Here is a 253,966-nt window from a genome sequence, read left to right on the forward strand (position 1 = left end):
CATTTCAGAGCGAGAACTGTAAAGGCAAAGCTTGTGAGGGGGGTGGGCTGGGTGGCACTTCTAAGGCAGGGCCCGGAACTGCTGAGCTATGCAGGATCTGGGAGGGATGTGACCAAAAAAAGCTTTGCTTTGTTCCTGTAGCCTTAAGATTCTTTGAGACTATTGCTAGTCAAATAGAGCAGACCACTCAGGGAAAGGAACCCTAAAAGGCAGACTTCTCTTTAATGCAGAGTATGGTTCTACACAAAGCTGCCCTTGAGCTGCTTTGGATCGCTCCTGTCCTGACATCTGTCGGGGCAGATATAGTCCTTCGTGGGCCTTTTAAGGCCTGAAATACTTGTAAGTACTGGAAAACAGAGGGTGAGCTTCTTGCATCCAGAGAGGTGGCCTTGGTAAGAGAGGAAAAGCCCCACCACCTGTATTTGGTGCAACAGGGCAGTGGTTACCACTATCCAAGGCTGGCTGGCTTCAAGGGCAAGCACATTGTGCTTGATTTAATGCTCTGCTGTCACTGCCTTGAAATTCTTAATAATGCTTGAAGTGAGTCTCACATTTTATTTTGCATCGGGCCCTACAAGTCCTGTAGCTAGCCCAGCTGCTTGCCCCTCACCTCATGAATTTTCACGTATAATTTCTTCTCTAAGCTGGACTAAAGGGACTACGTTCTATTCATTCTTGTTTCCTATCTGTGCCCAGCGAATTGTGCATTATCATTAGACCACAACTTTTTTTCTGCCTTATAAACGCCCAATTTTATTGGTGCTCAGAATGTCATTACAGACATACATCTACATGAGGCCTTTAACTTTACTTCTAAACTTTTCCAAGCTCTAAGATTTGATAATTCTAGTTTCTTCTTGCTTGGATGCTAATTAATTTTGTAACAAGGTTATTTACAGCAACTTCTCAAAATTACTTTCAGAAAGCTTGCGAGACTGCTTTCTTTCACTATAAATGAAGATAAGAATGTCTTTTAAGTTGCTTCAGAATGCAAGATTGTTCAAAACCTTTTTCTATAAGATGAATAAAAAGACAGAAAGTCATTTAAATTTCACTTGGCCAATGATAAAAATTTTCTTCTAAGAATTAGCTTTTGGGCAACCTTCATGGATAAAAGAAAGCTATTGGGAATACGAAAGCTGTTGGGAAGAAGAATAAATAGATCATTCTATTATTAACCATGTCTGGTTAATATCTTAATCATTTAATATTTACTAAGGTTTTATTAATTAGGCTTAATTTTAACAGTCTTTAGTAACAAGGTACTGGGTAACTAGTAACTAATGTCTTGCGTGGAAGAGACCCAAAACAAATAAAAAGTAAAACAACATCACTAATTATTAGAGAAATGCAAATCAAAACTGCAGTGAGGTATCACCTCACACCAGTTAGAATGAGCTTCATCAGAAAGTCTACAAACAAATCGTGGAGAGGGTGTGGAGAAAAGGGAACCTTCCTATACTGTTGGTGGGAATGTAAATTGGTACAACGATTATGGAGAACAGTATGGAGGTGACTTAAAAACTAAAAATAGAACTACCATATGATCCAGCAATCCCACTCCTCGGCATATATCTGGAGAAAACCATAATTCGAAAAGATACATGCACCCCAATGTTCACTGCGGCACTATTTACAATAGCCAAGACATGGAAGCAACCTAAGTGTCCATCGGCAGATGAATGGATAAAGAAGATGTGGTACATATATACAATGGAATATCACTCAGCCATTAAAAAGAATGAAATAGTGCCGTTTGCAGCAACATGGATGGACCTAGAGATTATCATACTAAGTCAGACAAAGACAAATATCATATGATATCAGGTATATGTGGAATCTAAAAAAAATGACATAAATGAACTTATTTACAAGACAGAAACAGACTCACAGACATAGAAAACAAATTTATGGTTACCCAAGGGGAAAGGTGGGGGGAGGGATAAATTAGGAGTTTGGGATTAACATACACACACTACTATATATAAAATAGATAACCAACAAGGACCTACTGTATAGCACAGGGAACTCTACTCAATATTCTGTAATAACCTATGTGGGAAAAGAATCTGAAAAAGAATTGATATATGTATATATGTATAACTGAATCACTTTGCTCTACAGCAGAAACTAACACAACATTGTAAATCAACTATACTCTAATATAAAATAAAAATTAAATTAAAAAAAGTAAAAATCAAACATGCCAACATGAAAGATAAGACGCTTTTATGCAATTCTCCATAAATCTCAAATTCAGGCACTTCTAATGCAGGAAAGACATTGAGTCCCCTCTCTTTCACATAACGCTGGGTTCCTTCCTCATTTTGGGAAAGCACAGTGGCTCCCATCATTCACTATAGGTCAAATGTGCCCATCCTCTTTGTAAGTGTTTACCGTGGACTTCTAAGCACAGATCACTGAGGGAGGTGCCACGTGGGCAGAGAAGGGATCAACTTTAGTTTTGCCTTTAAGGAGCTCATTCTCTGGGTGGGAAGACTGACACGGACACCAACACGTCCTGCCATCAGACTGAGTTCTGACCAAGATGTGAGTCTGTCTTAAATCGTTTTCCTCTAGTGCATGCCTAGCATAGTGCCTGGAATATCTAAATGTGGGATAAACATTTCATAACTGACTGGCTGGCTGAATGAACGAACAAATACTCATAAGTGAAGTAGTAACCAGCTTCCCTTTTTCTCATAGATACTAGCTCTCTTTAGGTGGCACCAGCAAAACAACTGAACAAACACCTTTCAGAGGAGAGTGTACTGGTGGTCAGTATGTCAGGCTACATCAATCTGCCCTTCTATAGTCTTTTCCATGTTGCCTTCAAATAGGAAAGGATTCATGACAAATGATTTAGATGTTACTGATGTTTTCAGTTAATAACATGAAAAATCAAAGGCAACCTTAATTCAACAATCCAAAATTGGCTAGACAAGATACAGTACAAATATACAGTGGAATTCTATGCAGCTATTACAAACTCTATTACAGAAATGCATTTGTGGGCATGGAAAACATCCACGAGATAGCACTAAGTGACAAAAAAAAAACAAACAGGAGAACACATAGGCCCCCAAACAGCCTTCACGTCACTTTTGAGTGTCACCATAACTGCGGATCTCTAACGAAGGGCCTGCGGGTGGGTTTGCTGGGCCTGACCCCAGCAGCTGCTGGCTCTGACTTGTATTTTTTCTATGCTTATTGTTGTTCCTGCCCTAAAATGTACCTGTGCTCCTTCTATCCTGAATTGCAGTATGGGATTGAGGATAAAATAGACGAGGCCTTAAATCCAGAGTCTTACGTTAAGAGAAGATGTTGGGCAACTGTGTCTGGATTGACCATGGTGCTTACAGATTGAGCCGGGAAGCACTGTCGGAGCAAACAGACTTTTCCCCAATTTATTTTTTTTTTTTCAAAATTCAAATAGTTTAATTAAAAACTGCTTATTTTCATCTTGAAATTTTAGAATGATCATATTGCAGCATGATTCTCATGCATTTTAAAGTACTTTATTTAAAAAAAATCAACTTGAGGCAGCGAAACCCCAATCATTTCATAGTGCTGATTTCACACTTAAGAGCTTATCACTCGGGACTTCCTTGGTGGCGCAGTGGTTAAGAATCCGCCTGCCAGTGCAGGGGACACGGGTTCGATCCCTGGTCCAGGAAGATCCCACATGCTGTGGAGCAACTAAGCCCGTGCGCCACAAGTACTGAGCCTGCACTCTAGAGCCCGCGAGCCACAACTACTGAGCCTGCAGGCCACAACTACTGAGCCCACGGGCTGTTACTACTGAAGTCCGCGCACCTAGAGTCCGCAACGAGAGAAGCCGCCGCAATGAGAAGCCCGCACACCGCAACAAAGAGCAGCCCCCGCTCTCCACAACTAGAGAAAGCCCACGTGCAGCAACAGAGACCCAACGCAGCCAAAAATAAATAAATAAATAAATAAATTTAAGAAAAGAAAAAAGAACTTATCACTCAAACCAGATAATTTCTGTTAACATATATAAATTTGTGTGTGCAGAATGAACCCTAAAATACAAGCAGGAGAGGACACAAGAAGACAGTGTGCAAAGCATTTGGTCTAAGACTCCAGGTCTCCAGCCCAGCCTCCACCACTCAATAGCAGGTGATCCCAGGGAGAATACTGTTATTCTAGCCTTGTTGTTTGTATAAATAATAATAGCCACTTGATCTAATTCCTGGGCTGAGTCCCATATGAGAAAGTGTTTTGTAAAGTGCAGAACTTGATAAACGTCTAAGGCATGGCTGTAATCAGACGATGGTGAGGAATGTCTGGGGGACGGCAAACTTGGGTATCATCCTTGCTCTCGTTGTATAATAACGGGAGACAATCACTTAAGTTCCTCAGGTTGGTTGACGCACGGTCAAATGCAGAGTTTGCCTAGGTGCTTTCTAAAGATACTGGCAACATGAAAATTCTATTATGTTAAGAAAATCACCCTGTGTTTCATTATCACTTTTAGTTCTTCTCATATAATGGAAGTTTTAAATTTGACTTTGTGAGGCTATTATGTGTAAGAGTGTGTCTGTGGGGGAGGGGAGTTGGGGAGCATGAGGGGAGGGGAGAGGAGAGGATGGTGAGAAGAAAGGGGGAGAGGAAATTGGAAAGGCGCAGAGTGATAAGATATTGCAACAGGCAGCATAGGTTGGAAAAACAGACCGCCCAGGACTGGAGACCTCTGATTATGCGTCCTGAGGAAACAGAAAACCCAGCATGGGGCGGGTGTTGATGCCTCAACAAGCCCTGGTCTGGCTGTGAGTGAATCCACCAGACTTCGCTCCCTCCACCCTCAGCTCTACCAGGAGCTGCCTCCACCACTCCCAGTGTTCCTCAGACCTGATTTTGGTGTGGTCTTTTGCTTTTTCAATTTCCTTCTCTGAGAAAACACGACTTTTATGTATTTTAGATACAGTGGCTTTGATGAGTGAAGAACCCCTTGGGAATAATTACAGACAAATCCACACTGAACTAGAACAATTTTCTACTGAAATAGATTTCTTTCTACTGTTCCCAATTAAGATTCTGTCTTTTCCTTAAAAAACTAAAAATAGAATTACCATATGACCCAGCAATCCTGCTCCTGGGCATATACCCAGAGAAAAACATAATTCAAAAGGCACATGAACCCCAATGTTCACTGCAGCACTGTTTACAATAGCCAGGTCATGGAAGCAACCTAAATGCCCATCAACAGACGAATGGATAAAGAAGATGTGGTACATATATACAATGGAATATTACTCAGCCATAAAAACGAATGAAATTGGGTCATTTGTAGAGACGTGGATGGACCTAGAGACTGTCATACAGAGTGAGGTAAGTCAGAAAGAGAAAAACAAATATCGTATATTAACGCATATATGTGGAATCTAGAAAAATGGTACAGATGAACCGGTTTGCAAGGCAGAAATAGAGACACAGACATACAGAACAAACATATGGACACCAAGCGGGGGAAGCAGTGGTCGGGGGTGGTGGTGGGATGAATTGGGAGATTGGGATTGACATATATACATTAATATGTATAAAATAGATAACTAATAAGAACCTGCTATATAAAAAATAAATAAAATTAAATTAAAAAAAAAAAAAAGATTCTGTCTTCTGGGATCCAGTTTCAAAGTGTGCATTTTCTCCTTGTGGAGGCCAGAAGTATCCTGTTATGATTAGTATCTGGACAGCAAAAGACCTGACTGTGTCTAGCTGGGTCCTCCCAGGCTAAGAGCAGCAGGAATCAGAGACTGTGCTGTCTGGTGAGGGAGGTCAGACAAACCAGTGCATCCAGGCAAAGTCAAGCAGTGGTCTTACAGCAATTGTTTTCGGCCTGAATTATTCTGGATGGTTAACTCAATACTTTGTTTCATCCTGCCTTTGCAGGCACACATTCTGAGAAAGAAAATAAAGTGCCCATATTACATTCACAAAACATGTCCCTGTAAAAGGGCCCTTTCAAGATTGAAGATGGAGAGAGCTGGATACCCTAGAAGAACAGCTTCCAGGATGGCAGAATGTAAGTGCTGGAGAGACTCTTACTTCACAGACAAGGATTCGGAGGTCAGAGGAGTTGGGTGACTTGCCTAAGTCCCTCAAGACTGGGCCAGTGAGAGATGGGACTCCTAGTCCATTTTTTTGTTCTACCACATCACAAGGCCTGTTAAGTTAAAAAGAATTTTGAGCCTGAAACAAAACATGTCAGAGGTAATGTTATAGAAAGACATCATCAGGTCAACTTGACTGGCACCTAAACAAGCCTTTGCTGTGAAGTCTGAAAAAATAAGTACAAAAGCAATCATTTAAAAGATACCTGTTGGGGGCTTCCCTGGTGGCACAGTGGTTAAGAATCCGCCTGCCAATGCAGGGGACACAAGTTAGAGCTCTGGTCTGGGATGATCCCACATGCCGTGGAGCAACTAAGCCCATGCGCCACAACTACTGAGCCTCTGCTCTAGAGCCCACGAGCCACAACTACTGAGCCCACGTGCCACAACTACTGAAGCCCACGCACCTAGAGCCCGTGCTCCACAACAAGAGAAGCCACCACAATGAGAAGCCCGCACACTGCAATGAAGAGCAAACCCCTCTCGCCACAACTAGAGAGAGCCCGCATGCAGCAACGAAAACTCAACGCAGCCATAAATAAATAAAATTTAAAAAATAAAAGTAAAATAAAAGATACCCATTGGACTTCCCTGGTGGCACAGAGGTTAAGAATCTGCTTGACAGTGCAGGGGACACGGGTTCAATCCCTGGTCCGGGAAGATCCCACATGCCACGGAGCAACTAAGCTCGTGTGTCACAACTACTGAGCCTGCGCTCTAGAGCCCCGCGTGCCACAACTACTGAACCCGCGTGCCACAACTACTGAAGCTTGCGTGCCTAGAGCCTGTGCTCCGCAACAAGAGAAGCCACCACAATGAGAAGCCCGCACACCACAACCAAGGGTAGCCCCCGCTCACCGCAACTAGAGAAAGCCTGTTCGCAGCAAATAAGACCCAATGCAGCCATAAATGAATGAATGAATGAATGATACCTGTTTCAAGAGAATGAAACCTCTAAGAACTTCCCTCTAAAAGTATATCTGTTGAAAGTACATCTGTTGAAGAGATGAAAAATTGAGTGACTAAGAGCACAAACTCTGGAGTCAGACCAGCCTTGGAGTCAGTTCTGATCCTTTGTCGTTCTACCTTTGGATAAATTACCTAATTCCTCAAGTCCCAGTGTCCACATTTGTAAAACGAGGAGGATCATAGTATCATAGTGTCTACCTCATAGGGCTGATGTGAAGATGAAAGGAAATTAAATACATATAAACTGCTTACTACCATGCCTGATACATTACACATGCCTGAGAGATATTCACTGCCATTGTAATTCTAGTTATTGATTTGTATGGTGACTGAATTCTTTCATTCATTTCACAAATTTTTTTGAGCTTCTCTGTGCTAGACACAGAGGATAAAAGAGTATACATGATGCAGTGGTTGCCTTTACAAATAAGAGCAGATCATTACAAGGCAGTGAAAGGGCTAAGTCAGAGCCCCCAGGAGGGGTACCTGCCTTCTCCTGGGAGGGTTTAAGGATCTCTTTCCTGGAGAAGGTGATGTCTGAATAAGTAGCAGTTAACTAGCTAAAGCTGGTGGGAAGGGAGTGGGGTGGGGGAGTAGAGTGGAAGTGGTGGGAAGGGTCAGGGCTGGAGGGTGACAAACAAATGTGAAGGACACTAGGCTGGGGATAAGTACTGAGTCCACCTGCTTTTTTATGGTGCTTTCAATATGCATTTTGAAAAATTACAGTTTCAGTGAATTATCTTTAGTAGTTTTGGTAAATGTGTAGATTAAAGGCAGTTGCCAGGTTAAAATGTGTCCTATAAGTGATGTGTTCTTGATTTTGGATTGAACTTGTGGTTCAAGAGAGAGCCACAGAGAACTGCAATGCGGTTCATTTCAAGTATCAAAGCTACACCAAGAAAAAGAAGAGAGAGAAAGAGAGAGAGAGAGAGAGAGAGGAGTTGGATGGGGGAAGGGGGGAAAGAAGGAAAGGAAGGAAGGAAGGAAGGAAGAGAGAAGGAAAAGAAAGGCTGTTCTTTGGAAGTGAGAGTTTGTCATGGAAACTGTTTTCCTTTTCTGCATTATTTGTTTTGCACATTTTTCAGTGTTTAAGGTTGAGTTCATTTTAGTTTTGTAATGAACTTTGCATGGTTGGTACTCAGATTCCTTCTAATGCTGTCAATAGTGGAAATGTGATTATGTTGTAGTTACTGATTCTCACAGGCTATCTTTCAAAGCCCTGCAAAGTCTGATGAAGAACACGTAGGATTAACAAAATCTTGCTCCCGGGGGACTGACTTTCACAGGCCTATTTCGCTTTTCAGAGCCAGTAAGGCAAAGTTCTGAAGCTTGACTATCTTTCAGGTATGTTCAAATGCCTCAGTCTTGTATTCAGTAAGTGTATCTCACTAGAGATAACTAGGCTTTTTTTGTTTTACTAAAGGCTTTTTTTCAGACTGTCAAGACACTGTGCTGAATGTCCCTAACATTTAGAATTTGGAGATGTTAAAATTATTTTGAGTCTAAATGATTTTCCAAACTTGGGAACTTCCAGATGACAAAAGGGGAAGGTTTCTGCATATGGACAGAGCACAAAATGAACTTACATCTCCTAGAATGTGATCACCTCTGCAGAGACTTCTGGACTCCCCAGGGAGACCGTTTCACTCCCTCCCTGTTCCACTCCTCAGAACGGCTTACACATCTCTTACACAGCACAGACTATGCTGAGACAATTTGGTACCTGTCTCTCTCTGCACTGGACAGTCAAATCCCCTAGGCGCTTTGTCGCTACCCTCAGCATCTAGAACACTGTCACAAAAGATACCGTCAAGAAAAGTGTGTTAGTATGTTAAATAAATGAGTCCTGACAATGAGTGATTATTATCTGAGTAAACTTACTCCATTATGAGATCTGTCCAGCATCTCTGTCTTATCTCTAGCTTGATCTAAGACCAATGAATGAAATAGTGACATCATTTGAAGTTACGCTCAGACACACCTTTTATCTGATAACCAAGATATCATCCTGTTGAACCATAGCCAAATATTTAATAAACATTATCACTCATCATCTCTCTCCTTTATCCAACTAAAATTGAGGCATTGAAATTTTTTCAATCCAAAAAGTCAGCATCAAGTGTGTGGGGGGTTGGGAGAAGAGATGGATTGGGAATTTGGGGTTAGTAGATGCAAACTATTATATATAGAATGGATAAGCAACAAGGTCCTACTGTATAGCACAGGAAACTATATTCAATGTCCTGGGATATACCATAATGGAAAAGAATATGAAAAAGAATATATATAACATGTATAACTGAGTCACTTTGCTGTGCAGCGGAAATTAACACTGCATTGTAAATCAACCATACTTCAATAAAATAATAAATTAAAAAACAAAACAAAACAAAAAACAAAAACAAAGTCAGCATCAGTATTCCTGGTCTTGCATTTAGGTACTTTTCATAATATGATTCATGGTTTTTTCCCCTTTGGTATATGGTGGCTCCAACTGTGAATGTTACATTGCCAAGGCCACTCTGAATTTGACATCCGAGCAAGAAGGCAGGCTGTTTATCAAGACCAGGTTCATGAAGGTGGCAGAGGGATCTGACATCAGGTAAAGGAACTCACCTGAGAGGGCCAGGAGTATTGTGAAGTTTGCATCTCTAAGCAGATTGGTGCAGAAGCAAATGAGAGCTCACTGCCAGGGAGAAGCAAAGGGTCATAAACCGGGCAGATCTGGGCTCTAGTGCTGAAAGGTGTCACAGAGCCCATCCCGGCATGGATGTCCTCTGCAGCGTCCCGCTAGTGCCTGTGACGAGCAGCCTGACGGTCAGCGAGAGGATCCCAGAGACTCAGGACTATAGCTGGCTCTTTAAAGGGTCAACAGCTGATCAGAAATCAGAGCCTCCAGACACAGACCTTGATTTTCACCTAGAGTATAAACTAAGCTGAAGGATTAGTCTGCCCTGGACCTTCAGGAATCAGAGAAGTGGTAGCCCTTGAGTAAGATAGAAGTGCAGGTGGCAAAGAACAGACCTGGTAATTCTGGATAATCACGGGGCTCACACCCCCTGAGCTGGAGGAGTGAGAAATCTGTGGCAGAGAGCAATACCGTCAATAATCACCAGCAATCAGGGACTACAAATCATCATGGCGTGCACTCTGTTAGACAAGATGGAAGCATTCAGCACAGAGAAGATCATGAATCAATCAGCCAACATTCTGAACACAGGCAGTTCAACTGATCACAAAGATGAGGGGCTTTCAAAAGCATCAGAAAGATTGGTCATCAGCAAGAGTTGGCACTTATGGAGAGCTCACTATGTTTTCAGCACTTTACATATATCATCTCATGTAATCCTCACAACAGTTCATATTATTGCCCAGATATTACACTTGAGGAATGTGAAATTCAGAGACATCAAGCAGCTTGCCCGATGTCACTCAGCTGACCAATGGCATAACCGGGATTCAAATCCAGGCTTGCATGACTCCACAGCTCAGGCTCTGACCCTGCGCAGCTGTGCTGTGTCACAGCTATGCCACAATCCCTTTTGATCCACGTTTACTATTTCACTATTTCCTACAGCTGAGGGTCCACAGTGTGATAGAAGTAGCCTGTCTTGTAGGTACCGCTTGCTGTAGAGTAATACGTATATTCTACTGTCAATCCAACACTAAAGAAAGATATGCTTATAGATGGGGGATTTGCTTTCTGACCATATTGGAAGGCAAGATCTGGTCAAGAAATAGTTGTATTTAAAATAGGAATTTGTTGAAAGATAGTCAACAGAATATCAAGATAGTAGTTGCACTCATACCTGTACTTTAATCATTTTGAATGTAACACCTAAAAAATCTATTCATAAGTGCTCAGCAAACACAAGATTGAGACCTGCCTCTGTGTGCTCACAGCAAAAAACAACCAAAAAATCAAGTCACTATAATGGAAGATCCAGAAAGTGAATAAATGGTTGCCAGAGGGGATTTCAACTAAATGAATCTCTATTCTTTAAAAGAGGTGAGGAAATAAGATTAAGAATATTTACACATTCTTGAGATAGTCCTTGCTTGGCATGTTTTCTTAAGAACTAGTGCAATTTCACTTAATCAAGAAGATAAATACTGTTGAAGTGGTTGAAAAATGTTTCAAGTGATTTTTTAGCAACAATACATTTTACTAATTTATAACAATATGAATAAGGAAACAAAGGGTGAGAAAAGACTGTTTTTGTGCTCAAAAAATGCAGAAAAATTTTCAGACAAAAACGTTTCAATGAAAAAGTCTCTCTCCGTCTCTCCCCCGCACCGCACACCCCTGCCCCATACAAAAACACAGATTCTTTTAACTGTTCTCACTACTTTTTTGGATATGAGTTAATACTGGAAATAATGTACATTCAATTAGTGAAATTTATACAACCACCCTCTAGTAAGCTTGTAGTTTTGTAGCTAACATAGAACAAAAATTGCCTTCATGGCTAAAGATAAAAGCAACAAGAATTAAAATTATATATTTAGAAAAAACTCAGTGCATACATAAAGAGCAATAAAGCGTTTTCAATGAACACCACACTTTTCAATATCATTTTTTTGGGAAGGGAAAATCAGAGTACTCACTGTGAAGAATCAAACGAGGATCTCCACTACCTCTGAGAACAACGGAGGGAAAACGGTCCAAACAATCTGTCACCAGCCGACTGAAGTTCTCCAGTTCTCATCACTCCCCTGCCCGACAAAGAAACCAGAGCACTGCTGCCTGTGGACACTGTACCTACTTCCCACAAACCCCGAAATGAGTCCTGAGGCTCAGACAACACGGACAGGGTTAAAAGTGAACCCTCCGAGCTCGGACAGCCATGAATTAGTCCTGATGCTGACCCTCACCAGCTGTGGGACCCTAAGCACCTGTTACTCATCTGTTAAGTGGGAAAGCTAATGCGTAACAACCACACTCTCAAAGCAGTCAGCAGAGTGTTGGCTCAGGGTGTGTGAATAAATCACATTTTCAGAGGGTAAGAGCCTAGAAGGGTGTGTGTTTGTTACATCTTTAAAATCTCCATACAAAGCAGAGCACCTTGCCCGGGGAAGCACTGAGTGAAGGTTTACTGAATGAACTCTGGCCGCCCTCATAGCTTGCTGGTGGTAACTATGGACACGGTTTTGGGTGGAGCTGAGTATGGCAAGGAATGGGGTTGGTGAAGGCCAGTTTGTCCTCACTGGCCTACGTTACCAGTGGGTTAGGGTTTGCTTTTTCCCTGGAAGGTGCCTCATTTTCCTACCACGGATTCCCTTTGTAGCTGCTCAGCACTTCCCTGACCCACGATTACTAAATTATAGATTCCCCAAGCTGGGTCTGGTGTGTGTGTTTGCTCCAAATTCTCACTAGCTTCAATGGCCTGTAAAGAATTAACTGTGAGCTCCACCACCCCACTCTGTCTTTTCTAACCTCCCTTTACTATAAATCTACGAAACATACCTTGATGGATACCCTCAAAATCTAAAGAGCTTTTTCATTTACATATACTTTTAAAAAAATAAGCCAAATCCCAAAATAATTTGCACAAACTAATTTTTATTTCCAAATGTCCTTTCATTGCGCTCCATTTTCAAATTTCTCCCTTCCTCTAAAACTAGTTCTCTCTGGTCATTCTAGAAATTATATTTCTGGTAAAATCATTACACATTGCACTTAGAAAATGAGACAAAAGAAACACTTCCTTCTGAAGCAGTACTATATCCATTCAGGGCCAAAAATGAGGGGCCAGTCTATTTTCTCTTAAAAACCAGTCCTCCGGGCTTCCCTGGTGGCACAGTGGTTAAGAATCCACCTGCCAATGCAGGGGACATGGGTTTGAGCCCTGGTCCGGGAAGATCCCACATGCCGCGGAGCAACTAAGCCCGTGCCCCACAACTACTGAGCCTGCGCTCTAGAGCCCTCGAGCCACAACTACTGAAGCCCGCATGCCTAGAGCCTGTGCTCTGCAACAAGAGAAGCCACCGCTATGAGAAGCCTGCGCACCGCAACGAAGAGTAGCCCCCGCTCGCCGCAACTAGAGAAAGCCCGTGCACAGCAACGAAGACCCAATGCAGCCAAAAATAAAATAAATAAAAACAAAAACAAAAAAACAGTCCTCCTTTTTCCTGAGATGACTCTTCCTTGTCCTTTAGGAGTTAGTGTGAATGCCGCTTCCTCCTGGAGGCCTTCCCTGACTCCTCTAGGCCAGCTTAGGGTCTTTAAGACAAAAATAGGACCTGCTAAGCGTGCCATACACTGTCTTAGGCTCTTTACATGCATTATCACACTTAATCCTCAAACGAACTTGAGAGTGTAAGTCACTATTATAATCTGTATTTTGTACTTGACAAAGCTTAGTACAGGGCGGGAAAGTAAGTTAGCAGAACTGGCACTGGAACCCAGGCAATGTGAGTTCAGAGTCCTTGCTCCCAAGTACGATACCATCCTGCCTCCCAAAGCACGATTTGCTCACAAAACACTCTATATTTTCTTATGGCAGCACTTGTAGTAAACCTCAGTGGATTGCCTGCCCAGTACCCATCCTTTCTTCCCTTCACAACAACTTTTTATTTCAATCTGGCTACACATACTAATGAAAATCCTACTTGTCAATGGCCAGACGATGGATCCTTTGAATTGGAAAAACTGTATTTGAAAAAAACTTTAGAGAACTTTCACCCTCAAACAGCTGCTTTATTGGTTCAATACCTATGGGAAGATCAAATTAAAAAGTGGATACAAAGAAGTATAACAGCTAGCCTTAGGGACTCCTTTAACAAAATGAAAAAACGGAAATTAGACTAACAACAACAAAATCTCTACATACAGCATAAATTCCCCCTTCTTAAAATCCAAAGAGTTAAGTGTGCCACCTTTTAGCACACCTCCTTATTTTATGTCTAAGGACTGCAGGTTCCAGAAGCTATAAATCTCTACAAAAAATGGCAAAATGTTAACTAAGCTTGTTTTGTGTCCTGAGAACTTGGCTTGGTTACTTTCAGGTTGGGGGCTCCAAAACATGGCTGGACAGAAATGTGGGTTGAACTCCATTTGTGGCCAGGCCCCTACTGAGCTGCAGCCAGCCCTCAGGGGAATCACAATGGCCACAGAAGGAACGTTCCAGTTCGATAAGATCATTTTAAAAGTGTACTTAAAAGCCAGGGCTTCCAAATCAAACGAACAGAATGGGATACGTATTTTAATTGGTATGCAAGAGACTCCTAAAGTCTGCAAAATTCCAAAATACCTTCATTGAAAGACCTGTTGTAAAAGGCTAATGAAAAGTTGAAGACGTGGGTGATACCTTAACGGGAGGACGCTGAGACTGATGTGATTCCTACCGCTCCCCTCTGTCCGGCTTTTCCAGAGTACTCACGTTTTACCAATTCTCTGTCTGAATTGCCTTTCCACTTGGAGGAGACAGTTAAATGGTTACCTTTTAGAAGAAGACCACCTGAGGCCACGGGAGATCACTCTTTGATCAAAGGCTGAAACTAAGGGTCGTAGTTAAGGATTTCTTAAAACCAGGGAGGATCCTCAAAGTTTTGTAAATGGATTACCTCCTGAGATTAGTGAATAAATAAAGGTAGCTGACATTCAGAGCCTGATCGAAAAAAATTTTTAGGCCTTCTCCCCTAAATTAAAATAAAAGTGTATAGCCAAAAGGAAAGAACAAATTGAGTGGATGAGTGAGTCAACTTATGATGTCATGTAAGTTACAACCCAAATTCTTTGCAGAATTGAGAACAACTGTCTTTATTTGTCAAATCTTTGCAAAACTGGAAATTCAGCTCTAGAAGTGGTTCAAATTCCACCCATTCCTTTTCACCAATCCCTATTTATCTCAAAAGGCTTGTAACTCTCCAGGAACTCTTATCTTGACCTTCCACAATTCCTAAGACTGAAAAAAAAAAAAAAAGAAGAAGAAAAGAAAAAGAGGCCTTTTGAAAATACAGACTGCTACAGAAACACCCTTTCCCAAAATCTATTCAAGGACAAATACACATCTTAAGTGTCTTCTCCACAAATGTTAGTAAAAAAAGCTTAGCAATCTGAGCAGATAAACTTATTCCAAATAGTTATTTGTAGCTAGCTAGTGAGTTTTATATGGTTGTAGTTGATTCATGACCAAACATTTTTAAATGAAAGCCACACGATCTCTGTTCGTGTCTAAATGCTTAATGTATGTCTACATAGGTACATTATAGATAACGATATTTTTCTACCTCTGTATAGTATTGCCAAAATTAATTTGTACAGAGCTCTATTTAATTGGCTTAAAGAAACACTTACCTATAAATTAAATTCTCAGAAAATATAATAGGAACTAACACAAATGTTTTTCAAGTTCATGTGATCTAGGATAATTTTCAGTACATAAAAGCTAGTTTGAGGTTGTTGGTTTAATTAATACAGACATGTCTTTAGAGCTAGCAATAATAAGCATACTTTTATTCTACGTAGGTTTACCAAGTCAAATATACTCATGTTATCTTTATTACAAAATTTTTCAGGAAGAAAAATAACAGGATATGACTGATGTTGTCTAATGTCAAGTGAAGCTTTTGTAGGTAATCTAAACATGATTGTTAAGAACAAATAAATTAATGTAAATAAGAGTTTTTATTTTAGCAATGAACTTTTTAGCAATGATTGTTTTATGGTAGGTCTACTTATATAGTTTCCCAAGAGGAATTCACTAAAATCTATAGGTATTGTAGGCAAAGTCTGATCACAAAGACTTGACTTGGCTAGTTGGCCTCAAAAGGCATTAAAAAGTCCAATCTGAAATTTCTTATTAAAAGTCCCAGAAAAGTTGATTATAAGATTTTATATGATCAATCATTATTCTTGCTGTACTTATGTAAATAATGAGGCCAAGTTTATTACACTAGACTTATTTTGCAAACGAATTAGTCTTAATTTAGCAATCTTTGGTAAAAATGGGGTTGATTTTAGGGAGAAAATTTATGTTTCAATAATACACCTTTGTGGATATTAGATTCTAGTGCTGTCCATTGTCTTTTAAGGTTTTTTTTCTATCTGTAAACTGGATTGGATTCTGAATGCTTCTAGTTTCCTCCAATATTTGGCTACAACTCTCCAAACTAACATTTCCAATTCTTCTCCCACTCCTTTGACTTGGAATCATTGAGAAGTAAAACTGCCCTTTTCCCAAAGCGATGCAAGCTAAAAGTTGGACACCTCGATATAAACTTCAGAGGTATCACAACAACAGCTTATGTCTGGATAGTCTTAGTGCCTGTTCCTGTGTGGACACTCAGGAAGATCACCAGAGACATTCAAACTGCAAACCAGGAAAATCTATCAGATTGTCACTGCCTGCCCTTGCTCCATCTGAAGATGCTTTGAGCCAGACATCTAGAAATTTTCTCAACTGGCTACCTTCAAAATTTAGAAACTGGGATTATAATCTGCTCCAATCATTAATTATTATTCCTAGCTTTGGGAGCCTTGCATCTCCGCCTCCTAAAATGAACACAACTGTTTAACTGAACTGACCTTTTCTCAGGGCTAAGAGACTGATTCAGTGAGATGGAGCCATCTACCAGTTCAACTTCTGGTCTGTGAAACTTCTTGGGGAAACTTCAAAGGTGGGACTGAAAGGGTTCAGTACGAGCTTCCCCCATATGTGGCACTTTCACATGTGGGTTATTTTGAGCTAAAGGCAATTGAGACTGTGTGGGCTCAGGAGAAACTTCTGCCCCTCCCTAAACTACCCAGAACTATTTAAATTGGGGTTTTTTCCCAGAATGAGAATTATTACCAGAGAGAAATTTTGTCTGAGGGACCCATCTGTATGGCAGGTCAAGCACCTTATTATTCAACACCTACTCTTCTTCTTATCATTTTATGAGTTACCTTTCTCTCCTTGGAAGCCCTACTCCTTAGCTCAGGGTGGCATATATACTTCATTTCACCTTTCTGTCTTTGAACCTCTCATGTATGGGGGGGTTCCAGTAGGTACAAAATTAAATTCGTTTTTCTCCTGTTAATCTGTCTCATGTTGATTTGATTATTCAACCATCGGAAAGACTCTTCGAAGGGTAGAGGAACCCCTACCAACGGGTTCATACTATATATCAGATTTGGTGTTAGATATTGAAAAATAAAATGATATCTGTTCTCAAGGAGGTTACAGCCTAGTTGGGAAAATAAATGTAATCAAACACATGCCAGTTAGTGTGGTAGGTTCTATAACAGAGGTATAATACCAGATTCCTTGAGGTCATGAAGGAGGGATCAGTCACTCTGGGGTCGGACATGTCCTTGAGTCTTGAAGATTTTGCCAGATGAGCCTGGGGAGGGGAGGGATGAGGAGTAGAGGATGTGATGGATTGGGCTGATGGTCTAGGAAACTGAATTTCAGTTAGAGCAAAGGGTATGAAAAGAGTCCTGGAGCCAGAAACAGGTTGACAGAGTCAGGGAACTGTTAGTAGATTAGTAGCTGGAGCTGAGGCTGAGAGGGAATCATGCCTCTGCTTCCCTCTGTGCTGTGGAGTTTGGACTTTATCCTTGAGCTAACAGAACATTTAGGCTATGGAGTAATAGATTAAGATGTGCATTTTAGGGAGTTGACTTTACAGATGGGATCCAGCAGTGGCCTGGGAAGGAGTTGGTAATCAGACTAGAAGCAGACACACATGGAAGGTGAGAAAAAAGAAAGAATGAGGATTCTGACTTGAGCAAATGGATGGATGATGGTAATGTTAACCAGAGTTGGGAATACAGAAAGTAGTGGTTTTACGGGAAAGGGATGGTGGAATTTCAGTTTCATTTTGAGTGTATGAAGTGTCAGTGCTTGATGAACACGCAAGTAGAAATGTCCAGGAGAATTCTGGTTAAGACAGCAGTGAGTTCTTGTCCTGAAGCACCCCTTCCCCACTCCAAACACACAGCAGTGATGGGAAAAGTATACTAGAAACACTTCAAAAGAGACTGTTATCTCAAAAGCAAGGTAAATATGACATTGAACCGAATTTGGAAGACAAGTATAAAATGAGAAGCAGAACTGAACTCCTGGGCCTGCTGGGCTAAAGGTGTAGAAGCAGGTGGAGGTGGAATTTGTGACCTATAGGATAACAAGAATGAAAAGAACACTGGGCGAGGTAGAAAAAGTGAGCCAGGCTCACTCCCAGAAGCCAGAGGCTGGGACCTCTGCCTTATGTGGGCTTCATATCCAGAGAAACAGAAGATGCAAACACAGCTTACAGCCAGTCCCTGGGCCAAGCCACCCTCTGGGTCAAGGACCAGAGAGGACTATTTCCAATACTACCCTAGAACAGGACCTGAAGAATCAATATCAGACTTGGCTCTGGACATAGGGCCCAGAGGGGCTGCATGGAGGCTTCTGAAGTTTACTAAACAGGTAATGATAAGTACAGAGAAGGAGAAAGAGGAAAATAAACAGAAACCCTCCCATTCAAAACAAGCCTGCAAACCAAAACTCTCAAAACAGGTAAAGAAAACGAATGCAATAAAGCATAAGGTGTTAGTAAGCTATTACCACAACAATGCTGTGTAACAAAACTCAGTAGTTTAAAACATAGCCATTTATTCTCAAGTACATGGGGCTACTGGCAGCTGCTGCTGGGCTGGGCTTGGCTGGACTCCAGGTTCCAGGAACCAGCCTCCAGGCTCCAGGTTGGTTTCAGGTCTGATCCATATGTCTCCTCCTTCTGGGACCAAATGCTAACTAGGGCATGTGGTTGGCTTCACAGTTCCTATTCAGGGACCCGGGTTGGAGAGACAGCAGTTGCCTGGTTCATGTTCCTCTCACAACAGATCATCAGAGAGCAGGAGGGGAGGCCCAAGAGCATAGGAATATTTCAAGTCACTTCAGATAAGGCCAAAGCAAGTCATATGGACAAGCCCAAAATCAAGAAGTGGGGAGGTAGACTCTACCCATCACCAGGACAGAGTAAAGGTGTGAACATATAGTTCTGTCCCAGGGAAGAGAAGAATCTACACAGACAACAAACAAGATCACCTTCCAGAACAAGCATTCATTCCAGATGAAATTAAATGTACAGGATAATCTTTTAAAAAATCTTTAAGTGACTTAGCATGCTCATAAAGGTAAATGAAGGAATCACAGCCATAAAAATAGAATGAGATATTATAAATCAAAACAAGAGAAATGAAACAAAATAGGTAAGTATGAAAAAGAAAATTAGAAATCATGACACTGAACAATGTATTCATTAAAATTTGTAAAATTCAGTGGAAAAGGTGAACTCTAGATGGACAAAGGAAACCAAAGATAGTCATGAGGAATTCACCCAGAGTCCAGTGCAGGGAGACCAAAACATGAACAATATGAGAAAGCTCTGAGAGGTATGCAGATAGAGAGTAAGCCTTCAATATGCAGTGAGTAGGCATTGCAAAAGAAGAGAATTGATGGAATTTGTGAGGAAGCAATATTCAAAGAGGAAAATGGCTGAGAATTTTCCAGAGAGAAGCAAGACATGAGTACTTACATTGAAAGTGCACTGCTAGTATCAAGCAAGATAAATAAAAATAAGTCAATACCTAAATACTTTGTAGTTGGAACCACAGAACCTCAAGGAGAAAGAGAAAATCCTAAAAAGCTGTCAGAAAATATAAGTCAAATGTGAAGAAATAGCAGTTAGACTGATATCAAACTTCTCTTCAGCAGCAATATATGTCAGAAGCTAAATTGCTGAGAGATAGTAAGTGGTCATTTATAATTCTATACCTTGATAAGTGGAGACAGCAAATATTTGGCTTTTTTGCATCTATGTTGGGAAGAACCATTGCCTCCCTTCAATACTCATGTGGTGGGGAATTAACTGGACATAGTAGGGGGACTCAGGTGCTAAACACCCCAAAAGAATAACAAGTATATACCACAATCCTTAACTCCATCAATTAAAAAAAGTTAGAAAATTGCAGATGAGTTAGCATTCAACTAAAAAGAAAACAAAAACAAAAACTAGAAAAACAACAGAGTAAAACCAGAGAGGAAATAATAAAAAATAATCAAGGTAAGAGCAGAAATAAAATAGAGAAATAAAATAAAACAAAGATATATATAGATGAGCAACATCAAAGCTGTTTCTTTGAATATGAAAAAAAAAATATATGTATACAACTGAATCACTTTCCTGTACAGCAGAAATTAACACAACATTGTAAATCAACTGTACTTCAATAAAAATTTTTTTTAAAAACCTGTTTCTTTAAAATAGGCACATCTGTAGCAGAGAGAAGGTTTAAATAATGTCAGGAACAAGAAGAGATATAAATACAGAGATGAGTTTTTTTTTAAAGCAAAAGCAACTACTTTGAACTTTATGCTGGTAAATTTAAAACTCTACATGAAAGGGAAACGTTTTGAGATACAGTAAGTATGTATACATTTGAATGGTAAGCATTTCTGGATATTTGGAGCTCAGAGAAGTCCAGTCAGGAAACAGAGGTCATCAGAAATGGAAAATTATTGAGTTACTGGAGGCAGAACTGATGGCAGGATCCTTAGGAGGGTCATTATTTTGAAGCAAGGCAGAAAAAGAGGAGCTGCAGTGAAGACCAAGAGTAAAGAGTGATGGAGTTAGTAGGAGAATCAGAGACGTGATGACACTTATCAGAGGGAGGAGGGAGGTTCAAGAAGTTGAGTGTCAGGACTTCCCTGGTGGCATGGTGGTTAAGAATCCGCCTGCCAATGCAGGGGACATGGGTTCGAGCCCTGGTCCGGGAGGATCCCACATGCTGCAGAGCAACTAAGCCCATGCACCACAACTACTGAGCCTGTGCTCTAGAGCCCACGAGCCACAGGTACTGAGCCTGCGTGCCACAACTACTGAGGCCCACGTACCTAGAGCCCATGCTCTGCAACAAGAGAAGCCACTGCAATGAGAAGCCCGCGCACCGTGACGAAGAGTAGCTCCTGCACCCCGCAACTAGAGCAAGCCAGAGCACAGCAACAGACTCAATGCAGCCACAAATAAATAAATAAAAATAAATAAATTTATTTAAAAAAAAAAAGAAGTTGATTGTCAACAGGAGAGAAGTTAAAGGAACCAAGGATGGAGCTAAGTGCCCACTGGATTTGGCGGTCTGAATGGCTCCAATGACCTTGGTTATAGCAGGGCCGGCGCCACCGTGTGGCAGCACAGGTGTGGCCATGTCTGTAGAGGGAACAGGTTCTAGAAGTGGACACTTCAAGTGTAGACGACTTCAAGAGTTTGTCTCTAGGGCTTCCCTGGTGGCGCAGTGGTTGAGAGTCTGCCTGCTAATGCAGGGGACACGGGTTCGAGCCCTGGTCTGGGAAGATCCCACATGCCACGGAGCAGCTGGGCCCCTGAGCCACGGCTGCTGAGCCTGCGCGTCTGGAGCCTATGCCCCGCAACGGGAGGGGCCGCGATAGTGAAAGGCCCGCGCACCGCGATGAAGAGTGGCCCCCGCTTGCCGCAACTAGAGAAAGCCCTCGCACGAACCGAAGACCCAACACAGCCAAAAATAAATAATAAATAAATAAATAAAGTAGCAAAATTGGCAATTAAGATTTAAAAAAAAAAAAAAAGAGTTTGTCTCTAATGGGAAGAAGAGTGTAGGAAGTAAAAGAAGAAACTACAAGAAGAGAGAGAAGCAATAATAATAGATGGGGATGGGAGAGGCGAGCTTTCAGTGGAAGGAGCCCTGGAGGACGGATAAGATGTCTCTTCCAGTGATGATGAGGGGAAGTGGTGAGTCCAGGTGCCGAGAGAGATAAGTCATAGCAGGCCGGGCGGAGGAAAGAGTGCAGGAACTCCAGGGGATTCCTGTCAGATAACCTCTGATCTTTTGCAGAGGAGGCGATGAGGTCATCTGCTCAGAGTAAGAGGGTAGGCGTCAAGCAGAGTCCTTGAGAAGAAGGTCAGGAGTAATTGCTAGGAAAATGGGGATTGAGCTGCCCAGAGCACATACAAGGACACGGAGAGACTTGTCAGACCCCAACAGAGCCACCCATGACCAGGACCCTGGATTCTGACCTGTGGGCATTTTCCTTAGAGCACATTAGAATCTAGGATTCTAATTTTTATTTTCTAATACAAAATTATATTTTTACTAATGTAATACATTAGCACTTAATAAATGATCAGAAATAGCATTATTCACAGTTCAAAATTTTTCTCATTGAGTAATAATTAGTGAAAAACCGGTATATTTTAGATATGAAAAATAGGACAGAAAACTGTGGAAAAGAAAGTTATCTATTACACTGATGAGTCCCTTGACAAGGTCAGTGTTTTCTTTAATTGGATTTTCTTACTTTAATGTCCTTAAGTTGCAAATGGAGAAAGGATAGGATTCTAGTATTTTACAAAGATTTCATTAGCCATATTTTCTTCATAGGAGATATTAAATAAGTTGTAAGAATGACCTTTCAGCTATCTGCATTCCTATATTTCTGCAGCATTATAGGTTTAGTGATAAAATTCCAATTCTTTCTTTTCAGTCTCAAGTTTTTCATTCAGCTAAACTGCAATTATTGGAAAATCATATTCAGTTTGAGATGTGCTTGTTTTGAACACATTCAATAAGAATCTTAGTGGAACCTTATTCTTGACTGTCTTGGGCTTAGAAAAGTTGTGGAACCCTTCTGGGCTTTAGCTTCCATTACAAGGAATACTAAACATTTTAATTGTGTGGAATAGAAATCCACAACTTTTAAAATCTATAAAGCAGATCAACTTAATGGACGATGTGAGAACTCACTGCACCATGGGAGCAATCCACAAAGAACGTCTTTCAAATTCTGCAAAAACAAACAAACAAACAGAAAAAAAATATGAAAAGATTTTATTTAATAAATTATTTGCACATCTGATGCTCTTTATTTTTAAGTAAATCTTTTAGAATATTGATATGCACTATTCTTAAGTTCTAAGAAAGCACATTCAAGGTAGAGAAATATTTAAGTTCAAATATAATGTATTGTCTCAACGAAAAATATAAATAAAGTGGAAATAATTACTGGATCTTGACCTTGAATAAAAAATGTAGTGTAAGTTATTTATAGGAGTCAAAAACTCCAGTGAAAATAGCTAGTTATTTATAAGAAGTAAAGAGTAAAATAAAATTCTGCCAATCTTGAAAGAATATAGTATCAACAGACAATATCACATAGGAATAACACCATACTGTGAAGCCTCACCAATCTTGATATACTTATTTGGAATTTGTAACAATTTTGACAAAAGCTTAGCAGAAGTTTACCTTTTCACCATTATTAATCAAATTATAGTATAAACAAAATTCATAAAGTTAATGTTTAAATTACTTTAGAGAACAAATTATGTTCAAATATCTTGTGCACACCACACTTAGTAACAATGTACATGTGAATTATAAACATTTTAATCTATCTCTTAGGGTAGTTCTCTTTGGGAACTCTACTATTTTTGTACTTGTTTGCTCTTAAAAATAAAACTGTCTCTTTAAAGCTATTCATCATGAAGATTTTAAATAAATTTTACTAGGCTCTTCCCTAACCAGCCAAATTGTTATTTTGTATAAAATAATTTAATGAAATTATTTTGCCTTTGTTCAATTTGGTCTTCTGTTTTACCTTAAAAAGCAAAAAGGAAGATAGAAAATTAATTAATTATGAGAAAAATTACCACAATTTACTGAGCTTCTCCTAAGTGGCAGGTAGTATATGAGGGATTTTAAAACATTACCTCTAATCCCTCCCCCAAATATTGCAAGATGGATAGTACTGTCCTCATTTCTTAGATGAGGAAATTGATAATCAAAGTTAAGTGGTTTCCCTAAAGTCCCACATATTTCTGAATCTGATAGATAAGATACTGTGTATCAAGGGCTAAGCATAGGGTCTAGAACATAGAAAGCACTCAGTAAACGTCAGCAATAGTTACTGTTATTACCATAAAGAAGAGGCTCATTTTAAAGGTAGGTGAGAATTGATGGACAGATGAAACAGCTTCTCTGTTTCACTTGTATCTGCATATTCATTCATTTAGTCATTTACTGGATACTTACTAGGTAATGGGAACACCAGCATGAATATATGGACAAAGGTGTACCTCTGAGCTAGTCCAATATTTTAAAAAGTGATCAGCTACAAATATATGTATATATGCACAAATGTATATATATACACATATATACAAATCAGTGATCAGCTACAGGTATATCATACAAATATACATAAGTAAAAATATATACATATATAAATAATATATAATATATATACAAATCAGTGATCAGCTACCAATATATGTATACAAATGTATATATGTTTGTAGCTGATCACTGTGAAAGTTGGAAATTCAGACATATTTTGGACATATAATATATATACATATATATACACACACATCCAAAATATGTCTGAATTTCCAACTTCCACATTTTTTTTTAATATTTACTTACTTGGCTGCCCCGGGTTTTAGTTGTGGCATGCGGGATCTTCGTTGCCACGTGAGGGATCTTTAGTTGCGGCATACGTGCAGGATCTAGTTCCCTGACCAGGGATAGAACCCTGGTTCCGCTGGATCACCAGGGAAGTCCCCTCAAATAGTGTTTACATGCATTTCATGTTAAGGTTTTTGAGCCAAAAAAGACCTTGGAAATTAGTCTAAAACCTTTCATTTTTACTGTAAGAATACTCAGGCCTCAAGATGTCAGAGGCCAGCCCTAGTGAGAGAGGCCCCTAATAACAGAACAGGGCCTGGAGTCAAACTCTACTGATCACCAGATGGTGGCGTGGTTCAACACACTTCATCTCCACCAGAACGAATGAATGACAAGACCAAATGGAAGACAAAAGCAAAATAAGTCCCTCTCATCTATGCCACTGCAAAAGGCACACATTAAGGGCAAAAACAAACTCTAAAAACTTTTTTCATATAAGTCACTTGTCTGCAATGTCCAGATGTAATACATCTGAAACCTAATAGGAAAGGATCATCAGCATTTTGCAGTTGGCCATCTACCTTGTACTTCCCAGGTCAGGATGAGGGAATTCTGGCTTTCCCTGTGACGTACGTGGGTCTCCAGGCTGAGGCTCAGGGGTCACATTTCTTTTTTCTCAGCCCTTACCTTTTCACTGAAATTAAAAAGAGGCTCCTGAACCAGTCTCGAGAACCATCAGTGGCCTTGCAGTGGATTAGAGGAAAAATTTCAGACTGATCCTCTGAACTGTGAAACATGACATGGAATAAATATTGACTTTTTGGTCAAACAGGGAAAGCAGCTCTCAATCAGAGCCTCCTTTCAAAAAACCTTAAGTTTATTTAAAAATGAAAGAAATAGAAACACTCACTGACAAAAACCATAAACTTTTAAAGACCAAAAAGCTATTTCTTTATCCAAAAAAAAAAAAACCCCCCAAAAATAACAAAAAAACTGAAAACCGTCATGCAAATCTCAAGCATAATCACATCTCAAAGGATGGAGACAAAACACCTGGTGTCCATTACAACCTCATTAGTCTCTTCATGGGGTCGTAACATTTTAGTGGACTTGCTTAATAACAACAATGGCTCCTCTGGCAAACAAGGTCTATTCTTTGTCAAGTGTGGAAGAGAAGATGACGTGACTCAGATGACCAAGCTGTGGAAGCCAACATCCTTCTCAAGAATCCAGCTCATCCTCCTGCCACACTCAAAGGCTTGACTCAGAGCATGCCGTATCACCCGTTGATGGCAAGCCTCAGGGGTGTGCCATGTGTTTTGCTTTCCCTGCTCTGCAGTTCCCTCCATTGTTTATCCCTTCTCCATTTATTCAGTCTTTCACTGAATGTTAATTGCTAGAAACTGTTATTCTAAAGGTGAAGAAGACATGCCCCTTCTCTTAAGAAGCTCATAGTCTACTATGATGATTCTCCAAGTTTAGTGAACACGAAAATCAGCCAGGGAGCAACAGAAAACAGAAGCAACTGAGCTTCTCCCTGAAAGATTCTGATTCCAAGGCCTGAAGTGAAGCCCAACCTTCTGCACTTTATAAAAATGAGGTCGCAGTTGGATCACGGTGGAGTTGAGAGGATGTGAATAGTGGGATTGAAGGAAAGGGAGAAGCTTTAAGATGATGCTCGTATTCAAGCTTAGACAACTGGGTTGTGGGTTGTAGGAAATATAGAAAGGCACGTGCCTTGAAGAGGTGATTTGGTTTTAGAGAAACTGAGTTGGGATGCTTGTAGGATATCCGGGAAGAACTTGTCAGTAGGTAGGCAGATGGAAAGAAGGGCTTAGAGTCCAGGAGAAATGTCTAACAGGAGAGAGATTTGGGTGTCTTCAGCATATAGGTGAATGATACATATCAGTTTCTCCCCAACACACCTGAGTTAATAAAACTAACTCCTGCAAGCAGAAGTGACTCAGTTACTCTTAAATGTGGATGACAGGGATTAAATTGGAATATGAAGGAGGCCCAAGTGTGGTTTGAAAGGTTTTCCCTGAGGCTTTGTTACCTTTTTCACTCCCCAACTCCCAGTGGGAGGCAGTATGGCTGACACCTTGGAGGGTTTAGATGGCCACCCAAGGAGAGCTTGTGGAGGCTGAAGACAAGGTGGCAATGGATGAAATCCAAGTGCTTAGGGCAAGTGGAGAAAACAGGAACAGGAAAATGAAGGGAGAGAGAGATCATGGAAGTGAAGAGAGGCCTTTGCAGAAATAAATAAGTAAATGAATAAAAAAATGATGATCAGCAAGACAAACATGGCAGTGGGATAAAGTTGGTGGGAAAAAATCTGGAAGGAAAATCATGGATTTGGTAAGTTGGAGGTCCATGACAGCCACAAGAGCAATTTTTGTGGCGTCATGAGGCACCAGTCCGATTGCCTTGAGTTGGGTAGTAAATCAGAGGTCAAATGAAAGTGGCTTATTTCCAGGAAAATAGGATCCAAGGAACTTTATAAGATGGGGAGACCTGAGCTTATGTGGAAGTTTAGGGAGTGAGGACAAGGTTTGAAGATTTAAGAAAGGGCACAAATTACAACATGTGATCTAGGAAGATTTACTTCATTTACTTATTCATACATGTTTGTCTGTGGTTCTGCATTGAACAGGATCCACATGGTCCCCGCCTTCATAGAGCTGTAGCCAGTGGAAATTCACACAGTTGACGAGTAACTATTCCACAAGAGAGTGTGGAATGCAGTTTGCTATGGAGGCACCGGTTGGGTGGGTGGGGGACTCTAAACTAGTTTAGGTGTCAGGAAGAGGGAGGTTAAGCTGAGGCCAGAAGCTTGAGCTAGGTAATGAAGATAGGCCTGGGAAAAAGTGCTTCAGGCAGGAATGGAATATTTGAAGGCTAAGAGGTGATAGAGAAATGGAAAGTTAAAAAAAAAAAAAAAAAAAAAGGTAGGGGCTAAAGTATAGAGCCCAGAGGGGAGTATGGGCTGAAGCCAGAGGGATAAACACGGGTCCAGTCATAGAGATCCTTGTAAGCTGGGTCTGAGAACTTGAATTTAGCCTGAGGACAATGTCAAACCATTGAACTTAAATTTTAAGTAGGAGAGTGGCATGATCAGGTTTGCATTTTAGAAATATTTAGGCTCTACTGGTGTGGGTAGATTCAAGGCAGTGAGATTGAAGTCAGGGAGACCAGGTAGAGGGAGTGAGATCAAGTATATGAGTAGATTAATTGTGGAGGTGGGAGAGGAGGAGATAAAGGTGTTTATGATAGCAAAAATTGGATGCATATGGAAAAGGAGGTTGAGGGCTTTCATACCTGATAAGGTGGGTGGTGAGGGGGCAACACCTGGAGGGTGATTGCAGAATTCCAGATGGGCTATCGCGGTCTCCACATGGGGAATGCGGGGGAGACGGAGAGAAGTGGACTATGAGATATATTTTGCAGGTAGAAGCAGAGCTTGTTGAGGATGTAGGGTAGAGGGGAAGGGAGGAGGCAAGGGTGACTGGGCTTTTTCATCAGTAAAAAGACACTACTAGCACAGGGCTGGTGTGAGGATGAAGTGAGAGGATGCCTTCTCTACGGTTATAAAGGTAACATGAACGCAGGGCACAGCTGCTGCTCCTGGAGCGGGGAGACTTGAGTACGAGCTCCCGCCCTGCAGCCCATCTCCCCTGAGGAGTGCAAGGCATCTTCACTGGTGTCCTTTCCAACCACACCATCCTCCTCTTCTGGGCCTTTCTCTCCTCTCCCTGAGCCCCAACTCAACTCCTCCCAGAGCTCTTGACCAGAGAAATCTTGGTCAGCTGATGATCTTCACGTGACCACAACCTTCAGCCCCTGTATCCTCCAGAGTGGGGCTCAGAGGAGGCGCCAGGCCGGGGACTTTTGTGACCCACCTGCAGGGGCTCAATCAGCTCTTGGTGCTGAAGGTGGTGGGGCTGGAGGGAGGACGCATGTTCCAGAAGCCCTGTCCTCTAAAGAGTTGCTGAGCTTGTTTTCTCATCACCTGGTCTGTGAGTCTAGCCCATTGTAGCTAACAGGTTTTTGTGGGACTTTTTTCCAACCTTATAATTCTTCTGTTAGGTTTTGCATGTGTGTGTGTGTGTGTGTGTGTGTGTGTGTGTGTGTTAAAATACACGTAACATAAACCTTATCATCCTAACGCTAAGTGTGCAGTTCAGTGGCATTAAGTACATTCAGATCATTGCACAACCATCACCACCATCCATCTCCAGAACTGTTATCATCTTGCAACACAAACTCTGTCCCCACTAAACAGCTACTCTCCATTCCCTCCCTGCTCCACCTGGAAACCACCATTCTACTGTCTGTCTCTGTGATTTGACTACTCTAGGTACCTCATATGGGTGGAATTATACAGTATTTGTCCTTTTGTGACTGGCTTATTTCACTTAGCATAATGCCTTCAAGGTTCAACCATGCTGTAGCATGTGTCAGAATTTCCTTCCTTTTTAAGGCTGAAAAATATTCCATTGTCAGCATGGGCTGCCTTTATTTTGTCCATTCATCTGTTAATGGACACTTTGGTTGTTTCCACCTTTTGGCAATTGTGAATAATGCTGCAATGAACATGGGTGTACAAATATATCTATTTGAGTCTCTGCTTTTGATCCTTTTGGGTATCTATCCAGAAGAAGTATTGCTGGATCATATGGTAATTCTATGTCTAATTTTTTGAGAAACCACTATGCTGTTTTCCATAGTGGCTGCATCAGTTTACATTCCAACTACCAATGCACAAGTGTTCTAATTTCTCCACATCTTTGTCAAAACTTGTTATTTTCTGTTTTTTGAAAAGTTTTTATATTTATAATAGTCATCCTAGTGAGTATGAAGTGGTATCTCATTGTAGTTTTTTTTGTTTTGTTTTGGCCATGCTGTGTGACATGCGGGATCTTAGTTCCCCAACCAGGGATCGAACCTACTCCCCCTGCAGTGGAAGCGTGGAGTCTTAACCACTGGGCCTCCAGAGAAGTCCCTCTCATTGTAGTTTTGATCTGCATTTCCCTAATGATTAGTGATGTTGAACATCTTTCCATATGCTTATTGGCCATTTGTATATCATCTTTGAAGAAATATCTATTTGAGTTCTTTGCCCAATTTTTAAATTGGGTTATTTGTTTTCTTGTTGTTGAGTTGTAGGAGTTCTTTACAGATTCTGGATGTCAACCCTTATCAGATATATGGCTTACAAACATTTTCTCCTGCTCTGTGGGTTGCCTTTTCACTCTGTTGATAGTGTCTTTGATGCACAAAAGTTTTGAATTTTGATGAAATCCAATTTATTATTTTTTTCTTTTGTTGACTGTTTTTGGTGTCACAGCTATAATTTAGGTATTTTAGATGATTTTCTTCAATTCAAATATTGGGGCCAAAATTCTCTCCATTTTTCAGTTGGAGAAACTATTATGCAAAGAAACTGATGGGCTTATTCCATCCCAACATTAGTTAGTAAGCTCTGGGCTGAGAATCCATATTCTGGGCTCTTCAGGACTCTCGTTTGACGTGCAAAACAAGGCAGGTACCTTGGTGAGAGTTGGAGCAAATCTCTAGAGTAATCTTCAGGGACCCTATAGTTTCATCAAGCCCTAAAGTGAAAAAAAAAAAAAAATTGCCAGTTTTTGTCTTTTTCTTTGCCAGTCATGTATAAGTTTCCCCCTAACGTTCTAAATAGAAAGCTTCTGGAATGGAGAGTCTGTGAAATATTTTAGAATGTATTCATTTCTGGGCACCGACTTTTACTAGAGCAAAGAGTTCCCTGTTTAGAATGAATCAATGGGCTGGTTACACTGTGTTACCAAGTCCTCAGGAGAGGAAATCTGAAAAGCTGAAACCACTGCCCGTGCCAGAATTGTATGGCTTTTGGTATGCTAACAAGAGCGCAAGTAATCTGTCATTTCACCATTGTGGAAGAAAGTTCCTCCGCAGCGCCCCCCCGCCCCGCCCCCCACCAGCTCCACTCACCACTTAGGTTCTGCAGTAAAGCTATAAAGCAATGGGTCTGCTTAGGAGGGTTTCTGAAAAGAAAGATAAACACTGTGGGGCAACAGGATGGGCCACAATGAAAGGAACTCATTATGAATCTGCTCAACAGTCCAGCCTCCTTTCCTAGTAAAACTGGAGTCAACCTGATCGTTTCAGGGGCGGTGGGTAGAAAGGGGACTTTTCCAACCCAGGGGAGTGTGGTGGGTTTTTTAGTCTCTGTCTCTCTCTTCTTGAAGGTCCAAGAGTTGTAATCCTGCTCCGAGTTCTGCAGGGAGATCATCTAATGGTGACTTCGAACTTAGCGACAGCTCTCCCCGGGTGGCAGTGAGCACTGTCCCTTGTGTCCCTTCGGGGCATCAACAAGCGCACTTGGAAACTTTGAGCCTCGGGGAAGTGCTCGCCCCGTTTGATCCTCTAACCCTCCGTGCCCAGAGCCCTTTGGAGAAGGGACGAGCTAACTCCGCCGTCCCCGTGACGCTGCTGCTCCCAGCCCTCTCACCCCACACTCTAGGTAGTCAGGGGTCTAGAAACAAGCCCAGCGGCCGCACGTTCCGTGCACCCCGAGGGTGAGCACTTGACCACCCTCGGGAGCCGCTTTCCTCCGACTTCTTCCCGCTTCTGGTCAAACGGGAAAAAGAGAGAACTGGGGGAGCGCGGGCGAGCGACGGCGCGGCGAGGAAGCGGCGGGGCCCAGGCGAGCGCCGGCCTGCGGGCGGGCGGGGCGGGCGCGGGAGGGCGCGAGGGGGGCGTGGGCGCGGCGGCCCGCGCGCCCCGGCGGCCGGGCCAGGGGGAGGGGCGCTGGCGGGAGCGGCGCCTCCCGCCCGGGGTGAGCGGCGCGCGCGGCGGCCCCGCGGCACAGAGGGCCAAGCGGGGAGGGAGGGCTGGAGCGCAGACGGCCGACGCGCGGCGCAGCTGCCATGGGCGCTCACTGACCCGCTGCTCAGCGCGAACTTCCTCGGCGGCGCGGAGCTCCCCGGCTGGCTGTGCGTCTCCTCGGCCACCATGAAAGGTAGGGCGGGCTTCGGGGAGCGCGTGAGGGGGCGAGGTGCATCCGGCGCGGACTTTCTCTGCTTGGAGCCCCGGGGGACACCCGGTGCTTGGTTCGTGCGCGCACCCTGGGGGCGCCCCCGGCTCCGGAGTCGGGTACCGCCGGAGACCTAGAGTTTGGGGTTTTGAAGCGTGTGCGTATTCCGCTCCCCATCCTGTCTCTACAAAGTAGTTTGAAGCCCCAAATTATTGTTTACGGGTTCCAGTTCCCAACTTTTTAATTGAAAAAATATGCCCAGGAGAGTGGAGGCATCACCATTCCCCCCCCAACCCCCAGTCGGTTCTCCGCTCTGGAGCACTCCCCCCTCTCCCCAGCGTCCTCTCCCTCCCCGATGTTGCTGTTTCCCCGTCCAAGAAGTCGATGGGCTGCTGGCCGGGGGTTTTCTCTGGGACTCGGGGATGTTCTCGGTGCGCCCTCCCCACATCTGGCAATGATTAGGTGCCCGCGGAGTTCAGCTGTCTTGGGAAGTGCGTTTGGCATCTTTCTCCATCAGACCCACTGACTGGAAAATAACTGTCCTGGGTTCCGCGTCCCTTCCATGTGCCCGCCTGCAGAGTTGTGCCCACGTGTGTTCAGGGGTGACACAGTCCCCCGGGCGGTATCCTCTGCAGGCCGGTTTAGGGAAGTGTCAGATGTTATCGTACCTTTAAACGGAATCGCGAGGAGAAGGGCTTCTCAGGGCAGCCTTGTGTTTAGTAGAAACCCGAAGATTTGTCAGCAGAATCCAGATTTATATGTGAGATAAATAATTACAGCGGAGGCATCCAAGGGAGCCATTTGGAGATGGGCCGGCGTGGTGTTTACACAAGACTGGAGACCTGGTTTTGCGTTAGGATAACACATTTCTGTCCCCGCGCGGGCCGGACTCGAGTGAGGGGGCTGGGTGCGAAATGCCATCTGACCGCGGGGACCGAGTTTCCAGTCGCCCAAGACGACGCGATGCGACCGCTTTGACTTGCAAGCGTTGCTGACCGAGGCGGGCGCCCCGGGAGCCCCACAGACTTGGAAAGTAACTTTTGGCTCTAGGTTTCTCTGAAACGGAGTTCACGCTGAACACTCCGGAGCGGTAATGCCAGTTAGCTCTCCTTCCAAGGGAGTTCTGTGTCCTCCTTTGGAGACCCAGGGTAGGGACAGAACACCAGGTGGAATGGGGCCCGCCCCAGGGCCAGAGAAACAAAAGACAGGATACTACTCTCTGGCTAGAGAATTTCAAAAGGCAGTGGTGTGTGTTCCTTCTCTCTCCATCTCGGTTTCTCTTCTCTCAGTTACATTCTAGGAAAGGAGCACTTTCCTTAGCACTGATTGAAGGATCCTCCCAGAAAGGAAAGAGTTCACGCGGCTTAACTTTACTCTGGGGCTCAGTTACCATCATTTTAGCCAGTTAATCTTCTCATTGCTGGTCACTGAGGCCAGAAGGTTTTGAACTCTCAGAAAGATAAGCCAGCTACTCATTTCATCAGCTCCCATGTGTGTTCCGAAACTCTGAAAATCTTGTTATGCTTTTGACTGGGTCAATGACTGTTACTACAGTTTGGGTATTTTTCCAGTGTTAATTCAAATCTGCAGAGGAAGACACACCTACAAGTTCTAAACATATTTTTTGCGTGTGTGTGAGATTTACACTGCATTCTAGACCAGCTTGCAGACCCCCTGGAGAAGGCTCATTGCTTACTCTCTGTGGTCTGGGCACTGCTTCAAAGGCCCCTCTTACCTTCTGCCCCAGTGGGAATGGGGAGCTGAGGGACTGAATCCCTGGGTAGACTAGTCACTTTGAAGGCCTCTTTTAAAACAAAATATTCTGTGAGAGGTTTGCTTACCAACTATTGCCATGTAATTTGCATTTATTTGTCTGGTTTGTGAGATGCGGAAGGGGGGGAGCAGTAATACTTCTTTAGTACCTACTAAGTGCCAGCCCCTGTGCTCCACTCTCTATAAGCCCTCCATCAGTGAACCCTCTCAACAACCCTGTGAGGTAGGTATTTTGACCCCTACATTATAGGTGTGGAAAAGGAGTCTAGAAGAAATAGAAACCAGCCAAGGAGGATGGTAGGCATCTAAAGACAAGCTTTGCCAGTTTCCCTGTGAGGCTTGGAGAGACCTTGAGACCAGATCCGATAATCTCTGGACTAGAAGAAAAGTGAATCTCAGGCAATTAAGCAGCCAAGTTACTCAAAGTTGGTGCAGCAGCCAGGAAGGGGTGGAACCAAGAAATTGGACACAAGACTTTTGAAGCCAAGCAGAGTATGCTTTTAGCCAAAAAAGGAAAGCTGCCTTTACCAAGTAGAATTATTTTGATGATTTGCCATAGGTAACCAACACAGAGTCTTCCTTGGGTTCGTGATTATGTCGTATAGCTATTAACTCATTATGTTTAAGCCAACATTTCATTAGAATTTGATTTCCCTAAATAATAGAAGTCAGTGACAAGCCTTGCAAATGCTTAAAATTAAGGTATTAACCTAAAACATTCTTTAGCCAAATAGAAAATTAGTGGACATCTTAGAAGTTACAGAAGTTTATCTGCCAAAGCAGAAATTCAGCTACTATGCAAGACAAATACGTTTTCAGGGTGCCTATTTGCCTTTCTAATTCTGATGTTTAAACCTGGGATATAGCCTTTGTAAAAACCCAGGCCTTTGTAGTCTAATTCCAGGTCTGCCATGAGCCACAGCGCCACCTATCTGTTGCGTTCAGCAAATCTCTGTCTCTGTTCTATTTCCTCCATCTCTGGAGTCACAAGTACCAAAATAATGACATCATTATATATTTTCCAGAAGAAAATTACTTGCCTTGTTGCTGCAATACTTGAAGTGTTCCAAACTGATTAAAACATGAAGCTGGTTTTAATTTATTTCTAATTACATTTTCAATTAGCTGTACTGCACCATAAATTTCATGGTTTTTAATAAATATTCACATCCTTTATGAAGGAATCTGACTCCTCTAGAGTTAGGTGTGTCATTAAGAAGTCACACTTCTAGTCCTGGAAGTTGGGAATATTGGTGAGTTTTAATACAGCAGCACTTGTTACCTAAGAGACGGCCGGAAACAACCACGGGACCACAGTGGTTCAAACCACTGTTCTAATTTAACACAGGGAGGAGGTTGGTGCCATCAAAACATAGTGTCCAGCTGCTTATTTTTGTGCTTTTGTGTGTAAACATTTCTGAAATGCTGTCTGGCAATAATACCTTTAAAATGCACTAGTAAGCAGTATACTTCTCCTACTGCCTGTTGTTTTCCCAGACCCATGGTCTCTTTGCTTTCCCAGTGTCTAAGATTTCTTGTCCTTAACTGGGATAAGCAGGCACGCATGTAAGGGCTGACTGCATTTAGCATTGAAAGAATCATGTTTTCTGCAGGGAAATGGAAACAAAGTGAGACCTTTTTCCTTTCACTGATTGGGAATTGGGGCTGCCCTTCCTCTGGAAGACAAATTTGCAATCCAATTACACTTTTGACTGTTAGTTTGAAGATGCTTGACATTCTTAATCTGAGGTTTAATTATTGCTAAGTATAGATCTTCCCTGTGGTCTCCTATGCAATTTTCCAAGATTGTTCCCATCCCCTTAGCACTCCTCCCCCCCCCCCCCCCCCACCGTGTGGCTTATCCAGCAATAATGGTGTGGATGGGAAAAGTTGGAGTATGATAGCTTTAAAGCTATAGCATAACTAGGTGTCTAATTTTCTGAATTAATGCTTATTCTCATTAAAACATTATTTCAAAACTGTTGATGTAGCTGCTGCCAAAGTAAGTTAAATGGCCTTTGAAGAATTAGTTTTCAAATGGTAAAATAGACATTTAAATTTTGTGATAGAAAAAGTCTGTTTTGCCTCGGGTAAACCCAGTACGTGAGTGATCTCTCAGGGGGACAGTTTGGTCCACATGTCTCCGTGTGATGGGAAAAAGAGGTCAGGTGCTAGGAGAGGAGCCCAGAGTGGGCAGAGGACAGCCTTCCTGCTTTTGGGGGCAAATCAGAGTGAAAAGAATCAGGCAGTTGTGGGCCAGGGGACAGTGTTCTAGGTAATCAAAGTGATCATCTGTGAAAAAAGTCTACCCGCACTGTGGGGTTGGCTCTACCAGGCTGGTCCTGCCTTTTCATCTTCTGCTCCTATGCCATTCCGAAGGCACAGGCTCTCTCAGCTTCTGGAATTCCTGACTGTGGCCTGGAGGCAGGGAACAGTGTTGTGAGTTGGAAGATAAAAGCCAGGGACAAGTTAATCTGTACTGTGGTTAGTGCTGCAAACAACTTCTTAGGCATGACTGATGGGCCATTTAATATCCCCACTTACTATTTTTCCCTTTAGTAATAGCTAACATTTATTGAGCACCTGCCATGCCAGACATTATTTTTTTCTTCATTTTACAGTTAAGAAATCTTAGACTCAGAGAGGCTGAGTTACTTGTCTCAGGGCACTAAGCTAGTCAGTGGGGAAATTAGTATGCAAATTCGGACAGTCTGACTCCAGAATCCACATGTAACACCTCTAATTTAGGCTCCCTCCTAGCCACACCCTAATGTTTCATTCAATCAACCCAGCTTTGTTAAGTACCTACTGTGTGCCACGATCCATAGATACTGAGTGAGCAAGGTAGAAAAGGTCCTACTGTCTGGGCTTAGACTTTAATAACCTGGCATCAAAGGTCTGAAGAAATTGCTGTGCTCTTCAGCCAGTCACTGGAGGAGTCTCTCTAGGCTGGAGCTCCTGCAGAGATAAGGCGGATTCCAGGGTTGCTGCCTTTTGTAGAATTTATCTGCCGGGAGGTTTTCTTGTGATTGATTGAATGAGTGTGAATGGCTCCCTAAAGCCATGGACTCTGGAAACAGCCCCTGCATTGTTTTGCTGACAGGTTTGCTGTGAGACAATGAAACATTGTCAGAATTGCTTTTCAAGAACAGACTGTAACCACCAGTAGGTGATCAGTAATAATAATAATTTTAAAATAGTAGTGGTAGGAGTAGTAGTAAATAAACATCTTAAACAAGGGATAGGGAGATACTGACATTCTTCATAGAAAGTATTTTATTGTTCACTGTTGATAACACAGTTTCTAACCACACCAACAATCCAAAACTTGCAGCGGGTAACTTTTCAATCAAGCAGTGATTTGATTTCTTTTTAAGTGAATGATGTTTGAAGGGCCCAAACCAAAATAGTACCTTGAACAGGTCCTGCTGATTGCTTAAGGGACCTTCATAATTATATAGCAGTGAAAGGAGAAATTAGTAATCCAATTTAAAATTCCAAAGAGATCCTAGGAGCTTTCTTAACCCCTGAATTTATCACAAATAGTCAATCAATACTGTTAAAAAATATGAAGGAAATATGTTTTTCAGCATGGGAGGAGATTTAAACATTTATTTATTTATTGGACTTGGATATATTAAATATGACTCCTTTATACTTCCTGAGTCATTTGAGATTATAACCTTGTATCACGTGAAGTCATATGCACTTGCCTAAGAGGTTGGACATTTGACATTTCTGTGTGAAAAAACTAACTTGTCATTGGTTTGTGGAAATAGATGCACTTCTTTGGGCGTAAGTCACTTCCTTGTGACATAGAAATGTTTGGAAACTAGCTGATGTATATATATATATATATATATATATATATATATATATATATATATATAAAACATTTTATTATTCAAAGCCAAAATAATCCAAATTTATAGTTAATAATATATACTTTAAAATGTAACCATTTCATAAAATGTAATTATATGTAGTGTTCCCAGGAGTTGAACCTGACAATTTTAGTGTGGTGAAAAGTGTGGGCTCTGAAATCAGAGGGCCTGGTGACCACATGCAAACTACTTAACCTCCTGGGGCCCCCAGTGTCCTCATCTGTCAAATGGGGGAACTACCGGATGCCTTTTTTTTGGTTTTATTTTTGTTTTGTTGGTTTGTTTTGAGGATTAAGTAGGTTAGTATAGATCAGTTGTTTAGAATGGTGTCTAGCACCTAAGGAGAACTCAAGACATTTTAGGTGTTAGAATACTGTTTAGTTATAACCTGCTGCTTCCTCCAGGCAGAACGTAATTGGCAATTATGAACCATCTTATGTTAAGTTAATCAAGTGATACAGTTTCTACCACGAAGAAAAAAGTTCAAAAAAGTTCGGTTTTGAAATGAAAGTAATTTTCAAATTACAAATGTGTGGTACAAAGACCTGGGGGATGGGAGAAAACTGTGCTCTTTATGGGAAACAGTTTTACTATTGGTCCATCTCCAGCTGCCATCACTCGTGTTATTGTCATGTAGTCAGAAATCAGCCCTACTGAAAATGCATGGACCATATTTACAGTGAAGTTTGTAACTATAGTGAAAATGGTACCATTTTCTCATTTGTTATGATCATGCTAGGAAATTAGAAAATATATGTAAATACCTTTAATTTACCTAGGAGCACTAATTTTCCTGGAGCACTATTGTTCAGGTACCTACTGATGGTGACATAATGTTTTTAAAGATTTGTATCTCAAATCCAGCGTCCAGTTTTGTCCAGTAAGGATATGACATCAAAGAGTCAAAACATAAAACAAATTTATCTGTAAATAAGTCTTAGGACAGATGTATGTGTATGTATGTGTTTTTAACCGTATGACATCATGTCTATTTCACTGGTGATGTTAATTTTCTATTAAGCTGTCATGTTTCTATTTTATTTATTATTTAAAATTAGGCCATCAAGTCCTAACTAGCTTTCACTTATTCTTTATGTAGTATATTATTTAAATATATTCAAATATTCTTTATATTAAATATAGTTAAATATTCTTCATTTAGAATGTTATTGAAATATAGTCAGATATTTAGTATGTACATAGCCCCTGTCCTCGAGGAGCTTGTAGTCTGATGGGCAGGGTAAGACTTATGCATAAACAATTGGCATTAAAGATAGAAGGTGAAAAGTGCCTTATTTGAGGTTCAGATAAATGCTGCTGTAGGACACAGGAGGAGATGGCTGAGGACAGGGATATTTTCCTTTGGAGGGGAGATTCAAGCTGATTCGTTATCTCAAATTATATTTCATGTTTCAGGTTACATTGCTCTAATAGTAATTAGAGGCAAATGGTGCATCAGGGCCACCCTGAAACCTTCAAGTAGGACATTTCGATGTGGGAGATGAGAGAGAATCAAATACAAAGTTTTCTAGAACTTTGTCTCCTAAGCTCAGTTTTGGTCCATCATTCATAATTAATTATAGTATGTTACTTTGGTATAATTGTTTGGATAACCTAAACATAAAGTTAAATGATTTCAGAACAAAACAGATATATCAGTTTTTGTTTTGTTTGGTTTGGTTTTTAAACAGAGACTACTTATTTTGTGTGTGTGTCTCCAGAGAAATGGACGGCATTAGTTTTTCTTGCCAAATGACCCATGCAGTTGACACCTTTCCACGGTCCTTATAAAATGTGGGGCAGGGATTCAAGTCCTCATCCTGACTCTACTTGACCAAGGTGATTAGATGAGAAGGTCCCTCATAAGAGAAGGGGAGACATGTCACCTCCCCTGTAGTTACTGTGAATGATAGATGTGGGGGTCAACATTTTGAGTCTCATATTTATTTACTTTTTAAGTTGTTGAAATGGGCCTGCTGGAGGAAATCTGGTTTAGCCTCCACTACCAATTTAGTGGTAAAAGTTACCAAAAAAAATCCCTTCAATTTTGTTGAACGATAAAGGAAGGAAAAGAGTATCGTATCTCCTTATCAGAAAAGCAAGTTTTTGAAAAGCATCAGAGTTACAAGTTGTGCCAGAAATTGGAGTCACTTTATGTCTTTACAATTTTGACTTAAAAAAAAACACCCCTATACCATTGAACCGAAAAAGGGATCCTATTGCTGTAAAACATAAAATTCAGAAAGCAGCTGAGTAATCAAAATAAATGTCTTGTACTATTTGGAATAACCTACAAGTATTTTTAGCAGCCTGTGGGACCGCACTGTTTTGTTCTAGCGGTGATGACGCTACAGGAGCCGGGGCTGCATCAGGGTGGAGACAGTACAGAGTGGACAGCAGTGCTGAGCCCGGCTGGAAAGAGAAGTTTAAATTCAGCCTCGCCTCTGTCCACGGTCCTTCAGCCTGGCTCCTAAAAGCGCCGGAACTTGTTCTGATCGGTGTGACATTTGTTAGAACCTACTCTGTGCCAGCTAGTGAAGGCTGCGAGTCCACACCTTCTGGGCTGTCGCTCTAGGGTGAACTCCGCTCGCCGGCTCTTTGGAGCAGGGGACCTTTTCTGGTGGTCAGCATCCACTGGACCCGAGCACTTTTCTTTTTGTCTACCTGACTTTTATCTCCCCTACACATTCCCTTGTTTTGTTTGCTTGACTTTAGTTCTTATTTTTATCAACGTTAGAGATGCGCATAGTTTAAAGAGTCAAAGAATATCACATTTATTATGAAAAACAGCAATTTCCTGCCCAACCCACTTCATTTCATCGCTTTCCAGTCCCCAGAGGCAACCTCCTGAGAACATTTTTTGCATTTTCTTTTGGCATTGACTGTTCTTTCAGTTCTCTACCTAGAACACACCATCCCCAAACCCTGTAGCTTCAAACAACAGATGTTTATTTGTTCATGACCCTGCGATTCAGGCTGAGCTTGGCGGGGATGGCTGGTTTCTGCTTCCCGAGGTGTTGGCCAGGCTGGTCAGCCTCGCTCCATGGCTGGAACATCAACGGGGTGGCTGGAAGGGCCCAGGGCTGGCCGCGCTCTCCCCTTTCCTTTAGAGTCTCTCATCCCCCAGGGATCCTCTCTCCTCAGGTGGCCTCTGGTCCAGCAGGGTACCTGGACATTTCCCATGGCAGCCAGCTGCCGAGGGGGTGAAAACAGAAGCTGAAAGGCAGAGGTCTTGGAGAAGACCTAGGCCCTGAGGTCACCCACTGCTACTTCTGGCAAATACCGTTGGCCACAGCAAGTCACAGGGTCCTCCCAGATTCAAAAGAGTGGAAATGGACTTGCACGTGGAGGGATGGAAAAATTGTTGGTGGCTCTTAACGCGGATGAGCTACTATGGCCCCATGTCCTTAAGTGACATGCTTTGGGCACTTTTTGTTTTTATTATTATTATTATTTTGGTTTTAGGCATTATATATTGACTTCCCTTTATAGCAGATGAGGATTTAGTTCTTTTACCCTTCACCTCCACCTGACAACCATCACGGACACCTCCTGTTACCCCCTATCATCCCAGTATAGTTATATCACAGTCTGGCCTAGATCAATATTCAGTGTTAATATTATTAAGACGATGTCAGTGCTGTTCACAGCTGACTTATATTTCTCTCTTGCATAACTGTGTTTCCTCTGGAATTGGTAATCCTCTTGTTATTTTGTTTGTTTAGCTTCCCATGTATGTTTACATCGACATTCACCCCCAAAGTCTCTTCCACTGTCCTCCATCTCTGTGCAGTGTGTTCAAACATAGTAGGTATTACCGCATTTTCATCTTCTTGAAGAAATCTTTCCTGGACTCTTCCGACCTACTCAGGGTTAGGGTTAAGGTTAGGTTAGGGTGCACACATGCAGGTGCACACACACACATATACGCACATACGTCTTTCTGGGTTTGTTCCTTATTTCAGTGGAATGCTTTCGCCAATGACTTCTCCAGAAGAGTGTGCATGAGAGGTACATTTCTGAGGAATCTGTAGGTCTGAAGAGGTCTTTATATTACCTACTCATTTAGTGGAGAGATTTCTCTGTTGGAAATAATATAGCTTTAGAATTTTGAAGGCACTGGTTTCTTCTCTTTTAGCTCCAGTTTTGCTGGTGAGACATGTGAAGCCATTCCTTTTTTAAAAAATTCTTGTAAGTAATCTTTTTTTTTTCTGTCCAGAAGCTTTTGAGTTTTCTCTTTGTCCACAGGGCTCTGAAGCTTTATGATGATGTGCCTCGGAGTGGATCTTCTTCCTTTCTTTGTGCTGGGAAGTGATGTGCCTTTTCATTCTGGAAACTCATATCCTTCAATCCTAGAAATACTATTACTTATTCCTCTGATGATTCTTTCCCTCTATTCTTTTCTCCTGGAACACCTGTTATTTGAATATTGGACCCACTTAATTGGTTGTCTAATATTTTTCTCATCTTTACTCTTTTCTATTTATTTGCCCTTTTTCTGCTTTCTGGAATATTTCAACTCTGTCTTCCAACTCTTCTATTAAGTTTTCATTTCTGTGATCATAGTTTTAATTTCCAAGAGTTCTTTCTTTTTCTCTGAGGGTTTCTTTTTTATTATAGCATTCTGTTCTTCTTTTATGGATACATTATCTTCTCTTATCTCTACAAGAATATTAATGGTAGGATATTTTATTTTATTTTTATCATTCTGCATAATGTGTATTTCCTCCAAATTGCTTTATCTGGTTTCTTTATTTTCATCTTTGTCTTTTCATGTTAGAGGATGTGTCACGTGTCTGGTGTCTCCTCATGTATAAGAGCAGAGTATTATAAACATTAATTAGAAGCTCCTTGTTTTGGTGGATTTTGTGACCTGTGACTATCACTCTAGGCTGATCTGGCTGGGCTGTTCCATTGGGGACCTCCTGGAATGAGAATCATTAGTTTATTTTTCTCTTAACCAGCCAGATTCCCCAGGAAGAACCTTCAGTCATTAGCCTGGAGGATACAGTCTGGTTGGCTGAGTGGGAGAAGAGGACTGAGTGTCTGAACATTTAGTATGAAAATTTCCCCCTTTTCCCCTGATTCCATTACAGTTCCCCTCATCTCAGCTGTTGCTGGTGTCCTCTGGAGGAGGACACCATTTGTGTTCTTTTGTTTTAATTTCTCTGAGTAATAAATCTTCCATCTTCTGCTGTGGTCAGGGAGGGACAGTCACCCAGCTCTGTGAAGGGCCTGGGAGGTCAAACTGCTTTATTTTTCATATCCCACACAGATCACCCATTTAAAGTGTGCAACTAAGAGGGTTTTATATATATATATATATATATATATATATATATATATATATTCACAAGTTTTGCAACCATCATTACAATCAAGTTTAGAACATTTTCATCACCCTCCCCCACCCCAAAAACCCATACCCATTAGCAGTCACTCCCCATTTCCCCCCAAAACTCGCAGCCCTAGGCTTTAACCTGCTTTCTGACTATGAACTGGCCTAATGTAGACATTTCATGTGAATGAAATCATACAAGATGTGATCTTTTGTGACTGGCTTCTTTCACTAGCATAATATTTTCAAGGTTCCTTCCTGTTGTAGCATGTATCAGTACTTCATTCCTTTTTATTGCTGAATAATATTATATTCACATTTTGTTTATCCCTTCCTCAATTCGTGGACATTTGGATTGTTCTACTTTTTTACTATTATGAATAATGCTGCTGTAAGCATTCATGTACAAGTTTTTGCATGGACATATGTTTTCATTTCTTTTGGGTATATACCTAGGATTAGAATTGTTGGCTCATATGGTATTCCTATGTTTAACCTTTTGAGGAACTGCCAGACTGTTTTCCAAAGTGGCTGCACCATTTTGCATTCCCACCAACAGCATATGAGGGTTCTGATTTCTCCATCTTCTTGCCAACACTAATTGTCTGTCTTTTTGATTATAGCAGTTGCTTCTTTTGTTAAAAATTTATTTATTTTATTTATTGATTTTTGGCTGTGTTGGGTCTTTGTTGCTGTGCGCGAGTTGTGGCGGGGGCTACTCTTTGTGGTGGTGTGCGGGCTTCTCACTGTGGTGGCTCCTCGTTGTGGAGCATGGGCTCTAGGCTTGCGGGCTTCAGTAGTTGTGGCTCATGGGCTCTAGAGTGCAGGCTCAGTAGTTGTGGCACATGGGCTTAATTGCTCCGTGGCATGTGGGATCTTCCTGGACCAGGGCTTGAACCCGTGTCCCCTGCATTGGCAGGCGGATTCTTAACCACTGTGCCACCAGGGAAGCCCTATAGCAGTTGCTTCTTAAACATATGTTCAACAAGTCCTCCTATTTTAGCCTCACCTTTATTCTCCTTTCAGAGTGGCCTGTGTCCCAAATTCCTTAGCCTTTTCAGGATTCTGGGGTAAAAATCATCACTTCTCAGCCTTCTCTTCTGCTAGCACAGAGTTCAGTTTCCTGGGTCTGTGAGGTCAGCAACCACCATGGTGTGAAACTTGAGGGTCCGCCAGACCTGGGTCTTAGTGTTGGTCTGGCTGCTCACAAGTCGTGGGACCTTGGATCAAATTACGTGACTTCTCTGAGCCTCAGATTTCTCACCTATAAAACAGAGAAACAACAAATGGGAAGTAACTGACATTCAGTAGATCTGAGTAAGTATCGGTTCTCTTCTCTTCCTCAAACATGGTGGATATGCAAAAAGAGAAAGAATTCCTTCAGGAATTCATCCGCTCATGGGAGAGAGAGACACATGTATAACTCTATAATCTACTTACTTTTTAACAACAATTACTGAATTTCTGTAGCATGGCATAAATGTGCTAGTTGCTGAGGGTACAATGTGATGTTTCCTGTCTTCCAAAGACTTTCCATCTGGTGAAGTCAAAACCAGAACTGGGTAAGCTGGGATGAAGTAAGAGAGTGGCATGGACATATATACACTACCAAATGTAAAATAGATAGCTAGTGGGAAGCAGCCGCATAGCACAGGGAGATCAGCTCGGTGCTTTGTGACCACCTATAGGGGTGGGATAGGGAGGGTGGGAGGGAGATGCAAGAGGGAGGGGATATGGGGATATATGTATACATATAGCTGATTCACTTTGTTATACAGTAGAAACTAACACACCATTGTAAAGCAATTATACTCCAATAAAGATGTTAAAAAAAACAACAACAAAAACAGAACTAGAATATAAGGCAGACGGAAGTAATTGCTGTCACACTGATACAAAGGGAGTGCAGGGGAAGGAGAGGTGAATTCTACCCACAGGGATATTGCACAACTTGGTCCACAGATTGATTGGAACATATTAATATGTATGACTCTCAACTCTCCAAGCCAACTAAACTAAACTTCACTTGAACTCGTGGTACTCTGAAATAGCTAAGCTCAAAGAATAAATCAGCAGCAGAATTCTGTTTTGCGTTCTCCATCACGAAACCTCTGGCCAGCGTGGCCCTGTGCCAGTTACCAAGGAAAGTAAAAAAATAAATAAAAATCGCATTTTGAAATAGGCAAGCAAAAGACAGTATAGTCCATAGGTATTACAACAAAAATGCTATAGTACAGCTGTGGCAGCCAGGAAAGTACGTGCCTGTAGACATAAATCTCCAATTAAACACGTTTTGTTATTTAGGATGTTAAGGTTACTTCTTCCCTGCAGACTAACTGATGTCAGAAGCAGGGATCAAGTTATGGCCACTGCAGAACTTAGAGGTCTTAAATCTTAACAAAATCCTTGCTCATGTTGGAGTGTAGCAGTTATGTGACGTAGATTGTGTCAGAGACAGATTTTGAAAAGTGGCAGGTTGCAAAGGTGACTGGATATCCTTGAGGGATAATATCCTTATTTGAGCCCATCACCTCTGCAGGCCCCTGGTACTATAAAGAAAATCCAGGATGCATTTAGCATGGGTCCACTCAGTGTGAGGAAAAGGTTTTGAGAACAAAGTATAACCTTGCACATAATATCAGGCTGTTTTTCTTCCTTAAACCCATCTGCCAGCCATGTGGGCCCTGTTGGAGTCTTTCACCCTCTCAAACTTTCAGGCATTGGGAACCGCTGACCTCTCCTCCTCTCTCCTGTGACTCTTGTAGTCTGATGTGGCTGTCCACACAGCCGCAAGCCCCATCAGCTCCTGCCCCTTTCTCTTTCTCCGTTCCTGAAATGTCTCACTGCATCACCAGCCTGAATCAGCTGTTTGCTAATCTGCACAGCTGGGGAATCTGGCCGGGGCTCTGGGGACACCTCCACTAATGGAATGTCTACTTGGCGTTACGTGCCCAACTCGACGCAACTTTTAAGGATGTGATAAGTCAACTCTTGAAAACATTGAGTGAAACAAAGTTGAACAATTTTTTTCTCTCTCTTTCAGCACATCCCTGAGTCTCTAATGGCTCCAAAGTTGCTATGAATTTCCAAGAAAGGGATATGGTAGGCAGTAACTCTCTTTTTCCCTCCAAAGAATAAACACTAGGAAAGATTAAGACGCTTCTCCATGATACCTTCCCTGATAATCCCAGTAAGACGTTCTCTGGGGTCCTTTGTACCCCTCATGTCTCATATGATTTAGTATCTAATTATAGAGTTGGATGAGACAGAGATTTGTATTCTTTTAGGAGCTGCTATAAGAATTTCTCATCCTCTTGGGGTGAGGGTTAAGAAGCAGGACATCCTCTTTGAGTCCTGTATTAGGGGTCGCCTGTAAAGCCTTTGTTTCAAAAAAAAAAACCTTTGTTTCTTCGAACCCCTAATGGGTTTGAGTAGGTTAATTTGGAGGCAGCACTGAATTGCTTTAATAACAAAAATATGAGACATTTGAAGTTCCCAGGGAAATTTCAGGAAGGAGAGAGGAGTCAGTCAGACTAAATGCTGCATGGGAAAAAGACCAGAGAGGAAAAAGAAAACAAACAAACAAACTAATGGTAGGTCTGCTGAAAAGAAGCTTTAGGGAGAACACTAATGTTTTAAGCTGTTTGCTACCGGGAGCACAGTGTAATCTGTTTTTTTGTCTCCACTGTGAGTTCTTCAGTGATGATGGTTCCTTGGCCCACAGCGTGTGCATGTGAGCAGATTCTTTTGCGGATGTGTCTCTGCAGCGGAGGGCCTGGAGCTGGCAGGGGAAGCTGACGTCTGGGTGGCATCGTTACCTATGTTCATGTCCCATCAACTCCACTGGTCTATAAACACCTGTTTATTGACTGAGTGAATAAATGAATGCATGGATTTCTAAGCAGAAGAAGCAGATAAGGGTTTCTCTTTAACTGAGACTAGACCGGACTTTGCAGGCATTAGTGGGAGAATTACTTAGGAAAGCCAGCACAGACTAGGGGCTTAATATGTATTTGTCGAACTAACTAATCACTGAGTCAGAGAGAAAAAGGTGCTGTTCTTTTGCTTGTAAGCACGTTCTTCCATCTAGAAAGAACTAAAGCTTTAATCCTTGCCAGAAGAAGACGACTTGAATCATGAAAACCTGGATTTCTAGATTCCAAGCAAGATCTCTTCGCTGTTCTCTGAATAAGGAAACATGGTAAAATACAAAGATTTCCGACTTCTCCATTGTCTTAGGAGTAGTTGTTCTCTCACACATGTCTTCATAACACTTCATAACAAACTAGTGTGCTGAGGTTCAGCACACTGTGTGGTAGATATCACACATCGTGGGTTTTTCCACATTTCAAGGTTCGGTTATAGCCAGGCCCTGTGTCCCATCTGTGGGCTGAAAAAGATGATCACAGAGGCTCTATTTCCTCCCTACATGTCTCTTTTCTTTGAAAGCCTGTCAGCTTCTTGAGGGAAGGAACCATGTCTCACTCATTTGTGTACCCCACTGCCTGGCAATCTCTGGTCCATAGTGAGCGCAGAGTCAGCACTTTTGAACTGAACTGCATGTGGGGGGAAAGCTGGGTGCAGGTGCAGTGATGGTGACCAACTCAAGAATAATTGGTTGGACAATAGCCAAGACACGGAAGCAACCTACGTGTCCACCGACAGATGAATGGATAAAGAAGATGTGGTACATGTATACAATGGAATATTACTCAGCCATAAAAAAGAGTGAAAGAATGCCATTTGCAGCAACATGGATGGACCTAGAGATTATCATACTAAGTGAAGTCAGTCAGACAGAGAAAGACAAACACCATATGATATCACTTAGACGTGGAATCTCAAATGTGACACAAATGAGCTTATTTATGAAACAGAAACAGGCTCACAGACATAGGAAACAGACTTATGGTTACCAAATGGGAAAGGGGGTGGGGAAGGGATAAATTAGGAGTTTGGGAGTAGCAGATACAAACTACTATATATAAAATAGATAAACAATAAGTTCCTACTGTGTAACACAGGGATATAGTCAATATCCTATAATAAACCATAATAGAAAAGAAAAAAAAAAGAAGAATTGGTTAGGTCTCCCTGGAAAGGCCTGGTCTTAACACTTTGACTTGTCATCAAAAGTATCCTTTAATTGCACACCCACACCTGGCAGATGTGTGAAATGACAAGTTCGTTATCAGTGTCATAGGAATTGCACCGTGTCCATGTGAGGGGGGGGATTTGGGCTTTTGGTAGAAAGCGTGGCTGACATAACATTGCCCTTGTTTCCAGTTCCCTACCTTTAGGAATTCCCAAGCAAGTCTGTCTTTTGAAATGCATTTACTGGGAAACCATCCGTCAGTCCCAGTTATCCAGTGGAAGGAGAGTGGGGAAGGATTTGGCCTGTCCTTGCAGGAGGCATGCTGGGCTCCTGAGATGCCACAGTTGGTGGAAGAGGTGACCCCAGAGCCTGGCATCTGCAAAGGAGGGCTTTAGGCTCAGTTACGTGAAGATAACTTGACCCTTTGGACAGTTGATTATTCAGTCATTCATTCACCCAAGTTTATTAAGCCTCCGCTCTTTGACAGGCACCATTCTAGGTACATGGGATTCATTCATGAAGTCAGACAGAAAAAAATTTCTGCTCACAGCATGCACGATGACACACACACACACATAAATGAGGATGATACCAGAGAGTAATATTTAAATAGGATGGTTTGACACAGAGTGGCTGGGTGGTGGTCCGGAAAGGCATCTCGAAGATACCATACCTCAGCTGAGACCTGAATTAGAAGGAGTCGCCTGAGGAACAGGAGGAAGAGCACTCCAGGCAGGGGGAACAGCCAGTGCAGGGACACTGTGGTCTTTCTCAGAAAGCGTGGTATGTTCCAGGAGCAGAAGAACAGCCACGTGAGGAGCGTGGTGGGCGAGGGGAGGGTGGAGCAGGTGGAGACTGCTGAACTTGAGTCCAGCACTGACCCTGCACTTCTGGCCTCACTGTGGTTAATGCTCTGTCTTTTCTTCTCCCGCAGACGACTTCGCAGAGGAGGAGGAGGTGCATTCCTTCGGTTACAAGCGGTTTGGTGAGTTCTAACAAAGCTCTGTTCCTTCTCTGTGCTTCATCTGGGATATGGTTACATGACCATGGCTGGACCTCTGACACACATGAACATGTGTGCCTCTGAGGCCCAATTTTGGTTGGAAATTGAGTTTCTGTATAACAGGTGGATGATTTCTCAGAGAATCTGAGGCTAGTGGGACAGGAGTTACGCCCAGGCATGGGGAAGTGATGGGATGCTTAGGGGGGTTGGCTGAATACAAACCTGATGGCTTAACAGGCAAAATATGGTGGGAAAGGTAAATCTGTGACAAGATAGGCATTTCTCTATTTTGAGATTTAGAAAACATCTTTTCCCTTTTTCCTCAGTCCCCATATTCATAACTTAGTGTCAGTGGAGAAATGAGAGGAAGACTTTTTTCAGGAACCCAGCTAGACACAGGTGCTCCAAGGTAGTCTGAACAGTGGCCCCTGAAGATATCCTCATCCTAATCCCTGGAACCTGAATGTTACCTTATATGGCATAAAGTGCTCTGCAGATGTGATCAAGTTAAGAGTTTGAGCAGGGGAGGTTATTCTGGGTTATCCGGGTGGGCTCTAAATGCAAGCACAATTGTCCTTATAAGAGGGAGGGAGAGGAAGATTTGACTGCTGAGAAAAGAGGGCAATGGGATGATGGGAACAGATATTGGAGTGATATGCTGTGCAGGTGGAGGAAGGGGCCACAAGCCAAGGGATACAGGTGGGCATTGGAAGCTGAAAAAGGCAAGGAAACATTTTCTGTTCAGAGAACTCTGGTGGGATTGCGGCCCCACCAACATCTTGATTTCAGCTGACTAAAGCTGATCTCAGACTTCTGGCCTCTCACACCGTAAGAGAAGAAATCTGTGTTCTTTTAAGCCACCCCGTTTGTGGTGATCTGTCCCAGCAGCCACAGGGAACTAATCCACGCTTCTCTGCCTACTCACGGATGCTCTTCTGTCCTTGACCACACTTCCCAGGATCTGCAGTTGGGCCTCAAACTGCCAGTGAAAACATTACAAAGTTCCAGAGACAGTTCAAGGGAACTGAGGTTTTTCTGTCCAGCCCGTTTCTGTGCCTTGGTCAGAGGAAATGAGGAATAGAGGATAGAGGAGAAAAGAATGAGAGTGTGTGTGTGTCTGAGAGAGAGAGAGAGAGAGAGAGAGAGAGAATATGAAAGGGAATAAATCTATTTCCTGTTGCTTAAAAAAAATCCTGGCTGGACCTTGATTAAATTTAACATCCCCCAGCTGCTCTGGCTCCCTCATTGCTTTAGCATTTTTCCTTCTGGATACACACTTCTGCATTTCTTTCTGGGACAAAAAATAGGGCTTTAAAGTGAGAATGCAGTGGCACGAAGCCCACGGCCCCTCCGTTCATGTGCTGGCAGAGAGGCTTCTGCCCACCATGCTCTCCCCTCCCCCATGCTACTGTTCTTTATCTGCACAATGACTTGTTTCTGCATTGGTACCATGTGTTATTCTGCTTTCCCATCGTGGGTTCACTGAAGGTTGTCATAAGAGTGAAGAGGAAACCAGACATTATAAAGGAAAGAAAAAATAAAGCAGAAATTAAAAGGCAGAAATAAAGAGGAAAATCAAACTTGTAAAGATAAGACAGAATAAATGTTGACGTGCCTGTGTATTTTGGAGATCAGCAGATTTCAAATCTCTACACAGAAATCGGTAGAAATATGAAGAACCAAGAGAAAAGAGTGACCTTGAGAGAAATTTTATTTAAAACTTCATGATCCTGTAACTAGCTAGATGGGCAGGGATTTGGTGGAAAACACAAAAACATAGTAAGTTGCTGAAAGGATTTAATTTATGGTGGTTAAATTGTGTGTGGAAACCATAAACTGATGACTCAGAGGGGAGACATGATAACAACGTACAAATATTGGAGAACCAGGGAGACGTGGAGAGAGTGATACCAAGTGGCACAAGTAGAAGAAGAGAGGAATGAAATTAAAAGAGAAACTTTGGAATGAGCTATGAGAGAGACATCCCGAGGCTGAGAATTCTTGGGTTCAGCTTTTAGGCACAGTGATGGATAGGGGTGGAGTAGAATTTTGGAAATGGAAGAGGCTTTGCGATGATTTATATCAGCCTTTACTTTTTTTAAAAAAATTAATTAATTAATTAATTAATTTTTGGCTGCGTCAGGTCTTCATTGCTGTGCGCGGGCTTTCTGTAGCTGTGGCGAGCGGGGTCTACTCTTCGTTGCGGTGTGCGGGCTCCTCATTGTGGTGGCTTCTCTTGTTGCGGAGCACGGGCTCTAGGCGCGCGGGCTTTAGTAGTTGTGGTACGCGGCCTCAGTAGTTGTGGCTTGCGGGCTCTAGAGCGCAGGCTCAATAGTTCTGGCACATGGGCTTAGTTGCTCTGCAGCATGTGGGATCTTTCCGGACCAGGGCTCGAACCCATGTCCCCTGCATTGGCAGGCGGATTCTTAACCGCTGTGCCACCAGGCAAGTCCCTCGGCCTTCACTTTTACAGATAAGGAAGGTGAGGCCCAGATAGATCAAGTCCTTGCTCAAGCAGGTTAGCCGGAGCTGGGTTGGATGCTGGGTCTTCTAACTCTCAGGCTAGCGTAATTTTGAGGAAGGGTCCAACAGTGAGATTGAGGTGACCTCTCAATTCCTGTGTCCTAGAAGTGTCCCTGCAGTTCTGGAATCTTAAAGTGGGCTTGACACCAGTCTGGCTCCACCAGGGAGACCTCATCACTTTCACAGGGCCTAGGACTCTGCACCTGGTTTTATAGAAGATAAATGGGTTTCTAGTTCCTAAGGTGTGGCCAAGGCTGGTCATTGAAAGCAGCAGGACCAAAGAACCCATTCCTTCAGGTATGATTCAACTTTAACCATTAAAGGAAGACAAAGTTGGTGAAAGGCGGTGAGTGGGAGGCATCCGGAGACCAGGCAGTCCTGTCGGCCCCGCCCCTACTTACTCCTGTGACTTGAGTCACTTCCACACTGTGGGCCTCAGTGCTGCATCTGCCCTGTGGGCAGAGTGACACCTGCCACGGTAGTAAGTCTACCTCACAAGCCTTTGGTGAGACTGAGAAGGATAGCAGATGGACCAGTGCTTCGAAGTTGCAGCACTGTGAAAACAAGGGTGGTGTAGCCACTTTCCTGAGATTTGAGGCTGTTACACTCTTCAGACGTCTTGGTCCAGCCTCTGCCAAATATCAAAATGCGACAGGTCTGAAATCTCATTCCTGAAGAGAGATATAAAGATAAACATGGTAATATCATTGGCTTTTATTTTTGCAAAATAGACTGGATAACATATAGGGGTTAGTTATTGTCTAATTTTAGGTATGTCTTGTTTGTGCAAATACAGTGGTCACAGCTTGAATTTAGGCTGCAGATGAACCAGGGATTAATTATTTGCAGGGCAAAGGGGCCACTATTTTAGCAAATTGTCTGGTAGCTTGTTTCCAAAGTTATTCATATATAGTTATTCAGAAACATATGATACATAAAGTCAAGGCTTGTTTACATAATAATACTGTCCTTTTTCAAATTCAGTATAATATTTAATAAAGAGCAAAATGGGTGATCATCTCCAGTAATCTAGTATGTGATGGTATTATTTTAAGATGGTCATCCCTTGTCTAGTCAAGAATTCATTGTTACATTTTGGTCTCAACCAAGGCTTCTATTTTTCTTCCATCTCTCTATATGTCCTGCTTGTTAGCCCCTTTCCCAAGGTTCTGGGCAGGTGTCTGGAGAAGAGATGAAGTTAAATCTGGTGGGTATGCACTTATCTGCTCCTCTGATGAAAGTTTTGATGAGGGTAAACTTTGAAAGGTTAAGGAAGTGAGCATTTTCAAATTTTCATCAGGCTCTGCAGGTCAGCGTTTCTTGGTCTCAGTGTGCAGAGCTGATTAATTTGGGATGTAACTATAGTTACAGTTTGGCAGAATTCATTCTCTGGAACATGGAGTACCAGTATATAAAGTTTTATTTTCTATGGATAAAATATGATGTATACTACAATGATATCTTTCTACTTATTTCCCAGTTACTGTTTTCTTCAAAAATATCACACATGGCTCTAGTATCCTTAATTATTATAGTTAGCAGAAAGGGAAAGAGAATTCATTCATATTCTACGGGACAAATATGAATTCATAAAATTTGGAATTTGCAATAAGTTGCTCCAAAAATGTCTTCTGAAATCTTCTGATTAGTCATGTGATTAACATGAGTGCATTCAAGTTAAAAAATTTTTTTTTCCATTAAAATGATAGAGTAGGAGGAAGGCAGAATGTCATTTCAGCTCCAAGGGATAAGTGCATCACAGTTCCAGAGAACGGGAGAAGTGTGGGAAGAAGGGTGACTTCCAGATCCTGCTTTTTAACCCACGGACAAATGATGGCAACAAATCCAGCTCACATTTGCTTATCACTTTTATCTTCCCAAAGGACATACTAATGTAGTTTTCATTCCCCACGACTCCATGAGGCCAACAGGCCAGGCGTCATCTTTCATATTTGATGGCTGCTTGTCATCTTTTCGGGAGGCAGTGGGGTGCAGTGGTTGGGTGTGTGGGTGCTGGAACCAGGTGGGTGGCTTTGGATGCAAGTTCCAGCGCTCACCAACTATGTGACCTTGGGCACGTGATTATCCAAAGCTGTGAAGTCCGTTTCCTCACTTGTAAAGTTTGGGTCATCACAGGCCAACTCCATAGGGCTGTTGTGGAATTAAACATGCTGCTGGGTTGGCACAGTGCCTGGCACACTGTGAGGATCCCATAAATGTTGACCAATATCCTATTATCAGATTCCTTCTTGAACCTTTTGATCCTGATGCTTGAACATGGTACTAGGGTTTAGTAAGCCCCTGGAACCTTCTGATGTCCTGCAGCCTCGTGGATTCTGGCTGCATCACACCCCCTGCTTTCCTGCTAAAAGCTGGGAGAGGCGAGAAGGCTTGGGGACATGGCTCTCTGCCCCAGCACCCTGGTGGGCAGTGTGGGAGCCTAATGGCGAGTACCACCCTGGGTGTCCTGGGCCCTCCCTCTGGAGCCTGCTTTGCCCCTTTTCTGTGCTGGGGGGAAGCGGGGTGGGGGGACAAGACTGACTTTGTTTCATTGGTTGTATTGGGTTCTCTTGTATTATCTTTGGAGTAGGACCTGGTGTAATAATAGGGTGTCAGAAGTTGGACTGATGCAGGAATCAGAGGCACGTGGTTCCTTCCGTCTGTGAACGTCGTGGGTAGATTTAAGGGTTGACAGTGAGCAACTGGGGGCAGCTGGAAACATTTGTTGTTTGTGTTTGACGAACAAAGCTTTGACAAAAGTGCTTCCTTGGGGCTCAGCAATAGGGAGTGTTAATAGCTATGAGAGAATAAGATCTCAAAAATTGCAAACTCTGAAATAGTAGCAAAAAGTACAAGGAAGCGTATTCTATGGAGTAGAACTCAAATCTTTTGTAAAAACTAAGTAGAAAAATTCTAAGAGAACTGCTGAAAAATTACATAAGGGTAACAGTCCAAAAAGGTGTACCGGATGCCTTTTCCTAAGTGTGTTCACCAGAGTCAGTTCTTGACTTTTTTTTTAGAAAAAGTGAGTTTTGTTTACCTGCAACTTCACAGGCCTCCCTCTACTTATAGTTTCACACAGGCTTTCTTCCCTTGGACAATAATTTTGGCTTAGCAAGAATATTTTTAACAGTTTAACCTGCACAGTGCAGGGCGTGTGGGAGCAGCCCGAGAGATCTGTGTGGAATAGAACCCAGCCCTGCCCCAGAACGCCCCCGACCCTGCTCCTTTTTTTCATCATCTCCCCCACCCCCTTCCTAACCCGCCTTCCAAAGAGATAACGTATGAAACTTCAAATCAGGGACTCTAGTTAAATCATGGAGCTGTGTCTTCGCAAGAGGGCTTGAAGCAGTGAATGTCTAGAAAGTGCAGAGGACCACTTGGGCTTCTGAAAACTAGCAACACAGGTATGCTTAGCCAGAAAGAAAGGTTCCTTCTGACACACATGGTGAGTTTCTGCTTTCAGTGTAGAGAGGGTTGCAAGAGTTGACCAAGAGGATGATGAACTCTCTCTGGGAAGCTGCCCAGCATAAACACTTGGCCACCCCCTCTTCTGGATGTTTGGGCTTGGGGACCAGGCTGCCTGTCTCTGCTCTCCCTGGACTCTTCCCAGAAGCCTGGTTCACCTTTGGATTTGGAGAAGGTGCCGCTTTGAAGTCATCCACCTCCAACCATAAAGGAGGGCTCCCTGCATTCGTCTCCACACAGCCCTTCCAGACCGGCACCAGCAGAGTTCACCCCTTTCCCTGATAAGAATGCCAGGAATTTCCATCATTTCCTGTGGGGAATGACTAAAGAAGCCCAGTGTGAGGCTGTCCTTTCAACAGCACCTTTTCCAAACATCTCTAAATGGAAAGGGTACCACGCCAGGCAAAGGACTGACCCTGGGCAGAGAGATAAGTGAGGAGGAGAGGCTGAATTGGTGCCCCTGTGGGGTTTCTCTTCAAAGCCATTTGCTTCCTTAGTGGCAGAGTCTTCTTTATTTGGCTTTGCAAATCCTAATGGAGTAGATATTTCTGGTTTTATGAGAATTGGGGGTCAAACGGCATGTGGAGAAGTAGATGCCAAAGAGATTCAGAACAGCTCACGGGGCCCCTCTCCCCATGCTTCCAGTCAAGCAGTGGGGCTCCTGAGACCTGAGAGAAAGGGTTTGCTGGCTGTTACTTCTTTTAAATAACCTGAGATTTCCTACTTTCTATCATTAGAGATAATATTCACAATCTCCCCTGCCAACAGTGTTCAGCTGGGTTTCCCTTCTTTTCCATCAAGAGCTTCTCAATGGGCAGCTCACATCCTCCCTGCCTCGTCTTTCTGCTCATCAGTAAAAATTTGTTCAACACCACATGGCCACGTGATTATGATTTTTTTTCTATTTTCATGTGAAAGAAAGCATTAAGCATCTTTTCTTCAGTATCCTTTCTTGAATATGTGCTAGGTGAAGCTTATGGTTACCAGGGGGTAAGGCGGGGGGAGGGCTAAATTGGGAGATTGGGATTGACATATACACACTACTATATATAAAACAGATAACTAATAAGAACCTACTGTATAGCACAGGGAATGCTACTCAATACTCTGAAATGACCTACATGGGAATAGAATCTAAAGAAAAGAGTCGATATATGTATATGTATAACTGGTTCACTTTGCTGTACAGCAGAAACTAACATAACATTGTAAGTCGACTCTACTCCAATAAAAATTAATTTAAAAAATTAAAGTAAAATACAGAGCCTGTCTGAGGGAAAAAAAACAAAAAGAAAAGAAAAAGAAATCTTGCTGCCCTCACTCCTGCATTCTCTGCTCTGCATAAGGGCCATACTTTGTTCAGAGAATATCAAAAGAGTCTGTTTCCTTGCATGGCTTTTTTTTTTTTTAATTGAAAGTCTTGGTGGCCACCAGCAAAGAATATATTGTAAGGAAGGTCGTGAGCACGGGGGGCTAAGAGCACGTTGCAGGTAACGTAGCAGGAGGTGACGTAGCAGCCTCCTGGCTGAGGGAATGTACCCCAGAGTCAGCTGCCTCTGCTCAGCTTCCAGCTTTGCCGCTTACTGGTGAGATAGCCTCAGACCAGTTAACCTCCCAGGGCCTCTGTGTGCTTGTCTAAAAGACGGGGGTAATTATAGTATCTGCCTGTAGGACTCTCGTGAGAACTCACAAAGTTAGTACTTAGAGCAGCGCCTTGCACACAGAAAGACACACAGATGGTGCATCATGAGAAGTCACATAAATGGTTACAAGGTGGCTGTGGCAGTTCCAGGTGGGTGACAGACAGTCTTGGGTTCCCATGTCTTTTTGGAAGCAGGGAAGCTTTCCCAGAAGGCCTTCAGAGACTTTTCCTTGCATGTCATTGGCCAACATTGAGTCAGTCTTTTCCTAAATCAGTTGCGGACAAAGGGAATGGGCTGGCTCTGGGTGGCTTGGGCTCATCGTTTGGGGCAAAATGTATGGTGAGGAATTAAGCACTCTGACCGCTGTTATTATGTATAAGTTAATATCCATAATATAGACTATTATAAATACATAATATGTATATTATAACATGTAATATTGTTACATTTATAATTTAATGTTAAATTAGATGATGAATGATTATTAAATAACAATTTAATTGTAATCTGACCAATTATTATTTATAATTTGTTCCACATATAAATTATCATGTTTTATATAACATGTTGAAAAATTCAGTTCATTCACAAAATAGCTGCAAGTTTCTTTTTATGATTTGGAATTTTGTCATAAATGGAGCTGCTGTGTGCTGAACTCTCAAGCACCAAGAGTTCTTAGTTTTTGACAGTTTATAAAAAGAGAAACCTTCAAAAGACAAGAGATCAGTATGATAGAGAAGGGAATGAATAAATGAATGAACAAAAGTTGTTTTGCTTTCTTGGAGCTTAGTTTTCTCAGTAGTGTTCAGCAGATTTGGAAGAAACAATTTTTTTTAGAACAGGAACTTGAAAAAAAAAAAAAAAAAAAGGAGACAGTCCCAAATCTCAGTGAATACAACTCCTGCCACAGGAAACATTGTGAAATTGGTCTTCTGTTCTGAGTCATAACTATAAACACTTTCTGCTTCTTCTGATATTTCATTTTTATCCTTTTTATACGTTTTTGAAAACTGACATTTGGCCCTGATTGAAACAGTCTTCTCTTTTATACACTAGGGTGTTGTTTTATTTTTTTTCTTCATTGGTGTAAATATTTCCATATACAGATCAATTTCTTTCACATGCTGAAAGATGAAGATGAAGGATTTTAGGCTTGTTGGCAAACAGGAGAATGGAACTAGAAGTCTGCAAAAGTTCTGGCAAAAAATCCAGACTACATTCTTATCCAAATGCCTAAAGATGCCCTCTATTCTCTAATATTTGAAATAACCTTTCTAACATGTCCATCTTGTTCTGTGAAGGAGGAAATTGTATAGGTAAAAATCATTGCTGACGTTTTCGATTTTGAATCTTCAGTCTAAGCTCAAGCATTCAAAGCAGTATGAGTGAGAGAGAACCATATTCTTTCCCTTTGGGTTTTATTTTGTACTTGTAAGAGGACATCCTCATGATATCTCATATTTAATATTTGACCGGGGCCATTTGATAAGGAATATCAAAATGTATTGATTGCTCTGCCTCACGTTTTACATAGAAGTCTACTGTTGAATCACTTTTGGAAACAACTGAGGGGAAATAGGAATGCTTCTCATTCTGAGAAGAATTCACTGACTGCCATGAACTGGGGTACAAAGATGAATAAACAAGGTCTCTGCTCTTGACTCTTTTATTCCTTATCATCAACATTTATAATGCATTTTTAAAAATTTCTCAGAAAACAACAGGTATAAAAGTCCTTATGAAAACAAAATTTTTCTCCTAAAAATGTTTATACTAGGAATAGCCCAGCTGATAAGCCTCATCAAAGGCTCCCCACAAAGAGTGAAAAGGTAGACATAGAACAGAGGGCTGCTACTTTGTGATGGAAGTGATATAAAATAGGGTGTCAGAGAATTACATATAAATTCTGCAGGTGGGCATAGAAAGAGTAAAACAGCTGGAGAACAGGGGGGAAATCCATTGGCCCAGGGATAAGGTGAGTGAAGCGTTGATGGGAATCTGGGGAAGATATTCAAGCAAGGAACACTGGCCTTAAACAGTGCCCTTTTTCTGGGAAATGTATGCATTTTGTGAGATTTGCTGAGAAACTGAAGCAAGCAAAACTCCTGGGAAAATGTCACTCTCAGTCAATGCAGAATGAAAGCGATGTGACATTTATTAACCACCCATAATGTGTTGGGTATTATGCACAATAAAGAAGGGAGACATGGCCTTTTGCCTTTGGGAATTTCAAGTGTAATGGAAAGCAGAGTTTTCCAACAGGGGTGTATTTGCATAAAAGAAAAATATCAGCCAACCCTACGAATTGCTTCCCCTCCCACCCGCAGAATTTCCAAAGGCACAATAGAGGGCACCACATGCCAGACGGAGTGCAAGCCGCCTCTTCTTTCTGCTGTTCTAAGTTCAGTATTGGCAAGACTTGAGTGGTTTTCGGATGAGGTTGGGGGTTCTCCTTTGCACCCGCCTCTCCCATTTGTGCATAGGAAGAGGGCGTATATGGAGTCCCTGTCCTTTGTCCCCCAGAAAAGGTTCAGGACGAGGTGTGAGAACCTGTTTGATATAAGCCGGTGAGAGAAGGTTGGAAGGTAATTTCCGTCTCCAGATGGTGTACATGCCGTGGACTCAGCTGTTACCAAACTGTTGCCACGTAAACCTGCTCTGCTTATTAACAGCAGCTTTGTGCATTGAAAACACAATTCAGTAAGTGTGTAGTAAGATAATTTTGTTTAGAATCCTTCACTATTCAACTTTTTTTTTTTTGGCCGCACTGCGGGGCATGTGGGATCTTAGTTCCCCAACCAGGGATCGAACCCACGACCCCTCAGTGAAAGCGCCGAGTCCTAACCACTGGACCACCAGGGAGTTCCCATATTTGGTCCACTTTTGATGGACCAAAACGTACCTCCTGTAAACAGTGAATAAGGATCACAGAGGGCCCGAGTGACCTTAAACACATAAATTTCCACTAAGCCTTCGTTTGTTTGTTATGGAAAGAGGGATAACAACACTACCCATGAGAGAGGGCACGTCGAAGATTATTTAAGGGAAGTGAAATGCTTAGCACATTGCCTGACACTTAGAAACTGTTCCATAAATGCTCATCGGGGAAAGAGAACCAGATTTTTTTAAAAAATTGAGTTCAGTACTTCATTTGAACTCCTTTTTCTCTCTGTCTACCCAGGCACACACGTCTGTATATACTGTGTGTGTGTGCATGTGTGTGCATCACTGGGTATTTGAAGAGTTCTGAATTGGAAGCATGGAGATCAGAATTGTAGTCTTTCTTTTCCTACAGTTCACTAGCTGTGTGAATTTTGCAAAATGATGTAAACTCTCTGGGTCTCAAATAAGCTGGTCTGCAAAGGAAGGGGGTTGGTGTAGATGATTTCAAAGACTTCTTTAGGCCATACTGGGTTATGGGTGTGCAACTATAATGTGATCCAAGGCTCTATTCTGCCGCTACATGCGATTTTTTAAAATATATGTTATTTTTCACCCTTTCTTTTACTTACTCCAACAATTCAGAATAAGTATTTTGGTACCCTTATTTCAGACATATTTTCCCAGGTATCTGATACAAAATTTAGCAAAAATGGCAGATAGAAAACTATCTTCTCTTCACATTAGTTTTGTTCAACATGTCAGTGATCTCATGATTGTTGGGTTTCCATTTGGTTGTATGTTCCTTTCATATAACTTTAGAAGTATTGAAGCATTTTCTAGGCTTAAGTGTTTTGAACTCACTTTATTCTAGATTTCTACACTCAAAAAGGGAAGATTCTATTCCCTCCAAGCTTCATAAAATCAGTGGGTAATTATTCAGATACACATGTCTGCAAATTTAATAAAAAGCATAATGCTTCCATTAATAATCCCCAAGAAAATTTGGCAGTTTCTCTCAATTCAGTGATCTGTTTATATTTATCATATTATGAATTTTTTCTTTGTGCTTCTCATGTTAATGAAAGACATATTGAATGAGAACCTAAATCTACTGGTTATCCACAAAGGAAAAAACTCTCTTTAGCCATGCCGCTTATTGAGAAGAAGGCCCACTGGGAGCTCTGTCTTTCTCACCTTCCTGGGTTAGTGACCAAGTATTAGAATACACCCCCCGCCCCCCGCAAAAAAAAAAAAGAGAGAGAACCAGGGGTTATGGTTATGTAAAGTGGGAACACGTATATTTAAAAAGCTTGTGAGCTAGATTGTTTTTCCCAGCTGGGAAATTATTAGGTCAATTCCTTCCCTCTCTGCCATTTTGTAAATAGTTAACCTCACTTTGAAAATCATGAATGAGTCAGCATTTGAATGAAGGGAAGAAAAAAAGAAGGAAGGAAAGAAGGAAGAGTATTAAATTTTTTTTTCCTATTTATAATTGCAAACACTTAGAAATGATATTCTGATAAATTGAGAGTCTTTTTTTCCCTCCTGGGCACTTGTGTGGATTTAGGTATATATGCATGTAGCTGGAGACCTGAAGGATTTGGGGTTCCTGGGGCTGAAAGAAGGAAGAAGGAAAAGCCACAGGGGAAGGGAAGAGAGAGCAGAGTGGGGGTAGCATAGAGTTCCGCAGGCTGTGGGATGGGGGAGTCAGACAATCGGATTTAGTTCGCAAGGGCCAGGGATTACAGGAAGAAGGGAGGGAGCAAACCCTTGCATTCTTATAATTTCTTACTTTTAAAAAATGTATTTTTCTCAGCCCTGGTGTAAGTACATTGGGGACAGAGATAGTGTCCGTTTTGTTCGTCATTGAACTTAGGACAGGTCCTCGGCTCAACAAGCATTTGAGAACGGAAGAGTAATATGCTTTGGTGCTTATAACACGCGTTGTACTCAGGGTGTTTTCTTAAATCTTACCAATGCCCATGACCTGGTGGGCATCTCCCCGACGGCGTCTGTGTGTGGACCAAGAACATTTTCCAAAGTTGAATTCTGGAGAGGGAGAGGCGCGGACCCCAAATCCAGCATCCAGCCATGGCACAGACTCAAAGCCAGGACAGATGCCCCACGGCTGGGACTAGGGCTGAGAAGGAAGCAGAGCAACTAGAGCCGACCCTGAGGACGGGGGTTGCAGAGAGTTCCCGGTCTATTAGGGGGAGAGACTGAGCACCTGAAATTCTCTAGCTGAGGTGGGCCCACGTCCCTGTTTGCTTCTTCAGAAAGACCCAGGGAAGGTCCTCTGGCTTCATCTGAATTTCTTTTGTGCTTAAACTTAGTTAAGATTATAGAGCTCTTGTGAAGTGCAAATACGCTAGGAAGTTATAGAGAGGAAGGTGGTTACTCAGTCATCTGCGCTTCAGGGTGACTATTTAATCAGATTGCTTTCTTCCTCAAATCTAGCTGAAATCAGTACAGTGGTTGTTTTTAAGAGATTCATCTTTCAGAGATATGAAAGGCTCAAGGAGCTTTGGATCTAAGGCACCTGGGATTGGGGAAGAAATTCAAAAATATCTGTCATGTACCTATTTTTTTTTTTAATAAAGTGACATAGGCTTTTTTTTTAAGCAATTCCTTTATTTTTATTATTTATTTATTTATTTTTGGCTGTGTTGGGTCTTCGTTTCTGTGCAAGGGCTTTCTCTAGTTGCGGCGAGCGGGGGCCACTCTTCATCGCGGTGCGCGGGCCTCTCACTATCGCGGCCTCTCGTTGCGGAGCACAGGCTCCAGACGCGCAGGCTCAGTAGTTGTGGCTCACGGGCCTAGTTGCTCCGCGGCATGTGGATCTTCCCAGACCAGGGCTCGAACCCGTGTCCCCTGCATTGGCAGGTGGATTCTCAACCACTGCGCCACCAGGGAAGCCCATGTCATGTACCTATTATATCCTATCCCTGTGCTAGACCCTGGGATTGGATTGCTAAGACACAGCACCAGTGTGTGTAGTCCTCATGGTCTAACAAAGGGGAAAGAACATCTACATCATCATACTATAATTTGAAAGATCCTTAAAAGGAAATAGAGGACCCAGATTCTGAAGTTACTAATTCTGCAGGGAAGGGAGGAACCCGTGATCAGAGAAGCCACAGAGAAGGATGATTGTTTAAGGGTGGGGCATTAAAATGAGGAAGTCCCCTGGCAGTCAGTGGGCGAGATCCTCAAGGCAGAAGAAACAGAATGAAATTAGAGCAATAGCATCAGTGGCATCAAGGGGCCGTAAGTCCTGTCTTCAGGGGACACAGACAGGCACACTCGGAGATATTGCAGGTTTGGTTCCAGATCACTGCAGTGAGGTGAATATCCCAATAAGACGAGTCACACGATGTTTTTTTGGTTTCCCAGTGCATGTAAAAGTTACATTTACACTATACTGTAGTCTGTTCAACGTGCAACAGCATTATGTCTAAAAAAAAAGCAATGTACATACCTTAATTTAAAAATACTTTATTGCTAAAAAATGCTAACCATCATCTGACAACACAGGTTGCCACAAATACCTTCAATTTCGAAGCACAATAAAACAAGGTACGCCTGTGTACACCTGCAGGCAGAGGTGCGCCCCGCCGCTGGGATCCAGTATCCAGCGATGGTCATTAAATGCTGTGTCTATTAGGCACCTGATATGTTTCAGGGGTTGGGAGGGATTCAGAATAGTAAGTCATGGTCCCTGCTGTCAGGATATCACCACCAAGTTAACAGGACAGAAGTTACTCACATGAAACAAGAGCAAACAATGCAAGCCACTATATCCTAGAGGTCTGTGCTGAAGATGAGTCCAGACAAGAGGAAATCAGGAAAGGAAAAGGAAAACCATCGCAGCAGTCTGAGGCTCTGAGTGAGGAGGGGCAGGAATTAGCTCAGGGTGCCTGTGGGGATGGGGAGAAAAGGCCGCCAGGGAGGGAAACAGTAAACCTTCCTGCCTGGAGCTGGGGTTGCGTGTTGGGGGTTGGGCTGGGCTGGGGAGCTGAAAACTAGGCAGAATTTCAGTTTGATCCAATTAAGGTAGCCAGACTCAAAAGTGTTTTAACAGATCCGTCTGTGTAGCAAAAGGAGTATCGGGAGTGACTGATGTGCTATTACTACATAGTTTTATACAGAAAGAAGAGAAAGTGGAATTTAGGGGAGAGGGGAAGTGAGCTGTCGCCGTCACTGGTGAGTAAGCTGATAATGTGCTTGTGACGATGGGAATGAAGTGAGAGAGCCGTGTAATCTGTGACTCCAGGATGTCTCTGACTCTCACCGTGCTCACTGATAGTTATCTGCCGCTGAGATTCAGAGGCCAGCCACGGAGGCAGCGGCCACAGCACAGCCCCGCCGGGCACACTTGATGTTTACGACACAGGCCGCCACCTTTCAGTGCGTTGAGACTATTAGGCAACTAATTATTTTTCTTTGTATGTGTGTGGTTTATTCCTTTCCTGATTTTAATAGATCTTTTGGTTTGGCTGGTCTTTGCCAGATGTCTTAAATGCAACCATGTACCATCAGGTACAGTTAATAAGCACGTTTTACTAAGTGGCTGCTGCTTCGCAATGTGCCAGTGTGATGCTGGAGATCTTTGATTTGGGGGAAAACAAAACAACAAACCAGGCCTAAAACAAAACACTGTAAAAGAAGTCTGAAACGAAAATCAGCGAGCCTCATCCTCTGCCAAGGGTAAGTAAATCCCTTTCTGGAAGAGTGGATGCCGAAAGCCGGCTCTGAGGTTGGAAGCTCATTTTGGGAAGCAAGTCAAGGAGGAGGAAGTAGTGAGTGAGGGGAGCTGAGCCACACACACTGGGAAGGCAGTGGGCTTGGGGGACTAAGCGGGGCCTCTCAGCTGGAGCCAGAGCTTCTGCAGAACCTGCCACCCCTTCCCCAAACTCCCCTCCCCACCCCATCCTCCCGAAAGCACAGAGATAGAAAGAGCTGGCTCCTCCACTGTTGCTGGGAGGGCTTAAATCTGAGATATTGCGCTTGGCTCCTCTCAATAAACTCTGGCTAAGGAGAAATTAACCTGCGGCTGCTCTGCTTTGCCTTTTTCCAATAAAAGAAACATACTGGCTTCAACATTTCAACCATTGTTTGTGCTGGTAGAATGCATCTCTATCTGTATCCCTGTGGTCAAGTGCTCCATCTCATACAGCCACCTGATAAATTGTGTGCGGTTTGGAGGGGCCTCATGCATCAGGCAGCAATGCTTCTTCACTGTTTTCTTTTAATAACAGCTGTATTGAGATAGAGTTTGCATATCATTACAATCCAGTGGTTTAAAGTGTACAGTTCGATAGGTTTTAATGTGTTCAGAGTTGTACAGCCATCGTCACAATTTTGGAACATTTTCATCCCCCCACAAAGAAACCTTGTATCCATTAGTCATCACTCCATTCCTTCCAAATCCTCCTCTGTGAAACCCCTCAGCAACCACTAAGCCACTTTCTGACTATAGATTTTCCTCTTTTGGACAGTTCATATAAATGGAATCATACAATATGGGGGTCTTCTGTATCTGGCTTATTTCACTCAATATAATGTCTTCAGGGTTCATCCATGTCATAGCATGGATCAGTACTCCATTCCTTTTCATTGCTGAATAATAGTCCACCTACATTTTGTTTACCCATTCATCAACTGACAGGCATTGGGTTGGTTCTACTTTCTGGCTATTATGAATCATGCTGCTGTGAACTTTATTGTACCAGTTTTTGTGTGGACATAATGTTTTCACTTCTCTTGGGTGTGTACCTAGGAGTAGAATTGCTGAGTCTCATGTCACCCTGTGTTTACCTTTTGGACTCCGTTCCAAAGTGGCTGCGCCATTCCATTACTGAGTATCCCCATTTTTTTTATCCCAAAAGACAAAAAAATCAGCTGGAGTTATTTTGCTATCATACAGGGATGATATGTATTAACTAAAAAGGAATAGAATTGGAATGACGTGAGAGTGGTTTTAGATACGGTGGCATTACATCTCAATATCTATACATTTCGATACAATTCAGTTTGCTGCCATGTGGAAAAGGCGGTCTGGTTAACATTCCTCTTCTCCCTCTTTTCTAAGCGCCTGTTTAAGTCAGTGAGGGTGCAGGCAGTGCTGTGCCTGGATTCCCAGTGTGGCAGCCCTGAGCTGTATGTGGCTACAGAGCTCTTGAAAATGAGGCTGGTGCAAACTGAGATATGCTGTCAGTCTACACTCTGCCTAGACTTGGAAGACATACTATGAAAGAAAGAAGGTAGAATATCTCATAATAGTTTTTTATATGACTGCATGCCAAGATGATAGTATTTGGGGTCTATTGGGTTAAATAAAATACACTGTGAAAAATAACTTCACCCTTTTCTTTTTACTTTTTTTTAATGTGGCTACTAGAAATTTTAAAATTACATGTGATTTGTATTTCTATTGGACAGTGTTTTTACATACTATTAATATTTTCAAGGCTTGTTTTTGAGCTCCTGGAAAAGAAAAATATGTCATCTAAATACCCTTCGGGTAAAACTCAGATGATTATTAGCAAATCTTCTTATCACTTTTTATCACCAGGAATCCATTTGCTCCCTGAGTGAGAACAGCACATCAGATGAGCTCTGGTCAGCTTTCAGCAGTAGGGCCTTAACTGACCAACCAGCCAACCGTCCTTCAAAGTTAACCCATTGCCTACCCAACAAAATAAGACAAAGCCTTGACGAACAGAAACATGGCCATGAAGACGTTAAAGCAAAATCCTGTGATAATTGGATACAGCTCCTTCCCTGACCCTCCCAGTCACGGGCTGGCCTGAGACGATGCCCCTCTCTGTTGTGTAACCTGGTGGACATTGCAGACTAAAGAAGAGAAGATGGGACACACATGGCAAACGATGGGGAAGATGCTGGGGGCGTTGATCGCTGAGTCGTCCTTCACCTAACGTGTGAATACCACTTAGCTGTAAATAGAGTGGGTTGGTCCGGGGCTTCTCACCTGCCTTTTTTGTTGGAAGAACAGTATTCAGGTTACCAGGAAAGCTATGTGGAAGGCATAACGTCCTTGACAACCCTCTTTTGTAAAACAGACATTAGGTACTGGTGTTTTTAATTTCAAATATCTGGACATAAGGTTACCACTAGTTGTTTCATGATTCAAAACAGAGAACAGACCTGTATTTTGGCAACATCCCCAGGTAACATAATTTAGCTTGACTCCAGACCTCAAGACAGATACATTCCTGAATTCCACTCCAATAGGAAGAAAACTTCCCATTTGGCTGAAACTTTCACTGATGCGTAAAATGAAACTTGGGATGGGAGTGGATTCAGAAGGTGAGGCAAAGTCCATAAAACCTTAGTGCATAGAGTGAATGAAGAATCCTGATCTCTCTTGTGGCCCATCCCAAGTGACTGTGGAAGAAGGAGAATAAAAAGAGGTAAGAGCCAGCCAGGAGTTTATTCTTGGATGACAGCAGAGGGACTCCACGTGTGTTTAAATGATGTCTCTTGTCAAAAATATTCGTACTATTTTATGGATGTTGCTTACTTGAGCTCACCGCCAAATCAAAATAGCAGAGTTCATTTTCTTCCTCTTTCTCTTGATGAGTTCTTAAGTGAAGGATTCGGCAGGCTAATCAGTCATCACTCATCACTTGCCCGTTTTAAAGGAAGAACCTCAGGGCAGTCCCCCTGGGAAGTACTGAGAGGTCGTTATGGTTTACTGAAAAATGGGATAATTAAGAGAGAGAGACAACAGTCCTATAAATGAACACACATGTGTTTTGCAGGATTTCCAGGTTGATTTCGGGGCCAACCTTATGAGCAATGATCCTCCTTTGAGAAGGTCCTCAGCATCCTTTTTTCCTCTTGTACTCCCTTACCTTATAGCTGAGAGGCATGGGCGAGTCAGGAAATTGTATCCTGCCTCTGGCTTCACTTCCACCATGAAGCATCTGGAAGGTGGAGAAAGGAGTATACAAAAGCATTCTGGTACATGCATGGTACTTGCTGCCCTGGGTGTGCAGAGAAAGCTGATCTGGGGTCTCCTGACATGCACCTGCCTTTAGCAAGCAGAGTTTTATGTGGACAGAACTATCTTAAACGCCCTTCATATCTTCACTCAGGTTTTACATACATACCCCTTCACTCCTGCGAGCTCTCCCAGTGAGAAAAGCTGTCTGATTTACGATTTCGCTTATAAGCTCATTCAGCACATACGTACCAGGCACTGTGCCTGCTTGCTCTTCCAAGTGATCATTCATTCAAAAGTAGACCTTTGTGATAGGGCACTGCTTGACCCCAAAAAAGAACACAACACATGACTTAACGAGACTTAGGTCCTGTTGACGGGACAGAGGCCGTTTTGTTGGCACCCTTCACACCTTAGAGGGATTTTTCTGCCCACAGCTAAGGGCCATCCTGTCCTGAATCCATCCAAGCTCCTCACGGAATCTGGGTGATCCAGCTCTGTCCACCAGCTAAGTAGATGGCAAGTAAGAATGCTCCGAGGACCCAGTGTGTGAAGTGAGAATTCCATCAGGTGTAGTGGTGGAGCAGAGAGGAAGCTGGGAGAAAAGGCTTCACCCAGGAGAGAGAGATCTTGGGAAGTGGTTGTATGGGGCAAGAGTCTGGGATCATAAGACGGAAGAGGTCCAAAATTAAGGAGGGGCTTTTTAACAGGTGGAACTGGCCAGCAGTGGTCCAGGCCGCCCCATAGGTCACCGTCAGCGCCTAGGTCCTGAACTGTCACCTGTTCACAGAAGCCGAGACTGGCCTTTGGAAAGTGGGGCTGTGCAGTCAGGACCGGCCGTTCCCCGATGCCTGTGGTGAGAGCGGAGGGCCGGCCTGGGTAATTCAGGCAGCCTCTCCCCCTCCCCGCCCACCTTCGTGTCTTCCCAGTTGTTTGGATAAGCCTGCAAACTCAGGTGGAGAAAGGAGAATTGCCCTAAATTACCAGAGATCTGTGTCTCCTCAAACACAGGGCTTAATTCAGTAGCAATTGAAATGATCATTGCTTTCTTAACATGAGAAACAAAAATACATCCTCAGTGGGATGCTTCAAGGGTAAGTTAGGAAATTAGTGATAGAGTTTTTGGTCCTAACAGAGTTCTCTGAGAACATTCTTAAAACTTACTCATGTAACAGATAAGAAAACTTAGAACAAACAGTAAAACAGTTGCAAATGACACAGCCCCCCCCCACCCCCCCGCCAAAATCACAAGTGAGCTGAATGTTGTTCTCTTTTTCCAGCTCTTGGGCTTGAAGTTCATCTCACATTCATAGTCTCCTCTGGCCTGAACTCTTTTCTGGCAGGTCCAGTTTGTTTCTTTTGCCCCAAAGAAGATGTGGTGTCTCTGGCCAACCACATCTTTATGCAGCCTTCGACATATTTATGTAGCCTAGATGAATTTTAAAAGATAAATTTACTGTAACTTTTGAAAAATGACCCGTATCCTGCCAGTAAGACATGCCATCCCTTTAATCATACACTCGGAACGGTCAAGGATCCCGTTTTTGTTGGCAGTGATGTTTCCAAACGCTGAATGAAGAAGGCTTGTTTTCCTTCTACTCCCCTTGGTTTGGAGTGCAGAGAAGAGCAAAATGAGGAAACAGCTGAGAAACCCCACAACTGTAGGGACTGAGATCTTCATGGAAGGCTCTAGTTGGCTTCATTTACACCTTACGTTAAGTAAATAAACGATGGACTTTTCCGGCGTCCATTTCCCGACAGCTCAGCAAACTCCACCAAAGGATTCTGCGGGTTGGAACGGTTGCCCTGCCTCTGTTTCAGAGATGAGGACCTCTGATCGACATAACTCAGTCCACTTGCTGAATGTGTGTGCTTTGCTTAAATACTTTACTTGCCTGCATCAGCTCGAGCCTGTGACGTGGACATTCTTCAAGGCAGGGTTAAAAACATCTGCAGCCTAGAAATCAGCAGAGTTCCCCAGGGAGGGTGTGAAATCCAGAGTGTGCTGATCTGTTTCCTGTCTTTGTTATGATTTCTTCACTGTAACTGAATATCCTTGGGCGCTCCGGTGACTGGGTACCCGGGCGCAGCTGTGTCAGCAGGCCAAGGACTGTTGGCTTACGGGGCTCCTCGCGCGTTTACCCAACCAGCTTCCCTAATCCCAGGCAGGCCTATTAATTTACAGGGTAAGCTGCTCCTCGTCTGCAGATCAGCGGGTCTCGCTGTGCAGTCCCTGCTGTTAATCATAATCTAATTAAGGCTCATTAGGAGGAAGAGCCGTCACCTAGCTGGACTGATCCTTGCCAAGACAAAACTCGCAGGGACACCAGCAAGCCACCATCCTAACAAAATGCCCATGAATACGCCACCAGAAAGCAGTGAAATATTTCAGAACCTGAAGACCTTTCCAGGCTCATCCCTGGAGAAGCAGCAGGGCTGAACACTCTCAGCGTTGTGCATTATGTGGGCACGGCTCTTGCCTACCACCTGTATTTTATTTTTACCTTCTGGCTGGGAAGCTGATCTTGCCGTCCCAAAAGCCTTTGATCCTCATGTGCGATCCCTCCAGAATCAAAAGAGTGAATCGCCGAGGGGTGACCACTGCCCACAGCCCACAGCCCAGTCAGAAGCTGCTCTTTGTTGGAAGAGAAAATGTGCCTTTTGGAAATCTTGAAGATGACATAGTTTATTCTTGAAACCTGGCATCCGCTGCCAGTGGCTTTCCAGTAAGCTGTGAGAGCATTTAACCCAAAGTGGGTTTGTGACCGTCTTGAGCCGAGGTGTGAGATGGCCCCAGTGAAGTGTGGAGAACAGATCACTGGTAACTCAGAAGTCACGCTGCTGTTTCCGGCACTGAGGGGAGATCCTGACCGACACTGAGTATTTCTTCAGAGAAAGTTTCTAGACAGCTTTTCTCTCCTTGTGCAAAATGTTTCAGCTGTGTGGGCCTGGCTCTGAGCACAAATTGCTCGTGGGACACGATTGGTCCAAACCCCCAGTGCTTCCTGACCAGCGAGGGGTTTGTGTTTTGTAGGAAGGTTGGAGAACTCGGCCATGTGCAGGATGGAAATCAACGCAGCATAACGCCAAGCTCATAGTTCTGCACTGGGAATTTGGACCAAGCGTAGCTACAGACTGGATGTTCGTGCTGTCGTGCCCACCTCTAGGAGATGGGGTAAATGTGGGTGTCAGATGGTTTTTCTCAGTCCTGTGGCTACGTTCAACTCAGAAAAGCAGTAAAATGCTCCATGCAATGGATTGCAAGGCCCTCTTAAACCAGCCAGGCTTCAGCCACGTGCTCTGTAATCCCACCTGAGGGCTGACACATGGTCTGATTTCACACCCTGCTTGAGTGTGCCTGATAGACTTAAGTATTGTGTCATTTAAAATACGTCACACTATTTTTATAACATTATCCCATCACCATGCCTGTCATTTCTATTTATCTTCCAGTGGGGCTTTCCGCTTAGCTACCACACCGTCGTGGAATGGGAAACAATGATTTTTCACATGGTTTCCGTCTGGCTCACAGGCATGGTCTGAACGATGATGTGTGGTCTGTGATCGTCAAAGGGGTCCTTGCTGGTGGGGGAGGGGGGCTGCTTGGACATCAGTAAGATCAGGAACCTCAGGGATCTTCAAGGATAATTCCACCCAGCATGTATCCTTCATCGCTTCGAAAATAAAACTCAAAATTCTGATTCTAGGAAGCCCTTTCTGGCCAATCTGCATGGCTCAACATTTATTTAGTCAGGCATTTATTGAGCATCTGTCGTACACCAGACTCTGTTGCAGACTCTGGGACTACAGTGGAGAGCAAGACAGAGATTACCTGTCCTCAGGCCGGTGGGAGAGATAGCTAATCAGCTAATAAAAACAATTCAAATAGGTGCCATGGAGAAAAACCAGGATGGGGGACTAGGGCGTGGTGGCACTGAATGGTGTTCTGGATAGGATGGTTAGAAAAGGCCTCTCGGAGGAGGTGACATTGGAACAATAAACTGATGGGTGCTGTGATTTGGGGGAAACATTATAGCCCGAGGTGGAAACAGCCTGGAGTGTACAAGGAACAGAACTAAGCCAGATGTTGCTAGAATAGAGTGAAGGGGAGATGGAGGATATGAAGTTAAGAAATGGGGTAGGGAGACTAGAATATGTTAAGACTTGGGGTCCATGGGGAGGACTTTGGAGTCTATGGAAAGCCTTCATGGGCTCAAGTAGAGAAGTAAGATGGCCTGGCTTACATCTCATAGTGTAAGCCACTCTGACTCCTTCATGGCAAAGTGTGTATGGGGCACAGAGGGTGGGGAGGCAGGTGTGAGAGCAGGAGGCTTGTAGGGGGTCGTGTCCGTAGACTAGATGAGGGTGGGGGTATCTTTGACTGGAATGGAGAGATGGTGGAGATGATGGGAAGTGATGGTATTGGGGGTATATTTTAGAGGCACAGCTAATCCGGCTTGCTGATGTGGGTGTAACGGAGTGAGGTTGAGGATGCTTAGGTGTTTGGTTTAAGCATCTGGGTGAACAGTGGTGCATTTATTGACATTGGAACCTAAGGGATGAGCGGATTTGGAATTTTGTCTTAAACATGTCAATTTTGAGATTATACATCCAGTGAGATATAGTTGCATGAGTCTGGAGCTCGGTGGAGAAGTTGTGGCTGCAGATAGAAATTGGGATCTTCAGCATCAAGTCAAGAGACTAGGGGCAATTACATATGGAGAGAGTGTCGATAGGAAAGCTGGGAGCTAAGGACTGCCCCTTGGTATTATTTAAAGGTTGAGAAGGGAGGAAGAACTAAGCATTCTGTTCTGCAAAGTTCAGCGCTGACACCTAAATCGTACACACCAATTCCTCACTCCCACGGGACAGCTCCATGCTCTTCCCGTGTGTCGGGGGGCAGGGGAGACAGGTCCTCATCATTTCCCCTCTCCTCTTTCTTCCTCATCTTTCTACTTTTCCTCTTTCTCCTCCCTGTTTTTTCCCCTTCCTTCTCCCTCCTATTTCCTCTCTTGATTGATTCCCAACTTCTAGAGCTCCCCAACCTGGCTGGGAGTGGACTTCTTTCTGGCTTATGCTGCACATTCCTATCCGTACTGATCCCCAGAACAAGTCCAGCAACACTGATCATGTGTCAGTAATTCAGAATTCTTGCTTGCTAAATCCACTGCTGCTTTTAAGTAGGGGAAGTTGGACTTCTGGTGGGGGAAGGAGAAAAACAAACCAGCAACCTCCAGAGACCTTCTTTGTTGTCCAGAAATTCTTCTGTGTATCAGAGGATGGATTTGACAGTGTGTAATAAAGAATAACTCCAGTTTCCTGCTGGGTTTTAGGATGATGTCTTTTGGTTACATTCTTTCAACTTGTAGAATGTTAGCTTCAAATTCCCATGGGTTAGGGCTTCTGACGTTGTGTCCCCAAGTGACACTGTTTCGTGGGGCAAAGGCAGCGTCCTTCACTCCCTCCCCAGCCACCTCGCACTTCCATTGGAAGTGCACGTTGCCAAAGCACTAAGGTGTTTGTGGGGCAAGAGGAACAGATGTGAAGTTCCACAGAAAAGACACACAAGACAAAAAAACGATATTGGCAGAACACAGTAATTAAAAAAATAAACCTGCAAGTCAGTCCTGGAGACCCAATCTTTGGGTCCTGCCTTGGGTTGGGGAAAGTTTTGGTTTTGTCAGGGGTGATATGGGCTGATCTTCCACACTCCCACGGAACCCTGCCAGAGCCAACACCTGGAAGCATAAGATTTCTTCCAGGATTCTTAAGAAATGTTCTTTGATGGTGGTAGTGAGGAGGAGGAGGAGGAGGATGCTGCTGAAGAGGCAGTTCCTGGAAGCAGCAACCAAAGCCTTAAGGGATAAAAAATGATAATGATGATGGTAACCACCATTCAGTGAGCGCTTACATGTGCCAAGCACTGTGCTGTATATTATGTCTTACCTCATCCTTACTGCAGTCTCACAAAGCAGGAACTAAAGGTGGAGGCAGATCCCGTTTTATTGATGAGGAAGCTGAGGTTTCAGGGGGTTGCATGAGTTGCCCAACATTACGGGCTAGTAGGTGGGAGAAATCTGAAACCAAGTCTCTGATTTCAGAACCCAAGCTCTCACTCTAAACCATATATATTGGAAACAATGGTGCACAGTTCAAGTTGGTTTTCCTTTTCTAACAGAGTCTGTGTGAGTGATAATGGATGCCAGTGAAATTTATTCACTCAGTAATATCTATTCTCTTTAACACTAGATCATGCATAGTGGGGGCTTTCAAATATATGTGACATTATTCTTTTTCTCATGCAACTTACAGTCTTTGAGAGAAGACGTAGTCTAAAAAAAATAGATAAGAGTATAAGGCAGCATGGAACCAAGTGCCTAATCAGGGGTATAGACAAATATTGCAGATGCTCAAGAGAGAGCAAGACAATGTGAGTTACAAAGGTCAGAGTGATATCTCTCCTCTATGATATAACTATCTTTTCTTTTTAATTAATTAATTTTATTTTTATTATTTATTTTCGGCTGCATTGTGTCTTCGTTGCTGCGTGGGCTTTCTCTAGTTGCGGTGAGTGGGGGCTACTCTTTGTTGTGGTGCGCGGGCTTCGCACTGCAGTGGCTTCTCTTGTTGCGGAGCACGGGCTCTAGGCTCATGGGCTCTAGAGCGCAGGCTCAGTAGTTGTGGTCCACAGGCTTAGTTGCTCCGCGGCATGTGGGATCTTCCCGGACCAGGGCTTAAACCCGTGTCCCCTGCATTGGCAGGCGGATTCTTAACCACTGAGCCACCAGGGAAGTCCTATAACTATTTTTTTAACTAATGTAAAAAGTAATACTTAATAGCCTACGAAAATGAAATATTTGTTGGTAAAATCCCCTTTTAAGAAATACTATTATAACAATTGTTTCAATAGGGGAATTTATCTATAAATCCCACAGAAGACCTTAAATGGTATGGTTTTGATGTTGTGTATCTAAACACAGTTTCTTGAATGAGTTTGATGATCATCATTTACTGAGAGTCTTCTACGTGGCAGGCTCTGTGCAAGGTCAGTGGGATTCCAAGATGACTGAGACACGGTCCTTGTAGTCAAAGAGCTCAGAAAATAGGAGGGCAAATGTGAGAAGGGCAAACTTGAGGGTGGGAGACCAGTTAAGGGTCCCTTTCAGTAGCGAGGGGTGGAGAGATGAGCAGAAATAGAGACAGACGTAGAGAACAAACGTATGGACACCAAGGGGGGATGGGGGGTGGGGGATGAATTGGGAGACTGGGACTGACATATATACACTATTGGTACTGCATATAAAATAGATAACTAATGAGAACCTACTGTATAGCACAGGGAACTCTACTCAATGCTCTGTGGTGACCTAAATGGGAAGAAAATCCAAAAAAAGGGGATATATGCATATGTATAGCTGATTTACTTGGTTGTACAGCAGAAACTAACACAACATTGTAAAGCAACTATACTCCAAGAAAAATTTTTAAAAAACTAAAAAATACATACATACATACATGCTTAAAAGAAAAAGCAGGACTGAGTGTGGAGGTCAGAAAAGCCAGGTATCCAGGATAAACGCCAAGACTTCTGACTGGCTCAGGGGTGGTGATACACCATCTCACACATAGAGTCTAGGAACATTTTAGAAGGAAGATGAATTAAGTTTTGTACACATTCAGTTTGAAGTAATTGTTATGGGCTGAATTGTATCCCCTCCAAAAGATGTTGAAGTCCTAATCCCTAGTACCTGTGGATATGATCTTATTTGGAAATAGGGTCTTTGCAGGAGATCAAATTAAGATGATGTCTTTAAAATGGGCCCTAATCCAGTATGACTGGTGTCCTTATAAAGAGGGGAAATTTGGACACAGAGGGCACACAAAGGGAGAACACCACGTAAAGATGAAGGCAGAGATCGGGGTGATGCAGCAGAAGCCAAGGAATGTCAAAGATTGCCAGAAAACCATCAGAAGCTAGGAGAGAGGCATGGAAGAGATTTTTCCATCACAATCCTCTGAAGGAGTCAACCTTGCTGACACCTTGATCTTGGACTTCTGGCCTCCAGAGCTGTGAGAGAATACATTTCTGTTGTTGAGGTAACTGTGTTTGTGGTATTTTGTTAGCACGGTGCTCTGTAGGTTTCCTGTGGCTGCTGTGACAAATTACCATAAATTTGGTTGCCTAAAACAATAGAAATTTATTCTTTCATAATTTGGAAGGCTAGAAGTCCAAAATCAGTTTCACTGGGCCGAAATCAAGGTGTCAGCAGGGCTGGCTCCTTCTGGAGACTCCAGGACAGAGTCTGTTGCCTGCTGCTTCTAGCTTCTGGTGGCTGCTGGCATTCCTTGGCTTTTGGCCACATCACTTGGGTCTCTGCCTCTGTGGTCATGTTGCCTTCTCCTCTGTGTGTTCTGTAATTTCTGGGGATACAATTTTTTAAAAAGACGATTGATTTCAATGAAAGAGATGAATTCAAGTAAACAGTATTTATTCCCCCCTCCTTCCCTCAGGTGTCGTTTCTTTGGGATCAGAAAAATGACCTCATATTCTTTTTCTTATTTGTGAATATACTGAATGTACAATATTCCTTCAATGAAAATAACTTTTCAAAAGAAACTACTGAATTTATTCCTCTGTACATTATAGCAAAAGGCATCGCTTTACTTCGGTTAGGTTTAGGTACAGTATAGTCATTTAAAAAACCTTTTAAACGCATTAAAAAATGGTGTTTTTACTTGTATAATGGAAACAGAATCTGTGAGAAACGTATCTCCCCACAAATTTCTTTTGACCATTTTCGTTCACTTAATTCTTCTAACCTACGCTTATTTTTGGCCACTGACAACCTAATTGGCCTCACAGACATCTCATTGTATTCGGTGTCTCCACTAGTTGAATACTATCTCCTCTCTGGACTCCACAGGATTTGGGGCAATAATTGTGAAGTTCTTGGTGGGAGGGTGGGGTTGGGATGCCCATACATTATGAAAAACAGAGAGGGAAGAGAAAAATTATATTTCAAGTTAACTTGGTTTTACATAGCAGAGTCTGTGCCTAAGCATTCATTCACCACATACCCATTGAGGGAAGTCAGTCTGTTTACACTGTGTCTTAAGTCAAGGGTCCTATTTTTACACAAAGTTTGCCAAACCGAGTTATACGACAGCAATGCTCTGCCAACACAAAGATTATTGGATCAAGCTCTCTGTGAGCACTTGTTTGCCAAACAGAGTCAGTCGTGTTTTATCTAGAGAACCCCAGCCTGCCCAGTTCATCTTGGAAGCTCCATTGTGTTTATCCCACGGTGATGACAAAGTGGTTAAAAGGAAGATTACTCCACGAAGTAATATTTTCAAGAGAGACAAAAGGCACTGATACAGACAGGCTTTAGAGAAAAGGTAAACTTTGTGGCTACCACTTGGGTCTTTGAAAGCAGTGTAATTATTGTTCTCCAGTCAAGGCGGTGCTGCATTCCACCCTGACCTTTTTAGATACATATTTTCAATGCACAGTATTCCCCCAAGTCAGATTCCCCACCCACACCCCCATTACAACGTACTTTGACTGCTGGCTATTTTTGAAAAGAGTTCTAAAAATATTTGATAATTATAAAAAATAGAGGTTGGAGTTTTTCCTCTCCATGTGATTACATTATTGATATATTTTGCCAGAAAGGGGGGGAAATGTGGTCTGTAGCTTTATACTTAGTGAAGTCAGAGAGGAAGGGACCTGCGTTTACAGTTTTACTTGTATGTTTCCCACATATTAGTAAAAGATACAAGCACTAGAAACTGCTTCTAATGTTTGTTCAGTATATGTGTTGGGGTGAATTTTGCAATGCGAGAAACTGGAATTATCCCCTCCCACTTTTGACAGTGGCCCATAAAGAGCGGTGCAGCAGATTCTCAGCACGCCGAGGTTACGGTCTGCTGTTTTTCCTGGAGTGCCTCTACGGTGGATCTGTTTCACTTGGTCTGGTGAAGTCATCGCATTCTATTCAATAAGCCAGACTGGGTGGCCTCCATTCAGCACGCCAGGCAAGAACTGTGGGTGAATTTCCAGAAGTTGTAGGCTGCTCTGCCTTGCCTCTACCCCCCGTGAGAAATTGTACAAGGTTTCCGCTGCCCAGGGGGAGTTGAAGGGACCTGGAATTGCCTCCTGAGGAAGTCAGAACCTGCTCTGAGCAAGGTCTCTCCCCATGTAGGAAGTAAGATCTCTGATACAAGTATCTCTTAGATGGTACAACCGTGGCTGACCCCAAATTATGGGTAGAAAAATAGGATGCACTAAAAGATACCATTTTTGTTGGTTGGCAAAGGCTACGATGAGCCCAGGAGAAAGCCTGAATGTGTGTGTCATCTGCACAGCACAAACTGCCTTTCACAGGTAGGGACTCCACATGTGATTATCTGACTTAAAGGCATGTTAATTCCTAGGAGGAAGTCATTCCCTCCAATCACATGTGCCAGAGGAGCCCATAGATAGTAGGCATCTTGAACATGGGAAGATAAACCAGTACAAATAATCAAGAATAGCTATGAAGGTGGTACAGCCCACTCAAGGTCAAAGATGAATGCATTATTTTCTCAGAAGTCTATTGATGTGCTTATGTGTCCCCAGACCCTTGTATTCTGAGGAGAAATGGGTAAAATAATTCAGCATGATTAGGAAGAAGTCAAATGGAAAATGTGAATGAAATGAATGCCTTTTTGGTTGGTTTTCGAGGTGTTCAGTAATACAAATGAACGGCGGACAAAATGTTGCAGTGTGCGTTAAGATCAACTGGCCTTGCTCTAATAAGACAGAATAGTTTGCAATTAACACAGTAAATATTTTATGCAAATAGTGCTAACATTTTGAAAGGTATGGAGATTGTTTTAGAAAAGAAGCAGACCCAGGACTTTTTTTTTTTTTGCATTTTGCATTTGAATTTCTTCACAAAACTTGTTTACATAGATTAAAAAGATAAATGTCAGAACAACCTGAAGGTTGAACATAGACTTTTCATATGACCCAGCAATTCCACTCCTAAGTGTGAAATGAAATCGTGTCCACATAATACTTGCACACGAATGTCCAAAGCAGCATTATTCATAATAGCCAAAAAGTGGAAACAACTTAAATGTTATCAACTGATGAATGGATCAATAAAATATAGTATAATCATAAAATGGAATATTATTCAGCTATAAAAAGGAAGTACTGGTACCTGCTTCAATATGGATGAACCTTGAAAGTATTTTGCTAAATCAAAGAAACCAGACACAAAAGGGTTATTTTCATACGAAACATCCAAACAGGAAAATCTGTAGAGATGGAAGTAGATTAGTGGTTGCCAGGCAGGTATAGGAGCTGGAGAACTGTTAGTGGGTATTTGGTCTCTTTCTGGGATGATGAAAATGTTCTTAGGTTGATTATAGTGATGGTTGCACACCTCTATGAATATACTAAAAACCATTGAATTGAACACTTTAAATGGTTGAATATACTAAAAACCATTGAATTGAACACTTTAAATGGTTGAATCATGTGATATGTGAATATATCTCAATAAAGCTGTTCTGTTAAAAAAAAAAGATATATGTCCATCCATCCCTATCAGAATTTTTATAAATAAGAATAATTGGCGTTTAGATGAATAAGATCTCACATTATAATGTAAACAACATCTGCAAGTTAAGAGGAGCAAGGTGGAGAAACAGTAGCTACGACCTACGTGAGACTGATAATGCTTTTTCCAGGGTGCTCTGAAATCCCCACTGAATGGAATCTGCTGACACATACTTGGTCACAGTGAAAAGTACTGCCCCGGTCAAGTTTGATTATTATATGTTCACCTCAGACTGCAAATATCATGTGGGAAAACCATTTTCAACTGCAAGAAACAAACTGTAAATGTCATATGAGGAGGGTAATGAGTCAGATTTGACCTCTGTTGTAAAATAATCCGTAAGGAAAAATATCTTAATAAATAAAAATAGCTTAAACTGATAAAGTAGAAACAAAACATAACAAATCAAGGAGGAAGTATTTTTCTAGATCTGGAAAAGCCTTGTCAAATCTTGCATACCACTGTGAGAACTGTGGTCACCGTTGGTTTTGGGGCTCGGTGAGATGATTTCAGGATATGATTTCTGACAACTCTAAATTTCTTGCTTTAAGGCAATATGGAAATATCATGTGTCTATCTCATTTACATAGAGAGATGTATGTTTTTCAAATGAGTGGTTTTCACACTGGGGAAAGAGTTTTCTTGTTTTTCATACCTGTACTTATATTTTAACTTTAACTTTGCCCTCTCTATTCCATCCCCCGCCCCCCCCCCCCAAAAAAAACCCCAAAGAAACGAAGGAATATCCCTCTAAAAAATATTGAGTGACAGGACTGGAAGCCGCTTCTGGAAATATCATGTCTCAAAAATAAATTAATTTCGTATCAAAACTGCTTCTTACATTTTACACTGAAATGTAAATATGGGCTTATTATAGTTTCTATCTACATGGCTTTATTAACTGTACAGATGGTGTGTTATTTTTAGGTGTGGCTTCAATTACGTCAGCACTTTCACCTGCCGCAGCCTTTTCACGGAACCAGCCCTTAGCTAGGGATTCTAGATTCTACCCCAGTGATCTCCAAAGTGATAACCATGTTTGCTTGTTTTTTATTTGAAAAAAGAGAAAGACATGTAAGGTGTAATGCTCTTTAATGATGGTTAAAGATCACAGGTATATGTCATTTATAAATAAATACATATACTCAAGGATGCTTGCTCATTGCTTTCTTTTTTTTTTTTTAAATTTCTATTTATTTATTTATTTATTTATTTTTGGCTGTGTTGGGTCTTCGTTTCTGTGCGAGGGCTTCCTCTAGTTGCGGCGAGTGGGGGCCGTTCTTCATCGCGGTGCGCGGGCCTCTCACTATCGCGGCCTCTCTTGTTGCGGAGCACAGGCTCCAGACGCGCAGGCTCAGTAGTTGTGGCGCACGGGCTTAGTTGCTCCACGGCATGTGGGATCTTCCCAGACCAGGGCTCGAACCCGTGTCCCCTGCATTAGCAGGCAGATTCTCAACCACTGCACCACCAGGGAAGCCCCATTGCTTTGTTTCTGATAAGGGTGTCTGATCAAAAACTTTGGAGAGCATGCTCCTTTTTTCTTTCCCTTTTCTTTTCCATCATAACATAACCCTTATGCTCCAGCCTCACGATCCATTTCCACTGTTTCCCTACCCCTCTGCCTGCACCATTAGGCAAAGGGAACACAGCCACAGAGCTGGATCCAAGAGCACCTTAGGGGTCACGAACACACACACACATTCCCATGAAAACCTGATAGGACAGCCTCGCTTCCGGAGCCAACTGTTCTCAACCACCATTTCAATAGAAGGCCAGAAGGAGATTTAAACAAAAAGTTAGAGTGGTTTCACTTTACCAACCAGAAGACATGAAAGTGAGACACAGGGTAATTGAGTTTCTTTCAGGTTTGACCTTTGGTTTCTTTCAACCATGAGAAAATTGATGTATCTAGTTTTTCCAGATTTGGAGATTTTGAGCCATCATTTAACTCTAATCTGAAATACTTAGTCAGTTAAATACTCATTAAGTACATACTATATTTAGGTGCCATGGGAAAAATTAGGAAAGAATTTGTTCTTCAGGAGCTTCCAACATAGTTGGAAAGAATATGCACGTACAGAATACATTCTTTTCATATATATGTATATATATTCCATGTTAACACACGTATAGAAAATTAGGGAACAATCAGGATTTTATATGAGACATGATTCATCAGGAAAAAGAGATGCCTCTCTTGCCAGCAGGTGACTGGACCAGATGAGCTCTTACAGGGGCTTCTAGCCTTCAGAGAAATGGCTCTAGATTGTGTAAAGGAGCTGGTAGTAAAGGTCCTAGGAGTTTAGAGAAAGCAGAGGTCGCTCTGGGCTGTAGTGCTGAGGGCAAGTTTCACAAGCAGGATGAACGCATGTGAACGCACATAACAGAAGCAATATATTCAAAGAGCTAAAGGCAGGAACAAGCAGAACTTAATAAGTAAGCCTTCCTTACTAAGGGGAATTAAGTGCTGGATCTGTGCTAAGCACTGGCCTGAGTTTTCTTATTCAGTCCTCCCGGGCTTAGTTATTTGCCCAAGGTCATGGCAGTCCAGACCCAGAGGCAGGAAGCCTGCCTCTGCTCCTGTCTTTTATGCCAGGACCCTGTTCTGAGTGGGACAGGGGAGTCATTGGAGATCCCTGTAGAACATCTAGATGCTGTTGTATGGTGGAAGGCACACAAAACCTCTTTTAGGAGCATTAGCTCAGCTGCAGTGTATGAAGTGGATTGAAAGAAAGGAAAGATTGAAATCAGGAACACTTGCGAGGTGATCTATTGCTCTTACCTAGTGTGAGGTCAACAGGTGAGGTGAGGAGAAGATTTCCAAGTAGAAGTATCTACAGAGAGTTGGACCCATCCACGAAGAGCTCAGGAGAGAAGTCAGGACTGAAGATAAAGATTCAAATGCCCTCTGTGTACGCATCATAATCAAAGGCTTGAATTTATAACCCATCTCCGAAGGAAATACTGTGGAGATGGAAGATCAGCGAGCCCCGGGATGCATGAGGAGGAAAGAAAATGCCAGCCTACGTTGCATGCTTCGTGACCTCTTCTTCCGTCTCTGCACCATTGTCTGACTTACTCCTTGGACATCCCCAGCACCGAGGAGCACAAGGTTGGCATACAGTCTCAGAATCCCTGCCTTGACGATGGTCATCAGAAGCATCAGTTCAAGACTCCATTTAAACATTATATTCCTCTGCCACTTTATCCCCTCTTCCCCACCTCCAGCTGATTTTCATGTGCCGTTTTTGGTGCTCCAGTATCATGCATTCCATTCTTTTATTATGGCATTCATTGCATAGGATGATAATGTTTGTTAGACTTTTCTGTTCTGCAGGCTCTGTGCAGCTTGAGGGGAGAGATTTTGTCTCCTTCATCCGCACAGAGTAGATGGTCAATAAATGTTTGTTGACTTAGTGTCCTTCTAACCCCCAAATATTTTCTTTTTCTTACAAATCTGGGTAAGGAACATCCCTAGTTGTTAAACCTATTGACTGAAAGAAATTGATCTTCTGGATCTGATATGATTTTTTAAAACATTTGACCAATTACATTAGACCAAGAGACATTATTAGTTTCCTGTTGAGTACTATATAAAGAAAATTAACTTTGTTTGTCCCAAAGTTTTTTACTGGGGTTTTTATAGGGGCACATTCACGGGTAAAAGGAAAATATGAGCATGAGGTAGAATAGACACCGCTGTGGTTGGTACAGGCATGTGGACAGTCTGCCTATGTCCATCCCCATGGATGCCTGAACTGCAGTCTAATGTGGCAGAGGACTCTGTCTGCTTTGTTCACCATTATATACCCATTGTCATATAGTATGACAAACACTTCCAACTGAATGCTGAATGACTAAGCAGTGTTTCCCAAAATGTGTTCTTTCAGAATAGTCTCCAAAGGTGATCCTTAGAAAAATGCCTGTTGATCGTATCAGTGCAGGAAAAGCTGCCTAGTGTAACCTTCTTTGGAGATGTACTATGTGCATAACACTTTAAAGTGAAGCACCACTGTAGGAACCCTGATTAACTAAGCCAGCATTTCCCAGAATCATCTGTAATTGTGAATCAGGTACCTGATATGTACAATGGGGATGATAAAATCTATGGTATGTAACTCAAAGAACTTTTGAAAGAATCCAATGCATTAACCTATGTGAATATGCTTTTATGTAAAACTTTAATCACATGTAAGGTATAATATTAGTCCTATTTCCCTATTATTACTGCACATGCTGTTCTCCAGATAGATGGTATATGAATTATATCTCAATAAGATTGTTAGATAGATAGATAGATAGATGATAGATAGATAAAATTAGAAAAATGGAAAAAAAATTCGTGCTTCTGGAGACCGTGAGGTTCAGAAAATTTGAATTGCTGTGGCTATTAGTTTGATTCTCTCCTCTCTTCTCTAGGTTTTCTCTCCCTTGATAGCCTAGCTACCTCCTCCCATTCATTTGTTCATTCAGTCATTCATTTATCTAACAAGTACATATTAAGCACTCAAGAGAATGTACCATTTTGGTTGGTCTAGGCGTATGGACAGTGGATAAGAGAAAACAAACACACAAAAAACTCTTCCGTTGTTCATGGTTTTGAGGAAAAGGCAGGCATGGAAACAAAGAATTATAAACGAAGTATGTACAAAGAATGCTGGGGTGCAGTTGATTTCTTAGAGCAAGGACACTGTCAGAGGCAGGAAGAGAGGTTTGAGTTGGGTCTTGACAGAGTTTCCCAGAGAGACAAGTCATGTTAAGGGCAGCCAGTTCCTATGCAAAATTATTATTCCTGCTTCCTTTATTTATTATTCCTTCCTGCCAGTTGCACCTGACTTCACATAATCATGGCCTTGTCCCCTAACTTCAGGTCTGTTCTTCTTTCTTCTGTGGCTTCTCCGAGGCATTCAATGAAAGTTTGTAGCTGTGGGGTGATTGGGACTTTATGGAATGAGAACTTTCGATCTTCTACTGTATGCCTTTTTTTTTTTGATAAAGTGAAGCTAAACTTGGCATATAAACCTTCCAAGTATTAGAAGTAAAATGACAAATGTTCACTTAAGATTTTAATATGGTTAAAAATAATAAATAGTTGGCAGAAATATAGAGTATATTAAAATTTGGGATTATTTTAGCTCCATGATATAGTACCACTTTATATTGGAGGCTAAGCTATCAGATTAGAAGAAAAGAATTAGGAAAAGTAAATGATTAATTCATCTCTCAGCCTGGGTTGTAATAGCAGGAGGTCTGAGCTGGCACTCTGACTTTACAACATCTGAAATTACTCATGTCTACCTTTTTATATCCAATAGTATCTCTATGGCCAAATTAATTCCTTTGTTACATTTATTTAAGAACATGGCTTTTACCTTATAATCTAGCACATATGTCACCTTACCCCTTTCATAATTTTTTAAAAAGTTAAACTGAAAATATACCCAGGAGTTCAAAGCTGAATTATAATTTGACTATATACATGTAACATATGTATATAAACTGTAAATATCTAAAAAGTGTATTTCTTTAGAAATATGTGTGCTTTCAGATGACAGTTCAGAGCTTTAGCTTCTACTTTCCTTAGTCTATTTTATTCGTTGCCAGAGAAATATTAAGGATTCTTTGGTACCCAATTTGTAGCTCAAACAGTCCATTAAATACATTAATCGATGCAAAAGAGCTTACAAAAGTGTCTGGCACCTGGTGAGGGCTAAGTCGATGCAAACTCTTGTCATTGTTATTATTTCTCCAAAGACTTTTCTTTTAACTCAAATGCTGTCGTATGAAGTATCACCATCTGGGTTGACTCAAGCCACTTATCCAAATCAGAATAAAACTTTTAGCCCTGGAGTCATTTCCTGTCCTTTCTAATTGTACTTAGGAATATATGAAAGAGAGAGAACTCGACCAGTTCAGCAAACGACTGCAAGTTCCTCATTCCGTGTGTGCACATGCACCAGCAACGCAGTGAAAACCAGCTTGAGTGTAGGGGAGAAAAGAGGCTACGGAAATAGACTTGAAAAAAAAAAATCCAGTTTAAGTGGAGAGTCATGGGACAGGTCAACATGGGCAGGGGAAAGAATTTTAGAGAAACGAAAATGTTGTGCAGGTGGCCACCCCGAAGCTAATTTAACTCGGGTCATCTCTGATCTCTTCCAGCTGTGAACATGTGCATTGTGGCCCAGTGGCCCAGCTGTTCTCCCTCGCTCTTTATGTTGCATGGCCCATAAAATTAAAACAGGATTGGAATTTAATTCTAGGCCTTTCATAGTCCTATCATCAATATTTAATGGAGCTGTTCTCTGAAAATATACAGTCCTGGTAAGAGAGGTCCTGGTTTGGGGCCCGACAGCCCACTACACCCTGTAATTTCCCCTCAGTGACTGTTGCCTCCTCTGCCCTCTGCACCCCCATATCCAGTTTTATTCTCCTCACCGAATTGCTTCTTGCCTTAGAAGCTCCTGGGTCATGTAAATGTGTGGTTATTTCAAGTTATGAGCTAGAAATATCTGAAGACCACAAGGATTGTGTTACGTATCTTTTTAGGGCAAAATCAATTAATTGAAGATATTTACGGAGCATGTGCTAAATATTTCAACATTGGTGACTCTATCAGCCATGCGAGGGATACAAATAAAATATGAAACGTGGACCTTGGCCTCAAGAAACTTGCAGTCTGGGTGTAGAGGAGGGGTGAACACACAGATCATCACAGAACAATACAGAAAAACTCTTCCATAGCTGTTTAGAGGAAAACAATACACCTGCTGTGATACCTGCCTCTGGTCGTGACTTTTGGTTCAGGTGACTCCCAGGTAGGCTGGTATTAAGGCCTAAGAATCCCAGTCGAACACAGAAGAGATCTATGTAATGTCTAGACCAAAACTGCATGTACAGTGTGGGACCCCAGATCTAAATTCCTGAAAGCCTGCTTTCTTTTTTCCTTTATTACCTGCAGAATAAACCCGTGTCTAGATGAGAAAGACCTCATTTCTCTGGCTAGTCCCCCTGGCAGTGCAGGGCCTCTTTGAGCATAATTTTAATCACTAAGTAGGGGTTTTTTTCATGCAGTCGAGGAACTTGACCAAGAAGCAATGTTACGACAGAGAGTTGATGGCTAAGTGGAAGGATAGTCTGGCTGACATACTCTGCACATTAGTCACAGATTCTGACTTAAATTCTCTCCAGAGACAACACAGACACATGCAAGACCAAAGGGGAAAGGTGAACGGTTATTAAGAATATCTGACTGCCAGAAACACAATCACAGACTTTTGTGGACCTTTGCTGTGAGCAGGAGATGAAGAGTCTTGATTTCAGTCCAAATTTCTATTGTGTGTTATCAGATACAAGAGTGCAAAGTTCCAGGAAATTCTTCAGGCTGACCCATCAAGATAATAGTTATTTCAACACTTTTTGCATTTTGAAAACAAATGAGTTTCTTCAACTTAGGTGTAGAAGGTTACTCAATATAATACGACATCCAGATTTTGGATATCCAGAAGGATTTTTTTTTTTTAAGTTGGCAAAATTCTGCATGCTTTGTCTAACTCTGGATATTCAGAAAAAGCCAGTGTATAAAAAGAAACTTCAAATATGTATCAGCCAGATATATATACACCAAAGATTTTAACTTCTCATCTTTTCCCTAATTTGAAGTGCAGCTCAATTACATTTTAGTGAACATTAATAGAGTGTTTATTATGTTTGAGAGAGTGTGCTGGCTGCTAAAATCTTTAGGAAACTCAGAATCCAGCTAGGGAAGTATAAGTGAAGAGAATTATAATATCAGGAGTAAGTCAGACACCAAAAAGCTGCTAGTGGAGATCAGGGACGTCAATGAGAAAATAGGCAAGGATGAGGGATTGACACTCCAAGCTAAGCAAGTGGTGTGAGTGTTCGCCTGGAGGAGGGGCCAGGTGGGGCACTTCCGGGAATGGCAAGTGGTTTGGCTCACTTGGGGGGATGTGTGGATGGCTCTGATGAGAGATGAAGCAGGAAAAAATAGTCTAGGCCAAATCAGTGGGGTGCAGTGAGGATGTTGTTTGCATTAAAAGCCATGGGAAGGAGTCTGAGGAAAAGGCAGCCACTGCGTGATTGCAGGGGCGAGTGAGCTTCAGATAGGAGGTTTGGGAAGATAATTTTGATGGCAGTCTGAGGAGGGAAGTGATTGGAGAGAGGAGTGATCTGAGATAAGGATTTGAATTGAACAGTCTATTGTGTCACACTTGGCAAGAGGTGGTGGCAGCCTGAGCTGATCAAGACAGTGACAAAGACCTGTCCTGAGAAAGAGTGGCCAAGAGAAGTCTTGCGGGGAAAGAATGGGCCAGACGTGCCTGCTCAGACAATACGGAAACATGGGTGATAGAAATGTAGACACCAAGCCAGACCTAGCACACAGTTGATTATGGAAGCAAAACATTAGCCCCAATTATGGAGATTTGTCATGAAATATCGTGTACTGCATTTATCTTTCTGGATCATTACCAGCCATTATTGGTTTATATATTTTTTAATATCTGCAATTTTAAATATTTTGTATCTTCTTTTATTTCTTGCATTTTCACATGATGCTTTTACCTCCTTACAGTTGGTGGCATGTTCTTTCACAGTATTTTGTTAGCAATAGAAAGCATATATTCTAATACCTCCTATACCTTTTTCCCAACCAATGAGAATGGCTTAATGATTTATGGATAATATTTCAGTAGTGTTATATTATTAGTAATAATAACAATGGCCTCATATATTTGTGTAATGACTCACTCTTGGGGTGTGAGTTTGATGTTTGTGGTGGGCTTTGCAGGGTACTTAGCCCTCCTCCTTTCTTCTCTTTCTCTCTCACAATAATTATATTTAGGAGATTACCACCTGCCACAAGCAAACCTCTTTTCCAGCGTTTTCATAAGCAGGACAGTCCTGGATTCAGGATGTGATGGTCAGACCAGGCCTGTAAAGCCTTTTGTTGTCTTCTGTAAGTGATGACTCTTAGAGCTGATTGGCCTCTGGGCTGAGCAACAACTTGATGCCAGGGCCTCCGGGAGATGCCAGAATCTTCTAAGAAACCAATTGTTCAGTAACCACAGGAGTCTCAGAGAAGAAACTGGCAGCAGCCCTCCAATAGCCTTCAGACTATATGAAGTTTCTTGGGCCCATACGAGTCCTGCCTTAAGTGAAGCCCCAAGCATCTTTGGTTGGGGTAGGAGACCCAGGGACAGGCTTCTTAAAGTGCTGAACCTCCATGTGCAAGGAAGTAGGTGCTCTCCCTGAGGGAGGAGCCAAATGCAGAGGGAGTGGGTGGTCATTTAATGCTATGACTTGATCCTTTGATCCTTAAGCTCAGACTTAAATAAGTCCTTCTTATTTTCAGCCTCCTATTGATGTGATTCGTTGTTAAGTTTTGTTTAAAGGAGCACCAAAGGCAAACCTTCAGTCCAGGGACGGCATAGTGAAGCAGGCAGAACTGAACGTTAAATCTGAAAACCGTCTGAGAACAGTCACTGCTGCTTCCATGCAATGCATGGCCTTCCTGAAAACCACACTATGTAAAATCAAGCGATGAAAACCCAGGCTTAGGGTAAAAGTAGGGTAAGCGACACAACTCTCAACAGCTTGGCCAGTGACATATATTAAAAAAGAGATAAGATCCTAATAAAAATGTTAGTGCAGTTTCACACATGTTAAATGGTTAAGAACTAGATCAATACTACAATAAACATGACACTTGACTTTGAAAAGTTTGCTTGAGGAAGTAGGGGCTTGGAAGGGTTGCAGCTTGTGAGCTTTTGTGAAGGGGCGGAAGGAGGGTTATCTGATATCAGATGGAAAGTTCTAGCACCAGATGTGGATGGCTGTGGCTCACAACATTCGGTGAAGGAGGTAGCTGGTAGATATTTAGAGTTGAAAGTGCATGTGCGTCTTGTGTATTCCAGCATGGCTCAGTTCAGCTGGATGAAGTTTTCTGCCTTCTCTTGGTGTCTGTCACAGGAGAAATTGTGCAAAAGCAAAAAAGCAAAATCCATGTCATGCTCAGATTGTTCCCTAATCTGTCAAATGGGTTGGAAGGAATGTGTATTTTTCAAAACAAGCGATATAGCAGAACTGACGGTAATCTTACCCCTTAATTTTTATATAAGGACATTGCAACCCAGGTTTCAATGAGGTTTGTAGCCAGATTAGTAGCTGAGCTGAGCGTGGATTCCTGGACCCCAGGCTCCTTTTGCAGTAGGAGCGTCCACATACTCTGTTGCCTCTTTCACTGTGTTTTATAAACTCCTGCTCTCATTATTTTCATGTTACTGCTGGTGATAGCATTATTTTAGTACTTAGTTGTTTTCATGTAGATTTCAGAACTAGCTCTTCAGTGCTGATGTTGGCACTTAACGTAATATCTGGCACTGAATATATATTTGTAAGTAAATGAATGACTAAATTAATGAATGGACATAATCAAATCTAGGTTCACGATGGATGCAGTTCCAGACCTGAGTGTAGATGGACTTACAGAGAAGATATATGTTTAGAGTTAAGGACGGCAGTGCTCTTTCCTTATACTCCTCAAGTCCTTTTGGGTTGGTTTGGATTTTAGTAAAATGATTAAGGGTATGGCCTTGTAACAGACCACAGACAAGTTATTTACTCTCCCTAAGTCACACTGGGAGAGTACCCATTGGGTACTCATTGGGTTTCTGTAATAAATGAGATCATGTATATAAACCGTTAGCACAGTGCCTGGCACATGGCAGTGGATCAATAAGTGTTATCAATTATTATTATCAGCAACGGCAGCAGCAGCATCCTTATCATCACTTACAACTACTACTGTTGCTGCTGCTTTTCCAACATACCCCTCTGTATGTTGGAAGGAGCCAAGAACAGGTGAATTTGAGAAGGAACCCTGGTACTTCTGAGCTGTAGCCCAGTTTTCCCAACTACTCATTGGACATCTCCACCCAGATATGTAATAGGACCTCAAACTCAAATGTCCAAAGTCAAACTCATTTGTTTCCTCCCAGTGTGCTCCTCCTCCTGAATCCCACTGTCATCAGCACCATCACTGGAAACCTCAGTTGTCCTTTCCTTTACTCTCTCCTTCCTCTTCCGCATTCCATGGGTCATCCATTCTTTCAACTGTGATTTTTATTGAGCACCAACTGTGTGCCAGACACTCTCCAAGGTGCTTCAAGAAATAAACATGAATAAGACATGATCCTTGTCCTGAAGAATTTTCAGGATATCATAAGACAGAGATGCAAAGTATGAAGTGTCTGATCCAAATCCCATGACAGTAGGGCAGTCACCATAAAATGTGTTAACCAGCTATATAAGAGGCCACGTGATGTGACCATAGTTCCAATATGTTGCCACCCACTTAAATACACTTGAAGTGGACAACCACTTACATGCAAAATTGATGAAGGATATAATCCTGGGGTAATCCTGTATTTTAAAAATTTTGGCCCCTTGGGCTAACAAAACATATTTGTCAGGAATACTAATTTTCATTACTCATCATATTTTTTCATTTTGGGTCCTGAAAATGTTCTTTTACGCAACAATGGCTTTACAGTAAAAGTTTTCCCTCTGTTTTAGAATATTCAGTCCTTTGGTTAGGATTTGTGTCTGTATAATGATTGTTTTTTTGTGGTATAAAGATAGGTTGAAAAGAATTTAAAATGGGCTTTTCAGTTTAAAAAAATTCCTACTTTTTATATACTAGCTTGGATTTATAAATTTAGCTTAGTCCATTTATACTCATATTCTTAGCAGTTTTGTCTGTACAAATAAAGCCTTAGAGATTTTTAATTCCCCGTAAGTTTCAAATTTACTGTATCAGTGGAAGAGAACATTTTTCAAAATGTGCTGTTAATAGCTGATCATTTATTAATAAATAATTAATTAAACTAGGAATGAGCTCTGAGAAAATATAATTTTTCAAAACAGGGGTAATTAATATGCAGAGTTATCCAGGTACAGAGTCTGCAGTTCTCCAAAGGATTTATTCATTTTTCACCAAATATTTATTGAGAACTTTCTTGTGTCAGGTCCTGTTCTAGGAGCTGGAGATGCTACAATAAACAAACCAGAGCCCTGACCTGAGTCAGGAAATAAATGAATACACAGTATACCTGTAGTGCCAGGCAGTGATAAAAGCTGTGAATTAAAATAAGGGCAGTAAGGACTAGAGAGTACAAGGAGCTGGATTAGATAGATGGGGTGGTGGGGAATCTCCCATAGACTGTAGGGCTTCTGCCTACTTGGTTCTTCACTGAGATTTTATTCATTCACACCGGCCTGGAATTAGACATTCAGATCCACATCTTCTATCATGTGGTCCTATTTCCCTTTCACTCTTGCATGCTCTCTGCTAGCTTGTGTTGGTAATAAATTGCATGAGAAAAGAGCTTGCCTTGTTTACTATCAAATCAGCCAAGTATAGAGATTATCTGGTGTGGTACACATTGTTCCAACAATAGTTTAAATATTTTGCAATCTACATCATTACCACTGGGGAGACAAAATGCTTTCATTAGGAAAGCACACACAAACACATGCAGAACAGATGGTTAACTAACAACGTCTCGACGTGAGCAAATTTTTAGTCTCAAATTCTGTGACTTCACAATCTCAGAGGGATTTTCCTTTTTACTGTTTAGGAAAAATTACTCCCCACTGCATTTTAAAGAACTAAAAGTCTCACTTGTATATTAATAATATTCACTTTGGCTTGTTAAAAAAATTATGATTACCCCAGAAAGGGGGGCTTTTATGACCTTTTAAATTTTGTAAGTAAAGCCTTCCATCTGGTTAAAAAACATCTTAAAAAGAATTTTTTTTTTTCTTAAACTGTGTTTGTGTCCCCTAGTAAATGTTGTTTTCATTCCTTGGAAAATTTGCTCTGTGGCAAGTTCATTTTGGCCTGATGTAATTTAATCCAAAGGGAGGAAAACATTAAATTAATGAAATCTTAATGGAAAGCCACTATATTTATATTTAGTTTGGTGTCTTAATTATTATTCTCCCAAATTATATTGGCTTATATATATATTTTAATATCTTTATTGGAGTATAATTGCTTTACAGTGTTGTGTTAGTTTCTGCTGTATAACAAAGTGAATCAGCTATATGTATACATATATCCCCATCTCCCCTCCCGCTTGCGTCTCCCTTCCACCCTCCCTATCCAACCCCTCTAGGTGGAAACAAAGCACAAAGCTGATCTCCCTGTGCTATGCAGCTGCTTCCCACTAGCTATCTACTTTACATTTGGTAGTGTATATATGTCAATGCTACTCTCTAACTTCATCCCAGCTTACCCTTCCCCCTCCCCGTGTCCTCAAGTCCATTCTCTATGTCTGAGTCTTTATTCCTGTCCTGTCCCTAGGTTCATCAGAACCATTTTTTTTTTTTTTTAGATTCCATATATATGTGTTAGCGTGCAGTATTTGTTTTTCTCTTTCTGACTTACTTCACTCTGTATGACAGACTCTAGGTCCATCCACCTCACTACAAATAACTCAATTTCGTTTATTTTTATGGCTGAGTAATATTCCATTGTATATATGTGCCACATCTCCTTTATCCATTCATCTGTTGATGGACACTTAGGTTGCTTCCATGTCCTGGCTATTGTAAATAGTGCTGCAATGAACATTGTGGTACATGGCTCTTTTTGAATTATGATTTTGTCAGGGTATATGCCCAGTAGTGGGATTGCTGGGTCGTATGGTAGTTCTATTTTTAGTTTTTTAAGGACCCTCCATACTGTTCTCCATGGTGGCTGTATCAATTTACATCCCACCAACAGTGCAAGAGGGTTCCCTTTTCTCCACACCCTCTCCAGCATTTATTGTTTGTAGATATTTTGATGATGGCCATTCTGACTGGTGTGAGGTGATGCCTCATTGTAGGTTTGATTTGCATTTCTCTAATGATTAGTGTGATGTTGAGCATCTTTTCATGTGTTTGTTAGCAATCTGTATATCTTCTTTGGAGAAATGTCTGTTTAGGTCTTCTGCCCGTTTTTGGATTGGGTTGTTTGTTTTTTTGATATTGAGCTGCATGAGCTGCTTGTAAATTTTGGAGACTAATGCTTTGTCAGTTGCTTCATTTGCAAATAATTTCTCCCATTCTGAGGGTTGTCTTTTCGTCTTATTTATGGTTTCCTTTGCTGTGCAAAAACTTTTAAGTTTCATTAGGTCCCACTTGTTTATTTTTGTTTTTATTTCCATTTCTCTAAGAGGTGGGTCAAAAAGGATCTTGTTGTGATTTATGTCATAGTGTTCTGCCTATGTTTTCCTCTAAGAGTTTTATAGTGTCCGGCCTTACATTTAGGTCTTTAATCCATTTGGAGTTTATTTTTGTGTATGGTGTTAGGGAGTGTTCTAAATTCATTCTTTTACATGTAGCTGTCCAGTTTTCCCAGCACCACTTATTGAAGAGGCTGTATTTTCTCCATTGTATATTCTTGCCTCCTTTATCAAAGATAAGGTGACCATGTGTGCATGGGTTTATCTCTGGGCTTTCTATCCTGTTCCATTGATCTGTATTTCTGTTTTTGTGCCAGTACCATACTGTCTTCATTGCTGTAGCTTTGTGATATAGTCTGAAGTCCGGGAGCCTGATTCCTCGAGCTCCGTTTTTCTTTCTCAATATTGTTTTGGCTATTGGGGGTCTTTTGTGTTTCCATACAAATTGTGCAATTTTTTGTTTTAGTTCTGTAAAAAATGCCATTGGTAGTTTGATAGGGATCACACTGAAACTGTAGATTGCTTTGGGTAGTATAGTCCTTTACACAATGTTGATTCTTCCAATCCAAGAACATGGTATATCTCTCCATCTGTTTGTATCATCTTTAATTTCTTTCATCAGTGCCTTACAGTTTTCTGCATACAGGTCTTTTGTCTCCTTAGGTAGGTTTATTCCTAGGTATTTTATTCTTTTTGTTGCAGTGGTAAATGGGAGTGTTTCCTTAATTTCTCTTTCAGATTTTTCATCATTAGTGTATAGGAATGCAAGAGATTTCTGTGCATTAATTTTGTATCCTGCTACTCTACCAAATTCATTGATTAGCTCTAGTAGTTTTTTGGTAACATCTTTAGGATTCTCTATGTATAATATCATGTCATCTGCAAACAGTGACAGTTTTACTTTTTCTTTTCCGATTTGGATTCCTTTTATTTCTTTTTCTTCTCTGATTGCTGTGGCTAAAATTTCCAAAACTATGTTGAATAATAGTGGTGAGAGTGGACATCCTTGTCTTGTTCCTGACCTTAGAGGAAATGGTTTCAGTTTTTCACCATTGAGAATGATGTTGGCTGTGGGTTTGTCATATATGGCCTCTATTATGTTGAGATAGGTTTCCTCTATGCCTACTTTCTGGAGAGTTTTTATCATAAATGGGTGTTGAATTTTGTCAAAAGCTTTTTCTGCATCTATTGAGATGATCATATGGTTTTTTTCCTTCAGTTTGTTAATATGGTGTATCACATTGATTGATTTGCGTATATTGAAGAATCCTTGCATTCCTGGGATAAACCCCACTTGATCATGGTGTATGATCCTTTTAATGTGTTGTTGGATTCTGTTTGCTAGTATTTTGTTGAGGATTTTTGCATCTATGTTCATCAGTGATATTGGCCTGTAGTTTTCTTTTTTTGTGACATCTTTGTCTGATTTTGGTATCACGGTGATGGTGACCTCTTAGAATGAGTTTGGGAGTGTTCCTCCCTCTGCTGTATTTTGGAAGAGTTTGAGAAGGATAGGTGTTAGCTCTTCTCTAAATGTTTGATAGAATTCGCCTGTGAAGCCGTCTAGTCCTGGGCTTTTGTTTGTTGGAAGGTTTTTAATCACAGTCTCAATTTCAGTACCTGTGATTGGTCTGTTTATATTTTCTGTTTCTTTCTGGTTCAGTCTTGGAAGGTTGTGCTTTTCTAAGAATTTGTCCATTTCTTCCAGGTTGTCCATTTTATTGGCATATAGTTGCTTGTAGTAATCTCTCATGATCCTTTGTATTTCTGCAGTGTCAGTTGTTACTTCTTTTTCATTTCTAATTCTATTGATTTGAGTCTTCTCCCTTTTTTTCTTGGTGAGTCTGGCAAACGGTTTATCAATTTTGTTTATCTTCTCAAAGAACGAGCTTTTAGTTTTATTGATCTTTGCCACTGTTTCCTTCATATCTTTTTCATTTATTTCTGGTCTGATCTTTATGATTTCTTTCCGTCTGCTCACTTTGGGGTTTTTTGTTCTTTTTTCTCTAATTTCTTTAGGTGTAAGGTTAGGTTGTTTATTTGAGATGTTTCTTGTTTCTTGAGGTAGGATTGTATTGCTATAAACTTCCCTCTGAGAACTGCTTTTGCTGCATCCCATAGGTTTTGGGTCGTCGTGTTTTCATTGTCATTTGTTTCTAGGTATTTTTTGATTTCCTCTTTGATTTCTTCAGTGATCTCTTGGTTATTAAGTAGTGTATTGTTTAGCCTCCATGTGTTTGTATTTTTTACAGACTTTTTCCTATAATTGATATCTAGTCTCATAGCGTTGTGGTCGGGAAAGATACTTGATATGACTTCAATTTTCTTAAATTTCCCAAGGCTTGATTTGTGACCCAAGATATGATCTATCCTGGAGAATGTTCCATGAGCACTTGAGAAGAAAGTGTATTCTGTTGTTTTTGGGTGGAATGTCCTATAAATTTCAATTAAGTGCATCTTGTTTAATGTGTCATTTAAAGCTTGTGTTTCCTTATTTACTTTTATTTTGGATGATCTGTCCATTGGTGAAAGTGGGGTGTTAAAGTCCCCTACGATGATTGTGTTACTGTCGATTTCCCCATTTATGGCTCTTAGCATTTGCCTTATGTACTGAGGTGCTCCCATGTTGGGTGCATAAATATTTACAATTGTTATATCTTCTTCTTGGGTTCATCCCTTGATCATTCTGTAGTGTCCTTCTTTGTCTCTTGTAATAGTCTTTATTTTAAAGTCTGTTTTGTCTGATATGAGAATTGCTACTCCAGCTTTCTTTTGATTTCCATTTGCATGGTATATCTTTTTGCATCCCCTCACTTTCAGTCTGTATATGTCCCTAGGTCTGAAGTGGGTCTTTTGTAGATAGCATATGTACAGGTCTTGTTTTTGTATCCGTTCAGCCAGTCTATGTCTTTTGGTTGGAGCATTTAATCCATTTACATTTAAGGTAATTATCGATATGTATGTTCCTATTACCATTTTCTTAATTGTTTGAGTTTGTTTTTGTAGGTCTTTTCCTTCTCTTATGTTCCCTGCCTAGAGAAGTTCCTTTAGCATTTGTTGTAAAGCTGGTTTGGTGGTGCTGAATTCTCTTAGCTTTTGCTTATCTGTAAAGGTTTTAATTTCTCCATCGAATCTGAATGAGATCTTGCTGGGTAGAGTAATCTTGGTTGTAGGTCCTTCCCTTTCATCACTTTAAATATGTCCTGCCACTCCCTTCTGGCTTGCAGAGTTTCTGTTGAAGAATCAGCTGTTAAACTTATGGGGATTCCCTCATATGTTATTTGTTGCTTTTCCCTTGCTGCTTTTAATATTTTTTCTTTGTATTTAATATTTGATAGTTTGATTAATATGTGTCTCAGTGTGTTTCTCTTTGGGTTTATCCTCTATGGTACTATCTTTGCTTCCTGGACTTGATTGACTATTTCCTTTCCCATATTAGGGAAGTTTTTAACTATAATCTCTTCAAATATATTCTCAGACCCTTTCTTTTTCTCTTCTTCTGGGACCCCTATTATTTGAATGTTGGTGTGTTTAATGTTGTCCCAGAGGTCTCTGAGACTGTCCTCAATTCTTTTCATTCTTTTTTCTTTATTTGCTCCCTGGCAGTTATTTCCACCATTTTATCTTCCAGCTCACTTATACGTTCTTCTGCCTCAGTTATTCTGTTATTGATTCCTTCTAGAGTATTTTCAATTTCAGCAATTGTGTTGTTCATCACTGTTTGTTTGCTCTTTAGTTCTTGTAGACCTTGTTAAATGTTTCTTGTATTTTCTCCATTCTGTTTCCGAGATTTTGGATCATCTTTACTATCATTACTCTGAATTCTTTTTCAGATAGGTTGCCTATTTCATCTTCATTTATTTGGTCTTGTAGGTTTTTACCTTGCTCCTTTGTCTGTAACATATTTTTTTTGTTTTTTTTTTGTTTTTTGTTTTTGTTTTTTTGATGGGTGGTGCTGTTTTCTGTCTTACTGGTTGTGTGGCCTGAGACGTCCAGCACTGGAGTCTGCAGGCAGTTAGATAGAGCTGGGTCTTGGTGCTGAGATGAGGACCTCTGGGAGGCCTCACTACGATTGATATTCCCTGAGGGCTGAGGTTCTCTGTTAGTCCAGGGGTTTGGACTTGGAGCTCCCACCACAGGAGCTCGGGCCCGACCTCCGGCCCCGGAACCAATATCCTGCAAGCTTCATGGCATGGTAAAAAAATAAGGAGCAGTACAATATCAATGAATAAAAAACAAAATAAAATAGAAAGATAAAAAATATATTATGAAAAATAAAATTATATTGAAAGAACTGCAACAAGGCAAAATAAAACCACAGCAGAAAAAAGAAAAAAAAAAGGGAGAGGGGCAACATGGCTTATAATTTTTAATTTAAGTCTCAAAACAGTTTTTAGTTACCTAATTAAATGCAATACTGCTTCATTTGGGGAATAATACTTTATTTAAAACAATTCTTTTTTAATGAGCTCCCACTGAATGTGTCTATACATATCAATTGGGTATAATTTCTAGCCAATTACGTTTTTAGTCATAATAACAGATTGCTGAGCAACCCATGATGTGTGTTTGATCCATTTGATCCAGTTATCCAGTGAGTAACTTCAAGTAACCAATTACTAAGCACTAGTTCTAACAAAAAAGATCTGCTTTCTCTATTGTCTGAAAATGGGAGATACTAGAGAATCTTGTGGAAATCAACCTTCTTTGCCATCATTTAACTTGTCGTGGAGAAATATGAAAGTTATGAAATTTTATTGCTGGCATTATTTTTTATTTTTGAAATTCAAGGCAAGATTTCTAATAATTAAATTTTTTTTCATAGTATAAAGTTTTTAAAGTTTTTTTTTAGTGTTAGTGAGGTATAACTGACAAAATTGTAAGATATTTTTAGTGTACATAACGGTTTGCTATATGTGTACCTTGAGAAAGCATTCCCCCATTGAGTTAACACATCTATCACCTCACATATTTACCATTTTTTTTTTTCTTGGTGAGAATATTTACGTTCCACTCTCTTAGCAAATTTCAGTTAAACAATACAGTGTTATCAACTATAGTTACCATGTTTTACATTAGATCCTCAGACCTTATTCATTTTATAACTGAAAATTTGTACCGTTTTACCTACCTTTCCCTATTTCCAGCCCCTGGCAATTACCTTTCTGTTTGTTTCTGAGTTCAATGTTTATTTTTTAGATTCCACATGTAAGTGATACCATGCAGTATTTGTTTTTTTCTGTCTGGCTTAATTCGCATAGCATAATGCCCTCCAGATTCATTCGTGTTGTTGCAAGTGGCAGGATGTTCTTCTTTTTTTAAGGCTGAATAATATTCCATTGTGTGTATGTATGTATATGTACATTAATATATATATGTATGTGATATATGTATATATGTATATGTATCACATTTTCTTTACCCATTCATCCACCAACAGACACTTAGGTTATTTCTAAACCTTGGCTAATGTGAATATGCTTCAAAGAATTGGTGTACAGATATTTCTTAGAAATAATGATTTCATTTTTTCTGGCTATATACCCAGAGGTGGGATTGCTGGATCATATGGTAATTCTATTTTTAATTTCTTGAGGAATCTCCATCCTGTTTTCCATAGTGGCAGTACCAGTTTACATTTCTACCAAGTATACAAGGGTTTCCTTTTCTCCACATCCTCATCAGCATTTACTTATCTCTTGTCTTTTTGATAATGGCCATCCTAACAGGTTTGAGGTGAATCTCACTGTGGTTTTGATCTGCATTTCCCTGATGATTTGTGATCTTGAGCACCTTTTCATGTAGCTGTTGGCAATTTGAGTGTTTTCTTTGGAAAAATGTCTATTCAGGTTCTTTGCCTATTTTTTAATTGGCTTATTTGGTTTTTTGCTATTGACTTGTATGTGTTCCTTATGTAATTTGGATATTAATCCCTTAGTGAATATGTGGTTTGCAAATATTTTCTCTCATTCCATAGGTTGCTTTTCATTTTGTTGATGCTTTCCTTTGCTGAGCAGAAGCTTTTTATTTTAAATTTTTATTTATTTATTATTTTAAAGGGAATAAAATTACTTTATTGAATAATTCATCCTTTCCCCGCTAAACTGTATCGCCAACTTGGTCATATTTTATTTTATTTTATTTTTTTCAAGGTAACAGTAGTGTTTTTTTTTTTTCAAATTGCACACATGTCTATAAACCTAATAAATAGGTTTTTTCTATTTTTTTTTTTATACAGCAGGTTCTTATTAGTCATCAATTTTATACACATCAGTGTATACATGTCAATCCCAATCGCCCAATTCATCACACCACCACCTCCACCCCACTGCAGCTTTCCCCCCTTGGTGTCCATACGTTAGTTCTTTACCTCTGTGTCTCAATTTCTGCCCTGCAAACCAGTTCATCTATACCATTTTTCTAGGTTCCACATATATGCGTTAATATATGATATTTGTTTTTCTCTTTCTGACTTACTTCACTCTGTATGACAGTCTCTAGATCCATCCACGTCTCAACAAATGACTCAATTTCATTCCTTTTTATGGCTGAGTAATATTCCATTGTATATATGTACCACATCTTTATCCATTCGTCTGTCGATGGGCATTTAGGTTGCTTCCATGACCTGGCTATTGTAAATAGTGCTGCAATGAACATTGGGGTGCATGTGATATTTTGAATTATGGTTTTCTCTGGGTATATTCCCAGTAGTTGGATTGTTGGATCATATGGTAATTCTATTTTTAGTTTTTTTAAGGAACCTCCATACTGTTCTCTATAGTGGCTGTATCAGTTTACATTCCCACCAACAGTGCAAGAGGGTTCCCTTTTCTCCACACCCTCTCCAGCATTTGTTGTTTGTAGATTTTCTTATGAAGCCCATTCTAACTGGTGTGAGGTGATACCTCATTGTAGTTTTGATTTGCATTTCTCTAATAATTAGTGATGTTGAGCAGCTTTTCATGTGCTTCTTGGCCATCTGTATGTCTTCTTTGGAGAAATGTCTATTTAGGTCTTCTGCCCATTTTTGGATTGGGTTGTTTGTTTTTTTAATATTGAGCTGCTTGAGCTGTTTATATATTTTGGAGATTAATCCTTTGTCCGTTGATTCATTTGCAAATGTTTTCTCCCATTCTGAGGGTTGTCTTTTCATCTTGTTTATGGTTTCCTTTGCTGTGCAAAAGCTTTGAAGTTTCATTAGGTCCCATTTGTTTATTTTTGTTTTTATTTCCATTACTCTAGGAGGTGGATCAAAAAAGATCTTACTGTGATTTATGTCATAGAGTGTTCTTCCTGTGTTTTCCTCTAAGAGTTTTATAGTGTCCAGTCTTACATTTCGGTTTCTAATCCATTTTGAGTTTATTTTTGTGTGTGGTGTTAGGGAGTGTTCTAATTTCATTCTTTTACATGTAGCTGCCCAGTTTTCCCAGCACCACTTATTGAAGAGACTGTCTTTTCTCCATTGTATATCCTTGCCTCCTTTGTCATAGATTAGTTGACCATAGGTGCGTGGGTTTACCTCTGGTCTTTCTATCTTGTTCCATTGATCTATGTTTCTGTTTTTGTTCCAGTACCATATTGTCTTGATTACTGTAGCTTTGTAGTATAGTCTGAAGTCAGGGAGTCTGATTCCTCCAGCTCCGTTTTTTTCCCTCAAGACTGCTTTGGCTATTCAGGGTCTTTTGTGTCTCCATACAAATTTTAAGATTTTTTGTTCTAGTTCCGTAAAAAATGCCATTGGTAATTTGATAGAGATTGCATTGAATGTGTAGATTGCTTTGGGTAATATAGTCATTTTCACAGTATTGATTCTTCCAATCCAAGAACATGGTATATCTCTCCATCTGTTGGTATCATCTTTAATTTCTTTCATCAGTGTCTTATAGTTTTCTGCATACTGGTCTTTTGTCTCCCTAGGTAGGTTTATTCCTAGGTATTTTATTCTTTTTGTTGCATTGGTAAATGGGAGTGTTTCCTTAATTTCTCTTTCAGATTTTTCATCATTAGTGTATAGGAATGCAAGAGATTTCTGTGCATTAATTTTGTATCCTGCAACTTTACCAAATTCACTGATTAACTCTAGTACTTTTCTGGTGGCATCTTTAGGATTCTCTATGTATAGTATCATGACATCTGTAAACAGTGACAGTTTTACTTCTTCTTTTCCAATTTGTATTCCTTTTATTTCTTTTTCTTCTCTGATTGCTGAGGCTAGGACTTCCAAAATTATGTTGAATAATAGTGGTGAGAGTGGACATCCTTGTCTTGTTCCTTATCTTAGAGGAAATGCTTTCAGTTTTTCACCATTGAGAATGATGTTTACTGTGGGTTTGTCATATGGCCTTTGTTATGTTGAGGTAGGTTCCCTCTATGCCCACTTTCTGGAGAGTTTTTATCATACATGGGTGTTGAATTTTGTCAAAAGCTTTTTCTGCATCTATTGAGATGATCATATGGTTTTTATTCTTCAATTTGTTAATATGGTGTATCACATTGATTGATTTGTGTATATTGAAGAATCCTTGCATCTCTGGGATAAATCCCACTTGGTCATGGTCTATGATCCTTTTCATGTGTTGTTGGATTCTGTTTGCTAATATTTTGCTGAGAATTTTTGCTTCTATATTCATCAGTGATATTGGTCTGTAGTTTTCTTTTTTTGTAGTATCTTTGTCTGGTTTTGGTGTCAGGGTGATGGTGGCCTCATAGAATGAGTTTGGGAGTGTTCCTTCCTCTGCAATTTTTTGGAAGAGTTTGAGAAGGATGGGTGTTAGCTCTTCTCTAAATGTTTGATAGAATTCACCTGTGAAGCCATCTGGTCCTGGACTTTTGTTTGTTGGAAGATTTTTCATCACAGTTTCAATTTCTTTACTTGTGATTGGTCTGTTTATATTTTCTATTTCTTCCTGGTTCAGTCTTGGAAGGTCATAGCTTTCTAAGAATTTGTCCATTTCTTCCAGGTTGTCCGTTTTATTGGCATAGAGTTGCTTGTAGTAGTCTCTTAGGATGCTTTGTATTTCTGCGGTGTCTGTTGTAACTTCTCCTTTTTCATTTCTAATTTTATTGATTTGAGTCCTCTCCCTCTTTTTCTTGATGAGTCTGGCTAATGGTTTATCAATTTTGTTTATCTTCTCAAAGAACCAGCTTTCAGTTTTATTGATCTTTGCTATTGTTTCCTTCATTTCTTTTTCATTTATTTCTGATCTGATCTTTGTGATTTCTTTCCTTCTGCTAACTTTGGGCTTTGTTTCTTCTTCTTTCTCTAGTTTCTTTAGCTGTAAGGTTAGATTATTTATTTGAGATTTTTCTTGTTTCTTGAGGTAGGCTTGTATAGCTATAAACTTCCCTCTTAGAACTGCTTTTGCTGCATCCCGTAGGTTTTGGATCGTCGTGTTTTCATTGTCAGTTGTCTCTAGGTATTTTTTAATTTCCTCTTTGATTTCTTCAGTGATCTCTTGGTTATTTAGTAACGTAGTGTTTAGCCTCCATGTGTTTTTGTTTTTTACGTTTTTTCCCCTGTAATTCATTTCTAATCTCATAGTGTTGTGGTCAGAAAAGATGCTTGATATGTTTTCAATTTTCTTAAATTTACTGAGGCTTGATTTGTGACCCAAGATGTGATCTATCCTGGAGAATGTTCCGTGCGCACTTGAGAAGAAAGTGTAATCTGCTGTTTTTGGATGGAATGTCCTATAAATATCAATTAAATCTATCTGGTCTGTTGTGTCATTTAAAGCTTCTGTTTCCTTATTTATTTTCATTTTGGATGATCTGTCCATTGGTGTAAGTGAGGTGTTAAAGTCCGCCACTATTTCTGTGTTACTGTCAATTTCCTCTTTTACAGCTGTTAGCAGTTGCCTTATATATTGAGGTGCTCCTATGTTGGGTGCATATATATTTATAATTGTTATATCTTCCTCTTTATTGAGCCCTTGATCATTATGTAGTGTCCTTCCTTGTCTCTTGTGACATTCTTTATTTTAAAGTTTGTTTTATCGGATATGAGTATTGCTACTCCAGCCTTCTTTTGATTTCCATTTGCATGGATTATCTCTTTCCATCCCCTCACTTTCAGTATGTATGTGTCCCTAGGTCTGAAGTGGGTCTCTTGTAGACAGCATATATATGGGTCTTGTTTTTGTATCCATTCAGCAAGCCTGTGTCTTTTGGTTCGAGCATTTAATCCATTCACGTTTAAGGTGATTATCGATATGTGTGTTCCTATTACCATTTTCTTAATTGTGTTGGGTTTGTTTTTGTAGGTCCTTTTCTTCTCTTGTGTTTCTCACTTAGAGAAGTTCCTTTAGCATTTGTTGTAGAGCTGGTTTGGTGGTGCTGAATTCTCTTAGGTTTTGCTTGTCTGTAAAGCTTTTGATTTCTCCATGGAATCTGAATGAGATCCTTGCTGGGCAGAGTAATCTTGGTTGTAGGTTTTTCCCTTTCATCACTTTAAGTATATCATGCCACTCCCTTCTGGCTTGTAGAGTTTCTGCTGAGAAATCAGCTGTTAACCTTATGGGAGATCCCTTGTATGTTATTTGTCATTTTTCCCTTGCTGCTTTCAATAATTTTTCTTTGTCTTTAATTTTTGCCAATTTGATTACTATGTGTCTCAGCATGTTTCTCCTTGGGTTTATCCTGTATGGGACTCGCTGCGCTTCCTGGACTTGGGTGGCTATTTCCTTTCCCATGTTAGGGAAGTTTTCGACTATAATCTCTTCAGATATTTTCTCGGGTCCTTTCTCTCTCTTTTCTCCTTCTGGGACCCCTATAATGCGAATGTTGTTGTGTTTAATGTTGTCCCAGAGGTCTCTTAGTCTGTCTTCATTTCTTTTCATTCTTTTTTCTTTATTCTGTTCCGCAGCAGTGAATTCCACCATTCTGTCTTCCAGGTCACTTATCCATTCTTTTGCCTTAGTTATTCTGCTATTGATACCTTCTAGTGTAGTTTTCATTTCAGTTATTGTATTGTTCATTTCTGTTTGTTTGTTCTTTAATTCTTGTAGGTCTTTGTTAAACATTTCTTGCATCTTCTCGATCTTTGCCTCCATTGTTTTTCCGAGGTCCTGGATCATCTTCACTATCATTATTCTGAATTCTTTTTCTGGAAGGTTGCCTATCTCCACTTCATTTAGTTGTTTTTCTGGGGTTTTATCTTGTTCCTTCATCTGGTACAAAGCCCTCTGCCTTTTCATCTTGTCTGTCTTTCTGTGAATGTGGTTTTTGTTCCACAGGCTGCAGGATTGTAGTTCTTCTTGTTTCTGCTGTCTGCCCTCTGGTGGATGAGGCTATCTAAGAGGTTTGTGCAGGTTTCCTAATGGGAGGGACTGGTGGTGGGTAGAGCTGGGTGTTGCTCTGGTAGGCAGAGCTCAGTAAAACTTTAATCCACTTGACTGCTGATGGGTGGGGCTGGTTTCCCTCCCTGCTGGTTGTTTGGCCTGAGGCAACCCAACACTGGAGCCTACCTGGGCTCTTTGGTAGGGCTAATGGCAGACTCTGGGAGGACTCACCCCAAGGAGTACTTCCCAGAACTTCTGCTGCCAGTGTTCTTGTCCCTACGGTGAGCCACAGCCACCCCCCACCTCTGCAGGAGACCTTCCAACACTAGCAGGTAGGTCTGGTTCAGTCTCCCCTGGGTTCACTGCTTCTTCCCCTGGGTCCCAGTGAGCACACTACTTTGTGTGTGCCCTCCAAGAGTGGAGTCTCTGTTTCCCCCAGTCCTGTTGAAGTCCTGCAATCAAATCCCACTAGGCTTCAATGTCTGATTCTCTAGGAATTCCTCCTCCTGTTGCCGGACCCCCAGGTTGGGAAGCCTGACGTGGGGCTCAGACCCTTCACTCCAGTGGGTGGACTTCTGTGGTATAAGTGTTCTCCAGTCTGTGAGTCACCCACCCAGCAGTTATGGGGTTTGATTTTGCTGTGATTGTGCCCCTCCTACCATCTCACTGTGGCTTCTTCTTTGTCTTTGGATGTGGGGTATCTTTTCTGGTGAGTTCCAGTGTCTTCCTGTCGATGATTGTTCAGCAGTTAGTTGTGTTTCTGGTGTTCTCAGAAGAGGGAGTGAGAGCACGCCCTTCTACTCTGCCATCTTGGTTCAGGCTCCCAGAAGCATTTTAGTTTGGTGTAGTCCTACTTGTTTATTTTTCAGGCTCCCAGAAGCATTTTAGTTTGGTGTAGTCCTACTTGTTTATTTTTGCTTCTGATGCCTTTACTTTTGGTTTCACATCCAAAATATCATTGCTAAGACCAATGTGAAGCAGCTTACCCCTGTATTTTCTTCTAGGAGTTTTATGGTTTCAGGTCTTACGTTCAAGTCATTAGTCCAATTTGAATTAATTTTTGTTTATGGTATAATATAGGGGTTCAGTTTCATTTTTTTTGCATGTGACTATCCAGTATTCCTAACACCATTTATTGAAGAGACTCTTCTTTCCCTGTTATACATTCTTGGCTCCTTTGTCAATATTTAATTGACCATTTATATGTGGGTTTATTTCTGGCCTATTACTTCCACTGATGTATGTGTCTGTATTTATGCCAATACTGTACTGTTTTGATTACTGTGGCTTTGTGGTAGAGTTTGAAATAAGGAAGTGTGATACCTCCAGCTTTGTTCTTCTTTCTCAGGATTAGTTTGGCTATTTGGGATCTTCTGTGGTTCCATACATATTTTAGGATTGTTTGTTCTATTTCTGTGAAAAATGCCATTGGAATTTTTATAAGCATTTCATTGAATCTATAGATTGCTTTGGGTACTGTGGACATTTTAACAATATTAATTCTTCCAATCCATGAGCACAAATATCTTTCCATTTATTTATTTATTTATTTATTTATTTATTTATTTATTTTATTTTTAACATCTTTATTGGAATATAATTGCTTTACAATGTTGTGTTAGTTTCTTCTGTATAGCAAAGTGAATCAGCTATACGTATACATATATCCCCATATCCCCTCCCTCTTGTGTCTCTCTCTCACCCTCCCTATCCCACCCCTCTAGGTGGTCACAAAGCACCGAGCTGATCTCCCTGTGCTGTGAGGCTGCTTCCCACTAGCTATCTGTTTTACATTTGGTAGTGTATATATGTCAGTACCACTCTTTCACTTCCTCCCAGCTTACCCTTCCACCTTCCTGTGTCCTCAAGTCCATTCTCTACATCTGTGTCTTTATTCCTGTCCTGCCCCTAGGCTCTTCAGAACCGTTTTTTTGTTTTTTTTAGATTCCATATATATGTGTTAGCATATGGTATTTGTTTTGCTCTTTCTGACTTCACTCTGTATGACAGACTCTAGGTCCATCCACCTCACTACAAATAACTCAATTTTGTTTCTTTTTATGGCTGAGTAATATTGCATTGTATGTATGTGCCACATCTTCTTTATGCATTCATCTGTCGATGGATACTTAGGTTACTTCCATGTCCTGGCTATTGTAAATAGTGCTGCAATGAACATTATGGTACATGACTCTTTTTTTTTTTTTTTTTTAAACATCTTTATTGAAGTATAATTGCTTCACAATGGTGTGTTAGTTTCTGCTTTATAACAAAGTGAATCAGCTACACATATACACACGTTCCCATATCTCCTCCCTCCTGCATCTCCCTCCCTCCCACCCTCCCCATCCCACCCCCCCCAGGCGGTCACAAAGCACTGAGCTGATCTCCCTGTGCTATGCGGCTGCTTCCCACTAGCTATCTATTTTACATTTGGTAGTGTATATATGTCCATGACACTCTCTCACCCTGTCACATCTCACCCCTCCCCCTCCCCATATCCTCAAGTCCATTCTCTAGTAGGTCTGTGTCTTTATTCCCATCTTGCCACTAGGTTCTTCATGACCTTTTTTTTTTTTTTTTTCCCTTAGATTCCATATATATGTGTTAGCATACTGTATTTGTTTTTCTCTTTCTGACTTACTTCACTCTGTGTGACAGACTCTAACTCCATCCACCTCATTACAAATACCTCCATTTCATTTCTTTTTATGGCTGAGTAATATTCCATTGTATATATGTGCCACATCTTCTTTATCCATTCATCCAATGATGAACACTTAGGTTGCTTCCATGTCCTGACTATTGTAAATAGAGCTGCAATGAACATTTTGGTACATGACTTTTTTTGAATTATGGTTTTCTCAGGGTATATGCCCAGTAGTGGGATTGCTGGGTTGTATGGTAGTTCTATTTTTAGTTTTTTTAGGGAACCTCCATACTATTCTCCATAATGGTTGTATCAATTTACATTCCCACCAATAGTGCAAGAGGGTTCTCTTTTCTCCACACCCTCTCCAGCATTTATTGTTTGTAGATTTTAAAATATCTTTCCATTTATTTTTGTCTTTTTCATTTTCTTTCATCAATGTCTTATAGTTTTCAGTGTATAGGTCTTTCACCTCCTTAGTTAAATTCATTCCTAAGTAATTTATTCTTTTTGGTGCTATTGTAAAAGGGATTGTTTTCTTCATTTCTCTTTCTGATAGTTCATTGTGAGTGTATAGAGAGTCAACGGATTTTATATATATTGATTTTGTATCGTGCAACTTTACTGAATTCATTTATTGGTTCTAACAGGTTTGTTTGTTTGTTTGTTTGGTCTTTATTGTTTTCCATATATATCATGTCATCTTCAAATAGAGACAGTTTTACTTCTTCCTTTTCAATTTATATGCCTTTTTTTAAAGTTCTTTTAATTTCATCTATCTCCTCTCACCACCCTGTCTCACCCTAAAATGTACATAAACTCTGTGGGAGCAGAGACTTTCTCTGTTTAGTCCATTGCATAGAACAAGGCATAACCCATGGTAAATATTCAATCAATATTTGTTGGAAAAATCTCTTTAAGTAGGGCCTCCATGGGAGCAAATAACAGTATGTTTAGAATTGCATGTTTTGAAAAGATGATCGTTAAGCACTAAAGATGACTTTGAAAGGGGAAGAGAGTGTCTCCCCACAGGTAGCCAGAGAGGAGAGTGGAATCTGAGGAGCACGTCTCATTGGACTGTGAGCACCGTGGGGTGGGCTTGGGGTCTCTTTCATCTGGGATAATGCCGGGCATGTGGTAGATGCCCATAAAATGCTTGTTGCATCAGTTATTTAACTAGTTAATGGGCTTGTATTCCACTCAATTCAGTACACATTTGAGAACTAGTTATGAACTGTGCAAGTCACTGGGGAGACAGAAAGATGAATAAGACAAGGTCTTTCACCTCTAGGGATTAACAATTACATAAGTAAGCCTCAGGTCTTTTTAGTTCCAGCTGTAGAGTTTCACTTTTCTTCCAAGAGGGCTGCATCCCTGAGCCACTGCCCAGGGACCCTGTGAAGAAGCTTCTAAAGGGTTGGGCCTGAGAGATCACCCAGGACAGCCCTGCCCAGCAGGGGCAAGATGTAGAACACATCTGCCTGTGTGTACCAGATGACCTGTAATACTTGCTCCTTTACCAGTTTTAAAATGAGGATCCCCCCCTGCCCCCTGCCATCCCTGAATCCCAGGATTAACGACTGAAGAGGCAGGGACCTCCATACAATGCGCACCTGGCTCAGTGCCCGTTGTCTTTGTTCAACGTGGGCACAGCGAAATTTGTCATCCTACTTACCCTGCTGTCCACCCAGGCTTCCTCACTTTACAGACGAGAACTGGGAAGGTTTAGTGCCTTGCCTAGGGTCACACTACTTGTCAGCAGCTGAGCCAAAGCAGGAATGCATGTCTTCTAACAACGAGGCCACTGCTATTTCCAGGACACCATCTTCCCTCAACTCACACTGTGTGGGAGACAAATCATATCAAATGCTCCCCAAATTGTCAAGCAGTGGGGTGTTGATCAACATCCAAAATGAGAATGATTTTAACCTTTCCGTGTTAAACTTACCATGAACTGTAGTCCGCCAGCCATAACTGCTCAAGGTAGACTCACACGTCTACCTCCATCAGGGACCTTGCTTCCTCAGTTATTTAGTTCTAGATATCACAGACCCCTAGGAAAAATCAGTAGGGGTGGCCTCAGGAAGAAGCAGGAGAGAAGTGATTCCCTCCCTTGCTGACTTTGGGACCTTGAGCAAGTGACTTAATCTTCCTGAAGCTCTGTCTCCTCATCTAGAAAATGGAGATAATAAGAGTGCCTGCCTTATGGTTGTTGTGAGAATTAAATGTATGTCAAGCCCTTAGTAAGGGCTTATAGTAAGTGCTCAGTAAGTGTTAGCCGTTGTTAAACCATAGTTATTTTAAAAGATAAAATCATCATCTCATACAAATATCGAATGAGCATGTGTCAAGGATTTATTTAACTCATTAATTGATGAATAAGTAAGATGTTACAACTAGTTCAAAGGAGAATTCAAAGGGTAAGTGCATAGATAGGCAACCAAAGATGCTGAAGTGAATTGGCTTAGGAGATGCAAAACTGGCTCCTTCCACAGGGAGAGGGAAAGCAATTGCACTTTCAGGGGGCAAAATGCAATTGTGTGTCTGTGAGCAAGAATTGTTTGCACTCAGTTATCTACAATTTATGAGTTGTAAAATAGCTCAAAGACCACAAAACATGCAAAGTCCTCATAGTACAAGATAACTGGAAAGTGTGCACTAGGGAAGGGTGAACTAGGCAATGTCCATTCACCCTTGTGGTGCATTTCAAAAATTTTCCCAATTATTTCCTACACAGTTTTTATTTTTGCTAGTTCCTTATTTACATCCTAGGAATGTTTTGAAGACCAATAAAATCATGTATATGAAAAGTTGTCATAACTAAGATGTATTTTGCAAACACTAGTAGTTATAGTGTATAAGAGAGAGGTGAGGTAGACTTGCCTTTGAGTCCTACTCCTGACACTTTCTTTTTTTTTTAAACATCTTTATTGAAGTATAATTGCTTTACAATGGTGTGTTAGTTTCTGCTTTATAACGAAGTGAATCAGTTATACATATACATATGTTCCCATATCTCTTCCCTCTTGCATCTCCCTCCCTCCCACCCTCCCCATCCCACCCCTCTAGGTGGTCACAAAGCACCGAGCTGATCTCCCTGTGCTATGCGGCTGCTTCCCACTAGCTATCTATTTTACATTTGGTAGTGTATATATGTCCATGACACTCTCTCACCCTGTCACATCTCACCCCTCCCCCTCCCCATATCCTCAAGTCCATTCTCTAGTAGGTCTGTGTCTTTATTCCTGTCTTGCCACTAGGTTCTTCATGGCCTTATTTTTCCTTAGATTCCATATATATGTGTTAGCATACTGTATTTGTTTTTCTCTTTCTGACTTACTTCACTCTGTATGACAGACTCTAACTCCATCCACCTCATTACAAATACCTCCATTTCATTTCTTTTTATGGCTGAGTAATATTCTGACACTTTCTTTTAATGTTTTTAAAATTGTTATAATTAACATATAATATTGTTTTAGTTCTGATACTTTCATGTGACCTTGAGCAAGTCACTTTGTAGCTTTGTGCCTCTGTTTTCTTAGCTATAAGTCAATATGTAAGATTCACTGCATAAGGTTATTGTGAGGATTAGACGAGGTGGTACGTGGGGAAATACGAAATGCTGTACCAAGACAAGATGTGATTACATTACTGCTCTCAGCTTAGATTTTGGTTCATTTTTCTTTAAGGAGACACTATAGGATAAGAGATGGAGTGATGAGTTCTCAAACTCACCAGGTCATTATTACTGCAGGTTGTAAATCATATGGAGAAGTCTTTAACTCAGTAACAGTGATTAATGGCACTACTGTTAACCCAAAAGCACTTCTCCAGTATTCACCCACATGTCCTCATGGCTCTGGAGAGAAGCTAGTGGTGCCAGGAATGGTAATGTTGATGACTGTGGGGCTGTGTGTCTCTAATGAGGCCTGTTAGGACTGTATTTTACTCTCCTCAACTCCTCCCCACAAAGCTGTCATCCCAGAGTCTCCCCTGGTCATCATGTTAAAAGAGACTCATTCAACCAGCCTGTGGAGACTCTCAGGAATTTGCAGGAATTGGGAAGGAAAACCTTTGGCCCAGCACACTCCTCTCCTGGCCCAGTTCTGTGTTTTAGAATTGAGAAGTGATGAGGAGGGTTTGGAGTGAGTCCAGGACCTGACACTGAATGCACTGAAGGAGATGAATGAGTCCTGAGTGGAAGGCGTTGGGACCACTTGGCCTGGAGAGGAGAGGGCGGGGACATGACTCAGTGTGGACAGAGGCTTCCAGGGGCCAGCTTTCTTCAAGGCTGGGACGGGACAAAGAAACTCAAAGATTATGAGCAGTTTATAATCTTTGAGCTGCTTTGCTACTCAAAGCAGCTCAAGGATTATGGTCATGGAGACCAAGGACCTCTCTGCCCACGGTGATGATTACTGCAAACACGTTTATGAAGGCTGTACTAAGTTCCTCTCTAGAGATTTTGTAGAACAAGAATGGGTCTTTCTTAATCTAGAATATTACAGATCATGCTCCCCTAGAGGCCGAGGCCTGGTTCAGATTTGAAGAAGGAAAAAAAACAGATGAGAAAATCATACCTTGCTTGTCAGCCCTTGTTTAGTAGGAGTTAGGGGGCAAGGGAAGGAGAACTTGAGCATCCGAGCTGGCCTCCTTGTTCACCTCTCCGCCTCCCTGTGCCCTGGGAGGTGACCAGTGCGCCCTGCTTGTCTGTCACAGCATTTGTCACACCGTCTTCTAGTTGTTGGTTGACTGACTTCCTCTCCTCAAAGGCAGAGCCTTGGTTTTCATCTCCGTGTCCCCAGCCCCTGGCACAAGGCCTGACACATAGTAGGGCAAATATTCAACAAATACTTGCTGAATGAGAGCACTGATGAACGACTCCTTGACAGGCTGAGGTCAGGTCAACAGAAACCTCAGCGCTAGAGACACTGACAGAAAACCCCGTTTAAAAGCTGGTTGAGCCTTGGGCTTGAGCTCTGATGAACTGTTCACCATAAAATACTAGGGAAGCCTGGGTCCAGATTTCAGCATTCATAGTGAGACTATTTTCAGCTTTCTCAGAGACAGCATCTGTAAATAATCAGGCAGAGTCTTTTATAAAACAACATAGAAAAACCTCAAAGACTATTCTAAGGCTGCAACATTTAAACAGGATTTTTAACCCATGGGGACGCCAAGATCAACATGGAGCTTCCTGCACATAAAAGCCTGGAATTTCATAGCAGTGTGAGGTCAAAAGCTATGATCGCCTCTCCCCCTGTCTAAATTATACACTGCTTAGCATTCATGTGAGCAGAGGGCCGGGGTGGGGACAGGCCTGTGGTTACGTAAGTCCCATACGGTCTTCTCTTCTCTTGTGATACAGTGTCCATGGTGACAGTGATGTGGGAGTCCAGGCTGGCTGGATCGATGAAGGCAGAAGGTCACTTGTAGGTCATGCCATGATTGAAGTATTCAGTGTAATTTATAACTGGGCTTTCACTCTCCGTAGAAAAATGATCAGGGACATTTGTTGTATAATGTTTTCTCTCACTAGAAGATGCTGTCCTTAAAACGGAGTTTGGGGGCAGCTATAAAAGCCTATCTATAGAACATTCCAAAGTCACTTTCTTTTCCTTCCCAGTTGGAGGAAGGAGCAAGAGACCGTCTTCTTCTAAGATGAGAGGGAAAAGATGGCGTTAAAGCTTGAAATCGAATGAACTCCTCAGCCTCTCAACCTGCATAACTGTCTCCTGGGCACTTCTTCCACTGCCCCTGAACCGGGGGCCACATCGCCCAGTCTGACTAAGGTGACCACAATTACAAACAAGGGAAAATCAAAACGACCCCAAACCGTCCTACCATTAGGCCAGCCCGTGAGTGTGTGTATGATGTGACAGCTGCCCAGTTTCTCAAGTTTCCTGAAAAGTCACTCACACGCACTGATCCTGAGTCAGCCTGTCTTGTTACCTGGGAAGGCCAACGTTTGAACAACTATCATTATAACACTTGATCGTTATGCAATGTAAAAAAAATATTTATAATCAAAAGGGTTTTTGAGGTTATTTTCTTTAAAAGTAAGAATTTTATTTGGAAAAATAGTAGATATATTCATTTTAATCCTGTGTACTCTGGACTTGAGGGTAATTCATTTTTGTACTCCTGGTTAGCACAGTGTCTGGAAGATGGTCTAAGCCCAGTAAATATTTTTTGAATGAACGGAGTGAGAAGAATATTTACAGAGCAAAAGCCTCTGAGCTGGCTGGCTGTGAGTCCAGTGGTATCTTCTTTCTGCAAACTCTGAAAAATGTGTGTAAACAAAAAGATCAGAGTGGGAATTTTAAAAGAACATTTAGTATAATTTTCAATAATTTATACTTTTAACCTCATGAGTACCGTATCTAAAATTGTGTGTGAACACGCATACACCCCAACACTCCCACGTGTATATGCTTAGAATATAATACATAGATTGTGTGTGTGTGCACATATAAATGCATTTTTAAAGCTATGGAAAATATAGATAAACCCATCTACAGCACATTCCAGGAGTACAATTGGAAGGAGTAAAATTGGAAAAGATACAGGGAACATTCACATTTTTACCTGATATATTTCTCATTTGTTGAAACCTTCTTATCATGACTATTCGTTTATCTCCAGTTCTTAACACACGGTGTGGCCCTTAGCAAATATTCAGTCAGTGTTAAGCAAACACATAGGTGAATCAGTCAGTAGGGTGGCATAAAAATTATACTCAAGCACCTGACTTTGAGCGAGGTAGGAGTGGGATGAGGATAAGGAAATTGAGCTGAAGATCTAGGGAAAGAGAACATCATCTGGCTCTGTCGCTGGGAGAGGCCAGCAGAAATAAGGGAATAGTTGTGAGGCTGCCATTGCTAACCTGCGTATTTCCCACTTTTAGAAACAAAACTGCCCAAATTAGCCACCTAACTGCTGTTGGCAAATAACACAGCATTATGTATAGTAACATAGTGTCACACCGAGTCGTAGGTGTTCCTGTGGGTTTGTCTACTGCCTGCACAAAGGCCAGTAGCCTGGCAAGAAAGGCCACCAGCCCTGGCAACTTGCTCACCTGACAGGGCTGGACATGCATGGCGGTCTGAAAGGCCTTTGTACTCACAGCTGTGTTCAGGCCACAGCTGGTTTCCAGATCACCTGGAGGACTAGTGAGACTGGGAGGGAGGCAGTAGTCCAGTGGCTCAACCACCAGTCATTTGTCTAAATTGACCAGAAAGGCCTGTCCTACATCTTGATGTCCAGAATCTGACATGATGAATGAGAGCTTTTAACCCCAGTCTAGCTGACATGACCCAAATGCATGAAACCCTTTCTTGACCCCTCATTTAGGACATGAGTTGGCGATATTGAAAATGCTTGAATGGCAGCTTGGAGTCTACTTGAAGAAGCTGATAGGAAGATCCTCATGGCAGGAATGTCTAGATAAAAGTACCATCAGTAGGCAACGGTGGGAATCACTTCAATATTTTAAGTGAAGAAAGTGCTGCTTTATCGTCAGTCTGGGTGGCAGAGTCCTTTTAAATGTGGCGACAGCCCAGACTTTCTGTGCCTTACTCATGCTGTGAAGTAGGTGATTTAAGCCGTTGACTTCCTAAATTAAAGGCACAAAAAGGCGGACATATAATTCTTTTAATTACACCTCCAGATTCCTCCTACGTTCCTTTGAGTCCTTCATGTTAGCCTCCTGCTTCATCGACCTACCGGAAGAAGATGAGCAATGGTGAAGGTAGAGGATCTGGAAAAGGAGAAAAGACCTTAATTCTTTGGCTTTCACTGTAGCCTTTCTCAGAAAAATAAAGGCACCATATCTGGAAGTTTTGAAAATATGAAATCTGATTTCTGCTGATAGCAGAGAATAGTAAAGCCTTTCAACGTAGAAGTGAGTCGTACCTTTCTACATTTTTCACCATCTGCTCTCTACTATATTAATAAAACATATTTGGTTTATATCACCAGGCAAGAAGGTTCAATTTCATCTTGTATTTCTATTAAAGTATATGCTCATTACCTTAATATGTGGCTTTCGTAACTCAGCATTAGAGACAGGCTTCATTTTCAGAAGCTACGTAGCCCTGTGCTATTTAAAGCTCTGTATGCAGCCATTTAGCTATTGTACTTAAAAGAATTAATTTAAGTAGGTGCTTATAAAGCTACATAACTTTTTCCCTGCTAGATTACATGAGAAACTGAATTTTGGAATGAAGCAGTTGAGTTTCTCCTCTTGTGCTCTCTCTCACCTCCTCTCTCCTTTGTAAGCTGAGAAAAGCCCCTCCATAATTCCATGGTCATTAAACTAGCCTAACCTCACCCACCCCAACTCCCAGCAGTTACTCTTGATTTCAGCTAAGTCTTTGACCACGTAACCCTTTGAATGATATTCTAAGAATGTCCATGTTATGGTAAAATAGGGCCACAGTCTTTACTGGGGTTTCCCAGGGAAAGGCAAGGCAGGACAGGGTAAATGGTTTAGGATTAGCTAGTTTAATAATTTTGGAGGGCTTTGGACCATACGGTGTTCTCAGTTGTGTAGTACCTGGCCTGGGGTGACTAAGGCAGAGGAATATTGCCTCCTGGGGTGTACGGACCAGACAGAGGAGGTGTGGCTCTGGGTTAGTTTGCTTGTCAAAGACCTGCTCCAGCCTGGGTCCTTTGCCATTTCCAAGGATTGTCTGGCTTCTGGAGGGAGCAGTCCCTCTCCAGCCAGAAAGATTTTTTTAAGATGTCAAAACATCATGATATACAGAAAATTAAAAATACATACAATACAAATGAGTTTAACATATTTGTCTGAATCTTTCTTAGTTACCTCTTGTGGAGTTGCACGATCATTTGCCAAGTATGTTCTAGAAGTAATTTGTCTTCAATGGTACATGATTTTGAATGCATGGTACAGTATTTCTTTTTTTTTTTTAAATAAATTTATTTATTTAATTTATTTATTTTTGGCTGTGTTGGGTCTTCATTGCTGTGCACGGGCTTTCTCTAGTTGCGGCGAGCGGGGGCTACTCTTCGTTGCGGTGTGCGGGCTTCTCATTGTGGTGGCTTCTCTAGTTGTGGAGCACGGGCTCTAGGCATGTGGGCTTCAGTAGTTGTGGCACGCGGGCTCAGTAGTTGTGGTTCACGGGCTCTAGAGCACAGGCTCAGTAGTTGTGGCGCACGGACCTAGTTGCTCCGTGGCATGTGGGATCTTCCCAGACCAGGGATCGAACCCGTGTCCCCTGCATTGTCAGGCGGATTCTCAACCACTGCACCACCAGGGAAGCCCCCTGGTACAGTATTTCTACAGTCCTCAAGTTATCATCCAATAAGGAGTTTAACCTCTACTGGACAGCTGGAGGGGGGAATCTAGAGCCCCCCTCTCCTCACCCAAAAACTTTTTGAGGGCTGTTTATAGATTTTTAGACTTTTTTTCTCTTTCTGTTGTATTTCTGCAAAAGAGATTAAGCCTATGTAGATTTTGTTACTTGACGAAACTTAATGAGGCTTTTTCCCTTGTCAGTGTACTTGGAAATACTGAGGAATCGTTCCAATTTGCCATAATTTCTCAGACACCCACTGGCAGCTAGCCATAGGAAAATGTTCCCCTGTTCTAAGACTGAAGCAACTCTGGGGCTGAAATTTCATTTTGGTGAGACACACTTTCATAAATGGTCATCAAACATTTTATTATTTCATGTTTGGATGATTTACTAGCTACCTATTACTGTAAAACAAACCACTCTAAAACTCTGTGGCTTAAAGTTATTCTTCTTCTATCTCTGATCCTGTGAGCCAGGACTTTAGACAGGGCAGCAGGTATAGCTCACCTCTGCAACACCATCGTAGGGTCTCAGCTGGGGTGATGGGAATGGCTGAGAGCTAGGCGGCCTGGGGGCAGCTGGGCAACTCTCTCTCCTCATATGACCTCCCCTGGTGAGCAGCTTGGGCTTCCTCACAGAATGGCAGCCTCAGGGTAGTCAGACTTCTTATGTGGTGTCTCAAGGCTCCAAAAGCAAGTCTTCCAAGAGTCAGAGAGTAGAAGCTCATAGTCTCCTAAGGCTTGGAAATTGACATGGCAGACAGCTTCCTTTCTGCCATATTCTGATGGTTAAGTTTCCACAGAGACACCCCCAATCCCACTCTGCAGACTCAAGGAGAAGGAACATAAATTACACCTGTCAGTGGGAGGAATAGCAAAGAATCTGTGGTCATCTTTAATCTACCACAGGTGGCAAATCAAAAATCCCCCCTGCCCCGCCATTTACCGTATCTACAAAAAGGAGATTATTTCTTTCTTTTTTTTTAAATACATTTATTTATTTATTTATTTATTTTGGGCTGTGTTGGGTCTTTGTTGCTGCGCATGGGCTTTCTCTAGTTGTGGTGAGCGGGGGCTACTCTTCGTCGCAGTGCACAGGCTTCTTATTGCGGTGGCTTCTCTTGTTGCAGAGCACGGGCTCTAGGCGTGTGGGCTTCAGTGGTTGTGGCACGTGGGCTCAGTAGTTGTGGCTCGCGGGCTCTAGAGCACAGGCTCAGTAGTTGTGGTGCACGGGTTTTGTTGCTCTGCGGCATGTGGGATCTTCCCTGACCAGGGATCGAACCCGTGTCCCCTGCATTGGCAGGTGGATTCTTAATCACTGCGCCACCAGGGAAGCCCAAAAGGAGATTACTTCTATCTCACTCTGTGCCTGCCTTAAAAAGATAGATATTCAATGCACTTCATTTCAGAGTTCTTTCTATATAAAGATTACTGACCGCAAATGTTTTGATGGAAAAATTTTTATCTCACATTCAAATTATGACTTCATAATTATCTAAAACATATGCATGCATGTATGCAGATATTCAAATGTATATCCTTAAATGTATTAGATATTTTCCAAAGAATATTGAGATGTATTATCTGTTCCCTGCATCAGCTCTTAGGTATTATTATCTTCACTTTGTGGTTGAGGAAGCTGAGGCTCTGAGTGGTTAAGTGTCCCAGATCCCAAAGCTACTAATGGTGGAAGAGGCAGGACCAGAATTCGGTTAGCTGCATACTTTCACTGATGGCTTCCTTGAATTCCGTAATAGAGGTAGAAGGAAGCTACAGACTATGGTAAGGACTTCTTTTTTTTTTTTAATCTTTATTGGAGTATAATTGCTTCACAGTGTTGTGTTAGTTTCTGCTGTACAACAAAGTGAATCAGCTATATGTATACATATATCCCCATCCCCTCTCCCTCTTGAGCCTCCCTCCCACCCTCCCTATACCATCCCTCTAGGTCATCACAAAGCATCGAGCTGATCTCCCTGTGCTATGCGGCTGCTTCCCACTAGCCATCCATTTTACGTTTGGTAGTGTATATATGTCAATGCTACTCTCTCACTTCGTCCCAGCTTCCCCTTCGCCCCCTGTGTCGTCAAGTCCATTCTCTACGTCTGCATCTTTATTCCTGTCCTGCCACTAGGTTCATCAGTATATGGTAAGGACTTTTAATACATGTATATCATAATTTTGGATGTTTATCTCCTAAAATGAAGAAAAGATCCTTTGCTTCAGGCAGATACTTGGTACTTACATGGCTCTTCTACTTACAAAGTATTTTCACACCCATTTTTTTACTTTGTTCTACATGCTGATCTCATGAGAGAGGTAATACTAATAGCACCATTTTTCTGATGAGGAAACAGAAGTACAGAGAGGTTAAGTAAACTGCTTCTGTGGGTCAGACAGCTAACTGGTAGAGCTGGTGCCCAAGCCCAGAACTTTAAACTCTGAATACTGTGATTTCTCGCTCTCTGATCCCCACTCCCCAACCCCAGGTTCCTTGGCTTTGGAAGGCTCGGAACAGCACATAAACGGCCTAGTTGTCTAGGGTGGCACCATCCTCTTCAGGGAGAAAAATGGGAGGCCTCAGAAAACTGAGTAACCCAAAGTGGTTAGAGAAAGGCAAAAAGATAAGGGCAGTGCCAGCACCGTTAGAGGAAATGGGGAACACTAATTGTAGGCAGTTTCAACTTGTCTCCAGGAGGAACTAATACTGTTACGATTTCTGCTGATGCATGTGAAATCAGTTGCTATAGCAACGACCAGTGTTTCTTGGAACTTGCTGACAGCAAAAGGCCTTAGGAGTGAAATCTCTCCTCTGTTAATCATGCTTCTGAGGCTGATAGTAATGAACTTGGCTCTACCATTTCAGCACCTCCACCATGTCCACTTCTTACCATCATCTCCTCCCTGCCAGAGGGTAGGGCAAGACTCTGCTCACGTCACTTGATAGACATGTTGACAGTGGCCCTGGGAACGTGGCTCATCTGTGGTTATGCTCTGGGGACGGGGAGCCAGGCTGATGGCGACAAGGACAAGGCAGGGGTTTGGAATCTGGGTTTGAACCTGTGTCGGTGAATATTTGGGTAGAGCTAATATCTCACATACATCTATAGATGTCACAGAGAGACTAGGGAATAAGTGAAACAGCACTAAGAAACACCTCCCCTTTTCCATTTAGATGTGAGCAGCGTGTCTGAATGTTGACTGGAGCTAAGGACGTGTTTCCTAGCTCCCCATTCCTTCGCCACTGCCACCCTGACCCTCTTTCTCTTTTCAAGCTCCTTCTTGTGTTGGGACCTTTGCATTAGCTATTCCTTCTCCCCAGTGTTCTTGGTATGACTGGTTTCTTGTCATTCAATCTCCACTTAATAATCACCTTGATAATAATCACTTAATAATCTCCTCTTAATAATCACTTCCTTGAGGACCCAAGCTCAAAGCAGCCGCTTGTATTCCCTGCATAGTGCTGATCACTGTCTGATATTTTCATGTTCCTTTTTTAAAAAATTTTTATTGAAGTATAGTTGATTTACAATATCATGTAAGTTTCAGGTGTATAGCACAACCATTCAGTCATACATATATATATCTGTATATATTGATATATTCTTTTTCAGATTCTTTTCCTTATAGGTTATTACATAATATTGAGTATAATTCCCTGTGCTATACAGTAGGTCCTTGTTGGTTATCTATTTTATACACAGTAGTGTGTATATGTTAATCCCAACCTCCTAATTTATCCTTCCCCCACCTCCTTTCCCCTTTGGTAATCATAAGTTTGTTTTCTGTGTCTGTGAGTCTCCTTCTGTTTTGGAAATAAGTTCATTTGTGTCTTTTTTTCCTTTTAGATTCCACATATAAGTGATATCATGTGATACTTGTCTTTCTCTGTTTGGCTTACTTCACTTAGTATGATAATCTCTAGGTCCATCCATGTTCCTGCAAAATGACATTATTTAATTCTTTTTTATGGCTGAGTAGTATTCCATTGTATATATTTCATGTTCCTTTACTCATTTATTTTACGTCTCTTCCCCACCCCTTTATGCCCAGCTCAGAGGCAGGTTCATGGGAGCAGGGGCTTTGTCTGGGTTGGTCACTGTAACCCTTAGAATAATGCCTGGCTCGGGTGCTCAACAGTACATGTGAAATGAATGAACCTAGCTCCTGCCGTTCTTTAAACCTGGCACACTCTCCCTCACATCCATGCCCTTGCACCTGCTGGACCCCCTACCTGGAATGCCTTTTCCCTCCCTTCTTCTTTTTCTACCTCCCCCTGATTAGCCAAACGTCATCTCATGCTGTCGAGAATGCAGGGTGAGACAGGTCTTCTAACTATAATGTTATTCTTAGTTTAAAAAACTTTGAGTACAGAGACGTATCAGAACTTGATCTTCCCTAGAGCTGGAGCTTCCCATGACCCTCTCTGAAAGAGAAGCCTGTGAACAGTGCTCCTGCTGTGTGAGGGGACACAGCTGGGCGGGGAAGAGTCCCAAAGCTTCGTTACCTCCCTGCTCATAAGGAAAGCCATTCCCTACTGGAAAGGAGGCACAGAAGACACTTAAAGTCAGTGGTGGAATTTCTCTAGGATATCGTAATAAGACATTTAATCAAAATATTGAGGGAGTAGTTAGAGAGACCCACAACTCATAGATATCATGGCGGTCACTCTTCCTTTACTCTCTTTTCAACCTCTGAGTGGATTCATTTTTCTTTTTTTCCTTTCTTCCAAATCTCCTAAAACCCAGTCCTGTTTCATGTTTCAGTCACCTACCATAGCCAGCATGTGATAAGTACTTCACTCCATGTTCCTGGCTGGCCTTTACTATTTTCAGTTGGCTTTTGCTTTTTGATGAAACAATTCCCGAATTGACTTTTTTGTGGGTCAACACCATAACAGGTCAGGTTTGAATTTTGATCTGTTAGATCTTTATGTTTCTTTAAGAAGAAAATAAGAACTGGATAATCCAGAAAAAGGTTTAAATGTCATCTCTCTACCCCATAAATATCTCACCCACATCTACTAGTGTAATGATAACTCATTTGAGGGCAGTGAAATTCAGTAGCCTGACCAGGAACTAGTGCTATTGACTATCGTTTTTTATTTATTTTTCTTCATTCTAGCTTACTATAAGCCTAACATATTCAACACCAGAGTATTGAGTAGTTGAAGAAAGACAGACGTGAATTACAATGTAATTAGGTTCATATGTCACTGTGACAGGCAACTGAATAAATCTCCATGTTATTGCACATGTAGCCAGAAAAGCTCTGCTATTTATTCTATTTCTCTTAGTTCCTGAAGAGCCAATTCCTTTTCTGTGGTGACACACAACCTGCTTGCCAGTGCCTTGTAGAAACTTCTAGAGTCTAAATCCAAAAGCCTTTAAATTTCAAAGAGGTCATCAGATAAGACAGACCAGTGTACAAACAAGACAAGAAAGGCAACTTTTACAAATGAGTCACGTCAATGGGTATCTATTGTAGAAGATACAAAGATTAGTATAAGAGAGTTGAACAAATAATTATAATTCAATTAGCCACAAAAATAAGAGCATGTTGTTGTGTAGAATGACTGGATGGTGCAGAGAAGATCTGGAGCCAGGACGGTAAGGAATTAAGCCTAACTTCGGGTCTGGAGAGTGGAATTTCCATCCAGGATGGGGTTAGATTTGTAAGGATTAAGATATATCTTGTCCCTAGATCTGGGAGAACACAACAGATTTGAGGAACAGGCAGCAGTAACTGAAGATAGAAAATCTAGGTCGGCGCCCTCATTCTGCATTTGCTAGTTTTTAACTTTGGGTTGGTTATATAGCTTTATGGCGCCTTAGTTGCCTCATCTAAAAATTGGAGATGGCAATAATTCCTAGGCCACATAGAGTTGTTGCTATGATCAAGTGAAATAGTGAATATATAGGTGTTAATGAACTGTAAAACTTCATGCAGATGTTTATTGTTCTCACTTTGAATTGAACAATGTATGTAATTCTAGAGGAATGATCATAAGTAATGGCTTCATTCCAAGGTTGCACAAATGCATTTTGAATTCAACCTTTAAAATCAAGGCTACTCCCTTGTCTTTGTGACAGTAGCTTTATTAGGGGCAGAAAAGCAGTGAAATAATTCAAGTGAAGTAGTCTGTGCTCAGATAAGGAAACAGCTCCTGCATCCCCTCTTAACTACACAGACATTACACGTGTTCACTATGGCCCACAGGCTCGGTGTCTGGGACCAAGACTGTTTGGTGGTCAGAGTCCTAGGTCTGTCCTTGAGCAAATCAGTCCACCTCTGGGCCTCCATTTGCCAGCTTCAGATTAAGAAATCAGACGAGTTGATAAGTAAGGACTCTTTTATCTTTAAAGACCATGTTTGCATAGGAGTTTGGTTTTTGTTTGCTTGTTTTGTTTTGCTTTTGCTTACTTTCTTTACCAGTTTGCAAGTCGTCTCTGGAGCATTAAATTTTATAGTATTGTAAATTCACATGCCGTTGTAAGAAGTAATAGAAAGTGATTCTCTGTACACTTTCCCCAGTTTCCCCCAATGGTAACATCTTGCAGAACTGTAGTACAATAGCACAAGTGGAGTGTTGGCATCGGTAGAGTCAAGATACAGAAAATGTCCATTATCACAGGTTCCCACATTTCTCTTATATAGATAGATACACCAACTTCCCTCCCCTCCACCTTCTCCTTAATCCCCACCAACCACTAATCTGCTGTCCATTTCTATGATTTTTCATTTCACGGATGCTATATAAACAGAATTATACAATGTATACCCTTTTTTTCCCCCCGTGAGCATAATTCTCTGGAGCTTCATCAAGATTGTTGCATGTAATGCAAATCAAAACTACAGTGAGGTACCACCTCACACCAGTCAGAATGGCCATCATCAAAAAGTCTACAAATAATAAATGCTGGAGAGGGTGTGGAGAAAAGGGAACCTTCCTATACTGTTGGGGGGAATGTAAATTGGTACAGCTACTGTGGAGAACAGTATGGAGGTTCCTTAAAAAACTAAAAATAGAATTAACATATGACCCAACAATCCCGCTCCTGGGCACATATATGGAAAAGACAAAAACTCTAGTTTGAAAAGATACATGTACCCCAATGTTCATAGCAGCAATATTTATAATAGCCAAGACATGGAAGCAACCTAAATGTCCATTGGCAGATGAATGGGTAAAGAAGATGTGGCATATGTATACAGTGGAATACTACTCAGCCATAGAAATGAATGAAATAATGCCATTTGCAGCAACATGGATGGACCTAGAGATTATCAAACTAAGTGAAGTAAGACAGACAAAGAAAGAAATATTATATGATATCACTTATATGTGGAATCTTAAAAAAAATAATACAAATGAAATAGACTCATAGACATAGAAAATAAACTTATGGTTACCAAAGGGGAAAGGTGGGGGGGGGATAAACTGGGAATTTGGATTAAAAAAATACACACTACTACGTATAAAATAGATAACCAACAAGGACCTACTGTATAGTACAGGAAACTGTATTCAATATCTTATAATAACCTATAATGAAGAAGAATCTAAAAAAAGAATATATATATATATATATATATATATATATATATATATATATATATATATATATAATAACTGAATCACTTTGCTGTATACCTGAAACATTGTAAATCAACTATAATTGATTTAAAAAATAAAAAATAAAAATAATAATTTTTTTTTCAATTAAAATAAAAGATTGTTGCATATATCAGTACTTCATTCCTTTTTATTGGTGAGTAGTATTCCATGAGATGGATACATCACAATTTGTTTCACCATTCATCCACTGAAGGACGTCTGGGTTGTCTTCAGTTTGGGGCTCTTGTGAATAAAGCTGCTATAAACATTCATATACAGATTTTTGTATGAACCCAAGTCTTCCTTTCTCTGGGATAAATGCCCAGGAGTGCCATTGCATAGAGTAGTCGGATGTTTCATTGTTTAAGAAACTGCCAAACTGTTTTCCAGTGCCTGTACCATTTTACATTCCCACCATAGTGTATGAGTGATCTACTTTCTCCACATCGTCACCAGCATTTGGAGATGTCACTATTTTTTATTTTAGCTATTCTGATAGGTGTGTTGTGGTATATAATTGTGGTTTTAATTTATATTACTCTAATGACTAATGATGTTGGATATCTTTTCATGTGATTATTTGCCATCTCTCTGTCTTCTTTGGTGAAATGTCTCTTCATGTCTTTCACCCATGTTCTAATTGGATCATTCACTTTTCTGCTGTTGAGTTTTTGCAAGTTCTTTATATTCCCTATTAGTTCCTTGTTGGAGATATGGTATGCAAATATTTTCTTCCACCATGTAACTTGTCTTTTCAACCCTTTAACAAGACATTTTTCCAGAGGCAAAGCTTTTAATTTAGATGAAGTTCAACTTATCAATTTTTCCTTTCATGTATTGTGGTTTTGGTGTCAAATCTAAGAACTTTTTGCCTATCTGGTGATCCTAAAGATGTTCTTCTAATTTTTTCCTAAAAGTTTTATGTTTTATATTTAAGTCTGTGATCCATTTTGAGTTAAATTTCATACAAGGTGTGAGAATTGTCTGTGGATACTCCAGCACCATTTGTTGAAAATGCTGTCTTTTCTCCACTGCATGGCTTTTGCACCATTGTCAAAAATTTTTGCTTCACCATCAAACATAATTTAGACAACTCAAGAGGAAGAGAAAAATCGATTGCACCAACATATATTTTTGTTTACTATATTCTTTTTTCCTTTTTTGACATTCCAGGTCTCTTTTGTTTATTTTTCTGTTTGGAAAATTATTTAGTTATTCTTTCTGAGTAGGTCTGCTAGCTACAACTCCTCTTAGTTTTCCATCCTCTAAGAATGTCTTCATTTCCCCCTTTATTCCTGAAGGATATTTTTGCTAGATATAGGATTCTGGGTTAGTTGTTTTATTTGTTTGTGTGTTTTTTTCCACATTTGAAAAATATTGTTTCTACTTCCAATTTTTCTGATGAGAAAGCCACTGTTGTTTGAATTGTTTTTCCCCCACAAGTAAAATGTTGTTTCTCTCTTGCTGCCTTCAAATTTTTTTCTCTGTCTTTAGCTTTTGGAAGTTTAATTGTGATGTGTCTTGGCATGAATTTCTTTGGCTTTACCCTGTTTGGGGCTCATTCATCTTCTGAATCTGTAGGTTTATGTCTCTTGCCAAATTTGAGAAGTTTTCACAGCTATTATTTCTTCAAGTACTCTTCCACCTCCTCTCTCTTCTCTCCTTTCAAAACTCTGATGACATGAGTGTTAGATTTGTTTTGTTTTGTTTTGTTTTGGTCCCACAGGTCCCTGAGGCTCATCTTGTTTTCAATCTATTTTCTTTTTGTTGTCCAGATAAAATACTATTCTACTTTCCAGTTCACTGGTTCTTTCCTCTGTTCCCTCCATTCTGCTGTTGAGCCCTTCCAATCAGCTTTTTATTTTGGTTACTGTATTCTTTTTATTCTAAATTTCCATTTGATTCTTTTTTTTTTTTAGGTCATCTGTTTCTTCGCTGAGACTTTCCATTTCCTTTCTGAGGTTTTCTATCTTTTTCATTTGTTTGAAAAATTCATAATTGCCCATTGAAGCAAGTTTTCATGACTGCTTTAAAATTCTTGGCAGGGAATCCTAAACTGTGTCTTCTGGGTATTGGTATCTATCGATTGTCCTTTTATTATTGAGTTTGAGATTTTTCAGCTTCTTGGTATGCCAGTGATTTCAAATGAAACTGGGATATTTTCATATTATTTTATGAGACTCTGGGTGTTACTGAAATCCATTTTAAGCTGGCTCTCTCTGACAGGACTTTGGCAGGGAAGGGGTGGGCACCACCTCATTACTTAGGTGGGGACAGAAATCCAGGTCCCCCACTCAGCCTCCATTGACACTTGAGGGGTGACATTTTGTTCATTATCCTCATAGCTCATTACTAAGCATCAATCCTGGGCAGGGGTGGAAGTTCCAGCTCTCTCCGTGGTCTCCTGTGACCCCACAGTGGGGTGGCCTTGTTATCACTAGGCAATGGTGAGAGTCCTGATTCTCCAGTGGGCATTCTCTGACACCACTCCAGAAGGGTGTTGGGGCACCTCACGGTGGGGAAGTCTAGGCTCCCCACCTGGGCTTGGCTGGCATGGGTAGAGGTAGGGCCACCATTTTTGTGTGTGCGGTATTTGGCTGGAGCACAGCTTTTATTATTTAAATGTCTGCGGTCTTGCTAGGCTGCCCCTTTCCTTGAGAGAGCAGGCTCTTGTTGGGACCTTTTTCATCTGTGCCCTTTGGTGTTTCTAACTTTGGTTAGAGTTTCTGGCTTCAATTCTAACTATGGGGCATGTGAAACAAAAAGAAAGAAGAACAACTCACCACCATGTTTTTCCATGGGTCCTGAGATCCTTAGCTAGTCTGCCTTCTTTTCTCCACCTATCAGAGTCTTCTTAAATTTGTTTTAAATCTAATGTCCAGGGTTTTAGTTATACTTAACAGGAGACATGGGAGAAAGTGTGTCCACTTCATCCTCCTGGAAGCAGGAGTCCTAAGCTTTAATTTTTAGTCAGCTTAGTATTCCAAGCTCAGTATTTTATGCACATGCGGCATCACTTAACAAACCAGAAGGGCACCAAACCACCTGCAGGAAACATTTGTTTCTAGGATTTATGTAAGAAGAAAAGTGTCTACCACGTGCTTGGCACTTTACGCATAATTTCACTTAATCCTCAGAATAACGCTACAGGGAGGGTATTATTAACCCTGACTTACCGAGGTGAGATCTGAAGTTCAGAGAAATTAAGTAACTTGTTCCAGATCACACAGCTAATAATTGGAAGAGCCAGGATTTGAGGCCAGTTTTGCCCACATTTTTCTCCCACCACACGCCTCAGTCAGCTTGTGAGCTCACTGACACAGAGATGATCTTTCCTGCTTCTTTTGTGTGCCCGTGCCTAGTAAATCCCATGCAACTCCAAATCAGTTAGGTGAAGCCTATTCAGATATGTGTGGTTATGTGTATAAATGTAGATATAACTGCATCAACAGGGAGGAGTCCTCTACTTATAGGAGGTAATTAATAAATACCTATAGGATCAAATTAATGAGATTCCACAATGCTAACATGTTCCAGTATTGCTATGTTAAGTGTGCCCATGGTATAATAGACAGATTCCAGTAGTAAATAAATACCTACAGAATCATAAGTAAAGCAACTCATCAACACTCTTTATAGGAATGCTTGCATTTTGGAGAGAAGGAGACATTTCTTTTAGAGCCTAAAACATTTGTCTACATGCAGAATATCCAGATAATATTCTTTCAGTTGTGAAAAATCATTGACTTTGTTTAAGGTTAATAAGCTGGTCATAATTATGGAACACAGTCCTTTCTGAGTCAGGCATTTCAACCCCTGTTTTAGTGTGAAGTAAGTTGTAGCAAAATTATTTCCTAAGGAGCCCCATACACATTAATGAGTTTAGACCTATTTCGTGTCTCTGAAATTCGACTTACATAAGCTTAAATCTCTTTCCTTCTTTTTTGCTTTCCCCATTTTTTTCTTTTTCTCGATATCCGGCAATACTTGAATTCCTTGGAGAGTTTCAACTTTGAGACAGCTATGAATAATTCAAGTTTAATCCTGCATTCATTCCTTTCCACGTTCAAAATCTGACATCTTTTGTTTTTTCTGTTTGTGAACTATAGGAGTTTTTAGTACAAGATAGTGATTGAAAAGAAAGACTGCTAAAGGAAGTGCAGTATGTGATGTATTATTTATTTATTGAAAACACAGGTGGATTACATGTATGATATGAATGTTTCTGTTTCTCAAATTTTAATAAGACTTGATTCTTACAGAGTTAGAGGAAGAGACTGACATTTGCTGGAATCCTATCAGGGGCCAGGCACTGTGCTGACCTTTTATTAGTGTCTCAATGATCATTATCCTGGTTCTCAGGCCTTAAGACTCAGACTGAAGCTAAACCATCAGCATTCCTGGGTCTCCAGCTTGCCAACCGCAGCTCTTGGGGCTTCTCAGCCTCCACAATTGCATGAACCAATTCCTATGCATCCTATTGGTTCTGTTTCTCTGGGGAACCCTGCCTAACACACTCCATTTCTGACTAAGACTTCTAGACACCTTTCCGTCTCTGAGCTTTTTCATACTTTAGGTCCCTGGAGACATCACAAGGAAAGCCTTTGAAATGGGGTTTGGATGGACACCCCTCTCAGGTAATTGTGGTCCTGTCACAGGAAGGGCAGCCTGGGGAGTACAGGCACCTTAATATAAGGTGCCCACTGTTAACTCACATTGTCCAGTCATCTCAGGGGGGTCTGGGGTCAGTCTGCTCAGGGTACTGGACAGATGGCTAAAGCTGAACATGGGGTCTAGAGCCCAGCCCTGAGTGGGGAAATGATTACCCAAAGAGACAAGAGAAAAATTAACCAAAGAGGGTTGCAAGCCAGTCCTAGAGAGCACTGAGCGCCAGGCCAGTGTCCCATGCCAGTCCAAGGGGCAAGCAGGGAGCGAGAGAGGAGGGCAAAGTCAAAGGTTCAGAAGCCCAGCAGAGGTAGCCAGGAGAACAGGATGGGATGGGGTGAAAGAGAGATGCAGATGTGAAGGTAGACCAGAAGTCTCCACTGTTGCAATCCGTGACTCGTTTCTATGGCTGCCTGCCATGTGGCCATGAATGAATGGATACGCCTGGTTGAAAGGCCTGTGCAGTGGTAGCTAATTTTCATTCAGTTTATACAGCCCCATCCTTAGTCCCACTTTAAATCAATATGTGGCTCCATCCTGTCTTTTGAATATTTTGTTTCATTCAGGAACACAAGTTCATGACTTGGTCAAAAGAAGCCTTGGTTTACAACACCATAATCCAGTTCCCCATAAATTTCTATCACACTGATAATATCTTTAAACATATGAAATGGCACTTTGAGATTCTTGGAGATTGTTAGAGTAAATTTTAATTCATTTTAGTGTCTTGTAAATAGCAGGCAGAGGAATGATATTCTTGTTTTATCACTTGCTTTTCTTTCTTTCTTTTTTTTTTTTGCTACATTTTTCCAAACTTTGAAAAACAATTGCTAATAAACAAACAAAGCCACAGGAATTATTCCAGTTCAAGGGAATAAACAGATTTCAAGGGATCAAAAGAAGTCACCGAAGTTCAGCTAGCAGTGCTTTCGTTACTGTATTACACAAGCACATTGGTGCTGCCATGTGTGAAGCTGAAGACATCAGAGTTTCCATTTCATGCTTAATCTTCACGTGGTTTTGCTATTCTCATTTTACCTAAAATAAAGTTAAAAAATAAACCAACTAGAAATACATCTGGGGAAAAGGAAAACGACCTGGGCTGGATCTTGGGGTTCTTCCAATTCCAGAGCAGCAAAAGAAAACCTCTTCCCACCCCCTTTTTTTAATACTATAGGAATGTGAGAACGACAGGTGAGCCAACCCTGCGCCATGTTTACCTGGCTTCAGGTGAATCAGAAGGCTGCCCAATGACCTGGTGAAATTGGCAGTGTGGACATTTTAGATTTGAAAGGGTAACTATCCTCTTACCTTTGCCCAAACTGGATAATTTCCTCAGCTCTTCATTTTGGTTAGCTAATGGAAATACAACTGTAATCATCAACTCCATTTATCTTTTTGATAGAGATTTCCAAAAGAAATTAGATGGATGTGTTTTCGGTTAACACTGTCTTTTCAGAAGGTTGGACAGTAAATCATCACTGAAAATAAAACAAATACCACCAACAAAACACTCTTTGCTTAATATACTGTTCTTTAGTGCCTCTATGCAAGTGTGTATAGTGTTAGCACACCCAGTGCTGTCTGTGTTCTGTGTATTCAAGGGTGGGGCAGGTGGGTGCTGCTAGCCTGAATTTTCCCACTCTGGGCATCAGAATCTTGTCTTTTATGGTCACCTGTGTTCAAATCTATTTATAACAACCCCTGAAAGTTGTTTGGTTTGTTTGTGTGTTTTTGTCTTTTTGTTTTTTGTTGTTTTTTAACGCAGGGTCTGTATGAAGACAACAAAAGGATTTCTTAGGAGTGGTTGAAATCACACTCTGTGATAAGTGAAGACCTTACACAATTTGCCACTCATGTGTACATACAACAAACCACACAGAAGATAAAGTGGGGTTTGCTATTAGTTACCAGTTACACTCATTAAGGACCTGGTTGCCCTTAGGCAGTGGCTCTGGTCCAGGCTGAGTCCTTCTTTTTTTTTTTAATATAAATTCATTCATTCATTCATTCATTCATTCATTCATTTATGGCTGTGTTGGGTCTTCGTTGCTGTGCACGGGCTTTCTCTAGCTGCGGCAAGTGGGGGCTACTCTTCGTTGCGGTGCACGGGCTTCTCATTGTGGTAGCTTCTCTTGTTGTGGAGCACGGGCTCTAGGTGTGCGGGCTTTAGTAGTTGTGGCTCGCAGGCTCTAGAGCACAGGCTCAGTAGTTGTGGTGCACGGGCTTAGTTGCTCCGGGGCATAGGGGATCTTCCTGGACCAGGTCTCGAACCTGTGTCCCCTGCATTGGCAGGTGGATTCTTAACCACTGCGCCACCAGGGAAGTCCCAGGCTGAGTCCTTCTATCATGATTGTGCCATCCCCGATCTAGTTTGTACTTCTTACTTTCAAAAGGTCTCTCCTAAGCTGGTCATACATAGCTCTCAGTCTTTGTTTCCTAAAGCCTAGGAACCAAGTATCTCAAAGTCCTCTCAGTAGGATTAGCATTCTTCTGAGTCCTAAGACTATAGATGAGAAGTTGAATAAACCCCGTTTGAAGGGCAAAGTAAATTAACCCTTGAAGGAGAAGTGAATCCAGATGGCTCACTGTCAGGAACAGGGGCACCGTCAGACACTTCCTGTGAAACAATTAGACGCCCTCCCTAAAGTGGTCACTTAGGCCATGGCTGCTTAGTCACTTTGTGCCTGATTTATGTGCTTCTAGCTTTTGTGCACATGCCTCACCCTCCAAGAGGCTCCCAAACATACACCTGAAGGCAAGGAACAAACTATTACTGCTGCCCAGGGCGGAGGAGTGGGATCGTTATACCAGTCATGGAGATAGCCCTAATTCACCTACCGCTAAGACCCTTATTATGTGAAAGTTGAACATCTCACAAGGCAAGACTTCTCCTGGATCTTTTAGATCCCTGCCAGATTTCTCCTGGATCTTTTAGATCTCTGCAGTAAAAGAGTCATGAGAAGTCACCTTCTTGCCTCACTTCTGGTAGCCTTTGTGTTGTTTGGCCATGGATAACTGTCATAAATACCCTCTTTCGTACTGTTATGTTACAGTTTTGCTCTACCATGGTCTGCTAGGGTATAATTATATGTAGAATAGAATTACAGAGTCACACAAATGTGAACCGGAAGGGGTTTGGAAGGTTGTTGAATATACCCAAACCCTCGTTTTACAGGTGAGGAAACCATTAACCACGGTGATGCCATGGTTGAACTCAGACCATTCGTTGTGCCTTCCAGAGTAGAACTCTTCCTGCTGTCTTAGGAGGGAGGCCTTTGTTGGAGCCAAGTGTTAACTGCTCCAGAAGACAAATGTCCCTTTCAGGCCCTCTTGGGTCCTCTGATTTCCAGGTCATCACGTAGCACAGACGGTTTTCAGCCTTCCTGTCCCTGGACCCTGAAGAAAGAGGGCTTGAAGCCTGCTATGAAGCTCATATGCCACGGTGTGGCCACTGCCATGCCCCCAAGAATTATACTGAAGCAAATTTTTGAGCATATTCTCTTGAGGTACTTCTTAGAGGATCTCTAAGGAGGAAGAGAGCCCAACTTCATAATCAAGAACATTGGGTGCCAAGAGGATGCATTGTGAGTCTAAGCCCAGCCCTGGCCCTGGCCCTCCCCATGACACCTGGAGACTTTCAGTTGCAAATATCACAGAACACTGAGGACAAGTCCTTAGTGACAATTAGAAAGTATCTTTTCTGTTGGTAATAATTGTGCTTTCATGAGCAACTAAGGAGTCGAAAACATTTTTGCTTTTTGAAAACCTGGTCTGTTTCCCCTGGAAGAAGGGTTGAATCCCTTAAGGAAGCCAAAGGTAACTGCATGGCTTTGACTGACAGAGTTGCTGGGGATTTTATAGAGGAATTGTTTAAAAGACCAGCCAGGGGGACTTCCCTGGTGGTCCAGTGGTTAAGAGTCCGTCCTTCCACTGCAGGGGGCAGGGGTTCGATCCCTGGTTGGGCAACTAAGATCCCACATGCCGTGTAGCACATGAGCAGTGACAGATCTAAAGCACTATAATGCAAATAAAAATATTTGATTTCACTGATGAATAACTAATTTAAAATACCTAAATACTGGGCTTCCCTGGTAGCGCAGTGGTTGAGAATCTGCCTGCCAATGCAGGGGACACGGGTTCGAGCCCTGGTCTGGGAAGATCCCACATGCCGCAGAGCAACTGGGCCCGTGAGCCACAACTACTGAGCCTGCGCATCTGGAGCCTGTGCTCCGCAACAAGAGAAGCCACGATAGTGAGAGGCCTGCGCACCGCGAAGAAGAGTGGCCCCCACTTGCCGCAACTAGAGAAAGCCCTCACGCAGAAATGAAGACCCAACACAGCCATAAATAATTAAATAAATAAAAATTAAAAAAAAAAATTCCAAAAAAAAACCCCCTAAATACTAAGGAGGTTGAAACCAGCCTGGATGCAGATAGTATCACAATGGAGCATATGCAGTTCCTAGGTGAGAACTGTTGAGTGGGGATCACATCCATGTGCAAGGCGGTCTGCATCCTGTTAGCCCTTGCCTTCAGAGGCTCTAATGAGATTCATGTCCCCATGTAGATAAGTCCCAAGGAAATAAAATTCCATGAACTAATCTCATCTTGGTTTCACTAGGGATAAAGAATGCATTTGAACAAAATAAGGAAGGACAGTTTATTTTTCAGGAAGCTGTAACCATATGTTCCCAGATGCTGCCTTGCTCCAAAACTCAGGGAAAGGAGGCTTAGGCTACTTACTTTGAAAAAAATCCATAGTCAAATTGTTACTTCTTAGAACAGAGCAACAAGCACTCCGAAATAGTAAATGTTACCAGAACAATAATAAATAATGGTGCAAATGCCCATCCTAAGGAACACGGTCAGTCACGTCTCACGTTTCACAACCAACAGCCACGTGCTCAGGCATTTCTGCAATGATTGAAGACATATTCCGAGAGTTATAAACATCCATCACAGATCCGAGTGTGCATCTCAGGATTCCAGAACCACAGTCTGCTGGTTGTTGACTGTTAGTGACATACCAAGTATTCCTGAGATCTCTGCAAGACCTCTGGGTTTGTGCAACACAACTGAAATACTACTCAGTGTAAGAAAGTACCTGGGGGTAAAATAACCCTTCAGGAAGCCTAATAAAGAAGAAAGAAATGTGCCATTTAAAGCCAAAATTGCTTTCCTGAAGCATGGTCAAATCATATATGAAATACAATGGCCTTTCCCTGCCAGAGGAGTAATAGCTCATTTCTCCTCACGCCCTGGACCCTCGTTTCCTTTAAGTTTATGGCATGTTTAAGTCTACATTATTGGTCCTTCCAAGTGCATGAACTTATGACAGACTAAAAGGATCTATTTAGCCTGTAAGCTGTTGAACACAGAATTGGCATGATTTAGACTAAAATTTGCTCCACTCTGAGGGCACATCATCATCCAGTATGCAGAGATTATCCAGATTAGAACTTATCTGGGCCTTTTGCATCTTCTAGATACCCACTTGCCCCAGCCTTTTTTTGCAGTTTCATTTCTCCCAGCACTACCAGCAGACCTGTGCTGGGGACACAGATGGAGGTGAAGAGGGTTCTCTATTCATACTAAGAGAGAACGGCAAGTCCTTGCTGAAACTGTCATGGGATTATCTATAGACCCTGAATAAATAGAGCCTCTCCAGTCCCCCACCCCAAGACGCCCTCTAACAAGGGCTGTCTGAGGATTGAGCCAAGATGGGAGCTCTGTCCTAGGTTGGGTTAGTCCCAAGCAAACTGTGAAGCAGATGAAAATTAATTTCCCACCATGCTTCTCCCCACACATCCAACCCAGGCCGGGGCAGGGGCCTGCTCCTTCCAAGCACCGGGCAGCAGCCTGGATTGAAAAACTCCACTTACTGAACACAAAGCACAGTTCTACCCCACAGCGTCTGCCTTTTAACCAGGGTGAAAACTGAAGCCAACAACCTGCCAGAGAGACTTAGAGAAAGCTTCAGATGAAGGTAGAGGCCATGTGTGTCCCATTCATGTGTGTATCCCCAGGGCCTGACCCTTCAGAGGAGTTCAATAAATATTTGCTAAATGGATGAATAAATTAGTGAATGACATGACGTGGGGTGGCAGAGCTCGGGCTGCTCTCGGGGCTCGTTTGACAAGAAAGGACTCCAGCAGCAGGAGCTGGGGACAGAGGAGAAGGATCCTTTTGAGTGAGCTGCTCTCTCAGCCCCCACTTCCTGGCCACACACCCCCACCGGGTCTCTAGTGCAGGGGTCACTCCCCCCAACCCCCCCCCAGCTGTCTGAAATTCACTCTGTCAGTAGCATCTTACACTTGGCCTGAGACCAGCAGGGTAGAAAATGTCCTCGACCTCAGACTCCGTTGTGCATTTTCCAGGATGGCATTTCTGGTTTGGGTTGTTTTGGGTTGTTTTGTTTGGTTGGTTTTGCTTTTTATAAATAGTGCCTTGAGCTGCTGATAAAGTAGCCTGGTTTCCATGGGTGGCCCTGAGATGCTTGGCATTATTTGGACCTACTCTTGTCTTAAATTAGTAACAAGATCAGAGGAATCTGGATATGTTTAGGTTAGGTTTCAGGTCTGGATACTGCATATAGGCTGGCATTTGATTCTTTCCTTCTTGTCTTATTTAAGTCCACGGGTATATGAACACCTCCAAGTAGCGAGAAAAGAGGCGGCATGTGGATGAGAGCAAAGCTGTCAGCTCCCATATCTCCCACCGGCCCAGACAACAGGGAGGTTTTGCCTGTCTCTGTTCCTGTCTTTTGTTGGCTTCAATGTCAGTTTTTTTCTCATTCTTTATAGAATTATTGACTTCTATGAATTTCATTGTGGATGCCACTGAGTTGGATAGTTCAGTGTATAAGCTAACTTAGAGTTAGCTTATGGTTAACTACCTCCTCTAACTCCTCCCTAGCTTGAACCCTCCTTTCCCATCCTGAGGTTTTCTGTACCTTGCTGCAGGCAGCTACCCGCCCTTCCCCCAGGGCCCTTCCCTGCATCAGGACCCACTGAGCGAGCAGAGCTGCTCCCACCTTCCCAAGGAGCCTGGGTGGGACGGGCCAGTTGTTTTCAAGCATTAGAGAAAAGTCTTCACTGGCAACAGCAGAGAAATCTGCTGATTTGGGGTTTTTACCATAGAAGTGGGCGGAAAGGAAATGTGCTACCTGTTCCTTTCACCTTGACAGTGGTTGCTTTTCTTGGATAAAGTAGCAACCTCCCTCTAAAACTAGCAGTTGTGACCCTTGAGATTGAATGTGCCTATAGCAGCTCTCATTTTTTCAAACCCAGAATGGGGTGACAAAAATCAGTTTACTGGAGGTGTTAAGACTGTAGATATTACTGTTGCCGGATGAGAGGCAGCATGGGCCAGTGGGAAGAGGAACTTCATGGTTCTCTCCACTGTCTCGTGGTTCCCATGCTTCCCTGACCTTCTGTGGAGGAAAGACGTGTGAAGACAGGCCCCGATTTGGGTTTCTTTAAACCTATGAAGTTAGCTCGTATACCTTACCTGCTTCCCTTTAGAGGCATTTGAGACATTGGGACACGTTTGGTATCTGTCGCTTCCCTTCCTTTGTTGGGAAGTGCTCTAAACCAGAAATGATGTAGATGTGGAATCAACTGTGAAAGTAGCATTTTTTTGGCAGCCCCCAAAAAAGCCCCCTCTGCTTTTTTTTCCTGACCTGGTATTAACCCTGAGTGAATGAATGGGCCAGTCTTTAGTCTTTTGTCTCCAAGTTTTCCAATTCAAAGGCATGGAGTGTCCTGTGCCTGGTTCCTTGTGCCTGGTTAAATGGATTTACCAGTTGTATTATCTAGTTTTAACCTTGACAAAAGGGACACATGGCTTGAAAAGACTCCTATAAAGGAACCACGGATTAAAGATAACACTCTAACCATACAGTTTCCAAGAAAACCGAACAAAAATGGCAGAAGTAGCCCTCCTGCTACTCCCACTGCAGAATGTTTGCCAACCACACTACAAGGTCACAGTGTTACAAGGTAGAAACAGTGGCAATCTAATTTGATTTACTAAGCGGTTGGCCAAAAAACCTCCAAAAGTTTTAAAATGTCACTGGGAATCTGGATGAAAATTTACAAGTATAATTGTTATAATAAATCTCAAAATCTATTTTGTGCCTTGAACTGTTAAATAATGGTAATAGCCTGTGTAGATAATGTATATGTTAATAAATAAAGAATAAAAAAAAAATAAGGATTTGGAGGATATATGTTCAAAATGCTTAGAACCCACTGCTCTAGGAAATGGCATATTCTGAGGTTGATGGTCAAAGGTTGGTGGCATGTTCAAAGGTAGAGGTGGCCTCAGAGGACAGGCCTGCCTGCAAAGTCTGAGGGAAGATGCAGGCCACTGATGAGAAGTAAAGAGCTGGGAGGACATTCTGCACAAACCAGGAGGACAGGAAATCTCCCATCTTTCCAGAGATACGCAGAACTAAGGAAGGACCCAAGGAAAGTGGACGCCACCTCACCAAAGGAACCAGTTCCATCTAGGAGGTGGTTCTAGAGCAAAATGAATACTACAGGGTCACCTGGCCAGATGGAAGCCCATCGGGTCTAGATAACTCATGCCAGCCTCTCCATGCAGAGGTCCAGCATTCCTAGAACACAGACGGGTACATAGTAGATTTTTATTCGAGCCTTTGGCCCCTTGCATTTTATCAGCCTGGTGTGTGGCCTTTTCCAGTTAAGGTGAACAAACTTTAGAGTATCCATCACTTTTCAAGATTTCTGGAAAGGAAAGGCTGATAAGCTCCTGCCACTGCTGCAACATTCATTGGTGCAGGTTTTGCTTTGCAGAAAGGCTCCCGGAAGGGCTGAGCTGCCTGGAGGGGTCACCTTTTTATAACTTACACAAAGGCACCTCTGTGGACCCGCTATGGCCATGACCTTGCTGTGACTTGTGGCCGACTAGAGCCAAAATCAGAAGGAAAAAAAAAAAAGATCCAGCAGAAAATGCTAAGTCTGATGAATTTTCACTTTTCAACCCGGAGTGTGGCTTGGTATAGACCACGGTTAAGTAGGTTCACGCTGCACTCCCTTTCAGTGTTGTTAGAGAGGCCGCTTGAAATCAGATTAGGTGGCGGAGAGAAACCCAGGTGAAAAGTGTGCTGCAATCACCAAGCTCCACCCCAGAGACTGCAGGCACTCGAAAAAAAGAAAGAGTACTTTGATTTTGCTTTCTGACCAAGGCTTTTTTTGGAGGGGTTGCACGCAGGCCGTTTGCTTCCAGAAACTAACAAGCCACATGTTCCCCATTAGTTACATGTGGCCACTCTTTCCCAAACACTTTCCCTTTGGGGTCCTCACCAAAGAAGGAGAAGCATTCATTGTGACTGGGGCTGGGAGGTGACAAGAGAGCTCTGTGGAGGCTGACACGGGTGTCACCTCCATTTGTGAAGCTGGTAGCAAAGTCATCGAACCCAGCAGCTCCAGAGCCGGGACCGGCTCTGTGGCCGTGTGCTCAGGGTTGCATAGGGCCTGTAAATTGCATGGTAATGGCCGGCGCCTCAGCAGGAATAGACATGTGCTTTGAGTTTTCCCAATGAGTCAGACGCACGCCGCGAGATAAATGCTGATTGCAAGCAGATGTGACGTGTGCTTTTCAAGAGGGACGGGCAGAGGGGGATCGTGTACTGGCATCTTCCACACTCTTTGGGATGACGGACTGACACTTAATGGAGTCTGGTCCCTTAACAAGAAACATTGCGTGGTGGGTGATTTCCCCCCCGCCCCGACACCCTTCTTTCTTCCGTAAGAGGAATCTACATTTTAAGCCTTAAATGTAAACGTGTTCTGGCTCCAATTTGTCGGCTGACTCTAATCGCCTCGGAACTTACATAAACTCTAGGTGAGTAATTTCCCCAAGTACGGTGCCCCCTTGGAATGTGTGTGCTGTGAACTCAGATTAAACTTTTAACCTCACATTTTTCTGGGAAGGATTATTATCCGTGTTTTTACTGTTTGAAAAAAAAGACAATCAGAAACTCAAAAATGTCTAGTGCTCTTTCTGTGGTTGAGTTGGTACACCTCTCACGAGCCTGCCTTTTGTGTTGTGTGTGCCCAGAGATCGTGGACACCCTTGGCCCCTAAACTTGGGGATGAGACGGCCTGTTGTGGCAGAATTGAGACTGTAGGGCACCGACACTCTCGCCTTCCTTGTGACCCTCCCAACTGAATTGTGAACTGTTTGTAGGGCCCTGTGCCCTCCCACCTCAACTGCAGAAATCCCAAGTGTCTTTCTGCTGATGCACGCCATGTCCTGTTGCCAAGTGACATGCATAACACGTTCGTCAGCAGAGCAGGAGGTCTGAGTCTTAGGTTTCTGCTGCATTCTTCCACACTTGGCTTTCAATCACCTCATCTCCTTCCAGCAACTGGGTCAGTGCTAGGCTCTCCCAGAGTGTTTGTCGAACCAGTCCCAGACGCCAAGCTTGAAGATACAGCATCTCTTTACAACCTTAGTCCCTGTACTCATTAATCACTTGCTGGGTCCGTCAACTAAGTCTGTTAGCCCTTTAATACAAGAGTTTTTTGGACTGAGTTGGCATCAACGTGGAAACAAATGGACTGGCTTATTCTCCCAGGAGCTTCTGGTTATTTGTACTTGCTTTTTGTTGTATGCCTACAAAGAGGCAGCTGGTATGGTGTCCTGGGAGGAACAGTGGGCTGGGGGTCCAGTATTGGTTCTGCCGCCTTGGTCTGTGTGGCCTTGGTCAAGTCACTGTATCTGACAGGGCTTCAGCTTGCTCATTTGTAAAATGGAGGCGTTGGATTCAGTGGTCTTCCTGTTGAAACAGTAATAATCCCATTAGTTTTATGGTCAGATTTCAAAGGAAAGCAAACACCAAAGCAAGAGGCAAAAATGGGAAACCTTCAAGGTAGAAAGTAACTGCTTATCGTATTGAACATTGCTGTGCAAGGCCCTTTTAATATGTCGCGATGCAGCATTCTGCTGAGAACACTGTGATGCTCTTTTCATGTTCTATTTCATCATCCTAAGAATATTCTGGATTCTTGAGCAAACGAGAAACACACTATTCTGGCACTGGAAGAACAAAGGGAGGCTGGAGAAGCATCATTTCCGCCCCAGTGTTTGGAAAATTGATTGAGTAATTGGTTTCTGGTGTTAACTTTCCTTTGCGCTCATATGCATAGATATTTGCCCCCAGGATACCAGGCTGCCTCCCATCCCCCTTCCTGGGCCCCTCTCCTCTGGCCTATAGAATCACAAACCAGAATCAGCTGCACTTTTTTCTGTTTCTGGCTTCCCATGATTGCTGTTCTGGTGTTAGCCTCACCAATGGCAAACAGCTGAAACTGACCAAGTAGCAAATGCCATAGGTGGTAGTGGGGCGGGACGGCGGGAGCATCCAAGTGTTGCTGTCTCTAGAAGAGAGTTGGAGGACTGGGGTCTGCTCTGAGGACCGGTATCCCACACTCTGGAAGACAGCATCACCTGCACTTGTGCTTCTAGCAACCACCACCAGGTTGCGAATGTTGAAATGCATTTTGTTATCAACCTTGGTAACAAGCATCAGAAGGGTCCTGCGTGCTGGTGCTGGAACAGGAGCGCTCATTTACTCGTTAATTTTACAAATGTTTGTGGAGCACCTGTTGTACATCTGGAACTTTGTATCTGGAGATACAAAGACAAGTGCAAATGGCATTGCCTTCCAGGGGTTTATGATCTAGCAAAGGACAGAGGGGTGTACCTGGCCTACTGTATAATGTATGTGATAAGCTGATGGTGTGGATGAAAAGCTGTACAGGAACAGAGACGGGAACTCTTGCGTTCTGCCAGGCTTTTGCTTAATTGAGAGACAGGCAGAGGGTATTCCAGGCAGGGGAACCTACATAGGCAGGTGTAGAACAACACGAAAGAGCACAGCACCGTGAAGGCGTGACGTGGCTCAGTGTGACTGGAGCACAGATTCAAGGTAAAAAGTGGCCAAAGACAAGGCTGGAAAGGCAGATTGGGATCTAGAAGAGGCTTATGCAGGGCCAGTGAGTTCCATACACATTTGTTCTCAAAAAGATTCAGGGGGGTTTACCCCAACACACACTACATAGACAAGAATTTAAAGTGTAGGGAATATAAGGGATGAAAAATAAGACCATGAACAGTTAGTTCATATAGAGTTTATGTACCGTTAGTTGTTAGGGGTGGGACAAAAATTGACTCTGAGCTTCCTAGATGCCAAAGCAAAAAGGGAACTGTGAACTTTGCTATACCCATATGAAAAAAAGCCAATTGCTCAAAAGAAACAGGCTTTTGCTGGAACTAAGAGCCAAGGGAAATTTCTCCATTGATTCTCATCGAAGGCTCAATGTGGGGACACAGTGGAAATATCTTCCCTGCACTAGCAATTTTTATAGGACTGTTTCTTGTAATGTCCCTCAATGCAAGCCAATGGCATACTGCCAAAGTGTAATTCAGTAAAACCAGCTGAACACAGGGCCAGAACGATTCAGCCTAAGCCTGCAGCTTTTCCATGGTTTGGCTTGGTGTGCGGATACAATTTAGGGTATCTAGAGAAATAGAAGTTCTTCATATCTTTTAGGCAATCATCCATGAATATTATTTCTTACAATGGGGCTCTTAAAAAGTATTGGACAGCAGGCAGTGAACTTGAGCTTCCATTCATTGGCAGAGACCTCAAGAACAAAAGAATTTGAACTTTGGGTTATGTAACAAAGAAAAACAATATTTTTCCAAAGATGTTTAATCATGGAAGGAAAGTAATTGGTTATCCCGGACTAATAGTGCAATCTCATGGCTCAGCTCCAACTGACCTGGAATTAAGGCTGGGTTGCTAAGTAGAGTTCCCTGACCTGCCGGCACGTGTACTGCTGTGAATCTAGGTTGAAGGTGGTAGCATAAAAAGTCCTCACATTACAGAAGTAAAGCTGTGGGTTGAGCATCTTTTGAGATTTGGTTCTTTTCCTTAGTGGCTAAAGTAATTGTGTGAAGTACAAACCTAGGTCCAAGAGGCTGATGTGTGTGTGTGTGTGTGTGTGTTGCTTAGGTCTCAGAAGGCCTGTGGCATTCACCAAATAGCATCTAAGGTAAAAGTGTAAATTTTGCCAAACATAAATCAATCCCAAATATTTATACAACATAGTACAACTCGTAAAATGTATTTGCATTGTTCCCATCCAGTATCTAAGTTGAATTGCATAAAAACCTTGAGCAGACCTGGTATGATTATCCCATCAGACAGATGGGAAAACAGAGGCTTGATCAAGTTGGCATGGATGTGAGGTGGGAGAACCAGGATCGTAACCCAGGTCTTTTGATTTTAGTATAGGTATTGTTCTACCTTCCCAGGCCCAACTGACTTACCCAAAGGACCAGTGAACTGTAGGTCGTGATGACCATGCTCAGCAGCCACCAGGCTAGAGTAGCGCCTGTTGGGAAAAATTCCAAACACTGTAGGGTTGGAAGGCTCCCTGCAGTTAACTCAGAAAAAATATCAACTCCTTAGGCAGGAATGCTAAAGGGAAGCATCTGTTCATGGGAGGAAGAGCACTCTCTAGTTGCTGGACCCCACGCATGGCCCCAGGTATACACTGGCCAGAGACAATCCAAGGATTTGTTCTTTCACCCTTCTTTTTACCAAACATACATACATGTTGCCATTCATGAGTGTGTGGACGTGTATATTCTTGGTATAATGCAAGAGTAGCTTCAAACATTGGAGAAACTTTAAATAATCTTACCTATTGGTATTCAGTGACCAAATCTTCTCAAAGCTAACTTACTTATTGTAAATATGAGGATGAACTTGAACTCTGTATGTTGTAATAATTGCTTTTCGGAATACTCTACTTAAGTGGAAGCATTGCCACCTCTATTCTACTTATTCATTGAACATCTAAAGAGCTAACTCATATCTAGTTACTTTGGTGTGCATGTACTTTGGTGTTACTTTTGTGGATATAGACTGTTTTCACTTGATTCTCCCTGAAAGTACAAAGAGGGGGTGAAATTCAGACATCAATGCCACTGCTGATACAGTGCACTAAATTGTAAGCTAGGGTCCCAAAAGACAGCACTCTCCTCCCGATCAGCAAAATTACTTATAACTAGAGAGCCATAAGCACTCAAAAGGATGATTTCAATATAGCACCAAATATCCCCAGTTTATAGCCAGGGAGGAGATTCCAGATCTCAGAATGGTGGGCAGACCTGGTAACTCAACACATTGTTACATATTCACTGAAAAACCGAGACACTTTTGATGCAGTTACTTGCCAAAGGTTTCCAAAAGCAACCCATCCCCAAATTGATCAGGATAAAATGTTCCAGAATGTTCTTCCCTGTTCTCTGTTAGGGCACACACGTTACCACTTACCTCTTTCCAGTTGGCACCTGCACACACTCCCAAAATGAGAGGATATATCATCTCCTGAGTCTCTTTCAGTTCAAAACTTGGGAGTTTACTGGTTCTACAAGACGAAAGCAGCTACACACCAAAGAGCTTGCTTCTCTCCAGCCTCCCAAATTGTTAGAGTTTATGTTAATTCAGTGGAAACAAAACCCTTTGACAGCCAAACTTGAGACTGGTTTGGGAAACCCATTGTTTAGAAATGGCTTTGCAATACAACTGGAAATTCAGGTTAAAAAAGAAAGAAGAACAAAAGAAAAAAAGAGTGGAACCAGTTCCCTGTCAACACAGCTCCCTGCACGGTTGGTTACTTCCTGACAAACACCAGTTTGCTGCTGTGGGGACAATGTCTGTCCCACAAGTGTAGCAGCAAGGGGTGTCCAGGTGCCTTCTGTGACCTGCTGCTAAACAGTGACAAAAGCATTAGGAAAGCAGAGCCTTCTTCACTCTCAGGGATTATAACACATGCGCCAAAGGAGTCCTTGCCTCTGTTATTGTTTTCATCTTTGAGCACAGAAAAGAGTCATTCGCTGAATGATCCTTAGTGCCAGGAAATAGATAATGGAACATCTCCAAAAACCTCTGGGTCCCAGAGAGTAGTTTCTGCTTCAAAAAATTCCAATTCAAGTTTCTCACCTTGCTTCTTGTTCAAAAATAGCTCATAGGGGGAAAGGTGTAGGCCATCTCTGCTTCCATAACAAACCACGGTTTGGGTAACAGGACTCACTTCCCTTCCCAGATTTTGGGAGCATCTGAGGCCTGCTCTTGGAGAATGCAGATGTGATTGGGAGCAGTGTCGCCCCCTGCTGGGCAAAGCACTTCTAGGTCCTGGAAACTGCCACAGGTTGAGGTGGCACCTGTGAAACAAGAGTCTGGCAATGTGTTCGCGCAGTGTTTTGTTTTCTTTTGTTTTTATTTGTGCTTTTAGTGTTAAAGAAAAAAATTCTATTGGGAGCTTATCTTTGACCTTTCACTTAGAACAAAAGCCACTCATCAGAGAGCTATAGATGAGGTTTATGGATACCATGGCGGAAAATGAATTCCCATTTGTGGCCTGATCTGTGAGTGTGATTCTGACCACGAATGAGATTTCCACATCCACTGGCCAGGCTCGGGGATTAGCAATTTTTCAGAAGTACCACGCCAAGTTTCCAGCTCCCTTCTTCAGGCTTGAGGCTGTGGGTGGCACTGAGTGAGCTTGATTCTCTCTGGGAGTAGGGTGAGGGAAGGGGAGGATTATTCTGAATTAGTGGAGGAAGACCAGGGATGACTTTATTTGTGACTTTGGTTGGTTTTAAGAAACTCAAAGGGTGCTTTAGGATCTACAGCACTATCTCATTTTAAAAATTGGCTGTATAGTTTTCTGTAGCATGGTTCTGTCTGTGTATGGGTGTGGGTGTGTGAAATGGATATATGTATCTTGCTTTTCAAACATTCTTTCCCAATTCTCCCTAAAATAAGTTCCTTTCCAAAGTTATATTGGCTGAAAGTGTATCAGTATAAATTCAATGATAACAATAAGCTCATCTTTTCAATTGTTAATACTCTTTGGAGAGTTGTGGTGAGTTGGTCTATCTTCACACTAAATTGTGAATAATGTGATCATGTTGCTTTCCTTCTAATGCCTGGCTTACACGCTGTCCAGGAGAGGGAGTGTATGTTGTCGGATGAAGAGGTACTTGGAGCGAGGAATTTCCAGTAGCTGGCAGGCACATGAGCCTATGAGGATGCAGAAAGTATGCTCAGAAGAAAGAAGGGCAATGCAGAGATACAGGCAGGAGACCTCCAAAGATAAACTTCTACTCGTGTTGAAAATGTGAACAAAGCTGACCCTGGTTTGGGGAGGGGAAGGTGTGTGCTCTCCCAAGGGTTCTTTGACCAAAAAGAAAGGGAGATAAAGGTAGGTGAGAATCTTATCAGCACAGTCAATTATGGCAACTGCTGATGTGTCAGCTCCTGTTCAGATTTCCCTGAGAAACAGATTTTGTGGCAAAAGCTAGTTTTCATGTCACGTTAATTAGTTGCCAGGAATACCTTCAGTTGTTTCCCCAGCGCATCCCTGTTTAGTCCATATCTCTGACATACCGGCTCTCTCGGACACGAGCGGCCACAGGTAGTTAATGAAATGACTTCAGCGTATTTAAACGGACGTTTACAAACTTCACTGGATGTGTGGTTGACATCTGGGGAGACCCACACACATACAGAAACTTTGAGTGACTCTCTTTATAAAGAGGCGGGTGGGTGATTGCGCGCTCCCGCTTGGAAGCCACGTGTGCATGCGCAGTAATGGTGGCGCCATGCTAATTAAGACTAATGGCCGAAAGAGCCATTGCGGATGATCCAATTAGGCGGATGGAGTTAGAGATTACACAGATAACGCTAAGACATCAATCTAGTTCAGTTTTACAAGGCCTCTATTTAAAATGAGGTGGTATTTGACTATAATAAAATAGTATAATAAGTCGTTTACTAGGTCTTTCCATTGTGGAAGCTGAGGGCTACTAACAGCCTTAAAAGTTACCATTTAAGCTGGATTTTTTTGTTTCAAGGACTAATTATGTTGATGGCTTATTACCAAGTTCTTTTTGTTCCGTATGCCTCCTGCTGTCCAGTTGAGACTGTTTTACAGTTCATTAGCCCCTTGACTAGAAGGTAGAATGGAAGAAGGTAAAATTCAAATCCTTCTGCCTAGCAGCAGATCTGGTAAACTATTTTGTGGAGAAGATACTGAAACTGTTGACTAAAACAGACCTTTGTGTTCCCGTGGATTAAATTTTCCTTTGATTTCCCTGGATTCCTGACGTTGGAGAAAGCTAATAATTAGCTGAACTGATTATTTCTTGGGAGGGTAAAAAGTAAAGTCAGCAGGCTTCTGCTTTATATGACATTAATTTTGTCACATGTAAGGAAAAACACTGATAAACCCAACAAGATAGTGAAGCTTTTAAAAATTACACATGGTTTGTACTGTGGTTATACATCAAAATGAGCTTTGCTTAACTCTGCAAATGTTGTCAACAAAGAGTCTGAAATTTCCTAGAGCACATTATTTTTAAGAGCTATGAAAATACATATACGGTTGTATCTGAATCAATGGTGCCATGAGAGATTGATCAGTTCTCCAGTGTGACATAGGAAAACATCACCAAGAGATTGCTCTATGGCGTAGAAGCCTTCAAACATTTAAGTAGGGAGAGACAAATCACAATGTTTTACTGGTGCAAATTTCCTCATGAGGCTTAGATTATGAGCAGAAGTTTCTCTGCCTCTTGCCATTAAGCTTGGATTTAGGGGAGAAAGAGGGTGTGAGAGGATGAAAAAGAGCCAGGAAGGGTGCTGGAGCCTCAGGTCACTTTTTGCTTTTGCGAAGGCACCCCTTCTAGTCACTGCTACATGATCAATTCCTCAGTGTGCTCTTTAGTTTCGTGTCCTGATACAAGAGAACACCAGCTTAAAGCAGGATATACTTTATTCCTCTTGGAAAAAGAAATAACAAATCATTAAGGCCACAGCTCACTGGGGCCCAAGTTTATTGGCAATAAAAGGCAGCTGTGTTGACAACACTACCAATTAATCTGCCAGAAGCAAGCATGTCACTGTTAGAAAACAGGGCTGGAGGCATCCAGGGATCTATATAAAGCGTAGACACCAGTCTTAAACAACAGGGGTAGCAATGTGGCACCCACCCTGCAGCAGATGAAGTAAGTTCTGCATTCTTTGTCCAAGAAAACTCCTTACTATGTAGAAAAACCCCCAGCCTGAGTCAGGTATACACCTGGCCTCTTCCCGAGGCACTGGGTCCCTCAAAGGTGCTGGTAGGAACAGAAAAAAAAAATTGGGGAGTTAAATTTTTTGAGCACCTTGGGCATTTTCAGTTATGCTATTTCACTCAATCTTCACAATTACACTGCTGAGGAAGTATAAGCATCTTAGTGTCCACAGGTGAGGAAACTGAGGCACAGAGTTTCCCAATTCAGGTCTCCCTGGTTCCCGTATCCATTCTTCTCCCATGACAACATGTATTTACAGATGAAGCATCAAGAAATGCTTGTTCTAGACCTGGCTGCCATGAGTTCATGGTGTGACTTTGGGTTAGTCTCATAACTTCCCTGAACCTCAGGTTTGTATCTGAAAAATAAGAGGTTATTCTTCCAAAACTATACATGCTCTTACCATACGATCCAGCAATCACACTCCTTGGTATTTACCCAGAGGAATTGAAAACCTGCATCTGTGTCCACACAAAAGCCTGCACACAGATGTTTATATCAGCTTTATTCATAATTGCCAAAGCTTGGAAGCAACCAAGTTGCCCTTCAGTAGGTGAATGGATAAATAAACTGTGGTACCAGCAGATGATGGAATATTATTCACCACTAAAAAGAAATGAGCTATTAAGTCATGAAAAGACATGGAAGAAGCTTAAATGCACATTAAGTGAAAGGAGCCAATGAGAAAAGACTACATACTTTATGATTCCAACCATATGACATTCTGGAAAAGGCAAAACTATGGAGACAGTAAAAAGATCAGAGGTTGCCAAGGGATATGGGGGAGGGAGGGACGAATAGGCAGAGCAGAGGATTTTTAGGGCAGTGAAACTACTGTGTGTGATACCATTATGATGGCTACGGGTCATTATACATTTGTCCAAACCCACAGAATATACAACCCCAAGAATGAACTCTAATGTGAACTGTGGGCTTTGGGTGATGACGTGTCCATGCAGGTTTGTCAGCTGTAAGAAATGTACCATCTGGTGGGGGCCGTTGATAATGGGGGAGGCTGTGCATGTGGAGGGGTGGGCAGGAAGTACGTGGAAAATCTCTGTTATCTTCCCTTCAATTTTACTGTGAACTTAAAACTACTCTAAAGCATAAAGTCTTAATTGCAAACAAATTTAAATGAAAGGATAGAAACTCAAAGGTTTCTTACTGAAGTGTTTCTCCGACTTTAATGAGCACGGGAATCACCTGAGGATCTTGTTAAGATGCAGATTCTGACTCAGTAGGTCTGGGAGAGGCCTGAGGTTCTGCATCTAACAAGCTTCAGGTGATGCTGATGCTGGTGCAGGAACGGAGGTCATAGAGCATCATCACCCCGGGATTCCAAGATGGCAGCCACCAGGTCTTCCACTCACCGCTGCAGGCTTGCGTTTGGTAGGTGCCTTGCATACTTGCTTTTCAATAGTGTTAGAGACGTTGGATCTGCTTAGTAGAGTAAGTGGCTCAAAGTAAGGGAGGTTTTTTTTTTTTTTTTTTTTTTTTCCTCCACTGTAACAGCTCCTTTACTTTGCAGTGAAAATTGATTTGTATATTCTTTGCCTCTGAGTCCGTGTGGAATTTTTTTTTTTTTTTTTAAATTCAGACAGAAAGTCACAAAAATTATACTCATCCTCATCAGTTCACTCAGTCCCATGTAATTAATTTTTTTTTTCGTCTTGATCTTTTGTTAGCACTTTTATGAGTTCATCAGTTTTTCATTAGAGTTCTGAAAATGCTTATTCATTCAGTTCAGCAGTACAGTAAGGGAGGTTTTTAACTTTAGCTGCTTAGTGATTCTGCAGTTCCCTGAAGGCTCCATCCTTCAAGGGCCAAACCAGAGCCTGGCCTTCTCCTCCACCCCCACCCTCACCCCCACCCCACCGCCACCCCATGGCAGAGTCCCTGGTAATCCTCTCTCCACAGTGGGCTTATTCACCCTACCTCTGTCTATCCACAGCTCACTCTGATTGACATGTTCCAGAATGAGACCAACCTTAAAGGACACCTGGTAAATACCATTAAGAAGCACCTTACTCTTCCAAAGATTTTATTTATTTTTGCAGTTTAAATCACATCCTCCCCATGTACACTGTGACATGTAAAGTTTCTTCTTCTCCACTCCGACACCCCTCTTTGTTCTGGTAACCAATACAGCATTTTATTAGCCGTCTATGATGGCTCCATGCATTTTTTTCCTTGTGCAGTGGTAGTTACTGCTCTTAGGAATGGTTGCAGAGGCCAGAGGCCAGATTCTCATAATCTCTATGGGGAAACATATTCATAAACTCAAGACAAAAATATGGCATGAATTCAGAATTTCTTTTCTTTCTGTCGTTTTTTAAATCCCATTTTAAACCACTTGTTTAGAGTTGGATCTAATTAGAGTACTTCAGAAATAAGGGCTTACTGTGTTGAACCTATAAAGAAGCGGCTACTATTTTTTTAACCTGATCTTTTCTTGTAATGCCCAAAAGGACAACACTATGTATTTTGTACCACTGTCAAGGGACAAAGACAGCTCCAAATATTTGACCTAGATAAACAGATTACCATTCATTTCATCTGAAAATATAGGAATAATTAGCTTGGACAACCATATAAACAGCAGGGGTCTCCCCCTGAGTGTCTGCCTTCTTAAATCAGCAGATAGCCTCCCAGAGAGCTGCCACAGCGGGGCCTTTCAGCTGCCTCTTTTATTGCTCTATTTCCCATTGTTCTAATGAACTGTATGGTATTGTGGAAAGAACTTCTGGGCATTTCAGTCTTCTGGGCTTTATTCCTAAGTCCCAGTCCACTCATGTTTATCCATTTGGTAAGGTTTGCAATGGATTTGTTCTCCTGAGTTAAACAAATTTTTTTTTCTTCATTGTGCAAAGTTGTGATTTAGTCCGTTATTAGTCATTGAGCCCTTGGAATCAAAGACATCTGGAATCACAGAGTTACAGCCGACCCGAAGGGTCACGTGGTCTAATCCCCTGTCCGATGCCTGATTTCCCTGTAGATTCCCTGCCCGATGGGCTTCACCATAATCTGTGTTCGAACCTGTTCAGCCACAGGTTATAAGTTAGTCTTTGCAGAGTTATCATACGAAAGCTCTTCCGAGTTGGAGCTGAAATCCATTTCTCTCTAGTTCCCACCCTTTGATAGCAATGCAGAGAAAACAACAGAACAATTTCCTCTTACACCTGACAGGGCCTCAGGGATTTTAAGTACCAGTTATACTCCCCTGAGTCGCCTCTCTTTCCTTTGCCAGTTGTCCTTATGTCAGAGATTAGACTCTTCACCATCCTGGTCACTCTTTGAACAGGCTCCTACCTCACCAACCTTCCTCAGGTTCGTGGCCCAGAACTGGTACCGTGCTCCAGGTTGGAATGGGACTGGCCTTCTGGAGCAGTAGTTCTCAACCTTAGCTGCGTGTTGGAATCACCTGGACGGTGCCTGCGCCCCACATTCGGAGATGCTGATTTCATTGACCTGGGGTGTGGTCTGAGCACCAAGATTTGTATAAACTTCTGGGGAAATACCAAATGTAGCTGAGGTTGAGAACGAGTATTCTAAAGTCTTTACCAATCAGAGGCATTGCTGGCCTCCCAGGCTGAGTGTGGAGAAGGGATGAGAATGGGAGAGGGTGTTAGGGTCGAGGAGGGGCTACAGCCTATTGTTGAATTGGTAGGTCTCTCCATAAGCTGGAACTCATACTTGTTTCTTGCGTTTTAGATTCTCATCTTGAAGTTTTTTTACATTGATACAAAACCAATATAATCATAACTTAAGTTTCACAGCTGAGCTAGCTGAGCTCATGTTTTTGTGTTTCATGTCTTATTTATCATGTTTCTGGCACATATTTTATTTCGCTCTCTGGGATGCTGTGATGAGACATTTGGGGGGTTGGGATGTGGGGAGATATACATCTCCCTCCTGAGAGATCACTCCCCTCCATCACACTACCTTATGACACTTGAGCTGCACCAGATCACTAACTCAAGGTGAATTTGCTATGCACTTTAACTCCTAGGTCTTTTTACTTCTAAACCATTACACCCCATCTTTTTTTGGCAAATGCTTTTTGTTTTTAAATTAAAAAATTCACCTTTAATATTGATAAAGGCTAGGTGGGAGGATATGGCTTAGGTGTGCCACAGCAGTGAGCTTCCCAATCCTGGACTCCAGAATTAGCTAGACTTTCCTGTGAAGTTACAGGAAGTGCTGGAAAACCACAGACTTCCCATGTGGGGACTATGGTGTAAAACCTGCAGCATGGAGGCACAGACCAGAAAGTGTGTTCTCTGCAGATACCTCCAAAGAGGAATTGCATTTTAAAAGGAGAGAAAAAGAGGAAACTACAATACATTGACTTAATATGTGCCACATTCACTGTATTCATTGGCAATGCATGGTCTCCTTTAACCTATACAATAATCCTGTGATGTGCATGTAATTATGCCCATTTTACAGATGAGGAAAATGGGGGCTCAGAGGGACTTAAGCACTAATCAATGGGGTGTCAGGATGAAAGTGAGAGTCATGCCCTTTCCACCACACCATCTTGCTAGGATAAGGAAGGTCCTCCATCCTACTGCATTTCATTGTGTTGGGTTTGCTCCAGAGTTCCAGTCTTTCAGTCATTCTGAATCCTCTTTCTTTGTGCCGTGCACTTGCTAGGTTCAGGAAACCTACTCCATTGTGATGAGATGCAGAACTCTTAGAAGACACTCATCCTGTCTTTGAGCAGTTTTCTCTGTAAAGTAGTAAGTCAGACAATGTGCTTGTGAAACTAATTGATCCTATATTCTTGACCCTGTGCATGAAAAGTAGAAGGAAAAAGGGATTTTTTTTCCCACTGAGTGTGTCTGAATGATTTACATAGGTAGTCCCCAACTTGGAACAGGAAAGGTGATTTGCAAGGCAGGTGTTTGATCATTTAAAGATATATTTTGCCCTAGAAATAATATTTTCTCTTCTGGCCATCTGCATTGCCTTTTTAAACCATGGTATACCATACGTGGTGATGAAAATACTATTCCACCTCCATCATGAGTATACTGCCGATTATTATATTCCTGTCTCCCGCATGGTGGCAAGTAGCTTTTTTCAGATCCCTAGACGATCACAGACCTGGTATGCTTGTTAAATATGCCCAGTAATGAGTTCTTGACATTCATAAATCCAGCAATTATTTTCTGATGAGAGGTGAAGTGTTTTAATAGAATGCAGAACCAAATTTCAGAACTGCAGAACATTTGAGATTTAGATACCCCTTTTTCCTCCTGTCAGTTTCATGCCAGACTTATTGACATTTAGGTTTTTGGAGCAGAATTATGTCTCAGTACGATGGACTATTTAAAAAATTCCTTCGTACGTAAATACCCACTTCTGCGCTTTTTCACGTATGCTTTGGAATGCAAGAGGTCCCTTCCTGCACTTACCTGCCTTTCTCTGAGGCTGGTTCCACTGGCTTTGACATTTATTAAAGTCTCAACTGCTTATCCCAGCAACTTTGACATTGGGTGGCTCTTTGGGAAAGGGCTAATTAAAAATGGAATTAAAATTGATGGAAATAGGGGACTTCCCTGGCGGTCCAGTGGTTAAGACTCCGAGCTTCCAATGCAGGGGCCATGGGTTCCACCTCTGGTTGGGGAACTAAGATCCCACATGCTGCGCAGTGTGGCCAAAAATAAAATTGATATAATAAATGGCTCTTTACATAGGATGACCTGATAAGGGCCATTTTCCCAGGAAGCTGGAAGGGGACCAGGTGTGAGACTCTGCACAAGACCCTGCACCTCCCTCTCTCTGCTCTCACTCACTCTGATCTGCTCTCCTCTCTCAGGCAATGTAGCCTCTGCCTGAGTTGAAGCTCAGGCCTGTGCATATGAGGTCTCCAAGCACTTGAAGCCATTCATTTCCAAGTTTTAGACTTGATTTCTGATAGACCACTTATGCCATTCCATCAATCCATCCCAACTCTGGGGCCCTGGTCAGAAACTTCATGGCAGGGTCCTAACTAAAACCCACAACCCTGGAGATGCAGGGGATGATGGCTGTGTGGGTGTATGTGTATGTGTAACTAAATGTGTATACATGTAGAATCCAAATGAATGCTACACGAACAGTTGGCATACATTTGGGGCACTTCCTGTGGGCTAGACACTGGTGACAGAAGAATGAAAAGATACAGTTCTTGTCTGTATTACAATGAAAGATCGTTCTCGTAATGGGGTGGCTCTCAAGTGCAGTGGAGTCCAGGAGAGGGAACCCAGGAAGTCAGGCTTCACGGAGGAGCTAGAGTTTTGAGATGGGTTACAGAGGGAGAGTAAAATCTGGGTAGGCAAACAAGCAGGGAAAGGTGTTCCAGGCAGAGGGAAACGCGTGTACCAGGGAAGTGTGAGACAGTATAACGTGCTCTGGAAAACGCAAATACTCTGAAGTCTGAGCCGAGAATGCAGGAAGAAGACAAGGGGAAGAGGTGGGTGGGGTCCCACCTTGGAAGCCTTGGGTGCCATGCCATGGCGTTTGTTTCATACACTAGGCAGTGGGAAGCTCCTGAAAATTTTCAGGCTGGGGAAAAGATATGGCCAGACGTGTGGGCCTCTGAGGCTGAGGCACATACGCTAAAAATAATCCCAAATCAGAGGGAAGTAGGATTTTTTCTTCATCGTTGGAAAAATAAATCAATAAAGCTCTTACCTCAGCTTTGGGGAGAAATCTTTGCTTTTCCTCCGGAAATACAGCTTCATCTTCTCCTTTGTGGTTTCTGTGCTGGTGCTTTCTTAATCTGGCCTTGCAAGCGAAGCTGCCAGATGGCTCCCGTCCCGTGCGCTGTCCCGGGCACGCTCGCACGTCCGGGTTGATGGATGACCTTCTCCCTTGTCTGTCTGACCTTTGCATCACCGCCTTCCCCACTGTGCGGCTCTGTGCTCGCTCGATCGGACCATCCTGCGTGGAGATTCGTGAGCCCCCAGGAGAGCAGACCACTCCTCTTAAATCACTTGTCAGAGGCCCTGAGAGGCTGCTGCGTAGCGGGACATTAGGAACAGTTTGAGTATTTTGAACTTTGACCTGAATGAGCTGTGATCGCTCTGAAGTGGGGTCTTTCTCTTCTGCTCTTTGTTCTTTTCTTCTTTCTTTTTCCCCTCCGGTTTTCCCCTCCTGTTTCCTTCGCTTTTCCAAAATGTGTAGGTTGCATGGACCTGGTCGGGAGTCAGTGAGCCCTTCTGCTTGTTACAACTTTTTCTGACGAAAATCTAGTGTTGCGATAAAAGGGTTGAGCGATCCATCCAGCCCTTGTCTCCCAAACAGAGGGAGTTGTTGGAAACCATCCTACACGTTTCCAATGTCCCATTCAACCCTCAGCCAAGGGCAGGCAGGGTGCTTTCTGACAGTTTGGATGTAAGGTTCTCAAGGGCACGGGTGGGAAGAAAGAACCGGGAGGAAGTAGCACAACTGCTGTAAAAATGGAAGGGACAGCAGGGGAGAGCGTGTACGGGGTGGGGGGAGAAAGATGCGAATGGAAAGGGTAACAATCTGGGAGTGGAAAGGAAAAGGGGAAATCAATTGGGAAGAAGTGCGCGGTGTCAGGAGGGTGGAGAAAAGGCAAGACAAACGTGGTTCTCTTGGCACACCCTCTGGCCCTGAGAATGGCCCCGTGGAGAGCAGTACAGACTGTGACGTGGAGGGAGCGGGGTCATGTCCGACTTTAATACTAGTTGCCAGGACCTCAGCGTAAGCTCGGGGAGGGTGGGCACCAGGTGCCCTCATTCTCTCTCCCTCACCGGCCACACCCTGCAGGACCCGATGTTGGTCAACCCGCTGAAGGGCCTGCAGCAATCGCCGCTGAGTGTTTGGTTCACAAAACATTGCACTTGGGGTTTTTACCCAGTTTCACAGGAATGGAAGGATATCCTCCGAGCCCTGGCACCTGTCCTTACGGCTACTTTCCTTAAACAGAGGAGCAACTTAAAATGGCCATCCGCCTGTCTGCTTTCATAACAGCTTTTATTTTTAATTCACAACTGGGGCAGATAGTCCATCTTCTGATGTCCCATCAGCTCTGTGTGGCCAGGCTACCACAGAGCAGGGCACCCTCCAGGAAAAGCGCCAGGCAGTGAAAGCTCTGAGTCAACAGTGGAAAGTGTGTTGGCTGTGCTGGGATATTCCACCCACGGGTAATTGCTGTGGTATTTTGTAAACATCTCTGTCTGGATGCAGGCAGGGCAGATACTCGGCCGGGAGCGCCATGGGGTATCCCTGCTCGTTGATTAGTGCTCGTGCCAGGGCATTTATCAAATATTTGGAATATCACCTGGATGTGGAGTTCAGGCTGAAGATGTGCACAGTCAGATGTGCACTTCTCCTATTGGTTGAGCTGGTATTTGGGCTGTGGGATGTTTTACACTGAATTAGACTACAGCCCTCTCAGTGGGGAAGGAGTACAGGCCCCACCCATTCACCCACCTTCCCCACCCTGACTCCTCGCCTGGCTGGAGCCCAGGAATAAGGGCTTAGATGTGCCAGCTGGTGGTGCCCCTTTGAATCCACGCCCCTTGTGCTGCTCACCGGCTTCCCTCTCTTTCTTTGGAAGGCAAGTGCTCCAAGTTCAGGCTCTGAATAGACAGAGGATTAAAGGCTTTTGAAATCAAAACTAGGTCTTCAAAGCTGCCAGCAATGGCCAAGGATTCTCTCCCCTCGAGCATGGGTCCCAAACCCAGCCCAGCCCACAGTTCCCAAATGCTGTGGGAAGCTCATTTCCTCTGTGCCGCAAGGCCTGTGCTGTCCGTGGGTCTCGGGCTCAAATGCGGCAGGCCACGCATTGCTGGAGGGAGGTGTCTTCCGTGCAGCTGGAGACCCTGCAGGATACGGGGTGTGTGCCCGTTAGCTGGGATCCCCAGCACGCGCTGTTGGTCCAGCCAGGGGATCCGAACATGCGGGACGTCTAGTTCTAATTCACATGGGTTCTCTATGAGTTTGGGTCACTGGCCCGAAGGATGGGCATCAGACCCCTTGGACTGACCTGTGCCGTGTGCTGGTTGCTCTCCTGCCATCTGGAAGCCATCAGTGTTGAGACGGTTTCAGCCGCTTGCCATGCACTTGTGTTGCAGGAGGCGCAGCCCAGCATGGCCCTGGTCCTAGGAGTCAGGAGCCCTTTGCTTCCTTTCGGATTTCCAGTGTCAACCCCAGCGAAGCCCTGCCCTGCAGGCCGCCATCAGGTCCCCTTCTCTCCCTTCCCTTTCCTCTTATTTTGGACCTCGAGAGCAGTGACACTTGCAGGGGGACCCTGGCATCTCTCCCCATTCCTTTTCTTGCCCACTTCGCAGTTTTGAAAGGAAGGGGGTGCAGATAAGTCACTTTTTTAAAAGCCCCCAGGAAAGGAGTTGTACTTCACATTGTGTGCATTTTGTAAAAGGAATGTCTCAGAGGAATCGGGACTCAATCCTGTCACCATTTAAAGTCATAATAATAACTGCATCCTAATAATAGCTGCCAGTGGTACTTGATAATGTGCTAGGAGCTGCAGTTGCCTTACTTTCATCCTCGTAATAGCCCTGTGCGGACGGGGACACTGAGTCTCAGAGTTAAGCAGCTAATAATGGAAAGATTGGATTCTACCCAAGGTCTTTGCAGTTCCAAAGCCCACACCCTCTTGTGCTACAAGCTCGTGCCCCATTTAGGCCCAGGTAGGGTGGAAGCCCCGGGGTGACAGAGGAGCAGAGGAGGAACAGACATCTGCAGGTCACACTAGATAGTCCAGTCATGGGTTTTTCTAAGGAAGCAAAATGATCTTTTGAAAGGAAACTCATGCAGTCTGTCAGCTTCTTGCCAACTCTACTACAGTACAACCTGCCAAAAACAGCCAAGCCTTGTTTTGGGTATGAAAGCAGCTGTTATAATAAACTCCTCTGCTCTACCTCTTTTTCCTGTTATGGTGGAATGACTGTTTAAAGTAAATGTCTCTGATACACGGATTTTCTGGGGTCATGAAAACATTTTTTAATTGGCAGGTTCTGCTACATTTTTTGGTGAGGTTAGGAAGTAAACAGAATGCCACACGCCATTTCAGATCCATGCAGTAGAAATGTCTCTGGATTCTGGAAACTTGATTCCCTACCGCCCACCCCCTTGGGCTAGAGCCTTCTCAGGCTTGGACCTTGTTCCACAATGAATGGACTTCTGCCTCTCTTCTATCCCAGGACTCCCAAAGCAGATCGAGGGAAATGAGTGCACAGAACATGGAGTCAGATCTGGGTTTGAATCCTGGTTCTGCCAACCACTGGCATGCAAAGTTACTCTGAGCCTCAGCCTCTTATATCTGTAAAATGGCTATTACAATACCAACTACTCATTAGGTGTGTCATGGAGTTTAAAACGAAAATCAAAATAATAGCAAACAGTTACATAATTCTTAGTATATGCCCTGTGCTTTTCAGGTGTTTTATGTGTCTCAACTCATTTAATCTTCTCAATAACCCTGTGCAGTAGGCACTGTGCTAGCCATATTCTAGCCATAGAGTAGTGAGTGCAACTCACAAAATCTCCCTTTGCATGAAACTTACATTCTTGTTGGGGGAGGCCAAAAGATAAGTAAATTAGATAGTGTGTTAAACGGTGATGAGTGCTATAGAGAAAAATAAAACAGGAAAGGGGGATGGGGGAGCTGTAATTTTCAAAAGGTTGATCAGGGAAAGCCTCTCTAACAAGGTGACATTTGAGTAAAGACCTGTAAAAAGTAAGAGAGAGAGAGAGCTGTGAGGGTATATAAGGGATAGAGTCCTAAGCAGAGGAAACAGCAAGTGCAAAGGCCCTGGGGCCATGTGTCTGGTGCGTTCAAGGTGCAGCAAGGAGGCCAATGTGGCTGGAGCAGAAGGAGTGATCCGCAGAGTAGATGAGGTCAGAGAGAGAAGGTTTGGGGAGAAGATAGGCTTTGTGGGTCTCAGCTCTTTATCTCAGTGAGACGAGAAGCTACCAGAAGAACTTGAGCAGAGGGGAGACATGATCAAGAGGAAGCCAGATGTGTAGAAAGGACATTTCTGTTTCATTCACTACAGCTGCTGCTCCTGCTGTTGGTTCCCATGAGGACAGTTGCCAACTTTTTGAGACTTTAAGTAGGACACTGCTTAATGGGACATCTGGGCCTCCACTGTCAACATTGTACGTGTTGATTTTTAACAACAGATGAACTCTCCCCAACTTCCCCTGTATCTGTGTCCAGCCTCCTCCCCTCTTCTGGATGACTCTGTCCTTTGCTCTCTCTCTGCATTGGGTTGTCTTGATGATGCTACTTAAGTGGCTGCATAGACAACTGTGGTCCACACTCGTGATTCATAATATGTTGCTGTGTTGAATTAGTTATTGGGACCAGGGACTTGCAGATAAATATTGCTTGGGCCTGGCAATCAAGAGAATCAGCGGGGAGGAAGGGTGAGGGAGGAGATGTTTGTCAATGGAATTTCCCCTCCATCCTGTTCCATGGGGGAACAGACGTGTGTCTGAGTGACAGACAACTTGTACCCGTACATTCCTGTGGGAAAGGATTATGACATCCTCATACATCCTATGAGAGGTCAGGCATCACAAGTTCTGAGCCCCAGGTCTGTGAGTGGCATCTGGAGCTCATGGATCTCCTGAAATCATGTCCAAATGGATGTCTGTGTACATTTTTCTGGGGACAGGTCATAGCGCTCAGTTGCATGTTCATTGAATGGCTTCGTCACAATTGTAGGCCACATTTGCAACCTTGGATAACCTATGTGCAACCGTGTGAAAATGTACATGTTTTATAAAGGGGTTTAAAGGGAACTTTTAGTTCCGTAATATTAAGAATCTGTAATATCTATATTTGACAAATATTGCTTATAGTGTTCCCAAGATAGATAAATTATGGTCCCCGAGAAGGTGTGGAATGTATTTTTGAGGACCTCAAGGTGTAGTATAACTCAAGGTCTGTTCTGCCTCCTTACTCAGTGACTAAGTCACCAGGAATTCACCCTCTGTATTAGATCATTTGTTCTCATATGCTCCTCATTGCCTTTGAAACACCTCCAATTCCAGCAATGCTTTACAGACATGCGCATGAGCCAAGCGGTTTGAAACAACAACCTAGGCCTGAGGTATTTAGAAGCCCCCTGCCACGTCCCCTCGGGTCCTTGGTGGAACAGGGCCCACACACTAGACGAAGTCCAGGCTCAGAAGGGGAACAAAGAGAGGGACTTAACAGGGAGACCTCGCGACTTCGCCGCAGTACCATGGTAGAAATACACGTTCCCAGTCCCGCGGGTACGTACTGGCCTCTTCTGCAGCTGGAGGCAGGGCACGCACCCGGTGTGTCTGTTGTCTGATGCTCACCTGCAGGTGTGCGGTGAAGCACACCTGGCGGAGATGGTGGGGGCGGGGGAGGGGCGTCCTGGGCGCTAGAGTTCTGCCCCGCTAATCAGTTCCTCCCAGTTCAGGGAAGCCCTCAAGGGCTTCTTAGCTGGGACTTAGGGGAGTCAACAAAAGGATTGTCGAGAATGACTGATCCCAGGCCCTGGAATGCAAACCCCACACAGTTGGTGGTACTTCATTATATACAATAAACTAGAAAGGACATACAGTGGGTTTTGATATCAGGTTCCAGTTCTCCTCACTAAGGACCCGGTAGAAACCCCTCATCCGTGCGGCTAAGGAGATAGTCCCAGTCCTGTCTGAATCCGGCCTGTATGTCCACACTGCCTCCCCCACTGCTCCTCTCACTGGTTGTCTGCTCCTCCCATCAGGGTCAGAAGCATCGACATGCCCCCTGACTGATCGCTCTGCAGGGGGAAACGGGGGCCGTCGGAAACACACACAGAGATTTCACATTTTTCATCAAGATGGGAATTGAGAAAAACTATGAAAAGTGCCCTGGATTCAGTCTGTGTGCCTTTCCACCACTGTCACCAACGTTTCAGTTTTGTCCTGGTCACGGGGAAGCCGTGGTCTGGACTCCTCTCTAACTCGAGTGGACTGTTAAGAGGTAAACTGAGGCATATTAAGAATTTTAAGAGCTTATTTGAACAAAAATCGATTCTACCTGGATGGCACTAAGCCGGAAGTGGTTGGAGCATTCTGCCCGACAGGAGCTGGGGCCAGACTTACAAGGAAAAGGTGCAGAAGCAGAGACAGCAAATTATTGATTGGCTGTAGCTTAAAGCCTAGTTGGCTGTTTGTGGTTGGTTGTCCTTGGGTTTAGATTTCGTAACCTTGAGGCATTTCAGGTTCAGGTTTTGGTTTGCTTCCATAGGCCTTGCCGGGATTAGAGCCACCTCAGTCTGATGGCCTCCTTGTTTCATTAATTTAACAATATCAGTCTCTCAGAGGGATTCATTAGGTTTTGCAACAGAGCTGTAATCTGTTTCCTTTAAAGATGGGAGGAGGTTTAACCTGTTAGGCCAGACCCTTTTTCTGCTAGAAGATCAGACATCCATTTTGGATCTCCTATTCATGAGACATCGATACACTTCCTGTGTCACAGCATCAAATGTCCCCCTTGGCAGGAAGTAGTTGGAGGTGTTCCTTTGAATCACACACTGCTCGACCTTGCGTGAATTCTATTACCTGGTGTCAGTAACACCAGGTAACACTTTTGGTCGTACCCTACAAATTGATGTAGGTAGGAAACTATTTTGCACCAACTTCTGCACCAACTTAAGGGTTTGAATAGCCTGCTCACAGCTGTGGCTCAGTGACCTCAACACTGTGGTGCTTGACTTAAAGGAGATAGTGCTGTTCTCTTCAGTTTATTACCTGTTTTGTGTTTCAAGAGAGTTCATGGAGGGAGGGGAATTGAGGTTGTAGAAGGACTCTGAAATACATCTACTAGAGGGGGATGCTTTCATTGTCTGGATATAGTGCGCCCAAGTGGGGTACATCTGACGAGGAGGGAGCCCCATTGTTTGGTTCCCAGTTTTCGTGCCACATGATGTACTTGGCTGTGGGGAAGGGTGGGAGGGGAAGGGGAGTGAAGTCCTGCCCTGCTCTGAGGACCAGGTGCAGCTATAAAACCTTAGTATTGGAAGCAGATTGGCCCTTTGGTAAATAAGAATCACCACATTTTAATAGTGGATACTAGATTGGCACTCCTTTCTCTGCCTGACATACTGGTTTGATTTTGCCCTAGATGTCCAAGTAATTAACAAGACTGTTGGGCAGATATTCGTTTCATGTTCTAGTTTGTTTTTCCTTCACTCTCTAGAGCCGCCTCTTCATTACTAACAGCAATAATCTGTATCATCTCTGTGTCCCAGCAAGTGAAGCACCAACACTCCACCTCAGGGTTTCCCAGCTCGTTGGGACACAAATGACTCGATGGTAGGAACCTTCCTTACAGTCTATTTCGTGAAGCCTGTTGTTGCTTACTTTCATTTCCCTGTTGTCACAGCTGTCCCCTTTCTCCTGTTCTGACTAGATAATCACAAGCTTTGCTCTTTTCCTCAAAAAAGAAATCTTGTTTCCGTGCCCTACTGTGTGATCCTTTCCATCCCACCCTGGGCCTGTACAGCAGAAGTCACTGAAAGAAGGGCCCTTCCCAGAGCCCCAGGGCCTGCCTGGAGCCCCTGACTTTTCCAGTTCCATTTGGATAAACATTTCTCTTAGATGATTTGTGCCCAGTTTGGGATGTGTGTCTGGCAAGTAAGCAGGGATGGAAACAAACTCAAAGCCAGGAAGATTTACTCCTATGCAACCGTCCTATAGATAAAATTTAGTAAATACACAATCACACAGTCATTTAGGGCGCTGTATACCCTAATGAATTAGTGCTTCTAATTTTATAAGCACTGTCATAACCATGGTTGTAAGTGGGATGTTTCCTTTTACCGTAGTATATGTTTCTTTGCTTTTCTAGGTGTTGTTTATTAGGTGTTGTTTCCTCTAAGTGCTGTATAAAGGGATGCATTGTTTCAGGGCAACCAGTAGGTTGTATTTACAGGTGGCTGGTTGTCTTTACTAGCTTAGCTGCTATAACACAACTGCTTTCCAGCAGGAAGGAACATTGCAAAGTAGCTGGAGCTATTAAGTCCAGACTTCATCTGATTCCTCATTTAGGAACAGACGTTTTGTGAATCACTGAATCTTTCTTTTTCAGTTCCTCTCCAGGGCCATGCATAATGTGAAGTTAATGAAATAGTGCTCTCTTTGTGTTCACCAGATGACACTGCTGGCCCGTCATCCCTAGGACCTGAGCTTCAAGTGGCTTTTCCAACAGTAGGGTTGGGAAGCTTTGCTTCCCCAAGAAGGAAGAGCCCTGCTCAGGCCCCGTTCTAGATGGGGTGTGTGTCCTTGGTCTGCCAAGCTGAGCCCATCCCTGGCATCCCATTGTGTAGTGGCCACCCAAGACAGCTACATCTTCTTAACCAAGAGGGACTCTTTTGCCACAAGAGATTTTAAAGAATAATAAGCAGTGAACTCACACTGAGTTCTAAACTATATACAGATTTCTAGGAGTTCATGTAAACCAATAGAGTTGCATATTAGAAATATAATATATGAATGACTCCCTGGTGGGTGATCCTGATATTAATTCCAAATTCCAGATTCACGGGGGTGGTGGAGAAAACCCTGAGCTAGGTGTGGATTGGACAGTATTGTGAAGCATTTGTCCAAAGCCTCTTCTTTCAGCCTGTTTAACCAGTTTACAGCCCTAGTTAGAAGCTGTTTAGCCATTTGGGCAATAAAATTCATTTCTTTGAGCATGAAATGCAATTAAGTGATTTTACCCTAAGAATTTCATATCGTATGAAATTGTGTATATATTTTCTGCATCTCTGATATCCGTTGAATAATGGACCAAAGCTGATGTGGCCCTGACCAAACTTTGCAGTTCTCTGCTCTAAGAGGTCAAGTTCAAAAGGCACCCGGCCTCCACTCTGAGCGGCTCAGCTTGTGTATTTCTAATGTTCTCCTCTTTCTGTTTCTGGGTCCATCTGTTGCTGTCACAGACATTTGTGCATCTTAAAAATGTACAGAAGTTTCATGCTCCTTTGGACTCTTGGATTTTTTTCTGCCTAGCAGGTGGGGTTTTAATTCCTGCATGATGTTAGGAGGCCAAGAGAATATCTTCCAGACTCTGAGGGTTGTCATTCGAAATCCCTTCCTCCACATGAGAAAGAAATTAGTTTTCAGGGTGGCTGGTCAGAGTTTAGTCAAAGTTGTGTCCCTGGTATGAAGTTAACAGACATGTGGGAATTGAACCCTAAAATAAACATTGTCAGTTTCACTGAGAATATAAGACTATCTCACTGATATTATGTCCCACTGATATGATGAATTTGTAATTTATGAACTTTCCATGCAAGTTTTAAATGCAAAACTTTTAATGTGCACAAATCACCAATAGGAGCATGTGCGCTATCTCTACTACCTTGAGGGGAGAGAAGGAACAACGGTCCAGTAGAGACTCCACCATGTCCAGCTTGACAGGGCCAGTGATCCTGAACTTCTCATGTGATTCTATGGACAGAACAATTGTTTCACTTGTTTAAATGTGATGGGTCAGCTGCACCAGGTTGAACAGCATGCTGGCCAACTTTAACAACCAATTCTCCAGGAGGCCAAAGCCCTGATTTGTAGCGTTTGCTGATTTCTGTGGTGTAAATACTCCCAGCATGACCAGCTTCAAGCTGTCAACTAAAGTCTCTGAACACAGGGTGTGAAGAGATAAGAACATTTGGCTGGGGCTTCCCTGGTGGCGCAGTGGTTAAGAATCCGCCTGCCAATGCAGGGGACATGGGTTCGAGTCCCCTGGTCCGGGAAGATCCCATATGCCGTGGAGCAACTAGGCCCACGCGCCACAATTACTGAGCCTGTGCTCTAGAGCCCACGAGCCACAACTACTGAAGCCCGCGGGCCTAGAGCCCGTGCTCCGCAACAAGAGAAGCCACTGCAGTGAGAAGCCTGCGCACTGCAAGGAAGAGTAGCCCCCGCTCACCGCAGCTAGAGAAAGCCCGAGCGCAGCAACGAAGACCCAACAGAGTCAAAAATAAATAAATAAAATAAATAAATTTATTTAAAAAACAAGAACAGTTGGCTGTCACCAGTCAGTGTAAGCTGGCTCCAACACACCCCTGAGAAACGATGGGAAATCGTGAATTTGAATTTTGCCTTGGAAATCCTTTCTTTAAAAACATCTCTACCATCTGAAGAAAGTCACTCTGTGTGTGTGTGTGTACATACAAATGTAGGTACTTACCTATCTTTTCATCTAGTTATATCAGTTTTACACAATTTTCTAAATTTAACACTCATTTATGAACTCTTTACGTAGGCATGGAAATGATAATAAGCATATACTTTCCCCACTTACTTTACTATATTTTTTAACATCTTTATTGGAGTATAATTGCTCTACAATGGTGTGTTAGTTTCTGCTGTATAACAAAGTGAATCAGCTATACATATACTTACATCCCCATATCCCCTCCCTCTTGCATCTCCCTCCCACCCTCCCTATCCCACCCCTCTACGTGGAAACAAAGCACCAAGCTGATCTCCCTGTGCTCTGCAGCTCCTTCCCAGTAGCTATCTATTTTACATTTGGTAGTGTATATATGTCCGTGCCACTCTCTCACTTCGTCCCAGCTTATCCTTCCCCCTACCCATGTCCTCAAGTCCATTCTCTACGTCTGTGCCTTTATTCCTGTCCTGCCCCTAGGTTCTTCAGAACCTTTTTTTTTTTTTTTTTTAGATTCCATATATATGTGTTAGCATACGGTATTTGTTTTCCACTTTCTGACTTACTTCACTCTGTATGACAGGACTCTAGGTCCATCCACCTCACTACAAATAACTAAATTTCGTTTCTTTTTATGGCTGAGTAATATTCCATTGTATATATGTGCCACATCTCCTTTATCCATTCATCTGTTGATGGACACTTAGGTTGCTTCCATGTCCTGGCTATTGTAAATAGTGCTGCAATGAACATTGTGGTACATGACTCTTTTTGAATTATGGTTTTCTCAGGGTATATGCCCAGTAGTGGGATTGCTGGGTCATATGGTAGTTCTATTTTTAGTTTTTTAAGGAACATCCATACTGTTCTCCATAGTTGCTGTATCAATTTACATTCCCACCAACAGTGCAGAGGGTTCCCTTTTCTCCACACCCTCTCCAGAATTTATTGTTTGTAGATTTTTTGATGATGGCCATTCTGACGGGTGTGAGGTGATACCTCATTGTAGTTTTTGACTTGCATTTCTCTAATGATTAGTGATGTTGAGCATTCTTTCATGTGTTTGTTGGCAATCTGTATATCTTCTTTGGAGAAATGTCTGTTTAGGTCTTCTGCCCATTTCTGGATTGGGTTGTTTGTTTTTTTGATATTGAGCTGCATGAGCTGGTTGTAAATTTTGGAGATGAATCCTTTGTCAGTTGCTTCATTTGCAAATAATTTCTCCCATTCTGAGGGTTGTCTTTTCGTCTTGTTTATGGTTTCCTTTGCTGTGCAAAAGCTTTTAAGTTTCATTAGGTCCCATTTGTTTATTTTGTTTTTATTTCCATTTATCTAGGAGGTGGATCAAAAAGGATCTTGCTTTGATTTATGTCATAGAGTGTTCTGCCTATGTTCTCCTCCAAGAGGTTTATAGTGTCTGGCCTTATATTTAGGTCTTTAATCCATTTTGAGTTTATTTTTGTGTATGGTGTTAGGGAGTGTTCTAATTTCATTCTTTTACATGTAGCTGTCCAGTTTTCCCAGCACCACTTATTGAAGAGGCTGTCTTTTCTCCATTGTATATTCCTGCCTCCTTTATCAAAAATAAGGTGACCATATGTGCGTGGGTTTATCTCTTGGCTTTCTTTCCTGTTCCATTGATCTATATTTCTGTTTTTGTGCCAGTACCATACTGTCTTGATTACTGTAGCTTTGTAGTATAGTCTGAAGTCTGGGAACCAGATTCCTCCAGCTCCGTTTTTCTTTCTCAAGATTGCTTTGGCTATTTGGGGTCTTCTGTGTTTCCATACACATTGTGAAATTTTTTGTTCTAGTTCTGTGAAAAATGCCGGTGTAGTTTGATAGGGATTGCACTGAATCTGTAGATTGCTTTGGGTAGTATAGTCATTTTCACAATGTTGATTCTTCCAATCCAAGAACATGGTATATCTCTCCATCTGTTTGTATCATCTTTAATTTCTTTCATCAGTGTCTTATAGTTTTCTGGGTACAGGTCTTTTGTCTCCTTAGGTAGGTTTATTCCTAGGTATTTTATTCTTTTTGTTGCAGTGGTAAATGGGAGTGTTTCCATATTTTCTCTTTCAGATTTTTCATCATTAGTGTATAGGAATGCAAGAGATTTCTGTGCATTAATTTTGTATCCTGCTACTTTATAAAATTCCTTGATTAGCTCTGGTAGTTTTCTGGTTGCATCTTTAGGATTCTCTATGTATAGTATCATGTCATCTGCAAACAGTGACAGTTTTACTTCTTCTTTTCCGATTTGGATTTCTTTTATTTCTTTTTCTTCTCTGATTGCTGTGGCTAAGACTTCCAAAACTATGTTGAATAATAATGGTGAGAGTGGGCAACCTTGTCATGTTCCTGATCTTAGAGGAAATAGTTTCAGTTTTTCACCATTGAGAACGATGTTGGCTGTGGGTTTGTCATATATGGCCTTTATTATGTTGAGGTAAGTTCCCTTTGTGCCTACTTTCTGGAGGGTTTTTATCATAAATGGGTGTTGAATTTTGTCAAAAGCTTTTTCTGCATCTATTGAGATAATCATATGGTTTTTCTCCTTCAGTTTGTTAATATGGTTTATTACATTGATTGATTTGAGTATATTGAAGAATCCTTGCATTCCTGGCGTAAACCCTACTTGATCATGGTGTATGATCCTTTTAATGTGCTGTTGGATTCTGTTTGCTAGTATTTTGTTGAGGATTTTTGCATCAGTGTTCATCAGTGATATTGGCCTTTGGCCTGTAGCTTATTTTGTGGCATCTTTGTCTGGTTTTGGTATCAGGGTGATAGTCACCTGGTAGAAGGAGTTTGGGAGTGTTCCTCCCTCTGCTATATTTTAGAAGAGTTTGAGAAGGATAGGTGTTAGCTCTTCTCTAAATGTTTGATAGAATTCGCCTGTGAAGCCATCTGGTCATGGGCTTTGTTTGTTGGAAGATTTTTAATCACAGTTTTAATTTCAGTGCTTGTGATTGGTCTGTTTATATTTTCTATTTCTTCCTGGTTCAGTCTCAGAAGGTTGTGCTTTTCTAAGAATTTGTCCATTTCTTCCAGGTTGCCCATTTTATTGGCATATAGTTGCTTGTAGTAATCTCTCATGATCCCTTGTATTTCTGCAGTGTCAGTTGTTACTACTCCTTTTTCATTTCTAATTCTGTTGATTTGAGTTTTCTCCCTTTTTTTCTTGATGAGTCTGGCTAATGGTTTATCAATTTTTTTTATCTTCTCAAAGAACCAGCTTTTAGTTTTATTGATCTTTGCTATCATTTCCTTCATTTCTTTTTCATTTATTTCTGATTTGATCTTTCTGATTTCTTTCCTTCTGCTAACTTTGGGGTTTTCTTGTGCTTCTTTCTCTAATTGCTTCAGGTGTAAGGTTAGGTTGTTTATTTGAGATGTTTCTTGTTTCTTGAGGTAGGATTGTATTGCTATAAACTTCCCTCTTAGAACTGCTTTTGCTGCATCCCATAGGTTTTGGGTCATCGTGTTTTCATTGTCATTTGTTTCTAGGTATTTTTTGATTTCCTCTTTGATTTCTTCAGTGATCTCTTGGTTATTTACTAGTGTATTGTTTAGCCTCCATGTGTTTGTATTTTTTACAGATATTTTCCTGTAATTGATATCTAGTCTCACAGTGTTGTGGTCGGGAAAGATACTTGATACGATTTAAATTTTCTTAAATTTACCAAGGCTTGATTTGTGACCTAAGATATGATCTATCCTGGAGAATGTTCCATGAGCACTTGAGAAGAAAATGTATTCTGTTATTTTTGGATCTAATGTCCTATAAATATCAATTAAGTCCATCTTGTTTAATGTATCATTTAAAGCTTGTGTTTCCTTAATTATTTTCATTTTGGATGATCTGTCCATTGGTGAAAGTGGGGTGTTAAAGTTCCCTACTATTATTGTGTTACTATCAATTTCCCCTTTTATGGTTGGTAGCATTTCCCTTATGTATTGAGGTGCTCCCATGTTGGGTGCATAAATATTTACAATTGTTATATCTTCTTCTTGGATTGATCCCTTGATCATTCTGTAGTGTCCTTCTTTGTCTCTTGTAATAGTCTTTATTTTAAAGTCTATTTTGTCTGATATGAGAATTGCTACTCCAGCTTTCTTTTGATTTCCTTTTGCATGGAATATCTTTTTCCATCCCCTCACTTTCAGTCTGTATGTGTCTCTAGGTCTGAAGTGGGTCTCTTGTAGATAGCATATTTATGGGTCCTGTTTTTGTATCCATTCAGCCAGTCTATGTCTTTTGGTTGGAGCATTTAATCCATTTGCATTTAAGGTAGTTATTGATATGTATGTTCCTATTACCATTTTCTTAATTGTTTGGGGTGTGTTATTGAAAGTCTTTTCCTCCTCCTGTGTTTCCTGCCTAGAGAAGTTCTTTAGCATTTGCTGTAGAGCAGGTTTGGTGGTGCTGAATTCTCTTAGCTTTTGCTTGTCTGTAAAGGTCTTAATTTCTCCATCAAATCTGAATGAGATCCTTGCTGGGTAGAGTAATCTTGGTTGTAGGTTTTTCCCTTTCATCACTTTAAATATGTCCTGCCACTCCCTTCTGGTTTGCAAAGTTTCTGCTGAAAGATCAGCTGTCAACCTTATGGGGATTCTCTTGTATGTTAATTGTTGCTTTTCCCTTGCTGCTTTTAATATTTTTTCTTTGTATTTAATTTTTGATAGTTTAATATGTGTCTTGGCATGTTTCTCCTTGGATTTATCCTGTATGGGACTCTCCGTGCTTCCTGGACTTGATTGACTCTTTCCTTACCCATATTAGGGACGCTTTCAACTGTAATCTGTTCAAATATTTTCTCAGTCCCTTTCTTTTTCTCTTCCTCTTCTGGGACCCCTATAATTCAAATGTTGGTGCGTTTAATGTTGTCCCAAAGGTCTCTGAGATTGTCCTCAGTTCTTGTCATTCTTTTTTCTTTAGTTTGCTCTTGGTAGTTATTTCCACTATTTTATCTTCCAGGTCACTTATCCATTCTTCTGCCTCAGTTATTCTGCTATTGATCCCTTCTAGAGAATTTTTAATTTCATTTATTGTGTTGTTCATCATTGTTTGTTTGCTCTTTAATTCTTCTGGGTCCTTGTTAAACGTTTCTTATATTTTCTCTATTTCCAAGATTTTGGATCATCTTTACTATCATTACTCTGAATTCTTTTTCAGGTAGACTGCCTATTTCCTCTTCATTTGTTTGGTCTGGTGGGTTTTTACGTGCTCCTTCATCTGCTGTGTATTTCTCTGTCTTCTCATTTTGCTTAACTTACTGTGTTTGGGGTCTCCATTTTGCAGGCTGCAGGTTCATAGTTCCCATTGTTTTTGGTGTCTGCTCCCAGTGGCTAAGGTTGGTTCAGTGAGTTGTGTAGGCTTCCTGGTGGAGGGGACTGGTGCCTGTGTTCTGGTGGTTGAGGCTGGATCTTGTCTTTCTGGTGGGCAGGACCACGTCCTGTGGTGTGTTTTGGTGTGTCTGTGAACTTATTATGATTTTAGGCAGCCTCTCTGCTTACAGGTGGGTTTGTGTTCCTGTCTTGCTAGTTGTTTGGCATAGGATGTCCAGCACTGTAGGTTGCTGGTCGTTGAGTGGAGCTGGGTCTTAGCATTGAGATGGAGATCTCTGTGTGAGCTTTCGCCATTTGATATTACATGTAGCCGGGAGGTCTCTGGTGGTCCAGTGTCCTTAACTCAGCTCTCCCACCTCAGAGGCTCAGGCCTGACACCTGGCCAGAGCACCAAGACCCTGTCAGCCACACAGGTCAGAAAAAAAGGGAGAAAAAAAAGGAATGAAAGAAAAAAAATAAAGTTATTAAAATAGAAAAAAATTATTAAAAATAAAAAAACAGAAAAAAGAGTGAAAGAAAGAAGAGAGCAAGCAAACCAAAAAACAAATCCATCAATGATAACAAGTGCTAAAAACTATACAAAAAAAAAAAAGACAGTCAGAACCCTAGGACAAATGACAAAAGCAAAGCTATACAGACAAAATCACACAAAGAAACATACACATGCACACTCACAAAAAGAGAAAAAGGGAAAAAAATTTATATATATAAAAATAATTTTTAAAGGAAGAGAGCAACCCAATCAACAAACAAATCTTCCAATGATAATAAGCTCTAAATACTAAACTAAGATAAACATAAAACCAGAAACAAATTAGATGCAGGAAGCAAACCCCAAGTATATACTTGCTCCCAAAGTCCACTGCCTCAATTTTGGGATGATTCATTGTCTATTCAGGTATTCCACAGATGCAGGTACATCAAGTTGATTGTGGAGATTTAATCCGCTGCTCCTGAGGCTGCTGGGAGAAATTTCCCTTTCTCTTCTTTGTTCACACAGCTCCCAGGGTTCAGCTTTGGATTTGGCCCCGCCTCTGCCTGTAGGTCGCCTGAGGGCATCTGTTCTTCCCTCAGACTGGACGGGGTTAAAGGAGCAGCTGATTAGGGGGCTCTGGCTCACTCAGGCTGGGGGGATGGAGGGGTACGGATGCGGGGCGAGCCTGCTGCGGCACAGGCCAGCATGACGTTGCAACAGCCTGAGGCACGCCGTGTGTTCTCCCACTGAAGTTGTCCCTGGATCACGGGACCCTGGCAGTGGTGGGCTGCACAGGCTCCCGGGAGGGGAGGTGTGGATAGTGACCTGTGCTCGCACACAGGCTTCTTGGTGGCTGCAGCAGCAGCCTTAGCGTCTCATGCCCGTCTCTGGGGTCCGCGCTGATAGCCACGGCTCGTGCCCATCTCTGGAGCTCATTTAGGCGGTGTTCTGAATCCCCTCTCCTCGCACACCCCGATACAATGGTCTCTTGCCTCTTCAGCAGCTCCAGACTTTTTCCCGGACTCCCTCCCGGCTAGCTGTGGTGCACTAGCCCCCTTCAGGCTGTGTTCACACAGCCAACCCCAGTCCTCTCCCTGGGATCTGACTTCCGAAGCCCGAGCCTCAGCTCCCAGCCCCCGCCCACCCCGGCGGGTGAGCAGACAAGCCTCTCGGGCTGGTGAGTGCTGGTCGGCAGCGATCCTCTGTGCGGGAATCTCTCCGCTTTGCCCTCCGCACCCCTGTTGCTGCGCTCTCCTCCATGGCTCTGAGGCTTCCCCCCCGCCCACCCCCCATCCCCACCAGTGAAGGGGCTTCCTAGTGTGTGGAAACCTTTCCTCCTTCACAGCTCCCTCCCAGAGGTGCAGGTCCCGTCCCTATTCTTTTATCCCTGTTTTTTCTTTTTTCTTTTGCCCTACCCAGGTACGTGGGGAGTTTCTTGCCTTTTGGGAGGTCTGAGGTCTTCTGCCAGCGTTCAGTAGGTGTTCTGTAGGGGTTGTTCCACATGTAGATGTAGTTTTGATGTATTTGTGGGGAGGAAGGTGATCTCCACGTCTTACTCCTCCACCATCTTGAAGCTGCTCTCCTACTTTACTTTTAATTATAATTGCATGCCTTCTGACTTGTTGGTGTAGTGATTTTCCACTTATATTTTTCAGTTTCATTCCTTTGACCTCTACAGCCAGGGCTGTCTGCTCCATGAAAAATTTCTTCCTCTTTCTGTCCTTTGTCCAGTTTTAATACCAAGTGTGAATACCAAGCTGGTGAACAGATGCTCTTCACTGAATCTGGGGGCCACACCCCCTTCATCACTGGTCCCATGGTCTGTAAAATAGAGCCTTCTCATTTTCCTCATTATTTTTACCAGCTTTTTTTTCCCCCCTCATCTGGGTCATTTCAAGTCGACTGACTTCTCATCAAGGTTCAGAACGGAGGCTACCTTCACCACAGAATAGTTAATTACTTTAAAGCGCCGACAGGAAAATCTTTCGCCTTGTCTGGCTCGCTTTTCCCTTAATTTAAGTGTCCTCAACTATCGTCTTCACTTGAAGAAAGTAAAAAACACATATTCATACAGGACTGAGGAGTGTCTGTCAGGCTGATTGATATTTTCACTTACATTGAGGTCCTTTTTTTTTTCATCAAAACACTCGTTTTTTGGTTTAAAAAAAGTCAAGTAGATATGTGAGAGATAGTGGGCTTTTTTTTTTTTCCGCCAGCACCTGCTCCAAAGCATAATTTCCACATGCCCCAACACTGCCTCAGTAATCAACAACAAATACGCTATCATTAACTGAGACTTGCCCGCTCAGTTCAGCTGCCCTAAAATGACACTTTTTAAAGCAAGCACCTCAAGGCAAATGTTGGACTGTGGGTTTGCTTTCTCACCTCTGCCCTGTCAGATTTAGTTCTGTGAGAGCTGTAGCCCTGCGGCGGGGAAGGGTCTCTGGGAACAGCTTGCATTTCTTTGGTTAGTAAATCCCACCGCACACCCCTTCCCCAGTGGTGAAAAGGAAATGCTTCCTTTCTAGCCATGGGTTCATGAGTGTTTGGTTGGAAGGTGTCCTGTATGTCTGCGTTTTGACTGTCAGGCCCTGAGCTGAATGCCTCTCTCAGGACGTCACACCCTGGCCTGCAGGACACTGAGCTCAGCGTGTCACCCCTCACCGAGGAGGCTGGACACAGAGTGGAAGAGAAGGTTGTGAAATCTCCACACCTGGCGCTGCTGCCAGTTTGTTTGACTAGGATTGGCTGAGGGGGTGACAGAGCCCGTCTGCCCGTGGCGGGCTCTACACTCCAGGCCCATATTTGTGAATCTGCAGGGCGTACAGGGTATGAGAGGGGTCTGGTTTGTTCAGAGAAATGCAAAAGCAGCACAGCAGAACAATTGCATTCCCATACCATGGTCATAGCCAGGGAGATGGCATTTAAATTACTTGAAAACCGTACAGATGAGCCTAATAGATTTATGCAATGTGAACCGCAGAGGAGCCGAAGGGGTCCAGGCCCAGCTGGGCTTGGGGCAAGGCTTATTAGAAGAGGGTTCATCCAGGAGGAAATTTGTGAGGAAATTAAACGACTTCTAATAGAAGTCGTTTGGTAGAGAGAAGAGTGCTGCAGGGAGAAGGGGGGCGAATCTCAAGACGTAGAGAGGAGACAGGCAGACGCTGAGGCCGCGCCATGAGGTCCCCGCCCAGCACCCCAAGCTCCTTCAAGCTTTGGCCCCGATGTTACTCCCCGAAGCCTTCTCTGACCACCTGCTTACACTGCCATCCACCTCCTCTCCCACGTGCCCTTTGTCCAGTCCTTGCTTTATTTTTCTCCATAGCCGTTAGCACCTTCCAACATATTAAAATATCCTCCCACCGGAGTGTACATTCCTTAAGGACACAGATTGTTGTCTGTTTTGTTCACCGTTCTACTCAGCGCCTGGTACAGACTAGGTGCTCCATCCTTGTTTCTTGAATAAATGGGATGTAGCGAGAAAGAAGTATGGTGGGCTGTGTTTTGGGCTCTAAAGAACTTTGGCAGAGAATCCGGAGACCTGAGTCCTCAAGCCCGGGACAGCCTGGAGGGCAGAGAAGTTCATTGGACTGCAGTTTCCTCACTGGTAAGATGGATACTGGCTGAGGTGACCGCTGAAGTCCTCAGGCTGTGAGGTTCCGAGGACCTGGGTGGTCAGAGGATGCTAGGTAGTGAGCTTCTTGGTATCTACTTTGAGCCACCTGGAGCTGTTACTGTGGCAATGGATTTCTGAACCATGGGGTCAAGCTGGTATTTGTAAAAAGAATTGTTTTTTTCCAAAGTACTCCAGGCAGGTTTTTTTTGGGGGGGGGGGGTTGGGGGCTGCGTTGGATCTTCATTGCTGCGCGCAGGCTTTCTCTAGTTGCAGCGAGCAGGGGCTACTCTTCGTTGAGGTGCGTGGGTTTCTCATTGCGGTGGCTTCTCTTGTTGCAGAGCACGGGTTCCAGGCATGCAGACTTCAGTAGCTGTAGCACGCGGGCTCAGTAGTTGTGGCTTTCGGGCTCTAGAGTGCAGGCTCAGTAGTTGTGGTGCACGGGCTTAGTTGCTCCGTGGCATGTGGGATCTTCCCGGACCAGGGATCAAACCCGTGTCCCCTGCATTGGCAGGTGGATTCTTAACCACTGTGCCACCAGGGAAGTCCCCAGGCAGGTTTTTTTAAAAAGGGGGTTAAGAGGCTACATAAATTTTTATTACCATTCAATAAATCCTTCTTTCACCTCCTTCCTTTCCACTAACTTTTCTCTCCCAACTCCTGCAGGCTTGAACCACCAGCAATTATTTGGGTCCATAGATGAGTGCACCATTGACTTTTGAGGCTCCTATTTCAGTGAACTAGAACTTCGGAAGAAAACTCAGTAGGGGCAACCAACTTGTTTTGGTTTCAAGCTCAAAGCCCTTACATGTCTCATAGTTTGCCTTGAAATTATAAAGCTACCTTCTCTTCCCAGGCCACCCCATTCCAGAAATTTCACCACCATTGGGGGATGATTCCCCTGAGGGGCTAACAGACCTTACCAGCCAAACCTCCAAGCCAGTCGTGACGTCTCACAGAGATAATGAGGATTTATTTAGGGTGGAATTAACTTGCTGCTCAAGTATGTCACCACAGAATAGGAAGAGAAATTACAGCCTGTAGAAACCTCAGGCCTGTAATAGTTAACTTCCTGGAGACTAAATTTTCCTGCTCATTTCTGAGAAAGGCGTATCTGTCAACATTTGAAAGGACGTTTCTGCATTCCTGTATTTTGACAGAACACTTCTAAAGTCTAACCTGTCCACCTTCTACAGTTTATCTCATTAGGCATCCTTCTCCTTGCTTTGTTTTGCTTTCCACCTCTGAAGGTCAGCAAGCTTAGGGAAGCAACGTGTGATCATCTGGGTTCAGTTCCCAGCTCAGCCACTCACTAGCTTGGGTGCTCAACCTCTCTGACCCCCACTTTCCTAAAAATCTATAAAATCAGGGTCAGAAGTCCTACTTGGCAGGGTTATTAAAGGGACTGAAAGTAGCTGGGCAGGGGGACGTGGTACACATCAAGTACTCAAGACTGGCCGCCATCCTTACCAATTCCTCTTCGAGTTTGCAGCAATAGCAAACTCTCATCCACTAAACAAATATCTGGTGGCTTTCCTCCAAATACCTGTGCAGTCTAAGTGTCCAGCTCAATTATATGACAGACTCTTGATGGTCCAAGCTGGAGCCAAATTTTCATGTGTCCTTTTAATTAAAAGATTCAGCGCCTAATCACAGAAGGACATTGTTTGGTGGTGCCGATAATGAAGTTAGTCAGGGCTGCTGAAGTGTATCATTAGGATGGTTGACAGTTCACTCTGTGCCCATGGAATAAAATGAATAGGAAGAGAGCCAGGAGGAAGGGGCCAGCCAGGAGAGACATATGTAAGAGATGTGATGGATGAACTCCCCCTGGACCTAGGATTCTGCTCCTCAGAACTGAAGGCATTTGTGTACAGTTCATATAATAAAGGATTTCCTATTATAAAAACTACAAAGAGAAAGTAATTGCGTTCTTTTGAGACACTGTACGTTCTGGCAGATGTTATATTTTCTGAGTGGCATCATTATCTGGCTTTTGCCTCTAACAATTCTTTTTTAGCAGGCAGGGTATACATTATAAATTTTAAACAAATAATAAATATTTTTTTTTACATTGAAACCAAACCAGAACTGGCTGCCTCTTTTAATATATACATGAAAAATTTTTAACGAAAGAAACTATACCTTTGGTAAATGTGCAGAATATTAATATAAGCTCAGGATGAATGCTGAAGAGTTCAAATTCATAAAACTCTGTTCTAAATCATTTTTCTGGTTTGAATACATCTTTCTGAATATAGCGATGCTGTGAGGCTTCATTTATTTTGCACAGAAAGTGATTTTATTTTTAATTCTTGTCCTCATTCTGTTACCATGATTCTCTACATTATTTAAGAAACTTGGCATAATAAGTTGTCCAGGGCTGGGATTTGTATTTGGGGAACTAAATACTCATTAATACTTTTAAAAAAATACTAAATAAATCCATATCCCATCATTTAGTAAATAGCCTTTATAATAAGGAAAAACTAATTATTCGTGGGATAAAGTGTTTTATGTATTTAACTTCTGTTCTAGTGATGTTGCACAACATCCAAATAACTAACTAGGATGTTAACTCTTACTGTTTTGTTGCTTTTGAGGGCATTTTAATGATAGGAATGTATTTGAATCATCAGTTTTACCGTTAGGGCCAAATCATTCTCATGGGCTTATGGGAATATATGCCACCAGGCAGTAGATTAATAACTATAAAAAAACCACATGAAAAGGTCACTGCAAAACTCAGATCAAAACCTGTGCTTTTCTGGATTTTGCAGGCTACCAGCTTTTTGAAGCTTCTCTATGGTAACATGATCTTTATGGCAACACCACTGAGCTCTGGACATTTATGATAATTAAAACAGCCCGGAAGTGCCGTGCACTCGCCCACAGCGCCGGCCTTCACTTAAGGAGGAAGGGCGCTGATCAGCACACATCCATGTTAACAGAGAGCCCTCTTTTGGTGATGGTAGAAAAATATGATAGTGAAGGAGACTCTTTTGTTTTCCAAAATGATTGGCAAAACAGACTGTACTGGGGCCAGGACCACAGAACTTGGGAGGGCTCTTTATGGAGAACCACAGCAGAAAGGAATTCTCTTTGCTGGTGAATTTTTCTGGCTTTCTGCACTGTCATTCCTGCAGTGTTTCACTTATTCTCTCCAACCAGCTCACCATACCCTGATCGGCGGCCGCACTGACCCCCATCTTCTTACCTAAAACGTGTTATTGGAAGCAGGGCAACACAGGGAACTTTGAGTTTGCACACTGGGGATGGGATCAAATTGTCAGCCTATTCTGAACTTCGTAGAATACTCAAGGAGTTAACCAGAGTGATTCTGGCTTCCTTTGGCCTCCCCAATATTTTTTGTATAATAAAGACTTGGACACTGGAAAATGCATTCAGAACACAAGCCAAGCCTTGAGTTCAGTGGGGATAGAGCAGGAGGGGTAACCCATGGGAGGGCATGGGTCCTGCAGGCACGTTCTGCCTGTGGCCTGCTGAATTGTAGATGTGCCGTTTGGGCCAGGTTTTGTGATAAGCTGGCTCTCTCGGTGGTGAGGGGCAAACTGCTTCACTTCCTGACCTAGAATCTCTTATCTGCAGCCTTGCAGATCCATTCCCTGCCCTTCCTACCGGCCCCTCGCAATGGGAACAGAGTCCCCCGTCTCTGGAAAGTAATGCTAAGAAAACAAACACTACAAAGGCTGGTAACAGGGGGATGTCTCTCTTGAATGTTTTTTGTGACCATCTAGGTTCAAGGAGGAGGGGGTCCCCCAGCTACGTGAGCCAGCAGGGTCTCTTTGTAGTAGGCATCCGTATGTTTGGCCAGATGTCCTCCCAGTGGAGGGCAGAGAGGGAAAGATAAAACAGAATTCTTATGAAAAATAAGTCTTGGGAGGGAGAAAAAACAAGACGGAGAAATTGTGTCAAGTAGGACGGGAGACCAGGCGGTGCCATCTGATATTGATTAAATGCTGATAGAGTCAGCAACGAGAAATGTGTGTCACTATGAAGTGACCCTTGTTCTTCAGCATGTGAAGCAGTGACAACTGTCTGGGAGCAGATCTGCATGAAGACCACGTGCACAAGATGTCCAGTGGCAAACACAGCGCCAGCACGCATGGTGAGAAGGGGAGGAAAGGACCCCTGCACTGGACATCAGGGCACGTTCCTTCTGATTCTGCTTTACCTTGCCGGCCTCACTCTCCACATCAGTAGCACAATGATGCTTGACCGGATGACTTCTAAGCAATGCTCTAGCCCCAAATTCTGTTATCTATCATCATCTGCCCTCTGACCAAATCTTCTGAGGCTCTTCTAATGGAATGAAAGAAATAGCCCTGGAGAGGAGTTCACCCACCACAGTCCTAAAATCCAAAAGGAATGAAACCCTCCATCAACCATAAAAGTGTCATCCAATCTTTCCAGAGCATCCCTGGGTCTATCCTCCATCTGTGTTTTACAGTTGCCACCAAAGCAAGTTAATTGTTTTCTGAACATGAGATGTGGCATACCTCTGGGTCTACCTGTGCTTCCCCCACTCCCAATTCCAAAAATATGCTCACTCTAACTGGGTATAAGGGGTCTTTGTTTCATTTTAAACTGCCAGATTATAGACAGCTTATGAGCAGGGGTGTGTGTGTGTTCACCCTTCAGTTAAGGGTGAACGATTGAAAGTTTTCTTTGTTTTTGTTTTTTTCTTTTTGGCATCATCATGAGGTCAGCAGTATTTTGTTACAGGGTGAGTCTGGATTCCAGTGGGAATGGAAGAGGAATCTTCCACTAAGATCAGAAGATCTCACACTAGGATGGTGGCAGTAGAAATGGATAGGAAAGCTTGACCAGAGAGGCACCATGGCGTAGGGGAGAGGTCATGGCGTTTGGAGTCAGACAGGCCCAGGTTCGAATCCTGGCTATGATGTCTATGGGATGTCATTTCAGCTCTCACTACCATGCCATCTTGAAGGGTTATTATATGAATTAAAGGTGATGTACAGTACCTATATTAGAGTCTGGCACAGTGTAGGCAGTAAGCGAACATCAATAAACTGTGGATGAGATGATCATGACAAAAATATCTGCAGGAAGATTAGCAGGGTCTGATGACTGATTGAGTTAGAGAATAAGTATAAGAGAAGACTTCAAGGTGTCTGAGTTTGACCACCTGGGGGATTGGGATGGTAGGAGTATTTAGATTGGATGGAAATAAAAAAGTTGGGTGAAAGCTGGAGATCTGGTTTGGCAGGGCTAGTACCAAGGTCAGTTTTGGACACAAGAGATGGCACTGAAACATCCAGGTGGCAATGGAAGGAGGAGGATGGAAAGGAAAAGGAGTCAAAGAAATGAGAAAACTGCGATGCTGAGAAGCTGATTAACTCTGGGTCTGTTTGATCAGTAAGTCTGACTTTACAGCTTTACCTTCAAGGAATTGGCTCACCAAGGTTGATCCAGCATGACCATCTTCTAAAACAAACCGTAGCTCCTCAAAATGTGTTCCTCCAACGAAGCATCTCCTGGACCTTGTTAGACATACAGAATTTTAGCTCCTGCTTCAGACCTGCTGAATCAGAATCTGCATTTCAACAATGTGATTTGTAAGCACTTGACGGTTTGAGAAGCACTGTTCTAAAGCATGGCGGCCAGACCAGCAGCATCGCAGCCCCTGGGAACTTGTTAGAAATCCAGATTCTCAGGCGCCTTCTCAGACTTCCTGAATTAGAAAGGCTGTGTTTCAACAAGCCTTTCGAGTGAATCCAGTGCACCGCAGAGTTTGAGAATCATTGCTCTAAGTCATGGAACAGACAGATTGAGCCCCCTCCCCTTGGGTGTATAGCCCAGAACACTGGAGGGATTGGTTAAACCCTGAAACTTAATTTGAGTCATTGTTCTATGCTGCTTCTCTCATCATTTTGCATTAAACACAGCTGAAGAACTCTTTTCACCAAAGAAGGGCACAATGCGTAAAATTACAAACCAAAGGAGAGAAACTTCAGCTGTGGCTTAATCTTCACAATTTACCCATCAAAAGTTATTGAGCACAATCATAGAAGATCAGTCCTTTATGTGCTGTTGCTCCTGGGAGACGCTATTAGTAGGACACACATAGGGAAAGGAAGACTCTCGCGATACTCCTTACAATGTGATTTTCACATTAAAATGTCAAGAGTCTTTGTCTTCTGTGTTTCTCATCAGTCCGATGGCAAGTTCCCTTTTTATGGGTTAGTTTCTGGAGTCACTTGCAGAAGTGTTGGTGGTTTACCACTTAGACTAGAATGTTTTTCAAAAAGTTCAGCTGTGAGCACTAAAAATTTACCTCCTCGCATCAAAAATGTCTGGTTTTTCTGGTTGTTCCCTAGTTGATATTTAAATCACTGTGATAACTTAAATAAGGGTCAGTGTCTGTTTTCTGTACATATGTAGTGTACAGAGATGGTTATATATGGAGCATTTTAATCATAAAATTACCTATATTTTCTGCTATAGGTTATAGTACAGTATAGCCAGTGGCATGCTGGTAAAGCAATTGAGGGTGTGGGAGGGCATCATTTGTAGTGTTTGCCAATTTCCATGGTGTAAATACTCCCTCCAGGGTTGATTTCAAGCTGCCAACCGTTTAACAACCAGTTCCCAAAATTCCTACAAATTTGACAATTGACTCTTGCAAGCCAGTAGGAACTAGCTCGAGCACACCACTGAAACAAACATCAAGGGACAAGTCACAATTTTGTTGTTGTTGTTGTTGGTTGTGTCTGAATTACTGTAGGTCCAATAATGGCTGACACAAGTAGATTTGGGTGTTTTAAATCTCTTGTCATGTAGAGATCTTTATTGAAATTATAATTATCATAATGGAATGTGATCTTGAAACTGTTCTATGAGACAAAGTTCTCTGTTTTCAAGTCATTAAATACGTTTATAATAATGGCGAGATTTAAAGTGGTTGTGTTTAATTTTAAAATACCACTCATCCTATAGTAGGGCATATGTAAAAACTATATTCTTAGTTACAGTATTTGAACCAAAATGCAAAAAGATACTTTTGAAATGTTTTTTTGGTTACTATTATTAAGAATTGACTTTTCTTACAGGTATTCAGGAAGGAACACAATGTACCAAATGTAAAAATAACTGGGCACTGAAGTTTTCTATCATATTATTATACATTTTGTGTGCCTTGTTAACAATCACAGTAGCCATTTTGGGATACAAAGGTAAGTACTCTTTCCTTTTTCCTTCCAAATAGCAAGTTTTCTTTCATTAATTTAAGCCTGAAAAAACAAGTACATTTGCAAGTGTGAAGTATTTCATTAATATAACTCTTGCCAACAAAACTTAAACATCTTAAGCTCCATCTTTGTGTCTTGAGCTTCTTGTAGCTGTGGGATCTGAAAGGAGAGAAGTAGCAATTCCTTTTGAGTCATTTCAACCATAATCATGGCCCTCTATGAGTTATAAAATTTTTTCCTCTTTGTTGCTTTTTCCTACTTATTTCCAAATACTCCCTCTTCCTCTATCTTTTTTCATCTTATCTCTAAGAGGCCCCACGAAAACCCTGGAGTCAGCAAACGGGAAAACTGTATTGACAGAGGATAAGACTTCCAAGAGATACAATTTACTTCACCTAGGGACTGGCCAATTAATTCCCTTTTGTTTCTCTTCAGCACATTTACTGTGGTCACTGTTTATATACCCCCACAAAAATACCACCCTGTAGAAATTAAACACAGAGGTGGCACCACCACCTCAACTGTACTTTATGGCACATCAGGCATTCTTTCAACATGTCTGGTTTAAGGTCAGTGGAGGATTTTTGCCTGAATCCTCCAGATCTGCAAAGTGGGTTGGTTCCCCCCACCCCCTGTTCCAGACACTGCAGGTAGAAGGCGCCCTGATTCAGAATCACAAGCTACGTAAACCCTTTTATAGAAAACAGCCATGGGGGACTTCCCTGGTGGTGCAGCGGTTAAGAGTCCGCCTGCCAATGCAGGGGACACAGGTTTGAGACCTGGTCCGGGTCCGGGAAGATCCCACATGCCGCGGAGCAACTAAGCCCGTGCGCCACAACTACTGAGCCTGTGCTCTAGAGCCTGTGAGAAGCCTGTGCACCGCAAGCTCTCTGCAACTAGAGAAAGCCCGCGTGCAGCAACGAAGACCCAACACAGCCCTAAATAAATAAATTTATTTATCTATTTAAAAAAAGAAAAGAAAACAGCCATGGAAGCCTCACAGAGACATGCGAGATAGATGTGATGTCTGGTTTCAGCAAGAGGCAGACATGGGGTCTGTTGATCTTCGCTCTGCCTTCCCTCAGCACTGACAGATTAACAGTGGAGAATTCCCACATGTTCCCTTCTCTGTTCCCTGCCCCATAGATTTGACCTGGGGACAGAAGGATGCAAAGTGAATTCCCTCCAGCTTGTAACTCCTCCCACTGCTCTCCCAGTGTTTAGCAGTTTCCTGAGAAAACAATGTACTGGAATAAGAATGGGCTTTGGAGCCAGATGGTCCCAGTCCAGTTCTTGAGTCCACCATTTGTAATGCAATTGTGAATGTTTATTAAGTGCTCGCTGGTGTGCCAGGCACCACGCTAAATCCTCTGCATGGCTGTGTAACCTGGGTATGAAGCATAACCCCTTAGTGTTTCTGATTTCTTATCTGTAAAATGGCAATAGTGATGCCACTCTTCAAGGTGATTGCGATGAGCAAAGATGATGTAACTGAGCCACCTGTCCTAAGGTTGGTCCCAGTAGCGAGTGGCTGAATCTCTCTGTTCTTTGCTTCTTCATAACTGCATTTTTACAGCCCTAGCTATGAGAATGGCAAAACATGTTAAAAATACTCAGTATAGTCAAGGCTTGTTAAGTCCACTTTTAAGGCTATTTCCATGGAAAATTGTATGCATCCTGTAGTGGGCTGACTGATGAACTTGGGCAATGGAAGTTTGGGAAATTACCAGGTCATTTTATCCATTTGCGATGAGTTAATCTAACCTAGGATTAACAGAGCAAGTGTTAAGAAAGGCTATTAAATCATGGCGGGGCTGGACAGAGGAGGCGGGGCAGGAAACCTAGTGGGGAAAAGGAAGGTGTTTTATGTCCCAGGTAATTCAGCCTGGTTGTCTTCCTTTACTGGGTTATTTAGGTCATTACTCACTTCACAACTTTTCCTAGTGAACTCAGATAAAGGAGATGCTTGAAATCAAACAGTCATTTAATAGGTATCTTTAGGGCTCAGCACTGTGTGATATGAAAGTAAACAGAGATGAGAAAGGTTTGAAGAAATACCTCTGTATGGTATTTTGTCATTTTTACCTCTGCAAAAAAATAAGGTCTAGGATCTTTATGCCTTAAGAATTATACAGAAAGATACAAAATAGGGGGCTTTGTTTGTTTATTTTTAAAGTACAGATATTTCCTCCATTTTTATGACAGTGGAAAGCCCTTCTCAGCTCTGGCATATTTGTGTGGGCTGGTCCATTCACCTGAAACACCTTTTCCCTGTTCTCCACCTTTCTCTTTATGACTTTCTCTTCCTTCTTTCCCTTCATGTCTCCCTCAGACACATGTCCTGCAAGAAGCCCCTGAAAGCTGAGTTGGGTGCCCTCCTGCTGGTCCCCATGGCATCCTTTTTTACTCTTAGCCCCTGTCACACTATATCATTATGGCCAGTGGGTCTGTCTCACCACCCAAACTGTAAGCTCCACGAAGACAAGAGACTATCTTTTATTTATCATATCTCCCACTAGCACCTGACTCACAGTACATAATAGTTACCCAATAAAGTTTACTGAATGAATTAATGAGAAGATGGATGGATGGATGGATGGTTGAATTGTAGATTAGGGCTGACTTCTATAAAGGCAGTCAATCAATGCCCAGGGACCTCTAAGCCAACTGCTGAGACTCAAGGCCCTATCTAGAAGCTTAAAATCCTGAAGATCACTTGGCCTGCTCTAGGGTGTATCTCGCCAGGATGAAGGGTGAAGAGATTGAGGGAGCGAGACAAGTTGGAGGCCCCTTTCCCTCTTTCAGGGTCCCCATCCCTCAGGCTTCTACTGACAAAAATAAGGTAACACAACATGCAATTTTTGTCTTTAAACATAGCCTTAAGGTGCTAAAATGCTGATATTTTCCAGATGTGTTTTCCCTTTACTTGAACAGTGATTCCTCTTTCTTGCTGATAAGATTCTGGTGACCCAACATGGTAAGAGGCAGAAAGATAAGTTCTTCCTTCACACATCTCCCTTTGAAGTCTGGAGAAACTCGCTCCACTTTAAAAAAAAAAAAAAAAAAAAGGGAAGAAAGAAACAAAAAAGAATATTCAGTGAAAAAAGATCTTTCTCTGGAGGAGACGTTGGAAGGAAGTAAAATAGAAACTCCCTTATTTATCAGAGTTTGCAAAGGCAATTCCATGGTGTTTTCCTCAAAACTGTTCTTTACTTCTCCTTTTATGTCACTTATGCAGCTACAAGTTAGGATGTAACTTAAGTTCCTTCCAGAGAATTTGCTGAACAAGTCAGAGGATTGCTGAGTCACCCAGACAGGTCAGTACACTTGTGACAATGAGGCATGTCAGCCACTTTACAGAAAGCACATTCTCAGACAGTTACAGCTTGGTGCACCCTCTGTCCTGGACTCTTTATCATCGGTGAGTGAAGCTTCTATGACAGAGGCCACCTCCTAAATTCAGTGGGTCATTCTTCCTCCAGAACATTCCCTGAACAGGAAAATCCTAGTCTGTGGTCCTGCCCAGCAGGCATCCACCTTAAGGTAATTAGGATAAAGATGAAAGACAGACATCTGAATCTTTTTCAGTAAGAACCTCCTCTGATGCAACATTCCTAAGTCATAAATGTCTGCCTTGCTGTTCAGCTCTGCCAAGGTAGCAGTTACAGCTGGATAAGTAGGCTTTCAGATGTGCATCAGATCACACTGTGTAGCTGTTGTCAGAATCCAGGATAACACCCTATAACCAGATCTTCTGTATTTTTGTAATGAAATATGAAATAGTGTTCAAGGTAGAAATGTCTTTATTACAGCACGAAGGAGCATAACTGGTATTACTGGGAAGTCCCAGGTACCAGTAGGGGGCGTGTTTCTCCCTCAGGACCACAGTCAGGCTGGTACAGACCCTCGTGAGCACCAGGCAGGAGCTCTGTGCTCTGCTCCTGTTCCCCGTCCCCAAGGCCTGGGCCATGAGCTAAGTCTCTTGGATCCTCCATGTCCAGCTCTGGGCCACAAACCTGGCAGAGACTTGGTAAATATCTGAGGATGATGAGTGTAAAGGGAAGATAAAGAAGACAGAGTCCTTCCCCTGAAGGGACTTTTCTTGGAAGAAACCATATTTAGGAAAAAGAAATACTGGATGAAGGGCAATGTGGAATTATAGAGCAAGCATGGATTTTAGAGTTAGATCTCCTGGCCTGGTATCCCATTTAGTCACTTACAAGCTGTGTGAGGGACTTCCCTGGTGGTCCAGTGTTTAAGACCCCGCACTTACACTGCACGGGGCGTGGGTTCGATCCCTGGTCAGGGAACTAAGATCCTGCATGCCATGTGGCCAAAAAAATAATAAAAATTTTAAAATTAAAAAAGTAAAGTGCAGATTTTTACCCCCAAAAAAATTAAAAAAAATAAGCTGTGTGACTCTGGACAAGTTACTGAACATCTCTGAGCCTCAATTTTTTTCATCTGTAAAATAGCAGTCATAAGGATTAACTGCAGTGATGATGCAGTGCACCTTACAGAGAGCAGGCAATCCATAGAGGCTGTTTTTATTGCCATTCAGATAAAGGGTCCATTGGTGTGGAATCAGATCATCAGGCAAGGCTTAGCACGACGGGCTGGTGAGATTTGGAGTAGACCTTAAAGGACGGGTGGAATCCAGACGGGGGAGAAGGAGGTTAGTGGCCCAGGCCAAGGAATGATACCAACATGCTTTTATAGAAAAGGTATTATTGTCAGATGATCCTAGAGAATTGAGTTTTGGGTACTTAAAGAAGGGTAACACCTCAGATATGACACCTAAAGCAACAATATTTTGAAGAAAAAAATCTGTCAAGAAACACTTTCCAATAAAGGGGAGCCTGTGAAAAAACAGACTGTTCATGACCCTTCTGTGTTTCATGTTTGTTTTCCTCATATGAGAATAATCTACAAACTGAGGTCTCCCTCCAAAGATGGGGAATTTCCAGGGTCAGAGAGGATGGTCTGCCACTATTTTCCTGACAGAGAATTTGTGCTAATGAGTTAAGAGTAAAAAACAGCGAAAATGCTGTGTGCTATTACAGCAAGTGTTACCTCTGGATCTCCATCAGTCTAGTATTTTAAAGCAGTTAGCAAGCTGCCAGTTTTGCACCCCTCAAGTTTGCAGCTTTATACCCAGATCCTGTGTTTTTAAACACAGACACACAGGCACTGGTGCATGTAACCGGTTCATAATCCTTGTGGGCGGGGCAGAGAGTTTCCTAGCACCAAAGAGAAACCCAACAGGTTTTTGGGTTTTTTTAATGAATGTATTTATTCCTTTTACTCTATACAAACCTGAATTATCTGTCTACGACAGTTCTGTGTTTTTAAAAAGTAAAATGGAAGAAAAATTAGAGAGGGTAGAAAATGACTGCCTGTCAGCATATTCAGAGGTTTCTTTGGCTTCCAGGAAAAAAGGTCAGGACTTAAGATCCTGTATGTGGTTTGAGGACAGACTGAGGAATGTGTTTTGATTTGAGGATCAAAACTGAACCTAAACTTGTAAACATTCGTATTTTATTTTTTTTAAAGGGTAGCTTTGCTAAAATGCAGATGAAACATTTTGTTCTTCCCATTTTCCAGGGATTTAGGAATGTGCATGCCTATCAGACAACCCTCAGATTATTATAACTATACCTCTGTGTTTATATAGTCACCTTAAAAAAAAACGATAATTATTCAACTAAATGCCATACTCATTGCCAGTGCCGAGGCCTCCCTGCATTGGTTGGTTTATACGTTTGTTTGCATAACCTCTAGCTCAGTCGATTTTTTCCACGATTTTTTCCACAGGCCTCGGCAGCCAGCAGGCAGATTCTCATTTATTTAAAAAAACGGTGTAATGAATAAGTATGTGATGAATACCTACTATGCGCCACACACTAAGCTAAGAGCTGGAGATAAAACCAACACAAATTTTCCGGCCCTAAGGGGTCTTAGAGTAGAGAAACCATGACAACACAGTGACGAGAGTCCTATAATCGGGAGAGAGACCCCTGCAACATAAACTTCAGCAAAGATTTCCCACAGGACGTGACCAGCTGAGTCTTGAAGAGCAAGGAGGGCTTAGCTTGGGGAAGAGGCCAGGGAAGAACATTCTAGGTGGGGAGAAGCATGCGTGGAAAGGCTTGGGGGAGAAAGAGCGTTTGGTGCAAAGCACACATTTCATTATGACCAGACTATAGAAGCTTGAGGAAGAGCACGACGAGCTTCTCTAGGGAAGGTGCTGGGAGCCGTGGAGCCTGGTTCACTTTAGGTCACGCATACGCGTGGGAACGTACTTCTGCTTCCTGATGGGAGCCTGGAGAATCTTCTCACGCAGTCCCACGTGGGTGGAACGCTTGCTGAATAAAATAGACTGGGTCCATTGGCTGATAAGTAATATATAAAACATGCTCATGCTTAAAAAATTAGTCATTATTTTTTAAAAAGCTATCGATACCAAGAAGGACAGTCAGACTTGATCCCAAGCTGCTAGAGGTTGGATCTCATAGGAGTTACTTCTGGAGGGATATACTCTTATTTGACATTTATTTTTTATTTTTATTTTTTCACTTAGTACACTTTATTTTTTTCTATCTTTATTTTTTTATTGAAGTATAGTTGATTTTCAGGTGTACAACATAGTGACTCAATTTTTTTATAGGTTATACTCCTTTTAAAGTTATTACAAAATAATGGCTATATTTCCCTGTGCTGTACAATATATCCTTGTTACTTATTTACTTTATACATAGTTTGTATCTCTTAATCCCTATCTTGCCCCTCTCCCCTCCCTTCTCCCCACTGGTAAACATTAGTTCTCTATACCTGTGAGTCTGTTTCTGTTTTGTTATATATATATATTCGTTTGTTTTATTTTTTTAGAGTCCACATATAGGTGATATCATACAGTATTTGTCTTTCTCTAACTTATTTCACTAAACACAGTACCCCCCAGGTCCCTCCATGTTGTTGCAAATAGCAGAATTTCATTCTTTTTTTATGGATGAGTCATACATATTCCATTGTGTATATATATATATATATATATATATATATATATATATATATATATATATATATATATATATACATACCACACCTTCTTTAGCCATTCTTTTGTTGATGGTCACTTAGGTTGATTCCATATCTTGGCTATTGTAAAATAATGCTGTTGTGAACATTAGGATGCATGTATCTTTTTGAATTAGTGTTTTCATTTTCTTCATATATATACCCAGCAGTGGAATCGCTGGACACATGGTAGTTCTGTTTTTAGTTTTTTGAGGAACCTCCTTACTGTTTTTCATAGTGGTTGCACCAATTTGCACTTTCACCAAGAGTGTAGTAGGGTTCCCTTTTCTCCACATCCTTGCCAACAGTTGTTATTCGTAGACTTTGAGGATAGCCATTCTGACAGGTGTAAGGGGATATGTCATTGTGGTTTTGATTTGCATTTCTCTGATGATTAACAGTGTTGAGCATTTTTTTCACATACCTGTTGGCCATCTGCATATCTTCTTCGGAAAAACATCTGTTCAGATCTTCTGCCTGTTTTATTTTGTTTGTTTGTTTGGTTGGATTTGTTTTTGGTGGGGGGGGGAATCTCCTGGAAGATGAGTTACAGTGACATGGCTTGAGTTGTAAGGAGCAAGAGACAGTTGTTGAAATGCGTCCATTACAGATGTATAGGGAAACACTGAAGTCTCAAGAAATGTTGCATTGAAAGGATGAGAAGAAAAAGATGCTGAAATCAGAGAGAAGGTACACCATGTCTTGAAGTTCTGTGGTTTATAGCCTCAAAGATAGAAAAGTAGAGTAAAATTGGGTGATGCTGATTTCCAAAGGAGGAAAGGGTTAAAAGATATTTCAAAGATAAGAATCAAGATGTGCCAGAGGTAAACAATTATGTCAATACTTACAGTCCCCACTAGGGAGGACCTCCAGGGAAGTGGTGTTATTGGGAAGGAATCAGGTTTTCATTTATATGAAGAGGTACAATACTAGAGAAGGTAGAAGATGAAAGAGATTATGACATAGGATGGATCACTGTTAGGGAGAGTAAGAGTTTTCTTCTTTATAGACTAGAGCTTAGTGACCTGGATATTTTTATTCCAATAATACAAAAGATGAAGGCTGGTATAAAGAGAAGGAAATAGATGAAAGTGAGTCTGACACTGCAACTTTGGAATTCAGGGAAGCATCGAGGATGCCATAAATCAATTTAAAAAAAGATATATATATGTGTATGTGTATACATATATGTTACATATTCATTCTCTATTTTAAATTACAATAAAGTATAATTCAGTAAGTTTGGTGTTTGTATAATAAATCTGCCCATTTTTTAATTGGCATGTTTGTTTTATTGATATTGAGTTGCATGAGCTGTTTATATATTTTGGATATTAACCCCTATGGGTCATATCATTTGCAAATATTTTCTCTCATTCAGTATGTTGTCTTTTCATTTTGTCACTGGTTTCCTTTGCTGTGCTAAAGCTTTTAAGTTTAATTAGGTCCCATTTGTTTATTTTGTTTCTTTGTGTTGTTTCTTTTGCCTTAGGAGACAATCCCCAGACATTTTAGAATGGTAAACTTAAATTCATAACCATGGAGAATTACTGCCTTCTGAGAACGAATAAGGACAGTGGCTTTAATTTAACACTGCATCACTAACTTTCCCTATCATGTACAATCAGGAAAATGCTGGGAAAAAAGTCTTCTTAGTAAATTATTATTTGGAAACCCACTTAGGCATCTTCTTGGGAACTGATAAAGATTCACTTGTCACTACGGAGAAGCAGATTTTCAAGCCTCAGTGATGAACTCATGACAGAGTAGCAAACACCCTTGACTTTGCATCCCTTTTACAACGACTTTATGTATAGACTTGAGCTAGATGTTCTTTGCCATGGAATCTCCTTCCATATAATCGAGTTACACCTACCAAGAATGGTAGGGAGTCTGATGAGTGACAAAATTTTGTGTTATGCCTCCACCTATGGAAGTTAATATAAAAAATAACACAGATTGAGGATTTCTGTAATACAAAAAATATTTAATGAGTTCCATACAATTTCTGAAATCTCCAAGCCAATACAGAATCCTGAGAATAGCTTTTAAGAACATACAGTTCTCAACCGAGTAAACTACCACCTGGGTTTGCGACAAGTACGTTACTTATTTTTCTAAAAGAATGGCTTTTTCCCTATATTTAATTTCTTTTATACTCTTTTTCTTTCACTCTGTTTCCTTTATTCTGTAATGAAATGCTCTCTTGTTGAAACTGAAAGGTAAAATATGGGCAGGTGTGTGTATTAATCCATTGATTTCCAAATCTTAGTTGTAGAGAAAATGGACAGTGTAACAGGTGGCATGGAGACATCTCGCCAAACCTATGATGACAAGCTCACAGCAGTGGAAAGCGACCTGAAAAAATTAGGTAATCTGCAATGAGAGTGAACCATTAAGTTGAATCCCCTAACTCAACTCTATGTAAATGACCACAGCTTTTTAGAATGACATGGCTCTAAACTCACATTCACCCAGAAAGACTTTAAACTTTCATGTTGTGTGTTGAATCTTTCCTCATGATTTAATTCAAAGACTTTAAAATTTTAAAGTTAAGGACCAATTTTGGAGTTGAATTCTGCTCCCCAGAAAACACTATTATGTGCCACATAAAACCTGAAGACCAATCCTGATCAAAAAGAACCACAAATACCCTTTATTAAAAGCTCTTTTATGAAATACTCAGTAAATTCCTATTCGAAATATTTTAAACTTCATAAAAAAATTGTAGAAATTAATTTAAAAAAATAAAAGATCCCAGCCTATTCTTATCCTGTGATTTTTTTCAATTTTTTAAAAAGGAATTTTGGTGAATTAAACAGGTTATTGCCTTCTTGACGTCCTTCCCAGTGCTCTAGAATCAGGCAAATTCCCCCTCCTTTGAGATAAGTGTTCACCCAAGTTAGTCTGTCCTAGTACTCAGTAGCCTTTCCAATTTCTGAGGACCCAGTTTTAACAGAGATATGGATTTTACTACTGCATATCCCACAAGTTTTATGTATGAAATAGAGCACATCCCAGTTAGGTCTCTGGGATCTGTGACCTCATCTGAACACTTCTCCATCCCACCAATCTGAGTAACACACGTGTCTTATTCCAGGGGACCAAACTGGGAAGAAAGCTCTCAGCACCAACTCAGAACTCTCCACCTTCAGGTCAGACATTCTGGATCTTCGTCAGCAACTTCGTGAGATTACAGAAAAGACTAGCAAGAACAAAGATACGCTGGAGAAGTTACAGGTGAGCGGGGATGCGCTGGTGGACCAGCAGAGTCAACTGAAAGAAACTTTGGAGAATAACTCCTTCCTCATCACCACTGTAAACAAAACCCTCCAGGCATATAACGGCTATGTCACAAATCTGCAGCAAGACACGAGTGTGCTGCAGGGCAACCTGCAGAGCCAGATGTATTCTCACAACGTGGTCATCATGAACCTCAACAACCTGAACCTGACCCAGGTGCAGCAAAGGAACCTCATCACAAATCTGCAGCGCTCTTTGGATGACACAAGCCAGGCAATCCAGCGAATCAAGAATGACTTCCAAAACCTGCAGCAGGTTTTCTTTCAAGCCAGGAAGGACACAGATTGGCTGAAGGAGAAAGTGCAGAGCTTGCAGACGCTGGCTGCCAATAACTCTGCCTTGGCCAAAGCCAACAATGACACCCTGGAGGACATGAACAGCCAGCTCAGCTCCTTTGCAGGGCAGATGGACAACATCACTACGGCCTCCCAAGCCAATGAGCAGAACCTGAAAGATCTGCAGGATGTACACAGGGATGCGGAGAACAGAACGGCTGTCAAGTTCAGCCAGCTGGAGGAGCGCTTCCAGCTCTTTGAGACCGACATTGTGAACATCATTAGCAACATTAGCTACACGGCCCACTACCTACGGACACTGACCAGCAACCTGAATGAAGTCAGGACCACGTGCACGGATACGCTGACCAAACACACGGATGATCTGACCTCCTTGAATAACACACTGGCCAACATCCGTTTGGATTCTGTTTCTCTCAGGATGCAACAAGATTTGATGAGGTCGAGGTTGGACACTGAAGTGGCCAACTTATCAGTGATTATGGAAGAAATGAAGCTGGTGGACTCCAAGCATGGTCAGCTCATCAAGAATTTTACAATACTACAAGGTAAGCGAAAATTCTGAATTTGTGTTTGTATTAGTTATCTATGGCTGTGTAACAGATGACCCTAAAACTCGGCAATTTAACACAATAAGCATGTATTATCTCATAGTTTCTATGGATCAGGGATTCAGGAGCAGCTTAGCTTAGCTAGATGGTTAGTAACTCTCATGAGGTTGTGGTTAAGATACTGGCCAGGGCTGCAGTCTTCTGAAGCCTTAACTGAGGCTGAGGATCTGCTTCCAAGATGCTCATTCACACGGCTCTTGGCTTGTCAGCTGTTGGCAGGTGGCCTCGCTTCCTCACCATGTGAAATTGCTTGAGTGTTCTCACAACATGGCAGCTGGCTGCCTCCAGAGCAAGTGATCCAAGAGAAACAGAATGAAGGAAGCCACGATGCCTTTTATGACCTAGCCTCAAAAGTCACATACCATCACTTCCACCACATTCTCTAATTTAGAAACAAGTCACTAAGTCCTTCCCACACCCAAGGGGGAAGGGAATTAAGCTCCATTTCTTGAAAGGAAGCATAACTAAGAATTTGTGGACACTGCTCAAATGTGTTCCATTAAATATTTGTGGGATGAAAGATTGGTTAACTTGGATTTTCTTAGTGCCTAGCTATTTCAGTGCCAATATAAATCAGGCTCCTTTGGAAGGAAGATTAATTCTTTTAGATCATGGAGTTACCATTAAGAGATTCCTACTTCTAAGTGTCATGAGCAGATGGATGGTTGGCCATTACAGTAACTATTAACACCACAGAGGAGGGGAATAATGCACTTACATAAAAATCTGAGTTTTGCTCTCAACCAGATCATCCCTATAAATTGAAAGTCTTTGGATTAGATTAAGCCCACTTCTGCAGATTTGCAGCAACCATATATTAATAGTATTTTCAGTCATAACTATTTTCACAGGGTTTAAGTTGAAAGTACTGGGTGGAAGATGCTGTGCTCGGCGCTCTGGGGTACACAAGGAAGACCAGATGGTCTTTGCCCTCACATAGCTTAAAATCAAGAGAATTTTAGGGCAAAAAGAGACTGGCTATAAGCAAATGTAATCCTGATTTTCAAAAAAAGGGGATAAAGGTAGAGTCTACACACTGTGTAGAATGGGGAATTTGTCTTCAAGCCCAAGAAAAATTTGAGAAGAGATTATAAAAAGGATAATTTTTGAGTTTTCAGGAATGCAGTAATCATCAGAATGAATTCACTAAGAAGAAGGCTGGTGAACCTAATCTTATTTCCTCACATTAACAGAGTTAGTATATTGTTTAAACTAGGAGAATGAAAAATAGCATATCTGGATTTCACCAAGGCACTTGGCAGTGATACCCTTGAACAAGATGGAGCAATCAGGGCTGGTTTATAGCCCAGTTAGATGGGTTTATTGGTTGTATTCATTTTCTGTGCTGCATAGCAAATTACTAAAAACTCAGCAGCTTAAAACACCCACTTCTCATCCCACAGTTTCTGTGGTCAGGAATCTGGGCACAGCTCAGGTGCGTCCTTTGCTCAGGGTTTCACCCAGCTGCAGTCTCAGCGAGGAACTGTGGTTTCATCAGAGTCTTGACTGGGGAAAGACTCATTTCCACACTCCTTCACGTTCTTGGCAGAATTCATCCGTCTGGACTGTAAGATCGGCTGTCAGGTCCTAAAGGCCACCCCCAGTCCTTTGCCATGTGACCATCTCAAAACACTACAGCTTCTTCAAAGCCAGCAAGGGAGTCTCTCTCTCTCTAGTTGGCAAACACAGAGTCTTATATAATGTAACTTAGTCAAGGGAGTGACATTCCATTGCCTTTGCCATATTCTGTTGGTTAGAAGCAAGTTAGAGGTTCCATACTTAAGGGGAGGGGATTATACAAGGGCATGAGTCATTGGGAGTCACCCTGGGGTGTGACTGCCATACTATTGAATGACTGAGTATAAAGAGTGATAGTTCATGAGCCCCTCTGAGCCTGGAGGCAGATCTGGGTGGCAGATGGCAGGGACCTGCTCAACAGCTTTGCAGGGACTCGCTTGAGGATGTGGATGACCTGTTCATCCAATACTTGTGTGACATGAAACTGTATATACTATGTAATGGGTGATAGAATCATAATCCAAAATGATCTGCAGAGGCTGGCGTAGTAAAGAGATGCCAACAAAATGAAATAAATAGGGAAGACATGTAAAACCTGCTCGTACATAGAAAAGACCAAATACCAATGTTGATGGGAGGGCATGGCTTGGAGGAAGTGTGCAGGAAAAGCGTGGGGATTTTAGTTGACTGTAAGCAACTAAATGTGTCTTCCAGGGAAGTTAATGTGATCTTTGACCGTATTAATAAAAATATGATTTCCAAAATGAGGGAGGTGATATCTTACTCCCTTCAGCATGGCAAAACCACTCCTGGAGGATACTGCGTATGTCGGGGAGCCCCTTTCAACAGGGGCACTCACAGGCCATCATGCTCAGAAAAATATGACCAGGATGATGGGGTCTAGAAACGATGTGCTGTGAGGAAGGACTGAAGGACCTGGGAACTTTAACCTGTAGGAGAGACAGCTTAGTGGGGAATAAGGCCGTTGTTTACAACTATTCAAAAGGCCAGCATGTGGCAGAGATTTTAAATGACATCTGAGGTGCTCCAGAGGGTGAAACAAAGACTAGTGGGTACTCATTAAAGGAAAATAAATTTTGGTTTTATATAATGTTCCTTATAAAAATTGGTGTTGCCTGAGACTATAATGGGTTTCCTGAACCATAGGCATGCCCCAACTCGAGAGAGGTTGGACAGTGCCCGTCAGAGTATTGTAGGTATGAGTCATACTCTGAATAAAGAGGTGGGCTTTCAGATGACCAGAAAGTTCTTCAGTGCTTGATTCATTTTTTTTCCTATTCTTTCTCAACCTAAATTCAGAATGAGGGCAGATCTCAGCAGACGTTCAACCTCAGAAAATAAGAGCTTTCTAATGGTCTCTTAAAGTTGTTATACCTTAGGCAATCCTATCATGGTATTCTGGATATTTTCTAGCTATAAATTTCATAGTTTTATTATTCCATGGGTTTAATTGTTAACTTCTCTTGTACAAGGAAACTTCTGACATATTTAGTTTACAGACAGTGCGGCTTAACAGCTAAGGAAGGGTATGAAAAGCTCATGGTTGAAGATTCAGAGCCCGGCTTTAAATTAGTTAATGTTTCCATTGTTCTGATTATTTTTATCAGCTGATATTGAGTGTGAGAGGAATGAGGGCTTTTCATGAACCATCCTGGTGAGTCCTAACACCCACTCTGTATGGCAGGTACTCAGAAAATCATCACCTGTTTATAGATGAGGAAACTAAGGCATTGAGAGGTTTAAGGCACTTGCTTAAATTTACAGAAATGATAAGTAGCTAAACAGGATCTGAGCCCAGTGTGTCTGGTGCAAAGCCCATGGTGCGAACCCCATTGATAATCACAGAAAGTGCACGCCTCCCCTCCCAGCCGTCCCGAGGGAGCCTGTGAGGGCAGGGAGATGGGATTTCATTCTAAGTGTGAAGGGGAGTTTTAAGGAAGGTGGTGACATGACTTGATTTATATTTTTTAATATAAAAATATTTATTTTTTAAATATAAAAAATTTATGTTTTTAAATATTAAAATATTTACATTTTTAAATACAAAAATAAATGTTCTCTGGGGGGAGAACAGATTCTGGGGGAGTGAGCCTGGAGGCAGGGGTCCAGTGAGGGGCGATGGACCAGTCATGGGTGACGTGGGATGGATGGTAGCGGTGGAGATGACAGAAGTGGGTCTCCTCAGTCAGGAGGAATTGCGGAGGTAGAATCAAGGACAGCCCTGCCCTTCCCTGGACAGCAGGCCGTGCCCACCGGGGTGAGGAATCCCCGGGCTGGAGGGGCTGTGCAGTTTGGAGTCTGTGCCAATCCCTTCTTGACTACGTTTGGTGCACAGGACACTGGATTTCCCTCCCCGAAGTGTCCCAAGCCCAAAGGGGCAGCCAAGAGGCACCAGTACATCATCGGAGTCTGGGTGCTGTGGACAGAAACTGAACACGGGGTTAGGGGCTGCTGCCTGCAGGTGGACGAGGCTCACGGATGCATCAGCCATGGAGGGCAGGGGAAAGGGAGGAATGGATGTCTCCTAAGTGTTTGGCTTGAGCACCTAGGCGGATGGCAGTACCGACCAGGAGATACAGAAAGGGAGGTCTGTTTAGACGTATTAAGTGGGAGATGTCTCTTAGGGTGAGGTTCCTGGCTCAGTGTCTCTGAAAGCCCTCAGAGTTTGGTTTCTGAATGGTATTTTCTTTTTTTCATATGCTTTCCCATTTACATTTATCCTTGGTCTTCTCATTACCTGTGCTTTCTGTGAGCTGACCTGAGAAACTTCTCAAGCCAAGCCACCCCCTTTCTATTCAATGTGTTCAACTTCCTCCAGGACGGGAATGCCCACCGGCAATTCCAAGAGAACCAGAGACTGGGGGAAGACCTCTACTTCCAAATGCAAGCGTTTCCTCCCACCCTGCATCTCTAGCACCTTTCCTCTCTCTCTGTACGCACATCCCACCCCTGAGGATGAGGGACAGATGGGATAAAAGAGGAAGGAGCAGGATGGGATTAATATTGGCTTATGCTGGGTTTGCCTCTGCAAGATTTAGAATACCCTGATGCTTTCCAGGAAATTCTTGGTGACTTGCACTTCAAGAACCCTAATGCTTCTGGGACATTTCAGCCACAGGAGACACTTGCCTCATTAGGAAGTGAAAGCTGAAGCTGACTGATTAGATGGCACTGAAGCCAGATGATAATGTGGAACTAGATATTAAGTCATATGTTGAATCTTGATAACAATTATCTCTATATCCATAAACCCCCAAACCTTAAGAAAGCCTTATTTTTTTTTTGTAACCAATAATGTAATGCTTTTATCCTAATTAGGCACATGGAGGACTTCATACTCATAACACCCACTCTTGGGTGGCAAGTTCACCTCACCTCCTGAGCTATTCTCTGCAAGCCATGCAGGTGTAAGTCACATCCTCCTAGTGCAATCAGAGAGTTCCCTGCACCTGCTGTTCTGAGAGAAGCACGAGGTTTAGTGGGTGAGAACAAAAGCTCTAGAGCCTGATAGCCCTGGATACGAGTACCAACTTCCTTAGCCTCTCTGTGCCTCGGTTTTCCCATCTGCATCTACCTTTTAGAGTTATAAGGACTTAATGAGATAATGTAAATAAAACAGTGCAGTGCCTGGCAGGGGGTTAGCTAATATTCATACCCAAGAGTGAGTTTGTTCAGTTCCTATCCAAGACTTCCCTCCACTGGAGCCCCAGCCAGTACATCGCCGTGGAAAACAACAGCTTCATGTGCACAAGGACTATAGTTGTACCATGTGGGTCCAAAAGTACTTAACTGCTGGCTTCCTGGTGCCCAGCCCAGGAGAGGAATCACACTCGGTGCTGCCGACCCCTGGCTTTCACTCACTTTTTTAAAAAAAAAAAAATTTATTTATTTTATTTTATTTATTTTTGGCTGCGTTGGGCCTTTGTCGCAGTGCACGGGCTTTCTCTAGTTGCGGCGAGTGGGGGCTACTCTTTGTTGAGGTGCGCGGGCTTCTCATCGCGGTGGCTTCTCTTGTTGCAGAGCACAGGCTCTAGGCGCGCAGGCTTCAGTAGTTGTGGCATGTGGGCTCAGTAGTTGTGGTGCACAGGCTTAGCTGCTCCACGGCATGTGGAATCTTCCGGGACCAGGGCTCGAACCTGTGTCCCCTGCAGGCGGATTCCCAACCACTGTGCCACCAGGGAAGTCCCTAATCGACTTTTATTGAGTGTCTGCAACATGCCAGTCATGCCAGTGAGCACCTGGATAAGTTGTCTCTGTTCATTGTTACAGCTCCTTAAGGTAGGAGTCGTCAGCATCCCCATTTGCAGGGAGGGGGGCTGAGGCACAGAGAGCCTGAGTAACTAATCCAAGATCAAGCAGCTAGTCAGTGGTAGGTAGTGCTAAACTCGGGTCGGTCTGGTCCCTAAACCCATGCTTCCACACGGTACCCTGCTACCCTCGGATGATTCAGGAGAAAGATGGCTCTCGTTGAATACACGAGAGTTTATCTTCAGGAGAGCTATCAGTTAAGGCTTCAGTGAGAGACTGACATTTGATCTGGACCTAGAAAGATGCACAGGAAGCCTGGACAGCACACACAGCAGAACAGGGCATGGAGCAAAGTGGATCAGGCATGAGGCCTCGATTCCTCTCACTGCCGACCCCACCCCCTCTTGATACTCTTCCCCATACAAGACCACTTGTCTGGGGAGCCTTGAGAGTAGGCAATTCAAAGGCATCGATGTAGACCGTGGCCAGTTGGTGAGAAACAGTGGTTTAAGTATATCCTCCTCTGTGGAGAGAGAGCTTCCATGGCTTTCCAGAAGCCTGACTGTCTTGAACATGAGGTCAAGAATCAAATTCTTCTTCAAAATGATTGCCAAAAAATATCTCTTAAATTTCCTTTTAATTTGTATATTCCTTTTCACCTAAGTGAAGCAGGACCACTTTTTCATATGTGGGTATTAAATAAATGTTTGATTAATTTCATTGCATGCAAAGTAGATTTTTTAAGAAGAAGAAAAATATGTCAGATTATATTACTGTTTTGTTCTGTCTTCCAACCCAACCACTCGTGGTTCTAAAACAGAGTCTCCAAGATGTTGAATGGCAGTAAGAATTAAAGTGGTTTCTCTACTTTCTGTTAAGCACCAGCAGTTTTGTTGGAAAACGAATTGGAAAGTTATCTCTGGCACAGGACACAGGGCTGGGCCCTTCTCAAGGCCTGCAGTTTGGTTGTTAAAGCAGAAATGGTACAGTGATTTAGTCTTCTGTCCTCTTTAGAGCTGCTTGTTTAGGGGATTCGGGTGTTCAAGGCTCTGGGCTCTGGAGCCTGGGAACCTGGAGAGAAGGTTTTGCTGGCAGTGCAAACACGGTTGCTCCAAGTTCTGGTGTCGGTTATATACAGGCATTTCTGGAGCCTTTGGTGGCTTTATCAGCAACATGGGTATCCTGGCATTTCAGAATCCCAAGCCAGGCAGCCACCCACTTGGCCTTGAAAGCAAATCTCCAGTTTTCTCTTCTGTATGAGACATCATGTCTGCCTCACATGTAGTGTTACACTTTCTTGACTCTGAATTCAAGTTGTTATCACATGAGCTCATAAATACTCCCTCATCATTTATCTCAGTGTTCTCAGTTTTAAGGCACTATGGATGGCTTATATTTTATTTCATTTTATATTCACTTCAGTAGCTGCCTAATAAAAGATTCAAGTAATACCTAAAAGCCTGGGATCATCTAGATGCCAAAAGCAATACCAGCATCCCAGGTCCTAGAGGAAGATATACCCATGGCATTAATGATCGGCTTTGTAGGGGGATCCAGTGCTGACTTTTGAAATGGTTTTAGCTCTTTCTCTTAGTGATTTTTAAAAAGAAATGATTAGCAAATATCTAGGTCTTAAGGAGCAAAGTATTGTCTTAATGAGCCAAGTATATGAATGAATGAATCCCCTAGGTATGGGACACACAGAATACGTTTTCACATAGCCCAGCATCTGTAGGCAGAGCACCAGCCTCCTGCTCTAGCTCTGAGGATGGGGCAGCTGTGGATGAAGACATGCGTTGATAATAGTGTGCTTGCTAGGAGTTTATCCACAGCCATGAATATAAAACTTCATCTTAAAGAGAGAGACAGATAACCTATTTATGATGGATGTAGTGCTTCATATGAAAAATTCAGTTTTTATGCTAATCCAGCTAGGAAATCCATCACAAGTAGGATTTTAGACTTTATCAAAGGCAAAATCTTGCATCTTCTCCCAGAGTCTTATTCCCTTCCTTCTCAAGATCTGGAAATTAGCATCTGTTGGTATTTTGTGTTGACTGTGGGATCCTTGTTTTTATGCTGTTCTTAAAATAAGCCATGATTCTATGTGGAGGATGTGGGGCCATTCAAGCACACCTTCGGTTCAGAGGGAAACAGCTGAATACGATAAACTACCCGACCCCAGAAAGAAATAAGATTCACGAAAAGCTGTCACCCCAGGTAAGGGAGGTCTTGGATTCATGTGAGGAGGCAAAGAGAGAGTTGTATGTCTTTGGAATTCTGTCAGAAACCAGAGGAGGGCGTTCTGGAACAAATACAAGTCCCTGTCACATGGGTCTGTCAGAACATTCAGAACAGGGAGACAGGCCCCGGAACAGGTACTATTTCATGGCTGCAAGTGAACTCATTTCCCGTAACTTGCAAGTATAGCACCAACCCCAGACGTGAGTGATCAAGAAACACTGATTATTGGCAAATCCACGAACAGGATAAGGATAAAGAATTTCTAAAGCACTTGAATTTCCCAACAGACCTTCCTCATTATTTGGATTTCTTAAGGCTAAACATAGAACATAAACAAAACAGAAGTAGCTGAGGGAAAAAAAAAAGTTACTTTTATTTTTGCCCTTTTTCTAAATAAATCAGATTTTTGTTTGTTCGTTTTGGCCTATTGTCAGTATTGTTCCACTAGCATCTTCCATAATGCTACATCCGTTGTGGAGGAACACACATGCCACCTTACCCACTAATAATCTGTAAGACACTATTTCTCAACTACACAAAGGAACTAAGTTATTTTTTTTTAGAAGAGTGAGAGCCCTCTTTATTTTTTTAAATTTTTATTATTTTTTAAAATTTATTTTTGGCTGCACTGGGTCCTCGTTGCTGTGCGTGGGCTTTCTCTAGTTGCGGTGAGCAGGGGCTACTCTTTGTTGTGGTGCTCGGGCTTCTCATTGTGGTGGCTTCTCCTGTTGTGGAGCACGGGGTCTAGGCATGCAGGCTTCAGTAGTTGCAGCACATGGGCTCAGTAGTTGCGACGCATGGGCTCTAGGGTGCACGGGCTTCAGTAGTTGTGGCATGCAGGCTTCAGTAGTTGTGGTGCACAGGCTCTAGAGCTCAGGCTCAGTAGTTGTGGCGCACAGGCTTAGTTGCTCCGTGGCATGTGGGATCTTCCCAGACCAGGGATCGAACCCGTGTCCCCTGCATTGGCAGGCAGATTCTTAACCACTGTGCCACCAGGGAAGCCTCTAAGTTATTTTTTAAAGGAGACTGATCTGGCAATGAAAACCCACCCTCCAGGTCTTTACTAAATGGTTTGGCTGTTTAATAAGCCTCATCAAGTTAAACAGAAAAAAAAAAATCAGATTGTGGATAAAAGACCACTAGATCAATTCTGAAGTGTGAGTAGAGTCAGGAAAGACATCTCCCCATGGTGATTCCATACTGGCAGCCAGGGTCAACCTGATATGTAGATTGAGTGGAGCTGTACTTCTTGGAATGAGGTGAGGGGACACCAGGCAGGACACCATTCCCCCAAAATCTCTCCCTTCTGGTCTCTGCTGGGGCCCATAATGCTGGCATTAGTGCACTGGGCTTTTTGACCTGTGATGCACATTGAATTGATAAACACTTGCTGGATAATGACTATGGCCTATAATCTAGCTGCTAGATGGGGAAGGATCCTTGAAGAACAAACAAGGACTAAAAAATCATAGAAAGAGGAAAAATTTCCATCTGGAGTGACCTGGGAGGATTACATGGTGGGTGAACAGGAATTCTCCAGATGGATATGGGCAGAGAAAATTCTAAGAGAAGAAATTTGCATAAGTGCAGGGGAAGATGGAATAAACACATGTGAGACCAGGTCATGAAAGCCTTGACACCAGGTGATCAAGAAGGGGCTGAAGATTCTGGAGCAGGTGGAGACCAGAGTTATGTGTAAAGAAGACAAAAGTGTGAAAGATGCAGAGTGGGATGAATGGAGAGGAATCAGAGGTAGGAAGAGCAGTTAAGAGGTAACTGTGAACATCTAGCAGAAAGACAGAGAGGGGCAGGAGGGAGAGAGGAAGAGAGAGAACACTCACACTAGGATGGTGATGGGATGGTCGTGATGATGCAGTGGGATGAGGGATGGCGGGAGGAGGACGTGAACAGCAGAGATGACAAGGTCAGTGTAGACACACCAGGTTGGGGGTGCTGGCGGGACATCCCAGAAAAGATGGGCCATCCGACTATGAGATGGAGATAAGGACCCAGAGCCCAGGGGAGCTGATGGCAGAGAGGAGTCAACAGGAGCGGATGGACAGAAGTCAATGAAATGGGTTCAGGGAGAGGGTGCTTCATCCCAAAGTCTCCCACTTATGAGGTAGATAACCCTAGAAAGAACGCATTGAAGCCAGTGCTAGCCATTGGCATAAACTCGCTTACAGCTCTGTAGAGGGTCCTGCCAGTAAGTCCAGGGGCAACGTCATGGGTAGCCTCAAGTAAGGAAAGCTGAGTCCAGGACCTAGGCTCCTGCTAAGGGACAGCAGAGATGGCAGGCTGGACTTGGCCATGGATGGTATGTGGGTGCAGTGATGTCCATTAGGGCCTGGGATGGGAGGGTGCAGAGAGTCCCCCTACTGAGGCGGGAAAGGCTGCTTCACTGTTCCATCCCGACCAGCCGGTGGGGTGTGCTGGTGCAGGGGAATAGGAAAAACTGAGTGTGGGAGTCCCACCAACCCTGCCTTTCCCCCGCACCTCCGCCCTTCCAGCCTCAAAGGCTCTCTGCTTCTGTCCAAAGAATGGGTATGAAGCTCTTATACTTATTCACGAAGAATAGTGAGATCTCAAACTCTAAGATTCCAGGCAGCAGGATATTTGAGCACAGTGCCCTCCACGATGCATCCATTTCAACACAAGAAGCCCTGAATTCCTGTCCCAGCTCCTCTCCCAGATGGTGACTGTCCGTGTCTTACTCCCCTGGGTAGATCTGTCCTGAGTCACTAAGTAACCTTGAACAAAGAGCTTGGTGTCTGTGGCCCTGCATGTCCTCAGGTGTGCTGTGGGAATTCTATGTCATAGATGAAGGTCAGGTGACATAATGTATGTGAAAGTACCTCACACTGTCATTTTCTATACAAATCCTTGTTGTGATGTATTTGTGTGACATCCCCGTTACCTACCCCTGAGAACTCAGAGAAAACAAAACAATCCCATGTTATGTGAACTTCCTTTTGGAACAAGAGGGATGAACAGGTATTTGCCTTCTTCTCCCAACCTTTTTTAGGGGGAACTGCTTTTTCCTCCTTTGGTGGAAAATGGTGTCTTTTTTTCCTCCCTTGCCAATTAGATGGTCCACCTATTTTTTTCTCTAGTTCACCTTCCCTATTTGTGTCATATTAGACTCTCTGGAAAAAATGAAACTGATCCTCCTCAGCTCTGGCCCCGAGAGCGCTTCTCATGGAGACCGCCCGTCCCTGCGAGCTGGTCCATGGTGAGCCTCAGCCCTAAGGATAGCAGTGTGCCCGCAGCACCGCTGAAGGGGACAGGAGCCCCAGTGGGAGGAGCAGAGAGGAGAGGCGGGGCCGGTGTGGTGCAGGAATTACAGCACAGGGCCTCTCAACACTCGATGGCATCTCTTTGGTCTAATTCAACCCCTTCTCCCCCCACCTTACATGGGGCTTGTCATATAACAGGTAGCTCATAAATATTCATCACATCAGTGGAAAGAGGAGGAAATAAGAGGGAGGGCATCCCGATCTCAACCCGCACAGCCTTCCTGCTGGTGACAAAATGGTCCCAGATGACCAGAGGCGTTGTGGATTTCACATTTGTGCCTTTTGTCTTTTTTTTTGTTTTAGGTCCTCCTGGCCCCAGGGGTCCGAAAGGTGACAGAGGACAGCAGGGACCCCCGGGTCCCACTGGCAACAAGGGACAGAAGGGAGAGAAGGGGGAGCCTGGCCCTCCCGGCCCGGCCGGTGAGAGGGGCCCGATCGGGCCAGTCGGCCCCCCTGGAGAGCGTGGCAGCAAAGGCTCCAAAGGCCTGCAGGGCCCCAAAGGCTCCCGCGGGTCCCCCGGGAAGCCCGGCCCTCAGGGCCCCAGTGGGGACCCAGGCCCCCCCGGCCCACCAGGCAAGGACGGACTCCCGGGCCCCCAGGGCCCCCCCGGCTTCCAGGGACTTCAGGGCACCGTGGGGGAGCCTGGGGTGCCCGGGCCGAGGGGTCTGCCTGGCTTGCCTGGGGTGCCGGGCATGCCGGGTCCCAAGGGCCCCCCCGGTCCCCCGGGCCCATCAGGGGCGGCGGTGCCCCTGGCCCTGCAGAGCGAGCCAACCACAGCACCCGAGGCCAACGGTGAGTCTGAGCCCCTCGTACCCGGGGATGGGTGCCCCCCCCATGTGCGCCCCCCACACCCCGTTTTATTGGCAGTGAAGGCATCGCACAGGGTGGCCTCCGCCCCCACTGCTCCCACGGCCCCGTGCCAGGCGGTGGCGCTCAGGCACTTGTGTTTCTCTCCAAACAGCACCAGGCCCTCCAGCACTTGTTTATAATTAGCTGAGTCAGGTCCTCGGGGACAAACTGGTCCCAAACATTTCCTTCAGGAAAGTCCAAGGCTGGCCACCCCAGACCCATCCCTGTCCTCATTTTATACCCTTCACCTGGGGATGGATGACCTGTGGTTAACGTGCAGATGGAACTTTCTGTTCCTGAAGCCAGATTGTATTTCTTTTTGAGAAGATGTTATGGCGCCTTCTCGTCCTTTGATAGTGAAACCTTTGGTCAAACCCTGAGTGTTGGGTCTGCAACCAAGCCTGTGTTTCTCTCCTTTGACCCACACCCGATTCCACTTGGTTTCCTTCAGTCCAGCTCAGTCACGTTTGTTCCGTGAGCCTAGTTCTAGTTCTGGGCTCTCCCAGCCACTTGTTTACAGGTGCCACGTGATTCCAGACTGACGTTGAACATCTGTGCCTGTGCTGCTTTTTGTTGCTGTGTCTGTTATTTCTGTCATTGTAAAGACTAATCCAGACACAGAGGAACAAAGGCTCAGGGTAGATATCTTCCAGATTATGTAGTTTTAACTACTGTGTATTCTGCAGGCCACTTTCTTGGACTAGTCTTTGCTCCTAGCATGTCCCCAAACGTCAGTCACTGGCTTGGCACACGGACGTGGGGAAGCAGGGCCATAGCTGTGCCTCTTAAACACAGCTGAGGAAAGGCATAGTGCTTTCTGTGTATGTGTGTGTGTGTGTGTGTGTTTTAATCAATACTTTTAAACTTTGCATTCCTAGGCTGCCCACCTCACTGGAAGAACTTCACAGAGAAATGCTACTATTTTTCGGTTGAAAAAGAAATTTTTGAGGATGCAAAACTTTCCTGTGAAGACAGGTCTTCACATCTCGTTTTCATAAACACAAGAGAGGAACAGGTATGTTTGCAGCATACTTATAGTTGGGGAAAACTGTAATTTAAGGATCGTGACATCTGGAAAGTACGTGCTTACTGAGGATTCAAAGATATCAAGAATTCATAGTCACATAAACACAGAAGGCTGCATTATGGAGATTTGGGCTATTTATCCAGTGACAAGAAGCATTCATGGCATGGGAATTAGGTCTTTATGCTTCCACCTGGAAGGTCTTGCTTTATCAAGCCTGGAGGTGTGTGGCTTTTCCCAGTGGCCATTGAAAGAGCCGTAAGCCTGGCAGGCCGGCACCAGGCCCCTGTGGAGAGAGAGGCAGAGAGGCCTAAGCACCGTAGGGGTGGGGAGGGATGCAAGGGACCAGACATGTGGCCTCGGCACAGTCAGGAAGAGTAAAGGAGGCCCTGGGGCAGAGCCCACACATGATAACAATGGTGACCATTCACTAGGCCCCTACTGTGTGCCAGGCACTGTATGAGGCATTTTCTCTTATAAACGTCACCACATCCCTAGAGCCTATGTGTAATGTTACCCCCATCTAACAGATAAGAAAACTGAGGCCCCGCAAAGTTTAAATGATTAATACATGATGAGACAAGTAAATGCAGAGCTGAGATTGAAACTGAGGTCCAACTAGCAACAATACCAATGCTCTTTCTTTAATGCCACACTGTCCCAGTGGCCTCCTTCCTTTTCCTTAAGTGTCTCTGGCAGACATGACCCTGAAAACAGATGCTTCTGCAGTAATTGACTGGGAATGAACATCCATTAGACAGTAGTCAGGTACCTGGGCTTCAGCACATACAGACCTGGGCCTGATCCCAGCTCAGCCACCTGTCATCTGTCTTAGGTTGGTGGTTGTAATGGCTCAAAGACACGTTGTATGTGACACACTGGACGTGGGACCTGGCCCAGAGGAAGCGCTCAATATTGCCGTGGCTGTTACTGTTATTAGAACGTGGGAGGGAGGGGTGGTGGAAGGGGGTGGAGCCTGGCGGGATTCATCGAGTGGTCTGGATACTTTACGGGAGAAAGAGCATCACTTAAATATTGCTTATAAACTTATAAGAGGAAAAAACGTCAAAGCCCCCAAAACAGTGCAAAACAAGTGCAATAAGAAGAGGACAGCAAAAGCAGTGCACAAGTTCTGACAAACATCCTCTTTTTTTTTTTTTTTGAGACAGCTTTATCTTATTCAAATCTCATTATGCTTCTCTGTTAAAGTCTGATAAACATCCTCTTATAAAGTGTCCTTCTTTTCTAAACATTGAGGGGAAAGTCCCCCAAACATCTGTTCAAGAAATAGTAATGTACTGTTTCTGATTTCTTTTTCAGCAATGGATCAAAAAGCAGATGGTAGGGAGAGAGAACTACTGGATCGGCCTCACAGACTCAGAGCAGGAAAACGAATGGAAGTGGCTGGATGGGACCTCTCTAGAGTATAAGTGAGTCTCAGAAACTTCCAGATTGCTGGTCAGGCTCTCACTGGTCTATGTTTTCACCTCTTGCCAGACTGACTTCCTACAGTTTCTTCCTGAACGACCTTGTGTCCTACACGTTCCTCAAACTGAGGCTCCAGGTACCAGCTGCGTGTTTATTTCCATGTAGGGAAATTATGGTTTGAGAATCAATATGCTGTAAAAATAGGGGTTTTCCTTTTTCTTTTCATGGAGTGAATTTTTTTTCATTTCTACAAAAACAAACAAAAATCAAACAAAATAAACCACCAGAGACTCATAAGACCACCCAGGATGGCACTTGTGGCCAAGCGTGCTCTTTAAGTGCTGCCGTGAAGGCCAGAGAAGCCCCAGGCTCCCCAGCATGGTCCGAGCTCACCAGCCATGCTTCTGACGAGAGCCGGGCGCTCCCTTCAGGATGACGCCATCGACGCCCTGACCCCCTCTGTGCTTCTGGCCAGAGTGTGGGGATGAACTACAGGTTGATGACTCTCCTACACACAGAAAGTTCAAGTACGCCACAAATGAAGGCGTTTGTGGGATGACCGTGTCCTACAGGCTTGAAGGGTCTCTGTAAGTCCGATGTGACCTGAGTTCTATAAAGGCAGCAACAGAGAAGGGAAGCACTTCACAGAACCTTCTCGGAGCTCCTAGGGGCACAGACATCTCTGTGAGCCTCATCCGACCCCGGTGTCCACTCCTGCCCTAATCCTACCCCAGGGTCTGAAGAGGACTAAATTGTGCCCATTTAAATTCCACCTCTTTATCCTACTCCTGCTTTGCCGCTAATGGATGTGAAACTATGAAAATATGCAACACACACTGTACCAAATGGAGCAGAATTCATAAAAACCGACCTGTGAATACCTTTCCTTTGCTGGAGACAGAGAAGGCAGGCCCCGCAGAGGTTCAAGCAGGCGTGTGGGCATCTCGGCTTCAGGACCACGTCCCGAGCACGGAGGAGCCGCAGCAACCTTGGCACCAGGAGAGGAGAAAGCGAGCGTGTTTCAGGTCCAAGACAGCATCACGGGCATCGAGGCTGGAGCAGTAGAGGTCAAGGACAGGGAACAGGGGTTAGAGGGGATGGAGGGGCCAGATAGAGTTCCTGTGCATGTCTGTGCATGGGGGTAGACAGACAGGCTTCTTTATACTTTTAAATCCTCCACGTGAAAAGCATGATTAGAGGATATAGGTGGAAACCAGAATAAGGCCATTTATTTTATCTTTTTTAAAAAACTTTTACTTAAAAATTGTGGTAAAATATATATAACATAACAATTACCATTTAAACCATTTTTAAGTGTAGATTCCAGCGTCAACTACATTTACATTGCTGTGTAAACTTCACCACCATCCATCTGCAGAATTTTTTCATCTTCCCAAACTGAAACCCTGTCCACGTTCAACAATAACTCTCTATTCCCCCCAGCCTGTAGTACCTACCCTTCTACTTTCTGTCTCTATGAATTTGACTCCTTTAAGTCACTCCTGTAAGTGGAATCATTCAGTATTTGTCCTTTTGTAACTGGCTTATTTGACTGAGCATAATGTCTTCATGGTTCATCCATGCTGCAGCACATGTCAGAATTTCTTTCCTTTTTAAGGCTCAATAATATTCCATTGTATGGATGGACCACAGTTTGTTTATCCATTCATCCATGGATGGACATGTGGGTTGCTTCCAACTTTTGGCTATTGTGAATAATGCTGCTATGAACACAGATGTGTAAACGTGGGAATTCAGTTTTCAGCACAGTCCTAGACCTCATTCCATGTGACCCTCATCACCCCCATAGGAGAGGGGGAAATGATCAGCCTAGAATGGACCTGACCCCCGAGGTGGGGTCACATAGCCAGGCACTGGGTCTATGATCTTACCACTGTGGGGGGTTTGGGGGGAGTGTTTAGAAACAGTACTTAGAGAAAGATAATATATGTTTATTTTTTATTTATTTTTTATTTTGGCTGCAGGTTGTAGTTGCGGTATGCAGGTTCTCGGGATCTTTCATTGCAGCACGCAGGCTCTTTGTTGTGTCGCGCAGGCTTCTCTAGTTGTGGCGTGCGGGTTTCTTTTCTCTCTCTAGTTGTGGTGCGTGGGCTCCAGAACACATGGGCTCCATAGTTGCGGCATTCAGGCTCTCTAGCTGAGGTGTGCGAGCTCGGTAGTTGTGGCGCACGGGCTTAGTTGCCCCGTGGCATGTGGGATCTTAGTTCCCTGACCAGGGATCGAACCCGCGGTCCCCTGCATTGGCAGGCAGATTGTTTACCACTGGACCACCAGGGAAGTCCCGACAATATATGTTTTTGCTCCTGCAGCCCATCACAAGTGCTGTGCTGGAGGGCATGCAAGAAATTTCGGGTCCATAGCTAGGTTCATCCTACCACAAGGGAGTTCTGGGTGGGGGCTGGCGAAGGCCATTTCTTTTAAAAGAGCGACCGAACCTCAAGGTGGAACATTTAAAGATTTTAGGTCTGCTCCGAAGGTGAGCCCCAGACTGCCCCCAGGGCAAATGGATATCTGCCTCCTGGCTCAGCAGACATCCTGTCTGCTCCCTGCGCACCTGTCCTTGGGGAGATGAAGCCACACCACTCCCTGGCACTCGGGAATTTGGCCGCCAGCCCGAGGAGGGCATCCAGCACAGCAGAGATATGCTTCAGGAGAGTCAAAACAGTTGTGAGAGTTGTCACCTAAAATCGGACCAGTGCGGGGGTGGGGACGGGAGGCAGAGACTACTAAGGGAAAGAGAAATTTGTGACTGACAGTCTAGAGTGCCGGGATCATTTTTTTTTAAGGGAGTCAGTGGGGAGCTGGAAAAAAAAAAAAAAACCCTCAGTCTCCTCCACTTTTCTCACAACCATAAATACGAAAAAGGTCTGGGTTAGACTCACTAAGAAATTCAATCTGAAGCCCTCCTCTAAGCAAAGACTGGATTGGCCCACATGGAATGGATTGAGAGAGAACAGAACAGTACTGCCTATGCCAGCTCTCCCAAGGTGGAAGTTTCCTTGTCTCTCCCAGGCTCCAGCAGGAATTATGTGATTTGGGAGGAGAGCCCCAGAATTGGTACCTGGGACCTGAGAAGGCTCACATCCCCTGACACCTTCCTGGGAGCTCTGTTCCCAGCCACAGCCCAGACTGCTTCTAGTTTTCCACCCAAAGGAATACATAGACATGTAAAAAACCCCGGGATCACATTTTTTTTTTTTTAACATCTTTACTGGAGTATAATTGCTTTCAATGGTGTGTTAGTTTCTGCTCTATAACAAAGTGAATCAGCTATACATATACATACATCCCCATATCCCCTCCCTCTTGCGTCTCCCTCCCACCCTCCCTATCCCACCCCTCTAGGTGGTCACAAAGCACTGAGCTGATCTCCCTGTGCTATGCGGCTGCTTCCCAGTAGCTACTTTACATTTGGTAGTGTATATATGTCCATGCCACTCTCTCACTTTGTCCCCGGGATCACATTTTAAAAGCCAGAATAAATTAGGCAGACATATTATGAGGCCTCAATAGCCGAAGGCTAATTTAACTTGACATATAATAATAAACACGGTACAAACTAGAAAAAGAGCTAGTGTAGCGAGGGGAGAGAGTACCTGCCCTAGAGTCAATAAGGTCTGGGTTCCAGGTCCAGACCCAGCACTCAACAGCTTGTGACCTTGTGCAAGTTACTCAACCGTGTGGAATCTCCATGCCCTCATCTAGAAATGAAGATTCCAGAAGGACCGATGTCAGTATTGTGAAAATTAAATGAGATAATATGTATCAAGCATTGAGGACACTGAGCCCATGGGAAGTGCTCAGGAATTGTTACTCCTATTGTCATCACTGTCATCATTTTCATACTAGTCACTAATTGCAGGATAACACTTCCTAGCAGTTATGGATTACACCATGTCCTGAAGGAGATGCCACACACACTCACGACAGGTTTGTGAAGACAAGAAGAATGTTCCCTGCCGTGGCCTAGGGATGGGGCTCTAGGCTCTCAGGGGTCTCCCAACACGATACAGCTCCCCAAGTACCTCTCCATCTACTCAGACTCACCTGTACCCTCCTCTTTGCTTCTGTGGCCTCCAAGCCTGGTCCATCCACTTCCCTTTCCCCTGCCACCCACAGTGGTTTCTGGACCTGCCACCTCCCCGTACTTTGTCCAGGCTACATAAGAAGTCAGTCTCCCTACTTTACTCTTATCCTTTCTCTCCAACACGCAAACACACACCCCTTGTGAAATTATTTCAGGCTGCTGAGGGGACTGTTAAAGAGGAAACAGACAAGGGATAAAAGGTTCTCTCCTCTGCCTCTTGCCCCCACTCCATTTTTATACTGAGAGCTGGTTGAGAAAGACGGTGCTGGAATAAACAGACAAAAAGCAACGGTGATGTGGATTGGATGCCAGAAGCTTAGGGCACACGTGGACTTGAACGAAGGTTTATTTCCCATGAAACATATGACCTGACTCACTAAATCTTATGACGGTTAGGGAAAAGGATGGCATGAGAAGCAATCTGTGATGTCTCAGGATGGTCCCCAGGACAGGTTTCCAAATGCTTTGGATCCACGCGCCAATACAATTCCAAGAGAAAGACTGGAGGGCTGACTCGTGTTGCCAAGATTTTAGTTGCCCAACTAAGGACATGGGTTTTAAAAATCACCTATCAACGGGGACTTCCCTGGCAGTCCAGTGGTTAAGACTCCACACTTCCAATGCAGGGGGGCATGGCTTCGATCCCTGGTCAGGGAACTAGGATCCCACATGCTACACAGCACAGGCAAAAAAAAAAAAAAAAAAATCACCTATCAACAAATCTCAGCACGAAAACAACAAAAATAAAACCAAGAAAAGACAGTTGGCCATCACACATACACACAGAGTTGTCCTCATTTTTCTCTTTTCACCACAGACCTGTGAGAACTTCATTCTTGCCCAGCACCAGTCCTCTGACTGGACATTGGGATCCACTGGCCCACAGTCCCATGATAACATTCAGTGAATTATCCTGGAGTGTCCACCATGACCCAGCCTCTGTGCTGGTTTGGAGGATCTTTTCTGGAGTTTGGGGCACAATACAACTGAGAGGTACTGTTCTTCTACTCATGTAAAACCAGTCTGATTTCCAGGACCCTGTCACAATCAAGAAGACAGACACTCTGACCCTAAATGTGGATACAGTGAAGAACGGGGCTTCAAAGGAGGTTTCAATGCTCTCCTCTCAGTAATTAATAGAACAAGTATTGAAGAGAGAGAAAAACCAAGAGGGATATAGCAGACACTATCAACTAACTTGACTTCATTGATATTTATGGGACTTTTCACCCAACAACTACAAATACACATTCTTTTCAAGTGCATATGGTATGTTCACCAAGATCAACTATGGGCTGGGTCATCAAACAAGTCTCCATAAATTTAAAAGCTCTGGAATTATGTAGTGTATGTTCTCTCACCAAAACAAAATTGAATTAGAAATCAATAACAAAAAGATATCTGTAAAATCGCCAAATATTTGGAAATTAAAGACACACTTCTAAACAACCCATGGGGCAAAGGAGAAATCACAAAGGAAATTTGCAAATGTTTCAAAGACAATGAAAACATAACATATCAAAATCTGTGAGATGCAGCTAAAACAGTATATAGAGGGGCATTTATAGATTTAAAATGCTTATATTAGAAAAATACTTTAAAGTTGGAAATTAATGACCTAAGCTTCTACTTTATGAGGGTAGAAGAAGAAATGCAAATTAATCCCAAAGCAAGCAAAAGGAAGGAAATAATAATGACTGGAAAGCAATGAAATAGAAAACAGACAAACCAGGGAGAAGACCAGTGAAATCAGGAGCATGTCAAAGCTGGCCTTTCTACTCTTGATGGAATAAATGCCAGTGTGTCATTTGGCAAAGGTCATCACTGTCAATGGAGACTGCCTGGTAGGCACGGGGCAGTCAAACACACATGGGATGGAGACTCTGCCCGCTTGCTCAGAGCAGAACTGTAAGGGAGCCTTTGAAGGCCTTTCCTGCCCACCCTGCTTGCAGTTGCCCACCTTAGATCACCAGAGATGTGCTGTGCTTCCTGAGAGTCTCCCAAAACACACTTGAAGCTCCTCTCTTCCTCTTGTCCATTTCTTGGTCCCCTGCACAGGACATCATTTAACGGGAGCATGCTGTCAAGTTACGAGTAACAGCTTTCATCTCTGCACTGCAAAGGCAAAACATGGGTTGCCCTTCTGTCCACACAGATGGCTACATGTAATATTACATACTACATTCTTAGAATATAGAACCGTAGAATGGTAATGCCCTTTTATCTACTCAAAAGGGCAAGGAAATGCAAGGGGAAAATATTAAACAGATCTTCTATCAGAATTCCTATTTATGCAATTTCCCAACTAACCGGGAGATAAAGAATATTAAATGTCCCGTCATGCATCGAGAATCACAATCTCAAATTTGATAAACAAAATTGGAATGGAACCCCCTCGTATAACTGCAGAAATGAACAAAGTGTACACCAACAACATCAAACTGCCCAGGCATTGTTGACATTTCCGGGAGGGTCCTGCAAGGTGGAGAGAAACACACACAAAAAAGCTTGCCTGAAAGTTTCCTTCCAACTTCATCTCTTTCTGGCATCACTGTGACAGTCTGAGAGTTTTGCCTCATTTGTTTCTTGCCTGTGATGTAAGTTCTGAGAGGGCTGGGACTCTGTTCTCCATAGTGCCGTGTTGCCATCAGCTAGCATTACTTACCCCTGGCACATAGTTGGTGCTCTGTGAATATCTGTCGAATGAATGAGTTAACGAATGACTATTTCTGACTTCCACCTGAGTATCGTCCCACATTTACTCTCATCAGTTGATGGTTTCATCTAAATTATCTCTTCATCACTAGATTTATTTAAGTGAGGTCACTTCATTTTTTAAAATATCCCAAAATATACAGTTGGTTTGGGGGAGTCCACGCTACCTTGTTACACCCTTTAACTGTAAATTTCAACTCTCCTTTCCCATCGCCCTGATTTTTGCTGGTCTTGTCGTCAAAAGAAGTATGGCAACATGGGCTCTGTCCCCAGGTGACCCTGGTAAGAGCCTGGCCTCAGAAAAGGAAAATCTTAGTAGTGAGAAGTGTTTCTTTGCTGTAGAACTTTCTCCTGCTATCAGGGTCTGTACAGTGGAAGATTTCTCTCTAGCGGCCAAAGCCGCAGCCACTCTGATACGAACATGAAGCATGGACCAGAGTGAGTTATTATTAGATGATGCTGGTTGGGTAATGAGTCATCGTTTATGGGAAGCACTTCCTGCTGCAGATGTTTTTTCGGACCCTCCGCATGAGGCAAGCTTGTCCTCTTAGGAGGTAACCACAAGCTTCTGTGCAAAGACCTGGTTCTCAGAGAAAACGTAGTCTTTCAAGTTTTGAGTCTTGGAAGCACATCTAATTTATTGCTTGGAAATAGAGTCAGGAACAGCAAACGCTGGCAAAGGGGTGCTTTGAGCAGCAGCATGCAAGTTAAGCCCCAAATGAGCTCATCCTAAAGAAAACTTGTTTTAAAGAATCTCTCTCCCAAAAAAGGCAGTGAGATGTGTAAGTCATTTTCAGTAAGAATAAATTACTATTTCTTTCTATAGCAATTAACTATCTACAACTTAGCCAGAAAACCATAACCGAGTGTTTATAATTGTAGGTTCTTGTAAGTGTATATCAAGGGTCTTTCGCTCTCTCTGCCTGACTCTGACTTGTTAGACACAAGATATCAGAACGTACGAGGATCCTTCTGGGTTCTCAAAAGAATATGTGTGTGTGTGTGTTTGTGTGTGTGTGTGTGTGTGTGTGTGCGTGTGTACGTGTGTGGTCCTCAGAATGCATATACATTCACACACAGATATACACCCACATGCCCAGCAGTCAGCATTCCAGTGCACGTTAGAAAGCTGTCATTCATCTGACTGTGTTGGAGACAGGTTTACTCTCTCAGCAATGTGATGAAGCAGCTCAGTGAGCTGATTGCACTGTGGCAATGATAACAAGCCTGCAGGGAGATGCTGCATAACACACTGCTCTGCAAAACAGCTGCTTATTCTGAATCAGAGTGTGCACAGCTTTTTAAACAGTGCATTTTCATTCCCGGACAAATGACAGGCCTTGGTTTTGTTTTTTACATTTCTCTGCTGCTCTTGGGTAGAGAAAACTTCTCTGTGACTTTGCAAATAATACTTGATTTCTGTTTTCTTAAAAGAAATTGGAAAGCTGGACAGCCAGATAACTGGGGTCATGGCCATGGGCCTGGAGAAGACTGTGCCGGGCTGATTTATGCTGGGCAGTGGAACGACTTCCAATGTGAGGACATCAATAACTTCATTTGCGAAAAAGACAGGGAGACAGGTAAGCAGCGGAGGGGATTTAAGAGAGAGCCGCTGAGCTTATATCTTATTAAAGGGCAAGAGGTGATGAGTATAAGGGATCTGAATGTAGGCTCGGTAATCGGGTTCCAGTCCTGGTTCCGCCATTTACTAGCTGGGCAAGCTATTAACCTCAGGGGAATAATAGTATCTTCTTAATGGGGTTGTTGTGAGGACTTAAATAAGTTAATAAATGTGCCTAATGTAGAGGAAGTACTCAATAAATATTAGACTAAAAGGCCTAGGTCATTACCTTATAATATTGTCAGTCAATTGTTATTTAACATATGGCACCAGTGTTAAGTCTTTTTCATAGAGTTCCGTGCATGGATAATTCAGGTGACCAAGCATTCAATTCCATGTGTATTTATTGAGCATTTACTATGGGCCAGATGCTGTGCTAGATAATGTAGGGATATAGTTTCTCCGCCTCCTTATAAGCTCATAAGCCTAAGAGGCATTTGGAGATTCTTTTTTTCATTTCAAAACGTACTTTTGTAAAGCTTCATTAAATACATGACCCTCTTCAGGACATAGCATCTTAGTTTTCTTCATCAGAACTAGATTTGAAAGTTTGTGGTGGGGGAAGGAGGAAATGGGGGTGAATGGTAATAGGTAAGGGTTTTTTTTAGGGGTGATGAACATGTTCTAAAATATTAGATAGTTCTAAACTATACAACCTTGTGAATATGATGTAATTCTATCTCATAAAGTCTTTATTTTGAAAGTTGGTGGGAGACCTTGAAGGGCAGGCACTATCTTTGTGCCCTCCCTCTGCTGTGCTCCACAGCACAAGTATCACCCCAAGGGGAGCTTTTACACACGTCTGATGCCCAGTTTTTTGCAGCTGCCACCCAGGGAACACCCCTTGATCTCCTGGCTCTAGTGGCCAGTGAGCTTGCATTCCTGGGTCCCATGAGACTATAACAAACAAATCATTCTTGGCCAGCTGCTATCCCCAGGGCACTGTGCAGACAGCAAACTGAATCATACCCCCAGTATTTCTGTGAAAGAGGCCTATTTGCTTGTCCTGGAGCTTCAGCAAGAGGGGTAAGCTTCTGGTTTGGCTCATCTAGGGACCTACGGAGGTGCCCTCCAGGGACAAAGGCTGGTGGATGCCATCTCTGTGACCTCCCTCTGCCTCATGACAGGGTGCAGGGAGCTCCCAGGATGGAGCTTGTACACTTGTCTGGCACCCTGATTTTTGCAACAATTGTGCAGGAGACACCTCTAGGTCACCCAGTGCTGGTGGCCAGTGGGACACACCTTTCAGTCCCACAAGACTATAAATATTTGCATACTTTAAAAGCTGCTGCCTGAAGGTCTAGTTTCTAATCAGCAAGACTCTAGTTGCTGACTGAGATCCTCCCCTTTGGGGCACTGACAGGTCTTGGCACACTCAAATGCTAGGAGCCACTAAAAATAAAAAAGGCTTCTTGAACAATCACAGTGGTTTGAAGGACAAGCAAGAGCTAGGGCAGGGTTGAAAGATAAGGTTCATTCCTACAAGATGCCACTCCCTCAAGATTGGGAAAGAGGGTTGTTTTATCTAGTTTGACAACACAGAGAGTCAAGCAAAATGAAGAAAGATACATATGTTCTGAATGAAAGAACAAGATAAAACCTTATAAAAAGTCCTTAATGGAGATAAGTGATATACCTATTAAAAAGTTCAAAATAATAGTTATAAAGATGCTCACACTGAACTCGGGAGAAGAATAGATGAACACAGTTAGAACTTCAATAAAGAGATAGATAGCAAATATAAGAAAGTACCAAATAGAAGTTACAGAGCTGAAGAATACAATAACTGAACTGGAAAATATATACTAGTAGGGTTCAGTAGCAGACTAGATGAAGCAGAAGAAAGGATCAGTGAGCTCAAAAGCAGGGCAGTGGAACACACCCAGTGGAGAAGCAAAAAGAAAAAAGAACAAAAAAACATGAAGATAGTTTAAGGTACTTATGAGACAACATGTGGTGGTCCAAATTCACATTATAGGGGCCCAGAAGGAGAAGAGAGGGGTAAAGGGGCAGAAACTTCTTGAAGAAATAATGGCTGAAAACTTCCCTAAACTTGGGAAGGAAACAGACATCCAAATCCAGGAAACCCAGAGTTCCAAATAGGAGGAACCCAAAGAGACCCACACCAAGACACATTATAATTAAAATGTCAGAAGTTAAAGACAAGGAGAGAATCTTAAAAGCAGCAAGAGAAAAATAACTTGTTACATACAAGGGAACCCCTATGGACTGTCAGCTGATTTTTCAGCAGAAACTTGGCAAGCCAAAAGGGAGTGGAATGGTTTTATTAAAAGTGTTTAAAGAAAAAAACTTCCAATTAAGAATACTCTACCCAGCAAAGTTATCCTTCAGAATTGAAAGAGAGAGAGTTTTCCAGACAAGCAAAACCTAAAGGAGTTCACCACCACTAGACCAGCCTTACAAGAAATGTTAAAGAGGCTTCTTTACACTGAAAAGAAAGGGTGCTAATTAAAAACAGGAAAACATATGAAAGTATAAATCTCACTGGTAAAGGTCAAAATATATTTACCTTTACATATATATAGTAAAATTCAGAATACTCTAATGTTGTAAAGGTAGTGGATTAACACTTATAAAGCTAGTATGAAGGTTAAGAGACAAAAGTAATAAAAATAACTATAACTACAATGATTTGTTAAGAGATACACAAGATTAAAAGACATAAATTGTGACATCAAAAATATAAAATGGTGTGGGGGCAGGGAGTAAAAACACAGAGTTTTAGAATGCATTCAAACTTAAGTTGTTAATTAAAATAGACTATTATAAATATAAATTGTTATATGTAAGCCTCATGATAACCACAATGCAAAAACCTATAGTAGATACATAAAAGATAAATAGAAAGGAATCTAAGCATACCACTATAGAAAATCATCAAGTCACGAAGGAAGAGAGCAAGAGAAGAAGAAACAGAGGAACTACAAAACAGCCAGAAAACAATTAACAAAATGGCAAGTAATACATATCTTTTAATAATTATTTTAAACATAAATGGACTACATTCTCCAGTCAAAAGACATAGAATGGCTGAATGGATAAAAATACAAGACCCATTTATATGCTGCCTACAAGAGACTCACTTCAGATGAAGGATACACACAGACTGAAAGTGAAGATGTAAAAAGATATTCCATGCAAATGGAAACCCAAAGAAAGATGGGGTAGCTATATTTATATCAGACATAATAGACTTTAAAACAAAGACTGGAATAAGAGACAAAGAAGGTCATTACATAGTGATAAAGGAATCAATCCAACAAGAGTATATAACATTTGTAAATATTTATGCACCCAACATAGGAGCACCTAAGTAAAAAAAACAAATATCGACAGACCTAAAGGGAGAAATAGATAGCAGTACAGTAATAGTACCCCACTTTCATCAGTGAATAGATCATCCAGGCCAAAAAATCAATAAGGAAACATTGGCCTTAAATGGCACATTAGATCAGGTGGACCTAACTGATAGAAAAAAATCCCATCCAAAAGCAACAGAATACACATTCTTCTCAAGTGCACATGGAACATTCTCCAGAATATATCATGTTAGGCCACAAAAAAAGTCACAATAAATTTAAGAAGATTGATTTCTAGTCTCATACCATTGTGGCTGGAAAAGATGCTTGATATGGCTTCAATCACAAGAAGAAAACTGGAAAAATCACAAATATGAGGAGATTAAACAACATGCTACTGAACAACCAGTGGGTCAAGGAAGAAATCAAAAAGGAAGTAAAAAATATGGTGAGACAAATGAAAATGCAACATACCAAGACTTATGGGATGTAGCAAAGCAGTTCTAGGAGGGAGGTTCATAGCAATACATCCTATATCAAGAAAAAAAGATCTCAGATAAACAACCTAAACCTATCCCTCCAGGAACTAGAAAAAGAAGAACAAATGAAGCCCAAAGTTAGCTGAAGGAAGGAAATAAAGATCAGAGTGGAAATAAATGAAATAGAGACTAAAAACATAATAGAAAAGATTAATGATAGAGCTGGTATTTGAAAGATAGACAAAATCGACAAACTTTTAGCTAGATTTACCAAGAAAAAAATATGGGCTCAAATATATACAATCAGAAATGAGAGAGGAGACACTGTAACCGGTATCACAGAAATACAAAGATCACTATGAACAATTATACACCAACAAATTGGACAACCTATGAGAAATAAATTCCTAGAAACATACCATCTATGAAGAACTGAATCATGAAGAAATAAAAAAATCTGAACAGACCAATTACTAGTAAAGAGATTGAATAAGTAATCAAAAACCTCCCAATAAACAAAAGTCCAGGGCCAGATGGCTTCATTAGTGAATTCTACCAAACGTTTAAAGAAAAATTAATACCAATTCTTCTCAAACTCTTCCAAAAAATAGAAGAGGAGGAAACACTTCCAAACTCATTTTATGAGGCCAGCATTACCCTGATACCAAAGCCAGACAAGGACACTACAAGAAAAGAAAATTACAGGCCAATATCCTTGATGAACTATAGATGTAAAAATCCTCAACAAAATATTAGCAAACCGAATTCAACAATACAGTAAAAGAATTATACGCCATGATCAAGTGAGATTTATTCCAGGGATATAAGGATGGTTTAACATCCACAAATCAATCAATGAGATACACTACATAAACAGAATGAAAGAAAAAAATCATATATCATCTCAATAGATGCAGAAAAAGCATTTGACAAAATTCAGTGTTCATTTATGATAAAAAAAAAAAAAACAACTCTCAAATGGATTCCCTGTAGAGGGAAACTCTCTATAGAGGGACTGTGACAGGCCCACAACTAACATCATACTCAATGGTGAAAAGCTGAATACTTTTGCTCTAAGATCAGGAACAAGACAAGGATGCCCACTCTCACCACTTTTATTCAGCATAGTATTGGAAATCCTAGCCAGAGCAATTAGGCAAAAAAAAGAAATAAAAGGCATCCAAATCAGAAAGGAAGAAGTAAAACTGTCGCTATTTGCAGGTAACATGATATTTTATATATAGAAAACCCTAATGGCTCCACCAAAAAAAAATGTTAGAACTAATAAATGAATTCTGTAAAGCCGCAGGACACAAAAATCAATATACAAAAATATGTTGTGTTTCCATACACATAACAAACTATCAGAAAGAGAAATTAGGGAAACAATACCATTTGCAATTGCATCAAAAAGGATAAAATACCTAGGAATAAATTTACCCAAGGAGGTGAAAGACCTATACACTGAAAACTATAAGACATTGATGAAAGAAACTGAAGAAGACCCAAATAAATAGAAAGATATTCTGTGCTCATGGATTGGAAGAATATTGTTAAAATGTCCATACTATCCAAAGCAATCTACAGATCCAATGCAATCCCTAGAAAAATTCCTATGGCATTTTTCACAGAAATAGAACAAACAATCCTAAAATTTGTATGGAACCACAAAAGACCCCAAATAGCCAAAGTAATCTTGAGAAAGAACAGCAAAGCTAGACACAGTCCCTGATTTCAAACTATATTACAAAGCTACAGGGATCAATACAGTGTGGTAGTGGCATAAAAACAGATACATAGATCAGTGAAACAGAATATATAACCCAGAAATAAATCCATGCATATGGATTATTGGTCAACTAACTTATGATAAAGGAGCCAATAATATACAGTGGGGCGAGGACAATCTCTTCAATAAATGCTGTTGAGAAAACTGGACAGCCACATGCAAAAGAATGAAACTGGACCACTCTCTTATACCATACACAAAAAAAAGCACAAAATGGATGAAAGACTCAAATGTAAGACCTGAAACCATAAAATTCCTGGAAGAAAACATAGGTGATAATCTCCTTGACATTGATCTTGGCAATGATTTTTTGGATCTGACAACAAAAGCAAAAATAAGCAAGTGTGACTACTGACAACAAAAGCAAAAATAAGCAAGTGTGACTACATCAAACTCTAAAGCTTCTGCAAAGCAAAGAAAACCATCAACAAGTGAAAAGTCGGCTTACTGAATGGGAAAAAATATCTGCAAATCATAGAACTGATAAGGTGCTGATATCCCAAATATATGAAAAACTCATACAACTCAATAGCAAAACACCAAACAATCCCATTGAAAAATGGGCATAAGATCTGAACAGACATTTTTCCAAAGAAGACAGACAGACGGCCAACAGGTACATGAAAAGCTGCTCAACATCCCTAATCATCAAGGAAATGCAAATGAAAACCACAATGAGATATTACCTCACACCTGTCAAAATGGTCATTATAGAAAAGACAAGAAATAACAAGTGTTGGCGAGGATGTGGAGAAAAGGGAACCCTTATGCACTGTTGGTGGGAATGTAAATTGGTGCAGCCACTATGGAAAAACAGTATGGAGGTTCCTCAAGAAATTAAAAATATAATAGAACTACCATATGATCCAGCAATTCCACTTCTAGGTATTCATCTGAAGAAACAAAAACATTAACTTGAAAAGATATATGTACCCTTATGTTCATTGGAGCATTATTTACGATAGCATTATTTACAATATGGAAGCAATCTAAGAGTCCAACAATAGATGAATGGGTAAAGAAAATGCAGTATATAAATACAATGGAATATTATTATTCAGCCATAAAAAAGAATGAAATATTGCCATTTATGACAACATGGATTAACCTTGAGGGCATTATGCTAAGTGAGATAAGTCAGACAGAGACAGACACCATATAATCACACTTATATGGAACCTTAAAAAAAAAAAATGGAACTCATAGATACAGAAAACAGGTGGTTGCCAGAGGCAGAGAGTGGTGGGGTGTACAAAATGGGTGAAGGGGCTCAAAAGGTATAAACATCTAGTTATAAAATAAATAAGGCATGGTAATGTAATGTCATATACAGCATGGTGACTATAGTTAATAATCCTGTTATATATTTGAAAGTTGCTAAAAGAGTAAATCTTAAAAATTCTCATCACAACAACCACAAAAAAATTATAACTACATGTGGTAGTGGACGTTAACTAGACTTACTGTGGTGATCATTTTGCAATATATACAAATTTGGAATCATGTACACTTGAAACTAATATGTTATATTTCAATTTTATCTCAATTTTTAAAAACAAAGTTGATGACAAAAATATATTTTGCTCAAATTATTTTTGACAGTAACTGGGGCACAAATTATGCATTTATCCATTCAACAGTCATGTATTGAAAACCTCTAGTGTGTCAAGCACTGGTCCAAGTGCTAGAGGTCTCCAGACACGTAAGGAACTCCCATCCTGGTCAGTTTCAGGAAAAGAACACAAATATCTCAACAAGAGATTACAGTAGAGGGTGACAAGTGACCCAGATTTGTCATTTGTTAGCCTTCTTTGGCCATTTGGGATTTGAGTTGGGACTAGGATTCCCCAGAATAGGCTCTTTCAAAGTGAATTTTACCTTTTATTTAATCTGAGTAAGAATTTCTAGGCATTTATTTGAAAAAATAATTATTGAACGATGTATTTGGAATGTTTCCTATAAAAACACGTTCCTTTTTTGAATTATACATTAACATTGTTCTTTAAGAAAAACTAACACCCATCCTTTTTCCTTTCTTTTAGTACTATCACCTGCATTATAATGGACTGTGATATAATAATAAGAGCAAATTTTCGGACAGTTCTCAAAGGCAAAAGATACTTCTTCCTCATTGCATCACCTTCTCACCAGATTGAAAAAAAGCACTGAAAACCAATTACTGAAAAAATTGACAGCCAACGTTCTTTACCATCGCCATTACTTAAGGACTTTGGAACAAAAGTGTTCCCCCAGTATGATACATTGATTTTCAGTATGCAAATGGACTGAATCACATAGATTTTTCTCAGCCAGTAACCGTACAGTTATGCAAATCATGTCTTCCAGAGTGTGGAATGCTCCAATCAGAAAAAAGATTATCATTGGTTGTTGAGCTTTAGGAAGAACTGAAAACGTATACTGTGTAAACAGTACCTTACATTTCTAAAATCCCACATGTAGGAAAAATATGCAGACATACAGATATATAGGTCAACTCTTAGTAACAATATGAAATATACTTAAAGAGCTTTTAAAACTTTGTATTTTTGTACAAAATATTTGCCTTTTTACAATTTATTTTCTTTTTTTTTTTTTGTTATTTTACCAATATAGTACATGAAGCCAAAGAAAACAATAATGGTACTAATAAAAACTCATAGGGTTTCTTGTCAGATTTAATTCTACACAGTGGCAAAGAATTTTTTTCAGTTATGGTTTAAAAAAATAATTAAATATGTGTGTATATGTGTATTTTTTAATGTATCATTTCCTCAGAGGAGTCAATCACTTGAAATGTCTAGAAGTGTCCTTGCAGATTTTGCCAGTGTAGGTCAAGCCTGAGCATATATGTGGCTCAGTCAAGTGGGCCATGCATCAAGCCCATCACCAGCCAAGACTCTTGCTGTGTGTCTGCCAGGCTCAGAGGAAGTGGTCAACTCAGGATGTGCTTTTACTTCATTTTGGCGGAGTCAGGGGTGGTGGAGAGGCATCTGTTGGGAAGGGCAGAGCACCTGAATCTGGCTATCTAGAAGGTCCTGTTTTATGGCTGAGGTATGAATATACTTGGTATCAGACCCATACCAGAGCTGATATTAAATGTCAGGAAAGTATGGCATCACATCGGCCAAAGGCAGAGAGGCTAGAAAGATGGGGACAGCTATACACTACCTGGAAAGTTTATGTTTTCTTAAGTCAGATTCCAAAAAAACCATAATTCCAAGGCACATGCATGATGAAATGCAAGAATAAAATTTTGGCCACTATGTTGAACTCTTGCAAAGAACCTTTTGTCTGAGCCCATCTTCCTTCTACCCCTTGACTTGCCATTGAAAAGTCTAACATGAAATGTGCTGAAAACAGGCTTAGATGTAACTGATGCTCAAAGGTAAGATTTCCATCCAACAGATTCCCTCTCCTCTCCTCCCAAGGAGCTCCCCAGCAGTGCTGCTACCTATCCCACATACAATGGTAAAAGAATAAAGACAGAGTTTGATTTTCACACCTGCAGCTGTGTGGACTGTGTTGTCTTGCCCTGGTCACCGATCATGCCATCTCTGCAGCCCAGGAATGGTCACCTCCTCAGCACCTTTATGCCCCGCTGTCCTGTCCATGTGGTCTGGTCGGGCTGGTAGGACCCGCTGTCGTCTGGGCCCTGTGACACAAGACAGGCACTGGACTCTGGTACCTCTTCAGGCTCAAGACCTTCTATAGACTAAACTCTATCCTCTTTTTCATCCTCTTCTGGTTTCTTAGGTGTCAATTAAGATTCATGTTCAGAAGCAACTTGAACGTCTGATGCCATGCTCAGAAGAGAATGGTGCTGGCTCCCACAGCTGAGGGTGTTCCTAACAACAACTTACCCAGTGCTTATCATTTGTCAGGCTTCAATCAGATGATCTCATGTCATCCTCCCAACAGCCCTAAAAAGTAGGCCTTACTACTCTCCCCATTTTATAGAGGGGGGCACTCAGGGATGTGATGTCATTTCCTGGATCACATCATCACCAAGGAATGAGGCAGGATTCAGACTCGAGCTTTGAAAATGTTCTAATTTTCTTTAGGAAGCAGGGTTCGTCTTAATAACACAGTAAAATCAGATGAAAATCACACATTACCAGATGCCTCATGTACTCCTCTGTATATTTAGCTATTTATACACCATGTTTCTATTCACCTCCTCACCACTGATGCCCTTCTGGGAGGAGAGTTTTGGTAAAATGTCATGAGGTCTTCAAGCACTTGAGTTGCTATGAGAAGATGGAAACTTTTTCTTTTTAAATGACTCTTGAAAGAATGAGTGCACAACCAGAAAGAAAAAAACCCTTTCTTTTCCTCTTCCGTGAGCAGCGTTCACCAGGTCTTCCCATATCCTTCTAATTTTAGCAGTTAGAGTTTAAAGCAGACAACAAATAGTAAGACCGCCTCCCATTTTAAAAACCAGATGTTTAAGGAAATAGAAAGCTACATAAATCATATATCCCTGGGACTTCCCTGGTGGTGCAGTGGTTAAGAATCTGCCTGCCAAGGCAGGGGACACGGGTTCGAGCCCTGGTCTGGGAAGATCCCACATGCCACGGAGCAACTAAGCCCGTGCGCCACAACTACTGAGCCTGCGTTCTAGAGCCCGTGAGCCACAACTACTGAAGCCCTCGCGCCTAGAGCCTGTGCCCCGAAACAAGAGAAGCCACCGCAATGAGAAGCCCGTGCACCACAACGAAGAGTAGCCCCCGCTCACTGCAACTAGAGAAAGCCCGCACGCAGCAACGAAGACCCAACGCAGCCAATCAATCAAACAATCAATCATATATCCCTATATAAATCAGGTAACAACATTAAGCATGTGTATTTTGCCTCAGATGACAAAACTGATCTCTTGAAAAACTATGTTAACTCATTCATGGCTCAAAGAAGTCCAATAATAATAAAAGTTTAAATATATTTAGCACTTTCACATACATTACCTCTTCTAATCTTGGTGCAAAACCTTTCTCTCTACTTTAGGAATGAGGACACTGAGGCTAATTTGAAGACTTGCCCATTGCCCACATCACTGTCCTGCAAATCATCAGGTTCCTCGTTCTTAAGTCCCTAAATCTAAGTCCATTCTAACCCTTACCCCCAGTTTAAAATCTTCTGAGTTGCCTGCAGGACAAACATGCCGGGGAGATAAGGCCCTCGTGACCAGGTCCTCAGCTGCACCTCCAACCTCCCCTCCAGCTGCAACCCTGCCCTCCCTTGCTATGTGCCAGAACAGCCTTGCAAGCCACCTGCAATTTCCTCCATGCTCTTTCTTACCCCCATACTTTACCTGAACTTCCCTTCCCTACCTTTGTTACCTGGAAAGTACCTCCTTTAAGATTCAGCTCAAGCATCACTTCTAGCCTGAATCCTTTCACAACAAATGCACCCTGAAGGAAGAGCTGATTCTTCCTTCCATGTCAAACGCTACACACAAATGCTCCGGATAACATGGAGGAAAACCCACACACTGTGTTAGATGATCTACAGATTAGCTGAGAGGCCTAAATATTACTGAATTAAGAAGAGAAAGGTGGGCTTCCCTGATGGCGCAGTGGTTGGGAATCCACCTGCCAATGTAGGGGACACGGGTTTGAGCCCTGGTCCAGGAAGACCCCACATGCTGTGGAGCAACTAAGCCCGTGCTCCACAACTACTGAGACTGTGCTCTAGAGCCCACGAGCCACAACTACTGAAGCCCACGCACCTAGAGCCCGTGCTCTGCAACAAGAGACGCCACCACGATGAGGAGCCCGTGCACCTCAGTGAAGAGTAGCCCCCGCTCACCGCAACCAGAGAAAAAGCCCGCACGCAGCAACGAAGACCCAATGCAGCCAAAATAAATAAATAAATAAAATAAAATAATAAATAAATTTATAAAAAAAAAAAAAGAAAGAAAGAAGAGAAAGGTGAATATTGCCTGTCAGCAATGAAATCTTAAGAGAACTGAAGAATGGGAGAAGCCAAGCAGTAGAAATGAAGCAATTCATGTTGATAACAACTGGTTACTATATATCCACTATATTGGATATATATGTAATATACATATTATGAATGGAATATTGAGTGAAAAGAATCAACTGGCAAAGCAGATTCATTCTATTTATCAAAATATGGCCCTGAGTCAGGGAAAAGCTTTAGAAACCTTTTCTAAATGGCTGTGTAATGAAATATCTCTTTTCTGTTATACTCAACAGTTTTAGAAGTATAGGTGAACTTTTGCCAGTTTTTAGAAGGTATTTCTCTGTACCATAGCTCCATTTTCCTGGAAAGCATCCCTTAGTGGCATGGCATCACACTTATAAATCACAGAGCAGATGTTAAAGAGATTCCACTCCACCCGTTCATGCGTTTTCCTCTCCTCCTAGATATACTTGTTCAAATAAGTACATAGCATGCCCAGGTTACACCAGGTGGGCAGAAGTCCAAAGAAAAGCAGGCTTAAGAAAACCAACTTTAATTCTCCAGAAGCAGAGCCCCTGGTTTTCAAACTTTTCAATGAATGAGTCTATGAATGAACTATCTCAGTCCAGCCCTGCCTGCCATAGGCAGGGTTGTATCCCAGCCTCCAGCTTTCCCCCAAGGACTTATTAGGCCCAAATTTGTAAAACAGGGATCACCCGTACAACTTGGTTGGGAGTCAGCTGCCAGCAAGGATACTCCCGCCAACAACTCAACCAGGCAGGTCATTAAGTGGGCTTTAACGAAAGGGTTAGTCCTCTTGGCCAGAGATGGAGAATTGTCCTTTGGCCAGTCTTCCAACCGTTGGTGCCAGAGTTTGCTGTATTCTTTAATCATCACTCATTGCCGTGACCCACTAAATAATGCCTGCAAGCTGCAGGGAATTATACGATTCTTAAAAGCAGTTCCTGTGCCTGAGAGCAGAGGAGCTAGGCCAGGCCTGACATAAACCAGCACAAAGTGCTGGCTCTAGAGGAGCTATAATAACACCTACTATCTCCAACTACCATACAAGGAAACTGAAGATCAGACAGGTTAAATAATTTTCCAAGAACTGGGATTTGAACCCATGGCCACCTAGCTTCCACCCCGCCACACTGTCTCCTATGATCCAACAGTAACCTTCCTGAGAGTCTGGGCTTTCTGGGTTGTATTTTGTTCTTTGCCACAAGAAATCAGTCAAGCCACCAGGTCTCTCTAACAGAAGCAGGGAGATAATGGAGGAATTGTGATTCATGCTCTTTACATAAAAGTACTAGACCAATCTCTTTGTTATCAATGAGCAAAGAGGCAAAAGTCCACTTGGCGCCCATGCCATGGATGTCCAAAGAGGTCCAATTTGGAGAAACCACCGTAGATTCTAGAGTAACTGGACGTCTCACAGAGTTCTCTGATATAATTAGTGTCAAATGAAAGGAGACAGGCTTGGGAGCCAAATAGCCCCAGGTTTGAATCCTCCTCTCTACTTCCTGCTTGTGAGGCATATTCAAACAAGCGACAAATAGCTCTCTCTCCGCACCTCTCTTTCCCACCAGGCCCTCTGCTCATGGACAGAACCAGCATTGGTCCAGAACTGGTTCAGAACGTGGCATTGCTTGTCCTGTTATCATTAGGGTGAATTTGCATTGACAATTAGCTCACTGATAATGCCTTTCAAAATACTAGACAGGAGTGACAGGGAGAAAAATTTAAATTGTGATCATCTCTTCTCTCTTAGTCCAGTAGGTGCTGAAAACAATTAATTGGTATCTCTCTCTGTGTTATCCCTTCAATTAGGTATAAGAGTAGAGGTTCCTATCAGTTTGTATTAATTACAGATTTGGCTGCTGAAATGAAGACCCAAAATAATGCCAGCCTAAATAAGATGGAGGCTTCTTCTCCTCTATCTAACTATATGAACATAAGCAGCCCAGGGAGCAACCCTCCTACTATATTCCTGTTCTGCCATCCTGAAGCCATCGCCCGCATTTGCAGGGTCCAAGAGGGCTCAGCACCACACCCACATTCCAGGAAGCAGGCCTGAGGGAGAGGTGGAGAGAGAATTGAATCCCTTTAAGGCAGAAATTGCAGACATCATTTCCACTCACATCTCTTTAGCCAGAACTTAGTCAAATAGCCTCACTTATTGCAAGGAGGCTGGGAAATATAGGCTTTAGCTGTGAAATACAGTCACATGCCAAGCTAAAACTTCTATTATGATAAAAGGAAAGGAGTATGGCTATGGGTGGGAAGCAGTATAAATAGCAGTTGCACCTTCCAAACCCACCCACACCAATTCCCCTCCTGTACAACATACAGGTGACCCTTGAACAACGCAGGTTTGAACTGCATGGGTCCACTTATACCTGGATTTTTTTCAATAAATATATACTACAGTACTACACGATCCACAGTTGGTTGAATCCGCAGATGCAGACCATGGATACGGAGGAACCAAATGGCATATATGGAGAGAGGACCACAAGTTATGTGTAAAGGGTCGGTGCCCCTAACCTGACCCTTTGTTGAAGGGCCAACTGTATTTTCTAACTTGCCTTACTGTGGAGACTCTGGTGGATTGAATTGCTGGCTCCAATTCTCCATACCTCCCTGCACCCACCCATTTGTAATTCCCCTATCTCTCTGGGAGGAGGGTACCTTCCTGCCCCCTTGACTTGGGCTCAGCCAGGTGACTTGCTTCGGCCAATATTGGTGGATGTGATGTGACCAAAGGCTTGAGAAATCCTAGGGTAACTGTGCTTGCCCTCTTGTACATCTGCCATCACCTTGAGGAGGGCTTCCTCTAGGTAGCTGCTGCCCCTGTGGCCAGGGCTCTAGAATGAACACACATGGCACAAAGCTGCCCCAGGCAAGACAGACCTGCAGCAAGAAGCAGAGCCAGCCCAACCTTCAGAGCCTGCAGCAGAGCCACTGGGCCACCCCACAGACCTGTGAGAATAAACATCTAATGCGATATATATTCCATTGAGATTTGGGGGCTGTTTATTACACAGCATTACTGGAACAAGAGCTAACTGATACAAGTCCTTCAGCTCTAACCCAGCAGTTCTCTATGTGGTTATTTTCTATTTGTCCCTCCAGATCCCTTCTCCACCATTCTCTGGGTTTTGGAAGGTAGATCTTTATGGGCTCCATTGGCTCTTGGCTTCCAGTTGGTTCCAGACTGAGGGTGCCATCTTTTTCTTATTGGACCCTGACTGACACCCCTCCTACCTGTACCCCACCTCCACTTCCAGGGCCTTTGCTCATCAAATCCCTGGCCTCTACCTGCCACTTAGTGTGTGCCCCCCTCCTCTTCACAGGTCCAAACATGACTCCCCTTTCAAGGACACCCTCTCTTTCAAGACACGTCCTCAAAAGTCTGCAGCCCCCAGTGAGCTCTTTCCTTAATTCCCCCAAGACCCACCACCTGCACCACATCACCAATACTTTGTTTCATACAGCAGTCTGTAAACTGTGCTCTGGGGAGCCCAGGGATCCTGTGAAGGGGCCACAGTGGATGGAAGGAGGGTATCTGCAGAGCAAATGTAGCTCCAGATCACTATCCAGATGGCTACATATTTATTTCATATGAGGTTCCATTTGAGGTTCATTATTTTTTTAAAAAAGTTTGAAAACTTGGATGAAATACACTAGTCTTTTTATGCATATAAATCGTATCTACCCAAAATGAGTAGAATGAATTCATATACCGTTGTGTCCTCCCTTTGTTTTAGGGGCAGATGGAAGGATGAATGCATGAATAGTTGCAAGGATAGATGCAAGCATGGATGGACAGATGCTTGGCTGCATGGAAAGGCTCTGGCCCCATCATAAGTAGTTTTTTCACAGGTTCTACCTCCTTCCTCATGACCTGTAGAAATATGACTTTCTGCTCCACACAAATCCCACTGGAAGCATCTCTCCTGGAACTTCAACCAAACTTTAAAAGGCCAACTAAAGGAGAGCTGAAGGTCAGACAGGATATGGGAGAGGCTGGCTGAACTCAGCTGCATGAGGCAGCTCCAGGTCCCACTTACTGAGACCTGGAAGGAAAGGGGCACAAGAGGAACAGCACGGAAGCCTAATGCTGTGGGAAATCCTGCTCAAACAGACAAAAAGCAAGAAAGAGTCCCCAGTGGACTTGCTAACATGCTCTTAAAAATCTATAATCCTGCCCCCGCCAAAAGATTTCCTAGCTCCAACCTTCCGCCATGATGTTCATAGATAGTAAAATGAATAATGATTTTTCTCTTGCGTAATCAGCATATACAATGATCATGGACATTGTAGATACACACTACCTTGTTATTGATGGTAATAACAACTTGTTTCTAAAGAACTATTTGCCATGCCTCCATTTGGACAATACTATGTGAAAATAAGCTCTTTTTACTCCAAAGGTATAGTTTGGAGTCCATTTCATAAAATAGTCTGGATTTCAGGTCCTATAAGATGCCACTTAATTGACACTCTGCAAAGAAATAATCATTTTATACCAGAACTTCACCTATTTCAACCCTATACCTACAACTTCACTGGGTGAAGTATACCAAGAGGCCTAAATCAACAGGCACAAGGAATAATGACCAGCACCTTCATACAGAGCCTGGCATTTCTCAGAAAGAAAAAAAAAGCCCCCCAAAATTAAATGATGGATAGATAGATGGAAGGAAAGAAAGAAGGAAGGAAGGGAAGAAGGAAGGAAGGAGGGAGGGAGGAAGAAAGGAGACAAACACAGACACAAAGATGCATAGAATGGAAGAGAAAAAGAAAGAGGATCAGCCAAGAGAAAGCTGTTACCATTTTTTTTTTTTTTTTTTTTTTTACCCCAGTGTCCATTTAAAAGAGTTCTTTCAGTGGAAAAAGCACTGCCTTAAAGTCCACTGAAGTCCTGAAGTCCTCCGCCTGCCCCCCCAGGCAGGTGAAACCTGAGTTTAAGATGATGACAGCTTAGGAGCAGCCAGCGCCACTGCACATACTCTTCTGAAGGCATGAAAAAATCATCTGCTCAAGACTGTTTATGCTCACTTTTCAACTCTGTGGCCACAGTGTTTTGAAATCATAGAGCCCCAGCATTACCTTTTCCTGTTTTCGTCTTCCATCGCAGGCAACAGGATCACATGTGCTGCATTCTTCCACAGTCTGCAGTAAGAACTGGCAGCTTGGTCAACTGGCCCTGGCATTTGGGGTTGCTGCTTCCCTCCTCCCGTGGGGACTGTTTTCCTCCCTAATTCAGCTCGCTGACACGCACCCTGCCACAACGGGCACCTCGTGAGGCCAGAGCAGGGGAGGCCAGGAACCCAGTATGTTACCCAAATACAGGTTGGGGTTGAACCTACCCAGGAGAAGACCTGCCAGAGACAGGCTGCTCCCAGCAACCGGAAACCCCCGCAGGAAGGCGCTGGGCACCACTGAAAAGCAGGCAAGGCTGATCTTCTGTCTGAACATTTGCATGAACTCTGGATTCTCATCCTTCCCCGTCTAGCCCTGTTGTTATTTTTGAGAAATAATCTCCTACTTAGTATTAGAGATTATATAAGAAAATACCACTTCTCATAAGAAAATAAACCAATCCCCAAGATTAGCACTTGAAGGCTAACATCCTGGACCACACAGCCTGATGTGTCCCTAAGCTTCACGTTCTCCTGGGGCCTCATGGATCCCTGCTGTCATCACAGCAGGAGGGGGACACTGCTCTGTCAACGCTCACATCCAAGCATTGACCAAACCCCTCCCTTTCATTCTCTAGGTTAGAAGCTCTGGAGAAGGCTTACAGTCAGGGCTAGAGCACAATAAAAGATAAACAGTCACAGAGAGCATCCAGTTGCTAGACAAGCAGAGCTTGCCAGCCATGGAGGATTCCAGGGAAGAGAGGTCTCACCTGGACTGCTCCCTCCCTCACTCCAGGGTGCCGCCTGACATTACCTTGAAAACCCCCTGTCCAGAAGCACCTTTTAGGCATCTAGACCCCCAAAGTGCCCCGCTCCTGCCTACAGATCCATGGGTCCACCCTGGAGACACCTGTCTCCAGTTATTCACACGACACAGATCTCAACCTTCAGACAAGATCCAGCCTCACCCTACAGGGTCTGCACCAGAATAACCAAATCTCAATAATAAAAACCCAATGCCACTAATACAAGAGACAGAGGAAGGGACAGGGAGGGAGAAAAACCTCGGTAGAAAGGCTGGGAAGGTGATACTTCACCCAAAGAAGGGTATCTCCAAAGGTGGACTCAGTCATTGTGGGGAGAAATCTGGGGATAGGAGGCAAAAGGGGGGATGACATTTATAAGGGGGGATGACATTTATAAGTGGACCATTTTTTCCTTATCTTTATAGACATTACTTTCTTTTTCTTTTTAACATCTTTATTGGAGTATAATTGCTTTACAATGGTGTGTTAGTTTCTGCTTTATAACAAAGTGTATCAGTTATACATATACATATGTTCCCATATCTCTTCCCTCTTGCATCTCCCTCCCTCCCACCCTCCCTATCCCACCCCTCTAGGTGGTCACAAAGCACAAGGTTGATCTCCCTGTGCTATGCAGTTGCTTCCCACTAGCTAATAGACGTTACTTTCTTAGAGCAGTTTTAGATTTAGGGAAAAATTGATCAGAAAGTTCAGCCAGTTCCCACACATCTCCTCCCAGTTGCAACTGCACAGGTGGAATGAAGCAGAGTGAGGCCCTTGGCCTTGGGAACTTGGCTGTCACAAGGCATTTAGGAGGCAGTTCCAGAAAAAATAAATAAATAAATAAAATCTGTCCTCTGAGACAAGGCAGCAACCAGCCCTCCCAGGGTGAGATAACGAAGACTCCGCATGCTTAGCACCCAGCTCGGGGGGCTTGCAAACTGACACTACCTATTTAGAAAACTTTGCAAAATTAAAAAGAAAAAAAGAGTTCCTCCACGGATGGCAATTGTTAGCCTGTCTTCAGAGCAGGAGCCCTTTCAGCTCTTCTCTTTTGTGGGAATTTTGGGGAATACAGGAAATTGGGGGCACCCTGACGTCCTTACTCAAACCCCTTTACCACTCACCTGAACACCCTCTTTTTCCTATTTTCTGCAAATTGGCACCATTCTCTCCCCAGGCGTCTTATGCGATGGCCGAGCACTGTATATCCTTGCTGACGTTCTAGTCTTCAGAACCTCCACCTATCGGACACCCAGGATAAAATGTTCAAGGATACACCACTCCCTGGAGCTCCTCACAATCAGCAGTACCACAGTGGTACATCTGGCCTCAGGATCAAGCCTTGAGATCTGTCTCTTCTCCCCCTCTTACTAATTTATTCCATCATTTATTTATTTATATCATATGTGTATGGACTCAATCCACCTAGGGTCTTTGTAGTCTGTGCGTCAAGACTCCCAATAAATTACTGAATGTCCTCGCCAGCACTATATTTGGAAGAGATTTCAGGAGGAAGGGGGCAGAGTGGTTTGTGTCTTTCCATGCATATTCTTGACAAGGAGTCAGCGTGCGATAGTCTGTGGGCCAAATACAGCCCCCTACGTGTTTTTATAAATAAAGTTTTATTGGAACACAGCTGTGCTCATTGGTTTAAGCGCTGTCCATGGTTGCTCTTGAACAGCAATGGCAGAGTTGAACAGTTGCAATAGAGACCAGATAGCCTACAAAACTGACATGTCCTATCTGTTCCTTTACAGAAAAATTTTGCCAGCCCCTATACTAGATGGTAATAATTTATCTTTCTGTAGTGCTTAGGAAGTGTTTCACACATATAAATTTATTTCAGACAAACATCTCAGTGGATTAGGATATTTTATCACTTATAGTATCATTGCGCTGCTATGACATTTCCTACTTTACAAAATGAGGAAGCTGAGGCTGAAGGTGTTAAAGGACTGGGCACTGAGCAGCAGAGGGGTCCTCAAACTCAGCACTGTTTCCATCCCACTCTCCCACCACTCTGTCTACAATACCATTATCCTTAATGTGACCTGATAAGAGTCTGAAGGGCACACAGAATCATCTTAAGGAGCTTTAAAAGCAAGGTAGCACTTTCGACAACCTCTCTTGTAAGAGGTCACCAATAATAGCAACTGGAAAAGGCAAAACTATAGAGACAGTAAAAAGATCAGTGGTTGCTAGGAGGGAGGGGAGAGAATGGAAAAACCTGACAAGTGCTACCTTAGCTAGGTGACCAAAGCCAACATTAACAGTCATAAATCATGTGGATGGTATATACTCTTGATATGATGTAATGAAAATGGCACTTTATCCTTTGGTCTGTCTCCCGAAAGCCCATGAGATCAGTCTATTCGTGCAGAAAACATTGGACATATTGCTATGGAAGGATATCCTACAAAATATCTGACTGGTACTCCTAAAAACTGTCAAGGCCATCAAAAACAAACAAGGAACAAAAAACAGTCAAAGCCAAGGAAAGCCTATGGAGACCTGACAACTCCATGTAATGTGGTCTCTTGAATGGGATTCTGAGACAGAAAAAGGACATTAGGTCAAAACTAAGGGCATCTGAGTAAAGTATGGACTTTGGTTAATAATAATGAACCAATATTGGTTCACTGATTATAACACATGTACCATACTAATGTAAGATGTTAAGATAAAGGAAACTGGGTGCAGGGTATACGGGAATCCTCTGTATTATCTACTCAATTTTTTTGTATATCTAAAACTGTTCTAAAAAATAAAGTCTATTTTTTAAAAAAAGTTGCTAAATTAGATACAAAGCTATACTAACAGGGCAATAACAACTCCTGGGCATATATCCAGAGAAAACCATAATTCGAAAAGTTACATGCACCTCAATGTTCATTGCAGCACTATTTACAGTAGGTAAGACATGGAAGCAACCTAAATGTCCATCGACAGAGGAGTAGATAAAGAAGATGTGGTATATATATACAATGGAATATTACTCAGCCATAAAAAAGAATGAAATAATGTCATTTGCAGCAACATGGATGGACCTAGAGGTTATTATACTAAGTGAAGTAAGTCAGACAGAAAGACAAATATCATGTGATATCACTTATATGTGGAATCTAAAAAATGATACAAATAAACTTATTTACAAAACAGAAACAGACTCACAGACTTAGAAAACAAATTTATGGTTACCAAAGGTGAAAGGTGGGGGGAAGGATAAATTAGGAGGTTGGGATTAACATACACACACTACTATATATAAAACAGATGATCAATAAGGACCTACTGTATAGCCCAGGGAACTCTACTCAATACTCTGTAATAACTTACATAGGAAAAGAATCTGAAAAAGAATAGATATATGTATATGTATAACTGAATCACTTTGCTGTGTACCTGAAACTAACACAACATTGTAAATCAACTATACTCCAATATAAAATAAAAATTAAAAAAAGAATTACAGGGCTTCCCTGGTGGCACAGTGGTTGAGAATCTGCCTGCCAATGCAGGGGACACGGGTTTGAGCCCTGGTCTGGGAGGATCCCACATGCCGCAGAGCAACTGGGCCCGTGAGCCACAACTACTGAGTCTGCGCGTCTGGAGCCTGTGCTCCACAACAAGAGAGGCCGCAATAGTGAGAGGCCCGCGCACCGCGATGAAGAGTGGCCCCCACTTGCTGCAACTGGAGAAAGCCCTTGCACAGAAACGAAGACCCAACACAGCCATAAATAAATAAATAAATAATTTTAAAAAAAAAGAATTACAAAGTGAAAAAATAAAAATAAATTTTTTTTTAGTTGCTAAATTAGATATAAAGCTACACTAACAGGATAATAGGGCCATAACCTTTGGAGTTATCTCTTCAGCCAGACAGAAATCATCTGCTCCTCTACTGGTCAAAAATCACTGGCAGCTTATCAATTATCTTCATTAACATCCAGCTTTACAGCGTTTGAGCCATTAAGTTGCCGAAGTTTCATTCCCTAAAGGTTCTGATGGCCTGTTGATTGGCTTGTTGGTCAATGCGACAGAATGACATTTGCACGGATGTATATTCATCCTTTTATGTTATTTCCAAGTTTTGGATAATTTTGTCTTAAAAACATAACTCGTAAATTTTTTTAATCATTATTTTTCAGAGCAGTTTTAGGTTTACAGAAAAATTGAGCAGAGTGTACAGAGGGCTGCCATATACCCTCTCAACCACCCCCTCCCCCAGTTTCTGCTCTTAATAACATCATTCATTAGTGCACTACACTTCCTACAATTGATGAACCAATAGTGCTACATTAACTAAAGCCCATAGTTTACATTAGGGTTCACATGACATGTAGCCATCATTATATTGATAGTTTCATACAAAACAGCTTCACTGTCCTAAAAATCCCCTGTGTTCCACCTATTTATTCAGCCTTCTCCCCCTCCCCTGGAACCCCTAGTAACACATATTTTTAGTGTCCCCATAGTTTTGCCTTTTCCAGAATGTCATATAGTTGGGATCATACAGTATGTAACCTTTTCTTATTGGCTTCTTTCAATTACTATTTATCATATTACTAATAAAGAGTAATATGCATTTAAGCTTCTTCTATGTCTTTTCATGGCTTAATAGCTCATTTCTTTTTAGTGCTGAATAATATTCCATTGCCTGGCTGTACCACAGTTTACCCATTCACCTACTGAAGGACATCTTGGTTGCTTCCAAGTTTTAGCAATTATGAACAAAGCTGCTATAAACATCCGTGTGTAGGGTTTTGAGAGGACATAAGTTTTCAGTTCCTTTGGGTAAATACCAAGGAGCATGATTGCTGTATCGTATGGTAAGAGTATGTTTAGTTTTGTAAGAAACTGCCAAAATGTTTTCCAAAGTAGTTGTACCATTTTGCATTCTCACCAGCAATGTATGATCCTGTTGTTCCACATCCTTGTCAGCATTTGGTGTTTACAGTGTTCTGGACTTTGGCTATTCTAAAAGGTGTATAGTGGTTAATCTTTGTTATTTAACTGAAATATTTAGTCCACTTATAAGTAATGTGATTGTCGTGTATTTGGATTTAAATCAAGCATCACGTGTTTCGTGTCTCACTTTCTCATGTTCCCTTTCTCCTCTTTTCTGTCTTCTTTTGGATCAAACATTGTTTTGCCCCCTTCTCTACTTTTTGTTTTGCTATTTAGACATTATTTTGACATTATGTTAGTGGTTACATTAGCTTGGAAAATATAATATTCTTTTTGACTTTTTGAGTTCAATTTATTCAATCTATTAAAAAAAGTTCACCCCTTTCTCCCACCCCCACCCCCTACCCCTTGCAATCACCAACATGTTCTCTGTATCTATGAGCTCAGTTTTTTGGTTTTTGTTGTTTTTCTTCAAGATTCCACATATAAGAGAGATCATATAGTATTTGTCTTTCGCTGTCTGACTTATTTCACTTAGTATTAATGCCCTCAAAGTCCATCCATGTTGTCACAAATGGCAAGATTTCATTCTTTTTTAAGGCTGAATAGTATTCCACTGTGTATATATACCAAAATTTCTTTATCCATTCATCCATCGATGAACACTTAGGCTGTTTCCATATCTTGGCTATTGTGAATAATGCTGCAATAAACATGGGTGCTGCATACAGCTTTTCAAATTAGGGTTTTGTTTTCCTCAGAAAAATATCCAGAAAAGGAATTGCTAGATCATATGATAGTTCTATTTTTAATCTGAGCCACCTCCATATTGTTCTCCATAGTGGTTGCACCAATTAACATTCCCACAGACAATGCACAAGGGTTCCCTTTTCTTCACATCCTCATCAACACTTGTTATTTCCTATCTTTCTGATAAGTCATTCTGACAGCTGTGAAGTGATATCTCATTGTGGTTTTGATTTATATTTTCCTGGTGATCAGTGATGTTGAACATCTTTTCATGTACTTGCTGGCCATTCATATGTTTTCTTTGGAAAAATGTTTATTCAGATCCTCTGCCTATTTTTTAATCAGATTTTTTTTTTGCTATTGAGTTATATGAGTTCTTTATATATTTGGGATATTAGCCCTTTATCAGATCTATGATTTGCAATCATTTTCTCCCATTCAGTAGGTTGCCTTTTCACTTTGTTGCCTTTTCATTTCTGCTGGGCAGAAGTTTTTAGTTTGATATAGTTCCACTTGTTTATTTTCGCTTGTTGCTTTTGGTGTCAGATTACCAAAAATCATTGCCAAGACCTATGTCAAGGAGCCTACCACCTCTGTTTTCTTCCAGGGGTGTTCTGGTTTCAGGTCTTAACATTCAAGGCTTTAATCTCATAACTCATAACTCTTATACTGTTTTCTTCACTACTAGCTAGATCCAGGATTCTTAATTGGTAGGTCACATATAGTACTGTGGCATCTCACAAATCCATTACTAACATGTGGCCAAATATTGATCAACATATAAATTTCATTTTGGGCACAACTACCATACTTACTGTTACAGAGTTGTTCAAAAAATGAAACACAGAGGTGACAAGGCTGTGAAAAGCAATATAGAGCTATGTGGAACTTACTGTAAGGTGGTAAAGCATATATTTTTATCAGGCTAGTACCAAAGGCAAATTTTATGCTAATTTAACCATGTGAGCAAAAGGCCAGGACAGTAAAAAGGTCTTCTGAAACAACAACACGGCCTGAAAAGCTGCCAGGTGAATGAGGCAATGACTGTGGATGCTTTCATAACACCTTGAGAAAGTGTTAAACCCGAGCAGTGGCTGCATGGTAATTTATTGCTTACTTGTTTACTGTTGTTCTGAGTATTTCAATCTCTTCACAAATGCCACCAAAATTCTAGCATACGAGAATGGACTAGAAATGTAAGAGCTGAGAATCAGTGAGCCAGGCTGTAAAATGTCAGAACTAAGAGAAAGCAAAAAAGATGGGAAAAGAGTGAAAGACTTATAGATTTCTGACCCTATCTGCAGAGCCTCTGCTTTTGGCATTGGGCACTAGGCAAAAACACCTCCAAGTCCTTCCAGGCCTACGATTACATCTCAAGAAGATAGCTCATTTGTTGGAGAATTCATCTCCCACCAACCAATCCCAGGAGAGAGATGAAGGGGTGGAGGGAAAGCAATTTTTCATAGAGCTGAGCCTTAGACCACTGTCAACGCTGTAATTATATTACACTTGCCACTTATTTTGGTAATTTATCGGGGTAAGGTACATGGGATAATTTAAAAACTAAATTCATTCAGTCACTTTCAAAAACATTCAACTGGCTTATGTGTGGAGAAATAAAGTGTGAAAGTGACACAGCATCCAAATTATAGCCATGTGTGACTTGGCTTTTTTATTTGGGGGAAAGAAAATGGTTAAGCCTTAAGGATCGTGTTTCTCTCTGTCGCTCTGACTCTGAGGCATAATGAGTTCCTGCTGGCGACACAGTGGCTTGTGGAGGCAAGCACTGAGGGGGTCTGGTGCACTTCCAAAGCTGTGTGTGAGCCTTCAACATGAGACCTTGGTTCGGTGGGAGGAACAGTGAGTGAACCCTGCTGAACAGAGGCTGGGGGTGTCACGTGTTAACATACAGACCTTCCCTGAGATCCCTCAGCACTTCTCAAATGTGAATTAACTTGAGCATCTTTGCCACAGAGCACAAGGCATAGCTATTCATTCATACATTCATCAAAGATTCATATAGTCAACCTCTTAGGGCCTCCCTACTGTGTTCTAGATCCTGGGCCAGATGCTGGGGATCTTTCTTGAGTTCCCTGGAAAGCAGATCCCAAGATAAAGCCTTCATTTACCTCCTCCACCACCCACTCTAGATTTCACTCACCTTTGGCCAGTACTCCAGACAGCTGAGGCTTCCTGCCTGATGGGCTGACCCAGAACCTCAGCCCTGAGTCCTCAGCTGCCTTGGCCTCATCAAGCCATAGCTGTTGAAGTTGCCCACTTATTGCTGGCATGGAAGCACCGAGAGACACCCAAGTGAGTCCTCTGGGTTCCAGTCAACTCCTCCATGCTTTCATTATGTAGGAGCAATCCTATGCCTCATGGTAATTAGGGTCAATTTTGCCCACCAAGGGGATAATTCTTTTCTTTGCCAGTTCTTCCACTGACATGAGGAGCCTAAAATGACCTGACATAGTCACAGCTTCAAGTTCAACTGCTGCCTGGTGTTCCCCTTGTGGAAACCAGAACCTTTAAAATGGCAGAGTCGAAAGTTGCAAGCTTGATAAGCAGTGATCCTGAGAGGATCCACACCCATTTCTATCCCTTGGTTCCTGTACCTGTGAATTCTAGTTATTGGGAGCATAGCACTATAGCCACTGACTTAGTGGATATACTGCACCCTGGAGGACAGCACCCTAACTCTGCAAGTTATTGCCCCAAGGCTAGAACCCTAGCTGAGCCTTCAACAGTCTTTGCACTCTCCCATTAGACTAGCTACTTCTGGTTGATTAGATCTCTGGGGAGACCAGTAGATCTCGTGTTCATGTGTCCTTTGCCACAATGCTATGCAGGATGCCATTTTTAATAGATCAGGAATTCTGTGAGCCCTTGGGTGGTGATATTAAGAGAGACATGTGGGTAGCATAGGTATATCAATTCTGTAAAGGACAAATTGAAATTGACATCATTCTGCCACCAAGTGGGTGGTCTGGTCTCCCCAAGGCTCATCACTAGCTGTCTACATCCACAAGATGAGACATCTTGTCTACCTTGTGGTTGAGAGCTCCCTCTGCAGTGGGGTTTCTCCAGTGGGCATTAATGTAGGATACAAAGATACACATACTCTGTGCCCACAACCATAGATACATTCTCATGCCTCTTCCCCAGATTTCCTCACCACGGACCTTCCAATTTTGTTCCTTCTGGGCCCCGACCAAGCAGTCAAGCCATTCACTCTTGTCCAAGAATTCATATCAATCTGTATCTCAGGGTACTTCTCCTTCTTTATAAAGTGAGCCTTTATAAGGCCACCCTGAGAGGGGGTACAACATGGCAGCAGTCCATCTCCAGCCAGCACCAAGATCCTATGATCTTTCTTTCCACTGTGCTGGTAAATGGATAGCAGGTGGCTGGTTAAGTTTCCCACTGTGGTAGGTTCAGGGCAGGGATGTGATATGAGTGAGGCTCTTTGGTGCTTAAGTCTGTGCTTTTCCTTGGCACCCCACTCTGCCAAACCAGAGAGTAGTGCTAGGCTGGAGAATACATAGTTTCTCCCATAAGTTCTTTGCCCAGTGGGTGGTCACTACTACTCTAGCGACTGGCCAGAACATGACACCCTCTACACAGCAGGTCAGAAAAACATCCGTGTGCCAGCTCCCACTCTGCCCAGTTTTGGAGGGTACACTTTACACTGTGGCTGTTATTACCAGTTTGAATGCCATTGCTGTAGAAAAATGAAAAACCGCAATTTGGTTTGGGCCAATCCTGGCTCACAAATTGTGTTCCAGCCAGCTGAGAGACTGGTATTTCTAGGAGAATAGAAAAGTTAAGAAATCTGCAAGAGGTCTGCCTTGTGTTGATTTTTCCAGGGACTTAGAAGTTACTGGATGCTTCAAAGTATTGAGTGACTAATTTTCTTTCCTTTTTTGTAAAATCTAACATGGTTAAGTATTTATTTCCTGAAAACCTGCCAAAAGAGTAATTTTTTTCAGGGTTGGAATATTGTTTTAAAATGTAAAATGAAGTCCTGATAGCAAAAATTATCAATGTAGCTTGAATCTACCTATGGCAACTTAAGAAGTATTGCCTTCTTTTCGTTTCAGGTTTGAGGAGTTTAAAAGAGAGAGAGAAAGAGAGAGAAACTTCCAAATGTTTCTGAAGTGCTTATTTTTCTCTACGATTCAGGCTTGCTTATTGCAAAAGAATGGTCAACCCAGGACAGTTGGCAACTCCAGGTAAAAATGTGCCTACAATTTGTTTTTAGTTGTGTTATTACACCTTTCAAGCCAAGGTTGCAGGTTGGCAGTGCCCTGAAGAAGGCAGAGAACTGGACAGCACCCACACCTCCCATTAGGGAGGCCTCCAGACAGAGCCTGGAGCAGAGCCATGCTGAAATTGACCCAAGCCAGGCCTTCCTGGGCTGCCCAGAATCGGAGTAGCACCCTCAGAATGAGCCCACTTGAGCCCACTCCGGGATAGGCCATTCTAGGGGCATATACACATTTGCCCAATGGGTGTTTTTTTGTATCCTAAGAAGTGCCTCTGTCAAATTCATAATTTAGATTGGAGGTTGGTGATCAAATACTACGGAAACTACTACTTGGTTTTGCCATTTAGTGAAGAGGTGGGCCTTTCATTCTAGAAAGTGCTCACTGAAAGTAAGGTATTTTGTCTCAAGAAGTAGATACACAGTTAATCTGGAATTTTAAAATATTTTCCCAAAATAACAATAAACCTTGTTTTCAATGAAACCAGTTAAATGCCTTGTGTATGATGATATTTCTTTGATTAGTAAGTCACATTATTTATGGACTGTTGGAAGACCAACCTTTCACTTTACAAATTGCCAGTGGATCATTTGGGAAAGGAACCAAAGGGTCAGGAAGAACTCTTTCTCCCACTAATGCAGAAACACACACACAGCATGACCCAGATATAAAAAGGGGCCAGCACTGCTAGCAGATGCCATTCATGGTTGAGCTGAGGAGACTGCTGCCTGGAAGCTCTCATAACGAAGAAAATGATAGAGGAGAGGTGGGGGGAAACACTGCCCCGGGTGAAACACCACGGGGAAGACCAGAAGGATCTGGGAGGGTCCTGGCTTTATGAAAAAACAAGATATAAAAGGATCCCATTTTTCTAGTTTCTGCCCCACCCTCTCCCTCCTGAAAATCTGAATCCAAATAGACAACATATTTGACTGCAAATATCCACCCTTTCCATGTACTCCATCATGGTTAGAGTTATGAGAAGAGTATATTAATTTGGATGACACTAGCTGCTATAATAAACAGCCCCTCAAAAAATGTATAATGGCTCAAAGACCACAGGAGTTTCTTTCTTTCCCAGAATTCAGTGTGAAGGAGATATTGTTTGGCCACTCTCCTCCACATGGCAATTCAGGAACCAGGCTCCATCCATTTTGTGGCTGTGTCATCTCCTACGGCCTTGTCATCTTCTGCATCAAGACACTGAAGAGGGCACTTAAAAACCCTGCCTTTTAGAAACTCTAGCTCGAAAGTGCCATGTAAAACTTCTCACAAACCATTGGTTAGAACTTCATTGCATTGTATGCTTACTTGCAAGGGTGCAAGGAATGTAGTGTAGCCGCCTGCCCAAAGAAAAAGAAGAAATGGATTTTTTTTGGTGAATGGCTAACCATCTGCTTGGAAGCAGATAAACCCTTTATTCATTTCTTCATGAGTGCCTTCTGCTGTGCACTGCAGGGTGAGTGGCAAGTAAACAGTGAAATGAAGCGGTGTTTGAGTGACTACTGAGATCAGAGTAATAATTACCATAAACTTATTGAGAACTTATTATGTGCACCTTTCTAAGTTATTTACACGTTATCTTATTTAATCCTCAAAGTTCTGTGTACTTTTACAGATGAGGAAACAGGCACAGACTTACTGAAAGTCACGTAGCTGGTGGGTGGCAAGGCGGGAATCTGAATCCAGATTCCTCATTCTTATCCACTATGTTTTGCTGCCTCCCAGAGTGTTTTTTTTTTTTTTTTTTTTGAACTAAGTGTGTGGTAGGAGACCTTTTATATGTATGGGCTTGTTTGTTTTTTTAAAATTTTATTTATTTATTAATTTATTTATTTATGGCTGTGTTGGGTCTTCGTTTCTGCGTGAGGGCTTTCTCCAGTCGTGGCAAGCGGGGGCCACTCCTCATCGCGGTGCGTGGGCCTCCCACCACCGCGGCCTCTCCTGTTGCGGAGCACAGGCTCCAGACGCGCAGGCCCAGCAATTGTGGCTCACGGGCCCAGCCGCTCCAAGGCATGTGGGATCCTCCCAGACCAGGGCCCGAACCCGTGTCCCCCGCATCGGCAGGCAGACTCTCAACCACTGCGCCACCAGGGAAGCCCAGAGTGTAACTTTTAATCACAATTTTTGTTCATGCACACGGAAACCAGCTTTTAGAATTTTGCAACCCAAAGGTCAGTATGACATAGTGTAGTGTATTTCAAACTGGATTCCTGGATGGGGTCCATTGAGTTCACTGGGACAATTTTTAAGTTTGGAGTTCCCACTGTAATGATAACCTTTAAAAAAAATACCATGGAGGGTATGAATCTCAATCTGCAAATTTAAGCAGGGAAAAATATATTACTTAATTCTCTATAATTAAACATAATTTCTAACTCTGAGTCTACCATTCCACCAGGAGGACAAACAACTTAACTTCAGGTCTCCTTGCTCCCCTCACCCCACATCTCCAGGGCTTTGTCTCAACTCTGTGACTTTTCACAGAGCCCCAAACACCAAAGCATGGGGGCCTGTGTGGGAGCAAGGACTTATGTCCAAACAAGTAGCCACTGAGATGCGTCCCTCAGTCTCATGCCAGTGCCTCCCACTGGCCAAATCCAAGCAGAAGCCAAAAGACAAGAGGGACCAGTGATACAATTCATAATGAGCAGCCTCCAAGGGCACAGATCAGGATGGAGAAGAATGGAGAGTGGATCTGAAGGTACGGATGGAGGATAAGCAGCACACTGAGGAAAAGTAGACCCAAAAGGGGCTCTGTCACCTGGAGGCTTAGGGAACACAAACCAAGAAAGCTTACAGTCTGCTTCTCCGACCCGCCAGACCCCTCCCATGAGGTCACTGGCATAGGATCCACGTACCTGCTGGAACAGTCAGGGCAGGAAGAAAGGGAAGGGCTGGAGAGGGAAAACACAGAGAGAAATCAATAAATAATGCCTCAAAATATTATCTCAGCAATATAAGCACACTGTAAATCATCTGGACGACCATCGAACAATCTATTATCACCATAAGGTCTCAGAAACTGCCCTTACAGGTAATAATGTATTAGCCCCAAGTGTTTTTTTGTTCATTAACTCTTCCATCCAATAAACATTTATTGAGCACTTACTATGTGACAGGCACTGTTCTAGACACCAAGAATACACCCTCGAGGAGTGGACATAGTTCTATTTTTATTGTCATGATTGATTTTTTATTGTAATGAAACAAGAACAGAGGTGGATTTCATAATGAAATAATCATTTGGGCCAAGCAAAGGCTAAATCATATCACGATGTGCTGTAAAAATCTCAGATTTTCACAGTAGTTCAAAGAGTAAGTGGTAATGTGAAATGGAATGATCACACAGCAGATAGAAATGCCGAAGTGAAAAAAAACTGCACTATGAGAATCAATGTTGTATTTATATTGTAAGCCTCAATTTTATTTTAACAAAATTACATTGTCTATTATTTATGTCATTTGAAGTTTTGTTTCTATTTAATTTGTATATGTGCTTTTAGTCCTGTAGTTACATAAATGCCATATACATGAGCTGTTTGTATTTAGTTTTATGTTTGTTCACTTAAGAAACATAAAATAACTTTAATCATTACAAGGGGTCTGTGGAAATGTTTTCCTTTTTAAAAAGAGGTCTATTCTTCATTTAAATTTGGGAAACCCTGTGGGAGCGGGGTTATGATAATGCATGTGAAAGAGTTGTCTGGCACTTAGCATATCCTCAGTAAATATTAATTCCCTTCCCTTTCTCATAATATTTTTTCAAGATGAGTGATAAAAATAAGTTACTTGAAATGGGAAACTAATAGGGCCATATCTATAAAGAATTCCTTGCTCTCAAGAAAATGGAACCATAATTTGCCGGGAAATTTCCAGAGCCTCAGCAACTAGAAAACTGTACAAGATGCACATTTAAAAAAAAAAAAAAAAAAAGAGGAAGAAGCCATTGCGAAATAAGAAAGGCAATGCTCATGGTACAAATCTAAGTGAAAATCTAGCTCCCAATTTTTGAGAAAGAAATGAAAAGGCATGTTGGAGATATAATCCCTCAAAGTTTCTGTTCCCAGGTAGCATGCTCAAAATAGCCATTAGCTACCTTAAGGAAAGAATTTTAAGAAAGGAGTGTTGCTTCCTCCTGATTCGCCCATTCTGAGCACACAAGTCCTCCCTGTAGTTTGGGTAGGAGTTGTTTTCCCTCACTTTCAAGGCCCTTTTGGTTCCTGTATTTGCAAAGGCTCAGAGTTCATTTCAGGTCTAGCCTTTAAACACAGCTGCCCATTTGATTTGTTCACCCGAGTAATATCTTTTTCTATTCTCTTAGCCCTGCAACTCCACCTTGGGAGCTCCTTCTTGAAACTTCAGTTACTGCTCAATCAGTACTCTCCCTCTCCTAGTAATTATACCTCGGGGTCAAAGGAGATGGACTTATTTTGCTCCCTTATTTTGAACACATTTCCTTGCTGGGGTGCAAGCTAAAAGTGGATTCCCACACGTTCTCTTCTGAAGAACCAGAGCAATGGTTCTTCCAGGGTAACGTCAGCAGTTAACTCCTGAATCCTCTGCCATACTCCCTCATGTACCTGCTAAGAAAAACTACTCTGTCCTCAGAGCAGGGGCCATGAACACAGTTGAATAGATCGGGGAGGGTCAACCACAGCAGTGATGACTAAGCTGAGCTTTAAACAAGAAGGATTCGACTAGTCAGAGCAGGGAAGAAAGGCATTCCGGAAGAAGCAGAAATGTACGCGAAAGTTATAAGACATAAAAGGAACTGAGAGTAGCTCAGTCTGACTGCAGAGTATGTGGTTATGAGGCGAGACAAGAGAAATGCAATACATAATTATGACTTTAGAATCAAAAACACTCAAGTCCAAATCCGAGTCGTGTAAAGAATTTTTTAAAATTCTCTGAGTTTTGGTTTCCTCGTTTGCATACAATATCTCAAAAAGTAAGGAATCAATGAGATCATGTATATAAAGTATAAAAGACAATGATGGCACACGATGTGTGCTTAGCATATAGTAACTTATTATGAATAGGAATATATCAATATATAAGGCTGATGGATTGGGCAGGGCCATGCTATGAATAGCTTTGAATGTGGAGTTAATTTAACTAGGTCTTGAAAGCTATTTGGAGCCACTGAAGGAATGGATTGATCAGATTTCTATTTTCATTAAGGCAGATATTCAAGTACAAGGCAGTGTGCTAATCACTGTGGGAGAGATGTTTGAACAAAAATGCTATCTTAGACACCCCCTCTATGATTCATTGCCATCAACCACTGACGATTTAGCGTGGGTCTGGTGCTGACATCAAAACAGGAACCTCGGGCTTCCCTGGTGGCGCAGTGGTTGAGAATCTGCCTGCCGATACAGGGGACACGGGTTCGAGCCCTGGTCTGGGAAGATCCCACATGCCGCAGAGCAACTAGGTCCGTGAGCCACAACTACTGAGCCTGCGCGTCTGGAGCCTGTGCTCTGCAACAAGAGAGGCCACGATAGTGAGAGGCCCGCGCACCGCGATGAAGAGTGGCCCCCGCTTGCCGCAACTGGAGAAAGCCCTCGCACAGAAATGAAGACCCAACACAGCCAAAAATAAATAAATAAATAAATAATTAATTAAAAATGAATTAAAAAAACAGGAACCTCTTTACGACTTTCCATTTACAAAGTGGGAGGAAGGAAGCTAGAGTCGGGCAAAAAAACCATTTTAGTGTAAAGTCTAACCAGAACCAAGTGGCAGAGGCCTCTTCTAGCCCTGAGGGCAAAGTGCTCTGTTTTCCTCTAAGAGCTATGAATAAAAATAGCACATGCTAGAATGAAGGTCACAAAACCTCATGAAATAGTCATAACTTAGTAATTCCCCCTGGTGTAGGTCTGTATCACTTGTTTTTTAAACTGACATAAACAGTCATTAGAGGAGCTCCTTGAAAGAAAAAAACACCAAAGTCCAGCTGAGCCTTCCTGACTTCTGTAATGTGGATGGACCTGCTGAGTTGCTCAGAACTAAGGAAGTATTCTAACACAGCACTATACGTATATACCATTTTCTGTAGTAATAACTTACTTACAATTTGCATTGACTACGGCCGTTAAGGTCAGTACTACCAGAATCCACTTCAGATAGGAATACATCTAAATACAAAAAGTTCACTTTTCTGTCTCTTCGTCTTTCTACTTTAGAGGAGATATTTCCATGCAAATGCTGACCTCTCGTGGTAAGAAACTTTAGTAAGTTACTTACTAAACTACTTCTTTAAAGTTACTTTAAAGAAGGTATCATTCCAATGGAATTTAAGATAATTTGCGTTATGGATAGGAGAGGCAAAGTTAAATGATCCTATTTTAATGGAAAAAAAAACTTCATCCACAAAATGCTTTTCCCTTGGCAATCCCAGAACTTTCTCTCTTTCCTCCAAAGGCTTTCTCATTTTGCTTATTACATCCCTATTGAAAATTATAAAAGTCAAACATGATCACTCCAACCAAAGAGATTTATTCACACTGAAACAAATACATCTAGCTCTTTCATTTTCTCTGCCTTACACTCAGCAAATGAATATTTTAATATTTATTCACCAATTCATTGACTGACACTTGGTGTTTCCAATTCTGTGGCGTTACCAACAGTACCAAAATAAGCATTTGTGTACATGTCTCTTTGTATACATGTTATCAATATAAGAAATCCTCTTGTGTTTATACCTAGAGAATTGTTGGATTGAAGGGTATTACACCTTCAACCTTATAGAATGCCAAATTCTCTTCCAAAATGGCTGTACCAGATTACATTTCCATTAGCTGAGTATACAGGCCCCACCTCCTCACGAACATGCATCAGGCTTTTTTTTTTTTTCTTTTTTCTATTTTTTCGGCTGCGCCACACGGTATGAGGGATCTTAGTTCCCCGACCAGGGATCGAACCTGTGCCCCCTGCAGTGGAAGCACGGTGTCTTAACCACTGGACCGCCAGAGGAGTCTCACATCAGGCTTTTAAATTCATGCCAGTCTCACAGATGAGAAAACAATATCTCAGTATTGTTTTATGCATTTCCCTGATTACCCAGGGAGCTAAGCATCTTTTCATATTTCCTCTTCTGTATGAATTTCCTGTTTATGTCTTTTACCATTTTTAACTTGTTTGCCTTTTTATTGATTTGTAAAAGTTTTTAATATATTCTAGACACTGATCACTGGTTATAAGAGTCGCAAATATCCTCCACCACTCTAAGCCCCGTCTTTCCATTTTTATTATCTTGTCTTCTTAATGAGCTGAAGTTAATTTTAATGTAGACAAAATTATCCATTTTTCCTTTATGTTTTATGCTTTTTGTATTTTGTTTGCGATATCCCTCCCTACTCTATGGTAATTGGATATGCTCTAAATAATTTAATTTTGTATTTCAGACTGTGTCATTAATCCACCTGAAATTTTTTTGTGTGATATGAGGGATCTTTTTTTTTTCCCCATGTGTGGATAACCAATTGTCCCAGAATGATTTATCATATAATCTCCCATTTTCTTCTTGACTCTTAGTCACAATGTCTTCAAATGTGATACAATGAAACATAGATAAAACTTCTTCATATGTGTGGGTCTGTTTGGGGGCTCCTTATTTTCTTTCATTAGTCACTTTTTCTTTCCCTTAACCATTAGTATGGCATCTTAATTGTTAAGATTCTAATAAGCATATATCTAGTAGGGCAAGTTTTAATTTTTTCCAGTGTTATTGAGGTATAATTGACAAATAAAAATTGTGTATTTTAAGGTGTACAACACGGTTTTGATAAATGTATACATTGTGAAATGATTACCACAATCAAGCTAATTAACATACCTATCACCTCACCTAGTTACCTTTTTTTGTGATTGATGAGAACACCTAAGATCTATTCTCTTAGCAAATGTCAAGTGTACAATACAGTATTAACTATAGTCACCGAGCTGTACCTTAGATCCTCCCCTTCTCTTTTCATTTCCTATAGTCCATCTGTTAGCTCTGTGTCTGTGTGTTGGCCTCATTTTCTCTTTCTGAAGATGGGCTTTCTCCAAGTGATAAGGAAGATGGCAACATTAGCTCAATATTCACCACGGCTCCTGTGGTAACAGAGAATCGGGCTAGGCAGCCAGCATCACCAATGGATATTATCCTACTTGCTGTTCAGCATCCAAATACTCTTTCCAATTGAAGGGAAATTCCAAAATAGGGCTCTGCAGCTCACTACAGAAGCTGAAAGCAAGGAGGGACAGGTGTAACTCTTCCTGTTCCCTGGAAGCTAGAGCACAAGCACGAGACCTGAGTATAGCCAATCAGATACTGTCAGCCATGAACTTGAATCTCGAGAAAGACGTGCAAAGGTCTGAGAGCTGGAGATGATGCAGGACAGCTGCAGCGGCGTGGTGCTCAGTGATGCGGTGACAAGAGCCCAGGGGCTGCCGAATCCAGGAGCAGAGCCAAGCCATAGAAATGGTGTTGGCAGGGCATCTTAAGACTGAAGCTACGTCTTGCTTCCACTGAGGCCTGCCCAAGCTTTATCTCCAGCCTTTTACTTGTATGAGCTTCCCGATACCCTCCCAATAACTTACTTCTCAAAATACTAACCAGAGCAGGTTTCTATTGTTTTATAAAAGAGATCTAACTCTGACTAGTAAAACAGCCATATTGTCCAGCTGCAGAAGAAAAATTTCAAAGACTTAACTGCTGGCCAGGCCTGGTCCTATGCCCACAACTGTTTGTTACAAGAATGGGGCAAAGGTGGTGGGAATGGCAAGTGAGGAGTGGGAAACGTGCTGAGCACCCCTGCAACAGTGATTAGGACTGAACAATCTTGACCTTCATTTATAAACATTTGTAAACATACAGAATGAAAAATTACCAGTCATATGAATGTCTTTCTCGCCTTCCTCTGCCAAACCCCACCCTCAGAAAATATACAGCTCATTCCTTTCCATTCTTTAAGCTTTAGCTTAAATATCATTTCTTCAGAGAGGTCTTTTCTGGCAACTCAAAAGTTAAATACTGCCGGAGCATCCCCTGCCTCAGTCTCTCATTCCTTTGGTTTTGAGGGACCTTGGGGCTACGTTACTTAAGCACTCTTCATCTCAGGTTCTTCTGTAAACCGGGAATAATAAAGAGTACCTACCTCACAAGGTTGCTGGGAAGGCTAAACAGTTCATACATGTAAAGCACTAAGAATTCAAGCACACAAGGGCACTCAGTATATGCTATTGTTTCCTTCATAGCATTTTTCACAGTGAAATTCTTTTATGTTTCTCTTTACTTTTTTTTTAAGTATTTGTTTATTTATTTATTTATGGCTGTGTCGGGTCTTCGTTTCTGTGTGAGGGCTTTCTCCAGTTGCGGCAAGCGGAGGCCACTCTTCATCGCGGTGCACGGGCCTCTCACTATCGCGGCCTCTCTTGTTGTGGAGCACAGGCTCCAGACGCGCAGGCTCAGTAATTGTGGCTCACGGGCCCAGCTGCTCCGCAGCACGTGGGATCCTCCCAGACCAGGGCTCGAACCCGTGTCCCCTGCATTGGCAGGCAGATTCTCAACCACTGTGCCACCAGGGAAGCCCTCTCTTTACTTTTTAAAAAATCTTTTCTCCCATAGAATAAAAACTCCATGAGGATAGTTAACTCTTCTGTTTTGTTCAAAGTGCCAGGTTCATCCATATATACATATATATATATACACACACACACAGACACACAACTAATATATGTATTAGTTGAGAATAAACGAATGAAGAAAATATTATAACAAAAACTTAGGAGAGTGTGGTGGCCATGAAAAGGCTCCCCTCAGACCATTTCCTGTGGGAAACATAATTGACTGACAGCCCCACGGCTGCCTGCTGGGTCCACCACACCTGCACCGAGGTCAGGCTTTCTGAGGGTGGCTCTAGGTCAATGACTGAGCATGGCAGAGGTAACCAGGGCAGGTCCATTCTGGCAAACTGCCAGACCCTTCCTACAAGAAGTTTGGCCTGACATCTCCCCACTGGCAAAGTCAAACCTTTCTTGGAGCTGCACTTCACTTCTGCCTTCCCTCTCTCTTTCCATAGGTGTCAGCCCTGCACTGAGGTCTGCAAGCTCTCACTGCCTGCTCCCGCTCCTGCTCCCTCCCTAATAAACCTCTTGCACATCTAATCAAATGTTGGCATCTGCTTCTTGGTAGACCCTAGCTAACACAATCAGGACTTGCAGAAGCAAACCCCAAGGGGAGAATTTGTGAATAAATGATTAAGGTGCTCTCAGGAGAAACCAGTAAGGGAGAGAAACAGGATAGGAAAGGGAAACAAGCCAAGTGATGGGTCAATTTCAGTCAAAATCTCTGCCTAACCTTTCAGGGAAGCTGGGCTCACCAGGGTTAAGAATCACCCACTATTCAATTTCTAACCTTAAATTATGTTCATCTATGTGGTCCAATCAAGCTCACCAAACAGGATTTCACAGCATATACTAGATAATGATATATACAGTACCTACAATAAAATAAAATAATAATACTGCATATATAATCCAATAATATTGTTCTTGTGCCTAGCAAATAATAGGCACTCAATAAATACATATTGAATGAATAGCACAATATTTACAATATAAAATGCTTGAAAATTGCCACCACCCTATAAAAAAGACAGCACCCACACAGTTTTCATGCATTTTCTCTTTTTCCACAAAAATCTAACTCCCAAGATATACACAAAGTGCCAAACCTCTTCCATTCTTCTCAGCAATATTCCTCTCCCAATGCAGGAGTCTCATTCTTTTTGCTCAATTTTGCCTCTCAAACATCAGTTCCCTGTCAATATAATTCTTTCAATCCACTTAAATTACCTAGGGAGAGGAAGGGAAAGAGGGCTAGGGCCCAGAACCCAAACTGGCAAAGGCTGCAATCCAACATGCTAACGTGGTTGACCTGTGAGCATGCAACAAAGTTTCCTTGGCCTGGGCTAGAGGATAAAGACCAGAACGAAAGCAGACTAAGCTGCCTCCCTGGTCCTTTTCTCCTAGATCTCACCACACCAATGATAACTTGAAGCCAAATGAGACATACCAAGGAAAAGAAGAGGAATAAAGATGTGAATGCTTAGAATCCATCCAAACCATCCATTCTAGAATTTCCCATGGAGGTGTTTCCTAACAGAGAGGCATTCCCTGGTCCATCTTACCTCACTAGCATAGAAGGAAGAAGAGGTGCTCAATAAACGTAAGTGAGGAATTTACATGTTATTGGATGCCTGCCCTTGGAATGCTATTATTACACCCTTCTTTAAAAACTTATGTTATGAATGACAATATGATCCTCATCCTTATCTAATTATAAGGAAATAGTTTATGAGCCATTAACTAGGCCCATGGCTTCGTAAAGATTCATGAGTTAAGACTCGAGAAAAATATAGGCTTTGGGATTACAGCTAGGGGTTCAAATCCCAAACCTAGCTTTCTCTAGCCATGTGACCTAGGACAGATGAGCCTGTCTCCTCACTGATGTGCATAACTATGTACAATGTTGCTGTAAGGAGTAGGAATAATACAAGAAAAGTGTCTGGCTCATACAAGGTACTCAATAAAGCTTGACTATTACTTATGACAGCATGACAGTGTAGAGCTAAAAAATCGAAATCAAAACCCATGGGTAATC

General features: G+C 42.3%; 1 protein-coding gene across 1 annotated transcript; it reads left to right on the plus strand.

Moving 5' to 3' along the window:
- The first annotated feature begins 31,393 nt into the window (after window positions 1-31,393).
- On the plus strand, window positions 31,394-224,005 carry COLEC12 (collectin subfamily member 12). The gene is made up of 10 exons (XM_059895426.1): window positions 31,394-31,531; window positions 48,571-48,621; window positions 180,422-180,544; window positions 189,909-190,007; window positions 190,737-191,783; window positions 203,477-203,965; window positions 204,901-205,037; window positions 206,367-206,476; window positions 214,732-214,877; window positions 222,549-224,005. The coding sequence occupies exons 1-10, from the start codon at window positions 31,525-31,527 to the stop codon at window positions 222,566-222,568; spliced, it is 2,229 nt and encodes a 742-aa protein (XP_059751409.1). The 5' UTR covers window positions 31,394-31,524; the 3' UTR covers window positions 222,569-224,005.
- The last annotated feature ends 29,961 nt before the right edge of the window (window positions 224,006-253,966 follow it).

This window comes from Balaenoptera ricei, chromosome 14 (assembly GCF_028023285.1).
Source record: "Balaenoptera ricei isolate mBalRic1 chromosome 14, mBalRic1.hap2, whole genome shotgun sequence".
In the NCBI taxonomy this organism is placed as follows: domain Eukaryota; kingdom Metazoa; phylum Chordata; class Mammalia; order Artiodactyla; family Balaenopteridae; genus Balaenoptera; species Balaenoptera ricei.

What these genes read in the sequence shown, in the direction of transcription:
- COLEC12 (XM_059895426.1), top strand. An exon ending in GAATTTTACAATACTACAAG is followed by an intron (nt 191,784 to 203,476) that starts GTAAGCGAAAAT and finishes TTTTTGTTTTAG; the next exon opens with GTCCTCCTGGCCCCAGGGGT. An exon ending in GGGACCTCTCTAGAGTATAA is followed by an intron (nt 206,477 to 214,731) that starts GTGAGTCTCAGA and finishes TTTTCTTAAAAG; the next exon opens with AAATTGGAAAGCTGGACAGC.